Raw genomic sequence first — 272,206 nt, forward strand, 5'->3', positions numbered from 1 at the left:
TGCCGGTCCCTCCCGCCGTCCCGCCCTCTGCCGCCGCCACCGCTCCCGCCCCAGCCCCCCCCCCCCCGCACTCTCTGCGCTCGGGAGCGAGGTGCCGCCAGCGCCCCCGCCCCGCCGCTGCTGCCGCCGCCGCCGCCGCAGCGCCCTCGGCCGCCATTCGGCATCCGAAACTTTCCAGCGCCCGCGCCTCTCGGGGACTCGGCTGCGGCGGGGCGGGGGCGGCCCGGGGGCGGCGCGCGGCTGCTCCGGGCGCCGGGCCCTCCTCGGCCGCGGCACGGCCCGGGCTCGGAGACGGCCGGCCGGAGGGAGGTTCGGGGCGGCGGCGCCGCCGCAAGTTGCGCTGCTCGCGGCGAGGTGAGTGTGCGGGGCTCGGCCGGCCGGGTGGCCGGCCGGGCGCGGGGTGGGGCGGGGCGGGGTGGCGCGAACTTGTCCCGCGTGGGGGCCGGCGGTTCCCTCCCTCCGGGGTCAGACCGGCGGCCCGGGGCTCCCGCACGCTCCGCCCGCCTCCGGGGCTCTGGAGGGGCAGGTCCCCCAGTGTCTCCCGGGCTTGGGCTGGGGTGCGGCGCGCTCCCTGCAGGCTGCACAATACCCCGTTTTGGCTGCTCCCCAAAGTGCCGGCGCGTTGGGGGCGGGCGGAGGCTGGGGGGGCTCCTTTGTTTCGGGGAGGGGGAGGCGGCCGGCAAGTTTGAGGAAGCGCTCGATTTGTCCCCCGGTGCCCCTTTGTCTGCCCAACCCGGGGCTGGCTGGACGGACCTGCGCCGCCGCGGGATCCCCCGTGGGGGGAGGGGAGCCCCATTCATCCCCGGGCGCGGGCCGGCCAGTCCCGGGCCGGCTGGAAGCGCGGCGGCGCGGGCCCTGGGCGGCTCAGTTTCCGAGGCGCAGAAACTGTCAACGAAGTCGGGAGATCCTCAGCCCGAGCGAGGGGCGCGGGCTGGGGGCGACTTCGGCGGACGGGGGGCGTCCCTGGTCTGGCCAGGTCTGCGGAGCGCGGCCTGGGGAGGCTGCAGACCTGTTGCTCCCGGGCTGGGGGAGGGGTGCCTCCAGATTCGCGTCCCGGGCGCTGCTCACCAGGGGGACCTTGCCCACGGGGGCCGGCTTTCGGAACGGGGTGGTGCGCGCCTTCGGGGGTCGCCGGGTCTGTGACAGTTGCGGGCGCTGGGTTAGGGCCTGCCCTTCACGTGCGCTGTCCGTGCGCTGTGAGGCCCGCGCCAGGGCTCGTTCTTAGCACGGCCTCGCATTTTCCGCGCCCCTCGCTTTGGAAATTCCACAAAGTTAGAGTCGGAGGTGGGTTTTTTTTTTCTTTTCTGTCGCTGATGTTGTAGAGCAGAACCCCCAAAGAAACAAGCTTCATGTTCTGTCCCTTGTGCCACGGTTTCTGCTTTGCTTTGTCACATGTGGTTTGACCTGACTGCTGGATGTTTTTCTCTCCAGGAGCGCCGCCTGGGTCCCTGGGTTAACCTGAAAGGGGAGGGGCGGGACTCCAGCCTGGGAGGGGGAGGGGAGCGCCCCTCTTCAGTCCTGAACGGTGGTCTCGGGGTAGGAAATGGCCCAGAACGATTTTATGAAAAGTTTACAACCAGTCATTCCTAGGAAAGACGCGATGGGGGTGGGGGGCGAATGTTGAGTATGGAACAGTTGAGACGTGAAGATGACGCTTTTATGTTAAGGGATGTTAATATCTCAAACGTCCGGCAGATTTTCGTGGAAAACCCCCCAGCTGGATAATGAGTCCAGGGATGAAAAGTTGAAGTGCATCACTTGACCCACTTATGAAGATCGCCCCTTAAGGATATTCCAGAGCTGAAGGGAACGCACACCTGTGGGATGAAAATGGAGACTTCAGGTGTTGATTTGGTGTTGTGCACAGCAGGGTGTGTGTCACTGGATCTTCTCAGGCTGGCTCTTCTTGTGTTTCTGCCCGGGGCTTAAGTCACTCCAGGAATTGTCAACACCCCCCATTTAAATTTCTCACCTTGACCCTTAAGTCTTCCCAAGCTCACCCCTCCCGAAGGTTTGGGTGTTTAAATGAAGTGTGTGGCGTCTGGTTGGTCCCGAGTCTTCACCTTCAACCATGGGAGCCTCAGTTTTCTCATCTGTGTGATGGCGTCATGAGTCTACCTGGGTGGGCTGTTCGGAGGGTTTCAGCGCTGGCCAGCAGAAAGGGGAATAGAGCCCCTGAGTCCACCTGCATCAGGACACCATGCTTTGCTAGAAAAGCAGTCTTTGTCCCCGTTTGGCCTGAACTAGTGAAAGGGCCCACCCTGTTGTTGTGCTCTACCGTTGACCTTCAAGTCCTGTAACTTTTCTGAGTGTCGTTTTCTATGTGTGTAAAAATAAAAACGGGAACTGAAATCGTGGTACTCATTGGGTAGTGCAAGGGCAGAAAGAGGGAATGTAAGTGTAAGTTTTCTGAAAACTACAGAGCTGCCTGTAAGTTTTAGCTGTTGGTATTGTGCAGGTGGAATCATTTTCCTAATGTTACTCTAATGCCATGCAGTGAGGATTTTACACGCACTTAATACCCTGTGTGCAGCAGTTATTTCCTTCCTGCTTCACAGTCCACTGACTTGCTAATACGTGGTGGAGGGAGGATTGTTTGATTCTGAAAGCCCACCTCTTAAGCTTGGTGTTATCTTGCCTTCCTGTGTATACATTGTGTGAATCTTCCCACTTGGAGACAAGCTCGTTAAATTACACACACACACACAATTTCTCCCTCCCTCCCTCCCTCCCTCCCTCTCTCTCTCTCTCCCCCACACAGAAGAACCTACATTGAAATCTGTTTATACACCTAGATGAATCTCAACAGAAATCATGAAATGTCCACCACAGTGGAAAGATTGTTTTTGTCTATAGCTTAATTATCCAGTGTGGCAGCCACTAGCCAACATGTGCATATTTAGATTCAAATTAACTAAAATTCAGTAACCATTCTGTTGTTACTAAAATAAACAACTCTGTTGTTTCAGTGCTTTACCCATAATTCACATACTCAATAGATGTGTGTAGCTAGTGGCCGCCATATTGGGACAGCGCAGAACTTGCAGAACGTTCTATGGGAGGGAGATTCTCTATAGTTACTGCAAGTAAGGATTAATAAAGAAGGCAGTAAAGAGAGTTAGTCTACTTTTTGTGGGAGGAGGGGAGAGGCTGTAAGAGTTTGAAGTAATTTACTGGTAGACTTTAAAAAGAAAGGCAGGTGCATTTCAGCTAGCAGGTGACCTAGGAAAGTGATTTCAGTGAGATTTGACAGCTGTGGTTTTTGAGATTGAGGTGGTTTGGATCACTTTTGATTTAGAAAACCAGAACTCCAAGCTAGAGTCTCTCACTGAGTATTTAACCTTGGACATGGCATTTAGTGGCTCTCTGCCTCAGTTTCCCCATCTGAAAAATGGCATAGCCAGTCCCCACGTGGCCCGCCTTTGTGTGTGTCGCGGCGCACATCTCTCGGGATGGTGGGGAGCCCAAGGTGTCACCGTCAGTGAAGCCCCACGTAGGTGATTAGAGGCCTTACCTGATACGTTTAAAGCCTTGCTCACCATGGGCTACCGACTCCTCCCCCCAAGTTTAGGCCTTAAGTTTTAAGGTTTAATTTCTTGAGGGCAAAATCTTCTGTTATTAAAAGGCTGATCAGGAATCCTTCCAACAAAGTGAGGCTTAACAGTAGTCAAAGTATTTTTAAAAAGTGGCTGAGCGCTGGCCGCTTCCTGTAGACGGGTCCCTGAGTCAGGATGTTATTTTTATTACTTAGCTGGTGTGTTCTTTGCATAGTCTTTTGTATTTTTTTATAGCAGCCTATTAGAAATTTTATTTGTGGTTGGGGGGGAAAACCAGTTTTGCATCTGTGAGAGGTGACTTCCCAGATCGCCCTCTGCCATTTGTCCTCACTCTTGCCTTGTCTCAGGACTGCTGTGACCTGTCAAGCCTTTGAGACACCTGGGATATCCATGATACTCTTCCAGAGGCGGGCAATGGGTTCCTGCAGAGGGAAGCCAGGCCCCCAAGAGCCATCTCACGTAGGTCCCGAGTGTCAGGAGTTCAGACCCTTCCTCAGTTACCTGTTGGGAGGGAGGACCCCACACCCCAACCCTGAGGCTGCCCCCTCTGAGCTTTCCGCCAGGTGTCTGCGTCTTGGGCTCTGCACACGTGGTTATTGCCAGGCCTGACCCGGGCCAGAGGACAAGCACGATCGCTCTGCCCTGTGAGGCGAGACCGTCCCAGGTGTGGTGTCCCCGATACCTTGCATTTGCCTCCTTTTTCTCCCGTAAAAAAGAAGAGTACGTGACTTCCAATAAGTTGTTAATCTTTCACCGCCCAAGACATTTAAAAAATAGTTTCAATCGGGAAGCAAGACTAAAGTCATTTTGTAAACATTTTTTTTTTTAAGTTGGAAAGATAAACTTTTTTTTTTTCCATAACTATGTTTAGCGTGAAGGAAGTAACTGGCCTCTTGAGTGGAGACTGGATGTGAGTTTTTCCCTCGGGTCTGGCCCTCCTTGGCCCTTGCGTCCTGTCCATCCTTTCCATGGGGCTCGACCAACCGGATGGCCCTGGCCACATTAGCAGAAAGAGACCCAGCAACCAAAATGAATGCTGGGTGTGGGAAGGGACAGACAGGCAACATGTTTATAGACGGAAAAGAGAGCCTGCTCTGAGAAAATGAGTTTCAGACCTCAGGGGGAAAATGCCGTCATTAAGGAGTGTGCTCCCCGGGAACTTGGCCATGGAGGCGGCCGCCTCCTGCAAAGCCCTCCCGTGCAGTTATCGCCGGCATCAGATATTTATTGGGAATCCGCTGCCTGATTGAAGATTGCAGATGTGAACTGGAAGCCATTGAAAAGTTAAATCGGAGCAAATTTAAACTTGAAAACAGAGGACAGAGTATTTTCTTCTGATAGAGGAAGCTGGGTTCCGTTTCCATGGCTTTGGTTTGTTCTTGGTCCTTGGAGGGAAGAGGTCGAGCTGGAGGGCGACTCGCAGGCTCGAGAGAAAGGGTGACTTAGAGACGAAGGTAGAGGAGATGGTTGTTCACGGAGGCCGTCTGTTCAGCCTTGAACTCTGGAAGCTTGTAGTCAGCCCATGGTTCTCAGGGCAGTTTGGTCCCCTACCGTCAAGCAGCTTTTGGCAATGTCTGGAGACGTGTGGTTGTTACACGTTGGGGGAGGGGGACGGTGATGTTCCTGGCATCCCGGGGGGGGGGGGCGGGGGGTCCGTGGATGCTGCGTAACATCCCACAGGGCACGGGACAGACCCACCCCAGAGAACGACCAGGCGCTGGATGCCCGTGATGCTAGGGTGGAGACACCAGCCCTGAGTTCTGCTGTCAGCTGTGCAGTCCTGTTTCGAGCAAGGTCCACAGGCAGGTGGACGTCAAGATAGGTATCCGGCGCTGTGGTTCTCACGGCTCCCGTAGGCCATTTTGGGATACATTAGGAAGTAAATGAGAAGGGAAAGGAGGCGGCGGGAAGCGGATGGCCTTTGAGAAGAAAGAAACGGGAGCGGCGCAAGGCCAGGAGGTGTTGGGGACGGGAGGGGGGGCGCTGCGAGTCCCCTGAGCTCTGTCTCAACTGGAGTAGTTTAGAGGCCCCGATGCCAGCGCTCCTGCATGGCGCCTTCCTGTTGGTTTTGCTGATGTCATTGCAGATTGACCAGGTCTCACTTTTGGTCGGCTTCTTGGGACTTGGGTATTTATCAGGGGAGCACCGGTTCCTGGCTCCTGTTTTCGGACCCTCTCTGTGCCCAGCGAAATGTCGGTTAACCTGGCCTCGGGGTAACCTCCGTTTGGGAGGGCGGGGACAGGTCAGGGTGGGAGGTGGGCGGGGACAGGTCAGGGTGGGAGGTGTTTGCTGCTGGCAGGACCGTGGCTTCTGTTTCAGGCCCCGTCCTCTCCTGTGAATAGTTGATTCGGGAAGGGCCGGGGGGACAGCTGGGTGCGGACCTGCAGTGGGGCCCTCTTCCAGGGCTGGGCACGGCTGGCACCTGGAGTCTGGTCCTCCGGAGCCAGCCCGTGGCCCCGTGTCCTGTTACCCCCCCAGAGGAGCGCCAGGCCCAGCCTGGTTGGGGGCCCTGTGGGCTCCTGTGGTCATGGGGTCGGGGACATGGTCGCAGGGAAACCTGGTTTGCAGCCAGTTCACCATGCACTCACTGCCTCTGGGCACATCCGTTACCTTCTCTAGCCTTAGGTTTCTTCTTGAGAGAGAAAGAAAATAAAACCTGTTTCTCAGGCTTGTATTAACAGAAGGAGGATTCTTATCATGATCATGCTTGGAGCTCAGTGTCCTTAGGTTTTCCTCTACTCTGAAGCTGGGAATTGGTGTGGAAATATCCAATGATGACAAAAATAATAATATATCTTTTTTAGTTACGGTGGTCTCCATCAATGGCTTGCTTGCTTTTCTTATCTCCCCTCCCCACCCCCACCCTTAAGTTAAATTTCAGGGCTGGCATACGCACACAAACACACACACATGCTATATACAGACACATGTATATCCTCTATATATTTCCTAAATTTACTATATGATAAATTATGAATTTCAGCATGCTTAAATTTCTGTAACCACCACCATCATCAGGATACCAAACAACTAAATTCCGTTACCCCAGAGGTGTCCGCGGTGCTTTGCCTCCACACTCCCCACTCCCTCAGCCCCTAACCTGGGGCACCTGCCCATCAGCTCTGCTCTCCTGGTCTTGGTAATCGCATTTTAACTCAGGATGAAATGCCTAATAGTGAATCTCTCCACTCTTCAGCACCTTCCTTGACTCATGAATTTTATACTGTAGCACACTTGGGCCCGTGTGTTTTCCTCAGAATGATTTTGCACTGTGGATTTTATCAAAAGCAAGGAAAAGCCAAAACTTAGAGTTTCTTAATACTTGTAAGAAATCATAGTGAAAAAGTATCAGGTGTCATGTTGGAGCCGCCTGTAGGATTTGCGCATTTCCTACGCCAGTTGATCGTTGCTGCCAAATCAGTTGAGATGGGACATTTTTGGATGCACTTTCAGAGACTTTTTGGAGCAGTACTATGTAAAATGTATCAGTAGGTTAGACTCATGTCTTTAGTTTCAAAAACAGGACACACATTAAGAGGCGTGGTTTTCCCAGTGGGTTGATAACGTGCTAAAAATATCCAGTTGTGTTTGCATTAGTTTGTTGTAGAAATGAATTCCTACATCTATGTTTCTGTGTGGTGGTGAACCGGAATTTTACCTTGGGTCGTAATTTCACTGTTTGTGATCGAATAAGGAATATCGTGTTTTCTAGAGGATCCTTCGCCTGGCGTCTGGGTCAGTTGTGTCCTGCCTTGGGTTGCCCGCCTGCTTGTGTGAAGTTGTTGAACCTGTGTGTGTCCTCACTTGCAAGTGAAAGGCTTGATGAGCTGATCTTGAGGCCTCTCCTACCCCGTGTGTGCGGATTGTAATGTGGAAAAGGCATACGTTAAATGTTGCGTGGGCTCTTTTTTTTTTAAAACACTTTTGTAGGTTAAGGATTATGGTGGTTTTATATTAACTAGCAGTTTGGGTAAACTATGTTCCATGCTTTAACTATCGTTTTACCCATGATTGAAGTAAACAATATTCAGCTTAACATCGCTAAGTTACTGTAAAAAAAAGCCCGAGCAGTTCAGAAGACACTTTGGGCTGTGGGGTGCCTCTGAATAACTCTTATGAGTGTTGTAGTTTCCCAGTCTCAGGAGACCCCGTAAAATAAGCACAAACAATGCTCATGGCAAAATTCATAGTGTTTAGAAGAGAGTGTCTCTGCCTTGAATTCCTGTCATTTTTTCCTATCGTGGTGGATGGAGCTGGAATCCTGAAAAGAAAACATGAGAGTTTTCTTTGCTTACTTCTTTTGAGCCTGGAACCCAGAAAATGACCCCAGATAGCCAGCCCTGAGCACTTTCCTTTCTGGAATACTTTCCGCCAACCCCCAGGGAGAATACAGAGGCAGGAGGAGGTGAGCACTCTCCCAGCGGCACCCCCCCCCCCCCCCCCCCCCCGCCGGCGTGATCACCTTCTCTCTCTCCAAGATACTGAAGGCTTTCCTTATGTCTACTGCAACCTGGACACCCAACCTCATCCATGTTGAAGCAAGGCTAGAGGGACACTGTCCGCTTCTTGGAGAGCTTAACTCATAACTATTACAGACTTGCAGGTTGTCATTGGGCTTTAGAGTCTGTGTGAACATCCGGTATCCAGTTTGCAAACACTTCTGCTTGTTTAAACTTTCCGATAGATGGAAATTCGGGCAAAAGAAGCTTACTGTATGTGATGCCATTTTATTTCTTAAATCAGTAATAACAGATACTTTAATATGGTAAGACTACGTAAGTCACGATTGGGAACTGGAGAAAATTCCGTGTAACTGAGCAGTGCTTTTTGTTTCTAGTGCGTTGGGGTGATTTTTAGCCTTAGCCAGATCAGCTCTACCCTTCGAGGTACTCTTGTTATCTTGACATCCGTTTGAAGATGAGAAATGAGAAAGTGGAGCTGGAGGGATGTTACCCCGTTCATATGATGCAGACATCTGTAGCACCGGTATGCAAACATAATTCTCAGCACCTATAAAGTTCCAGGTGGTTGCCGAGTTTTGGGTTGTATTTAGAAAAGCAACTGAGTAGAGAATTGATGTCTCTACCATTTGATTTATTTAGGAGACAGAATAAACTTGGGTCCTTGCCTTAGGTTCTTTTTACAGCAGAATCTTATCAGGCATTTTAATCCCTTGAAACTTGAATGCCAACTCTGTGTTGGTAAAGACTCAAGTATTCACAGTTATCAATGTAAAAACAACGGTTGCCAGTCTCTGACAGTCCCAGGTCAGTCTTGGGAGACACGCTTTGGTTTAGCTCCTAATTTGATTATGAAAAAATATCACATTAGGTTTGTATTTCTAAGATGCACGATGATTCTGTGCCAGTTTCAACAATTTCTAGAGATCTGTAGCGTAATTCTTCAAAAAGCCTTGCCAGGAGAAACAGCATTGGAGGGGCACTCAGCTCAGAAGTTGATGAAAATAAGAAGTAATGATCTCATGTGTCCAGGGCATCACAGAAATTGTTGTAGACCAGATGAGAACAAGGGGAGAGGCCTGTGGAAATTAGACTCGCCTGATAGATTTCATGGGACTCTGGTAAATTTCATGGGCCTCCTAGGACATTTCCTTGAAACCAGTAGTCTCCATGTTTAGTTGGGGCAGAGGGTGACAGAAATGCCTTGTCTCAGGTTTTAATTCACAAAGTGGGCTCCCAAGTGGACTGGATATCATTATCTCTGGCAGTGACAATGAGATTTACTGGAGTGCAGGAAGAAACTTAAGTTCTCTGTTTATTTATTTTTATGTAATAGTTACAAAATGTCTATTTGTGGTCTATGAGAAATGCATATAATGATCGTTGAGTGTTATCTCTAGTTAATACGTTACGTGAGTTGGAGTTAATGCTTAAAAGGTTTTCACTGAGAGGGATATGCAATGAGAAAGCATCTAGAGATCACTGATGGGGTCCCCAGAGGTGAGAGGGGCTGATATTGAAGTCCCTGAATAAAGTGGGACACAGATGTATTCCCCTTTTTCCGTCTGGCTTCACCTGCCACGGGGGGTGTGTGTGTGTGCGTGCGTGTGTGTGTCACACACACATGTGTTGTGACTGAGATCTGACAGCTTAAAGATTGGACATACCTCCAGAGGCACAGCTGTTAATGATGTGATTTGGGGAAGAAACATACGCTGACAGGGTGCTGTGCACGTTTTGGATCTACAGGATTGTGCGCGTTTTTAAAGCTGAAAAAATATTTGTGTTTCAGAACCAGATGACAATATCTCAGTTGCAGGTGCACGAGGAAACTTTGGAACAATGCTGTGCTTTTTAAGCATTTCATGGCGCGGCAGTGTTTTCATAATCACTTAATTCTGTTTATAAATCAGCTGCTTTCATTGACGGATGCCCTCAGGGCTCCCAGGAACCAGGCTTTTTGTCAAATACGTGATTCAAACTTTAAAAGATGGGAGATAGCGCTGGAACTGGGTTGTGATAAAAGTCTCTCGGTGCCTTCAGTCTGGCTGTTTATTTGTTGTTGTTTTCTTCCAGAAACATATTTCATCCATCGTGGTTGTTATTACATCTTTTATTTTTTGCATTTCACATTAGAGGCTTTTTAAAAGAGAAAACTGTCATTTTGGTTGATGCTGTATTACTGGTGTTACAGAGAGTAAATAAATACAAGAGTTACATTCACACCCCAGACCACACTGTGGCCTGTGGAGGTGAGACATAGGACTCACCTCCAGACTGCAGGTCTTTGGCTGAGGTCGTTTGCTGAGAACGGCTGGAGCTTTGGTTTTCATGACGCTAAGTGTCGACCGCAAGTAGTTCCAGGTTTCCGCACCAGCCTTTTTGTTTGTTTAATTTGAAATGATTGGTACGTTAGCTTCGGTTTTGTGTGTGATTTTCGGTGTTTGTGCCTGTTTTTCCCTTTGTGGATAATGAGTTTGCAGCATAGCTCTGTATGTAAAGGGAAGCTGACGTTGGTCTTGTTCTCTGTACCGTCGGGGCACCAGGGCCACACGTCATTTCACAGTCGTCAGGATCCACGTGGACATTCATTTGTCCTTTGGTAAACGGATATATTTGTCTCCTACTTAAAAAAAAAATTGCTTCTCTTTACAGTAATATTCAGAACGCACCTACTGTGAAGAGAGGAGAAGCAGGAAGTAGATTTTTTTTTTTTTTTGTCTGCACCACGTGGCCTGCGGGATCTTAGTTCCCCCACCAGGGATCGAACCCAGGCCTTCCAGGCCCTCGGCAGTGAACGCATGGAGTTCCAACCACTGGACAGCCAGGGAATTCCCAGGAAGTAGAATTTTTGACATCTACATTATGCACCTTTGTCTCTGCTCTCCAGAGATCAGGACATTTAAGCTCCCGTAACAAATTTAGTTTTAATGAAAGTCTTTGGGAATGTCCTTTATCTGCCCCGTGCCTGCCCATCTAAGAGGAGGGAGAAATTACACAAAGTATTTTGCTTTTAGCCGGTTTCCTTGAGCCTTGTCCATGTCCTGACTTCTTGCCAGCAGGTCAGCTAGACACTGGTCAGTCGCTTCAGGTCTGGACAGGAATCTTTTTCTGTCTTTGTTGTTGATAATTTTCTAATAATTATTCATTTGATTATTTGCCAGCCAAATTACCCTAAATAATATTCAGAGATGTATCAGAGACTAGCCGCATCCTGAGACTGTTCGCAGAAGTGGGCACAAAATTTGATTTTATTTCCTAAATGCGTACCTCAGGTACTCATGAAGTGCAGAGACCTGTGTATACCCTCTGGGAGTTAGAGGCCCAGGTGTACAGAGCAGGTGTACAGAGCAGGAATGTAGGGGAATAGTAGCACCAAATGTTTGTGTCAACGGGACGTGAAATCTCCAGGTATGCTAACCTTTGAGGGAAGATCTGAAAACAGATGAGTTTGTGGTGGTGTGAATTACCACTCACATCATTTCCGTCAGGGAGGCAGTTACTCTTCTTGGGAAGCTCGGGTTATTAGAATCAGCTATCTTCATTTTCCCACAAAAATAAAAATCAGTTGTGGTTCAGATAATTGTATGTGAGGCTTTACCACTGGAAATTTGAAGTTAGCGGAATTGTACACCCCTGGTTAATTACATTAGTATACTCAAACTAAATATAGGATACGATTAGCTCATGGAAATATTTCCTTTTTCTCTCAGTCAGTACAGCTTCTGTCCACCCAATAGTTAATAGTTTTTAATTCCATTATGTAATTTTTGATCATCCTGTGTTTCCAGAAAAGTTAACTGAATAAAACTAGAGACTGTATGTTTTCACTATTTCCCAGTTCATATTTAAACATGAAATGGTGCACAGAATAAGCTGTCCTTTGTGAATTTTAATTTTCTCAGCTCCTGGCACAATAGAGGGGTAAGCTGGGGTCCCATTTTTTTTTAAATTTTTATTTATTTATATTTATTTTTGGCTGTGTTGGGTCTTCGTTTCCGTGTGAGGGCTTTCTCTGGTTGCGGAGAGCGGGGGCCACTTTTCATCGCGGTGCGCGGGCCTCTCACTGTCCCGACCTCTCTTGTTGCGGAGCACAAGCTCCAGACGCACAGGCTCAGTAGTTGTGGCTCACGGGCCTAGTTGCTCCGCGGCATGTGGGATCTTCCCACACCAGGGCTCAAACCCGTGTCCCCTGCATTGGCAGGCAGATTCTCAACCGCTGCGCCACCAGGGAAGCCCTGGGGTCCCATTTTTCTGCGTGGCTTTTGCTTTAAGGGAAGTTTGGGTTTGGTTCATAGTTTGCTATCGAAGAGTATGTTCAACCTTCTTGAATTACCTGTTGTGTTTGCTTTTCCATTGAATGTTCTATCTTTGGACAAGGAATGTATTTTTCTGTATGGGTTTCTGGTGGCCCGGATGTTCATCAGAGCGGAATTTCTCTCTGTCCGCACTGCTGCCACTGGGCAGTTCGGCTGTTCTGTAGTTCCTAGTATTGAGTGGGACACACTGTAGATTCAGGTTGGGCTGTCATTCCTTTTGCAAGCTATGTGATACTTTGTTTTAGTTGGATTTGCCATAGATGTTTGCTTTGCCTTGGGATGGCTGTAGATGGCCACCTGTGGTGATAAATTTCACGAAGAAGATCGCTAAATCCCATTTAAGGTCTAGTTGATTTTCAGGAACCATGTTACTGAGGTGTAAATTACATACCAAAAAAAGCACCCACTTCAAGTGTACAGTTTCAGGGATTTTTAGTCATTTTACCGAGTGGTGCAGTCATCGGTCATCATCCAGGTTTCAAGCATTTTCATTCCACAGTAAGATCGCTCACGTCTTCAGGAATGTCATGTCATCCATTCCTGCGCCCCCTGCCAGCCCCAGGCAGCCACTAATCTCCTTTCTGTCTCTGTAGATTTCCCTTTGCTCAGAACCCGATGGTGGGAGGTGATTTAGTGAACCTTCCCCGCCCCCTCTCCAGGAGAGGGGTACCTAGGGAGAGTGCAGGGCCGCACGGGGAGCCTTGGTGTCCTCCCTGTAAGATCAGGATAGAGATGGGTTGGTTGCAGGCTCTCAAGGCGGAGCCATGCGGGAAGTAAGTAGCTCTGTGGAAAGACAAGAAGGTCTTTATTCCCGTCTCACCCCTAGGTTCTTCATGACATTTTTTTTTTCTTAAATTCTATATACACGTGTTAGCATACGGTATTTGTCTTTCTCTTTCTGACTTACTTCACTCTGTATGACAGACTCTAGGTCTATCCACCTCATTACAAATAGCTCAATTTCGTTTCCTTTTTATGGCTGAGTAATATTCCATCGTATATATATGCGCCACATCTTCTTTATCCATTCATCCGATGATGGACACTTAGGTTGTTTCCATCTCCGGGCTATTGTAAATAGAGCTGCAGTGAACATTGTGGTACATGACTCTTTTTGAATTATGGTTTTCTCAGGGTATATGCCCAGTAGTGGGATTGCTGGGTCATATGGCAGGAATAAAGACACAGACCTACTAGAGAACGGACTTGAGGATATGGGGAGGGGGAAGGGTGAGCTGTGACAAAGCGAGAGAGAGGCATGGACGTATATACACTACCAATCGTAAGGTAGATAGCTAGTGGGAAGCAGCCGCATAGCACAGGGAGATCAACTCGGTGCTTTGTGACCGCCTGGAGGGGTGGGATAGGGAGGGTGGGAGGGAGGGAGACGCAAGAGAGAAGAGATATGGGAACATATGTATATATATAACTGATTTACTTTGTTATAAAGCAGAAACTAACACACTGTTGTAAAGCAATTATACCCCAATAAAGATGTTAAAAAAAAAGAAAGAAAAAAACTTTTACGTTTAGGGACTTCCCTGGCAGTTCAGTAGTTAAGACTTTGCGCTTCCATTGCAGGGGGCACAGGTTTGAGCCCTGGTTGGTGAACTAAGATCCCGCATGCCCTTGCGGCACGTCCCCCCAAAAAACAGAGAGAGAAACATTTACTTGTAGTCAGCAAACTGTGAAGCTAGAGGAGTTCGTCGTATATTTAGGGTCATACTAATCGTGAAGAATCGTGCATAAAGGGCTGCATTGGACAGGTGCGGAGTCTGGACAAGGAACTGCGTTTACAGTGATGGACTCAGTCCCTGGAGAACCCAGGACACAGCCATAGGGCAGTCAACCCTCCATGCCCCTGCTGCCTCCTTAAAATCCCGTCCTGTTTCTTTCATGGCATTGGATGTTTGACTTTGACGGAAGTTCCATCTTGGTCGGGATATACCTTAGCTCAGTGGTCCTCCACCAAGGGCAGTTTTGCTCCCAAGGGACGCTGGACAATGTCTGGGGGCCTTTCTGGTTGTTACCAATGGGGAAGGGGTGTCAGTGGCATCTAGTGGATAGAGGTCAGGGGCGCTGCCCAGCATCCTATAATGCAGGGGATGAGGCCCCAAGGCCCACAAAGAATTACTCAACCCAAGCGGTCATTAGTGCCGAGGTCAAGTATCCCGCCTTAGAAGCTTGAATCTCGTGGTTGAAGACTTGGTAAAGTTGAAGGACTAAAACCCGCATCAGACTTAGAGAAGTTGGGAAATCTTTCCGTCCTCATACATTCCAGGGAAATATGGATCTTTTTCTACAGCAAAGGACAAGCAAGGTTTTGGGAGCTAACTTTAGAGGGAAAAGAAATTCCTTTAGAAGTATTCATTTACAAATAAACAGCGAAATTACAGAGACGTCTGGGGTTTGATCTGGAAATCGCACGTCATCCTTATCTCTTCCCCAAGAACTGAGAAAGGAGGGCGAAAGATCCTGAGTGAAGACTCTCCACATTGATGACTGTGCTGGAAGGGAGTGGCTGCTGTGAGCCCAGCCTTTCAGTGCATCTGCTTACGGCCCTCGGGGTTTTGGTTTCTCTTGGTTTCTGTAGGGTTTTCATTTGCTGTGCGGAGTGCGGAGCGTGCAGTGTGCAGGGTGTCACAATAGCCAGGCCTCCACCGCTTGTTCTCTTCATCTGGTCAACCTTTGAGCCCCCTGAGAAGTTCAGGGCCCCCTGCCTGGGCCCCAGCCCGCTTACCTGCGTGCGTCCCCTTCTCTGCCCTGCATCTCCCAGCAGGAGCTGCCCCACACCCCTGCGGCACTTGTTTCTACCCGAGGGGGGGCCCTCTCCCTGCCTGCACCCCTGCAGCCGGCCTTGCTTTGGGGGCTTCCAAAATGCAAGGCTTTTCCTCTGAACAGATTCTGGGTTTTGTTTCTTTTTCCTGTTCTAAGCTCGGTCCTGTTTCTAAGGTGATACCTAAGAATATGCTGATTTCCCTGAATCCCCGCACTGTGGGGTTGTAACTCCCAGCTCCTCCGGCAGAATAACTGATATTAACAGTCCACAGTGTGATGTGGTAGATTCTGTTTCTGGCATGTTCAGCTGTCCATGTACAACTGTGTAGTCTTGCGTTTTTATCTATATGGGATCATATTACACTGGTTTTGCACCATCTGCTTGCTTGCTTTTTTTTTACCACTTTGTTAAGGTATAATTGAAGTACAGTAAACCAGGCGTATATAAGGTGTGCACGGTCATCAGTTTTCTCCTATGTTTGCTGTCTTGAGTGTGGTGCTGGCTTCTGGGACACGTGCATATCAAGATAACACGTATTTTCGTGGCTTCCACATTTCCCTGTGCCTTTCTGTAATCTCTCTCTGCTTCCCCCCACCTCCGGGCAACCATTGATGGCTTTCTATTACTAGATGGGTTCGTTTGCATATCCTAGAATTCTGTATCAGTGAAATCGCACACCGTGCGCTCATTATTTTGCCTGGCGTCTTTCACTCAGCATGGTGATTTTCGGCATTACCCATGTTGTGGCCTGTGTCACTAATTCATCCCCTCTTATGACTAGGTAGGATTCCATCAGGTATGGACGCACCACCGTGGATCCATTCACGCGTTGTTGCACACCTGGGTTGTTTCCATTTTGGGGGTTATTATGAATAGTGCTGCTGTAAATATTTTTGTGACCTTACCACTGGTTCTCAAACTTCATTGTGTACCAGCGCCCTGTGGAGGGCTTGTGAAAACACAGGTTGCCAGGCCCCATCCCCAGAATTTCTGAGTCAGTAAATCTGGGCGGGGCCCGAGACTCTGCATTTCCAGCAAGTTCCCAGCTGACACTGATGCTCGTGGTCTGAGGCCCACACGTGCCTTAGAGGAGGTCTTTGTAGACTATGATTGTTAGTTGTTCCAAATATTTCTCTCCTAGACTGTTCCTCATAACGTTGCTCATGGTCTTAACCACCAAGCTTCCCATTTCTGTATGCTCGGATGTGTCCGTCTTTCCTCTTGGCTTCCTTATTATGTCAAGGGGCTAATACCAGGAATAACTCGGGATGCGTGGGTCGGCATGCTGATGAACGCCAAACGCCAGCCGTGATACCCTGCCGACTCTTGTGGGATCTGACTTGCGCCCTGTCTGCGGTTGCCGGGGTCACCTTCTGAGGAAATGGTCCAGGCCCAGGGGGGGCGGGATTGGACCCAGGCCCTGCGCCAGGGGCTCCCCATGCTGCTGGGTCCACTGCAATCTTAAGGCTGCTCACCCGCCTTTCCTCTCACAGGGGAGCAATAGCCATCCTTTCTCCATCCCATCCCCTCCCATCTGAAACAGCCAGCCCAAGCCAGTCAACGTATTTTACTTTCAGTTTGCTTTTCGGGAGTCTAATCTGAATCGGCGGACCTGGAGCAGCCGGAAGTTATCAGTAGACGTTTGCTGCCGTAGCCAGTGTATTTGTTACCATTGTTTTTTTATTTTGGAGAGAGAGAATACTTTCATTATAGAGGGTTGCTTTAAATTACTGAGAACGGTTACTTTTGCAGAATCGTCTTCCTGCATTTCATCATGAGCCCCAGGCGTCCCACTTTGCTCCTCAGCCCGTTCCATAAACCACCTCTGGTCACAGTTTGCTGCCGACCTCTGCTCAGGCGTTCCAGAATCTTTACTGTGGAGTGGGCTGGTGCGCAGGATTGCAGGCTTGTTAAGTAAACTAACCTCCTTGGGATGGTTAAATTTTTTAAAGTTTGCAGTGACTTGTAGTCATTGGCTGATATCTTAGTGGTTGTTTCCTCTTCCTCTCTCTTCTTCTCCTATTTTTTAATATGACAGCTTTATTGAGATATAACTTACATACCATGCAACTCACTCATTCAAAGTGTGTATAACTCAGTACTTTCCTGGTATTTTTACAGAGTTGTGCAGTCATCACCACTGTCTAATTCTGTAGCATTTTTATCACCCTGAAAGAAACCCCTTACCCATTAAGCCATCACTTCCCAAATCCCCTCTCCACCCAGCCCCTGGCAACCAATGATCTGCTTTTTGTCCCTGTGGATTTGCCTATTCCGGACATCTTCTATAAATGGAATCACACAATATGTACCCTTTACTGTCTAGCTTTCTTCCCTTAGCGTTAGGTCTTTGAGGCGTGTCCATGTTGTAGTGTGTGTTATTCCAGTTTCTTGGTGAACGTTTTGTGGAATCTCTGGGTAATCAAGGAGGGCTTGGGGCCTGGGGTGGGGAATCAGGTGGAAGAATGTTATGGGCTGGGTAAACCCGGGGCACGGGCTGCTCCTTTCAGATGACGTTGAAATGGAAAACGGTTCACAGAAGGAGCCATGTTTATAAGACCATTTCCAGTTCAGCTTCCAATTGGGCGTACACTGTATCTGCCTTCTCCTTCTCTTTAGTTCCATCTCTTCCCCTAAAGTTCAACCTAGAAAACAGTTTCGGTCAGTTAAAGCTGTGCCTGCTGACTCCTCTTTTGTGCTGCCTTTTGGATGGCATTTTTATTTTTTAAATTTATTTTTGGCCGCACTGGGTCTTCTTTGCTGTGTGCAGGCTTTCTCTAGTTGTGGCGAGTGGGGGCTACTCTTCATTGCGGTGCACCGGCTTCTCATTGCGGTGGCTTCTCTTGTTGTGGAGCACGGGCTCTAGGCCCACGGGCTTCAGTAGTTGCAGCACACAGGCTCAGTAGTTGGCGGCACGCGGCCTCCAGGGCATGTGGGCTTCAGTAGTGGTGGCGCGTGGGCTCAGTAGTTGTGGCTCGTGGGCCCTAGAGCGCAGGCTCAGTAGTTGTGGCGCACAGGTTTAGCTGCCCCGCGGCATGTGGGATCTTCCCGGGCCGGGGCTCGAACCTGCATTGGCAGGCGGATTCTTAACCACTGAGCCACCAGAGAAGTCCCTGGATGGGATTTTAGAGGGTCCTTTCTTGGTGTGAGACGTAGGAAGCCTGTAGTTCCCAAGGGGGTAGTGTGAAGTTGCTCCGGGGTCACGGGGTTCCAACCAGCTAGACTTTGGCTGCGTTCTGGGGCCTCCCTGAAGCCACAACGCCGGCTTAGACTGAGACAGAGTCGTAGAGTTGTTCACTTTTCTGAATGTATAAGCCTTCTGCCTGTGTAGAGCCATAAATTACCGTTCCAGGGTCAGGTGGGAGAATATGGAGGCTGATTTTTCTCTAGCTCTCCATAGGCACGACTTTCTGGGGTGTCTGTGCCTTGAATGAAGAGCTTATTGGTAAGGCTGAAGGTCATGTGTGTTTTCTCCGTTGATCTTATAATTGACTGTGTTAGTTTCCTGTCACTCTTGGGACAGATGACCCCAAACTTCCTGACTTGAACAACTCCACTCTGTTATCTTATAGTTCCAGAGGTTGCAAGTCTGAGATGGGTCTCACTGTGTCAGTGGGGCCGCCTTCTTTTCCAGAGGCTTTCGGGAGAAGCCAGTCCTTGCCTCTTCCTGCTTCTAGAGGCCTCCTGCATTCCCTGGCTCATGGCCCCTTCTTCCATCTTCAAAGCCAGCAGTGCAGTGTCTCTCTGATCATTCCTCTTTGGTCACGTGTCTCTCTGACCACAGCCTGGAGAGATTGCCCACTTTTTAGGGCTCACGTGATTACATTGCCCGCCCCCCCCATATCCAAGATAATCTCCCCTGCTCAGCATCCTTAACTTCATCGCATCTGCAGAGTCCTTTTGGCCATGCCCGGTAACACTGTCACAGGGCCCAGGGATTAGGGCATGGGACTGTCTGGGGGCCATTATTCTCTGGCTCCATTGACAGTCTCCAAGGAGACTTATTTCCTTTGTTTCTGTCTCTTAATTTGTTCCTCTGAGCCCTGCAAGGTTTGTATATTTATTTAATATTTGCTGTTTGTCTCTTGAATGATTCAGAAGTCGTGGAGCTGTTTGGTCGGTGTGCCTGCCTTTCACTGAGGTGGAGCCACTGGCTGAGTCTTGATTTACCTCTGAGCACACCCGGTTGTTTTCTGTCTTGGAAGGACCTGGGATTTTTGGTGCTGATCGAACACATTTGTATGTCTAGAGCCTCTCCTTCCCAAGAACTCCATAGTTGGTGGGTGGCCCTGCCACTGTCAGTTTGAGGGTCTCTCGGGGACTCTGACAGAACTATTCCCTGGAGTTAGTGTCTCACAGTCTGAGTCAGCTGTGGGAAAGACCACCACGATGTGAGAAGAGTGGGACCTGGCCCCCAGGACTTCAAAGATACCATGTGTGCCTTTATGGGGACTGAATTGGTGGGTTTGTGGCTCCATACAAGAGTGGAGGAAGACAGGTGGGGGTAGGGACAGAAAAGTCATAATAATATCCACTTGTTAATCAGCATTTTGGTTCAGAAATATTTGGGGAGTGTATCAGTCAGCTTTCTGCTTTGCTGATGATGTGTAACAAACAGCACCCCCGCATACAAAGGCTTACAGAAACAAGCACTTATTTCTTTACAGAATTTTTAAAAATTGAGGTAACGGTTTAGAACATGTAAGTTTTCTGTGTACAGTACCGTATTTTGACATCTCTGTATGCTGGAGCGTGCTCACCACCGAAAGTTTAGTTTCCATCAAAAATATGGAATGCTTCATGAATTTTTGTTACCCTTGTACAGGGGCCATGTTAATCCCTGTATCTTTCCAGTTTTAATATATGTGCTGCTGAAAAGAGCACCAAGCACTTATTTCTTGCTTACTGGTCAGTGGGTGGTGAGGTGTGGCTCTTCTGGGCTCAGCTGGGTGGGATCAGGGAGGCCTGGTCAGGCTCTGGGCTGGGTTTAGGACTGAGCTCCTAATCTCCTCCTTCTGAGGCTAGTAGCCTCTTGGGGCATGTACTTCTGCCCCTCCTATCTGGTATAAGAAGAAGCCAAGCTACATCACGCAGTCACGTTTAAAACCTCTGCCTGTCCTTCCCACTAATGCTCGTTGACCGGAGCAAGTGTCGTGGCCAGATCCCACATCCATGGGCTGGGGAGGACTGTTCCAGTCGGGAGGTCATGCAGAGTCACACAGCAAAGGGGGCAAAAGGCACGTGTGTTAAGAGGCAAGAGGGAAGAAGCGGGATTGTGATACCTTCTGCCCTGTTGGTGTGTGGGAAGGAAGATGACCCCAGTGGACGAGACTGATGCACCCAGTTATATCCAGGAAAATAGCCCCGTAGGTGGATGTTGGAAGCAGCAGGTGCCTGTGAAATATGTAGCTTCCTTGGTTCCATCTTAGAACAGGGGTTCTCAGCTGGGCAGGTGGTGGTGGGGGGGCAATCGTGTCCCCCCAGGGACATCTGGCAACATCTGGAGACATTCTGTTGTAACTAGGGGAGAGGGTGCTCCTGGCATCTAGTGGGTAGAGGCCAGGGACGCTGCTCAGCATGGAACAGTGCACAGGACGGTCCCCCACAAGGAATTACCTGGCCTGGGTCCACATGTGCCCAGGCTGAAGAGCCCTGCACAGATGCAGTTTCCAGGTGACTGTCGTGCACTTAGTTTGAGCACCACATCTTGCAGGACTGTCTCCACTGGGAAGGGCAATTAGCAGTCCTTTCCATATAAAGACATAAAGCCCTCCCGAGGAAAAAGGAGTTGTTTAATCTCTCCCAGATGGCTGTGTGGAAGCAGGTTACAGCCCAAGGGTCTTGGCTAGGTCTCTGTGATTTCTGTGACTTATTCTCATCGGCTTGGTACTGTATTAATTCTTTAAATTTTATTAATTTTTTTTTTTTTGCACAGCCTAATAAATGGACCATTTATTTGGTGTTGGAAAATCTGTTTTTTATTAGGAGATTTCCATTATGAGCTTAATACTCTTTTTTTCCAGGTGGCCTTTTGCCCACTGTTTCTCTTATGCATGTATTTTCTCTTTCCTCACCAGCAAGACTGCAAGTACTTGACAGCAGAGATCACGCCTTAGGTTTCCTTTCGGCCCTGCACCGTAGCAAGCACACGGTAATTATGGGTCAGTTGCTCATGGTGTCCTTTGCAGTGCACGTTGTGCTGCATGGCTAAGGGTCGTTTATCATGTTTCCATGGACCAGCCTTTTGTCTCTTGCTGTAAATTCTGTTTCCAGTCTTTGGGGGCTGATGCCTTAGTGTGTTGACACTCGGTTGCTTTGTGGCCAAAAGAAAGTTTCGACCTCATTAGAGGAGGGAGCCGTGTCACTGAGAGGCTGACAGCCTCCTTCCTCCTCTCACACAAGTGTTGTTTTATTTTGGTGATTGAAATGTTGAGGGTATGAAAAAAAAATCAGAGGATCTGACTTGCTGGCGGGACAAGCAGAGGACAGTGCTGTGAGTGAGGGAGTGAAAGCCTGTCTATTCCCACCCGCATCGTCGTGCACAGCAAGCAGATAGAGATTTTCTGCTAAAAAGCTGGCTGCGGAAGCACTTGCTCTAGAGGATGCTGTGTCACCTAGAATTGGCTGTCATCAGATCAGCCAAGTATCACCTCTCGGGGCGACCAGCAAGTTACGGAAGTAACTCTGTTGTGCAGAACTTTCTATTTCTCTCTTTCGTTCTCTCCCTTTCCCCCTCGGTTGAGTGCTGTTTAAATGAAATGGTTCTCCTTGATTGTGTCTTTAGTACAGTAGTTGTGAGAGCAAGGCTTTTGTTCTTCCTGATTCCCTGTTGAGAAAAGACATCTCCTGGCTTGTGGGATGCAGGGGTGGGGGGTCAGGACCCACAGAGACAGTTCCATCCTTCAACTGTCCTTTTTTATTTTCATTTCATTTTTTAAAAATTGAGATATAATTGACATATAACGTATTAGCCGAAGGTGTGTAACATAATTATTTGATATATGTAAACATTGTGATGTGATCACCACAATAGGTTTAGTTAACATCCATCATCACACATAGTTACTCATTTCTTTTTCTTGTGATGAGAACTTTTTTTTTTAATCTTTATTTATTTATTTTTGGCCACGTTGGGTCTTCGTTGCTGCACGCGGGCTTTCTCTAGTTGCGACGAGCGGGGGCTACTCTTTGTTGCGGTGCGTGGGCTTCTCATTGCGGTGGCTTCTCTTGTTGCGGAGCATGGGCTCTAGGTGCATGGGCTTCAGTAGTTGTGGCACACGGCCTCAGTAGTTGTGGCATACGGGCTTAGTTGCTCCGTCCATGGGATACATGTGGGATCTTCCCGGACCAGGGCTCAAACCCGTGTCCCCTGCATTGGCAGGCGGATTCTTAACCACTGTGCCACCAGGGAAGTCCCGTGATGAGAACTTTTAAGATTTATTCTCTTAGCAACGTTCAGATATACTCTCCAGTATTGTTAACTACAGTCATGTATTACGTTGAATCCCCTGGACTTACTCACTTATGTATGTATGTATGTATGTATGTATGTATTTATGTATGTATGTATGTATGTATGTATTTATTTGGCTGCGCTGGATCTTAGTCGCACTTGCGGGATCTTCCGCTGTGGCATGTGGGATCTAGTTCCCAGACCAGGGATGGAACTCGGGCCCCCTGCATTGGGAGTGCGGAGTCCTAGCCACTGGACCACCAGGGAAGTCCCGGGACTTAACTTATTTTACGGCTGGAAGTCTGCACCTTTGATGCTCTTCACCCACATCCCCTCTCCCGCCGCCTCTGGCCACCACCATCTGTCCTCTGTGCCTTTGAGGTGTCAGTTCTTCCCTACCACCTTGTTGGCTGCCCTGTCACCTCCTGGGCTGTGAGGGCACCAAGTTGGTGTGTCTGACAAAGCAGGTGACCTAGGAAGCCGCATGGAGTAAAGGAGGAGATGAAAATAGAAGTATGTGAACTAAATGAAAATTATGTGAACTACAAAATGAGAAAGGCCCTGAGCTGCCGCATTTCCACATGCAGGTCTAGCAGTGTCACGTTATGCTACCGACCTTGGCAAATTTTCCAGCTGTCCTTCTGTCTAAAATACAACTTACATGAAAATGAGCCCATCCCTTGGAACTTAGTGGTTAGGAAACTGGAGTCAGGTTTGGGGAAAGGGACCCTCACCTTGTTAGACCCGACACCCCCCTCCCCTCAAGAGGCACCTGGACTGTTACTCATGGCAAACAAGTTGAGCTGAAAGGCACTTAGGAGGAAATGGAACTTCCCTTTCTGTTGGGCGTGCCTGTAGCAAGACGTTCTGAGCACCGATTCTTGTCTCACAGCAGAACGTGATTCATGTTACTGTCGCTTACGGAGTAGAATGTTGTTGAGATTGGGGGTGGGTGGGTGTGTGCGTGCGCGAAGGGGAGAGGAGCGGCCGGATGAAGCCGTGGGGAACGCAGGGAATATGTTAGAAGATGTGCTTTTGAGGACAAACAGTAAACTTTTGGCAATAGGCTGAGTTTGTGACCTGTGACTCAGACAGTGTGATTGAGGGAGATTCCAGTGGTCATTTACTTCCAGCCTTCTTCTTATCGGTGCCACGGGGCAGTGTCTCATTCAGCTTTCCAGAACGCTCTCTAGGAACTCTTTATGCTTGATGGAGATGGTATTTCTCCTCTCACTTCACTGTGGTTTAAAGAACTGGGAACTGGCATTACAAGCCGTCTCCACGTTCCTTTGATGATTGTGTAATTTATCAGTGGAGAGTTGCCCATGACCTTCCTGGCATCTGACTTCTCACAGGGTACCTGCGCTCACGGTCTGCCTGTGGAACACGTATAATGGAGAGTGAAGACTTTTACAAGTAGGTGGGTCCTCCTGATTGTAAATTGGGGTTCTTTGAGCCAATGCAAGTCAGTTCCTGACCTTATCCAAGATTAACTGCATTAAATCAAAGAAGACCCATATAACTGTAGGTTATAATTCTTTTTTTTTTTTTGGGTCCGATACCAAGACTGACGTTTCCCTGGAAAGAGCCCTTGAGTAGGAGCAGAAGGATTGAATTTTAGGCCTAATGCTGTCATTAACCACCCACTTGACACTGGCCCCAAGAGAATAAAGGAATCATCGTTTTTCTTCTGTCAGCTGATCGCTTGGGCCACATGCTCTCCAAAAGGTTCCAGCACACAACGTGGTGGATCCGTTTTCAAGACTGTCCTCAGCCCCTAGTCTGAGTTACTGGTGTTATGGGGGATTGCTCTATCACTTGCAGCGGTAAAAACTGTGTATGGTGAAACCCAGTGGCCAGAAAGCTGTCTTTGGAATGTTCTCTTGTCACCTGTTAGGGAATGCGCTGTAATAATTATGTTCCCTGGAACTTTCAATGACTAAACTGCCTTGAACAGGAGTCAGGAAAGGCCCACCTTCCAGCAGATTCCATTCTGTGGGGTTGTCTTAGAAGTGAGGTCTGAGAGCATTTCTTGATTATCTAGTCAGGTGGATGTGACTTAACTAAAGGCCAGTTTGGACCCTGTTGGAGAAAATCAAGTTCAGACACTTACTCTAAATAGAAGTGAGGAATACGGTTACCTTTATCTCATTATCTAAGCTTTCTTTGGAGGATATACAAGCTTGTACCGCATGTGACAAGCATCACGTATGGAGGGATTTTTTTTTCTGCTTTTTTCTCTGGAAAGTCCTTGGGTAATCAGGTCATAGACTATTTGGTGTAAAACCCAAACCGACCAGACAAACAAAAAACAAAGCAAAACAAACAAACAAAAAAGCCGTAGTTAAATTTTTTATATTAAAATATATAGCTTGAGAATCTTCATTGAAAAATCAGTAATCTTTTGCAGATTTGTTTAAATAGGCTTTGGTGCCTTTTAAGAAGATTCCCTTCCTGGTTGCTGTGTTTGGTCCCTTCAGAATTTGGGTCAGAACAATTCTCCAGGAAAGCAGCCATGTTAAACTGGTTCACTGTCAGGATGGCTTACATTACGGAAGAAGTTTCTACCTTTAGCCCTCTTTTTCTGCTGGTTTGCTTTCTTGGAAACATTATTACATCTGTTCTTAGGGGAGTTATAAAAGAGGAAAAAAGAGTTAACACACCGTGTTTTGTAACCGGCGTTGGCTTCTTGCCCTGAGTACTGTGTCTTTGCCGTCCATTTCTCACTTCAAAAGTGCAGACGGGGTCCAGAGCTTCTCTGAGAGCTCCTCCCAAGCAAGGTGGAGTCGTGCCAATGGAAGGGGGCTGCAGGGATGCCTGCTAGGGCGGATGCGCTCCAGAGAGGGCAGGGGTTTATCTCCGCTTCCCATCGTCTGTCATTTCATTCTCTTTGGCTCCGGCTTTTTCCATTCGTAGCTGCCCTTGTTGTTTGTTGGAACCAAACTTCGCCTGTACAGAAGGGCTGTGGGCAGAGGGCCTACACGTGAAGTCGCTTAGCTTTTGCCCTGATGTAGTGAAGGGATCATAAAGGGATGAGCACAGGGGAAAAGCTGAGCGTGGGAGGGGCCACCGTGTCATTCCATACAGGGATGTCTGTGCAATAGGAAGACACAGAAGAATGGTTTTAGGGTTTTTTTTAGGTCGAGTGGAGATTAGTGATGGCTACATCTTTATGTGGCTTATGTGAATGGTCGATTTTCCTTATTCACGGTAGTTGAACGTACAGTTGCTGAGACCTCATAGAAGCTTTGCTTCTATGGGAAACAGAGGGTTCGGTTCCTGCAGGCCTCTGGTCACGTTATTTTCATCAACCAATCACTGCATAACCTTGTTTTACGTGTGTTTCTGCTTAAAGACACCTTATTGACTGTATACTGTTGATTCATCCATGTTGAAGTCGCGGTCAGCAGCCCTGTAGCTCATGCCTGAACCAAGCTTCTCCAACACACGTGTTCCCTCCCTACCGCGCAGCACAGCCGTCTTGCCCTTCGGAACACCAGACAGCGCTGCAGCACCGTGCTTGGGGGCTGTTCTAAGCAGAGATGTCACCAACAAAAGCACAGAAATGCAAAACACGTGGCAGTAAATAGCCCATGGAGAGCACACTGGCTTACGGCCTGGGAGCTGAAACAAGAAGGTAGCACGAGGCCTCATTCCACCTGAGCTGGGAACGTGTGCACCAGCGGCTCGACCTTTTCACCCCGTGCTTGGTCCTTAAGTGACCACACCACCTCAGGTCTGGATCTGGGGCTACAGATAGATTTAGCAGATAGGCAAATTCACGAATACTGTATCCTCAAATCATGAAAATTGACTCTGTGTGTATACACAGTGTGTGTCCCCGGGTATTAGATACACACACATACACAGGTGTCTATTTTCAGGGACTTTAACGACCTGAAAGCAGTCAGCGTTGTAACATTGGGTTGGCCCCAAAGTTCGGGTTTTGGAAAAATCCGAACGAACCTTTTGGCCAGCCTCGATAGTTGTGTCCTTTGGTCCCTCTGGAGATGCAGTGAGAGGTTCAAGTGTTTTAATGAGGGACAAAGGCCTGTGAGAGATAAATGGGGGACAGGACTGAGTAAGGAAAGCCTCAGGACCTCGATGCGTATCTGATAAAGTTTGAGCCAGGCCCCCCCCGGCCCCCCCCGCCCCCCCACCGTGAGCTCTGGAGTGGAGATTGCCTGATGGGTAGAGAGAAATGGCCTTGTTCAGTCGTGGGGCTGCTCAGAACAGAGCCATGGAGGATGGGCAGGTTCTTTCTTTCTTGAAAGGAAGAACTTTGCATCTCCATGCTGGCACAGTTGTAAACCAAATTTTGGACTTCGGTTTTATATATTAAAAAATTATTTTGCACCCATATTAGGTTGAACGGAGCGGCGTCCCCATTTCAGATCAAAAGTCGTCAAGTACCGGCAGAGTCTAATGGTCTAACTCAACAGAATCTTTTCAAGGTATAATGGTATCGTTTAAGATGAGGATAACATCTGTGCCTTAAATTGCTTGTTGAGAAAAATCCACTGTACCTCATCCGAAACATGTTTGGACCCACCATGGAAGCCCGTCCGTGGTGTCCGGACTCCCGGATGATGCTTGGTTTTATCAGGACAGCCCCTCCCCCAAATGATGCTAGAAGAGAATTGAGGTCGTATGAGGAGGTGCTGCGTGTGTGTATATGTTTCAGGTTGTTTTAATCCGTGAACACAAGCTTTTCTGAGCAGCTCCTTCCTTTGCCTTCAGGTGTTGTGGGTGCTGGACGCTGGAGCTCTGTCATTGAGTAGGTGTTTTAAGAACAAACGGCAGATTTACAATTACAGCTTCTGCAGTGATGGGAATATTCTGTGCCGCTTGGTGGAACATGTAACCACCACTGTGTCAAGTTAATAACTTCTCAACTTGGTCTTAAAACCAAATACACCCAGTTCGTTTCATTAAAAATACCTAAGTGGTAAAGGATGGGTGGCTTCCAATGGTGGTAGAGTCAGTTTTTAAAAATTGAAAGGAAAGTGCTTTGTTGTGATTTGCAGTTCATATAGATAAGTTCTGTAAGCGGTTTCATCTTGTCTGTTTCAGGTGAGATAAAGTGTGAGGCTCTTTCTAATTGAAGTATAGGTCATTTACAAAGTTATGTTAGTTTCAGGTGTACAGCAAAGTGATTCCATTTTTTATATATATTTATATGTATACACACACACACACACACACATATTCTTTTTCATTTTCTTTTCCATTATGGTTTATCACAGGATATTGAATAGAGTTCCCTGTGCTCTACAGTAGGACCTTGTTTATCCATTCTCTGTATGTACTAGTTTGCATCTGCTAATCCCAAACTCCCAATCCATCCCTCCCCCCATCCTTCCCCCACCCCCCCTTGGCAACCACAAGTCTGTTCTTTATGCCTGTGAGTCTGTTTCTGTTTAGTAGATATGTTCATTCGTGTCATATGACTTCCTATGGTATTTGTCTTTCACTTTCTGATTTAACTGTTTGAAAATCTCTGAGTCCATCCCTGTTGCTGCAAATGGTATTATTTTATTCTTCTTTGTGGCTGAGTAGTATTCCATCGTGTGTGTATATATATATATATATATATATATGTATGTATGTATGTGTATATATATGCACCACATTTTCTTTATCCCTTCATCTGTTGATGGTTATTTCAGTTGTTTCCCTGTCTTGGCTATTGTGAAGTGTGCTGCTGTGAGCATTGGGGTGCGTGTATCTTTTCAAATTATAGTTTTCTCCAGATATATACCCAGGAGTGGGATTGCAGGGTCATACGGCCACTCTATTTTTAGTTTTTTGAGGAACCTCCATTCTCTTTTCCGTAGTGGCTGCACCAACTTACATTCCCGCCAACAGTGTAGGAGGGTTCTCTTTTCTCCACACCCTCTCCAGCATTTATTGTTTGTAGACTTTTTGATGATGGCCATTCTGACCGGTGTGAGGTGATACCTCACTGTAGTTTTGATTTGCATTTCCCTGATAATTAGTGATGTTGATCACCTTTTCATGTGCCTGTTGGCCATCTGTATGCTGAGACTCATTCTTTAAAAGGCATTTGTCCTCACCTGCATTCCTAGGTACAATGTCCTTCAGCCAAATAGTCTCTAGGAACACACAAAGCTGTAGTTGGATGAGGTTGGGTTTGTTGACCTTGCATCGCATTGAGGGGACCGTGGGACATCTCAGTCACAGGGTGCTAAGAAGACCTTGAAAGAGTTGGGCAGGGTTTATGGAATCGGGTCCCTGTCTGAGATGAGTGGTCTCTGAATTGTTTCTGTTCCAGCAGGAGAAGGCTGCAGCCTAGCCGTGAGTGCCAGGCCGTCTCCCAGCTGCCAGTGGCTGCTTTTCCCTATCGCTTATACATACATGACTGAGAGACTAGATGGGTGATTGATTGGGTGGGTGTGTGCCTCTTAATGATCACTCATTTTTAATACCATGCATTGTAGCAACTGGATGTGGTCCTGGTGTCACCTGTTAGCTTTTTTTTTTTTTTTTTCTTTTCTGCGGTACGCAGGCCTCTCACTGCCGTGGCCTCTCCTGTTGCGGAGCACAGGCTCCGGACGCGCAGGCTCAGCGGCCATGGCTCACGGGCCCAGCCGCTCCGCGGCACGTGGGATCCTCCCGGACCGGGGCACGAACCCGTGTCCCCTGCATCGGCAGGCGGACTCTCAACCACTGCGCCACCAGGGAAGCCCACCTGTTAGCTTTTGATGATGATGGAAGACCAACTTAATTCCTGCAGAGCTTTGCCGGGAAGGGAGCTGAGCATGACTCAGCATTATGGAACGTCAGGCTTAGTGGAGGTTGAGTTGTAATGTTGGCACTGGTTCGTGGTTTATGTTTTAGAGCTTCGGGTGTATTCTTTTTGATGCTTTTGTGAATGATATTTTCTTAATTTCATTTTCAGATTGTTCACGTCAAGTACTTGCAGGATATTACATTTTAAGGCAGTAGGAGACCTTTTTTCTTGCTAGTTACAGAAAGAGATTTTTCTCCTGGTTCACTGCCTGTGTCTGTGGCACTGAGTTTTTAACGACCAGGAAGACCTTCTGAGGATTCGTTGGCTTCCTTTGGGTTTGCCGCTTTTTAGTTCTCCAGAGGACCAGTAACAGAGACTGTGTTTGATTTTTTTTTAAATTTATTTAGGTAATTTTCATTGAAAACGATTTATTTTGGTTGATTATAGACCACAAGAAGTTGCAGAGATAGCGCCGAGAGGTCCTGTGTGCTGTCAACCAGGTTCCTCTAATGGTGACGTCTTACATAAGCTTAGAGCAGCAGCAAAACCAGGACATCAGTACGGCGCAGTATGGTTGCGTCATCCACAGTCATTACTGGGAGTTCACCAGTGTCTGCTTGTACTCATTTATGACTTAAAGATAAGCGTGAGTAATATCTTCTCTCGCAAAACTCCAGTGGAGCGTGAATGGAGCAGAAGGGGACGGAATGAGTTGAGGCTGTTACACAAGCACCCGTGAAAGAGCCCCTTGACTTTCTTGGCGGCCGAAGTGGACGGGGCAGGTGGCAACAGCCCCCCCGGAAGGCAAGAGGGTGCTTTGGGTGGCTAAAATCCAGGTGCAGGCGGTGCCTGAGCCCCATGTGGGGCATGCTCCTTTTGTTTGCAGTGCTCAGATGAGAGAAACCATTTCCCCTTCAAGCTCCAGGCAGATTGATGGAGAATATAACGGGGAGGAAAGCCCCCCAGCTCGTCCATCACAGCCCGAAATCACCGGCCCCGGATTCAGTTACCTAATCAGTTCCCATACGCCTTGTTTTGTAGACGGATGGGCCAACCTCTTTTCTCCCCTTCGGTGGCGGTAGTTACTGTGTTTGGTGTTGTCCACCCCGCTTAGACTCACCTTGGAATTTCTCTCTTCTCTTCCGTTTGGATGGCTTGCCACATGTCTGGCTAGGAAAGTGGAGACGGGAACTAAGCGTATAATGGACGTGACTCTCCCTCTGCATGGAATGTGGCCGAATGGTTTTTCTTTCCCACCTCTCTTGCCGTGCAGGTGACGAGTTGGAAATGGTTAAGGTAGTCGTGAGACACCGCAGAGTGGTGTGACTCTCTCTTGGGGGGGGGGTGGCAGCACTTCATCTCGAGAGCCACGTTACGGCGTGTTGCCCTCCTGGGGGTTCTGCGCGAGCTGCTGCTCGGGAACTCAGGACAGTAGCTTGCAGTCTGGGCCTTGAGAAGCTCCTGTGAGTGAGGCGTGGAATGAAATTGCAGAAGCCGCGGCGGCTTATGGAAACCGGAGCCAGGCTGCTGTACTGGCTCGCGCCCCTGAGATGTGATAAAACTGGGAAGTGAGCTGCGAGGGCCATTGGTACCAGGGAGCCTGTCAGACACTTACAGCAGAGGCTTGCGGGCTGAACAAAAAGGGGTTTGCATCGCCAGAAAGTAGATGAGTGGTTGCCTAGGACCGGGGCTTTGAGTAGTGACTGCTGAAGGAGGGGGTCCAGGGCTGCTTCTGGGGAGATATAATGCACATGTTCCAAGGTTGATTGTACTGATCAGGGTTACACAGCTTTGTGAATATACTGAAAGCAACTGAACTGTATACTTCCGTTGGGTGAATTGTGTGGTATGTGATCTGTATCTCAATAAAGCTCTTTTACAAAGGGTTCGGATCCGCTTTCATACTTCGAAGCTTGCTCTGAAAATGTGTCACGTGGTCTCACGTGGTGGTAGAAGCTCCTCGTGCGTGGACATGGTGTCACTGCATGCGGGGAGAGCAGTTTCAGAATGATCAGTTCCGGAAAACGTGTCCCTGCCTGTTGTCTCTGCTCCAGCAGAGCTAAGAACCAGGCGTCCGAGGTGAGCGGGCAGTGTGGCTGATAGCAGAGGAAGTGGGGCGCTGTCCTCTCTGTTATATATTTTCCCTTTTCTCACTCTCCTTAGCCTCTTCCCCTACCCCAAACAACAACCAACCAACCAACCAAGAGAAAGCGTGAGATGGGGTTGTGGCGTGGCCGGATGGCCGCGTTTTGTTAGAAGAATGCGTATACACGGGAGGGAAAATACAGCCAACGTACAGCGGCCCACCCTTTCTCAAGGGCCAACATAGAGACAAAGATGGAGATAGCAAAAGGGCAGACTTGTAATGCGTCCTTCTGACTATTGAGAGGTAAGGAAAATTTTGAAAACAGTAGTATCTCAAGTCACTCTTTTCACCTTGGTTGAAACTGACATAGGTGGTTTTCCTTCCTTGAGCAAGGGAAATGTATACAGTGCAGGTGCTGCAGATGAATGACCTCTCTCTGTGTTGCTCTCCAGGGAATCTTGCTTGGAGATGATTAGAAGCGCATCGCTCTAAGTAATGTGAACTATTTCTCCATTCATAAACAGAGCTCGATAAAAAGCACATCCAGGTGGTCATTTAATATTTTCTGACACTCAGCGATTTTGCTATGAGCTTTGTAGAATTGGCCGGGTGCTTAAGCTAGTCGCGGAATGACTGAAATTGCCGGTCAGGTTAAAAAACCATGAGCACTTAGTCTCCTAAAGAAACGTTGTCTCAACAGCTATCTTTTGCTATTTTGTTGCTGCACGTGGTAACATGTCTTTGTTGCAAGCTGTGCATGCTATATTCAGTGGTGAGGGAGAGCTGAAGATAGAGGCTAGGGACTGAGATTCCTGGATGCAGAGCGTGTACGAGGAAGTGGCCCAGGAGAGCCGGACGAAGGGCCCCCCTGGTGGAACCAGCGCTCCTTTGTGTGTTTGAGAGTTTAATCTGCGGGGAGGGGATTTCTCTGTGACTTCCTGCATGTTGAAACCTGAGTGGCCTGTCCTGCCTTTGACCTCTGCTGTTTGGACTGTGGCTTCATTCACGTGTACCTGGTTCATTCTCAGTGCCAGGGTCACATCCTTAGGTTGACACCTGAACCTGAACTTTGGGGCTTGAATAGGGATGTAGTTGAGCCTCGAGGCGGGGGTGGGGTGGGGGAGAGGGCGGGAGATAAGGATAAAAATCGTTCTGTTGGACCTGTGACTTTTTGGGTGCCCGCTGACCGCAGGGCAGTGTCCTGGGTACTTTCTGTAGTTGTTTTTGAGCCTGCACAACAAATCCAAATCCAGAAAGGCTCTTCCTGTTTTGCAAGTGGGGAAACTGAGGTCAGGGCAGTGACGTACCGGGTCTACCCCTTGGAACTGGGACTTCAGAGCCCACCCTCTCTCCCAGGGCAGCCCCGTGCTTCTCAACAGTGGAAGGTTTTTTACCCTGAATGCATTACACTCTTCAGTCTTAGGACTCCGCAGGGACACTCGGGAGTCGTGGGGTACGGGCCGGTGGCTAGGCGCCAGGGTTGTGTACGTGGGAGCCCTGGAAGAATGACGGTGTCCGATTCCAAAAGCATCTTCTGAGGCAAAGCTTGAGATAGGCTTCCTTGAAGGCAGGGGCCAGACTTGGCCTGCCACCTGTTTTTGTACAGCCTGCGAGCTAAGAATGGGTTTGTATTTTTAAACGGCCAAAAAAAGAATACTGTTCTGTGACACATGAAAATGATATGAAATTCAAAGTTTTCTTGGAACCCAGCCACACCCACTCATTTAGATACTGTCTGTGGTTGCTTATTCCCTACACAGGCTGTTGCAGCAGAGACCCTCTGGCCCCTGGAAGCCTGAAGTATTGACTCTCTGGCCCTTTCCGGAACCAGCGTGTGATCCCTGCCTGTTCTGAGGCCCATACCACCTCCCTGGTGTGACCCGCACTTCCTCCTCTCTCCTGATCTGATCTTCATTTGCACCCTATTCCCATCTAACCTTGCTTGCTGGAGCCTGGTATTCCACAATTAGAGAGTCATTTGTTCGACATGAAACTTTGTTCCAATTAAAATCCTGGAAGTCCCAGGAGAGGTAGTACATTAAACTCTACCAGTCATTTCTGCCACAGGATTGGAAGGGATCGGTGCTGGCTCTGTCCCAGCAGAGCAGGGCTGTAGCATAAAAGGGGGGGTACAGGGTGCTCCTGTGCTTGGTGGGAGAAGAGGGGAAGTTGGGTCACCCAGAAGAGACCTGTGTTCATGTCCTGCTTTTTCTGCATCCCCACCTCAGTCACCCAGAGGCTGGCGGTGTTGGTGGACAAAGGAAGATGCCCTGCCCACCATAGGCCTGGCTGACAGCCAAACGCCTTGGCTTCTCAGAGCGGAATTGTACGGCGCGGCAGGGCCCACAGCTGGGAAGTGGTACCACTGGCATTTGGCTCGCACAGTCTTCTTCCTGTGCCCTGGTGCTAACTACGTTCTCGTGCCTTCTGCGGAAGGCTTGGCGTAACATACTAAGGGGGGTGACCCACTTCTTGCCTTTTTACCTGCTTTTTTTTTTTTTCTTTTTTGCGGTACGCGGGCCTCTTACTGTTGTGGCCTCTCCCGTTGCGGAGCACAGGCTCCGGACGCGCAGGCTCAGCGGCCATGGCTCATGGGCCCAGCCGCTCCGCGGCACGTGGGATCTTCCTGGACCGGGGCACGAACCCGCGTCCCCTGCATCGGCAGGCGGACCCCCAACCACTGCGCCACCAGCGACGCCCTCACCTCTGTTTTTGATGGTTGCTTCTCTTGAAGCCTAGACAACGGTGAACACACGTGGGGAAGATGAAATGTCACTCATTCCCGTCTTGCCCGTAGTAGCTGGTACCCCATACGTGGGGGCAACCCCACTTCCCCCAGAAGCAGCACGGTGATTCAGATGCGCGGCACTGAAGCGTACGACCGCCGCGCTATGGCATGCTACTTGGACGGTTTTCACGGCCAGTTTACATTTCAGTTACGTGTGCAGCCTTTACAAGGCCATTCGAGACCGGCTGGGAGCTTGGTCATAGTTTTATAGCATTGTTTCTAGGAGAAAAACATTTCTGAGTGCGAAACCCATGAAGCCTTGGACAGTATCCCATCTGTAATTTGGAGGCCGCTCTGCTGTCAAGATTTCTTCTTTACACTTGTCTCGTTCTGATGTGCATGGTGGCAAGCCAGAGCGTTCCATTAGCTGTGGTGTCCAGGGCGGCTTCTTTCCTTCGCGGTTCTTGTGTTTTCTTTCTCGGTTTGTCATACCCTTAGGACAGTGTGGTGGAGGCATCTACGTCTTCTGGTTGGGAGTGGCAGGGAGAGCGGGTTGGGAGAAGGGTTAAAATTAGCCGGAATTTAAAAGCAGCAGTGACAGCCCAGATCATTTTTCCTGTTAACCTACTTTGAAAGCTGCCAGAACAGTGGTAGAGTGGAAATTCTCCGGTTTCTCTTGTCCTCCTCTGGTAAGATCTAAAAATAACTTAAGGAGGAGCTGGGCACATGGCCCTTTGATCTCCTTGGCCTGGGATGTCTCTGGTTAGCAGCAGAGGCTCCCGGGACTGGGTGTTCTTCAGCGAGTGTGGGAGACGGTGGGTGGGGCCGGTTACTGTAATCTTCCTGGGTCTGTCCCTGCTTTCCATTTCTTGCTTCTCTAAATATTCTCTCTGCACACCTTCCCTTTACATCCCACCAGCTGGAATATGTGTACGGAAGCCGGGAACAGGACAGATCCCACCTTTCTAGAGAACGGCTGGACTGGGTTTGTTAGCTGTTTTATCGAAGGCCTCCTGTTCCAGAATAAGTAGAACAAATATTTGACTGCCAGAGGCCCTGTGGTTTAGCTGGGGAACACAATGGCAGGACTGGATTTCACGTGTAGTAGAGGTGTCGGGAGTGCCCTGGAGCGTGGAGGTTGGGATGGCATCAGCTGAGAACTGGTGAAATGGCCTGGAACCAGGGGCAGACGTGGGGTGGAACCCTCCGTGGAGGAGAGCCGTGAAGGTCCGTAGGAGCCCACACGCTCAGAGGAGGTGGGAGGAGGAAGTGGAGAAGCAGGGTGGTCGGGGCTGCTGAGGTGGGATTTGGCGCCCAGAGGCTGGGGGTGACGTGTGAGAATCCAGGTGTGGTTTTCAGGGTAGGAGCAGTGAGTCTGCAGCTGAAGACGGCATATGTGCGACGACGGGTGAAAGGCTGGAGGCAGTGGGTACACATGTCTCGGGGGGAGAGGTCCAACCTCAAAGGTCAGGGGAGAAGAGCCTTTGGGAAGGAAGCCAGTATGGGGGAAGGGGTTTTTAGTGGGGGAAGATGTGGTGTTTGAAAGCTAACAGGAAGTGAGAGGTTCCGGAGGTGCGATAAAGGACGGGGGCTGTAGTTCTTTGCCTTGGAAGAGGAGTAGTGGGGACGTGGCTTTCGGGACAGATGAGAAGGTAGTAAGTGCCTAGAAAGGAAGATGATTCCTGTTAAGAGTTTTACCAAGACGAAGGTCTTGGTTTTCTAAGAGAATAGGGGGTCCTGACTCGAGGGCAGCCAGCGCTCGTAGGATCAGCTGACGCAGGAGACGGATTCGGCGTTCAGACTGTCCTTGGGCGCAGAAGGCGTGAGCTTGGGCTGGGGAGCTTGGCGTCTTCTGCCTGCCTCACCCCCTCTGCTGTCACCAGCCCTACCTGGAATCGTAGGCGCCCTCTTTAGTCTACCCTAGGCAAGGCTTTCTGTTTAAGAGGCTATTGGAACTCATTGGTTTGGTTTCTAAAACGCCATGGATTGGGCTTCCCTGGTGGTGCAGTGGTTGGGACTGCCCGCCAGTGCATGGGACACGGGTTTGACCCCTGGTCCCGGAAGACCCCACGTGCCGCAGAGCAGCTAAGGGAAGACCCAATGCAGCCAAAAATAAATAAATTAAAAAGAAAATCGATGGGTTGAAGCATAAACCAGGGCAGACTGCAAAGGATCGCTTGGAGACGGTCTCACCGAGCACTGTCCACTGCGGCCCTCTGCCCTGGTGAGGTGTTCTGTGTCCACACTGTCCAGTGTGAGAGCCACTGGCCGTGTGTGGCTCGGATCGTCTGGGCTTCCAATGAGAGGGCAAGACGAGGAGGGCTTATTTATCTATTTTTTTATTTAATAAATTTATTTATCTTATTTATTTATTTTTGGCTGCGTTGGGTCTTTGTTGCTGCACGCGGGCTTTCTCTAGTTGCGGCGAGCAGGGGCTACTCTTCATTGCGGCGCACGGGCTTCTGACTGCGGTGGCTTCTCTTGCTGCGGAGCACGGGCTCTAGGCACGTGGGCTTCAGTAGTTGTGGCACACGGGCTCAGTAGTTGTGGCGCACGGGCTTAGTTGCTCCGCGGCATGTGGGATCTTTCCAGACCAGGCCTCAAACCCGTGTCCCCTGCAGTGGCAGGCGGATTCTCAACCCCTGCGCCACCAGGGAAGCCCACGAGGGCTTATGTAAATGTGTGAGTGGGATGGTCTGTCAGCAGAGCCTCCAGGGGCCGTGGCTTGGGTAAGGCTGGAAGTGGCTGGCGGGGAAGTGGCCGGGGCAGGGTGAGGGCAGAGGACTCGTAGGAGGAAACGTCTAGGTACTCACGGCCCCTGTGAACCAAAGCTGGGCTAACTATATTTTACTTGCTTCTATTGGTATTTCTTCTTACTCACTAATTATGCTGTAAACTACAGGAAGTTTGGGACTATGCGTTTTTTCTGCTGAGCCTGGGAAAGTGATCGGCCCCGGCAGCGTTTTGCTAATTCTTCGCTAATGGATCACTGAAGGCCGTCTCTAATGACAAGCACTGGGGAGATGGCTTGATCTCCTTGGGTTCAGGGAGGGCAGGAGAACTTCTCCACGCCAGAAACACCTCCTCCATTTAACTCACTTGCTGGCCTCGCATCTTTAAATATCAACTCTCGTCAAGCCCTCCTCCTGTCTGTTGACATTTAGCCTTCAGAAAGGAAAAGGCCATCTCAGAGTTTCCATCTGTGAGCAGGGGGTTCTGAACATGTTGAAAACGTGGGCTTAATTTTGTGAGCTCAGTAAGAATTCATGTGGTTTGGGATCTGTTAAAAACTGTAGGCTTTGTAAGGAAACAAAACCTCTCGCACCTCTGTCTTCTGCAGACTCCCTAATGCCTTTAGTCTAGCGCTGCAAACACAAGCAGAGCGTTATGAAACAGCAGCAAAACCCTTTGCTTCATCCGCTAGCTTCTCGCTCTATTTCTGTCTCTCCCTCATCACACTTCGTAGGAGCACAGTTCCACGCTCCCCTGCCTTGCCCCTCTCAGCCCACACTCTCCTGGACCACGTGCAGTCTGGCGTCCACCCCCCAGGCTCTGCCAGCGCCCTCCCCGGGGCCCCTGGCCCTGGGCCGCGACCCCATCCTGCCCTCTCTGTTCCCCCTCCCTGCATCCCCCAGCTGCCTGAGGGGCTCCCCAGAACCCTAGTGTCCAAGCATTAGTGTCAGGGAGGCACTGCGGTGGGTCCCCACTGGGCGATACTGACTTCACGCTCCTGCGCCCAAGGCTCTGAACAGCTTCCTTGTTTGTCCCCTTCTCAGACACCAGGATCCTAAACTTTCTTTTCTGTGTATGGACCCCCTTCAGCTGTCCATCGAAGCCTCGGAGGCATCTCGGAGTAGGATTTTCAAATGCATTCAAAGCTAGATAGGTTAGCGAAGGAAGCAATTACCAGTACTGGCATAAACAAAATTCCCGTGTGCTGTTACCCTCCTGCCGTCTTCCTTACTTTATGGTGGTGAAACATACCTGATGTGAAATGTGTCATCTTACCCATTTTCTGGTGCACAGTTCAGTGGCGTTAGTACATTCCCATTATTGTGCAGCCGTCACCACCATCCGTCTCCGGAACTTGTTCGTCTTCTCAGACTGAAAGTCTGTCCCCATTCAAGACTAACTCCACGTGCCCGCACCCTCAGCCCCTGGCCCCCGCTACTCTGCTTTCGGTCTCTGTGAATGTGACTGTTCTAGGTGCTGCCCATCAGTGGAGTCATACGGCATTTGTCCTTTTAGGTCTGCTCATTTCACTTGGCCTGATGTTCTCCAGTTTCAGCTCTGTTGTAGCCTGTGTCAGAATTCCCTTCATTTTTAAGGCTGAATCGTATTCCACTGTATGGATAGACCCCATTTCGTTCATCCGGTCATCTGTTGATGGACATTTGGGTCCCTTATACCTTTTGGCTATTGGGAATAATGCTGCTATGAATCTGAGCATACAAACATCTCTTTGAGACCTGCTTTCGATTCTTTTTTTTTTTTTTTTTGGCTGCGTTGCGTCTTTGTTGCTGCGCGCGGGCTTCCTCTAGTTGCAGCGAGCGGGGGCTACTCTTTGTTTCAGTGCGCGGGCTTCTCATTGCGGTGGCTTCTCATGTTGCGGAGCACGGGCTCTAGGCACGCAGGCTTCAGTAGTTGTGGCACGCGGGCCCAGTAGTTGTGGCTTGCGGGCTCTAGAGCGCAGGCTCAGTAGTTGTGGCACACGGGCTTAGTTGCTCCGCGGCATGTGGGATCTTCCCGGACCAGGGCTCGAACCCGGATCCCCTGCATTGCCAGGCAGATCTTAACCACTGCGTCACCAGAGAAGTCCTCAGTTCTTTGATAGGTGCTTTTTGAACGTTTTAAATAGCACTATCTAGCAGTGGCTTTAACCGCTACCATCATTTCCAAGTAGTGGTGAGTGTCAGCAGTATTTTAAAGTGTCTGAGGCATCTGTAACCTGTTATGAAAATGTCTGCAGTTCCTATTGGTGAGAATCTTGGGGGTCTGCTGTTTCCACAAAGGCTTGTTGCCTGCGTTTCTAATGGAGTTAGGTGAAAGGTTAGTGAAAATAAAGTTGTTGCTTCCCCTCCCCACACAGAACCCATCCAGATTCACTGACCCTGTTGAACTTTGGCCTGCACATAAATTCCAGCCAAGTCGGGAGACCGACTTTCCCGGAACCCACGTGAAACTTTCCACCTCTGACGCTGCGGAGACCGCACCCCTTTGCTCTGTTACCCCAACTAATATCCCATCTACTGAAAATGCTTGCTTAGCTGGGGCTTCTTCCTCTCACCCACTCATTTATTCATTCATTCAACAGGTACTTGGTCAGCTCTGTGTGACGAGTGCTCTCCTAGGTACTCGGGGTCACAGTGGTGAGGAAAACAGATGAGGTTCTTGTTGCCGTGGTGTGTACAGCCCCACCGGAGAGGGGGAAGAGAAGCCAGTATGTGCACACAAAGATTACAGGATCTCAGCAGTGATGAGTATCACGAGGAAATCCAGGCAGTGGTGAAAGTCTGTGTCTTCATTAGTCACAGGGGCGGGGGCGTTTGAGATGGGACCTGAGGGATGAGTGGAGTGGGAAGGGTTGCCTGGCCAAGGAACAGCTTATGCAAAGGTCCTGAGGTTGGCCAGGAGTGGACGAGCAGAGGGAGAGAGGGCCTGGCCAGGGCCCCTTGGCCGTGCCTCTGTGAGCTGAGTCAGGCAGTTAGCTCTCACCCTGGAGTGTTGGGCAGCGTCGGCGGAGGGGAATGCCGGGGGGGGGGGGGCGGGCGGGGGTTGGCGTCTCAGTGGAGAACGATTTGGAGGAAGTCAGCAGCGAGCTGGGTTGACCGATGGCGTCTACTAGAATATTCTAGAGGAGTGCTTACTTGGCCCAGTGGGTGGTCCAGGACACGGGGAGGAGGGTGTCGGTTAGAGACCAGACCCTGGCATTTACTAGGTTTCTTGATTTCTGTCCGTTTTCCTCTCCCCTCACTCCCCTTCCAGTGAAACCCATAACACTCGATTCCGCTTATGTGCTTATATTCCTGTCTTAAAGTGTATTCCTTTTTTTTTTTTTTGCCGTATGCGGGCCTCTCACTGTTGTGGCCTCTTCCGTTGCGGAGCGCAGGCTCAGCGGCCATGGCTCACGGGCCCAGCTGCTCCGCGGCATGTGGGATCTTCCTGGACCGGGGCACGAACCTGTGTCCCCTGCATCGGCAGGCGGACTCTCAACCACTGCGCCACCAGGGAAGCCCAAAGTGTATTCCTTTTAAATTCCTATTAGACTTGAGGGCAGAGACTTAGCTTTACTTGGTTTGAGTATTTAAGATATTATCCATAATTATTGACTTGAATGTATGTTTTTTTTTTTTTTTTTTTTGGAGCCTGCATTCCTAGGTGTTTGGACAAATTTCCCAGTGAGAAAAGTGAAAACATAACTATAACTTGTAACAGCAGATACTGTGGTGAGTGCTGTGAGCCTGAGCTCCTGTTCCTAGGCCTACCCGAGAGTATCCAAGTGGGGTATAATTGCTTCATAAGGAGACAGTTTTCACTGAGATTTACGTTACAGATTTTGCTTCTCAAAAAGAAATTATCTGGATTTTAGCGGAAAAACTATATAGTCTCCCGAGTGTTGTTTGGCCTTCGGTTGTGTTCTGAGAGCTGCTTATGGGCAGGAGGAAATAACCCATTTCGTCTGTAGTATAAACGTGTATCGGTCTTTAAAGTATATGTGACCCATAAAACAATACCAACCAGGCTGCAGTTACAGTCATTATGTAAATCAAAAGCTTTGGCCTGCATGCGCCCTTTGTGTTTTTCCTTGTTCGCGTGGGGTAGATAATTTTTCCCAGAGAGATTTTGGGTTAAAACAAGGCCCAATCCTGTTTGAAGTGCAGGCTGTTCTGGCTTTATTTTTCCTCTTTCTGCCTGAGAGGGTTGAATGCTGAAGGCTTTAGTGATGTGAGTGCGCGCGGGGACATTCCTGCCTTGTTTTTCCTTCTAGTCCTGTTTCCTGTGGAAGAAATAAGAGTAACGAGTGCAACATGGTTCAGAATGAAGGGCGTGTGTGTGTGTGTGTGTGTTGTGTGTGTGTGTGAGAGAGAGAGAGAGAGAGAGAGAGCGCGAGAACACACACACACAGAGAGAGAGAGAGAGAACACAGTCTCTTTGTAGAGTCCAGCCAGCTCTCACCAGAGGTCTGGCTCTGGGAGCTTTACTGAACTTCTCCCCGCTCATTTTGGGGTGAGAGGTGCAGATGAGCTCAAACTAAGCACACAAAAGTAGCAGAAGAGACCATGTGCTTTTATAGATGATGCCCCTGTTTTCCCCATTCTGTGGACGGCTGTCCAGCCTGGTCCCTTCCTGGCGAGGCTGTGGAGCCTGGGGAGGGAGAGCCTGCCCCCTGGGCCTGCCCGGCTCCCTCGCAGGCAGTGCTGGGGCCTGGACTTGGCCCCGGGATCTCTGTCTTCATGGGTGGTTGACGTTTGTCTGTGTAGGGCCGAGTCGTACCTGGTTTGGCCTTGGAAGTCCGCACGTCTCAGGCAGCTCCGTTCCCCGCTGCCTGGAGTGGGACCTCAGCCCTGACCCATCTGATAACTGAGCGTGGCCTTGCCCCAGTCACATTCCATTCATGGCCACTGGAATTGGAATCTCATGTGGTTTTCATGTCTCATGAAAGATTATTCCTCTTTTGATTTTTTTCCTCCCACCAGCCACTTAAAAAATGTAAAAACTATCCTTAGCTCGTGGGCTAAAACAGGCAGTGGGCTGCGTCGGGCCCCCGGGCTGTAGCCTGCGGTCCTCTGGCCCACACATGCGTTGACTGTGTAGATCTGTGTGCGTCTCAGTGCACGTGTTTAGAGCTGTTTCTCTCTCAGAGCAGTCTCTCCTCATTTTCTTTTTTTTTTTTTTTTTTTTTTTGTGGTACACGGGCCTCTCACTGCTGTGGCCTCTCCCGTTGTGGAGCACAGGCTCCGGACGCGCAGGCTCAGCGGCCATGGCTCACAGGCCCAGCCGCTCCGCGGCCTGTGGGATCTTCCCGGACCGGGGCGCGAACCCGTGTCCCCTGCATCGGTAGGCGGACCCTCAACCACTGCACCACCAGGGAAGCCTTCTCATTTTCTTGACATGTGTTGGACTAAGTGTCCTTGTCGGTGTATGATGGATTTGTTCATACATGTGTTCTGGGACGAAGCGGTTTCCTTTCAGCGTGATTCTGTGTTTGCTCTCTTCATCCATAGGGCAGGTGGTGAGTTTCCTCAGTAAATCCTTTTGGTAGCTGAATCTGTGCAGGCCGGGGGCCTGCTGTTAGTGATGTCAAGGGAGACGAGGGAGTCGGTTCTTGCCCTCCTGGAGGTGACAGGCCAGTTGGGGAGACAGGTATGGAAAAGCGCTTACAGGCCATACCAGGGTACCAGAGGGCAGCACCCGGTGATCTTGGAGCTGCCCTGCTCTAGAGGTGTAGACGGGCTCTCCCCCTGGGCTGAGCCAGGAGAAAGCTGAGAGCTGGAGGTTGGGTGGGAGTTCAGATGGGCTAGTAGGGGGCAAGTCTTGCTTGTCAGTGACCCTTGCACGCTCGCCCACTGGCCCTCTTCCCTCTCCCCTGCGGCTTTCCCTGTTGATAAGCTGGGTGGGAGGTCTGCAAGAGGTCGTTGTTGGTTGGTTGGTTGGTTTTAATTGAGGTATAGTTGAATATAGTTTCAGGTGTACAGCACAGTGATTCACAATTTTTAAGGTTATCCTCCACTTATAGTTGTAAAATATTGGCTCTGTTCCCTGTGTTGGACAGTGTCCCTGTAGCTTATTTATTTTATACCTAGTGGTTTGTTCCCCTGTCTCCCCTACCCCTGCATTGCCCCTCCCCCCTTCCCACTTGCCACTGGGAACCCCGAGTTGGTTCTCCATGAGTCTGTTTCTTTTTTGTTATATACATTCATTTGGTTTTTTAGATTCCACATATAAGTGATAGTGTACAGTGTTTGTCTTTGTCTGACTTACTTCGCTTGGTATAATAGCTTCCAGGTCCACCCATGTGGCTGCACGTGGCAAGATTTCATTCTTTTTACGGCTAATATTCCACTGTATGTATACTACATCTTTTTCCATTCATCTGTTGATGACACTTAGGTTGCTTCCATATTTTGGCTACTGTAAATAATGCCGCTGTGAACATTGGGGCGCATGTATCTTTTCAAATTAGGGTTTTTGGTTTTTTTGGGCATCTACCCAGGAGTGGGACTGCTGGGTCATATGTGACTTCTAAAGGTTGGGCTTTTGAAGCATGACTATAGCTGAGAAACACACCAGCCAGCACCTCTGAAGATGTCCTCCGTGCTTCCTCAGATACCGGGGCTGCGTCGGGCCGTGGGTGCAGCACGTGGGCTCTCTAGTTGTGGCGCGTGGCCTCTAGAGCACTTGGGCTTTGTTGCCCCGCGGCACGTGGGATCTTAGTTCCCCGACCAGGGCTCAAACCCGTGTCCCCTGCATTGGAAGGCGGATTCTTAACCACTGGACCACCAGGGAAGGTCCCTACCGTGGTTTCTTCTTCTTCTTTTTTTTTTTTTTGCGGTACGCGGGCCTCTCCCTGCTGTGGCCTCTCCCGCTGCGGAGCACAGGCTCTGGATGCGCAGGCCCAGGGGCCATGGCTCACGGGCCCAGCCGCTCCGCAGCATGTGGGATCCTCCCGGAACGGGGCACGAACCCGTGTCCCCTGCATCGGCAGGCGGACTCTCAACCACTGTGCCATGAGGGAAGCCCCCGTGGTTTATTCTTAATGAAAGAGAGGAAAAAGGACCAGAGACACATTAGTTGTATGGGGCCGGACAATTCAGATCTCATCACTGCTTTATTAATTGTAGTGTGACTTCAAAAATGAAAAGGTTTACCATAATCCCTTTAGCCTGGATTTAGTCACTGACCCTACATGTGCATTAAAAATTTTTTTTTTGGATATTTTGGTTCATTTTTTTCAGGGATCAGCAAACATTTGTGTAAAACGCCAGATGGTCAGAAGTTTGGGTTTTTCGGACCATATGGTATCTGGACACCGTGTGGCAAAAAGTGGCCATTGGTTATATGGACAGACATTTCCACTGTTGCGCATCCAGTCACTGGAACTTCTTTCCTGCCGCGGAAGTGAGCTCTGTATCCATTAAGCAACGGCTGCCTGCGCCCCTTCTCAACCCCTGGCAGCCACTGTTCTGCTTTATGTATGTGTGAATTTGATGATCCCTGTACCTCATAGAAGTGGAGTCACGTGGTGTTTGTCCTTTTGTGACCGGCTTTTTTTCACTGAGCGTGCTGTCCTCAAGGTTCATCCATTTTGTAGGGTGTGTTACAATTTCCTTCCTTTTTATGGCTGTATAATATTCCACTGTTGTTATATACCAGCAAATAAGTTATGGTTACTTAAAGTCATTTTTATTGCCTTATTTTATTTTATTTTGGCTGCGTTGGGTCTTCGTTGCTGCGCGCGGGCTTTTCTCTGGTTGCGGCAAGCAGGGGCTACTCTTCGTTGCGGTGAGTGGGCTTCTCATGGCGGTGGCTTTTCTTGTTGCGGAGCACAGGCCCTAGAGCGCACGGGCTTCAGTAGTTGCGGTGGGTGGGCTCAGGAGTTGCGGCACGTGGGCTCCAGAGTACACAGACTTCAGTAGTTGTGGCTCGTGGGCTTAGTTGCTCCGCGGCATGTGGGATCTTTGCGGACCAGGGCTCGAACTCATGTCCCCTGCACTGGCAGGCAGATTCTTAACCGCTGTGCCACCAGGGAAGTTCCACCTTAGCTCGGCACAGTTTCCTAGGCATTGTCCTCATGGAAGGAAGTCTTAGGAACACACAGACTTTCCCATTTGAACAGTGAGGAGTCCTTGAGAGGCCCTGGAGCTCACTTGATTGTGAAGTACAAATTGTACGCTGTTGGCCTCTTGAATTAGGGAAAAAACGCCTGTGAAATAGAAGCTTAGGAGGGAACGCCGAGAATGCCATCCAGAATTCACCAGGCTTTCTTCATTTGCTTAGCTCGGAGTTGGGGGCCCCCTGAGAAGGCGAGCCCACTTGCGCAGGTTGGGTTTCCGAGGTGGGGAAGCTCGGGCTGCCGGCGTGGGCTCTCAGGATCAGCACGTGTGGGTGGGAGAGGCAGGGAGAGGCCAGGTTCGGGGGAGGGGAAGCCAGATGGGAGGGACTCACGGGGCCTCGGGTGACCCCACTGCAGTCTAGACGCCCTTGTAACTGCCCCCACTGGCCGATTGCTGGGGCCTGACCTTGGCTGAAGGCCACTGCTGCCCTTTGGGGGGATCTTAGCGGCACAGTCTAGCTCCCATTGCCCCGATGAAGTGTGTTGTTGACCATTCCCGGGAAACCGGCATCGAAAAATTACTGAGGCGGGAAGTTCTCTGATTGTTTCATTTGTTTTTTGTTTCTCTTGGAAAGCTGTTTAAAAATCAGGGTATGACTTGTTAAAACTTAATCACAGAGGAAGTGCCTGAAGTGAGATTTTGATTAGGTTCTGTGTCAGGGGACAGTATTTACTTCGTGGCCCGTTTTTGAAAATCGAGTTTTATTGGGACATGGCCACACGCATTGTTTTCCCCAAGACTTTCTTCCCTGGGGGCAGAGTGGGTAGTAGCTACAGATACTGTCCCGATCCCAGAGTTGAAAATATTTATTATGTGACCCTTTGTAGGAGACATTTGCCACCCCTGCTCTGTGCAGTGGCCACAGCTTTCTGGGATCCAGAAACCAAAGGCAGTCTCGTTTTTGTTTTTTTTTCCCCTCTCTCCCAGTTTTTGTGAGATGTAATTGACATACAGAACTATGTAAGTGTAAGGTGTACAGCACAGTGATGTGACTTACATACAACGTGAGATGATGAGCAAAGTTTAGTGACCATCCATCATCTCTGATAGATAACAACATAAAAGAAGAAGGGAAAAATATTTTTTCCTTGTGAGAGCTCTTAGGATTTGCTCTCTTGACAACATTCATGTGTAACATACAGCAGTGTTGATTACATTCGCCATGCTGTACATTACATTCCTAGTACATTACATTCCATGTAATGAATGTACATTCCATTCACTGCCTTCGTTAGTCCACTTCCCCCTCCTCTGGTAAGCACAAATCTGATCTCTTTTTCTGTGACTCTGATTGTCTGTTTGATCGTTTTTGAAGTTTAATTGACCTACAACGCTGTGTCATTTCCAGGTGCACAACACAGTGATTCACTAGGTCTGTACATTTCAGAATGATCAGCATGGTATGTCTAGCTACCATCTGTCAGCATACAAAGACGTGACATTATAATTGACTGTGTTCCCCAAGCTGCACGTTTCATCCCCATGACCCACTTATTTTGTAATGGCAGTTTGTCCCTCTTCATTTCCCTTTCCTGTTTCACGCACCCCTCACACGTCTTGGGAGGGGTGACAGCACACTCAGCGTTGGCCCGCGGTACAGAATTTCAGGCTGGTTGAAGGATGGTCCCCCCAGGGGTGCGATGAGCTCAGAATCCGTGTAGGTGCGGGGCGGGGGGGGGGGGCTGGAGTGCAGTCTGCGGTTCTGCACGGCTGCTCCACGAAGCAGCCAGGGTCTCTCTGGTTTCCAGGGCTGAGACAGGCCAGCCTCGGTCGCGGGCGCTGCATTTCCTCAGGAAGGGCTTCGGAGGCTCTGGGTGAAAACTGGTGGGAAACCTCCATTGCAGATGCTTTTCCTCTCCCAGACATGGACGAGCAGGTTAATGTCTTAGAAACACACCGTACGGAGGCGTGAACACAACCCGGGACACAATAGAAAACCCCGTAAATGTGAGGGAAAGCATTTATGAATTCCTCGACTTAAAAGGGGGATTTTGAAGAACGAGCACGAGAAGGATCCTGTTTATCCTTGGCTTTCAAATGAACATGTGTTGATAAGAAGCCGGGTGTTATTTTAATGGAATGAGGTGGTCTTTTCTCTCATCTGGCTGCTCTTTTGTTAAACAAGTAGCTTCTGGGTCTGCTTGACCTTGTGGGGTCACCAAGTCCAGAAAACTGTTTTATTAATGATTTTTTTCTCTCTTCAAGTTTGCCTGCTTCTTAATAAACTGGCAGAAATTAAGAGTTTCCTTAAATTTTGCCAGCAGGATTTAGAAGCAGTGAAAGCATATTCGGTCATTACATTTGAAATTGTTGTCTGGGTAAATTATAGTTTAAAATTCAATTTATACTAAATCTTACACTTTAATGAACAGACCACACATCACACATATATATATATATATATATATATTTTTTTTTTTTTTCCAGTACACGGGCCTCTCACTGTTCTTGCCTCTCCCATTGTGGAGCACAGGCTCCGGACGCGCAGGCTCAGTGGCCATGGCTCACGGGCCCAGCCGCTCCGTGGTATGTGGGATCCTCCCGGACCGGGGCACGAACCCGCGTCCCCTGCATCAGCAGGCGGACTCTCAATCACTGCACCACCAGGGAAGCCCAATATATCTTGTTTTTTAAAAAGTAATGACTTTTCTACAGCGTTTTTCTTCGAACATAAAGTGTTTTTTTCCCCCATTTTATTGAAGATGAAATGGGAATTCTTTTTTTTTTTTTCTTTTTTGTGGTACGCGGGCCTCTCACTGTTGTGGCCTCTCCCGTTGCGGAGCACAGGCTCCAGACGCGCAGGCTCAGCGGCCATGGCTCACGGGGCCAGCAGCTCCGCGGCATGTGGGATCGTCCCGGACCGGGGCACGAACCCGTGTCCCCTGCATTGGCAGGCGGACTCTCAACCACTGCGCCACCAGGGAAGCCCCACACATCACATATTTTTATGTTCTTAAATTATCCATGGCTTTAAAGTGGTAAACCAGTGCTCTCTCTTTTTTTTTTTTTAAAGTACTGCATGTTTCCTTTTTTTCCCCCCGCCCCCCGCTACCCCTTCAAAAGTATTTACATTTTTCTTTCAGAGTAAAGTGAGAAAATCCTGCCGGCCTCTCAGTTTTAAGGACTAGTACTTGTCTTTCCATCACAAATATGCGTGTTTCCTGGCTTGACTTCAACCCATGAAATGTTAACATGTAGCAGGAGGAAGACAGTTCTGGATTCGATCCAGAATACATGTTTTTTTCAATGGCACGTTTTACCCTTTCACCTTAATTCATACCTTCACATCGTATTTTTAGATGTATTCAATTAGAAACAGCTCCCCTTCTCAAACAATGGAATGTTGCACATTACAGGTTAAACACAGCCACCGTAAGAGCGTTTTCTCTGGGCTGTTCGTAAAGCGGTCCCATAGGCAGCCAGCAGGCCACCCTGGAGCAGGGACGGGTGTGTTGCTGTGGGAACTGTGCCGGCCGGGCTGGTAAACTGGAAGAAGAGCAGGAGAGGCCCAGGGGCTCCAGATCCCCTGAGGGGTGGGGCCTCACTGATCTGCTGCCCTCCTCCCTGCCCTGGCTCTGCTGGGCTCAGAGCAGTGTCACCTGCTGTCCCTAGACATCTCCCCTGGGCTGTCCCGTAGCATACACGCACCTAAAAGATTATTTACCTCTGTTTCCTCCTCTCCCACCCCCTGCCCGAATTGCCCCAACTCTGGCCACTGTTCTTAACTTGGCAATAATAATAGTGTGGACTTAACAAGGGCATCGTGAGATTCAAGGTAAAAGCCTTTGGGCCCAGCGGGCTTCCTGATTTTCATCTTTCTGCTCCACCTGTGTGCCCAGCTCTGCCCCAGCCCCCAGGGGTCCTGGCCACTGAGCGTCCCCCCTTCCCCATGGCAGAGGACGCTGCTTCTACGTCAGTTGCACCGCTTAACTGGGCTGCCGTTGGAATCTCCTGGGAGCTTTCCAGGTTTTTCTGGTGCCCAATTCCTACCTCACAGAGACAGGTTGAATTGGCCTGGGTGCGGCCCAGTTTTAAAACGATAGTGTGTGTTGCGTGCTTGGGATGTACGAGGAGTTCTGTTGGGTACTTTGTATTCACTCTCTCAGGAAACCCTACTGATGGCCTTCATGTTGTATTATCCCATTATACAGGTGAGAAAAGAGAGGCGTAGAGAAAAAAGAGGAATTCCACCCAAACACACGAGGGCCCGGGGCAAGACAAATCGTGAAACCTCTTCTCTTCTGCTTTTTCTGTCCGTACCTCAAACCGAGAGCTGGGCCTGGCACAGAGCATGGCGTAGCATGTATTAATTAGTCTCTGAGGGCTGCCATAACGAAGTGTCGCAGACGGGGTGGGGCAGGCTTCAAGACCCGCCGTCCTGGAGGCTGGAATGTGAGATCCAGGCGTGGGCAGGACTGGTTCCTCCTGAGGCCTCTCTCCTGGGCGTGTAGACGGCCGTCTCCTCCCTGTGTCCTCATGTGGTCGTCCCTCTGTGTGTGTCTGTGTCCTTATCTCCTCTTATAAGGACACCAGTCCTATTGGAGTAGGACCCACCCTAGTAACCTCATTTAACTTAATCATCCCTTTAAAGACCTGTCTTCAAATACAGCCGGATTCTGAGGTCCTGGGAGGTTGGGGCTTCAGCATCTGAGCTTTGGGGAGACACAGTTCAGCTGTAACAGCGTGAACACTTGACACAGGTGTGTCGGATATGGGAGAGTGTGTTTCCTTTCTGCGTCCTTCGGGATGGTTTTCTCTACCTTCTTATTTCGTAACCGTGCATTCCCTTCCCCCTCCCCTCTGGTTTTTCAGAAAAACCTTATGGTCCTCAACGGTGTCTAAACGACATTTTGTAAATGTCAGTGCTACACTTGAGAGAAATGTTCTGATGTTAGGGAGATACATTGGGAAGACAGTTTTTGCCAAGCTTCGGTTTCCTTCTCAGTGAAAATCTTCAATGAAAAGACATACTTCCCTTTTTCCCGGTGTTGAGAAAACGCAGTTTTCAAGTTCTAAGCACAAGGAAAATCGTCAGATTGCTCTGGACTCCTCTGTGGGCATTCCTGACGCGTGTTTGGTGGCAGTAAGGCCAGCGCAGTTTCCAAGGCAAAAAGGGACTGCCTCGAACACGGTGGACCCAAAGGAAGGACAGAGTGATGCTTTGTGGTACCTTGAAAACGTGAGAGTCAGGGATGCTAAATTACCAGGCCAGAAGGGTCAGGTTGCCGGAGATTCCGACCTGGTCACTGGCTGTGCTTCTGGGTGTCGTACTCGGTGCTCCTGGGAGCAGCTGGGAACATCCAGCAGACGTCCTCTGGCTGTGGCTGAGCTCAGCCCGGATCCGCGCTTTGTGTGTTACTGCTTTAGAAGTCAGTAGACCCATCGTTAACGGGTATCATTAATACTGAACGCTTAGTATTAATGGACAGCGTGCTTCATATTCTCTTTGTTTGGGTATAAATAGATAGACTAGTCTGTCTATAAAGTTCTATATCCAGGCGTACCTCTGTACATTCCTACTGTGAAAAGCCTGTTTAGAGCAAGCTATTTTAATGGAATTATGGGTGTGGGAGGAGTACAGTGATGTACATTTAACAGACCAGCAGTAGAGTATCGGTGACAAAGATTGGTGAAATTGAGGTGGGGGGCATGCATGTTTAAGGTCATACGATTTATTCCCTAAATGTGTATGAATAATTCACTCTTTACGCTAGAATGGCTTGAAATTGATCAGCCTGAATTAGCCAGCGAGCGCCTTGACACCCATGTTGTACCAGTCAAATACCCAGTTGTGCCATGATTTTTAATGAACTCTGACAGCTTGAAGTGCACAGTAACGGGCATTATCCCGTGATGAGCTCAGTCCATGCCCTCTATGTTTTAAAGTACCTCACAAGCAGGTATTATGATAGCTATTAAGTGGCTGTTACATCAGAGCTATCAGATTTTAAGTGTATTGGACAGTTCTTGTTTGGCCAAGCATTGGAATGGAGCACTTTTATCATGTGGTGGTGGTGTCGTACTGCCCCTACCCTGGAAACTTAAATAAGTTCCGTTTGGTACACACAGGTAGTAATTGCGAGATAATTTCCATGGAACCCGCCTATAAACGTTGACCCAGCAGCCCTCTTTAGCGTAGCTGTAGAATCAAAGCACAGCTCATTCTAAGAAGGCGAGGGCACGTCTTCTAAATGGGGCGCTTCCCGACCACTGTGGCGCATTTAACCTCAGCGGGAGGGGAGTGCAGCTACAGACGAAGTGGCGTGAAGGTCACAGACTGCTAATTGAATTTTCACGACAAAGACACTTGCCAGCTACTGGATTGAGGCAACGACTTGAATTTCTCTTCTGCTGGAAGGATGCGAGCCATCTCTGCACCAGAAGCTGAAGTGCAGAATCTGTTCACAGACGTCTTTCTCCGATTTTGATTATTCCCGGAGTGGTTTCGAGGCTCTGCGTTGCTGCTGTTTGTGTTTCAGTCTTGAAGTAATTACTCAAAGGTCAGTCCTCATTCCTTCCAGAGTTACCAAGGGCTTTTGAGGTAATCGTTTGGAGCGCGATCCTGTGTGGCCGGTGTTTATTGAGCGCTGGCTTGAGCGAAGCACAGCGTGGCGGCCAGGTGGGGCGTCTCAGGGATCTTGGTCCTTACCGTCGAGACGTGTCCTGTCTTGCGTGATCTGTGTGTGTTGGTGACAGAAATGTCCTCGCATTCTTGTTTGGCTGTGTTGAAGAGTTTGCTGTTAGAGGTAGTTTTGCTTCCTATTGTAGCTACCTCACTCTCCAGCACTGTGTTGGCATATAGTAGGTGCTTAATAAGTACCTATGGAGTGAGTGGAAGAATGACCTTGACCTGCCCGCAGTCTGCCCTGTGTCGTGAAAGGCTTCGGCTGTGCTGAGGACCATTGACCCCTGATCCTCGTTCATTGATGCTGCTCTTCACATTGATGACTACCCAGACACCTGAGAGCTTTGAATCTGCCCAGGGGTGATTTGTCTTCGTCCCTTCGTGCTGCTATAACAAAATACCATAAGCTGGCTGGCTTGTAAACCGCAGACATTTGTTTCTCACCGTTCTGGAGGCTGGAAGTCCAGCGTCTTGGTGCAGGCAAATCTGTTGGCTGGTGAGAACCTGCTTCCTGGTTCCTACGTAGATGGTCATCTCCTCGCTGTGTCCCCACCGGTGGAAGGGCTGAGGGAGCTCTCTGGGGTCTCATGTATAAGGGCACTGCCGCTGTTCTTGAGGACTCCGTTCTCACGACCCAATCACCTCCCAAAGGCCCCACCTCCAAATATTGTCACACTGGGGAGTAGGCGTCCACGTCTGAATTTTGGGGGGACACAAACGTTCAGTCCATAGCAGTGATCGTATAAAAAGAGATGACTTCGGTGATGGCCTATCAGGTGTGCCCTCTCCTGAGAGGAACTCCCAGTAGATGGAGGAACGGAACCAGTCCTCTGATTCACAGGTCAGGCAAGAAATCGCGCAGCCCTGCTGTGGTGGTGCCTAGTGGTGATCAAGGTGAGAACGACTCAAATTCTGCTTCTGATGCCCCCCACCCCCCCGTGGAGATGAGAGTTCGCATTCTGTCTTTGTGTGGGCAGGTGCATTTTATTTTCATCTTTTTAATTGAGGTGTAGTTGAGTTACAATGCTGTATAGGTTGAGAGTTGTCATTCCTTAAGAAAACCTTCGTTGAGCGGCCGTAGCGTATCAGGAATAACCTGTTCTCGGTGTCCTGGGGAGAGAGCACCACAGGTCCATAGGTTAGGGAGGCTTGGGTTACTGGCAGCACGGGAAGGTCACTGTAACTGGAGACAGTGATCTTGGTAAGCGTGGTGGCGATCGCCCGGGGCTCTGCACGTGTGATGGATCTGGGCAAGGGTCACTAGGCGGTATGGACGCAGCGCGGTGGCAGGACAAGGAGGGTGGCACGGAGTGGGCCATTTGGGCGGTGCTCAAAGGTGTTGGAAGGGGAGAGCGAGCTGGGACTTTCAGAGGGTGGGTTGGGGTCTTGAAGGCCCACCCTTTCTACTCTATGGAAAGAGGGGAGGCCGCCAAGTGTTGTCTTTTTGGACAGAGAAGGGCCGCATCAAAAAATGTACCTAGGAAAAAATGATCTGAGAGTAACATGTAGCTCGAGCTGGCGCCCTGTGTCCCATGGGCCGGATCCCGTACACCTCCACCCTGCCCCCAAGCTAAGAACGCTTGTTACATTTTAAAGAGGAGCGAAAGAAGAGTGAAGAGCAGTAACACAACACAGACGGCCTGTGATCCGCACAGCCTGCGAAGTTCATTACCTGGCCCTTCTCCGAAGTAGTTTGCCTAGCCCTGTTGGACTGGAAAGGAGAAGGCAGCCTGGCTTTCCCTATACTAAGAGGAAGTTGAGCTTGTCCTAGACTAAGGGTAGGGGGTCCTTTGGAATTATGGATACGGAGAGATAAGAGATGAGGATGGAGAGGGGCGCAGAACAGGCAGGAGAGGATGGAATCAAGAAGGGTTGGTGGGACTAACTTTGGGAAGGTAAAGGCTAATTCTTCCTTTAAGACAGTGGGAGGGAGAATGAGCTCTTGGGTGGGGAGGAGAGAAGTGGAGACTCTGCGGAAGTCTAGTGCAGCGTGATCTGCACTGGCTTAGGAAGCTGGCCCTTGAGCAACGTAGAGCATTCTGGAATGTGTGCTGCAAAGAACAAAGTCCGGAGGCAGTTAGCGTTTGGCTTACACGGGTGAAGTGTCACGCGTCGCGTTACATTGTGATTTCTCTTTCAGCTGTGCGCTCCTCCGCCATCCTAGGAAGTGTTACCTGCTAAGCATGTCTCGATACTGTTTATTTATCAGCGCTCGGACCGAGTGCCTGGCACCACGATGAATGGTGTTCAGCAATGCTTGCTCAATGAATGAATGAACGCGCGCTGGACAGCACAGGGGGCTGGTTCAGTGTGGGAATGTACCTTTTCAGAGGGTCAGCAGCCCCTAACCAATGTTACCCACTAACTTTCTGCAGGGGCGGAAACCTTCCATCATCTGTGCTGGCACTGTGGTAGCCGTTCAGGTGGGGCCAGTGAGCGCCTGAGATGGGACTTGTGGGACAGAAGAATTGAATTTTAAATTTCGTTTACCTTTTTTATTGTGGTCAAATAAATATAACAAAATTTACCGTTTTAACCATTTTAAAATGTAGAGTTCTGTGGCTTTAACTCCGTTCACATGGTTGTACAGTCATCTCCAGAACTTTTTCATCTGCCCAAATGGAAACTCTCTCCCCCCCCTTTTTTTTTTTTACATCTTTACTGGAATATAATTGCTTTACAATGGTGTGTCAGTTTCTGCTTTATAACAAAGTGATTCAGTTATACATATACATATGTTCCCATCTCTCTTCCCTCTTGCGTCTCCCTCCCTCGCACCCTCCCTATCCCACCCCTCCAGGCGGTCACAAAGCACCGAGCTGATCTCCCTGTGCTATGCGGCTGCTTCCCACTAGCTATCTATTTTACGGGAAACTCTCTCCCCTTTAAACAGTAATTCCCCTTCCTCCCCTCCCCCATCCCCTGATAACCTCTGTTCTACTTTCTGTCTCTGTGGATTTGACTACTCTGGGTGACTCATATGAGTGGAATCATACGGTATGCATCCTTTTGTGATGGGTTCATTTCACTTGGCATCACGTCCTTGAGGCTCATTCCGTGTTGGAGCATTTGTCAGACTTCCCTTTTACAGCCTGAATCAGGGACTTCCCTGGTTGAGCAGTGGTTAAGAATCCGCCTGCCAATGCAGGGGACACAGGTTCGAGCCCTCCTTCGGGAAGATCCCACACACCGGGGAGCAGTGCTCCACAACAAGAGAAGCCACCGCAATGAGAAGCCCGCGCACCGCATCAAAGAGTAGCCCCCGCTCGCCGCAACTAGAGAAAACCTGCGCACAGCAACGACAGAGAGACAGAGAGACAGAGAGACACAGAGAGAGAGAGAGAGAGAGAGAGGGACAGAGAGAGAGAGAGAGAGGGAGAGAGAGAGGGAGGGAGACAGAGAGAGAAAGAGAGAGAGAGAGCGAGCCTGAATCATACTCCATTGTGGGTATAAGTCACATTTTTTCTGGCCATTCATCTGTTGATAGACACTTGGGTTATCTCTGCCTTTTGACTACTGTGAATAATGCTGCTATGAAGTTAAATTCAGTTTATACTTAAATTTAAGTTTGCAGAGGCACATGGGGGCTTGTGGTGCCGCTTGTGGAGAGGTGGGTGGCATGGTAGAACCTGCAGCATTGAAGTCTTTGGAAGGGACGTGATTCTCTGGGGATGTGATTCACGAGAAACCTCAAGATGTGCCCGTTTGAGGCGGTGGGAGTGCATCCGTGCAGCTGAGATCAGGTCATGGACGTCGAGGGCCGTGGAGGGCACGGGACACGGACTCGAGGAGTTTAAGTGTTGACCACTGGGCCATCTGTGCTGTTTGATGTCTGAGGGCTCTGTGCATTATTTAAACACGATGATTTATGGAGACTGATTTATTCTGTCTGGATTTTGTTCTGTTTTGTTTTGTTTTTCCTCCCTCAGGGGTCCTGTCTTCATGACAGCCGTGCTGCTCTTTGAGTTTTAATAATTTCTGCCTGATTTATGTGACTTTTCTTACAGTAAAGGGTTGATGGGAGGGTCCAGCTCTGTCTTATGTATCAGTTTCCTCAATGGTATTTGTTCTTGTTTTTATTTATTTTTATTTTTTTAAAGAAGATGTTGTGGGTAGGAGTTTATTAATTAATTTTATTTTTTTTGCTGTGTTGGGTCTTTGTTTCTGTGCGAGGGCTTTCTCTAATTGTGGCAAGCGGGGGCCACTCTCCATCGCGGTGCGCAGGCCTCTCACTATCGTGGCCTCTCTTGTTGTGGAGCACAGGCTCCAGACACGCAGGCTCAGTAGTTGTGGCTCACGGGCCCAGCCACTCCACGGCATGTGGGATCTTCCTGGACCAGGGCTCAAACCCGTGTCCCCTGCATTAGCAGTCAGATTCTCAACCACTGCGCCACCAGGGAAGCCCCTTTTATTTTTTGTGTCACGTGTCCAGACCCACAGCGTGTTTGTCATCTACCAATGAACCTCTGGCGGGTAAAGGTGGCCAGGGGAGTAGTTGGATGCTTGGATGCCGAGGTGTGGGTGCACCTTTGGGAGAAGCAGGCCCGGGGCTGCTGCCATCAGCACCAGCTAGGGCGGAGGACAGCGGGCAGGTGGACCGAGTGGCGGTCCTGGCCTGCCAAAGCTCAGGGAACGTGGTGCTGGAACAGGAGGGCCGAGGAGGGGCCGGTTAGAGTTCAGGTTGAAGGAGACTGGCAAGAAGGAATTAGGGTGTTGATTTTCTTAACCCTTCATGGGCCTTTGAGTGGCTGCAGTGAGGGAAAGGAGAGATTGTGTTTGGGGACGAAGAGGAATGTTTGGGCACACGTGAACTTGTTTAAAGGCACAAAGCCCTTCTTGTGACCTTCATCACGATACTGTGGTCCCACGAAGGTCGTAGGTATCCTGGAAATCGCGTGGTCTGGGAGTGACTCGGATCAGGGTGGCATGAGGCTCCTCCATTGAATAGGTGTGGCGCCTTGCCAAGGTAACCTCTTTCTGCCTTGGTCTCTGAATCAGGAGAATGGAGTTGACGCTATTTACTTTATAAGGTAGTTGAATGAACTCAGTGAGATGAGATGGACACAGGTGAAAATCTTGGTACATGGGCACCTGGGAAAGGCTAGTTTCTGTTATAAACGAGGGGCGTTTTGTGACGGTCCCTACTCCCTTTTCCTCCTAACTTTGCGTTTTCTTTGAAACTTGGCTCCTGTATCACCTTCTCCAGGGGGCCTTTGTCTCCCACCCAGATGGCTTTTTTTGGTCTGTGTTTTATAATATGCCAGGGGCAGTTTGTTATAAGCATTTCTGTTGTTTTATGATAGTCTATAGATGTACGTCTGTCCACACCAAAGTGTTCTTGTGTCACAGCCAGGGCTGCATCACGTTCGTCGTGTAGTCCTGTGCTTCCCTCAGAGCCTGGCACCTGCGTGTGCTTGGGCAGACAGGTGATGATCAGGTGGTTGAATCTTCGCATCCACCCGTGTTAGCAGTTCACGGGAAGGGCATGTCCCATCAGTTGCAGGTGATCCATGTAGACAGTGGGCTGAGTTAGAACTAGACCGACCCAGTGGGCTCAGAGAGGTGCCAGGGGATAGACTCGGTTCTGGGTGGAATCTTAGAAGACATCCATAGTTGGCAGTAGAGCAGAATATCCAGAGTGTGTACAGATGTTCCAACAAGCACTGGGTGTAGCTCAGGGAGAATTTGCACAAGAAGTGAAGTGGTGGACCCTGTGGGCAGAGATCATAGCAGCTTGTCAGCATCGTCATTATTTCACTGTCAGAGCTCACACGCATCGAGCACTTACTATGTGCCAGGCAGGATTCGGGTTCTAGAGGGTCTGGTGTACTAGGTGGGTTACCAGGACAAAGGATGAGGCACAGAGTGCAAGTTACAAAGGAACCACACCCTGGGTGGCTACTGACTCGTAGGACCAGGGCATGCTAGAGCCTGAGCATAATCAGAGGACATGGTCAGAGCCAGACGGTCAGCCTGGGCTGCCCAAGGCCCTAATTAACGGTTGTTGAAATTTGTTCTTTGGGTTTTTTTTGCGGTACGCGGGCCTCTCACTGTTGTGGCCTTTCCCGTTATGGAGCGCAGGCTCCGGACGCACAGGCTCAGTGGCCATGGCTCACGGGCCCAGCCGCTCCGCGGCTTGTGGGATCTTCCCGGACCGGGGCACGAACCCGTGTCCCCTGCATCGGCAGGCAGACTCTCAACCACTGCGCCACCAGGGAAGCCCGAAATTTGTTTTTTTGTACTGGAGAGATCAAGTCATTTGGCAGGTGAAGCCAGAGAGCAACTGTGAACCAGAAAGGCCCAGCACTGGCACTGGCTCCTTCACAGACAACTGTGAAGTTGTCTTGCTGTGTTTCCCTACTTATAAAGTGAAGCTTCCTTCACGAGGGTTAAATTTAAATACTTTGGGCTCATTAGTAGAAGGCTGGAGCAGCTGAGGGAAGTGATGCCCAGGGAAATGATCTTCCCTTCCAATATGTGCTAATTTACAAATAGCAAAATGTTTTATATTAACAGGTGAGAAAGGACAGTTAATTACAATCAAATCCAAATTCAGTGGGTTAGGCAGGATTTCTTTTCTCCATAATTTTTATTACAGATAAAAGTGGGAGAGAAGATGCTTATGCATTCCCTAATGCTTGGGGTGTTCTTTGGAAAACCCTCCAATTTAGTGAGAAGCCACAGGGACTGTTTCTCTTAGTTGGTCTAACGTATTTTATATGTATCCCTCTCTCATTGTCATGTTAAGGATGTAAAAATGCTTTTTCTATCAGTCTGATCAAGCATGAAGGCAGCGTTAATTTTCTCCCAGTTTCTAACTTTGCTTTTCCTTTCTAATTGGTAATAAAGGCAGAATGTACTATGTTTTTTTTGAATTTTATCTTATTTTATTTTTTTATATAGCAGGTTATTATTAGTTATCTATTTTATACATATTCGTGTATACATGTCAATCCCAATCTCCCAATTCATCACACCACCACCCCCATCACCACCACCACCACTTTCCCCCCCTTGGTGTCCATACTTTTGTTCTCTACATCTGTGTCTCAGTTTCTACCCTTCAAACCGGTTCATCTGTACCATTTTTCTAGATTCCACATATATGTGTTAATATATGATATTTGTCTTTTTCTTTCTGACTTACTTCACTCTGTATGACAGTCTCTAGGTCCATCCACGTCTCTACAAATGACCCAATTTCATTCCTTTTTATGCCTGAGTAATATTCCATTGTATGTATGTACCACATCTTTATCCATTCGTCTGTCAGTGGGCATTTAGGTTGCTTCCATGACCTGGCTATTGTAAATAGTGCTGCAGTGAACGTTGGGGTGCATGTGTCTTTTTGAATTGTGCTTTTCTCAGGGTATATGCCCAGTAGTAGGATTGCTGGGTCGTATGGTAGTTCTATTTTTAGTTTTTAAGGAATCTCCATACCGTTCTCCATAGTGGCTGTACCAATTTACATTCCCACCAACAGTGCAAGAGGGTTCCCTTTTCTCCACACCCTCTCCAGCATTTGTTAAGAATGTACTGTTTGTATGAGGTGTAAGTAATGAACAGTTAAAGAGAGAATTTCACTCACCAGGATAAAGAAGGACGCTGGGAATCAAGCAATGTAAGAACAAAACAAAACAAAAAAGCAAAGATGTTTTTGGTGGAATTTAACTATAATTAGCTGTACTAATTCAGTGTTGTAGAAACAAATGATCATAAGGCCAGCTCATTCATTATGGTGCAACTCATTCATTCATGATTTTTTTTTTATTCATTAAATGTGAAGCACCTAACGTGGGAAAGTCGGTGTGTCGAGCTTGAGCTAGCAAGGCTGGATTTGGCAATTCAGTTCTGCTTCTCTGAGAGAAAGCTTTCTGTGTTGCTCCTTGGAACACTGGATGGTTAGACTGAGCTTGGCCCTCGGATGGAGATGAGCCTTCGGGTGAATATTGTCAGAGGGAATTGCCTTACAAGGAAGGGGGAAAAAAAGCTTCAAGAGGAGATTGAGCATTTCTCATGGCTGAGAGTTTATTCTGTAGGTTTGGCCCTCCTCTTAGTTTTGTATGCATTTATTATAGTACATGCTGTTTATTTACTTAAAAATTTAAAAATTCAAAGAGTACCGAAGGGTATGAGTTAGAAGTAAAAGCCTCTTTCTCCCTCCTAATCTCACTTCCCAGAGTAAACACTGTTGATAGTTTCTTGTGTATTTTTCCTGATGTTTTGCATGCAGTTATAAGCATATGTGTTGTGTGTACTTTATTTACAGCTCGATTTTAAACGAAAACAAACCTATTAGCAAAATACACACACGTAAGCACGTATATCTTGGGCTGTTTGTATACCAGGAGACATATGTCCCTTTGTAGATCCAGTGAGTATCCTGTAGGGTTCTCGGTTTTGAACAAGATAAACAGTTCCTGCCTGACTGAAGCTGGACCCTTGGGAGTTGAAGCGGGGCAGCGAGGCCCAGTCTTGGGAGCAGCAGGCATCCAGGACAGTCTGCAGAATGGAGAATTCTCGCTCTGGCAGGAACGACCTTTCATCACGCCAGTGTAACCAAGACCATAAAAGAAACTCCAGCTACATCTCTGTTCTGTGTCAGTACCTCACGATTCAAAGCGTGTGTGTGTGTCTGTGTGCGTGTGCGTGCATGTGTGTGCGCGTGTGTGTGTGTGTGTGCGCGCGCGCGTGCCCATGTGCATTGCGTATTTAATTGGCTGGCCTGGAAGCATGTGCCCATCTCTAGGCTAGACCAGGGGCTCAGTAGAGCCAGCCTGGCAGTCTTCCCGCGAGGACTTGCCCTCGCCAGGTTTTGAGGGGAGCAAGTACATAGACAAGTTTTCAGAGTTGGCAGGTACTGCAGGTAGCACATATGGGAAAGTAACATTTATGAATGAATTCATGGCCTGACGTGCCTCTCTGTTTTTTTCCATTTTTTCCCCTAAGTTGTGTATTCGTAGGTCACCTCCTTCTATGACAGTGGCTTTACAGTATCGTTTTCCGTAGAGGAAATACACCGTCCAGGGTCTCCTGTATCCTGGTGACCAGCTGCTGCTGCTCTTACGCTGATTCACGGCCTGTTATTCGTAATGGGATGTGAACTTTTTTGGCTTCTTAAACTTTGGAAAGTCTCTAGTAATTTTATGAGATAAATGGTAAAAATTGACAAATGATTTGATAAGTGATAAAAATTCTGTGGAAGAATTTTCCATAGGCTGGCTTCTGGCTTTGATAGTTTCCAGTTTTGTTTCTCCTCTGCCCTCATGCAGTTTATATCATGATCGTCTATCTGGCACTGCCCACTGTGCCCTGACTTTGGATGATTTGTCCTAAAATAGAGTATTTCTGGAAGCCATTCTTAATTCCAGCACAGCCGGCAGGGACACAGCCGTACAAGGGGACGTTTGCGAGTCCCACTGCTGTGTCCCGCTGAGCCAGGGCAGATGTATCGAGGTAACTCCGCTTCCCCTCGTCCTCTCTTGGTCGGGAGAGAGGGTGCAGGGAGCAGAGGACTCAACTGGTCGCTGATGGTAATATGTCTCGCTTTTGCAGATTTTCATAGTCATGAGCTCGTGAACACTGCTTCGACTGCTGCCAAAACCGTGGGGGAGGCCAGCGTGCCGGGGAGCTGGACCTTCCTTTGTGCCATGGTCGCTTCTCCTCTGTTCCTAGCGCTATGTGCGAGACAGAGAAGGAAAAGAAATTCCCCATAAAGAAACTGGGGAACAGTTAGGAAGAGGGCTAGGGCAGGGACAGTTAAAACCTGATAAACGTCCACGTGCTAGACCGTCTTAGACTGCACTGTAGAGTTAGCATGGGATTCCGCGCGACCCGATGTGTTTGGTGTGTACAGGAGCCCCAGATTGCAGGGAACTGTGGTGTCCCGAGAAACTGTCAGCTGGCCCGTGCAGCGACGGCTCAGCTGTTCAGTCCCTGGGCGCTCGCAGGGCGAATGCAGCGTGAGCCCTCGGCCTGTCTTCCCCATCAGGGCTCATCATAGCGAACGGTTGCCGTGCTCTCTGGTTTTCAGCGCGTCTCTGTGCATCCCCGTGAGACAGGTAGGCCAGGCCTTGTTACCCCGTTTGAGGAACAAAGTTCAGTTCACGGGTCTGGAAGCCACGGTGAGTGGTGACAAGCGTCTGTGCCTTGGCGTTCCAGGTGAATGTCCCTGCTGCCTCTGTGCCTCCCTTGACTTGATTTATGACTGTTCTGGGTGCCTGCCTGAGTGTCTTTTGTGGGACCAGGGGACGGAGCAGGAAATCAGCTGACTGGAGGGAGGCTGGGTCTCCAGGTGCGCCGGCCGTTGACCTCGGCCACCGTGAAGGCCCCTGTGTGTCTCACTTCTCAAGGCAGCAGGGATGCTGGTGCTGTTGGAATCAAACGTATGTTTTCCTGATTGTGAGTGAGAGGTTTGGGTCCTTTCTTCTCTCCTCCTCTTCCCCTGGCCCTTCTCGGACCAGCTCACACCCTGCGTGGGGTACACAAGCCCATCCTGTGGATTGAAAGCCAACCACGGGAGGCAGGGTAAGCAGAGACATTAGGCTGTGTCGTCTGTGTCTTGGTGGCATGCAGCTCTCCTGGCCTGTCAGTGGTTGTAAAGGACGAGCGTGAGGACCCTCTGTTAAGTCTCACTCTCTAATTTATTTGGTTGGACTTAGCTGAGGTCTTCTAGGTGCCGGGTGTGGTGCCTGGAAAGGGGGAAATAGTACATTCTCGCACGAACACGAGATTCTCGTACACAGCCCAACAACCGCGTGCCCCTGCTCTCCATCACGGCCAGGTCACAGCCGCACAGAAAGGTTCTTGACGTGGCATCTGAATCAGCCAGGCGCCAGGGAAGATGCAGCTCCTCGAAGATCACACGTGAAATAGAAACTCTAAACTAGGAGAAGTAAGCGTTTCACCAGCACAAGTGTCCCACGGGGTGGAAACTAAGAGGACCAGAGCCAGAATGAGAGCGCTCTCTGGCCCCAGACGGCAGTGCTCAGCCCAGCTGCAAAGCTCAGTACGCGATTTAAACTCGTCTCCAAAATAGCCCAGAGCCTTCCAGCGGGCTTCAGCCCACGTGCAGGGAGTGTCTTCTCATACTTTGGGGTTGTAGGTCTGGCACAACTCTGAGGTGTTCGGCGTTTCTCTCAAGGAAGCGCTTTCCCTAGGGAAGAGATGATTCTAAGTGCTCTTTCTTACATGTCGCCTCCAGGAAGGCTTGTCTAAGGAGCAGGTCACTAACAAAGGGCGAGAATGAGAAGTCCTGTGCAGCCTTCACTAGGGTTTAAAAGGCTAATCTGGGGGGCTTCCCTGGTGGCGCAGTGGTTAAGAATCCGCCTGCCAAGGCAGGGGACACGGGTTCGAGCCCTGGTCCGGGAAGATCCCACATGCCGCGGAGCAGCTAAGCCCATGCGCCACAACTACTGAGCCTGCGCTGTAGAGCCCGCGAGCCGCAACTACTGAGCCCATGTGCCACAACTACTGAGCCCGTGGGCCACAACTATCGAAGCCCACGTGCCTAGAGCCCGTGCTCCGCAACAAGAGAAGCCACCGCAATGAGAAGCCCGCGCACCGCAATGAAGAGCAGCCCCCGCTCGCCGCAACTAGAGAAAGCCCGCGCCCAGCAACAAAGACCCAACGCAGCCAAAAAAATACATGTTCCTAACTCCTACTAATCATCAGGTATTTGCTCAGGCAGGAGCACGAGAACTATGCCTCTTGCTGCCCTGTGGGATCTGTGAGACTTTCTGGGGAGGTGTCCTAGCTGGGGATCTGGGGGTGCGTGATGTCTGTGGAGATTCTAGCCTGGTCTTCACTCTGCCACACTCGAGGTCACCTGCCCAAGGCCAGGCCTCGCGGAGTCTGTGGAGCGAGGATGGGCACGCCAGCGCACCTCTCCGGAGAGACTTGGAGAAACTAGTAACCCTCGCACGGTGAACCAGAAATATCCAGCTCGACACAAGTGCCAAGTGAGTGGGTTTGGGTTTGTTTTTTTGTGTGTGTGTGACAAGAATAGTTTGAACTTTTATTTCAATATTAAGACTGACCTAACTGGATGTTTTGTTGAGGGCAAATAGCCAGTGGAGCTGGTGTCAGAGGGCAGAAGAACTCAGGTAAAGCCAAGCTTTTTTCCGCTCTTTTCCTCCACTTTGTATTTTGAAAAATTTCAAACCCGTGGAAAACATAAAGAATACATTCATCAGTTGTTCACGTTTTGCCGTATTTGCTTTCTCTCTCTCGAACAGTAAACTTCTTTCCCTTTCTTTCTCTCTTCCTCTCCTTTCCCTTCCCTCTTTCTTCTTTCCTGAACCTTTGGAGAGTAAGGATATGTTGGGACGTAAAAACCATTTACATGGTCCAAAAGTTGACCCTCTGTTTGTGTACTCAGAAGTCCCCTTTCTCTCCTTACGCTTCCACACCATTTTCACTTCACCTGTTCAGTCCATCCTCATGGCTTTCTCCTTCTTTTCTTTGTTCCTTTTTGGATTTCTCTAACGTGTTTAAAAGCCCCCCTTAAAGATCTATCGATAATTCTTATATAAACAAAGTGTCACCTTTTTAAGTAGGGGTTGCGACCGATCATTATCAAAGCATGAAAATTCTGAACGTTGGTAAAGGCGCTCTGGGGAGTTCCCGTCACGGTGGTCTTAGGCTGTGTGCAGAGCCGAAGGGGTTCGGGACGTTTGTACCTGGAGACCAGTTTCATGAGAACTGTCAATGAAACGTACTTTAACTTGTCAGAGACCTGCTCCAGTTGGGTGTGCATTTCGTAACGTCAGTGGCTAACCCGTGGATGCATCCCACTTTAGCGTCACATGTTCTACTGTTTGTTAAGCTTGGTTTGCAGGATTTTTAGTGCTCTTTTTGGAATTATAAGGGTTTCTCCAGTGACGTGGTGAAGAGGTATACAACTAGGACCGTTTGTGATCACTCATCATTCAGATTATGTGTGTGTAACACATAAAAGAAGTTATCACAAGCCAGCCACACTGAAAGGCGCAAAGTCATGGGGGTAAGCAGTGTCGTTTATATACAAAATACCATGCCTTTCTCACACTTGAAGGTATCAGTTGTCCCCTGATATAGTTTTCTTAGCACAGACAACACAAAGATAGCATTGGGCTCAGAAAGCCCTTTCCCCCGGTGGTGTCTCCGTCTGGGTTTCCCTTTCTTTCTCTCGTCTTTGCCTGTGGCTGTCTGCGCAGCCTTCTGTCCTCCGCAGGCCCTGAGCTGGGCCTGCAGGGTCTGCCCCCAGGAGGTGGGGTCCACCTGTGCAGCCCCCAAGCCAAACCCACCCACTGCCTGTCTTTGTGCAGCCTTCCAGCTGAGAATGGTTTTGACATTATTTAACGATTGGGGGGAAAACATCAAAGAGGAAGATTTCATGACGCATGAAAATGATAGATAACTCAAATTTTGAATTCACAAAATTTTGATTTTTGTCAGTGAAAATTTGTTTTCTCTCTTGTTATATAATTTCTACACTGTATTCTCAATTACCAACCTTAAAATATTTCCTGTCTCGCCCTTTCCAGAAAGGTCCACTGAGTCCAACTGTATGGAATCAGACCCTCCGAACAGATGCGACAGATTGTGCGTCCCAAGACGTTATAAAAGCTGCCCCAATTCTTACGCTTTGCGAGTAGAAATAAGGGGAACGGTTTGCTTCCTTCTGTGCCAGGCAGGCCCTCTTGTGAGCGGGAGTTCCATCGTACCTTGGGCTTACCCTGCAGAATTCGTTTTGTGATGCTGTCCCCTGCCGGTGGTTTTTGCGCGTGGGGTGGTGTGTGTTGGGGGGTCGGACGTGACTTGGCCACCTCACGGCGTGGACTTAGTCACGTGCACCAGTCAGTTCCCTCTCAGACTTTGGAGAAAAAGAGTACGGGGGCAGCTCCCCTCTACCCAGGTTCTAAAAGTAGTTGTGAAGGAAGCTTTCACTTTATCCAGCCTTCAGTGTGAGGTGGAAGCCTGGAGGGATGGCGGGAACAGATCAAAGAGCTTTCGGAGGATTCAGGGCACGACGGGCAGACGTGGCCCGTTCCCCTACTCCATGCCCACCTGGAGGATCCATCTTAGAAATCACTCAGAGCCCCTTCGCTTCGGATCACAGTTGTTTGTAAGAGGATCCATGGGCCTGGGGTCGCAGAAGTACTCCTCTCTGATCCTGCCCAAGGCTCTGTGCCGTTAGTAGCGGGGGAAGAGTCAGGTAGACGAAAGCGTTGAGAATTCTTAGTGGCGTTCTGGATAAAGGGGAAAATAAAAGCTCTTATGTAGACTCTGTTTCCAGCAATACATTTCATTCTTTGTCCACATGTTGGAGGAAGATAAACACTAATTTAAAGGTAATATTTGTGTAACCTACGAAAATCTCAGTCAAACGAGGGAAAGGTGGAATCTGGGTTCATGCAGGACCGTCTCCTGCATTCTCTCCCTGATTACAGGCTTCGGTGTAAGACTAATGAAAGAAAGCAGTTTTGATTTTTGTTACACTCTTCAAAATCATCTCAGTAAAATACTGACTCTTTTTTTTGTGTGGAAAAATGACGTCTAAAAGTTTCCTTTGTAAGAACTTCCATTTTAGTCGTTTTAACAGAATGTAGGTCAACAAAGTGTAATGCAGAATTTATTGCATTTTTAAGACCCCCTCAAAGAAAGGTAATTCTCATTGTAATTCTTAATAATCTGGGAAAGTAGATTGTTCTGGTTTCAGGGACCGTGTATGCTTTAAATAATCCGGCCACACTCATCCTGGGGACTTTTTGGTAGCTGAGAGCTGTGGTTCTCAACCAGGGGCAACTGTGTCCCCCAGGGAATACCTGGCAATGTCTGGAGACGTTTTTGGTTGTCACAGGTGGAGATTAGGAGGAATGTTCTTGACTTCTTGTGCGTGGAGGCCAGGGATGCTGCTAGACATCCTACAGTGCGCACAGCAGCTCCCACCCCCAAAAATGACTGGACCCAAATGTTAATAGTGCTGAGGTGGACACACTGTGGACTCGAGGGTGTGTTGGAGCCTCACTTCATGACTTTTTTTTTTTTTAATATTTATTTATTTATTTGCACTGGGTCTTAGTTGCAGCAGGCAGGCTCCTTAGTTGCGGCAGGTGGGCTCCTTAGTTGTGGCTCACAGGCTCCTTAGTTGCAGCACGTGGTCTGCTTACTTGTGGCAGGCAGGGTCCTTAGTTGCGGCTCCCGGGCTCCTTAGTTGTGGATCGCGGCTCCTTAGTTGAGGCATGCGGGCTCCTTAGTTGTGGCATGCATACTCTTGGTTGCAGCATGCATGTGGGATCTAGTTCCCTGACCAGGGAACGAACCCTGGGCCCCCTGCATTGGGAGTGTGGAGTCTTATCCACTGCTCCACCAGGGAAGTCCCACTTCATGATTTTTTTTAACGTAAAATATTATATATGCACAGACACATATACACATGTGCACAGGCATGCACTCTGTCTCTCACACACATAGACACGCACACACAACACTGCCACTGCCACTGTACACAGGACGAGTGCTGTGGGACTGTGCCCTGAAATCTGGTTTTAAAATGAATCCCCAGCATTTCCCCAGGGATTGTAATTTCCTGTGTACTGCTGCGAATATCTCGTTGCTGATGGCGGTGGTAGTGACATTAAGACTGAAGGGCCTCGTTTGTTCTTCCGCTCAAGGGTCCAAAGTAGAGTTGAGTTCATATTTTCAAAATGTAGTTGACAACATTCTGATTTTTAGTGTGGCACGTTTCAACAAAATTTTCTTTCGCACACGTAAGTTGGTTATGTCGCACTGTTCTCCTATACAACTTCCCGGTCCAGAAGCAGAGTTGGGCAAAGAGAGAGGGGCTCTTATGCAAACATGCAGCTCCCTATAAATATGGAGGAAGAACTGTATGGGCACATGCTAGTTTTTGGAAATGCTGGTGTTCCACAATGTTTGTGGAGAGGACACGGGCCATCTGTCCCTGTTTAGCTTGGACCATGGAGGTTAAGGATGTGGATTCATGGTGCTCGCGTGTCATAAGCACGTGCTGTGCCAGGTGCTCAGCCGGCTTGGAGGCGTAGAGAACAGGCACATTGCTCCCCTTGAGTCTTCGGAGAGGCGGGCATGGTGCCAGTGGCCCCCATTGCAGGGGCAGAGCTGGGATGAGGGTACGGGTGTTGCCGTGTGCCCTGAGAAGGACCTGCTGGACGTGTGGGTGCAAGGCCCTTAGGTGAGGGAGCAGGGCAGGTGTGTGAGGCCCCGAGTGGGCAGGGCCACGTCCCGCAAAGCTGGGCCCAGCCTGCCGAGGGGGCCTCGACTGTGCCTCCGTTTGGGGCTGTGAATCTCGTGGTTAAATTTCTCTTGGCTACGAGGTCACATGTTTCTGGTTTGGGTGTTTTAGGAAAAAGAGAGTGGAGGCATTTAGGGACTGGGCTGACCCCCTCGTCTTTGAGGAAGGAAGATGCCATGGCCTTTCTGTGCAGTGGACGAGGGACCGGTCTAGGACTCTGCTGCCGCGTAGCTGTGGGATCTTGTGAAAATCATCTGGCCTCGGTCTGTTTATTTGTGATTTGGGGATTGTCGTCCGTGTGAGGATTAGACTGGGTAAGAGTCTAGAGTTGAGCAGGAGTTGGTGTGCCTTCCGAGGCAGGCTCCCGTGAGTAGCAGCTGGCCGGGCTCGCCTTCACTTCTGGGGCTCAGGATCGCTGCAGCCCGAACCGTGAAGTGCGCAAGGCGGAGCCCATCTATGCCGCTTCCTTGACCACAGCTCCGTACAGACGGTGAGGTGGAGGCCCGAGGCCTCCAGAAACAGGCAGACGTGTGGATTGGCCTAAAGCACAGCAAGGCTACTACCACCGGTCAGCGTTGTGAAAATGAACACTGCTGTTTCCAATCTCTGTTCCTGCCGCCACGCCTTACTCTTGTGTCACGTCTCATAGACTCCAGGTTCTTTTCCCATTTCTCAAGTTGGTCCTTGGTACTTGAGGTAGGCAGAGCCATGGCCCTCGAAGGACGTCCCAGGCCTGATGCTGGAGCCTGTGAACGTGTGACCTCACACGGCAAAAAGGACTTTGCAAATGTGATTCCAGGGTCTCCAGGTGGGGCCGTGATCCTCCTGAGCCCAGAGTTGCCGTCACCACAGAGGAGCGTCAGAGTGGACGAGGGGGGTCAGCATCAGAGAGGGGATGTGTCCAGTGAGGCACAGGTTGGAGTGATGTGGGCCCATGTGCCCAGGAAGGTGGGCGGCCTCCAGAGGCTGCACAGGGTCAGGACCCAGCCTCTCCCCTCCCTGGTGCCTCTAGAAGGAGCACAGCCCCGTGACCCACTGTTGACTCCTGACCTCCAGAGTGTAACACAGTCAGTCTGTGTTGCTTAAAGCTGCTGAGTGTGTGGTCATTTGCTGCACCAGCCATAGCAAACTGAGATAGGGGACACACCCGTCTAGGTGCTACAGTCAGGAGTTTCATACGCAGGGTCGAAGGGGTTTAGCTAGCAAGCGGTAGGAGGTCGGGGTCCAGGCCTTTGCTTCCTCCTCTCGCGCTGAGAAACAGCCTGGCGGCGTTTGCTGTCGCCGTTTTCCTTGATCCTGACTCTGCCCAGTGGGACGTGTGCTGCCAAGATTGACCAGATGTGACCATGTTCTTTTGCAGAACCTGGGAAAAATAATAGCCCTACAAAATTCTGATTTTATAATGATGGTTCAGTCCGACATAGAAGAGTTCTTTCACAGAAGTGAGCTGACATCAAAGTGTCTGAGTTCCATATGTCCTTTTTTTTTTTCTTCTTTTTAAAGCAGTGCTGAAATTTACACCATCTGGAAGAAGCCCAACGACAGGTTTATTAGCTACTGGGCAATTTAAAAATATATACTTTACTGTCATTCTTGAAGCTTTTGTCACGTGTGACACCAGAAAATTGAATTTCTTAATCCACTTATATTGAACTTAAAATCCACTTAAACTAGGGCTTCAGGTGTTAGGATGCTTGAGTCCTAATAAGCAGATACCCTAGTGAGTTTCGTCTTCTGGATTCTGTTGTGACCATAAGAAGAAATGTTTTACGTGTTCAGTTTTCATCGCAAACCGGCTGAAAATCATGTTATGTATAAATAAGAGTTGATTCAATAAACCTTACTGTTCAGGTGTAATTTGAATGAGAAAGCCTGTCTGCAGGCCTCTTACCAACTTAAATTATGCAAATTAGGCGTTTGATATTCGAGGCAGTGAGCTTATTTAAACCCTTTGTAACAGAGCAAACGGAGAATTTTCATTTTTTAATAAAATTGGAAGTTGTCTCTGGATTCTTGATTGTGTGGTAACAGTGCAGCTGTGTATTTTGTTGTACATTTGCGCACGTACACATAGGCAATCTTTGCTTGAAGGATCTCAGAAGGGTTTTTTTAAAAAACGGCTTTCTTGAGGCATACTTGACATACCCAAATCCACCTGTTGTCATGTTCAATTCAGTGATTTTTAGTAAATTTACAGAGCTGTGCAGACATCGCCACAATTCAATTTTAGAACATTTATCACCTAAAAAGAATCCCTCTGTCCGTTGGCACTACTCCCCTACCCATGAAGCCCCTGGCAGCACAATCTGTTTTGCGTCTCTGTGGATTTGCCTGTTCTGGACATTTCAAACAAGTGGAATCATACAATATGTATCTTTTGTGTCTGACCTTTCATTTAGTGTACTGCTTTCTTAAATTTATTTATTTTTGGCTGCACTGGGTCTTTGTTGCTGCGTGCGGGCTCTCTCTAGTTGCGGCGAACGGGGGCTACTCTTCGTTGCGGCGCGCAGGCTTCTCGTTGTGGTGGCTTCTCGTTGCGGAGCACGGGCTCTAGGCGTGCGGGCTTCAGTAGTTGTGGCACGTGGGCTCAGTAGTTGTGGCGCACGGGCTCAGTTGCTCCCGCGGCACGTGGGATCTTCCCGGACCAGGGCTCGAACCTGTGTCCCCTGCATTGACAGGCTGATTCTTAACCACTGCGCCATCCGGGGAGTCCTTAGTAAACTGCTTTCAGAGTTTATTCGTGTGGTTGCGTGAATCAATACTTCACTCTTTTTTTATTGTTGAATGATATTTTGTTGTTACGAATGTACCACATTTTGCTTATTCACTCATCAGTTGATGGGTGTGTGGGCCGTTTCCACTTTTTGGCTATTATGAATGAGCTGCTGTGAACATTGTTTATAGGTTTTTGTGTAGACGTATGTTTTCACTTCTCTTACGTATATTCCTCAGAGTGGAATTGCCGGGCCATATGGCCACTCCGTGTGTAACTTTCTGAGGAACAGCCAGACCGTTCTCCAAAGTGGCTGTGTCGTTTTCCGTTTCTACCCACGACGTGTGAGCGTTCCAGTTTCTCTACATCCTCACCAGCACTTGTCATCATCTCTCAAAGAACTTCCTGAACCTCAGTTATAAGGCCCACAGCGTCGCTTGCTGAGTAGGAAAGGAGGGCTTTTCATTGCCTGCTTTAAAGGTCCCGAGTTCCTTGAAGAAAGGAGCCGAGCGGATCTTCTGTGTCTCTGTAGGTAATGAGCATCTCATAAAGCTTGGTCTGAGCACATGGGAGAGTAAAGGAATTAACGAGTGATGCCCAACAGAGGAAGAAACGGTGGGCACTGACACCCCCCCCCACCCGCCCCGAGGCCGCAGAGACTCGGGGCTCGGGCACAGAGGATGAGTCAGGACGGGCGAGCCCATTCGCAGAGCCCCGCCTGGCTTGGACTCTACAGGGACGGGCCGAGGGGTGGCGCGCCGGGAAGGAGAGCGCAGGTTTTCAGAACAGAATCCTCATCGGGGAGTAGACGGCACGGCCATAGGGCACGAAACCTGGCACTGCAGGGGCCACAGGGAGTTGGGGCCAGGTGCTGAGGAAGTGAGGCCCCGACGGGGGTGCGGTGAGGGAGCCCCCCTGGAGAGGCATGACACTTAAGGAGGTGCTCACCCTCGGGGTCCCCACTCACCTCCCCCTCATGCCACCCGGAGTGACAGAAGTCCTCCCTGCAGCCAGCATTGGTGCAGCAGCTTCTCACGCAGCTATAGAGACCACACGTGGATCGCACCGTACGTTCCCTGACGCCCAGATTATAATCCCTCTTAAACGGGTTATAGTACACAGGGAACTGGTATTCGGCAAGCAGAAGGCTGTGTTTGTTTCCTGTGGTTCCTGGAACAAATGACCACACACGTAGTGGCTTCAGGTGACTTACATTTAGTAGTTCACAGTTCTGGAGGTCACAAGTCCAGCACGGGTGTCGCTGGACCAAAATTGAGGTGTCTGCAGGGACACTTATTTTCTGGAGGCTCTAGGGGAAATGTTTGTCTTGTTTTGTTTTCTGTTGCCTTTCCCAGCTTCCAGAAGACGCCTGTGTTCCTTGGCCCCTGGCCCCTTACTCCCTCTTCAAAGCCAGCCATGGCCGAGTCTCACATTGCATTGCTTGGACACTGGCTGTCCTGAAACCCTCTTCCCCACTAAAAGGACTCCCCTGATTACTTTGGGCCACCTGTATAATCCAGGATAACTGTTTTTTGTAGGGTCAGATTAGCGACCTGGATTCCATCTGTGCAGTTAATTTCCCCCGCTCCAGGGAACCTGCCATATTCACAGGTTCTGGGGATTAGTATGGGCACAACTGGGGTGCGGAGGGATGACTCTGCTACCATAGAGGGCATCGGTTACAGTAGTTTAACAGCTTATTCTTGACGTGGTATTAGTCCCTGCCTCCTGCTTTCCTGGCTGTGTAGGAACCAGGGGTTCAATCAGGAGCTGCAAGGTGTGAGCTGGGTGTTTTCTGGAGCAGTGCTGTCATCCATTACGTATTTCCAGAGCAGTGCTGTCATCCATTACGTATTTCCGGAGCAGTGCTGTCATCCATTACGTATTTCCGGAGCAGTGTTGTCATCCATTACGTATTTCCGGAGCAGTGCTGTCATCCATTACGTATTTCCGGAGCAGTGCTGTCAGCCATTACGTGTTTTGAGTGATGCGTTAGGGTCACACCTTTGGTTTAGGAAGATTTATGTGCGGCTTTGCAGAGGGAAAGACGAGGCAGGGGGAAGTTGTATGCACTCATCCCGAGGCTGATTGGGGAGTGGCAGTGGGCGTGGAGAGAGGTGACGTTTAGGGATGCTCTGTGCATAAAACTTGGGGCCCGATTGATGGATTGTTGGGAGGGGGTCAGAAAAGGTCAAGGGATGAGTCCAAGGTGAGAGCAGCAAAGCTCTGGGCCTGGATGTGAAGGGTAACAATTGGTGAGGCATAGGACATAGTCAAGAGAGACTGGGAGAAGATGGACATTTACATTTGAAGTAGTGACCTTTGGGGACTGGACAGGGACCCAGGTTGAGACTGAAGCAGGCAGAGGAAATACTGCCTTGGAAGAAGAGAGCTTTGGCGCTCCCTGCGAAGAGGGCCACCGTGTTAGATGACCTTACAAGAGAACAGAGCTGCAGGAAAAAGAAATTCAAGGGTGGGGTGTTGGGGAAATGCCTACCTTTAGTGGATCGAGGATGAAGAAGAACCAGAGAAATGATCTGAGAAAGAGATTGACTCATCGGACGTGTGTTTATTGAGTGGCTCCTACTTGCCAGGCGTGGGTGAACTAAAAGCAGAGGCAGGTCCTGCCCTCGTGGAGCCTGCAGTCCAGCTGGATTGCTCTGGACCCATTCACTTGGATAACTGTGGCCGTTACATGAGCCAGTGGAGGAGAGGGTTATGGAAACAGTAATGCCAGGTGTCCCCGAGGAGCGGGAAGGATGAGGCCTGGTCCTTACACTTCTTGGCTGTGTGGAAGGAGTGGATTATTTCAGGACAGCAGAGTAGGAAGCTTCCTCTCACAGTTCACATGGTTCTGACCGAGGGTCGTTTCCACCAGCTCCGCTGTGTTAGGAGCTCCAGGTTTAGTAACTTCCCTTTTCTTGATACAGAAACCCATGTCTGGGACCTTAGCGTTCCTAGCTGGTTGTTCTGAAACCTAGGCCATCTTGCTTGTTGACTCGAGCGGCCGTATAATTTATTGTCCAAATTGGGGCACTTCTGAGAGGGAAAGGCAGCACTGTTAATAATTACCTTGGGACAACGGGGATCAGCCAGGATCGTCTCCAACAGAAAGACAGATGAATGCATTGCTGTCCCGAAATAAAGGTCATGGTTAGCTCATGATGTTTTTCCTGAAGTTCTCAACTCGAATTTGTGGAAAAGTTTTAATGCCACATATTTTGTAATTATTTCTCAGGAAGCCTGGAGCTTTGTTCACACACATACCAGGCATGGTTCACGTGTCCTGTGTGGTGCTATTCTGCAAATACCTTTAGACCCCATTGTGATTAACAGAAACATAAACAATTTCAAAGGCACCTTGGAATTTACTGCCATTATGTAGTCTTGCTATTAGGTGTTTTCCCTTAAACATCAGGTAATAAATTGCAGCTTTGTTTTTTAATTTTTAAAAGATTTTTGGCTGCACTGGGTCTTCGTTGCTGTGTGCGGGCTTTCTCTAGTTGCGGCGGGCTTTCTCTAGTTGTGGCGAGCAGGGGCTACTCTTCGTTGCGGTGCGCGGGCTTCTCACTGCGGTGGCTTCTCTTGTTGCGGAGCACGGGCTCTAGGCGCGCAGGCTTCAGTAGTTGTGGCACGCGGGCTCAGTAGTTGCGGCTCACAGGCTCTAGAGCGCAGGCTCAGTAGTTGGCGCACGGGCTTAGTTGCTCCGCGGCATGTGGGATCTTCCCGGACCGGGGCTCGAACCCGTGTCCCCTACATTGGCAGGCGGATTCTTAACCACTGCGCCACCAGGGAAGCCCCAGCTTTCTTTTCTTTAGTGTAGGTGGTTCGCAAAAGTTTTTGACACTTAAAAAATGGTTCTCCTTGTTTTATTGGGGCATTGCTTACAATACCAAGCAATTGAACGCAGTGGTGAAAATCACAGGATGATCTCGCCCATACAGTCGGTTACTAGGCAACCATTAGAAACAATACTGTAGAAGTGGTATATTTATTGGCACCGAAATGTGTTTACAATATACTGTCATGTGTTTCTGTGACCCCAGGAGACCCGCCACCCAGTTGGGACTTGGAACACTTCTAAGACGTAGCTTTGGAGTAAACTGGGCTGTGCGGAGACCTACATGCTGCTACCATACTGTTATCCACTTGTAAATTTGATTTACTGAGCTGTGCTTTGGTGCTGTGTGGTTATCTAACGCCGAGGGTTATTTTAAAAGTGACCCAATGAAGATCTGGTGGACGGCATTTACTGAGGGTAGAGTTGTACCGAGTCCACAGTTTCCTCTCTGGGACCCATGGGAGAGATTTTACACGTGCATCAAACTCTAGAGGCTGTGTTTTTGATATTTGTGTCTCCTTCATTTTTTGGATACTGTCAGTCAGGCATCTAATTATATTTGTTTCTTTGAATCGATGTCTAGGAAACTCAGAGTCTGATTTATAGAGTTCCCTTCCAACTGATGTAACGTTGTGTCTGACGGCGAACTTTGGGTCCTGTCCTCACCTTTCTCAGCTTGGTCTCATTTTTTCGTGCCATTCTCTTCTGTTTGCCCTAATTGACCCAGTTCATTATGTTATTTTTGCTATGTTGTGCGTGTGTGTGTGTTTGGGACCCACCTCCAATCTTTTTCTTCTTTTCTTTTCCCAGGTGGGAAATGATGAGGTATTTTAGTGACTGAGAGAGTGCGGTGTCTTCTTGGAAGTTGTTGGCTTACAGTGGCCTTTGAATTCTGATGCGCCAGCAGCATCTTACTTTAATGCGGCTGCTTCCTGCTAAAGTCCATCGGGGCAAAGTGTATGTCTAAATTTAGTACGATGAGGACAGTGTCAGAAGCAGCTGCTGAGCAGACCCCAGTTAAACTGTTGAGGCCTTTCAGGCGTGAAAATTAAAGTTCTTTAGAAACCAGTCTATGAAAGAAAGACTCATAACAATTAACAAAAGTCCTGAATCATTTAATTTTACTGGGGGAAAAAAGCCATTAAAAAATAAATTCCTGGGCTTAAAGGTACATTGAATGGAGCGGAAAAGAAATTCCTTTTCTATCTCCACCAGAGTGGTAGAGCACTTTCCGCTAAACTCCATTGAAAACTGGGCCTCAGAGCCCTGATTATGCTTCATAACTTTAGTTGAAAAGCAGGAAATGAAATCAAGGTTATTGAAGTAAAAGTTCTTCTGGGTCTCCCGCTAAACGAGTGTAAAGAATTAGTGCAGGAAGAATAGCTATTTCTCGATTTTATGAGAAGGAAGGATTTGGAGTGACTTTCCTGGATCATTTCAGGGCCTTGGCTATTCCCCGGTAATAACAGCCAGTGGTAATGGCCTCTGATTAAGAGCTTTGATGGGCCAGGAGCTGTGCTGTGTGTTTTACAATCAGGGTCTCTCTTCCTCCCGACAGTCGTGTAACGTAGGCGCCCTTCGTCCGGTTTTTACAGGGAGAGCGAAGTACGAGGCTCACAGGTTCTTGTCTGGGGCACACGTATACTTGGTGACGAGGCTGTAAGCTCATTCTGGAATGTGTGGACCACGGTGGTGAAAGGAGTTTTATCCAATACTTAGGTGGTGTTCTGTCTGTGCCAGGGAGGGTTCTCTGTCCTTTCTGTGCGTGTGCATGGTGGGGGCCACCCCTGATGTTGTTGTGAGGGTTCAGTCAGTTACCTGGAGCTGGAGGCGTGGGGAAGCCTGGCCCGAGGATGCATACAGCCGGCCAGGGGTGGATTGTCCCAGCCCTTCTGGTCGCAGCTCCCCAACTCGTAGTTGCCAGGCCAAGTGCATCCTGGGTAGAATAACAGGACATGTCCGTATCCCAGCCAGAAGAGCTGCTAAGGCCGAGCTGCATCTCAGTTCTCACTTTCACTATGGGACCCGAGGGGTGTGCCTGGAAGAAATGCCCCTGGCAACAAGGCGTGGGTTCAGTGGGGAGCCTGCAGACAGGGTGAGGAGGACAGGTGACTTGTAGATGCTACCGGCGATACGGTTCTCAGGGTTGAACGCCTGCGTTCTCTCAAAGGCGCAAGGCTGGAGAATGTGAAACCAGTTAGGAGAGCTTGTTAACAGCCGGGGCAGAAGATTGGGGGTCGGGGGTGAGGCACGGCAGGGCCAGACAGAGTCTGTGGGGTGCGTGAGGCAGCTGTAGACAGACTGGAGACGTGTTTGTTAGCTGAACTGCCTGAGCTGGCTGGTGATGGAGAAGCCCTCCGTTTCAGCCCCAGGTGTGGCCACCTGAAACGTCTCCAGACGTCACCAGACATCTCTTGGAGACCGCAGTCATCCCCAGCTGGGAGCCACTGGTCTAAAGACTTGGGGGCAGAACTGACCCTCAGTGCACACTGAAACAGAATTCCTAGTGACCCAACACCTCCCAGTCGTTAATTTGACAAATAAAAAAAATTTTTCGCCACTTTTGGGAAAGGCTGGGGTTTAAGTCATTTTGAGGGCATCTTGTTTCCAGAGGGGGAAGGATCAGAGAGCTGCATAGTTTCGGTCTCTGCCTTATGAGGTTTCTTGAGAGTCTTTCAGTATGGTGAAGCTCTAGTGTATTTGTGGGAGAGTGTTGGGTGTTTTGGTTTTAGTTTAAAATTTTTGTTTTTACCTAGGACATCTTTCTGATCTCCTAAATAGGGAGGTTGACACTTGAAGGAGCACTTTGGTTTGTGAATAGCAAGATGTGTTTGTGTGCCTGTTTGTGTGTGTGTGTGCGTGTGTTTTAATACTCTGTTCTTGCATTAGCTGAGCGTTGCCATTGGTGTCCTAGATTTTGAGGTATTTAGGTAAGCACAGAGTTGAATTTAATTGTTTTCCCAAAGGGATTTGCTTGCTGTGTTGTTAAATGAAATTGAGGACGGTACACTTGCCCTTTCCAGGTGAGGGTTGGGGGAGTAGGATGTGTTTGCACATCAGAGAAACTGAAACCTGAACACCAGGACCATATGGCGTTCAGAAACTGCTGTGATAATTTCAGTGAATAAATAACGTGCTTGACAGTTACATTTAAAAGTACGCTTAGTACTCATTGCAGAATGTGGAGAGAGTGCTTTGGGAGTTGAGGACGAGATTCATTGGCATTCTTTTCTACCCCATGGTACCCTCACTGTGTCATCTATAGACCAGAAATTGATGTGTCACCTGAAGATTATATTGATAGTTTGGTGTTATATCTGCGGGGAGATATTCAGATTGCTGTTGGTTGACAACTTGCTGAATAAGAAAGATCATGCTTTCCTAATAGTTTATTTATCTTTTAATAAATTTATTTATTTATTTATTTTTGGCTGCGTTGGGTCTTTGTTGCTGCACGCGATCTTTCTCTAGTTGCGGCGAGCGGGCTTCTCATTGCGGTGGCTTCTCTCGCTGCGGACGGAGCACGGGCTCTAGAGCGCAGGCTTAAGTAGTTGTGGCTCGCGGGCTCTAGAGAGCAGCCTCAGTAGCTGTGGCGCAGGGGCTTAGTTGCTCCGTGGCATGGGGCATCTTCCCGGACCAGGGCTCGAACCCGTGTCCCCTGCATTGGCAGACGGATTCTTAACCACTGCGCCACCAGGGAAGTCCCTATCCTAATACTTTAATGTATCATCTTTAAACGTTGTGATTCTTTTTCTCTCACTAAATAAAATTTCATGCCACTGAATAAAATTTAACGCTTACAAACAAATATTGTGCGACTGATACCTTATTAAAGTTTTTCGTGTTTTTTTTCCGTTGATACTAGCTCTGGATGGATTATATAATTGTAAGCCCAACTGGGTCATGTTACGTTACCTCTCTCATACCAGATTTTCATGTGACAGGTCCTGTCTTGGTCTTTGTATATGGGATTTATTTGGCATATCGTGGTGTGAGTTGGGAAAGTGCTTTTCATTCGTCACGTGTGACGTGTGTATGGTTGAGTCTGCTGTCGTGGGGTGATGGGCAAATGACACACATGTCTGTATATATGTGCTCACATACATCAACGCATGCTCACAGTACTGATTTTGCCAATTCTACAAGCGTTAAGTACTTGTTGTTAGTGTCATAGCGCTTTAAAGAAGAAATCAAGTTTATATGTGTCTTGGTGAGTGTCGCTTTTTCTCCTCATTTGAATAACTCACACTTTTACGCTGAACTTCTAAGACCTGCAAGCCTAATAAAATGTCATTTTGCAGGAATGAATGGATATTAAATGACTTACCTGAAGAGTATATGAAGAAAATATGTTTCCCCATTGATTCTTAAATTAACAATGAATGATGTTTCCTGAATATTTATTTCCCTATACCTACAGTGCTACGTTTGTTTTTCTTCAAAGTTTAAAGAAGAAGAGTGACTTTCTTTGGGTTGTGATCGTGCTGTTTGCTTTGAAGGCACAGCTGTGGCATGCCGGCTATGTTCTGTACTCAGCCGTGATAAAGTGGTTCTCAGTGACTCTGATGAAACAAGAGGCTAGTTGGCTTTGTGGCAGGTGCATAGGACTTGTGCAGTTTGGCTTTGTGCTGTTTTCTGTCTCGGTTGTTGCTAACAGATAGGTGACAGTTTACGATATTTGTGACATTTGTTGAATGAGTAAGCGAATGAACGAATGCACAGAGAAGGCCTTGCGTGCTGTTCTAGTTTCTATCCCCTGGGGCATCCACTGTGCAGAAGCACTGTTTCTTGCCGAAGCATGTGTAGAGCGCCGTGGTCTACACCCAGGTGTGATGGGGTGAGGGCTCCCCGACTGCCGTCGTGAGGTGGCATTCAGAGAAGTTGCCATTAGCAGCCTGCCAGTTGTCTCGTGTTTTATTATTTTTTATGTTTCACTGCTATTTACTGCTATGATGCTGTGAGTACGGTACAAATTTCTGTTTTGTGAGGGACCTTCCTATCTCACCTCAGATGAAAGAGGGCCCTCGGTTGCCCTGTTCACACACTGGGTGTAATAAAATCCAGTCTTAGGTGCGGAGGGCTGCTCCTGCTTGTGTGATATCATTCTGAAAGGTCCTCAAGTTCTTAACGAGGAAGGAGGCCCTAAGGAATTAAATCACAGAACCTTACATTGGAAATAGTAACGGCGGGGATTTGGAAATTGCCCTCAGGTTTTTCTTCTGAACTCGTGTCTAACGTCATCTCGGGGTGGGTGCTGTCGGCACTGATGTTCCATCGCTGTCTTTTCTTCCTCTGTGTCGTAGTCTTTAGATCTGTGCTGTCACATAGGGTAGCCACTGGCCACGTGTGGCTCTTTAAATTAAATGAATTAAAATTAAATTCAGTGTAAAAGTCAGGCCCTCAGTCGTACTGGCCACATTTCAACTGCTCAGTAGTCACACGTGGCTAAATGAAGACCTTTCTAGACAATGAAGGTACAGTGCGGAAAGCTTTATCAGATGGGAGATGGTTAGCTAGATTTTTGCCTAACAGGTATTCCAGGAAAGAGAGGGAGGGGAAAATACCTCAAGTCTGAAGAAGAGAAATTTCAAACCAAGTGACTAGAGCAGTGAATAAAAATTCAGCCCATCAAAAAAATTACTATATGAAGGCTCATCATCGTGTCATTTTAGAAAATCAGGGATAAAGGCAGTATCTAAGCACTTTCTGGATTTAAAAAAAAGTCATAGGAAGGATTTTGAATCAGAATGACATCATATTTCTTAAGTTAGAAAACAGACTGAGCTTAGAATTCTATGAAAATTTATTTTCACTCAGAATTTTGAAGTCATTCCCTCCCTGGTTGTTAATTAAGAGTAGCATAAAGTGGTTTTCCATGTTCAGGCTATCAGTATAATTTAGCTCTCATACATCACTTCTCAGGAAGCTACTAGAGAATGGGTCCCATCAGAACGAGAGAGTAATCCAAGAAAGGGGAAGATTTGGGGTCCCGGAAACAGAAGGAGGTGGAAGGAATTCTCAGGATGCTGGTGTGATCTCGGGGCCTCTGCTCTGAGCCGACCCACCTCTGACAAGTACAGACTGGAGCAGAGACCAGAGGAAGGTCTGGTGTGTATACATTTGGGGAGAGGGGGGTGGGGGTGAGGGCAGGATAGACATGGAACTGACAGATTATCCGAGTTAAAAATTGAAAGGTTGTGGAGGGTGTTGGAGGAATTATCAAAGAAAATAAAAACAGAGGCAACTAATAATCCCAGGAAAATGTAAGAGTTGCATAAGAAAGGAATCATAATCACACTGTACTGCTTGCTCAGCGGTGCCGATTCCATTGCCAAAGTAATCCGTGTGCCGTCTAGATTTAACCCCCCAAATGTTATACTGTTGGGGAAACGTGGGAGGGTAAGTCCAGGATTGGTGATTGGAATTTAAAAAACCAAAATTCCTCTTCCATGTGTGAGAAGATCAAGTTAAGTGGTATCTGATGTTGATAGGATACATTATAAGCAGCTTACTTAGAAACATGGGAGTCCGTACTAGGCAGCACTGCCAACAACAGAAGCAGTTCTAAGGTTTGAAAGTGGTTGCTCTGTGAAGTAGCGTTGAGGATAGCTGGTGCTGGAAAGCTTGCAGTGAAAAAGGAGGAGTCTTTCGCCTCCCCTGTGTGCGTGTATCACTTTGAAAAGAATAAAAATGGTTTGGAAAATGGAAGTATACAGTATATATACCTTGGGCAGAATTATAGAAATTTTAGTACGGTTCAGGTTCGGGGTTCTCAGCCTTGGGGATACTGACATTTGATCCAAATCATTCTTTGCGGAGGGGGCGCTACGCTGCGTGCTGTGGGATGTTTCGCAGCCTCCCTGGCCTCACCAGATGCCAGTAGCATTCTTCCCCGGAGTCCTGGCAACTAAAAATGTTTCCACACGTTGCCCGGTGTCCCGGGGTTGGGGCAGGGGGGCGAAATCAGCGCCATTTGAGAAGCACCGATTTAAAGGATTTAAAATCTGGTATGGAATGAATCATCTCAATATATGAAAACACTGGTCAGCACAGTATGGGTAATGCAGGAAACAGCAGCTTCATCACGAAGAACTTGAACCCCATACGGAGCAAATGAAGTGCTTTGGAATTCTCTGGTGCGGTGAACCGCTGCAGCCCACCCGTGCCTTTGGGACCAGAATGTGTCTTAGCCCCTGGCTCTTGGCCCAGTTAATTCAGGGCTCAGTGAAAAAAAGAAAAGGAGTCAGGAGGAAACCGCGGCTCCTCTGCCATGCACCGTGGCTTTGGAAAACATACTTTAGATTTTTCACATTATTTTCAGGATGATACAACTGAATTTCTCCAGAGTGGGAATGTTAATCATTATGGCAACTTTGGGGGAAAAAATGCGCGCTTTGGATATATTTCTCTGCTCAGTTGGCTGCAGGACGAGATACATTCCTCCTGTCTCCCCCCTCCCCTCCCCTCTTCCCTCCCCCACCAGTTCTTTTGCAAGTTCTTGGTTCAGTTCCTTGCAAGGTGTTTTCCCTTAGAATTTACAAAGGAAGTCAACAGGAAAATGGTTCCTCAGGTTTTTTTTTTTTTTTTGATGTGGATGAAACCTCATAAATAATTTAATACCCTCATTTCACAGCTGAGGAATCTCTGGTTCAGAGAGTTTCCTATAATTAATTAGGAGCAAAGTGAGGCCTGTAACTCTGCTCTTTTTTTTTTTTTTAAACGTTTTCAGTTAAACAAATAAAATGCACGTTCACGGTAATGCTGTGGAAGGAAGGCAGAACAGGGCAGTGAAATGGATCCGGCCTCTGGCATGTTTTGTCAGCACTTCCATACAGTTCAGGGTTCTGAGCGTGATCTGCCAGGAGCGTGTGCCCTTCCTTGTCAGCTTAGATAAAATGAAACAAAAGAAGCCAGAAGCTCATGAGGGCCTCCTTAATTCCAATTCCTGATGGTCCAGACGGAGCCCCTGCGGGGGGGTAGGGGGTCTAGGATGATGCAGAAGCAAGTCAGAAAGGGAGGGCTCTGGTCCTCCAGTCTCCCCGCTTTTGTTGGGGGCAGTCCTGGAGCCAGGATGCACAACCACTGCAGCTGTCCTTACACTGGTGGCCCAAAGAGTGACGTTGGTCCATAGTGCTCGGGCGGCTCCTTCCTCCCTCTGCTGGACTGAGGCAGCCGCATTCTCTCCACGGACCGGCCCTCCGGTACTCTTGTTTGCTGTCAGCATCCTCATTCCTAAGTACCACGATAGCAGAGCATCCCCCGGCCGGTATTTTGGGAGACCTCCGTACCTTGCTCTTGCTCCCGTTCGTTGCCCCCAGCACCACTCAAGCAGTAGCCCCTTTCTCTTGTACGTTGCCGGACTTCTTGCGCCAACAAGTGCCACCTCCTCCGTGAAGCCTCTCTAGATTTCCTCCATGTGGAGAGACGGCGTGCCTGAGTCCTGGTCATCCTGTCAGCCGCAGTCGTCCTTGTACGCCATCTCAGTAGCAGTTATTTGCTAGTCTTTGCCTGATTTTTGAGAGACGGCTGTCACTAGAAGCCAAGGACACCACACTATTTTGGATTTCCTCCTACTTTGCTGTACTCTCCTCTGTCTCATTGGCCTGGTCCCTCTTAGGGTTCAGTGCTCAGTATATATAATATATATATAATCGACTATATTATATATATAGTCGATTATATAATATATAGTCGATTATATCACATATATAATCGACTATATATATTACCTATATGGTCGACTATATATATAACATATATAGTCAATTATATATGTTATATATATAGTCGATTATATATATATAATCTATTCTTTTTCAGATTCTTTTCCATTATAGGTTATTACAAGATATTGAATATAGTTCCCTGTGCTCTACAGTAGGTCCTTGTTCTTTATTTCATATATGGTAGTGTGTGTCTGTTAATCCCAAACTCCTAATTTATCCCTCCCCCCTTCTCCCTTGGGTAACTGTAAGTTTATTTTCTATGTCTGCGAGTCTGTCTCTGTTTTGTAAGTAAGTTCATTTATATCATTTATTTATTTTTTATTTATTTGTTTTTATTTACTTATTTTTGCTGTGCTGCACGGCTTGTGGGATCTTAGTTCCCTGACCAGGGATTGAACCCAGGCCCTCGGCAGTGAAAGCTCTGAGTCCTAACCACTGGACTGCCAGGGAATTCCCTGTATCCGTTTTTTAGATGCCACATGTAAGTGATAGCGTATGATACGTGTCTTCCTCAGTCTGACTTACTTCACTCAGCATGGTCATCTTGAGACCAGTGGTTCTCACAGGGGCGAGTATGCCCTCCAGGGGACACGGGCAGTGTGGGTCAGTTTTGGTTGTCACCTCTTGGGAGGATGGGGGACTCCTATCGGTGTCTAGTGGGAAGAGCCTGGGCTGCTGTCCAGGATCCTGCAGCGTAGAGGATGGCCCCACCGCAGACACAGCGGTCTCATCTAAGCGCCAGCAGTGCCGAGGATGAGAAGTCCTGCATCCGATGCTCCCATCCAGGCCCACGGCTTCAGAGGTCGTGGTTACTGCCGGACTTAACTCTGTGACTGTGACCTCTCCCACTTGCTGAGACCTGTGTGTTTAACCACCTAGTTAACAGCCTGCTTGGAGAGCCGATGGGCAGTTTCAAAGTTCACACCTTAAAAGACTCTTGATTTCTCTTGCGCTCAGCCTTCGTGCCTCCTGGGCAATGGCCCCACCTTCCAGGTTTTGCTCAAGCTCTGAACCTAGAAGCTGTCCTTGCTTCTTCCGTCCCCTCCCCAGCACATCTCCGCCCTACCGGTGCGTCCTCCGGGTCACACCTCCAGACACCTGAGACGCTGTGCGTCCCTCTCCATCTCGTCTCTCATCCTCCCCGCCTGCACTTTGTGAGCCACTGTGTTCCTCTGCTGAGCAAGAGATCCTCTGGGTTTTGTTCTAAGAACGATGGGAGCCCCTGAAGGTTGTTAAGTAGAAAGATGGTCACATTTTCTTTTCTCGTTCAGTCTGGCGCTGGGTGAAGGGAGGTCAAGAAGAAAGGATCAGACTCCTTTCCAAGGGCTGCAGAGTCCTCCGTGATCCAGGACCTGCGATCACTCACTTCTGCTGCCCAGTGCACTGGCCTTCCTCCCTGGCTCCCAGTCGCCAAGGTCGATCTCGCCACGGGACATTTGCACTTGCTGGCCACTGTCGCTCCCATTCAAGGGCTCCCTCCTCATAGAGCTCCATCCCAGGCCCCAGTGTAAACTCAGCTCCTTGTCTGCTGGTCACTTGTCTCCCACGACCAGTTTGAGCGTCATCACTTCTCTCCTGTTAAACGGTCTCGTTGTGAGTTTTCTGACGAGTTTACTGTCACTGATCTCCCCTCACTGAGATTCCCCCCATCCCCCCTTTTCACTCTCCGGCTGGGTAAGTGTCACATGACGGCAGACCTCAGGTGTCCCGGAAACCGGGGCAGCCCTGAGCAGCGCTTCTGCTTTCCACAGGACTGGGCGTGTCGTTCTCAGTAAGCATGTGCTGAGTTGCGTTGGATCTAGAAATACCTGTGTTGTCGCTTAGCGTGTTTTAGGATGCTGGAGAAAACTGAGAGATGGGGTAGATGTTTCAGTTACTGGAACTCCCTGCTGATGTGATCACAGTTGCTTCTCAGATAGTGAGACTTTTGAACAGCTTTGTGTGTGTGGACAGTCACATCATGTGCTTTACATAGAGACGTAAGCCTGCAGTTCACCGACGGTGGTTGTCTACCATCTGACGCTGTTATTATTTCAGCTTCCTAAGACCTCCTATTTCAGAAGTCTGCCTGCTTCGGGAACGGCTGAGAATGTATTCGAGATGTCTTCGTTGATATGTTTTGCCTGACTTTGGGTATTTTTTTCATTGACAGGTAACTGAAGACAGAAAACAGGCCTAAAAAATAAACCCTCGAGGGAAGAAGGGATTTGCCTACGTTTGGCTCTGAGTAAGTGGAATTGTAACAGGGATTCTTTCTTATTCCATAATGAATATCCTGTCAACCGCTCCACGTTTTCTGGGCTTAAAAATTAACTATTACTGTATGGCTGTATGTACCGGAAACAGGGATTTCCCAGGATTTCTTGTGAGAGGAGATTTGGTGACCAGAACATGCTTTCTGTCTGCGTCGGCACTTCGCAGCAAGCTCCTATGTTTTATTTAGCTCCTGGAAGTCAGAGATTTTAGGAGAGAGAAAGGGAGATGGTTGTTAAGGTGCGTGTGCTTTCGAGGGAGGCGTCGTCGCGGCTGTGTTTGCCCATGTGCATTTCAGGTACGTATTTTTCCAAAGATGGCTGATTTACAATAAACAGAGCTTTTTGACTCTCTTTCGCCTTTCACAGGCTCCCTTTGTCTTGCATGTGCCTCTCAGAATGTGTTTGGAAAATGACAGGCATCCACTGCTTGTGGACCAACCAGAATTTTCCATAAAAACCTCGTTTGGCACCATTGTGAGGCAACGTGGCCTGTGCTGTAGGCCCCTGGGGAGGCGTTTTCCTGCTGTCTGAGCCCCTTGTGGACTGTTGTGAGGGGTACAGAGAACCCAGACTCACCGAGAGCGGGGCCGTCTGGGTTCTGGGGTTGCCATCTTGGCTGCTGTATTTCACCCCGTTTACAGCGAGGCCCGATTCTCACCCACATCAAGAGTAGCCTTTTCAGACCACCTTTTATGAAAGTCTCCTGTTTCTGGGATGACCATCCTTTGAATCTGTTGCTTCTGGAGCACTGTGGAGTATACCAGGATGTGTGAGATGTGTCTTGTGTTTTGGGGTAAGGGATTACAGGTGCTGGAAAGCCGTGGTGAGCATGGGGTGTGCCATGGGTGGTGCAGACATCTCCTGCTCTGGGAATTCCTAGGAAGGGTCTATTAGCCTGTGCTAGAGCAGCTGAGGAAGGCTGGACCTTTCTCTTCAAAGGGACACTTGGATTGGGTTCGGTGCTGCATGGGATTTCGATACATACTGAGGAAATGCGTTCTCGACGGGGACTCTGTGGGCAAAGGTGAGGACTCAGGAATAAGAAAGCTTTTTCTTTTTTTAGGGAAAAGTGGATAAGCCAGCCTGGTGGAATGCAGGGGACTGGGGGGAGGGGCAGAAAAGGTATAAGGAGGAGGCAAGGACTCTGAACTTGACCCTGTCTGCACAGTGCCTAAAGGACACTGATTCGGATTCTCTTAGCGTTAGAGCTGCCATGTTTGTGCACCAAAGGTGACCTTTAGAACCAGCCCCCACGGGTGAAGAAGGATGAGTGTATCGTGGCAAAATACTTCTGTAACACCTTACTGTGTGCCAGACATTGCCGTAGTTCGGTTAACAACTTTATTGAGTCATAATTCACACAGCTGACGATTCACCCATCTGGAGTGCACATACAATTCAGTGGTTTTCAGGGTATTCACAGAGTTGTGCAACCGTCACAGTTGATTTTAAAACATTTCATCCCTCCCCAAAGAATCTCATACACGTTAGGAGTCACTCCCCATTCCCACCTCCCCCAGCCCCTGATCACCACCCGTCTGCGGTCAGTGTCTGGGGATCTGCTCATTCTGGACGTTTCACGTAAATGAAGTAAATCACGTAACGTGTGCTTTGTGACTGGTTTCTTTTTTGCGTAGCATAATGTTTGCAAGTTTCTTTGTAGCATTCCTTTTGTTTGCCGAGTCACATTCCATTGTATGAATACACCACATTTTGTTTATCTGTTCATCAATCACACACCGTTATTTTTGAAGGCTTCTATTTTGAAGTAATGTTAGACTCAAAAAGAGGCTGCAGAAATAGTACAGTGAAGTCTAGGGCACCCTCCTCCGCCTTCCCCGGCTGATAACATCTTACGTGAAGGTACTGCTTACCAAGAGCAGGAAATTGGACATCGGCACTGTTGACACAAATGCAGACCTCATCTGGATTTTAGCAGTTCTTATGTGCGTGCATGCGTGTGTGTGTGCATGTGGACAGTGTATGAAATATGATCACGTGTAGATTCGAGCAACCCCCATTGTAATCTGATGCAGAATTCTTCCATCAGCACGGAGAAAGCTCCGTATGCCCCGTCTGTACGGTCACCCTCTCCAGCTCCTGGCGGCAACTGGCTTCTCCATCTCTGTAATTTCATCCTTTCAAGAATGTTCCAGAAATGGACTCATGCAACATGTGGCCTTTGAGACTGCCTTTAGTGACTTAGCCTCCAGCACTTCAGATCCATCCCGGATGTTGTGTTTACTGCCAGCGCCTGCCTAGTATTCCACAGTCTGGATACACCAGTGTGACTTCCGATCCATCCCGGATGTTGTGTATTACTGCCAGCGCCTGCTATTATTCCACAGTCTGGATACACCAGCGTGTATTTATCCACTCATTCGTTGACGGGCGTTTGGGATCTCCCTAGTCTGAGGCTACGACACACAGAGCTGCCGTGAACACCCAGGCACAGGTTTCGGTGTGAGCCAGATGCTGGTTTCCGGCCCCGTTTATTCCTCACGCCGTCCGGCGAGGTCGGTGCCACTGTCGCCTCTATTGTCCAGAGAAGGAGGCTACGGCACAGAGCAGCCCTGGGTCTCCCCGGGTCACGTGGGCAGTGCTGGAGCTGCCGAGCTCAGAAGAGGCAGCGATGGCATTGGGCTTCGCCACCCTCAGGACGCTGCTCAGGAGAGAGTCCTGGCCCGGCTGACGTGGAGAGCAAGCCACCCCGCGTCCCCCACCAAAGAGAAGAGCGCCAGCGTCAGGGCTGGGATCTGAGCCGCCGCTGGGGATGGATTCCTTTCGTGGACAGAAGGAGACCCACCTCGGAGGGAGCTACGCCCGCTGTCCCGCGGAGCTGCTTCCCCCTTTGGAGGCCTCTGTGTGCGGTCGGCGTGGAGGGTCAGGCACCTGGGAACCTGGGGAAGCCCTGCAGGCGTTGTCAGCTCTCGGGGTGATGGGAGGCAAAGCCACCGTCCACGGGGCACGCACCCACGTTTGTGCTGCCGAGAGCCACCTGGCTGCGCGCCCAGAGCCGCTGCCCGTGCGCGTCTGCGGGAGCTGCCTTCAGAGGGGCTGCTCGCTGCCACCTGGATCGGTCATCCAGGCAGCGAGAGGCTGAGTAGTGTCCTCTGTTCTGCCCTTTGTCACTGTCGTTGTAGTGCAAGGACAGAGGGAGGAGAGGAGAGCCCTCCTGCTTCCGTCACCCGCGCCTCTGGCCCTTCTGGGAAGCTGCTTCGATCCTCTGAGCCTCGGTCGTCGTTTCTGTACAACGAGGAGGTTAATCCCTGCTTCGTAGTGTTTCGGTACAACGTGTGCAACATTGTCTTGAGCACGTGGAGTCAGTGCACATTCCTGTTCTTCCTCCTGGCCTTTCCCCACTTCCCCTGCCGTACTCACAGTCTGGAAGTGATGGAGAACCCCGGTGTACACAGTGTTTGCTCTGGAGCTGCGTTCTGTGTGTGCGTGTGTGTGCGTGTGTGTGCGTGTGCGCACGTGCGCGCACATGCGTGTTGCTTATTCTAAGCACCTGCCTTCTGCTTTCTCATTTTTCCCTGCTGTTCTTTTTTTTTTTCTTTTTTTTGGTAGGGGGTTCCTAGTAACTGGAGTGGGTGGCCAGTTCTCACCAATTTCTTTCTATTCATAAAATCCAAGAAGGGCTCAAATGAGCCCAGTAGCTGTCATTAAAAGGAGCCCTGACTCTGAGAGAAGTGGTTCCCTAGAGCCCGGAGAGTTTCCTGTTAGAATTAATTAGAACTGGACACAGTAACAAGGACAAAACAGTGTCTTTTGTGGATCTCATCTGGGTGGACCGTTGTGTTAAACACCAAACCGGTTGCAGGGGTTTTCATACTAAGTTGGTGCAGGTGGCAGCCCGGGGAGGGGTGGGGTTTGTTCAGCAGGCCTGGGGTGCCATGGGCTAGAGTGGGGTGTTGCTCATTTGTCTTATCGAAAGCCACAAAGCGTCCCGGGTGCCCTCGGAACCATAGCCCGTTGATTTAAAGACGTGCATTCCATGTGGTAGAACGATTGCATTTTCTGTGGTCTCCAGCTGATGAAAAGTGCCTGATGAGGTGCTGTTTGATAGCGTGAATCAGCCCTTCCTTCCTCCCTTCCGATCCTCGGTTCAGATTTATTCCGTGTACTTTTCTTTCAAACAACGTGTGTCTTCTTGAATGCCCGGAACACACAGGTAGAGCCCCACAGACACTGCCCCCCTCCAGGTTATCAGGAAAACTGCTTTCCCCGGAGAAGCTACTCTTTTCCTCTCGAACCCACACAGGCTGGGCGAGGGCTGTCGCGAGCAGCCATGTCCCAGCTGAGGGATTGAAAGTCTGGTGAGCTTCTGCACGATGGAATCTGATGCAAAGAGACATTACGTTCTGATTAATTAAATTCAAGAATAGGCTCTTGAAATTGGCTGTCGGTTCTGGTTGTAAACTGGCCCGAAAACGATGAGACGTTTCTGACATCTGTTGCTACTTCTGGCTCTTGTACCAGATCAAAGTATGTTGTTTTTCTGAGTGTTTCCTTTTGGTTTTCCTTGTAAACATGGGTGGTTCCCAGAGATCTCTTTCTTGGTGTAGGACAGTGGCTCTCAAGTGGGGGCAGCTTTTACCCCCAGGGGACACTTGGCAAAGTCTAGAGACATATTTGATGGTCACATTTGATTGACTTGATTGGGGGGGTGTGATACTGGTGTCAAGGGATGCTGCCAAACACCCCACGATGGACAGGACAGTCTCCCGCACGCCGTCACACACCGAAGGAGTGTGCGGCCCCAGATGTCAGTCGTGTGAGCCTGGCTGCTTCGGGAGCTGGCCCGCCTTGGCGCGCGTTGACTATCGCCCTGTGTCTTCTTTCACAGCAGTTCAGCGGCCGTCGGCATGTACTCTGAAGCTCCGTGGCCAGGAGCTTTTGATCCTCCTCCGATGTCACGAATACGCAGTATGACTATACTTTATGCTTGGATTTCTGGTCCTAAATTCTGTTTTCCTTTGCAGGAAGAAGTCCATTTTTGACAGTGTGATGGTATGTGTCAATTCATAGGCGTCAGTTCCCTTCAACTTCATTTAATTTATAGTCTGTTAGAAAGTTTGCATAATTTTTTTTTTTTTATGGTCAGTAATAATTCTAGATCTTATTACTTAGAATAATTGCGGGGAATTTCCTGGTGGTCCAGTGGTTAGGACACGGCGCTTTCACTGCCCAGGGCCCAGGTACGATCCCCGGTTGGGGAACAAAGATCCCACAAGGCATGCTGCACGGCCATCAGAAAAAAAAATTGTGGGATCCTCCAGGTTCCTACTTATTGATTGATTGATTGATTGGTTGGTTGGCTGTACCACGAGGCGTGCGGGATCTTAGTTCCCCGACCAGGGATCCAACCTGCGCTCCCTGCACTGGAAGCTTGGAGTCTTAACCTCTGGACCACCAGGGAAGTCCCCAAGTTCCTACTTTTGTAAGATTCCTCTGTGCACAATTAGCAAATTTTTAAGGGAACCCCCGACATGAAAATAGTCCTCCACAAGACTGTAACTGAAAGTTCATGCCTTTACTTAATAGCTATTTAAGTCACATTGACAAGGGATTATTTTTTATAGCGATAATATGCGTAACATATAATTTACCATCCTAACCATTTTTTTCCCAATAGGTGACAGTTTTATTTCCCATCTTAACCATTTTTAAATGTACAGTTCGGTGTCGTTAAGTATGTTCCCATTGTTGTGCAGCCACCCACGTACAGAGCTTTTTTCATCTTCCCAAACTAACACTCTGCACTCATTAAACAACTCTCTATTCCCCTCTCCCAGCCCATGGCACCCACTGTTCTTCTTTATGTCTCTGAATTTGACTGCTCTAAGGACCTCATATAAGTGGAATCATATAAGATCCGTCCTTTCGTACCTGGTTAATTTCACCCAGTGAAATGTCTTCACAGTTCAGCGATGGTGTAGCATGTGTCAGAACCGTTTCCCTTTTTGTGTCTGAATAATGTTCCATTGTGTGTGTGCACCATAGTTTGTTTATCCCTTCCCCCATCGATGGATAGTTGAATGGTTTACAAAGAACTATTTTAAAGTCGGGTCCCTTTATGTCTGACTTGGGACCACTGTTTAGACATAGAAAGTGTTCCAGGCGGTGTGTGGGGAAATGATGAGGTACGCACACGGAACACTCCAGAATCTTCCTTGTACTCTTCCTCAAGTGCCCTTAACACATTTCTCTGCTGATGTAGGAACTGCCTTCTGAGATGAGCTTATATGTTCATCCCACCTGCCTCGTTCCCTTCCACAGGAGAGAGCAATAGAAGTATTTTGATGGGTAGCAGAAGTGTTCAGAATGGTACCCTGTGCCAGCCCACGTCCCACCGTGCTCTCTTTTTTTTTTTGTGGTACGCGGGCCTCTCACTGTTGCAGCCTCTCCCGTTGCGGAGCACAGGCTCCGGACGCACAGGCTCAGCGGCCACGGCTCATGGGCCCAGCCGCTCCACGGCATGTGGGATCTTCCCAGACCGGGGCACGAACCCGCGTCCCCTGCATCGGCAGGTGGACTCTCAACTACTGCGCCACCAGGGGAGCCCTAAGTTTTTTTTTTTTAACGTATGTATTTATTTTTGGCTGCGTTGGGTCTTCGTTGCTGCACACAGGCTTTCTCTAGTTGTGGAGAGCAGGGGCAACTCTTTGTTGCAGTGCACGGGTTTCTCATTGTGGTGGCTTCTCTGTTGCGGAGCACGGGCTCCACGCATGCAGGCTTCACTAGTTGTGGCTCATGGTCTCTAGAGCGCAGGCTCAGTAGTTGCGGCGCACGGGCTTAGTTGCTCTGCCTGTGGGATGCATGTCGGACCTTCCCGGACCAGGGCTTGAACCCGTGTCCCCCGCCTCGGCAGGTAGATTCTTAACCACTGCGCCACCAGGGAAGACCTCCATCCACTTTGAAGACGTTTTTCTGTGTGACGACATAGTGTTTGGTTTACACAACGTATGTTCCTCTAAAACACCAAATCTAAGCTCCCAGTGTGTTTTCAGCTGAGTCTTGTCACGGCGTTTACTGACATAGAATATTGTCACTTTGCGTTCTGTAGCTGTTTGTCTTTGCAGGCGGATGTAGGTAGAATATTAATCTTGTATGAAATTCAGATAAGCAGGGAGCAGGTGGATTTATGGCTCTCAAAACCTGTAAACTCTGCAGCTGTGGTGAGTTCTTGAACTGTGAATAAAGAAATTCTGGACTGTGGCTAGCAAGGGCTGGCGTGACCTGATTTGCCACAAAATACATCACCCTGTCAGGGATCTGTTTCTTGCGATGTGTCTTCTCTGGTTTGCTCCTGATGCTGTGATGCTGCAGCCGTGGGCTCCCTTTGAGAGCAGAGTGAGATGCCTCCTTCGTGTGGTAGCCCGGGCATGGGCAGAGCTGCTCCGCACCCCCGGGAGGCTTCGGGGGCCCAGTGGCTAAAGCACGTTTTCGCGTCCATTTAGTGTCTGGAGGTTGAGGAATGTCCGCACCACAGGCCCTGTGTCAGCCAGGTAGGGTGCACGCGAGGCTCGGCGAGCGGGCGCCCCTCCCGGTGTCACAGGACTGCAGCGCCTGCAGGACGAACGGAGTGGGGGGTACCGGGCCGTGCAGGGATTTTGGGAATGGCAGCTGAATTACTGCATTTTGGAATCGCTTTTGGAATCCCAGAGTCACGGCTGGGACAGACTTCCTGCCCCGTGTGTCCATGTCCCCCAGCAAGAAAGATTATTCCTTGTGCGCACGCACACACACACACACACACACACACACACACACACACACACACACACTCTTCCCTAGAGTGGAAACATCCTCTGCTTGCTGACTGCATCCACTGTCTCAGAGAAGGAATGAGCTGTGTGAGTGCATTTGCGATTCGTCGCCCAGGCTGGACGGCTTGCAGACACTTCAGCCAAAGCCACGTTTTCCAGCAGCTTTATTGAGGAATAATTCATGTCCATCAAATTCACCCCCTTAAAGTGTATGATTCGATCGTGTTTAGGGTATTCACAGAGCTGTACAGCCGTCACCACAATCTAATTTCAGAGTAATTTCAGTACCCCCAAAAGAAACCCCATACCCCTTAGCAGTCACTCCCCGTTTCTTCCTCGCTCTCCCCAGCCCCTGGCAACTGCAGATCTGCTTTCTGTCCCCGTGGATTTGCCTGTTCTGGACTTGTCGTATAAATGGAGTCATACGATGCATGGCCTTTGGTGACTTGTTGCTTTCGCTTTGCATAATGTGTTCAAGATTTCGTGCGTGCCGCAGCCTGCGTCAGGGCTTCGTTCCTTTTTACAGCCAAACAATACGATATCATTGTGGCGTTAGATGCTGTTTTGTCCGTCCATCCATCCGTTGATGGACATGGGTTGTTTCCACAGTTTGGCCACGGGAATCATGCTACTGTGAACATTCCAGTACAGGGTTTTGTATGGTTGTGTGTAAAAGTAAGATCAAAATGACCCAGTGAACCATTCGCTCTCAAAATATTGGATTGGCCAGAAAGAGTTAGATGTTCCATAAGAGGTTACGGAAAACCCCGAGCAAACCTTTTGGCCAACCCGATAATAAAGGGAGGTTTGTAAGATGAAAATGTACAGTTTTCCAAGTTAAGGATTTTTAAGATAAGTATCCTTGTAAATGTGTGTTTGTCTTTTAGCACCTGCCCTGTCCCCCAAAGTATAGCACAATAGGGCTATTTGAGGTTTAGAAGGTGTTGTGTCCTTCCCTGGGTTGGGGTAAACCGGGGCCCGTGATGAGTGCGCCGTACCCAGGAATCACTCAGATGCCGTGTGCTGGGTAAACTGGGGCCCATGATGAGCGCGCCGCACCCGGGAATCACTGTATAGCACAACAGGGCTATTTGAAGTTTAGAAGATGTTGTGTCCTTCCCTGGGTTGGGGTAAACCGGGGCCCGTGATGAGTGCGCCGTACCCAGGAATCACTCGGATGCCGTGTGCTGGGTAAACTGGGGCCCATGATGAGCGCGCCGCACCCGGGAATCACTCGGACGCCGTGTGCTGCGCATTTGGGCAGATACCAGGCCTGCTGAAGGCGGTGCAGTATTGAAACAGGTTTGTAGATGGACCTGGACGACTCCAGCAGCACAAAACTGGGAGCAGGCTCCTCAGGAAAGGTTGGGTAACGTGATGAGATGCCGCAGTTCGTCTAAGTGGGTCCACATAGCTCGTTTGGATGGGGTAGGTTCCACCACTTTCCTTTAACCCAGACTATATTTTTAGGCCAATCTAAATAGTTTCCAGGTGCGTACATTCTTCATTTATTGCATGTAAAGTTAGAATAAATGTCTTCTCTCTCGACTTCCTGTTTTTAAAAATACAGTTCTTAAAATTACCAACTTGTCCAAGGGTCCAGTGGTCATTTTGTAGAAATTCCCATTCTTTAAATCTTTAAGCACCACCACATTTTTTAAAATGAGTCATTCTTATTTTTCCAAGCCTAGATCGTCCATCGTGCCTGGTGGTAATTTGCCTCCTGGTCATTCTCTTCCTGAGGGAAGAGGTCTTCGAGAAGCATGGGCCGCGTTAGAACTGTAAGGAACGCCGTTGGATGGCCTAGGGCAGCCGCCCCCCATAGAACTTCCGATGAAGATGGGGTCGTTCCACACCCGTGCCATCCGGTGGAGCGGCCACTGGCCCCGTGTGCGTCTGGAGCATTTGAAATGTGGCCAGTGTCCTGAGAAACTGGATTTTAGATTTATTTCATTTCAATTCATTTAAGATTAAAGAGCCCCATGTGGCCGGGGGTTACCCTTCGTGGACAGAACGGGTAGATCAGGAGCCTTATATGAAGGGTGAGTTCAGTGAGGCCCACAGTGGTGGCAGGAGACAAGATCCGTCTGTAGAAGAGCCAGACTGACCTGGGCCTTTATCTGGGGCGGGGGGGATACCTGACCCCTTGAGAACAGTGGTTCTCTAAGGAGGTGACTTTGCGTTTGCTGCCCCTCCCCCTCCCCAGATACCTGGCAGTGTCGGGAGGCACTTTGGGGTCACAGCTGGGGGCAGGGGCGCTCCTGGCGTCTAGTGGGTGGAGGCAGGGATGCTGCTCTGCACCCTGTGGTGCACAGCACGGCCCCCCACGCAGAGTGATCTGGTCCCAGATGTTACCAGCGCCTTGGGGGAGAAGCCCTGCTGCAGATTCACGAGGCTGGCCGGGTCCTTCCCCGTGGTGCGGACGGCTGCGGCCCCATCTTGTAAACGGCGAGCTGGAGCTTGCTCACGGGGACGAAGCTGGGCAGGTGTGCAGCCCGGTGAGACCAAGGCGGGCGGGATGAGTGGGCCGTGCGCCTCCCGTGTGCTGGCCCGCTAAGCGTACGGCTGGGAAGCTGGCGTTTGTCAGGGGTCAGTGTGCGAGTGTCCTTTTAAGTGGCAGAAGCCACAAAGTCCTCCCTGCTCTGCGCTGCATTCTCTCAAGTTGAATTACGGGACCCCTGCCCCTCCCTGGTCACCAGCGTGACGGGAGACGGCCACGGGGCCTGAATGTGTCCTCGTCACTTCGGGTTTGGTGACTTACCCCTCCAAGATACTCAGAAAGCATTTGGGAAGGTCCTTTTTTGCCAACCAGTCTTGGCAGTATCGAGCCCGTATCCGCTGGGTAACCGCAGAGGAGCATACACCTCTCGTTAAGGGCCGTGAGTGAATTCTTAACAATGTTTCCTGGGGGGCTTCCCTGGTGGCGCAGTGGTTGGGAGTCTGCCTGCAGATGCAGGGGACATGGGTTCGTGCCCCGGTCCGGGAAGATCCCACATGCCGTGGAGCGGCTGGGCCCGTGAGCCATGGCCGCTGAGCCTGTGCGTCCGGAGCCTGTGCTCCGCAACGGGAGAGGCCGCAGCAGTGAGAGGCCCACGTACCGCCAAAAAAAAAAAAAAAGAATGTTTCCTGGGTATAGTAAACGGCCCCGGCACGCACCCCAGCTGGAGGCGGTCCCCCCACCTCCCATCACCCCCCAGCCCTCCCCCGCAAAGCAAACTGCTGTCGTGGGAGCTGGCCCTGGTCCCAAGAAGGACGGGGCGTCGTGAGTGACGCGTGCTCGTTTGAGGGTCGAGGCTGAGCCCTGCATCATGCCAAGCTGGAGGAAGCGGAAAGGAGCCCTGGGCGATGCAGGGCCGAAAAGGGCTCTGTCGGCGGTGCGGAGTGGAACGAGATGCTGCAGTCAGACAAGCGACGTCCTGTGCTCGAGCACAAACGGGTCGCCGCGGCAGGATGCAGGGGCAGCTTTGGCAGCGAGGCCGTTCCTGGCATCGTGGAACTGAATTGGCCGTTTCTTTTAAGGATACTGCAAAGTGTTGCGACCTCTGTCATCCTAAGGAAGCTCGGACAGCTTGCCAAACAGATAACATTGATAATAAGAGAAAAAAGAAAGGAAACCATGATGCTTCTATTCTGTGGAAGTCATTTTTATCCTGTTTGCAGAAACCATAGATTTAAGTGGGACAGATGTGTCAGCAATTTAATAAGACAGTTATCCTAGGAGTTAAGTTGAAATCATTCACAAAAATCAGCTCTCTGGCAAACTAGAAACCCCAGGGGGATTTTGGATCCTATGTAATGTAAAATTCCTTAAAGCAGAGACTAGCAGGCGTGTTGTCACAGTTCCAGGCAGCTTATTTATTTATTTATTTCCCCCTAAGTATTTGTGAATGTATGAATTACTCTGTGTGCCAAGCATGGAAAATAAAACCACAGAGAGGGGGAGGGCAGTGTCAGATAAATTCCTTTTCAGCAGAGAATCGAGGCGTCTTGTTGTAACAGAATCCATCTCCACAGCAACGTGATGCAAGGAGCTGTAACAGAGCTGAACTTTGCGGACCGTATCTCCACGGTCGATGCGTTGGGAAGCCCGCCCAGGCATCGTCGCAAGCTCCAGTCTTAAATTGGGTGTGAAAGGGGCTTTAGGACACCTGCCTGTGGAGTAGCGAAGGCACAGCTTCTAGGATTCCGATTTTACGTCTTCTAGGGACTGGCCTTGACGTATCTTGGGTCGATGCTTACCGATAGAACTGGAAATCGGAACCAGAATAATTAGATTGACTTTTCAGATCCCATACGTGAGCCGAGAAGGGACTCGAAAGCACGCCCTGTTTATTCTTGCAAGGCTGAGGGAGGAAAGGACGGGGCCATGAGTCGCTAAGAGCCGGTTGTCATTTTCCTTTACGCAGCTCGGGATGCCCTCTGCATTTGGGGGTTCTGGATCCGGCGGGTTAGGATCCCCGTGTGGCCAGGAAGAGAAGTGAGCGCATGGGACTGCTAGCTGGTTTACACTCTGACCTCCTCTCAACAGGTCAGCCTTTTAGTCCCTGCCCCGCGCTCCCCCCTCCAGAAGACAGCAGAGGAGGAAGCCCACAGCCATTTCACACGCTGGACGTGAGCACTGTTCTGCAACTGGGAGTGACAGAAGGTCGAGGAAGGGAACGGGAAGATGGAGATGACAGAGGGAATCTTTTAAGTGGGTTCATGAAAGTAAAGGGAGCCACACTGGTACCAGTGTTTTTTGTTTTTTGTTTTTTGTTTTTTTTTTTTCTGGCTGTGCCGTCTGGCATGCAGGATCTCAATTCCCTGACCAGGGATTGAAGCCATCCCCCTGCAGTCGAAGCACGGAGTCCTAACCCGTGGACCGCCAGGGAATTCCCTGGTACCAGCTCTGCTATTAGTTAAAATCATATTGATTTAACCCCTGTCATTATTAGTACTGCTACGGTTCTTGTTGCTCTTGGAGGAATTATCGCACATCCATCTTGAGTCCCTAGAAATGACAGCCCTGCTGAGTGAAAATGGTAAAGACCCCTTTCGTGTGAGGCCTGACATTACACAGAGACAGTTTTTTTCATCTTCCCAAAGGCCCTCTGAGTGATTGGTTAAACTCTTGTGCTTGCACATCTGCAAGGTCTTTTCTCGTGCTCTCTGTGTGACGATTGGTTCTACCATTTCTCGTCCACCAGGATGCATCAAAAGGAGTCAGAGTTCACACTTCGCTCCAGAACGTTCCAAGGATTAGGCTGCAGTGAGGAGCCTTCAAAGGCTCTGGTTCTCACTGAGGGGGGATTTTAACCCCCGGGCGACTCTTGGCAACGTCTGAAGATGTTTTTGGTTGTCCCAGGTAGGGAGGTCCTCCTCTCGTCTCTTGGGTGGAGACCAGGGATGCTGCGCGTCACCCTGCAGTGTACAGGACGGTCCCAAGAACGGTGTCATCCATCCCCAAACGTCACTAGTGCCGCGGCTGAGAAGCCCTGTCCTAGGGTACTTTCCACTTGCTCGGTGCTGCAGGAAGGGCTCTCTATCTAAGGATTGTCTCCTTGGAGAGGGTCACGTCCCTGTACGCTGGCCTGCTGTGCATGTCCCCGAATTCTGAAAGGAAGCTGGAAATGTGAGGGTCAAGTCAAAGGAAGCCTCCTGCCTGTTGAGCAAAGCAGGGACCCTTGTGAGCTGGTGGAGGTCTGCTGCCTGGCCCAGCCCAGCCAAGGCCTGACTGTGTTGCCTTTTTTTTTTCTTTTTAACTTTTATTTATTTTTGGCTGCGTTGGGTCTTTGTCGCTGTGCGTGGGTTTTCTCTAGCTGCGGCGAGCGGGGGGCCACTCTTGGTTGCCGTGCGCGGGCTTCTCGTTGCGGTGGCTTCTCTTTTTGTGGAGCACAGGCTGTAGGCACACGGGCTTCAGTAGTTGTGGTGCGTGGGCTCGGTAGTTGCGGCTCACAGGCTTCAGTAGTTGCGGCACACGGGGTTCAGTAGTTGTGGCGCGTGGGCTTCAGTAGTTGTGGCACACGGGCTTAGTTGCTCCACGGCCTGCGGGATCTTCCCGGACCAGGGCTCGAACCTGTGTCCCCTGCATCGGCAGGCAGATTCTTAACCACTGCGCCACCAGGGAGGTCCCCCTGACTGTGTTTCTCATCGCATTTTTCATGGAGGTTTCGCCAAGGTTTCTCCTGAAGGATGCTGGCTCAGGGCTGCCCCTCCGGGTTCATTGCTTTCCAGAGCAGTTAGGGTGAAGCGTGAGCTCAGTGTTCCCCGAGGAGGAGTTATGAGAATCAGGCCCGCCTTTGCTAAATGCAGGTATCGGGAAGCTTCAGCATCGTTACCAGAATGCTGCTCACCATTCCCGAGGGCTGTTAGGGTTGGAGACCGGGTAGCAGATGCCTGTGGCCTCTACTGCACAAATGAGATGTGTTGTGAAGGCCCCCGGCCAGTACACTCACAGCCTTAGTTATTGCTTCAGAACAGCAAGTGAACGTTGAAGCAGTGTTTTCGTACTCACTTGAAGTGCGATCTCTCATACGACGGTCATGTTGTTGGACCTGCCCGTGTTGCATTCGTTAGGTCTATAATCTGAACGCTTCTTTGTTGATGCTCCCCAGGGGACCCTAATCCCCACAGGGGTAGCCTTAGGAACGGGTCAGGCGTTCCACGTGTTGATTCCATTTCTTAGTTCTGTTTGTGCACTACGGCCCTAGTGCCTAGAAAAAAGAATTCCTTATGTTTATCCAGTGCACCTAAGTCCATGATACTTGTGATACTGTTTATCTGATCAAGCATATAGGGAGATGAGGTTTATGAATTCCAGCTTTATTTTAAGAACTCAGTTGGAAGATTACTGGCCATTAATCACTATGTGACGGCTGCTTTAATCAATGGGGTTCCCGTGGTTTTCTGCTGTTTCTGTTTCCAAGAGGGTAGTGAGTAAAACTGGATATTAAAGTTGATTGCACTGGTTAAAGATTGGGACAGCGTTGCATATATAGTTTAGAAGCTAGTCGGCTAACGTCTGACATATACACTCTTAGCTTGTTAACGTGGAAATTGTCAAACATACAAAAGTATATAGAATATTTTGGTATATTCCCCCTCACCCTGCTACACCCACTGTCAGGATTTCATGAGCTGGTGTCACCTGTCCCCTCACTGTTTTTTTTTCTTTTTATTAGAATAATTTAAAGCAAATCTCAGGCATCTTGTTATTGAGTATTTTCGGATGTATCTCTAATATAGAAGTATTTTAAAAAATTTTTTAAAACCAAATACCATCAATATCCTGTATGACTTTTCTCTGGCTACTGTAAACAAATTACTACAAACTAGGGGGTCTTAAAACAGCAGAAATGGATTTTCTCACAGATCAGGAGATCAGAAGTTCGAAATGAAAGTATTGTAAAGGTCAGTTCCTTTTGGAAGCTCTGAGGGAGAATCTACTCCATGCCTCTCTCCTGGCTTCTGGTGGCCCCGGCTGTTCCTTGGCTTGTGGCCGCATCACTCCAGTCTCTGCCGTCATCTTCACACGGCCTCCTTCAGGTGTCTGAGTCTCCAGATCTCTCCTTTCACTTCTAAAGACGCCAGGCATTGCATTTAAGGCCCACGCTAGTCCAGTATGACCTCATCTGAATTTGATTCTGTCTGCAAAAGACCTGATTTCTATATAAGGTCACATTCACGAGTACCGGGAGTTACAACGTCAAAGGATGTTTTTCAGGGGACACCATTCACCCCACCCAGTAACTGTGAGCTTAACTCTGAGCCAAATGTGCTGAATTGATTAACTCACCAGCTACCAGAAATCTTTGCTGGAACGTGTTCATTATTGTACAGATGGTTGCCTTTAATTGAGAGGTGGTTTTACCTGTCATCCCATCCCCAGGAGGGAAGTGCGTGTACTTGCTCAGGGTCACACTTGCGGCGAGCTGTGGGGCTGGGGAAGAACCCTGTCTGGCTCCAAATCCAAGGAAGCCGGCTACGGTTTATAATGCAGGTTCATGAGATGTGTTTGCTTGAAGTCTTAGAATGTAAAGTGTGTATTGGATGATCTCCGTGTGTCTGTAAGGCTGTCCATCCACTCCTTCTTAATTATTTAAGCAAGTTGTTGGTGCTCTAAAAGTACACTCTTTTTTCGCCAGAGTTTTACATGTATTTTAAAACTTGACATCACTGTGTCTTTAGTGCATTTCTTCAAGTATGCTAAACTTGGCCATGCTTCTCGTTTGTACACCACCCACCATGCCCACCTGAAGGGGTCTTTCCGTTGGGTTGGCCCCCATCAGGATTGCAGACCGATGCTTGCAGGTGAATTAACCACGCTCTTAGGGCTCAGTGATGGGTCTAGAGTGTTAGTTTGCTTGTCACTTCACGTCACACGGATGCTTTCTACAATAGTGCATCATAACTCGTTTTTTAAAACGAATAGAGTTTTTTTTTAAAACAATGTATGGGGTACAGAAATCATTCTTCTTCTTTTTTTTTTTTTTTTTTTGTGGTACGCGGGCCTCTCACTGTTGTGGCCCCTCCCGTTGCGGAGCACAGGCTCCGAACGCGCAGGCTCAGCGGCCATCATGGCCCACGGGCCCAGCCGCTCTGCGGCATGTGGGATCTTCCCGGACCGGGGCATGAACCTGTGTCCCCTGCATCGGCAGGCGGACTCTCAACCGCTGCGCCACCAGGGAAACCCCATTCTTCTTTTTAATGAAAGTGTTTATTGGCAATAAACTTAGCCTCAACTTACTTGTATTTACAGTGTCATTTTGAAATGGATACTCTAAGAGAACTTTTGTTTATACTCAGGATAATAATTACACAAAATTAAGTGATGATTCCAAACGTCCTTCGGATAGATTACTGGCAAGATGCCTCATGGACCGAGGCTTCCTCTTGGGATGTGTTTTTGGGGTTGACTTTCTTGCTGCTCTCAGCTGCCTGGATTCCTGCTCACACACAGATAATCCCTCGACATTTTAAGCATTGTACTTACTCCTGCTTAACTCTTCATCAATGGTTGAACTCAAGAGTTCTTTTTAAAAATTGCATGTTTAAAAATTTCCTCTTGGGAGTTTTCCTTTTGAAAAGGATACAAATGGTGCTAACCATTTAAAGTATACATTGTTAGCCATATGTTAATTTTCATATCCCCAACGTCTAAGAATCATGACGTAATACTAGTATGGGCTCAGAGTATGTCCCCTAAGATATTTACCAATTACCAAGGAGAGGATGGATAACCTCACCAGGAGTAAGGCATAGTGACATCATGTGATGCCCTGAGAAGGACACAGCATCACTTCTGTGGTATCCCTGCCGGGAATGCATAACCTGCATCTAATCGAGAGAAGCGGACAAACCCAAAAGGGGGTGGGGTGGGGGGCGGCATTCTACGAAATAACTTCTCGCGCTCGTCCAAAGAGTCTGGCTTTGAATGGCAAGGAAAGAAAGGGCGACCGAGCTTCCCTGGTGGCGCAGTGGTTGAGAGTCCGCCTGCCGATGCAGGGGACATGGGTTCGTGCCCCGGTCTGGGAAGATCCCACATGCCACGGAGCAGCTGGGCCCGTGAGCCATGGCCACTGAGCCTGTGCGTCCGGAGCCTGTGCTCCGCAACGGGAGAGGCCACACTACACACACACACACACACACACACACACACACACACACACACACACACACACACACACACACACACACACACACACACACACACACACACACACACACACGGCGACTGTCACAGGTCAACGGGTTGTGGGGTCCTGGATGGAAATCGGAGACAGAAGAAGGACCTGTGAGTTTGCTTAAAGTCTGTAGTTCAGTTAGGTGTGCTGTGCCCGTGTTGATTTCTTTGTTTTGACCATTGATGTGTTTATCACAACAGGAAACTAGGTGAAGGCTTCGTGGGAACTCTCTACTATTTCTGCAACTTTCTATAAGTCTAAACTTATTTTAAAATAAAGAGGTTTTTTTTTCCCCAAGGAATTATTTTACGTATGATTTAATGTGATTAACTAATGTTTTGGATGGTGTTGCCATAACTTTTAGCAGTTTTATGTTTCTTTGTGAAGAAAGTGCCCAAATGTATTTTCACACAAAACTATCAACTGAGACCTTGTTTAGTTTGCACAAAACGTCATGGAGGTAGGGCTGGTTTTACATAGGAATCCTGAACATTTGCACGTTTTTTTTAAGGAAGTTCATTTTGTAGCGTTCCTCTCCTTGGAAGAAAACCCACCCGTGTTCAAAACACAGCATCTTTTAAAGGCATTTGAATTTTCAAAGAATGTTTTCCCCTTACTTTTGCTTTGCTTATAATGAGTAGGGCTGGTCAAGGGTATTCTTATAATGAGTAGGGGTGTTCAAGGGTGTTCTGAATTTAGCCTTTAAATCAGTGCTGCATGTCATTCTGGTTGAGCTGTAGTCTTATCCTCAGCCTTGCTGGAAGGGGCCCCTCCTTCCTGTTCTTAGCAGTGTTAAGAGAAACCAATGAGAAGATGGGGCTGTTTCAGTCTGGATTGGCCCATCCCATAGGGCAAAGGATGCCCCCGGGGGCGTCCCTCAGAGACTCAGGGGCTACCCCCAATCCAAGTCATTATGGGGTGTGGGGGGCTTGTGGGGGGAGGAGTGACGGAAAAAGTGGGTCGGGGCCAGGAGGAACCCAGCAGGGAAGACCCGGTACAGATCCCAAAGTGGAGCTGGTCCAACATTTCTTGGGCTCTGCCATCCCAGCTGGGCCTCTTGTTAAGTCCATGTGCCCTTGAGCAAAGGCTCCAAGTTTTAAGCCTAAGTTTTGTGCTCTGTCAAAGAATATCTTTCCCCTCATATGAGGATTAAATGCAGTTGTCCACGGAAAGCACTTAGCACAACGCCTGGCCCGTCAGCAGTCACTAGGCCCATTTGATGTTATCTTTTGTCCTCATTTCGTAGCAGAAGAGATCACTGAATCGCACAGCCTCCTATCTGCCTCTCTTTGCTCAGATGCCATGCTCTGTGTCCCAGTTCACTGCTCTCCCTTGTCCCAGCCGATTTAAGCTGTCTTTTACCAGTTGATATACTTACAGACTAAATTGTTGTTATTCTGAAGTGTATGTATTCGTTCAGGGATGACGTAGTGACTCATGCTTTGTGCCGGTTATTATAATCAAGTGGTGGCAGTGGGGTCGGTCGGGGAGTGCAGAGGACCAGCCAGTCGTCAGCCGTCTTACGGAATGCCTGATGGGGTGCAAAGCCCTGCCCCTTCCTCTGGGAAGGGAGGACCCCTGAGCATCCTCCTCTGTGGTGATGACAGCTGTGTGGGGCTGCCCCTGCCTTCTGGAGGTCGGGGAGGTGACATCTGAGCCAGCGCACCGGTGATGCAGAGGTTTTTGGAGTCCAGAGGAAGGCATCCTTGGCTTGAAGGGCAGCATGTACTCCTAGGGCATGTCTGGGAGATGGGGCCTTCGGTGCAGCTGGGACCGGGGAGAACGCCCAGGGGACAGGGGCTGGTCCAGAGCATTGCCTGGGAACCAGCCAGCTCGTTTATTTTTTATTATTTTTGTGGTACGCGGGCCTCTCACTGCCGTGGCCTCTCCCGTTGCGGAGCACAGGCTCGGGACGCGCAGGCTCAGCGCCCATGGCTCACGGGCCCAGCCGCTCCGCGGCACGTGGGATCCTCCCGGACCTGGGCACGAACTCGCGTCCCCTGTATCGGCGGGCGGACTCTCAACCACTGCGCCACCAGGGAAGCCCCAGCTCGTTTATTAATGAGTGAAACAAAGCCACTTGGTCACCCGAAGAACAGCTTTGATTTTATTTTGGTAATCTACGTTATTTTGAATAGGAATGTAAGACTAAATTTTCCACGGGCAAATGCGTTTCTTAACTGTTCATTCCCTTAAGCTTCCATGAAATAGTTTCTTATGCGTTGACGCCATTTTTCCTCTCCCTGCTGACGCCTGCTCCTGTGTTCGTTCCGCGTCTGCTTTTTCCTTCGTGATCTTTGCCTTCTTGACGTTCACTGTCACCCCCTGCTCTGCATCCTGGTCCTTCCTTTGCTTCTTCCCATGTGTCCACTCTGTTTACTGCCCGGGGCGCTGACCTTTCTGCCAGGCGCTAACCATGCAGCGTTTTAAAGAAGTGAGATCGTGTCACAGCTCCTGGGGTGTAGCTGTGGCTTCTCGAACCTGGGCCTTCTCACCCACCCTGGTTGTGGATACTTAGGGAAACCTTAACCCTTGGGTCGCTATTTGTAGAGCAGGTCAAAGAGCCTCCCTAGTAGTTATGAAAATCATGTCCAGTCACGTATTCTTTTCTTCTTTTAAAATTTTATGGCCGCGCCCCGCGGCGTGTGAGATCTCAGTTCCCCAACCAGGGATCGAACCCGTGCCCCTTGCATTGGCAGTGCAGAGTCTTAACCACCGGACCGCCAGGGAAGTCCCTCTTTTTTTGTTTTTATTGTGGAAAATATACATAACAGTATCATTTTAACCATTCATAAACGTACAGTTCAGTGGCATTAAATACATTCATAATGTTGTGTAGCTGACCATCTCTACCTGCAACTTTTTCATCATCCCCTCCAGATAACTCTGAACCAGTGAGACAGCACCTCACCCTTCCCTGTCTATCCCGGCCCCTAGCACCTTGTAAGCTATGTTCCACTTCCTGTCTCTAAGAATTTGATTCTAGGTGCCGCATATATGTAGAATCATATAATACGTGTCCTTTCGTGTCTGCCTTATTGCCCCAGGCACAGTGTTTCTAAGATCCTTCCATGTTGTAGCCGATGTCAAAGTTCCGTCACTTTTTATGGCTGAGTACTGGTCCACTGTACGGTCGCCGCTCCTTTCAGAAGAGCGATCAGTGTACTGCCCACGTCGCGGTGCCAGAGGCCAGAGTGCTCCTGGGTCTTCCCATGTTACATGTTGTACCATGTGCTTCATGGGAGACACGTTTCCTCTGAGTTTTCACATGTGTTGCCTGTTTTCACACCTCGCTTCTGGAGACGTGGGCGTGGGATGTGGTACTTTGTCTCTTTGATACTGTCGTAATGGGATTGCCCCCATCTGACCTATTCAGACCAGACAGAGCCCTCCCTCCCTCCCTCCCCCCTCCCCCTCCCTCCTTCCTTCCTTCCCCCCCTTCCTTCCTTCCCCCCCTTCCTTCCTCCCTTCCTTCCTTCCCCCATTCCCTCCTTCCTTCCTTCCCCCTCCCTCCCTCCCCCTCCCTCCTCCCTCAGTTCCCTCCTTCCTTTCCTCCCTCCCTCCCTCTCCCCCTCCTTCTCCTCCCCTCCCCCTCCCTCCCTCCCTTCCCTCCTTCCTTCCTCCCTCCCTCCTCCCTCCCCTCCCCTCCTCCCTCCCTCCTCCCTCCCCTCCCCTCCTCCCTCCCTCCCCCTACTCCCTTCCCTCCTCCCTCCCTTCCCCACTCCCACCCCCTCTCTCCCTCCCTTTCCCCTCCCCTCCCCCTCCCCTCCCCTCCCCTCCCCCTCCCCCTCCCTCCCTTCCTCTCTCTCCCCCTCCCCCTCCCTCCCTCCCTCTTCCCCTCCCCTCTCTTCCCCCCTCCCCTCTCTTCCCTCCTCCCCTCTTTCCTCTCTTCCTCATTCAGCCAGCATTTCCTGAGCTTGTAGCAGGTGGGGCACTGCGATGAGAACTGACCACCAGCTAGTGGACGTGCACAGGCCCAGCACCCCAACGGGAGACTTTGTAGCTTGAGGATGTACTTGGCTCAGCTACATCCTCTTCCCTAGGTGTTTATCTTGCCTTCTCAAGGAATTGTTAAGACTTTTTAATTGCAAATAAAGGGGTTTAGTATTTGTTTCTGTATATCTCATCCAGTGCCTTTTAAAACTCATGTTTCCTGTTTTTTCTTTTACATGAGAATAGCCACAGCCGTGAAAAAAAATCAATTAAAGCGTGATTCACCACCACCATTTGTAACTGATTTCTAAGTAGAACTTTTCTCTGGTTCTTGGATCACTGCGATGCAATCTACGTAATTCCTCTCTACTTGAGGGGGAAAAGAAATGTGTGTCGGGGGTGGGGGGTGGGGGGGCATCTTTTTGGCTTCCGGGGGTCTGGCGCTGCCCCATCCCAGTGTTGACACATCACTAGAAGCTTAGGGCACATCCGACATGGAGGTGGTGAAGAATTCAGCCGGGATATGTTCTGTGTTCTGTATTGTAGTGAAATCGGCTGGTTTTCACGCCTTCAGTGGTGAATCAATAGGACACACAGTGGCAGATGAAGTCTTGGCTTCTGCCCTAATGAGAGCAAATTCTTCTTTTTGCCTTCATGCGTCCCTAAGTCCTGCTTAGGAACTTGAAGCAGACCACACCTCTGTGCAGTCCGTAGGTGTCTCCATGGTGAAGGGGGTGTACATGCACGGGTTAGCCTAGTTTCCTGCCCCTGAATGCGGGGAAACCCCTCGAACACCACGGAGTACATTCAGGTACGCTCTGCTCGTACCGTACAGTGTCTGGGGTGAGGGAACGATGGATGGATGGGGCGGTGGATGACAGTGCCCACCTGTTTGGAATGTCCCCAGGTTGAAGAACAGCAGGTGAAGTTCATTTAGCAGATGGCGGCCTCCCGGTGCCCCAGGTGTCTGTCACTCACCTCTACCTGCTGCCCAGATCTAGTGTGGGAAGGTATAAGGCCAGGTGGGCGCCACAGGAATGGCTCTGGTCTGGGGACGGGTTCTCTCCTACCCGCTCCCCTCCCCCCAGCGCCCTTTCACCTGTCCTGCACCTATTCCCCGTGCTGCACCCAGCTCCCTACCCTCCCGAACCCAAAGCCCTCCCTCTCCCTACTGCACCCCACCCTTCCCCAAGCCCACCCTCTACCCAGGGCCCGTCCTCTGCCGTACACCATCTCCATCCCTTCCCCTCCCTCACCTCCTAACTGCCCTGCCCCTACCATTGCTTCCGCTCTCCTATGCCCACACCTGCCCTGGCCTCACCCCCAGAGCCTACTGCCTGCCCACCTGAGAGCCCCCCGGAGCCCATACCTTTAAAATGGGATGCAGAGAGACTCCATTGGTGCGGTTATTCAAGGAAATGCATTTCTTAGGATAGAGCATCACAAACCAGAGTCCTGGAAGCATCAGGGTGTATTAAAATTAAGTTTATGAAGCAAGGCACTCTCCCAGAGTGAATTTGTTCGAGATTCCTGACAAAACACCGTAAGCAATTTTTCATATCCGTGCACATGTTACTGTAATAACCTCCCTGGTTCTAGGTATCTTTATTCTAAAAGGAACAGAGTGGTATGGGGCACATGGTAAGCGCAGAGTAATATGTTCCAGTTCTCAGGGATTCCTAGGCGGTAATTTGATAGCGTCGGTATTAATAGTACTTGGAAAAATTTCTTGGGAAAATTTCTCCAGGAAAATGTTCCCTATTGATGTGCTCCGGCCCCGTCCTGGTTTACTCTCTTTCTGGGGTTTATTGTAAGAATTTAACCTTAGCCGCCTTCGTGGTGCCTGCCCTAGATGGGGGGAGAATTATTTGGGAGACTAACTTCTTAACAATCCACCGGAAATAGATTTTAGCCTCAAGGGATCCTTGTAGTGTCTTGTGAGATTAGAGCTTCAAACAAAACGGATTATTTTTAGAGCCGCATACTAGAATCACTATGTAGTACCTTGATGGGTTTATTTGACTTTCTATCTCGAATTATTAACATATACCTGAATCCTTGGAGGCTTCTCCCCCATCCCGCAAACTCTCCAAATGCCGCAGTTTGCACTTCCTCTGTCTGAGGCAGAACCCTTTAAGCAGTACCCTGAGGTTTCAGAACTTGGATTTCATTCTCACCTCATTGTCAGCTGCGGGGATGGAGGTGTCACATTTTCAAAGGTCTGCAAAGCAGAGTTACGGTCAAATCAAATAAGTTTCGTGATGTTAAGATACAGACACGTGGAAATAGAACAGAGCAGACTGGGCAGGTGCATGCCCTACCTTTGCGAAGTCTCTCACCTCTGAGATGTTTTCCTTTCTCACCTTTGTATTTGCAGAGCTGTGCTTTTCTTTTCATGAGCTTACAGAAGTTACGCCTTGGAGGGAGAGTTGCTTTGGCAGCCTGGTGAACGGGGAGGGGGGCTTCGGAGCCTTGCAGGGAGGTGGCAAAACCATGTCCTGACTCTGTGGTGGGCTGTCCCCTCCGCCCTGTGAGATAGTTGGTGGTTCTTATCCTTGTCTGACGCTGTCAAAGATGGGGCTCACCCACGGCCACAGGCGGCTGGGAAATGGTCCAGTGACTGTAGTCGTGAAGGTTTTCTCGTCAGCAATAAAGTTAGATTGGGTGTACCACGTTTTATTTCCGTTTGCTGGCAGCGAAGTGGCTTAACAACCTTGCTGATAAGAGGGAACTCATTATTTCGCGTTTGGAATGTAAATACCTTTTTGCCCAAGTGTTAATCTTGCTTCAGTTTTTCCATGTAGAGGGTTCGTATAATAAATAATTCCCTTAACAGAGTCACTGACTGCATGGCTCCTGGGAGCCACGGGTTAGGTGCCCTTCTTTTCAATGTCTTGCTGGCTTTTAGGAAAAGGTAGACAAACATGAAAGGGAATCCTTAACCATGCCTCAGATCCCTAGGACATTTTAGGAATTGAAAACCCTCAGTGGAAACAAGCACAACTTGAAAGTTGAGGTGCGTTTTCTTTTAAGTGTGCCGGCGCCCCAAATGGGTTTGGTCGCCAGCCGGAGTTCAAACCAGCGCCAAGATTTTCACAGCTGACATCTGGCAACAGTATCCCTCAAGTCTGACTTGTACTGTGCTACGTTTGAAACAGTTTACCATGAAATCATGCAAAAAGTGTTGGGGGTGTCCTTCCTGAAGTTTTAGGTAATTCTGTTTTAATTTAATTGTTTACGTAAAGTCATTCTCCTAATCAGGAGAGCTAAAAATCAAGTACACAGAAACACTGTGCATGTGGAGTTTTTTCCAGTCTGCGCTTGGTGACATTTAAGCATTCACCTGGGCTCAACGAAATAAATTATTTTGTAAATAAAATCACAAGGAGACTGTTTAGTCTAGTGAGGGACCAGACGGTTGCAGTAGTGGCTGGGAGAATGTTGCAGGCAAACGTGTGGCTTCATTGGTGGAGAATAGACGTGCAGTGTTTAAAAAGTACCTGAGAGTGTCGAGCTAAAGATGGTTCCGACGTGGCTCCTCTCACATTGCTGACGGCTAGTAGGGAAGATAAGAAGGTTTACCCTGATTTGTCATGCAAGCCAGCCCTCTAGATACGCGTATCCGTAGGAGGCATGGGTCAGCACAGTTGCCCGTTCACCCTGGAATGGCGGTCCCAAGCCAGGGCAGTTTTGCCTCCTAGGGGCCTATTGGCAGGCATGGAGACACTCCAGGGTACTGGAGGTACTGTCGATACTACTGGCTGTTGATTGTCACAGCTGGGGGCAGGGGTGCTCCTGGCATCTGGTGGGTGGAGGCCAGGGATGCTGGTTAGCATCCTACAGTGCCCAGGCCAGCCTCCACCATGGGGAGTCAACCCCCTGGTAGATACCAGGAGAACCCGCCTCTTCGATTCGGGACAGCCCAGAATGTCTGCAGACATTGTCCAGCATCCTCTGCGGGCATTACTGCCACCACCCTATCAGCTCTGAGGCTCCGAAACCGCCCATGGACTGCCCTTCCCTCTCTTTGTGGCCTCTTGAGTTCAGGGGAGCTAAGCGGCCCCTGGGAAACTGGCTTAATATCTTGTAGGGGCAGAAAGAGAACCCCAGGTCCCCATTCCTCATCGTCTAGAGCGCCACCCTCCGGCACGGCCCACGACTTGTGTCGTAGTCTCTGGAAATGCACACGCTAGCGTCTCGCGGTACCCTCTCTGGGTTGCATAAATTTTATAATGTTTTGGATGTCGCTTGAAAGTCATTCATGGAGGCTGGTGGATGTGTGAAGTGCGTGTGCATGAGACGTGTGCAGGCGGCTGGAAAGTCATCACAGAGCTTTCCCTCTGTGAATCCAAGTGTGGACTAGGTGGTCGCCAAGGTGTATGTAACAGTCCATAACGTGCCCTGAGTGGTCCTGTAGCCGTGCTTTTTTCTCACTTTTAAAGCTGCACGAGGTGCAGGTGTCCAACCCAAGTAGAGAGAGCTGTGTGATCGTTAAGTTCTCTCCTTGCAGTTGCCCCCAACCTTTTGTTTTGTTTTTGTTTTTGTTTTTTTTGGCGGTACACGGGCCTCTCACTGTTGTGGCCTCTCCCATTGCGGAGCACAGGCTCCGGACGCACAGGCTCAGCGGCCATGGCTCACGGGCCCAGCTGCTCCGCGGCACGTGGGATCTTCCCGGGCCGGGGCACGAACCCATGTCCCTTGCATCGGCAGGCGGACTCTCAACCGCTGCGCCACCAGGGAAGCCCTATATACATCTTTTGATGTCAATTTGCAAACAGTCATAAGGAGAAAGTCATAAGGGAAACTAATGGTGAAGGAAGAGGCTAAGACCTCAGTGGATAGAAGAATCGGGAAAGTAAGTTAGAAATACAGCTTTAATGCCAACAAAAATGGAGAAGGGTGTTTAAAAAGCTTTAGGCTTGAGGCATATCCACTGCTTTATTTTAGAATGTGAGCTTAGCTGTCGATTTCAGAGGACTGCAGTGCCTCTGCCCCTGGACCCCGTAGAACTCTTTGCTTTTCGTTTTCTTTATGAAATTCTGGGAGCATTTTTCCTCGCGAAGATTTCATCGGGAACAACAGTGAAATCTCTCACGGTTCTCCGGCCCGCACACAGATTCAGCCCCCCACTGGCCAGGGTATATCCAAATGCCTGAAGTCAGAGACGCTGACGGAATCCTTTTTTTTCTTTAAAGAAAGAAATGCATGATATGCCCAGAGTTTACGGAAAGTGTTTAGATCGAGCACCCCTCGAGTCAGGTGTGTGTCGTTTAGGAGCTGTGCCGTGGGATGGCCCGTGGCCCGGCCTGCCCCCCCCGATACAGGCTCAGATGTCTTACCCGAGCACAAGTGAGGAGTTCTGAGGCCCCCCAGTCCTGTCTTTAAGCACTGTTCTCATTTCTTGCATCTGTTGTTAACTATTGCCACTACTAGGGCTTTACATAGTATATAGTCAACATCACTGTTATGGATTGAACTGTCTCCCCCATCCCCCAAAAGAAGATATGTTGCAGTCCCAACCCCTGGCACCTTGGAATGTGACCTCATTTCGAGGTAGAGTCTTCTAGAGGTCACCAAGCCAGGGAGGTCATTCGGGTGGGCCCTGACCCCGTATGACTGCTGTCCCGTAAAAAGAGGAGATCTGGGCACAGATGCACGTGAACATGAAGATGCCCGTCTGTAGGCCAAGGAGAAGGGTCTGGAGCAGACTTTCCGTCCCAGCCCTCAGATGGAGCCAGCCCTGCCGACTGCTTCATCTCGGACTTCCAGACTCCAGAACTGTGGGAATGCGTTTCTGTTTAGCCCACAGCTTGCGGTCCTTTGTTGTGGTAGCCCTATGAAACAAAAAAACTGTTTGCCCTACGAAACTAGTACATTGGCGCTGGTCTTTCCATATATTTCAGTCCATGAAGTGAACCTGGGACTTTTTTGAGGAAAAGGAACATTGTAATGAAGTTATCTTGATTCCTTCTGCAAAGGCCGTATTTCCTAACAAGGTACATTCTGAGGTCCTGGGGGTTAGCACTTCAGTATATCTTTTGTGGGAAACGTCAAGTCAACCCAAAGCATCCTGAATGAGGAGGTTCTGTTGTCTCCTCCTACGCACTGCCACGTGGTTCGGCGGAACTCCCCAGCTGGAGTTGGCGGGAGGGTCTTTCTCAGCGGGGTTGGGTCATTGCAGCAGGAAGGAGAGGGACGCCGCGGATGAGTTCCCGTCAGAGGCGGTGTGCCGTGAACCCGCGAGCTTGTATGGAGAGCTAACGTGATTGTTTGCAGCAGTGTTCTCTTGGAAGCTTCTAAACTTCTCGTTTTCATCCTCCCCCGTTTCCTTTGACGGCTCTGGCCACATTGCTACTTCCAGTGCAGCTGATTCAATGACTTGTTTGTAATTCAAAATGCGTTTTGGGGTATAGGTCTCCCCAGAGCTAAAAAAAGGACACCCATGAATGTGTTACAGATTTTGCCCATAGAGAAGAGTGTATAACCCACAAGCAATATCTTGATTGGAAAATAAAATAGATCATATGTTGGGATACAAGGGCAAGAGGGGTTTTTTTGTTCTCTTAATCTTCATCATTTTAGATGTAGCCATAACACCAATTCATAGTGGATGACCAAGCTTAGACTCTTCCATGAATAAACTGGGGGGGAAGGGGTGTAGAAGGATTCACACTGGGAGGAAAGATAAGTGTCTGATCACGTGACGGCTGATGCCTGAGCACTCATGGGCACTAGAGGTGGAAGAGAAGCAGAGACACTGGCAAGTCCCCAGGGTTTTATTGGGCCAGAGCTGGGTGTGAGTCTCCAAGAGTACTGCAGTTTGTACCGTCAAGGCAGGCTACTCATAGGGAACTCTTAATTAGATTTGGAATTGAGGCTCCCACCCCCAGTTGGGGCTCCCTGGTGGGAAAGGGAAGAGTAAGACTCTCTTGGGTTCACAGGAAAACAGTAGGTGTTATGAAGAATTTAAATGTTCTTCCTCCTACCAGCCTCTGGTTTCTAGGAGCTGATTTGGTCTTGGTGAGGATGAGGAATTAGAAGATGGTGCCCAGGGTTTCCCTGGTGGCGCAGTGGTTGAGAGTCCGCCTGCCGGTGCAGGGGACGCGGGTTCGTGCCCCGGTCCGGGAAGATCCCACAAGCCGCGGAGCGGCTGGGCCCGTGAGCCATGGCCGCTGAGCCTGTGCTCCGCAACGGGAGAGGCCACAACAGTGAGAGGCCCGCGTACCGCAAAAAAAAAAAGAAGAAGATGGTGCCCAGTTTTCCTGCACCGCCTTGGAGCACAGTGCAGGGTGGTTAGTGCCGCTTCGGAAGTAGCTACAGGGCTGAGGTTCTTTTAATTAAAGACCTTGAACATTGGACTTCGGGGGTATTACTGAAACTTCCAGTTTGCGGGGGAGGGATCTTTATAAAAGGAAGAGGTGCTCACCTCTTGGACTGTGAGTCGTATGTGAACCCCACGGAAGCGCTGGAGAGAGAGTGGAAGAACCAGGGAGAACGGCTGTTCAGTCTGTGATTCTCTGCTGTATGGCTGTACTGAACCTGCACCCGTGATGGGAAATCAGTCTTTGACGCTGCTGTGTCTCTCTCTATTGGATCAGTAAAGCTCCCCAGGTCTTCCTTTGCTTTTAACTGCTTATGATGGAAACCCAGCAGGATGTCACAGCTTGGAAAAAGTACCAGAGAGCATCGTTCCTTTGTAACAGAGAAGAATACTCACCTTTCCACTTAGGTAACGTTGATGAGCATTTCTGACCCCAGTCGGAAATACTTCTTGACAGGTATTTGAGTCATAAAATCGAAGAGGCCCAGAAGCCTGCCTGTGTTGTTCCTAGATCCGTGGAAAGCCATGCTTTTTCCTGTAGTGTTTTCATAATATTGTATCTGAACTTAATTCAGTGCAGCCAGTACTCGCTGAGTATCTCATGCGGATCAGGCGCTGTGCTGGGCACGGGAGGTATACCGATAAATAAAACTTCAGTTTTATCATCTGATTGGATAGGACAGGCCTGAACATGGCCAGACCCCTCAGTAATATGGGAGCAGAGAGACGGGTCTGCTTTCTTGCAAGAGGGAACAAACCGGTCAGGGCATGTGGACTGCGTTACAGTCGCTCACGGGACCACTGGAGAGTTTGTTGAATGGAGAATGATGTAATTCATGATGTAACATGTTCTAGGGTGTTACCTTTGGCAGCGGTGGGGTCTGAGTCTCTCAGGGGATGAGCACATCAGTGACAAACTGGCAGAAATCCGGCGGAGGGGGGGGAGTTCAGGGCCTGGAGGATGGTACCCCTGCCCCTGCTGTCGGCCTCTACCAGCTAATCTCTGTTCTCACAGTTAGACCACCACGAGCATCTGGGGCAGGTAGCGCTGGGATTCTCGTGGCCACGTGCGGGCTCCGTGGAGTTTGCAGGAAGGGGGTGCGGGTGAGGGCTGGCCTCTCCTACAGGAATGTGCTCCTCGGCTGGGTATGTATAGGGTATTTTATCACGTGAATTGCAAAGGTTGGTGACAGCTGTCCCACTTTGGGCAGCCTCTGTAAGGGCAGAACTTGTTTCTGGAAGCAAGTAGCAGACACAGACCCGTTCGCTCCCCCTCGAAGTGTGACGTGGGCATGAAGGTCGTGTAAGGAAATACGGCAGCGTGGTGTCTTCCATCCGGGACCCTCCATTTCACGTTTCTGGGATCCCGGCTCCCCGTTCACTCTGCTTCGGGCCCCTCTCCCACCTCTCTGACTGGGGTGGTGAGGGGCTGCGGGGCCTCGGGTGGGCAGGAAGGGAGCCCAGCGGACCGTGTGCAGGAATTGCAGCCCTGGCCCACTGCTGTGCGCTCAAGTGAGACAGAAACGCTGGCTGTGTCCGCGGGAAGTCAGGTGTGTGATCGCCCCGTGGTTGCGTTTTCCTTCTTTTCATCGTCACACGCAAATGCTGTCTTTCTGAGAGAGATGGTTGTGAGCACGGCAGTATTCTGTGCTGGTGCAGTTCTCATCTGTAGAATGATCTGGAATGTCTTGTAATACTGTCGAAGCTCAGTGAGGTGACTTCAAGGCTGTGAAGGATACAATTAATCATCATTACGGATACATGTGTCTTCAGGTTCCTTTTCTTGTGCTGTAGACTGGGAGCCTTAGCATTTCAGCTTGTCTTGCCACCAGTTTTCTGGTTTCCTGACCAAGGTGAATTGTATCCTTTGTAAGCCCTTCCTGTTGGTTCTGAGCATTCCTGGCTCAGAGAGCTCTGTCGTGAAGTCGAGTCAACAGCAGTGACTGGTCCTGGATTTAGAGTTCCTCTGCTTTAAAATGTGTAGCTTTTGGGCTGCCCTGGCGGTGCAGTGCTTAAGAATCCGCCTGCCCATGCAGGGGACACGGGTTCAAGCCCTGGTCCAGGAAGATCCCACATGCCGCAGAACATCTAAGCCCGTGCGCCACAACTACTGAGCCTGTGCTCCACAACAAGAGAAGCCACCGCAATGAGAAGCTCGCGCACCACAACGAAGACCCACTGCAGCCAAAAATAAATAAATAAAATAAGTAAATTTATTAAAAAAATAAAATAGGGCTTCCCTGGTGGCGCAGTGGTTGAGAGTCCGCCTGCCGATGCACGGGACACGGGTTCGTGCCCCGGTCCGGGAAGATCCCACATGCCGCAGAACATCTAAGCCCGTGCGCCACAACTACTGAGCCTGTGCTCCACAACAAGAGAAGCCACCGCAATGAGAAGCTCGCGCACCACAACGAAGACCCACTGCAGCCAAAAATAAATAAATAAAATAAATAAATTTATTAAAAAAATAAAATATATAGCTTTGAAGTTGAACGTTAACATATTTTTTACATGGTAGCTGATTAATTAGATAAAGTCAAGAGGTGGTTTCTTTCACACCAAATGGATGACAAGTATTGGGTAGAGTTGACTAAGATTTCTTCATCTTTTTTCTCATATACACATACTCATTGAATTTCCATTCTTGTAAGGTGTATACTATTTAATAAATGATAATAGACCGTGTTTTTTTGCTTTTATAAATGTCACGAAATCCTCAGTGGTGTTGTCCCTTGTATTTTCTAATAGTTGATCCTGGTTGGCTGGGTGTGGAATAACAGAATGCAGAAGTTCGAAGAGCAGACTTAGTTCTTTTCTTCATTTTTAAAAGAAATTTTTATTGGAGTATAGTTGATTGACAATGTTATGTTAGTTTCAGGTGTACAGCAGAGTGAATCAGTTATACATACACCTATATCCGTTCTTTTTCAGATTCTTTTCCCATGTAGGCCATGACAGAGTACTGAGTAGAGTTCCCTGTGCTGTACAGTAGGTCCTTACTTAGTTATCTGTTTTATATATTAGTAGTGTGAATATGTCAGTCCCAACCTCCCAGTTTATCACCCCCCACCATCCCCTGGTAACCATGAGTTTGTTTTCTACATCTGTGACTCTGCTGTTTTGTAAATAAGTTCATCTGTATCCTTTTTTTAAGATTCCACGTATAAGTGATACCATAGGATATTTGTCTTTCTGTGTCTGACTTACATCACTCAGTCTGACAATCTCTAGGTCCATCCATGTTGCTGCAGATGGCATTATTTTGTTCTTTTTTATGGCTGAGTAAGCAGGCTTAGTTCTTGATCACATATAGAACTGTTTGTCATTAATCCATGTGGAGTCGGCATTCTTGTCAGTCCTGGCAAACGAGAAGCATGAATCGTTGACTGATATGCCGGAGAACTCCTGGAGTAAGTGAAGATCCCTTCACTTTTCAGACATCCTAAAAGGCGAGAAGACAAGAGGGTGAATAAATGCACACACAGATATGAGCCAGTTTCTGCCCTTCTCAGTAGCGTATCTTTCTCCTTTTGAAGAGAAACCATTTCAGAATTTTGAATGAATTCTTCAAGAGGACTCATTACTGGGAGGAACGGAGAACGAGCTCATTATGGCAATGTTTTCTCGTCCGTTCTGTGGTTTGATGTCGTAGACCCTGGGGGCCCGGCTAGGCTCTGGTTCCAGGGCCTCTTTTACTGATCTGAAACCCACACACCACCTTGGGTTTTAGAATAATTATTTAGTGATGTTAAACAGTAAAAACTGTGCTGTTTCAAAGGATCTGAAAATGCATACGGGGACATGCGTGTAGATAGCAGTCATATCAACAAACATGCTCTTTTTTAAAAAACATGCTTTTTTATGTATACATTTGTAGGCAGCATTTTGTAAACCCGAAAATGTCAACTCGGTAACTTGGGATCTTGTACGTTGTCCCTCTCCACTCCCACCCGAACCCCAGGTTCCTCCCAGGACATGCAGGTGACAGTGGTTGAGCAGAGAAACCACCCGGGTGAGGATGGGCTGAAGTCCCAACGCAGGACCAGAGCCCATCAGAGGGACCATTTTCCTTACGCAGGGATTCTCTGAAAGGCTGCGAGGGAAGCCTTTTTTTTTTTTTTTTTTTTTAAAGCGATGCATGTCTTTTATTATGAAAATTGCTGTTACATTACAGCCAGCATCCGAAACAGTATTTTAATAAGCACTTGTCTTGATCATCAAGTAGAGCAGAAACCATGATTCTTAGTGGTTGTATCGGTTTCCTAGGGCCGCCTTACCAAAAGTACCACACGCTGACTTACAACACCAGAAAGTGGTTCTCTCACAGTCCTGGAGGTCAGAAGTCCCAGATCAAGGTGCCACCGGGGTGGCTCTCCCTGAAGGGCCTTCCTTGCTTGTGTCCTATCTTCCATGGTTTCTGACAACCCCTGACATTCCTGGACTTGTAGACATGTCACTCCAATCTCTGCCTTCTGTGTGTCTCTGTGTTCATGTGACCATCTTCTTAGAAGCACACCCAGTCGTTATTGGATTAGTGACCTCATTTGATGAATTCTCTGTGTGTGTGCGCGCATTTTCTTTCTCTCTCCGTTTTATTTTTGCTGACATACGATTGACCTACAACACTATGTTATTTCCAGGTGTACAACAGAGTGGCTCAATATTTCTGTATATCCCAGAATAATCACCACAGTAAGTTGTTAGCCATCTGTTACCGTACAAAGATACGACCTTATTATTGACTATATTCCCCGTGCCCTGCATTTCATCCCTGGGACTCATTAATTTTGTAGCTGGAAGTCTGTACCTCTTAAGCTAGTCACCTATTTCACTCTCGCCGCTACAACTACCTGTTTCTGTGAGTCTGTTTCTGTTTTGTTGTGTTTGTTCACTTGTTTTGCTTTTTAGATTCCACATATAAGTGAAATCATGCAGTATTTCTCTCTGACATATTTCACTTAGCATAATACCCTCCAGGTCCATCCATGCTGTCACAGATGGCAAGATTTCATTCTTTTTTATGGCTGAACAGTATTCCTCTGTGTGTGTGTGTGTGTGTGTGTGTACACATTTTCTTTATCCATTCATCTGTTGATGAACGCTTAGGTTGCTTCCATATCTTGGCAATTGTAAACAGTGCTGCAGTGAACATAGGGGTGTGTATATCTCTTCAAATTAGTGTTTTTGTTTTCTTCAGGAAAATACCTAGAAGTGGAACTGCTAGGTCGTGTGGTAGCTCTGTTTTTAGTTTTTTGAGGAACCTCCATCTGTCTTCCGCAGTGACTGCCCCGGTTTCCATTCCCACCATCACTGTGTCAGGGTTCCCTTTTCTCCACATCCTTGCTAATAACCCTTGGTTATTCGTTGTCTTTTTGGTGATGACCGTTCTGACAGGTGTGAGGTTGTGTAGCGTGGTTTTGATTTGCATTTCATCTTGATGAATTCTGTCTGCAGCAAACCTAGTTCCAAATAAGGTCACATTGTGAGGTCCGGGGGGTTGGGACCGCAACCTGTCTTCCTGAGGGGACCCAGTTCCACCTGTAGCGGTGGCAATTCCCCACACCATCCCACCCCACCCGTCTTCTCCCAGACGCCCCTGGTGTCCTGACGTGGCTACCTGGCCATGCACGACTCATGCCCGTGGCCATTTACAGGGCAGCCAAAGAAACCAAACCGTTGTGGATTCTTTGTCTTGAATAAAATGAACGAGTCAGTACGACAGAGCTGCAGGTGCGGTGATCCGTCACCAGCCAGTCCTGGTGCCCAGGCGCGTGTGCAGGCGGGGCGGGCAGCAGCCTTGGCCGAAGCTGGGATCGCCTGGGTGGATTCTGAATTTCATGACTTTCCTGCCAAAGGTCTGCGAGCTCTCATGGGCTCTCCCTCAGGAGGTATTTTTCGTGTGCTACAGTTCACAGGGGGCTGGGGCTGCTCTGCTGGTGCGTGGAGCGCGTGGAGCCTGTTCTCGGTCACACGCGAGCGGGCCAGCGGCGGTGGGCTTTCTCTCGGGACTGGACGGGAGGGATGGTGCCCACGAGGACGGGGTTCAGGGGACGGTGTGGACTGTGGGCCCGCTTGCCTGGTCCCTGGACTATTCCGTGACTCAGCCACCTGAGGTTGACATTGCTAAAGCTCCCAGCCACAATGGGGGGGGGGGGAGGGAGGAGGCCCCAGAGCCGGCCTTCCAGAGTGCAGCCCCCTTCGTGTTCTCACCTGAGGCGCTCCCGAGAAGCAGCAGCTGTGCCCTTGGGTGTTTTTGCTGCCTGGAATCACAAGGCCCTTCCGTGGAGTCTTGCCCAGTTTCCTCTGAAAGAAATTATATTGTGGACGAGTCATTGGTGCAGTTAGACATCTTCTGAGACTCTCAGGCTCTTTTCAGGGAAACGCGCTAAACAGACAACGCGTACGCTCGGAAATGTTCCGAATTTGGAGGTCTCAGAGCGCGGTAGGTGAAACCTCGACCTTGGATTTGTCTCTCCTGGCGGCAGTGGCTTCACATGGTAAACAGGAGGTCACCTGGGTGTCCCGTCACCGTGTTCACCCCTTGGAGACGGACTTGGGGCCTTGGAGGATCAGCTTCCAGTAGCTTCCAGGGCAACAGGGAATACGATTTCACATCCTAATTACAGCCCCCAAGCAAGATCCAGCTTAATAATTAGAGTCCCAATTAGAGCATGGGCACATGCATCGCTTCTGTTCGTCCTGGGCACTGATGTCAGACTCATGAGAAAGCCAACCAGACACGGGAATTTGCAGTGGAGGAACATGATCTACATTCTGTTATGTAGTATAAGTAGTTTAAAGCCACACAGGGGACTCTTTCATGGTGATGCAAAATGCAGCACAGGTTCTCAAGTTTTTATGTCAAGAATTTGCTAAAATAAGTCAGACGAGTTTAGGATTTACTTCATCGCGAATCAAGAACCTGAAGCAGGAACTTTTCTTCTAATCTAATGAAAAATGCAACTTGTACCATTTGGACATAGAAATGCCCAGCTGAGGAGAGCAAGTGATTTGCTGGGGTTTAGGGGTAAAAATACCTGGTTACTAAGGGTGCATGAATCTGGGAGGTAAATGATTTACCCAGTAGATCCAGATTTTACTAAAACAGAACTGTTTGATGGTGGCAAGATGGACTCTTTGCTGGGTCTTATGTTTGTTTGTGTTTGCTTGCGTGCTTGGTTGAAGGCAAACAAATGGAATTAAATAATAATTGGCTTGGAGGAGGTGATGGGGGAGCAGATGGGTGGTATTAGTTTCTATGGTACTGTTGTTTCATGTTCACTAATGCACTCCGGTTTCAGCCCCTGTATTAGTTATCTATTGGTGTGTAACAAATTACCCCAGCACTCGACAGCTGAAAAATACAGATATTTATTACCTCACAGTGCCTCTGAGACTCAGGAATCCAAGCGCAGATTAGCTGGAATGTTCTGGCTCAAGGTCTCGCATGAGTTGTAGTGAACATGTTGTCCTGGGCTGCAGTCTTTTTTTTTTTTTTTAATTTTTATTGGAGTAAAACTTGATTTACAATTGGAGTAAAGTTTATTGGAGTATAGTTGATTTACAATGTTATGTTAGTTTCAGGTGTAGAGCAAACTGAGTCAGTTAGACATATACATATATCCACTCTTATTTATTTATTTATTTATTGGCTGTGTTGGGTCTTCGTTGCTGTGTGTGGGCTTTCTCTAGTTGCGGTGAGTCGGCGGGTACTCTTCGTTGCAGTACTCGGGCTTCTCACTGTGGTGGCTTCTCTTGTTGCAGAGCACGGGCTCTAGGGTGCACGGGCTTCAGCAGTTGTGGCACGCGGGCTCAGTAGTTGTGGCACACAGGCTCAGCGTCTCTGCGGCATGTGGCATCTTCCCAGACCAGGGCTCGAACCTGTGTCTCCTGCATTGGCAGGCGGATTCTTAACCAGTGTGCCACCAGGGAAGTCCCTATCCACTCTTTTTTGGATCCTTTTCCCATACAGATCACTACAGAGTATTGAGTACAGTTCCCCATGCTATATAGTAGGTTCTTTTTTTTTTTTTTAATAAATTCATTTATGTCTGCATTGGGTCTTTGTTGCTGTGTGCGGGCTTTCTCTAGTTGCAGCAAGCAGGGGCTACTCTTTGTTGCAGTGCCCGGGCTTCTCATTGCGGTGACTTCTTTTGTTGCGGAGCAGGGGCTCTAGGTGCACGGGCTTCTGTAGTTGCGGTGCACGGGCTCAGTAATTGTGGCTGGTGGCCCCTAGAGCACAGGCTCAATAGCTGTGGCGCATGGGGTTAGTGGCTCTGCGGCATGTGGGATCTTCCCGGACCAGGGCTCGAACCCGTGTTCCCTGCATTGGCACATGGATTCTTAACCACTGCGCCACCAGGGAAGTCCCTATATGGTAGGTTGTTATTACTTATCTGTTTTATATAAATCTCCCAATTTATCCTTCCCCCCCTCCTCTCCCCAATAACCATAGGTTTGTTTTCTGTGTCTGTGACTCTATTTCTGTTTTGTAAATAAGTTCATTTACATCATGTTTTTACATTCCACATATGAGTGATGTCATATGATATTTGTTTTTCTCTGTCTGACTTCACTTAGTATGATAGTCTCCAGGTCCATCCATGTTGCTGCAAATGGAATTATTTTGTTCTTTTTTATGGCTGAGTAGTGTTCCTGTGGGGGTGTGTGTGTGTGTGTGTGTGTGTGGGTGTGTGTGTGTGTGTGTGTGTGTGTACCACATCTTCTTTATCCATTCCTGTCTTGGATAGGTTGTTTCCACATCTTGGCTATTGTAAATACTGCGGCCGTGAACATTGGGGTGCACCTATCTTTTCAAATTATGGTTTTCTCTGGATATATGCCCAGTAGTGGGATTGCTGGATCATATGGTAGTGCTATTTTTAGTTTTTTAAGGAACCTCCATACTGTTCTCCATAGTGGCTGTACAATTTACATTCCCACCAACAGTACAGGAGGGTTCCCTTTTCTCCACACCCTCTCCAGCATTTATTGTTGGTAGATTTTTTGATGATGGCCATTCTGACTGGTGTGAGGTGATACCTCGTGTTTTGATTTGCTTTTCTCTAATAATTAGTGATATTGAGCATCTTTGCGTGTGCTTTTTGGCCGTCTGGATGTCTTCTTTGGAGAAATGTCTATTTAGATCTTCTGCCCATTTCTTGATTGGGTTTTTGGTTTTTTATATACAAACAGCTGCATGAGCTGTTTGTATATTGTGGATATTAATCCCTTGTTGGTTGCCTGGGCTGCAGTCTTTGAGCGTGGACCTGGGCTGGAGGATCAACTTCAAGGTCATTCCTGAACGTGGCAGTTGGAGGGAGGCTTCAGTTCCTCACCTCTCTGTAGGGCCACCCATGACCTGGCTTCCCCAGAGTGCGTGATCTGTGTGAGTGTGAGAGAGACTGAGACAGGGAGAGGGGAAGAGAGCACGGGAGAAGGAGATAGAGAAGGAAAGTGCTAGAAGCTATGTGCTTTCATGACCTAATCTCACAAGTGATGTGCCGTTACTTCTGCCATATTCTGTTGGTCACACAGAGCAATCCTGGCCAGTGTGGGTCGGGGCTATTTCAGGGTTCAGGTACCAGGGAGTGGGGCTCCTTGGGCACCATATAAGAGGCTGCCTACCAACCACAGCCCTCCTATTTTTTACACCCATAAATTGGCATCTTGGTTAGAGAATTACTCATTTGAGTACATAGTCAACTATCAGAAAATGTTGGGAAGATTCTTTAACCAGGTCCATTCCCTCACCCTTGGAGACATTAAAATGTAGAAATGAAGACTCTCACTTTACTACATAGTTAAATAAATATTATGTACCCATTTCGTGCTCTTAACTGTGTTCTTGGGTGTAAAAAAGTAGTTTCCTCCCATGAAATGGAAACATCTATTGAGCCCTTAGTGGATGTGCCCCATCAGGTCCCCTCTCCTCCATAAGTTCACTTCAATCTTCCAGATACTGTCAGAATCACTGCTGCCCCTCTACATGCGCCTTCTGCCCCGAGACGTGAACGAAATGTTGACCTTGCCTTTTCAAAATAGGAAATAATTGAATTACCCTTTTATATCGTCTTCTATGCAAAGTTAATGGGGAAAAAATGAATGAGAATTTTTTCCGAGCTCTTACTCATGATTTCAAAGTGATAACATCTTTATTTAACTTTGCTGTCATAGCACTAAAATCGTTCATTCATTCAGCAGGTACTGATGGAACACCTGTGTGTGCCAGGCCTCAGCGAGGCCCTGGAGTTCGCACTGTAGAGGTGCAGAGGTAGAGTGTAAGGGCAAACGATCTTTTAACAGTAATTTGAGGCATATCAGCTACAAAGAAATGAACCTGGTGGGTAGTAATTTCATCTTGTGAAGTCTGGATACTCGGATTGACTTAATGGACATTTCACAGGATCCCAAGGCTTGAGATTCTCTTGTAGCGCCTCTGTTTTCTAAAAGGCAGCTGCAGTGCAGAGAGAGGAGTGGCTTTCCTGAATCGAGAACTGGAGCTGGCACGAGGTGGACCCTCAGGGGTTGGCCCCCAAGTTAGCATTGGCCCCGAGCCAGGTCCGCTCTGTGAGCGCCTGCATGGTCAGAAGCCCCCAGGTGGTTCATTCACGTGCGGTGCTGCATTGGAAGCCCTTAGCTCGTCCTAGATGTTGTCAGTCGCTTTGGCATGAGCTTGGGGATGTCAGTGTTTCCACCTTTACAGCTAGTGGCCCTCACCCCTGAGACCCAGGACTTGGCCAGTAGTATCCCTCTTCTTGCTTTAATTTTTCCCTGACGGACTCTCACCTTCCCTGCTTTTCAAGTCCAGCTAAGGCAGATAGCCAAAAATTCCGAAGGGGGGAAAAGCTGAAAATATTGATAAAACAAAGGTTAAAGAAGATGGCATTTTGAATGGTGGAAATGCAACTTGATAGGATTGTGTGTGTGTGTTTCCTCCAGGGTTGCCAAGGCTAATGATTGGTGATGTGTTGAAGGTTTGCAGCAAGGCAGACTCATAACTATGAAAGAATTATTGATGGTTTTGCCCCAGTAACAGATGTTGACCCAGATGGGGTTGGTTTGTGAATCTATTTATGTGTGCCGGTTTTCTACACAGGGAAGTGAGCCACTGTGTAGATGGCAGGTACCACTGCTTCTGCGCTCGTTTCTTTCAATCACAGTTGCGCCTCTCTGGGCAAGTTCGTCAGAAAGCATTGGGTAAATCAGGGAATCGTAAGAAATGAAACACGTATATGTGGTTTTTAAAAACTTTATCAACTGTATTTGAGACGTTTTCTGGATTTACCCTTTCTTCCATTAATCTCCTTTTTCAGTCCCAGGATCCCATCCAGGACACCGCCTTGAATTCAGTTGTCCTGTGTCCATCTTTCCTTTGGGCTGTGACGGTGTCTCAGACTTCCCTTGTCTTTCGTGGCTCTTATTGTTGTGAGGGCTACTGGCCATGAGTTTTGTAGAATGTCCTTCACTTCGGATTTGGCTGAGGTGTTTCACGTGGTCAGACTGGGGTTATGAGTTTTGGGAACGAAGACTGCAGAGGTCGAGCACGCTCTGATCATGTCACACCAAGGGAGTGGGCTCTCAACATGACTTATCTCTGATGAGCTCAGCCTGACCTCTGCTTAAGGCTGCGTGGGCCGGCTTTCTTCACTATCGAGTTTACTGCTTTTCCCCTTCTTTCCGTACACCGTTCTCTCAAAGCCCATCCCCGGTGATGTAGGGGGAGCCAGTGAGGCTTCACCTCCTGGAGATTTCAAGTTAAACTATGTAAACACAGGTTTATTCACCCATCGCTAGACGGAAGGTCATAGAGTCTTTTCTTGGAATGGGGATCCAGTAATTCTAGTTTGGGGTCACCTTTCCTTATAAACTGTACCCTGGGTGCACCCTCTACAGTTTGCAGTATTGATTTCGTTCAAGTGCAGCGGGACGTGAAGGACGTTTGTGAAACCGACTCAGTGCAGGATCCTTCTGCGGATTCGCTGCCTTTTCCTAGATCTCTTCAGTGTTGTCCACCCTGCCAGCATTTCCACGATACATTTCTTTTAAATTAATTTATTTTTGGCTGTGTTGAGTCTTAGTTGCTGCGCGCGGGCTTTCTCTAGTTGCAGCAAGCAGGGGCTACTCTTCATTGAGGTGCACGGGCTTCTCACTGCGGTGGCTTCCCTTGTGGAGCACGGGCTCTAGGCACGCAGACTTAATAGTTGTGGTGCGCGGTCTTCAGTAGTTGTGGCTCGTGGGCTCAGTAGTTGTGCCTCGCTGGCTCTAGAGCGCAGGCTCAGTGGTTGTGGCTCACGGGCTTAGTTGCTCCGCGGCATGTGGGATTTTCCCAGACTAGGGTTCGAAACCGTGTCCCTGCATTGGCAGGCGGATTCTTAACCACTGGGCCACCAGGGAGGCCCTGTGATACATTTTTGTTTGATGATCTGTCTATAACAAAGCATCCGAAGTAGTTTCATTAGGAAAAAAAGATGGTACTCCTAGCTCATTCGTTTATATAATATTTAATTACTTTTCATAAATGCAATATGAAGCCCCACTGGCATAAGCAGGTTTGGGACCCAAAGACACTACGGGTTATGAAGCACCCAGGTACCCAGCTGGGGTGGAAAGGCCCTGGGCTTGCTGGGAAGGAAGGAGGCCCCAGCCCAGTGAGCTCCAGGGACCGTGGACAGCTGTCAGCACGTCCGCAGAATAGACTGCCTTGAGAAGGTCAAGTGGAGGCCTCGTTAAGAGACCTTCTCCTCTGTGTATTTTTAGAAACAGCAGATATCAACCGTAAATATTTAATGTTGTGTTTATAGACTTTGGCATCATAAAACTTCAAAAAGGTGACTCAGAGTTGGTGGCTGAGTGCGTACGTCAAGGACAAAAGCACTTCCCTAGCACGCTGCACTGTGTAAGGGAAACCATAATTGACATTCTTAGAAAAGAAGTGAATAGGTAAATAGCTGTCTTATTTATCTTATTCATATTCACCAGATGAGGAATTAGTCATTATTCCTTGCTGGCCAGGGTTTTCATAACTCTTTTCTGATGTTAAAAAATAATGTGCTGCCTGTAATGAGCAATTTGAAAAAAGGCAATGAAGTCCAGAAAGAAGAAAAAACACTTCTCAACCCACCCATAGCAGTTCGCCGTCAGCGTTTTGGTATATTTTCTTCCAAATGTCTGTATTCATGTGCGTGTAACATAATGTATGTTCGGCTTTGTAGTACAGCTCTTCCACTTAACCTTACAGAGCAAGTGTTTGATCGTCGCTGACATTTATTGAAAATATTTTCATGCATCTCTGCCGTCAAGTGCCTGTACTGTAATTGATTTAACACATGTTGGAGATATAGATTGCTTCCAGTTTTTGCTTTAGGGTAGATTGCTGAGAATAAAGCTGTAGGGCTCTTGAGACTGATTACCAAATTGCTTTCCTGAAGGGTAGGGCCCGTTGTATAGCATTGCCCGGGGATGGGGGAGGGGTGCCAGCCTCTCCGGCAGCTCCTGAGATTGTGGTCAACTGAGCCGAGGATGCAGGCCCTTTGTTGTTTTGTTTTGTTTTGTTTTGCATTTCTTTGATTTAAAAAAAAATGAGGTGGAATATTTTATCTTGTTTGCCAGTCATTTGCATTTCTTTGTCTGTGACTTGGACATAAGCCGCTTTACAGGCATTCCTCAGGTTCTGTTTCGAACGTTACACTTTCTGGGTTTCATGTGAATGCGGTGTCCGAGGGTCAGCTACATGGGCCACTTCCGATGTTTGCCACGATGTTAGTCTCCTGACCTTAGCCAAACTGGGTATCTGCCTATCAGGGCTGCATAGTAAACAAGAGTTAAGTCCAGAAAGCAAGAAGGCAAGTTAGCAAATGAATTTGTTACTAAGATTATACCTACATGTACACCTCTGTCCTTAACTCTTTGACCCCTTTCCTGAAAGCTGTCGTGTATGTGTGAGAGTTAGGACGGCTTGTTAATGAGAGTTGATGTGTTTGAATGTCACTGTGGTATGTGGATACAGCTCATCTTGTATTTCCTAGTGTGTTTATCAAAAGACAGTATCTTTATAGAATGACATCTGTAGGAAGAGCATAGATTCTTATGTTAGCTAATAAAGGACTTTAAAATATATATAATTATAAATTGGCAAGCTCGCTAACTTCTTTCTACTTGTCATTGGCCAACGTTTGTTTCCCAAGGGTGTGTGTATATGTGTGAATGAGTGTGTACGTGTGACATATGTTTTGTTGTGCCAGTGAATTAATTGAATATCTATTATGTGACAAGCTCTGCGCTGTCTTTGAAGCATTGAGCTGGTTCATAATACACTGGGGACAAGGAGGGAATTTTTTTTTTTTTTTATTGCTCTGAAGTCATTGGCTGTTACTACTCTCTCCTTTAACTGTTTTATAACATCACACAGAAAGCTTTACAAATATTCTATTTCAGTTCCTCCTTTTAGAGTGTTTCAGTATTTCTATTTTTTTTTTTTTTATTCTCTAAAGAATGCTTTCCAAACTTGGAAATGAAACTAATGAAAGGGGAGGAAAATGATGATTCAGAAATTAATGATAGAAGGACTTACCTGACGGTCCAGTGGTTGAGACTCTGTGCTTCCACAGCAGGAGGCGTGAGTTTGATCCCTGGTCGGGGAACTAAAACCCCACATGCCTCACGGTGTGGCGCAAAAAAAAAAAAAAAAAAAAAAAAAAAATATATATATATATATACACACACACACACACATATATATATATATGATAGTTAAAGAGAAACGCTGATGAATTTTTTAAATTAATTTTTTATTTTTGGCTGCGTTGGGTCTTCGTTGCTGCACGCGGGCTTTACTTGCAGCAAGCGGGGGCTACTCTTGGTTGTGGTGGGCGGGCTTCTCATTGCAGTGGCTTCTCTTGTTGCGGAGCTTGGGCTCTAGGCGCGTGGGCTCAGTACTTGTGGCACGCAGGCTTCAGTAGTTGTGGCTCACGGGCTCTAGAGCGCAGGCTCTGTAGTTGTGGCGCAGGGGCTTAGTTGATCCGAGGCATGTGGGATCTTCCCAGACCAGGGATTGAACCTGTGTCCCCTGCATTGGCAGGCGTATTCTTAACCACTGTGCCACCAGGGAAGTCCCTCTGGTGATTTTGGAGTGCAGCGTCTGTCGTTTTATAGCTTAATGGATTTGGCTTCTCAGTGGTGTTTGTGTGTTTTTGCTCAAAATTATGTTGAATAGGTAAGTCTAGCCATGAGTCATTTCCCGCCAAATTTCAACAGATGAGGTGTAACACATGGAGAAATGGTCGTATTTCTGTAATAAGGAGTACCTTCTCAGGACTCAAGGCTCTGTTTCCTTTCAGGGTGTTACTCCTGCACGCGCTAGGCGTTTTCTTGGTTCTACATTACGCAGTACACACAGAAATGAGGAACGGAGGGGACAGCAGGACCCACTCCCAGGTTCCTTTCCAAATTGTGGCTCAAGGTCAAAGACGTTCAGTTTGAACTCAGTTTCCCAGGGCATATGGGTGCACATACATGCACGGTGCCAGTTCCAACTGTGGACAAACGGAATCCATATTCTCTCCACCGAAACATGTTTCGGGCACATAATTTTAAAATTTGCACGTGAACCAATTTAAGAGGGATTGCGTGGCCTAGAGGGTCCCCAGACCCTTCCATCCTGCAGACCACAATCAAGGGACTTTAGCTGCTGCAGGCTCTCAGACTGACTTGGAAGGGAGCCAGGTCCTCGGTCTTCACTGTTTTTCTTATACCTCGGCATCCCCATGAGATGTAGATGGTTATTCCCACTGTACACTTAAGATACAGGGTCTCAGACAGGTTGAATACTTTGACCATGACTGTGGAAACGAGTAAGGGTTCAGAGCCAGGAATTAAGCCCAGGGCTGCCTCCACCAGATGCCTCCTCTGATGAAAGGGGTGTTTTTCAAGCGTTGTTCATGTGGTAAAAGACCTCAGGGTTCCAGACAATTAAAATTGGTTCCAAGACACACTGTGAAGACTTAGGTTTCTGACCAGGAAATCATTAGTCCCAATAGTTTTTAAATAATTTTTAAAAAATATTTATTTATTTATTGGTCTGCACCGGCTCTTAGTTGCCGCATGAGGGATCTTTAGTTGTGGCGTGCGGGATCTAGTTCCCTGACCAGGGATCAAACCCGCGTCCCCAGCATTGGGAGCACGGAGTCTTAACCGCTGGACTACAAGGGAAGTCACTAGTCGCTATAGTTTTATTTCTTTACTCCCTCTTCCCCTATAATGAATCTCTCTGTGTTATATGAGATCAGTTAGCAGCTTTTAACCTTTCTAGTACGTTGGAAGTGAAGAGGGGAGTCATTCAAGTCAGCTGGTAGCCTGGGATGTGACTTTATATAGCTTTGGGGGTGACGGAACTCTGGTTCCCTAAAGCACTGCCTCACAATGGGGGCCCCAGTGTTCTGTCTTACCTCGTGTCTGGGATGGCCGCTCCAGCTCCTGCCCTCACATCACATCCCTGTCCCAGTCCTTGAGTAGGAGTGAGGAGGGGGACTTCATTGCCTTTAAGAGCACAGACAAGAGGTTTCATTTCTGACTTCTTCTCATAGCCATTGGCCAGAACTGGGTTACGTGGAAAGCTTCTCCTTTTGGAAGGGTTGTGGCCATGTGCCCACACAAAATCCAGGTGTCCTGTTCTCAAAGGGTGAAGGGGGGAAGTGGATAATGGTAGTCTAGCCGACCCTGTCCTCACTTTAGTGGGAAGGTGGCGTTACTAAAACAACACGTTAGATGCAAAATTCTAGACTGTGGGACAAGGGTCATATATGGTACAGCAAGGGCTCCTGCAAAGCGCATCCCTGGCCCATCTTTTGAAACTCAACTGTGAGTACTTCCTGTCTCCTGGCCACCACTTACTCTGAGTTTTAACCAGGTGACTAGAGACCTCTTTCTTTGTGCACGAAGTGGGAATATGATCTGCCCCGTGTTACAAGGATTACATGGAGTAATGAAGATGGAAGGGAGCGACTCTGTTGCCTTTCTCAGCGTAGGTTGGAGGTCATCTAATGCGCTGTTGGGAGTTACCTTTTTACACGGGTGTGTGTTGTTCATAATGCAGCCTTCCTGTACAGGAAGGGACGTTGGCGCCGCATAGCACGTTGCGTAATATTTGCACACGAGGTTCCTGATGAACTTTTATGCTCTTTGGTCATTTGCATTCACTCCATCTCTCAGACGAACACAGTCACCTAACCAGTAAATGTTTACTGAGCACCTACCACGTGTGTCAGGAACTCTTCTAGATGCAGGGAATATAGCTGTGAACAAACCAGACAAAAAGTTTACATTCTAGTGGATGAAAATATGGGTCAGGTATTGCACACCGGGTGTTGTGGTACCAAAAACAAGTGCGTGTGAAATCACTTTGATATTTTCACTTATGTTGCACTTTATAATGTTTAAATACAGGCGTTATTTAGCAAAGAGCAGATACTAACAGTCATACACCCGCACCCACAGAAGAGGAATACAGTAGAAATGTTGAGTATTGATCGAATATCTTTAAATGTTAATATGGTATATTTGAATTATTTGTTTATAATTTTCAGTCATGTGAGTAGAAAATTAAAGTTCATTTAAGTTCTTTTTTGTTTTCAACAAATACATAAAATACCACCTCCCTCTATATAATAGTACCGGGTTGAAAAAAAAGACGACACAACACTCTTTAGTGTTGCCAGCTAGAAAGAGCGTAAGGAAAAATTGACCACTCCTGGGGTTTGTGTAGAAATGAGCAAACCTAATGATTTTCCCTGGGCATGATCTCTTTTCAGCTCCTGAGAAGTTTATTGTCTTGCAGGTTGAGTGGAGCGGATAGTGATTTAGAGAAGAATTGAGGTGATTAATAAGAGGCCCCTGATTTTGTTTTAATAACATACTCTGACCCAATAAGGACAATTCAGACTATATTTTCTTACAGTGGTAGTGCTGTTAAAATTTATGCAAATGGAACGCTTTTCTGTATTACTAGGCCTTTCGTAGTATTTTGCTTTCCAGGGAGCTCTATAAATCATTATATTTACTTTTTACCCAGTGTATCAGTTCTAAATGCACCTCTTGACCTGCCACCGTGAATTTTCATTCGGTGAGAATCACACTGTTAAACGGAGGTTTATGCCGTGTAGAAATTAAGGAGATAAATGCAGATACACGCAGCTGTGTGAGGTCCCAGTGTGTGATGAATTACTTTCTTACATTTATGGCGGACTTCTCTCCCCCTAATGTGCACGTGGGAGCAGCCCCATTTATGAGTGCTTAAATGGGGACTTCCTCTGTATGACACCGTTTTGACTGATGGAGCCATTAAAATCCAGTAGGAATAATGCGATGGGGGAGGCAGCAGAGACGGCTCCAGGACATCATGTTTGTTTTACTTGACCAGTTTGTTTGGGGCTGAAGCGACTAGATGTGTGGTGTGTGGCGGGTACAGCTTCTCGTGGCACACGTTCTGATGAAATAGTGTTAAAGAGGGTTGCTCTACTGCGTTTTAAGTAGATGCCTTGTAAATTCTTAGCCCGCTGATGCACGTCTGATCATGTCGTCTTCCTTTCTCACCTCCCCCTCCATCCCTCCACGAAGCCTGCCCCGATGGTAGACACGGGCTCTCTGGTCACAACAGTGCAGGACTACATACAAAGTGCCTTCTGGGTGGAGTGGAAGGTTAGCTTCATGGCGATCTGGAAGATTCGGACCATCCTTGGGTTTTTGCCTTTTGCTTTTTTCCCTCTTGATGAAGCTGATGCTCTAAATTTTTGTAGTAAATATGGTGCATTGATAGTGGTATTATCTGACCCATAATTCATAAAATTGAGTGGCATATCTACAGTGTTTTTAGTCTGTTAACCTTTGGGAGAACGTATTCGTTTCCCAGTGGGAGTTAACCTGTGGAGAGCAAAGGAGTTGGCATGAGAGTTATTTTTGTGAGGTAGTAGCTTTATTTTTTTAATAAATTTATTTTATTTATTTTATTTCATTTATTTTTGGCTGCGTTGTGTCTTCACAACGGCTGTGTCTTCATTGCTGCGCACGGGCTTTCTCTGGTTGCGGTGAGCGGGGGCTACTCTTCGTTGCCGTGCGTGGGCTTCTCGTTGCAGTGTTTCTCTTGTTGCAGAGCACGGACTCTAGGCACGCGGGCTTCATTAGTTGTGGCACGCGGGCTCAGTAGTTGTGACGCGCGGGCTTAGTTGGTACGCAGCATGTGGGATCTTCCTGGACCAGGGCTTGATCCTGTGTCCCCTGCATTGGCAGGCAGATTCTTAACTACTACGCCACCAGGAAGGCCTGTGAGACAGTAGCTTTAGAAGAGAGAAGTGTCAAAGCTGTGTGGATTGCCAATCTTTGAGGACATGCTAGTTGCCCATTACAATGTGAAGAGTCTTTGAATGCGGGAAAGACAGCAAGATTGAGTTCCTACGTAGAATGAAGGTGTCTTATAGACAGCATAGGAGCAAGGGGAAAAAAAGGTTCAGCTTGTATAGCACATGAAAAGTGGTTGCAGGAAGAACAGATGAATCCCCCAGGTACATAAGGAGATGGGTTTCTGAAGCTTGGCGCTGTTGACATTTGGAACTGGATCTTTTTGGTAGTGGGAGCTGTCCTCTGTATTGCGGAATGTTGAACAGCATCCCTGGTTTCTACGCAGTAGATTCCAGTAGCTCTCCCCCCAACCGTTATAGCAACCAAAATGTCTCCACCTATTGCCAGATATTCCCCCCGGGGCAGGGGTAGCGTCACCCCAGTTGAGACCCACCAGAATAGATAGATAAATGCAAACGGATACGAGGATCTTCGGTTCTTTCTCGGCAGTGCATACGGCGCACCATGGGAGCCCAAGGAGGCAACCGGCAAACCGTTGGTCTTGGGCTCCAGAAGGCTTTTGACTTACACTCATGTCCCCCAGAGAGCATTAAGTCAGTAAAGACAGAGGTGGGGGAGGAGGAGGGATTAGATGTAGAGGATCAGCATGATGATTTGTTTTCTAATTTATCATATTTCATGGGTATATAGCTCACTTCACAGGTAGCTGCATTTAAATAAAATTTTCATAAATGAATTTGTATAAGCTAATATATTCAACACAGTACAGGATTTACTCATTTCAGTATGAATTTACTTCAAATTCCATTGTGTATCCTTTTCTAATATTAAGAAGCTAGTTGTAGTGAAAATACTCTTATTTGTGTTATATATTCAGCATTTAGACTCTTGTGTCTGGTGAAGGGGCTTCAGAGTATTGGGGGTGTCAGGAATATTGTGATATAGTGATTTACTGCATGAATTTGGTATTATAAAGTTGTAGCCATTTAACTTTGGGCCTTCTCAGGACTCCAAGAAGGGTGAGTAACGATCAGAACTTCCTGGCATAAGAACTGGTACGATCAGAACGATAATAACTGGTACGATCAGAACTTCCTGGCACTTGGAAGCACAAGTGACTTCTTGATCTGTGCACGTTAGACATGGATGTTTCTCACACGGATGAAGTAGGCAGTTCAGTAAGAAAGGACCTTGGAAACCTCCCCCCTCATCTGACCTGAGCATTGTCATGTTAATTGGAAAAGTCAGTTAAGCTGGGAATCATTAAAAAAAAGATGCAAACGCGCCTTACTTTTGTTGTTGTTGTTTTAACCTAAAGCACGTGCATATCGAGTCGTCTGCCAGTACCTTTGCTCTGAGGAAGGTTCACAGCCAGGAAGTTCTGCCCTTTGCTCTGACACCATCCACACCCGTAGTGTATTTCATGTGGTTTCCAGTTTCTAGTGAAAACTCAAGGACACCTGCACGGAAATCTCAACTTCTGCATCTTCCTACGTTTCCACCTTGCCTTCCAGTCATCGTGGTTGTCTTTCCCACACCTAATTTCACAGCGTCTGTTAAAATGATTCCCACTCACCCTGTCCATAGAGCATCAACTTCATTTTAGCAAAAAACCAGAAACAAGGCTCTGTGTGCACTCATACTTCATGTGAAATATCTCAGTGAAGCGTGTCATTGCAGCCGCAGGGACAGCTGAGCAAACTTGGACTGGCTTTGGGAGCAGGTGTATCCGGAGGTGGGGGAAGAAGGGCGGGGGGGCGGTTCTGAGCGCTGCTTTCCAGCTGTGCACGTCCATCCCTGCGTCTCAGGCATCCCGCCCTGAGTTGCTTCTGTAGAGGAAGTAGCAGGCACAGGTAAGCGTGTGTCAGTTCCCTGGGCCTCCTGGTGTCACTTTCCTGAGCTGTGCACACGTAAGTTTGTGCCTGGCTGGCGACAGCAGACAGCAGGCTCAGCCACTGGGAGCGGCAGACTCCTTTACGAGAACCTTTTGCCCTTTATCTTTTAACTGTTAGACCTTCCAGCAAAGAGTGAAGCCTAGTAATTATGTATGTGTCGGACTAGCCTGGTTGTCAGTCTTATGTACTGCTGGTATTAAACTCTTGTATGTAGGTGACACGGGGATGCACCAGCATCTACTCACAACCGTATGAATTTAGAGGGATGTGATTCCACACGGCTTACGCGCACACACTCTATGGTTGTCATTAATGCTTGTTATAAAAGCCCTGTAAGACCTGAAAACGGCACGTGAGTCGTCAAGGAGGAAAATGCCATCTTCACTGGAGTTTGGGTGTTAAGTACATCGTGTTGTATCTGAACTTCAGTTCGTATGCTCTTCCGTGTCCTAGGCTGCTTATTAAGCATCTTCGTGGCGTCTGGCACAAAGCTTAGCTTTGCGGATGGCGCGTGAGCTGGACACACTCTGAGCTCAGCCATGTGGATGCAGAGGCCGTGCCCTGCTGGGGCTTGCCTGCTGCTTGAAGACAGGCAGTAAACGGGAACTGGTCAGCGAGATGCCTTGAGAGTAGCACACGCGGTGAAGAATGAGCAGGGAGATGTGGCCAAGGGGCTTGGGGTGGAAGCGCTTCCACACTGGAGTTAAGAAATGGAGACTGATGAGTTGAAGTCTCAAGGATGTAGCTGGGAAGAGCCCGGAGAAAAGAGTTCCAGAAGGAGGGAACAGCACATGCAAAGGGCAGGCAGCGGGACGGAGCTCTAGAAACTCGAGGGACGTAAAGGAGGCCAGGCCAGCATGATGGAGGCAAGCGACTGACCAGGAGATGAGGTGAGAGCTGTGTGCAGGGGACCCCCAGACAGTTCCTTACAGGATGTGATGGTAATGGTGATGTGTTTGGACTGGGAACCCTCCAGCGGCTTCCCTCTGCACTAACTGGTGGCTGCTGGTGGGGGAGGGATTGAAGTGGCTCCAGGTGGGTTCCAGGCATAAGGCAGCCCCCCTCCCCCCTCCCCCCTCCTTCCCCTTCCTCCCTCCCTCCCCCCTCCCTCCCCCTTCCTTCCTTCCTCCCTCCCTTCCCCCCTCCCTGCCTGCCTCCCTCCCTTCCCCCCTTCCTCCCTCCCTCCCTCCCTCCCTTCCTTCCTCCCTTCCTTCCTTCCTCCCTTCCTTCCTCCCTTCCTTCCTCCCTCCCTTCCTCCCTCCCTTCCTTGCTTCCTTCCTCCCTTCCTTCCTCCCATCCTCCCTCCCTCCCCCTCCCTCCCTCCCTCCACCCTTCCTTCCTTCCTTCCTTCCTTCCTTCCGCTGGGTGTTAGTTGCGGTTCCCTGGCTCCTTTGTTGCAGCAGGTGGGCTCCTTAGTTGTGGCATACATATGGGATCTAGTTCCCTAACCAGGGATCAAACCTGGGCCCCCTGCATTGGGAGCACAGAGTCTTATCCGCTGCGTCACCAGGGAAGTCCCAGTCTCATTTTCCACTAGCATAGCTCAGCGGACCTGGGAAGGAAAGCACAGACTTGGGACACTCTTCAGCGGGGAGCGCCAGTAGACACGCAGACGGCCTAGCTGGAGGAGTGTGGGTCTGGCACGTGACCCTGAATAGGAGGCAGGTGTCATTTATTCGCACAGCGGGCTGGAGGAGAGACAAGTTGGTGTGGGTGGCGGGTGGGTGAAGGGTTCCGCTGTGGACATGCCGTGTGCGAGATGCTGGTGGGACCTCGCAGTGGATCCATCAGGCAGGCTGGTCCAGAGATGCGTGTGCAGCTGGGAAGGCCAGGACCCTGAGACATGTATTTGGGGTTTGAAGCCAGGGGCTGGGTGAGTTCATGGGGAACATGGATGGCAGTGCAGTCCTGTCCAGAGGGGCTCGATTTGCAGTCAAACAGAAAGCAAGGCAAGGGTCAGAAAGATGCCTTTGGAGACTTCCGTGGCAGTCCAGTGGCTTGGACTCTGCTCTCACTGCTGGGGCCCCAGGTTCAGTCCCTGGTGGGGAAACTAAGATCCTGCAAGCCAAGAGGCACAGCCAGGAAAAAAAAAAGATTCCTTCTGGAAACTTACGGTGGCTAAAAGGTTTCCAAAGTCATGCGATAATCCCTTGTATTTTCATAGAGGTTTACAAAGTAAGCTTGTGGGAGATCAGAATCTAGTGAACCTGCCGTCAGGAGACCTCTTGACAGAAGGTGCATCAATATCATCTTACTCTTCTTAACTCTTTTCTTTCTAATGAGGGAAACGGCGTCCACTAAGAATTACGCTTAAATTTCCCTTTTTTCCCTCACCTTGCAGCTTTCGTCTTAGGTGGGAAGAAGTGATTCAGCCTCTAGATTAAGTAGATCTGAATACCTGCTACTTTTCTTGGGCTTCTGGAGTTTCTGCTCCAATCACAGGTACGGTCCTGATCATCATATAACGGCAAAATGTGTTCTTTTTTTTTTTTTTTTTTTGGCGGTACGCGGGCCCCTCACTGCTGTGGCCTCTCCCGTTGCAGAGCACAGGCTCCGGACGCGCAGGCTCAGTGGCCATGGCTCACGGGCCCAGCTGCTCCGCAGCATGTGGGATCTTCCCGGACCGGGGCACGAACCCGTGTCCCCTGCATCAGCAGGCGGACTCTCAACCACTGCGCCACCAGGGAAGCCCGTGTTCATTTTTTTTGAATGAGTTTTACGATTAGCCTTGATTTAGCAATAACATTGATCCCATTTCCCAGCCACGAAGATCAATACAAATTTAATTAACCAAAACATGTCATTTTGCCACTGGGAAGCTAAATTCTCCAAGGACAGAGGCTGCTTAAGGATTTCTGGGTTTGACTGACATTCAGATATTCCAGAAACTACCAAGATCCTGCGACTGTTTCTAGGGAGTGCCTCTGCTTCCCTGGGAAGTATCTCAGAATGTCACCTGTGAGTTTGAAGATCACTGAGGACAACTTCTTTTCACAGTTGGAGAGTTTGACTCTGGGTTATGGAAAGAAAGCAGACATTTATTCTTGACTTGCTTCAGAGTAAATTGTTATAGACATTTCGATCTAAGTTTGTCTGTAGCCAACAGCAGGGTCTTTGGAAGAAATACATTTGCATTGAAGGTTCATTTTCTTTGAGATCTTTTTTATTATGGTAAAACATATGTAACATAAAATTTACCGTTTTTTAACCACTTTTAAGTACACAGTGTACTGTTTGGTGGCATTAAGTGCATTCACCATCCACCTCCAGAACTTTTTCATCTTCCCAAATTAAAACTCTCAGTAATAACTCTCCTCTCCTCTCCATTCCCCGCTCCCCCCAGCTTTCTGTCTCCATTTCTGACTACTCTAGGTACTTCATGTAAGGGGGACCCTGGGTTACTTGTCCTTTTGTGTCTCACTTATTTAACTTAGCATAATGTCTTCAAGGTTCATCCGCATTATAGCATGTGTCAGAATTTCATTTTTTTTGTAAGCTAAATAATATTCCGCTGTACGTATAGACGACATTTTGTTTATCCATTCGTCCATCGGTGGATATCTGGGTTGTTTCCATCTTTTGGCGATCGTGAATAATGTTACTAAGAACATTGGGCTGCAAACATCTGTCCAAGTTCCTTCTTTCAGTTCTTTTGGTTTTATACCTAGAAATGGAATTGCTGGATCATCTGATAATTGTATGCTGAATGTTTTGAGAAACCATCCTGTTTTCCTGGAGGTTCATTTTTAAGTAATCTTGGTAAGGTATGACAGCAATGGAATCTAACCGTGCTTCATCTTATCTCACACAAGAGTTAGCAAACTAGAGCCTGTGGGCCAAATTTAACCCATTACCTACTTTTGTACAGTCAACAAGCTAAGGATGGTTTTTACAGTTTTAAGTGGTCCAAGAAATCAAACCAAGAAGAGCGACAAGTCGTGATGCATGAAAGTTCTATTAACTTTATTGCACGTAATGAAAGTTTCCTCGGAGCACAGCTGTACCCATTGACGTCTGTATTGTCTTTGTTGCTCACTACAGTGGTGGAATTGCGTGGTTGTAACTCTATATGGCCCATGGAGTGAAAACTGTTTACTGCCTGACCCTTTAAGAACAGGTCTGCCAACCTCGAATCGAACAGGTTAACATGACAGCAAGTCAGATGAGCACAGTTACACCTGTTGAATGCTCTGCTCGCGTACGGGGGCTTTTCCAGGGGTCTTGGTGGGTCATCAAGCCGTCTCCCTAATGTATCACACCGTTCTGAACCTCATTTGTGTCACCGTTTCACAGTTAAGCATCAGTCCTTGGGGAGACTTCCTTCGGTCGGAGATGCAGGGGTAAAACCCCAACCAAGTTCGAAAGTCGCCCACTTCAGGTGCATGTGCTTTTCTGTTCCCAGTGCCAGAGTTCGCCTCCCTGTCCTTGTAAGGGACTGTCTCTTCCCACTGAAAAAGAAGTAAATCTCTGTATAATGGAGGATCCAAACTGAGAAAGATTTCTCAAAATTCACATACTTTTCTCATATACTTTTTTGGGAACAAGGTTTGTGCCCTACTAAAAGGCACTGTCTTCTATTTTTAATCTGTGATATTTCTGTAAAACCATGTAAATGTCATCCTTAGAACGGAAGGGCATTTTCAGCATTTTTTTGCAAAGTGCTTTTCTGTGCAGTTAGGGCTGTGTGTGACTTGTGAAGATTTCTCTTCACACAACCGGAAATCTGACACAGCACTGGTTCCCTCTGTTAACAATGACATCTTCCAAGTACCATTTTAGGGTAACACTTTGTTCGGTTTAATTTGTTGTCAGAAATATCATCCCCAGAGCTTCTTAGTTTACACAAGTACCTATATACTTATGCATTTAACATATTTTCTTTAATTCATGAAAGCGATCTTAAGGCCTGAGAGAAATTTGAACAGCTCAAAGGAAATCAGGCTAAGCTTAAACTAGGAAATTCACTTAAATTCTAGTTTTCCTTTATATTTGTTTTTTATAGGAAATAGGGCATTTGCATTTTTGAAACTGTTTGAAATTATATTTGCATGAAGAAGCCTGTTGCCTCCTAGGCTGGTAAAATGGTATCAATAAAATAGAGAAAGGCAGGCAGATAAAATCATTTGGTTACGTGTAGCGTGAAGATAACCGCTAGTCAAGAATTGTAGCATCTACACTCAGTCTAATCTGATTTGTTTTCTCATGTGATCCTGTTCTTTCTTTCTTAGACACGCTTGCTCACTTAAGAATTCCGTTGTTTGAAAACCAAGTAATTTGTTTCCATTTAAGAAAAACTAGGGGGCTTCCCTGGTGGCGCAGTGGTTGAGAGTCCGCCTGCCGATGCAGGGGACGCGGGGTCGTGCCCCGGTCCGGTAAGATCCCACATGCCGCGGAGCGGCTGGGCCCGTGAGCCATGGCCGCTGAGCTTGCGCGTCCGGAGCCTGTGCTCTGCAACGGGAGAGGCCACAGCAGTGAGGGGCCCGCGTACCACAAAAAAAAAAAAAAAAAAGAAAGAAAAACTAGGGATAAATGTGATTATGTTCCAGTTGAAACGAAAGCATTATTCTCTTACAATTTTGTGTGACTGTTTTAGTCCCTTTAAGGGAATTCTCACATTCATTCCTTTGTGGAAGTGACTGATGAAAATGTTTGTAGGTTTATCTTGGCTTTTTATTTTTATTTATGTTTTAATTGTGGTAAAATACACATAAGATTCATCTTGGTTTTTATTTTTTCTTTAAAAATCACAGAGAACATAGAACAAAAGGAACACAGCAGAATTCCAATGCCCAGTGTGCAGCTGTTCCCATGCTGTGATTATAATTGTAACTGTCGTTCTGTACAAGCCGACACGTCTGGCTTTGTGTGTATTTGAACATGTGAGTTTGTGCAGTGTAACTGTAGAGCACTGTGCTCCTTTCATGGCACAGAAAAGTTACGTTACTCACCAGGAGACACACTGGAGTGCTTCATGGCACCAGGAGGGCTTCGTCACGACACAGGCGGGCTTTACTTAACTGATAGCCCTCTGCGAGGGATTCTGGGGTTGAGCCAAGGTCACTCCGGGACCACACTGCTGCTCAGAGAGTCTGCCAGCCTGCATTGTAAGGGATGTATTGTAAGGGAGCCACTACCCTTTGCAAGCGCCGAGTGTAAATTTCTGAGAAACAAAGCCACACTGAAATCCAGAGAAGAGAAAGCCGGCTTAGACCGGGCGTGAATGCAGCATGATCGAGATGGGTAAACAAGACATAGGCAAGAGTTTGGCCTTCGAGGCAGATATAAACTGTTAGAAGAGGGACCGGTTTTCTATTTTTTTTATTTTTAAGAGTCCCTCAGAAGTACCATCTAAAGATAGGCCGAGTGGTGCAGTGGAGGGACGACGGGATCTAGGGTCAGACAACCTGGCGTGACCTCCAGGTTCCGACCCCCCTGGTGGTCGGCTGTCCAAGTCTGTGAGAGATCGGAGCATGGTGACGAATTCAGCGGTGGGGAATGCATCCATGTCGCCCTGAAGCATGACACACATGCTGTGTTGCTCTGTCCCACACGTGCACATTTGGGCATACGCATTCCTGATCGGGCACGGTGAGATTCTCTATATTTTATGTGATTCCGGCATCCCAAGCCCACACTATAAAAGCCAGTGGGGGACCTTCACGCCCTTAGGAATCTGGGAACTCTGATGCCAGTCAGGAGAGGTAGTTGACTCACAGAAAGGCTCATGTGTTCTTTTTTCTATCTCAAGGCTCAGTCTCCCTTTTAAACTAGGAAAACTCAAGTCTTTTTTCGACAGAGGCAGTGCCAGACCCCGCACTGGCTTTTGCTTCCGGGAGGTATGTTACCTTTCAGTGCCCCACGTCATCCATTTCCAGAGGTCAGTGGTACCTGCTCCGTCGCTGGGCTTATGCCAGAGTGCTTCATCACGACAAACGCGGGCTTTACTTAACTGATAGGTTTCTTGGTCCTGCTTCGCGCGAATTGTCTGAAGTGTTGCTTTCCCCAGAGAATTTCATACTAGAACTGCCTCGTGCAGCCACCGCACGTGAGAGTAAACTTACGCTGATGTGGTTCAGCCACATGAGACCGAGGAAGAAGCAGACATAAAACTCTTCAGCCATCGTGTCCGAGAGACCCAGCCTGCGTGTCCTTCCAGCCCCTGTCTTTGGAGGACTGACGGAAGGGCACCCACACGAGTTTATTCTAGTTAGCAGTGTCACGTAGCAGGAAAGGGCAGTGAGGAATGAGAATTCTAAAAAGGTGGGCAACATTCATTTTAGGAATTGGAAAATACGTTCAGTAGCCATTGTCGCATGAAATCAGGCCTTATGTGAGAATGCACGTTGTACGTATTTAGCTATGATTTTGCAGTCATTTATCTTAATAATAATTGCTGCTTACGATTTCACAAGTTTCCAATACCAGCGATAGAACAGGGAAGCATTAACATCTTGAAGGCAGATCAGTCAACAGAGTTAAGAATTTTAATGGGAATTAGGGTATGTAGAAATTGCCTAGGTTTTTATCCCTAAAGCACTGACATTCCGTTTCTGCTGTGTCATTAGCTCAGCTGACTGCACACTCTGCTGGTTTCTCGGTCAGAGGAATGACCTACTTGGTCACACTCCTCATCTATAAATAAATGGCCTCTATAAATAAGATATTCACTGTAGATCTAAAACTCCGTGAGTCTGGGTTTGACGTAATGGGACAGATGCGCACGTGAACAAAACGTAAAGCCCCACGGTGGCTCACTCCTGTCCGGCTACTATGTCCTAGACATAGAGAGTAACTGTGAGAAAGTCTGGTGTCAGTCAGGTGAAAAAAATAAAGTGTCCTAGAAAATCCAAAAATGAATTCAACTTAGTTGCTTGTCGGTACAGTGCAAATGACTGAATACATTTCAGACCAGCTCGGAAGTGTTAAAGATTAACCAAACGGGAAAGGGTTAGAATTATGCGTAATGGGTGCTTTGTGTACGTGCAGATTGATTGTTCAAAGTGTCTAGAAGACTTCTCTCAATGAAGTGTGTTATTGGTTGCAAATTCCGAGGTACTTCCATTGTGCAAAAATAACTGAGTACCGGACTTCCCTGGCGGCTCAGTGGTTAAGAATCTACCTGCCAGTGCAGGGGACACGGGTTTGAGCCCTAGTCCGGGAAGATCCCACGTGCCGTGGAGCAGCTAAGCCCGTGCGCCACAACTACTGAGCCTGCGTTCTAGAGCCCGTGAGCCAAAACTACCGAGCCCGCGTGCCACAACTACTGAAGCCCACACGCCTAGAGCCTGTGCTCCGCAACAAGAGAAACCACCGCAATGAGAAGCCCGCGCACACCGCAGCAAACACCCAAAGCAGCCCAGAATTAAAAATAAATTAATAAATTTTTAAAAACCTGACTACCTACCTTCTATCTAAATTACTGTGAATTGTGAATTGCTGTGCTGTGAAATGAGGAGAGCCCCAAAACTGAAGCTAGAACTGGGGGTTCAAATCCTAACCACTTATGATCTGTGAAGCCCGGTTCTGTTCACTTGAACTTTCTGGATCTTGGCCTCTTTAGCCACAAAGTGGGAATAACGAAAGGGCTGCTGTGATGGTTAAGTTGTATAATGGACCTAAGGGACTTCATAAAATGTACACTTCCTTTGCAGACTGGCGGGCAAGGAGTGGTTTTATGTAGGCAGGTAGTAAGCCGCCTTGCTGTTCAAGGATGTTAGTGATGAAAACAACTGGTATGTGCCACTCACGACTAAATTCAAAGATTATAGTCAGCAAAATATATTTGTGTTATAAGTAAGAACAGGTGTGTGCGGAAACTTGTAGAAGACTGGAAGAAGCTCGTGAGTACGGGCTGTCTCTGCGTGGTGAGAGTGGGAAGACTTGGGGAGAGAAAACTTTTAACATTTTATCCTCATGTCAGGATTTCTCAACCTCAGCACTAGTGACATGTGGGGCCCGATAATCCTTTCTCATGGGGGGGACGTCTTGTGCATTGTACGAGGTTCGCAGCATCCCTGACCTCTACCCATTCCGTGCCAGGGCCCTTCCCCCAAGTTGTGACGAGGAATGTCTCCGGACATTGCCCGATGACCTTTGGGGGACAAAATTGCCTGCGGTTGAGAATCACTTAAAATCTCTCCCCTGAACATGTATTACTTATGTAATTCTAATGGCATTTTTAAAAAATAAAATTTACCCAAAGGAGTTGAAAACTTACTTCCATGCAAAAACCTGCACACAGATGTTTATAGCAGCTTTTATCCATCATTGCCAGAACTTGGATGTCCTTTTGTAGGTGAATGGGTAAATGAACTGTTGCATCTAGACCGTGGAATTATTATTCAGCGCTAAAAAGAAATGAGCTCAAGCCAGGAAAAGACACGGAGGAGCCTGAAATGCACATCACTGAGTGAGAGAAGCCAACCTGAAAAGACTACATGCGGTATGATTCCAACTCTGTGACCTTCTGGAAAAGGCCAAACTACAGAGACAGCGAAAAGATGAGCGGTTGCCAGGGTTTAGGGAACGGGGAGAGATGAGTAGGCGGAACACAGAGGATTTTTAAGGCAGGGAAACTGTGCTTTATGATACTACAGTGGTGGCCACATGTCATTCATTATAAATTTGTCAAAACCCATAGAGGGTACAACACCAAGAGTGAACCCTAATGTAAACTATGGGATTCGGGTGAGGATGGTGTGTCCGTACAGGTTCATCGGCTGTAGCAGATGTACCCGCTGGAGGGGGGTGTGGACAGTGGGGGAGGCTGTGCATGTGGGGGGGGCAGGGGGCGTATGGGAACTCTCTGTGCCTTCCCCTCCATTTTGCCGTGAACCTAAAACTCCTCTAAAAACTAAACCTATTAAAAATAATTTTTAAAAAGGAAAAAAATTAAAGATGTCATCTCCGCAGTGATGAGATTATTCTGTTCAGGTTCACGCTTCTGTGATCCATAAAATAAAAGAATTGGGAAGTTTTCGCGAGACTTTGCACTTGGGTTCTGAAAGCACCATCTTAATGCAGCACGGCATTTGCACGAGTGTCCTGAGGGCTCCCCGTGGCAGCTGTGTGTGTGTCCCAGGAACCAGGGACCTGGGCTGAAGTGCACCCCACGCTCCTGCTGCCGCCTCCACTGTGGTCCTTCCCAGGAACGAGGCACAGACCTGCTTCACTTCTGGAATAAAGCGCTTCTGTCGTGTGTTCATGTCTCAAGTCACCCTTAATGATATCTTACGGTTGTCTGTTTTAATTTAGTAATGAGTTGTGAGTGCACACCTTAATACAATGAACATGATTTTGCCCCAGGGCAGGGGTCGGCAGACTCCTGCCTGTAGGCCAACCCTGCCTTCCACCTATTTTTGTAAAGTTTTATTGAAACATGCCCACGCCCATTACCTACTGTCTGTGGCTACTTGTGAGCTGGGGCACAGTTGAGTACTTGTAACAGGATGGCTGCCGAGTCCAAGATACCTGCTCTTTGGCCCTTTGCAGAAAAAGTGTGCTCACCCCTGCTTTACACTTCTGGAACTTTACCTTCTTGTGTTGTCATATCTCGACGTGTCTCCCAATTTTTAAATTCAATTTCAGGAAAGGGGAGGATAACCAATAGAGTAACCTAACTAGACAAATAATAGAGGCCGCCAAGTACATCCCATCTGGAGTATTCTGGGGCGTTCCTTGTGTTTTTCTGCACACCGTGTGTACTAGCATGCATTTATTGAAATGCCTGCCGCGTGGGCTTTTTGATCAAAGATACAAAACACCATCGTTTTCTTTTATTAAAAAAAGAAGTGTTTGCAGCATTCATGAGCAGGGCACTTGAAAGAACAGGGCAGTTGTATGCGGAATTTTGTACCGGGTGCTGCTGGAGCCATTGTTTTAAGAAGGTTTCTCTAGAAACAGACTCCGAGACTGAGGTGGAGTGGGAAGTTAGCTGGGGTTACAGATCTACTGCAGGGGCATGGGAGCAGGATGGGGCCGGGCATGGAGCTGCCATGCCACCTGGAAAGCCCTTTTTGCCCCATGCCTCCAAGTACCACCCCCTATCCAAGCACTTCTCTCTCTTTTTATTTTTTTGGCCGCGTCATGTGGCATGTGGGATCGAGTTCCCCGACCAGGGATCGAACCCATATACCCTACACTCGCAGCGTGGAGTCTTAACCACTGGACCACCAAGGACGTCCCTCCAAGCACTTGTCTCAGCTCCAGTGTGACTGACTTCAAGAACAGAGGCTGTGACTTCTCAGAATTCTGTTCCTAAACCCCCAAGGGTGTCTTAAGTGCGCAGGCGGATGCACCCTCGGTGTGGCAATGCTCAGACTTCCTAAGGAGCCTGGTGGTCTGGTCACTCTGCCATCTGCTCCCAGCAGAGCAGGGTCACTGGGTTGTGTCGTGTTCACGTATGGATCCCTCACGAAAGGCAGGTGCTCTCCTCCAGGGCCAGGAATCGCTCTGTTTCGCTTCCTGTTCTGTGTTGTCTTCACCTGCATAGCGCCCTCCCCAACCTCACTAAGCAGGGAAGAAATACAAGAAATCACAGAAGATGAGAATGATAAGTGGAACATAATAGGAATACATATCAATACTGTATAGTAAATGTATATAATGTATTAACATGTGTCAAATATACATACACGTATTCAGAGACAATATGTACTTATGCAAAGTGGGTTTGTTACAGAGTTGAGTGTGGCTTTTTTATCTAGTCTCACTCAGCCTTTTAATCGGAAAGGTTGTACCATTTACCACCAACTTTTTGTTTTCTGCTTGTGTCGTGCGTTCTGTTATTTTTTTCCCCTCCGTTCCTCCACTTTTGCCTAAACTGAGAATTTTTTATGATTTTACTTCACTGTTAGCTTGTTAGCTACACCTCTTTGTTTTGTTTTTGCAGCGTTGCGCTAACGTTTGCAGTATGCGTCTTAACACAGTCTACATTTGAATGATACTTTACCACCTCATGTATAAGAAACTTACAGCAATGTTTCTGTTTGCCTTCTATGCCTGTTTCTTTGTGCTTCTGTTGCCATACATCTTTCATATATGTTTCAAATGCTACAATACATAGTTATTTTGCATTAAGCATTTATATGTAAAAGAAACTTCAAAATGAGAAGAAAATACTTTTATATTCACCCCAATAGTTACCATTTCTGTCACCGTTCCTTTGTATAAATCCAGATTTCCATCTGAGACAATTCTTCTTAAAGAAATTGCATTAATATTTCCTGTGGTGCAGATCTCCTAGCAGTGAATTCTGTCTGCATTTGTTGTTTGTTTGGAAAATTCTTCACTTTCATGTTTTGAAAGATGTTTCATCTGAGTGTAGAATTTTAGACTGACATATTCTTTCAGCCCTTGGAAGGTTTTGTTCCGTTGTCCAGAATAATGCAAGCCAGAAGACAACAAGTTTGTGGGATTTGTTTATCTTTTTCCTCTGGATGTAAATTTTTTTTCCCCTCTGGCTGCTTTGAAGAGTTTCTTTTGTTGCTGACTTTCAGGAAATTGTGCTTTTCTTGGGGTTTTCTCTGGTGTTTATCCTGCGTGGGATTTGTTTAGCTTCTCGGATCTATTTTACCTTTTTCAAACCTAGAATTTTCCAACAGATTTGATCTTGAAATCTTTGCTTTAAATATCACGTTGTCATCTTTAAGAGCTACTGTTTTAGAAATGAGCGCTAAAATGAACACAGTCTACTTTGGGAAGCGAAGATAAACATGTGTTTATAATCTTTGCGTGATTGTAAGTTTCTGTTGCCTCCTTGGACCACAGAGAGTTGGGTTCCCCAGAAAGTTCTCAGACCCCCGCCCTGGTCGTGTGCAGAGTGTGGCCACATCATTAGCTTGTGAATGAGGTTTTTCATCAGTCACTGTCTGGGTAACTGCCAGCTTTACGGGCGTGCTGCAGTAGGAACCGTTTCCCCGTCTCAAATATAGGTCAGAAACTTTACCAAAACCTTTCTCACGTTTCGTACAGTGATGATCTGTTGACACATCAATGTGCAGGAAAGGAGAGTTGTTGGCACAGCCAAGATTGCCGTCTACAGGTAACCGTACTGAAATGTTACTTACAACTAACACTCAAACTCTTTTTTTAGGCATTGGACAACAAACATTACCATTTAACTATGGAGACTTTCTTAAAATAGTATTTTCAGGGCTACTGATTTTTTTTTTTTTTTTAATTTATTTTTGGCTGTGTTGGGTCTTCATCGCCGCGCGAGGGCTTTTCTCTAGCTGCGGCGAGCGGGGGCTACACTTCGTTGCGGCGCGCGGGCTTCTTGTTGTGGAGCACAGGCTCTAGGCGCGCGGGCTCAGTAGTTGTGGCGCACGGGCTTAGTTGCTCTGCGGCACATGGGATCTTCCCGGACCAGGGCTCGAACCCGTGTCCCCTGCATTGGCAGGTGGATTCTTAACCACCGTGCCACCAGGGAAGCCCGACCATGCAGGCTTTTTCAAAGGAAGATCTTTTAGGATGTTACTTGGTTTTAATTTATAGCTTTCTGTTGTTTTTATGGTGTATATGCTTATTCTTAAAGAATATTAAAGGTGAGGCCTTTGGAATTTATGCACAAAATTAATATTTATCATTAAGAAAAAATCAAAGCATTTTTTCTGTGTCAGAACTTTAACAGAGAAGGGATCCCTTTAGTGTTGTCTCTTCGAGTTTACACATAAAAAGAGAAGGGTACACTCTTACCATAGTGGCAAAAAAAATAAATAATCCACCTAAATAAAAGGTATTCCAAAAATAGATTTTTTAAAAAAGATGAGATGATAAGAAGTGAGATGTTTAATGCACTGTGACCTTTCACCTCACAGTACCCATTTTCCTAGTTCGGTGAGTGAAAAGAGAAATGAGGATGATGGCCTGATTTTAATTCCCAATGTATAAAGCCTCATCTAGAAGTGTCCTACTTCTTGACACTATTATGATATTAAAAGTAACATTTATTTTTGTAAGTCATTACCAACTTGGCACACTTGGATTCATTTCCGTCAACTACTGTCATCTTTAGATTTCAAGCTTCCAAAGTCTAAAGAAACGCATGTTGGTTTTATATTCTCTTGGAGAACCTACAGTCTTCCAACGGCAGAACCTCCCTTTATTGGACTGTCTAGCAACTGATGTATTCAAAGTCAATCAGAAAGTTGTCTTTAAAATTTCAGCATATTTCTGAAAAGTGGGAAATTTGGGAGAGTTGGGCAAACCATAGCATATTGTACATGGAGTGTCATTATCTAGGTGGATACCTGGGTACATGGAGGAGCCAGATGAGGAAGGTGGTTCACAAAATTTCTGCTGCCTACAGCTCAGAGCCATGAGAAAATCGTAACAGGAGAGAGATAATTTAGTGTATGTGAACCCCTGGTATGACACTGTTAGTGGTGGTTCGTGGATATATCATTGAAAACACATTGTGAGATTCTGGTAGGAAGGATTCTTTCATTGTTTATTAAAAGGATTACATAACTTAAAGCACTTAGAACAGAGCCAGGCAGATAATAGATGCAATTATGTGTAAACTTTTTTTTTTTTTTTTTTTGTGGTATGTGGGCCTCTCACTGTTGTGGCCTCTCCCGTTGCGGAGCACAGGCTCCGGATGCGCAGGCTCAGTGGCCATGGCTCACGGGCCCAGCCGCTCCTCAGCATGTGGGATCTTCCCGGACCGGGGCACAAACCCGTGTCCCCTGCATCGGCAGGCGGACTCTCAACCACTGCGCCACCAGGGAAGCCCTGTGTAAACTATTTGTATTGGTTTTTTTCTTTTCCATTATAGTTTATTACAAGACATTGAATATAGTTCCCTGTACTTTATAGAAGGACTTTGTTGTTTATCTGTTTTATATATAGTAATGTGTATTTGCTAATCGCAAAGTCCTAATTTATCTTCCCCTGAACCCTGCGCCTGCCAAATCCCCTTTGGTAACCGTAAGTTTGTCTTCTACATCTCTGAGTCTGCTTCTGTTTTGTAAATAAGTTCATTTGTATCATAGTTTAGATTCCACATATAAGTGGTATATGATTTTTGTCTTCCTCTGTCTGACTTACTTTACTTTGTATGATAATCTCTAGGTCCATCCATGTTGTTGTAAACAGCATTATTTCATTCGTTTTTATGTCTGAGTAATATTCCATTGTGTGTGTGTGTGTGTGTGTGTGTACCACATCTTGATCCATTCATCTGTTGATGGACACTTAGGTTGCTTCCATGTCTTGGCTATTGTAAATAGTGCTGCTATGAACATTGGGTTGCATTTATGTTTTTGAATTAGCATTTTCTGCAGATATACGCCCAGGAGTAGGATTGCTGGATCATGTGGTAAGTCTATTTTTAGTTTTTTAAGGAATCTTCGTATGTTTTCCATAGTGGCCATACCAATTTACATTCCCACCAACAGTGTAGGGGTGGGGGGGGGGTTCCCTTTTCTCCACACCCTTGCCAGCATTCATTATTTGTAGACATTTTAATGATGGCCATCCTGATCTGTGTGAGGTGATACCTCATTATAGTTTTGATTTGAATTTGTCTAATAATTAGCAGTGTTGAGCATCTTTTCACGTGCTTTATTGGCCATATATATTTCTTATTTGGAGAAATGTCTCTTTAGTTCTTCTGCCCATTTTTTGTTGGAGTTGTGTTTTTTTTTTATTGAGTTGTATGAGCTGTTTGTATATTTTGGAAATTAAGCCCTTGCCAGTCTCATCATTTGCAGATATTTTCTCCCAGCCCATAGGTTGTCTTTTTGTTTTGTTTATGGTTTCCTTTGCTGTGAAAAAGCTTATAAGTTTGAATAGGTCCTATTTGTTTATTTTGGTTTTATTTCTGTTGCCTTGGGAGACTGACCTAAGGCAACACTGGTATGATTTATGTTAGAGAATTTTTTGCCTATGCTCTCTTTTAGGAGTTTTATGGTATCACGTCTTATATTTATAAGCCTTTAAGGCATTTTGAGTTTATTTTTGTATATGGTGTGATGGTATGTTCTAACTTGCTTGATTTACATGTCTCTGTCCAGCTTTCCCAGCACTACTTGCTGAAGAGACTGTCTTATCTCCATTGTATATTCTTGCCACTTTTGTCGAAGATTAATTGACCATAGCTGTGTGGGTTTATTTCTGGGCTCTCAGTTCTGTTCTGTTGATCTGTATGTCTGTTTTTGTATCAATACCACACTGTTTTGATTACTGTAGCTTTGTAGTAGTATTGCCTAAAGGCTGGGAGGGTTCTGCCTCCTCCTTTGTTTTTGTTTTTCCTCAGGATTGCTTTGGCAGTTCTCCGTCTTTTACGGTTTCATATAAATGTTTGGATTATGTGTTCTACTTCTGTGAGAAATGTCATGGGTACTTTTATAGGGATCACATTAAATCTGTAGATTGCTTTGGGTAGTATTCTGTAGTATTGCTTTGGGTAGTAATCCATAGTATTGCTTTGGGTAATCTGTATTATTGCCATTTTAACAATATTAATTCTTCCAGTCCAAGAGCATGGGATGTCTTTCCATTTCTCGGAATCATCTTCAATTTCCTTTATCAGTGTTTTATAGTTCTCAGCATATAAGTCTTTCCCCTACTTGATGAGGTTTATTCCTAAATATTTTTTTGAAGCGATTTAAAAGGGATTGTTTATTGTTTTTTTGGTTTCTTTTTATTTGTTTCTTTTTTTTTTACTTTCCCTTTCTGATATTTCATTGTTAGTGTAAAGAAGTGCAACAGATTTCTGTATGTTAATCTTGTATCCTGCTACCTTGATGAATTCGTTTATCAGTTCTAGTAGTTTTTGCCTGGAGTCTTTAGGGTTTTCTATATATAATATCATGTCATCTGCATATAAGAATTTAATCTCTTCCCTTGCAATTTGGATACCTTTTATTTCTTTTTCTTGTCTCATTGCTGTGGCTAGGACTTCCAATACTATGTTGAATAGATGTGGTAGAGTCGGCATCCTTGTTACAGATATTAGCAGAAAGACTTTCAGCTTTTCACCACTGAGTATTATGTTGGCTGTGGGTTTGTCATAAATAGCTTTTATTATGTTGATATGTTCCCTCTGTACCCACTTTGGTAAGGGTTTTTATCATGAATGGATGTTGAATTTTGTCAGATGCTTATTCTGCATCTATAGAGATGATCATGTGGTTTTTTTCTTTTCTTGATGTGGTGTATCACACTGATTGATTTGTATATGTTGAACCATCCTTGTGACCCTGGAATGAATCCAACTTGATTATGGTGTATGATTTTTTTTATGTGTTGTTGAATTCGGTTTGCTAATATTTTGTTGAGAATTTTTGCATCCATATTCATTGAAGATATTGGCCTGTAATTTTCTTTTTTGGTAGTGTCTTTGTCCGGTTTTGGTATCAGGGTGATGGTGACTTCATAGAATGTCTTCGGGAGTGTTTCTTCCTCTTCACCCTCCTGGAAGAGTTTGAAAAAGGTTGCTATAAGTTTTTCGTTGTTTGTTTGGTAGAATTCCCCAGTGAAGCCATTCGGTCCTGGAATTTGTTTGCAGGAAACTTTTTTTAAATTATAGATTCTATTTCACTTCTGGTGACCAGTCTGTAAAAATATCTATCTCTTCTTGATTTAGTTTTGGTGGGCTGTATGTTTCTAGAGACTTGTCCATTTCTTTTAGGTTGTCCAATTGTTGGCATATAATTGTTCATAGTGTTCTCTTGTGGTTTTTTAAAATTTCTGCAATATCAGATGTTATTTCTCCTCTCTCATTTCTTATTTTGTTTATTTGGGTCCTCTCTTTTTTCTTCTTGGTGAGCCTGGCCAGAGGTTTGTTGATTTTTGTTTACCCTTTCAAAAAACCAGTTTTTGGTTTTATTGAGTTTTTCCATTATTTTATAAAACTCTATTTTATTTATTTCCTCTCTGATCTTTATTATTTCCTTCTTTCTGCTGACTTTAGGTTTTGTTTGTTCTTCTTTTTCTAATTCTTTAGGTGGTAGGTCAGGTTGCTTATCTGACATTTTTTCCTTACTTTTTGAGGAAGGCGTGTATTGCTATGAACTTCCCTCTTAGGATTTCTTTTGCAGCATCCCAAAGATTTTGTATGATGGTGTTTTTGTTGTCATTTGTCGCAAGGTATTTTTTAATTTCCTCTTTGATTTCATCGTTGACCCATGGGTTATTTTAGTAGCGTGTTTAGTCTCCATGTAATCGTTTTTTCCTCATTTCTGTTTCTGTGGTTCAATTCTAGTTTCATGCTGTTGTGGTCAGAAAAGATGCTTGAAGTAATTTCTGTTCACCTTAAATTTCTTGAGGCTTGTTTTGTGTCCTAGTATGTGGTCTGTCCTGGAGAATGTTCCACGTGAACTTGAAAAGAATGTGTATTCTGGGGCTTTTTTGGATTTAATGTCCTGAAAATATCCATTTTTGTCTAATTGTTCTATTGCGTCATTTAGGATCCCTGTTGCCTTATTGATTTTCTGTCTGGAAGATCTGTCCATGGATATCATTGGGGTGTTAAAGTCTCCTACTGCTACTGTATTCCCATCAGTTCCTCCCTTTACGTCTGTTAGTATTTGTTTGATGTATTTAGGTGCTCCTTTTTATTGTTTTTCAGTAACTTTAACCCAGGGTTACCAATCCTATTGAACATGGAAAATTGGATCACAGAGCTGTTTTTCACGTGGTGATACTAAACACATACTAACCATCTGGGAAACATCATTGTGAAGAACGTGCTTTGGGAATCTCTCTCCTGCTTCTTTGAAAGCTCCGTTTGCTTGGCTTCCAAGTCCCTGTGGTTCTAGGCTTTCCTGGCAGCAGCCGTGCTTGACATTGTCCCATTCTGTGGATGATGATGGAGAGGCGATTGCTGAAAAGGCCTGCTGCCCCGGGTATCTTTCCCACCTGTCCTTCAGTGTGTTAGATTCTGAGGGTCAGGAATGCTGTGGTGACTTAGCAGGGTGGTTCTGGTAGAGGTCTCTTTGAAGTTGCAGTCAAGACATCAACTGGAGCTGCAGGGACTTGATGGTCTGATAGGTACTGGATGATGCAGTGCGATGGTGGCTCTCATGTGGCTGGCAAATGGTGTTGGCTGCTGGCCGCAGGCCTCAGTTCTGCTCCGTGCTGACCTCTCCACCAGCAGTTAAAGGAATTTAATTGTACACATTTGATTCATTTTTATCAGGAGATATAATCAATATGTATATAGTTAAGCATTTCATTTATGATCAATAAAAATGTAGGTTTATCCTGAATTTTCACTGAGCGAGCCATATGGATTATTTGTTTTGTTCCACAGATTTGGGCAACCAAGAAGGAAGCATTATGACAATCTATGAAAATATCCCCTAGATAATTCTTTTTGAATCTAAGCCCTGTGTGAAACTGTTACTTCACCTTCTAATATTTCTCGGTAAGAATCAGGCAGAAGTCATAAAGAGATGAACTTAGTCTAAAATCTCTTCTGTTAAAAAGTTTCTTGGCATTATTGGCATTTGGGGCTGATGAGTCTTCTGTGCAGGGAGGCTGTTCTGTGTGTTGTGGATGCTGAGCGCTATTCCTGGCCTCTACCCACTAGGCGCCAGTACCTCCCCTCCTCCACTTGTGGCGACCGAGAGATGTCTCCAGACATTGTCTAATATCCTGCAGTCCCCTGGGGCAGAGAGCACAGCCATCCCTGGTTGAAAACCACGGTGTAAAATAGGACACACCATGATAGTTCCATGCTGCTATTAGGGGTTACATACGTGGATCATATCAGATATCAGTGTGAGAAGGTACCTGGGTAGCCAGAGTCACCTCAAGGGGTCCTGGGAAGCCAGAAGTGCAGGCAATTCCCAACTCAAAACTTTGGAGCTGAACTACCTCAGGGGAGGGAGAAGGATTTAGAATGATAGCCAGGGCTGCAGGCAAAACAAAACCAATCCAGCGCTTCTGGTCGCCCTGATAGACTTGGCAACGCTTCTGAATGGAAGAGTAATTTGGTTTGCCCCAAGGAGAGCGACACTGCACTATTCCTCGTCTCTGGCAAAATGATGTAGAACAATACATACCCAAGGGATGGGAAACGGGGGCTCAAACACATTCCTGGACATCAGTGTTCCTAACAGCAGTATTCACAGTAGCCAAATGCCCGTCAGCTGGTGGATGGAAAGGTAAACAAAAGGTAGTCCATGCGTCCAACAGAATAGTATTCAGCCGTACAGAGGAATGAAGTACTGATACCTGCTGCATTGTGGGTGAACCTTGGAAACATTATGCTAAGCGAAAGACGCCGGACACAGAGAAGGTGTCGTATGGTTCCATTTATGTGAAATGTCCAAAACAGGCAAATCTGCAGAGACAGAAAGCAGGCTGGTGGTTGCCAGGGCGGGGGGAGGGGGAGGGGGATTGAGGACTGACTACTTAATGGGCCCGAGGTTTCCTTTGGGGGTGATGTAAATGTTTTGAGACTTGACAGAGGGGATGATTGCACAGCATTGTGAATATACTAAAGGCTTTACGCCTCCTGTGTGGGAGGACTATTAGTCATTGTCTACACCATTCCATGCCAAGAACTGACGGCAACCAGAAAATGAGGCCTTTTTATATTTATTACTACCTTTGAGAGTAAAGAATATATTGCATTTGTTAAAATCATTTGCGTTGCAGACTTCCCTAGCGGTCCAGTGGTTAAGACTTTGCCTCCCAATGCAGGGGGTGAGGGTTCGATCCCTAGTCAGGGAGCTGAGATCCCTCGTGCCTCACAGCCAAAAACCAAAACATAAAACAGAAGCAATATTGTAACAAATTCAGTAAAGACTTAAAAAAGGTGGGGGTGGGGGGACTTCCTTGGTGGTCCAGTGGCTAAGACTCCGTGCTCCCAACGCAGGGGGCCTGGGTTCGATCCCTGGTCAGGGAACTAGATCCCACATGCTGCAACTAAGAGTTCGCATGCCGCGACTAAAGATTCTGCATGCTGCAACAAAGATCCTGCACACCGCAGCGAAGATCCCATGTGACACAACTAAGACCTGGCGCAGCCAAATAAATATTTTTTAAAAAATCATTTGCGTTTCACACAAATCTTTTTCAGCACGTAAATTTTTGCCAGCACTGTTTTTTGTTTTTGTTTTTGTTTTTGCGGTACGCGGGCCTCTCACTGTTGTGGCCTCTCCCGTTGCGGAGCACAGGCTCCGGATGCGCAGGCTCAGCGGCCATGGCTCACGGGCCCAGCCGCTCCGCGGCATGTGGGATCTTCCCAGACCGGGGCACGAACCCGTGTCCCCTGCATCGGCAGGCGGACTCTCAACCACTGCGCCACCAGGGAAGCCCTGCCAGCACTGTTTATTGATAGTGGTTCTATTTAGGTGTTAATAATGGGAAAATCAGGACTGACCAGGGATTGGAAGTTCAGGTTTCTCACTTTAACTTATTATTTCTAGTAACGAACTAATTAATTTTGACATGTTGCATAACCAGAATGTTATTAACCAGTCATATTTCACATTTTTTGTGTTCATAACACACAGATGATGTTAATTACATGTACTGAATTTAACAACTTATATCAAAGATAACCTTCAATTTGTGAGTTACCATCTGTTTTGGGCCAGAGAATAGGAATTTGATACTAAAGCTTTTTCCTGAACAGCTTGTAATGAGAGCTGTTTATATATTCATTACTTAATTGAATTGTTATGGATTTTAATGTTTTAATTTTCAAGCAGTTTGGGGCTTATTGTGGTGACATCTGCTTATATTTTGATACTTTATGGTGTTTAGCAGTTTCATCATAAGGCTCTTGGGTTTACAGCCCAATCCCGAAAATAATTTGCTGTCTGCTTCAGGTTTGCTGTAAGGAGTATCGTCCTATTTCATCTCCACTGCCGAGTTTTTTCCATAATGAAATGTATTTTTATTTTATAAGCAAAGTCAGTATTCCCTAGTGCCTTCTTCAGTCTGGTGCCCTTTAATTTCTATTCAACGAGCTATAGAGGAATTTTGTTTAAATCTTATTGTTTTCCTTCAGTGGTAGATTTTTTCAGTTGTCCTGGTTTTATCTTATAGATCCGTATGTGGTTTAAAAATGTACTGTAATGAAACTTAAGGGCCTATGAACCTGCTTGTAGAATCCTTTTAGTCTCCTTTCTTTGAACAGTGTAACTATAAATGTGACTCAGTGGGAGTAATTTACTTGAATTTCCTTAAAACATTTCAAGAGGTTCTGTATACATTCACTAATAAGAAACACCTTCATTCATAGCCTCACTTATGGATTTGAATTATATTAAACCTGGCGCCTTTTTATTATCACTTAAGACTATCGAACAAGAATTTAGAGAAGACAGCAGGCATTTAATTTCCTTAGTTCTTGAGCTTGTAGATAATTTCAACCCTGTAGGAGACTGGATTCACTCACAACTGAAGAGAATTTATGAGGAAGAAGGTAAATATTATTAAGTAGATCCTGGTTGACTGCTTACTGTTTATACTGACTGAAAAGTAAAAATGAGTTTTTGATATGAAGGATTATCTTATGACATATACCCCTGGCTTCTTCAGAAATCCATGCAGGTGGAACCCCTGTGAAACGGAAACGTAGGAAAACAATAATGTAAAAGTTGAGAGTCAGTGCTTGCTTTCGCTTTATTTTAGGGAAGCCAAAAAAGGAAAAAAAGATTCTGACGTTTCTGTGTTTTTTTGAGCACATAAAAGAGTGGATATGTGCACACAAACATGCGTGCCGTGATTATTGTAAACGTGTGCCCAAGCAGTGTCTATATTGTCAGAAAAGATGTCTGGAGCATCTTTTCTTCTCTTAAGGGTGTGTACAGTTTAATTTATTTGTTGTATGTGATACGGTCCCTAAAACAAAGATATTTCAAGTGGGCATTAATTATCATTGAATGATAGCAGGAACAGTATCTGAGCTAAAATCAATTTTATTTACTTTGAGACGTTTTCCTTACAAATCTCTACATGTACCATAATACTGACTGGCCGTTTTAATTTCTCCTTTTTCACACTGCAAATAAAACTGCATAGTTTGTGTTAAAGTTTTAGGACAGAGATTATGAAACAGTAAAATGTGTTAAGTTTGAGTTGGGATGAAAAAGAAAAACAAGAATAGGACAGGTCAAAGGTGAGCAATTCTCGAAGAATTTTAAGGTGTTTTTTGTTGTTACTGTTGTTGTTGTTGTTTTTCAAATCTCTCTGTTTCTCACCAGGCAGGTCCCAGCAGACACTTGGCGTTTTATATGATCGGATGCTGGGGAGCCCACTGGTTCACAGGTCTACACATGAAGTCAGCCTAAAGGTAAACGCCTGCCTTTGATCTTTGTCTTTTACCTGAAATTCGTTTGAAGCAGAGCTGCGTTTTGCCAAAACTGAACACCTTCTGTTTTAAAATGCTTTCTTGAGACGGAGTCTGAGGTCTTTCTCCTTGCTGAAGTTGAAGGTAGTAGATAGAGCATCATTAAATAATGATGGGTTCTTTAGTCCATTCTACATAACAGATTGGCCTTTTATTGCCTTCTAAGAATTGTGGATGCTGAACCAGCCATTATAAACTTTTCTGGGTCTTACCGGAAGCAGATGACACTTTCTAAAATCATTCCCTCTTGTCAACACGGTGAATTAAAATTAAGCTGCAAAATTAATTACAATTGGGCACACGAGTCTGGATCTTAGTTGGCCCCTGTATCTTAATGCTATGGTTTATTAGTTTCTTAATACGATTTGTGTCTGTCTGCAAATTGATTTACTACTTAACCTTGAAACTTCTTAGAAAAACGTGTAGCTTACTATTTATAGATCTCATGAGAGGATAAGGTACCCAGAAGAGCTAACCGAACAGTCGTAGCTGCACAGGCATCAGGAATTGAAGCCCAGGGAGTTTCAGTGGTTGTCGGGACTTCACACTTGCATTACGGGGGGCATGGGTTTGATCCCTGGTTGGGGAACTAAGATCCTGCAAGCCGCACGGCCAAAAAAAACAATCAAGAGTTGAAGCCACATCCCAAACTGAAACTGATGGCTCCCTCCCCGTCCGCTACCAAGAAAAAGCGCTGTTATCTGTTGGTAGATGGGATTCTAGGGTTTGCTTTTATCATTTACTGTTTTGTGTTTTCTGGTTCTTCCTTTAATTTTTTTAAATTAAAAAACTGATAGAACTTTTGTACTTCTAAAAACACCAAGATGGAAATTTGGGGGAGATTTTTGCTTTATTGTTTTAAAGGAACCAATCAGAACTAAAATGATAGACCCAGATTTAATCAAAGTAAGAATCTTAGAGGGGTGGGGTAGGGAGGGTGGGAGGGGGACGCAAGAGGGAGGAGCTATGGGGATATATGTATATGTATAGCTGATTCACTTTGTTATAAAGCAGAAACCAACACACCATTGTAAAGCAATTATACCCAAATAAAGATGTTAAAAAAAAAATCTTGTTGATGTATTTTTGTTTAAAGCCAAATATATAACAAGGTAAATATGTACAATTGACCCTTGACTGGGTTTGAACTTCACAGGTCCACTTATACATGGATTTTTTTCAATAAACCATAGACTACTGCATACAGTCCATGGTTGAATCCACAGATGAGGAATCTTGGACACAGAGGCCCAACTGTAAAGTTATAAGTGGGTTTTCAACTGCACAGGGGCCAATCCCCTTAACCCTAAAGGTTCAACTGTATTAGAATTTCAATATTTTACTTAAATATTTGAAAAGCGTAGTTTGTTTTAAAAAATAAAAAATTATAAAAGGTTAATTGAGTCTGTGACATCAGATGTTGACATCCATGTTGTAACGTGAATCCTTTTTATGGCCAAATAATATTCCATTGTATGGACATACCACATTGTGTTTATCCATTCATCAGTTGACGGACATTTGAGGTGTATTTCCTTTTATTGAGTGGTTATGAATCATGCTGCCGTGAACATTCGTGTACCAGTTTTGTGTGGACGTATACCTTCATGCCTCTTGGGTATATACCTGGCAGTAGAATTGCTAGGTTGTTATGGTAACTCTGTTTAACATTCTGAAGAACCGTCTAACTTTTCCAAAGTGGCTACACCATCAGTCAGTATGTTTTGAAATGCAGTTGAACCATATTTTAAATGTCAGAGGGAAGAGGAGAGAGGGGAGGCCTGTTGCTCATGAGTGTTTCGATTGTGTATTAATTCAGTATTTAGGGAACGTAAGCTTTGCTTGGATTGAATTGAATTGAGCACACGCTGACTTCCTGCTGTGTGTGAGGCATTGGTGCTTAGCTTTATAGATGACTCTGGACATTTTTGTAGCCTTTATTTAGCCCCTTGTACAGTTTATACGTGCAGATGGTCATTTGGGACCGTGCTGGGAAATGACACACTGTTGCTTACCTACCACAGTACCCACGGTGCATCCACGAGCTGGGGAGTCATCTGTGTAAAAACCACGTGCCCTTCCTCTCTGTGTTGGGTGCTGTGCGTCAGGAAATGAGGGCTCATATCTGTTCCCCTTAGACTTCCCTAGTTTCAGCAGGTGCCTCCTTTGAAAGCCATTCGCAGCAGACCATGGCTGTGGTGTTTTCTTGGCTGTCCATTTCACACTGGTTGGTGTGTTCACCAGGAACATCCACATTTCGGGGCATCACCTTCAGGTTCTCAGACAGGAAGATTTCAGGCTGGGAAGCGGTGAGGCAGGTGTGCTCTAATGTAGAAAGGGGAAAATCTTCAGGAGAGCAAGGTTGGCAGACCTTTTCTCTCCAGGGCTAGAGAGTAGGTAGTTGAGCTTTGTGGGCCAGTGGTCTGTGCTGCGGCCGCTCAGTTCTGCCCTTGTCGTGTGAGAGCGGCTACCGATCTTACGCAGATGAACGAATGTGGCTGAGTGCCAACAAAACTTCACTGATGGACACTGCAATTTGAATGTCATATCAGTTTCGTGGGTGGCAAAATAGCATTGTTTTGATTTCCTTTTCAACCATTTAAAAATGTAAAAGCTATCGATAGGTCACAGTCCTTGCAGAATGCAGCTGCAGGTGGGAATTGGCCTGTGGGCCACAGTGAGCCCACCTCGACCTAGAGAAACACACCTGTGTCATTTCTCCCTCTTCTGACTGCAGCCTTTGAGTTGGAGGACATCCGAGGTGCAACTCTGCAAGGTCTGTGGCGTGCTTAGGACAGCATCCAAGTTGTGGTTCCTCGACGAAAGCACTGCAGATTCTCAGGGAATCAAGACTTGTAGGAATCTGAGGGCCTTCCATGTGAAGGGCGGCTCTGGACTTGTGTAACCGCCGCTGCTCAGATGTTCTCAGCCCTAGGCAGTTCCCCGCCCCTCCCCAGGGGACATTTGATCACGTCTGGAGATGTTTTTCAGGGAGATAGAGAGCTTCTGGCATCGACTGGGTGGAGACCAGGGGTGCTGCTCTACAGTGCACAGGGCAGCCCATCCCAGAGATTTCTGTGCTCCCCAAAGTCCGGAGTACTGAGAGTGACGAACCCGACTCACTGCTACTGTCCCTACTTTATTTTGTGTTTTAATCTGAACGGTTTTGTGGCTGTGGAAATTTAAGATGGCGAGCATTTGACTACAAGACTGAGTTCCTGCATTTGCCGACATAACATGAGACTCATTGAACTCTCAGCAGATACTTGGGTTCACGATGCTTTAAGTATTTTTCTTTTAAAACTTTTTTTGTTGTTGTCATTCATTTAAATTGAAGCATCAGAATACGCTTTAACACCAAGATTTTTGAGACGCAGGCAGGCTACCTCAAAGGGCAAGGCATCGCCCGCCTTAACATCTACGGAGAAAACCACAGGGTTTATTTTTCAGAACTCTGGAGGTCACCTTATATGAGTAAGTGACCTCACTTACGACTCCACCTACTGCAGAAAAGGGAATCATCAGGGCCCAAATAAATCCTGCGTTATGTGGGTGAAAATCACAGCATCTTAGAGGTTTCATAACCAGCCTGTACATATTGCTGAAATTTGTCTGAGGGCCTAGTGCACATGGTAAAGGATCCGATTGCAGCCTCTCAGTCTTAGAGATAATTAAAATCTGTACGTTAATTTACAGATTAATCGGAAGCATTAGCTTACAAGGCCCAAGTCATTAGAAAAAGAAGGCAGACTACTCTTATGTGGAAGCAGCGGCTGTCTGTCTCCCAAGGCACTTTGCTTTGAAATCTTGGGTACCTGAACTGGCATTTCACTGTGTAGGGGAGAAGACTGAAACGATAACTGTGCGATTGGTCTTACATGCATCGTCTGGCTCCGTGAAGCAGACTTTCTTAGCAGGGGTTTGCTGTTACTGGGTGGGACATTTTTTAGGAAGGCTTCCTTCTGGGTCTGCCTCCTGATCGGGCAGAGAAGTGGAGGGTGGGGAGGGTTGGCGGCTCAGAGGGTTTGCGAGAGGACCCGGGGGCCGCTCTGGAGATGCGCACGTGGTCTTGGCGGTAACTCCAGGACGGGACGCCTCTCTTGTCACGTCAGCATCCTTCATGGCTCTGCACACAGGGTTGGGATGCGAGGCCCCAGCCAGCCGTTAATTAACCCAGAAGGGCAGCCAGGCACAGAAAGGACCCTCTCTGAATGCCTCACGCAGGGGATGTTTTGGATTTTGTGAAGCGCTGCATTATTTTCGTAACCCGAGAAGACTCCCTTCTCTCTGCTCTCTCGACCCTGCGGCTCTATTTCCTACTCAGCTGGGTTGCTCTCATAGTGATGATTTCTGAAGACGCTGCCAGCTTTTAATGACATTTTAATGAATATGAAAACAGTTCACGTTCATAGGAGAGAATTTGGAAGCTACAGAAAGGCACGCACACACACACAGATAAAATTCCAGCATGATCGCACCCTGGAGAGATGGCTGTATTTTATTATCTTTTTTATATTTTAGAGGGTATCTTTTGTGTGCGTGTACACAATGAAATTTAGCGACATGCACGTTCCATCCTGAAACCTATTTTTTTCATGTATCGCCGTATCATGGACATTTTCTCCCATGGTGAAAATCCTTTTGAGGACTGCATCTTACGACACTAGTTCATGCTTATATTTAAATGGCAGTTCCACTGCTAGGCCTGTGAACTCTGATAATAAAATGATAGTCCTTTGATTATATTTATAATTTTGGACCATTTGGCTCCCAAGTAAGTAAATATAACTGTAAAATGAGTGAAAAATCTTACCTTTGGGGGAATTTTTCTTTTCTTACTGTAAAATAATAGACATACTCATTGGTGAATGAAGATATGTCTATTAAAAAAAAAAAAACCACTGTTAACATTTTCCTGTTCCCCGCCCTATCTTTTGTATGTATATGTTCTCCTGGAATCGGGGTCCGACTGTAAGTGCCTTAATTTATCGAATCGCACTCATGCTGTCATCGGACAACAAAACAGCTTTCGGTCCTTCCAGTGGCTACGTATCGGCTTCGTTAGTTATGCAGGAAGAACAGGTATATGCAGCGTATAAAACAAGCCCGCTTCATCTCCACAAGAAGCTGGGTCCCCGTCAAGATTGTACAGAAGGACTTATATGTAAATGCTGGTGCGTAAATTAAAACTCTTCCTCTTAAACTGACCACTGGGAAACTCAGTTTCCGTTTGAAGAGAGAAGAACATTATGGATAAAGCGAGCGGGGAGGTACCCAGTGCGTTCCCGTCAGCAGAGAATTTGTGAAATGCGGAGAGAAGGAAAGTGCCTTGTTACGATGAGGTCATTTCCAGCAGATTTTCCAGCTGCTCTGGCTCTCGGTCCTCAGTCTGCATGGAATCGAGTCCCAAAGCACCCTGCGCCTCGTCCAGAAGATTACTTTAAGAGATGGATTCTTCCAGCGTGAAAGCCAGCAGACTAATAGCGGAGACACGACGTGAGACAAAGTTTCTTCCGTCCCTGCTTTAAAGGATTTTAAGAGAACATTTCATAATGGGACAGATTGTTAAAAGAGAAACTTCTGCCACCAGTGATACCAGCCGAGCACCGCGGCCCCCGCCCTGTAATCGCTGTGCGCTTACTTCGCCGTTTCCGAACCAGCCTCCCCTCCTGTTGGCAGGGAACGCGCTTGCCCTCTCTGTCTTCCTCTAGCAGAGCCAGCTCTCAAGGAGCTCTCTTGGGATTATAGCCTTTAAGATAATTAAAGAGCAGTGAAGATTTTGTTGTTTGGGGGCAGTGCTCTCCCTTCCCAGAGCACGAGAGCATATTAAATACTGTAAGTGCATACTCAGTACAACGAAACCCTCAGACACCATTTCTCCTGCAACTGAATTACTTTGTGAACTGGACTGTGAGTCATAGAAGTTTTTGCCACCTTGAAATTAAATCGTGAAAAGGAGAAATACTATAAATAATAATGATAAATAATCTTCCCTTTAGCTTCCTGATGGATTTAAGCCGGAATTATTACTTATGTTGGAATACTCATCTTTAGTGGGGCAACTCCAGGGATGTCATCCGTCCGCACTAATTTTTCCTCCTTCTGTAAGCAGAACAGTGAGGGAATTGTGTAGCTTTACCTCGTGGTGAGGGCGGTCATTTCTTTTTTGCACACTCACAACGCCAAAGACCTCAAATCAACCTGACTGGAGGTGCCTCGAATCAAAACCGGGTCAGGCAAGAGAATAAACACAATTGCAGTAATTAAGAACCCTTTTTAATTTTTTTCCTTCTTTTGGAGGCCGAGGACGATCTGCCGGTGCTGAAAAAGCTCTCCTTTATTCTAGAGCTGGGGAGGTTGGAAGGCATCCACGGGAGTCGTCAGGACTTGAGCTGGCCACGGCCGCCACTCCGGAAACCGGCGAGGTGCTGCAGTGAGACCCGGCCCTCCGGGTCTCCGTGGTGGGAGTGCCGGAAGCCGGCGAGGTGCTGCAGTGAGACCCGGCGCTCCGGGTCTCCGTGGTGGGAGTGCCGGGCCGGGTGTGGAGGACGGCGAGGTGCTGCAGTGAGACCCGGCCCTCCGGGTCTCCATGGTGGAAGTGCCGGGCCGGGAGTGGAGGGAGGTGCTTTCTCGGACGGGCTCTCGACCTGCCGCTGGCCTGCTGATGCGTCACCCACTGCCAGCTCTGAATCACTTTGGCAAGGGTGCTGTGTTCCTCGGGCCCTTTCAGGGGGCTCTTTGCTTTGGGGATGCTCGCAGGTAGCCGAGTGGGAGTAATAGCCATCCTACGTCTCTCCTGTGCCCGGGGCCCTGACCTGGGAGTTCGTATAAAAGCTGTGCGTCCTCACCACCTCTGCCGGCTGTAACGGCTCTCGTCATCCTCAGTTTGGAGAAGGGAAAACTGAGCCACGTGACTCGCCCTGCAGTTCACAGCTAGAAAGGGATGGAGGTATGATTAGGAATCGGGCCACCTGGCTCTGAGCCACGAGGCCCCCGAGTCCTCCGTTTTGTGCTCTCCTCTGTGGCTCTCAGGACGTTAGTTCCCTTACCTCTAGCCAGTAAGTCCGCGGACACCGGAACCATCACCCTGGTGTACCCCAGCTTTATTGCAGCCAGTACAGGCATTTCAAGCTCCACATCACGTGCCCACAAAAACCATCCTTGGAAGAAAGGACACAGGCCAACTTCTCCCCCACCTCACAGCCCACAGTGACGGCACAGAGGGCCATCTTCCCGCCCTGGGTCCCAGGGAGCACTTGGTACGTCCTTGAAGGTTACCCCCACCCCCACACACAGCTCCTTCCTTTCCTTCCTTTTTCATACTTCTCCGCCAGATCTTGTGTCCGTCAGTCGAGGATTCACCTTCTCCCTCTCCCAGACCTTCCTCCCTCTCCCAGACCTTCCTCCCTCTTCCCTGACCTTCCTCCCTCTTCCCTGACCTAGCCTTCCCTGGAACCCTGCTGCCGTCCCTCTTAGTACCTTGTGGTATAGGCGCGGGGCTTTAACTACAGGGGCTTTTGGTTATTTGCATAGACATCTTACTAACAGCTTCAAGGAAGCGGGGTGTGTGTGTGTGTGTGTGTGTGTGCGCGCCTGCATCTGAGTTTGTTTCATCCTGCCATTGCCGTCACCATGCCTTGAATATCGTAGGCGCTCGGTAATTTTTTCTGTCATCGCTTTGTACCTCATTTATCTCAAGTGCGGGAAAAGCAGGGTGAAGCATTTGCCTGTTTCCATTTGCAGCGGGGTTACAGTAAACACGAGACTGGGGTCCACGTGCTCGTCTCCCGTGAGGAGTGGCGGCTTCTCACTGTGGGGTCTTCTCGTCACAGAGCGTTTCTTTCTGAAGAGGTGTTTGTAGGAAGTAATGTCCGGCCCTCATGGTGATTGAAGAAAGTCCATGGCGAGCGTCAGGGCTGTGCTAGTATTTGCAGTTGCAGAGTGCTTCAGAACTGACAGAAACCACCTTCCCACCTGCAAGATGGAACGTTGGCTCTCATTTCAGACTCACAGAGGCAGAAAGGAGGCAGAAGAGTGGTTCCCGGGGCCTGGGGGAGGGGGGAACAAGGAGGTGGTGTTCACTGGGGACAGAGGTCATTGGCGGTGGTGAAGAAGTTGTGGAGGTAGGTGGGGGGTGGCTGCACAGGAATAGGAATGTCCTTAATGCCTCCACCGGGTTGTGCACTTCAGAATGGTCACGGTGGTAAATTAAACGTTGTATCTATTTTAACACAATTGAAAAAACAAAACAAAACACCAGACCTGGGAATTGAGCCACTGACGTAAATTTCACCTGTCTGTGTCTGGGGTAGAGAAGCCCGCGCCCGTCCCCGGAACTTTGAATAGCACTGTAATACCAGCACGTTTATTTATTATACATGAAATTATACAGAAAATCCCTGATTTTAAAAAATCCATGATTTTATTCTAACATCTGTCTCTGGAAATTGAGCTCTTGTCTTGGAGAAAAGAGGATAGGTAACTTTTTTTCCCAACCTTATGTAGATCTTGACGAAATTTGTCTAAAGCAGTAGCTTTTGCCAAGTGAAGATCAGCCGTTTTACTCATTTGAGTCAAAGTAGTGATGTTGACGCAGTAAAATGACAGCAGCCACCTTCAAGCGCTTTGCTCAGAGGCACCGCGGTTAGACACCAGTTAATCGTTGGTTTCTCTTGATTTTGCTGTAATCAAACCCAAAGCGTTGGCGTGGATTGCATGTTGCTGTGGTTTATGGTCGGTTTAAAGAATGTTCTCCGGTGTGTATTGAATAGTCTCGCAATATATATGCACATTTCAGTTCACTGGTCACTGTAAATCCTTTTTTTGGAACTAGTTAGGTTTTAGAAGAAATAGTCATTTAAGAAATTTAAGCTATTTAATTTAAGAAGGTGTTTTATTGGTGGGGGGGACTTTGATCCAATTATTAGATCAGTTTTTTTGTTGTTTTTTTTGTTTGTTTTTTGCGGTACGCGGGCCTCTCACTGCTGTGGCCTCTCCCGTTGCGGAGCACAGGCTCTGGACGCGCAGGCTCAGCGGCCATGGCTCACAGGCCCAGCCGCTCCGCGGCATGTGGGATCCTCCCGGACCGGGGCACGAACCCGCGTCCCCTGCATCAGCAGGCGGACTCCCGACCACTGCGCCACCAGGGAAGCCCGTGATCAGTGATTTTTGATGTTAGTGCAAAAAGATTACAGCTCACTGAAGGCTCAGATTTTGGTTAGCATTTTTTAGCCATAAATTTTTTAATTAGGGTATATAGCTTTTTTTAGACACAATACTGTTGCACACTTAATAGACTACAGTATAGTGTAAACCTCTTACATGCACTGGGGAATCAGAAAAAAATCCTGTGACTCACTTTATTGCTGTGGTCTGGAACTGAACCACAATACCTCCAGGTGTGCCTGTGTTGAGGTGGACCAGTCAGTAGAAACACATGACACTCTTGTGGACCAAATGGTATGACATCCCTGGTTCTATCGCAGGCCGGGGATGGTTTTTGTTTTCTTTCCTCTGCTGTTTACAAATCAAAAATCCTTTAAGAAGTTAACACCATATTGGGGAAAACACTCTGATCTTGGATTCTAACTTAAAATTTCAGAGAGAAGATGAATCTGGGATCAGAAAGTAGAGAGCTAGAGCTTAAACAGAAATTTTCTTCGTTGGGAAAAAGGCTAATGCCTAAAGAAAAACAGAGGAACGGGCTAACAGAAGGCGTCCATAATTCCCGTCCCTGGAGGATCTTAAATGCTCTTGCCCCAGAGTCCTGTGCTAACGCTTGTGCAGACACTTCTAATATATATTACAGACACTTGTGGGGTGGGGAACGTGAACCAGGCTGTGGGTGCAGGGGTGTCGTCCGTATGTATCCAAATACTTTCTCCTTAGAAAGCGAAGATCTGTATGCTGAAAGACAAAAATCAGCACTTTCCTTATGAAAATGTGATTTTGTGGAAAGATTTTACATAGACTATTTGAAGAAGCCAAGCCCTTCTGGTGCATTTTAAGGATCCTTTTTAGTAGCGTGGCCGTTTCATTAGGCAGTGTCCATGAGCTAGCTCCACGGTGTCTTACAATTTTATAAATGGAATTCATTTCAAACACAAAATGCTTAGTTTTCCTGTATAACAGTTGTTCTCAGCCAGCAGCAGTTTAGCAATTTGTAATATTAGGCAATGTCTGGAGGTGTTTTTGATCATCACAACTGTAGGGGATGGAGGGGAGGTTGTGCTGGCGTCTAGTCTAGTGAGAAGAGGCCAGGGACGCTGCTAAACATCCTACAGTGTGCAGAGCGTTCTCCTAACAGAGAATCGTCTGGCCCCAAGTCAGACTCCCTGAGGCTGAGAGACCCTGTTGGTTAGATTAGATTTCACTGTTTATAAGTACTCAAAATGACAGTAAAAGGGAGTTAGGGGTGGTGTCTGAGTCCATTCAGGCTGCTATAACACAGTACCATAAACTGGACAGCCTAAACAACAAACATTTATTTCTCACAGTTCTGGAGGCTGGAAGTCCAAGATCAAGACACCAGCAGATTTGGAATCTGGTGAGGGCCAGATAACACCATCTTCCCTTCATGTAAGGTTTACACTATACTGTAGTCTATTAAGTGTGCAACAGTGTGTTCTTACATGGCAGAAAGAGGGAGAACTCTCTGGGGTCTCTTTTTATAAGGGCACTAACCCATTCATGAGGGCTCCACCCTCATGACCTAATCACATCCCAGTGGCGCCACCATTTACCATAGAGAGAACCTGAAACTGAATTCCTCATGAGAACTGAGTCACCATCATTACTCCCACTCAGGATCGTCAAAAGTCTCTTTAGAGCTACACTGTTCTGCCATGCACATCTCTGTTATTATTTGCTCTGTTCCTTGAATAATGTTTTTTTTTTTCACTTGTATATGCTCTGATTTCATAGCTTTTTATTTAGTCTTAGATATCCTCCTAATGCCATCCTCTGTGTGAGCTCCCCAGAATTCAAGCAGACGTCTCAGGACACATGTATATTCTGACCGTCAAATTTTCTTTCCAGTGTCTACAAAAGTGCAGAAATACCACCTAATTAAGTGAAGAAGATAAGTATTTTTGCATGACAAAATTCTGGTAGCTACAAATTAAAATCTTGTTAAGACGACAAAGTGAGAACGGGAGTGTCCCAAGAGGCCACTGTATTAGTTATCTGCTGCTGCATAACAAATGACCACAAGTTCAGCAGCTAGAAACAACACGTTTGTTCTCACAGTTTCCCAGGGTTGGGAGACTGGGCACGTGCGGGGCTCCTCTGCGCAGGGTCTCGAGAGGCTGCAGCCACGTGGTGGCTGGGCTGCATCCTTATTTAGAGCTGAGAAGGGAAGGGTCTTCTTCCAAGCCCACACTGTTGGCAGAACTCAGTTTTCTTGTGGTTGTAGGACTGAGGCGCACAGCTTCCTAAAGACTGCCCTTGGTTCCCTGGGCGGTTCGTGTGAAGGCCGGCAGGAGCGTCTTTCTCTAGTCCAGTAAGAGTCTTATACAATGTAATGTAACAATTATAGGAGTGACATCGGTCATCCTTGCCATATAACCTAACCAGGGTGTGGCATCCATCTCCTTTGACATATTCTGTGTGGTAAAAGGGAGTCATAGGTCCTGCCCACACTGGAAGGGAGGGGATTATATCAGGCGGGACTCATTGGGGGGCCATCGTGGGGTGTGTCCATTATGACAACCTTTAATTCAAATCCTCCCAACTTGAAATGTGCATTTTGTCCTTTTATCTTGTTCTAAACAAATGGAAATTTAATTGTAATTCAGTAATGAAAGATTTGCCACCATAAAGCTGCCTGAAAACGTATGGCGTGGATTCTGAAGACAGTTCCCAAACAGCCTGAACTGTTCAGTGTTGACGACATAACTGAAGGAAGCTGCGGCCCTTCTTGGCCACTGCCCTTTGGAGTGAGTGCTCTTGCACACGTGTGAATTCTGCTCTGTCTGTGGGTGAAAGAGTTCTATTTGAGTGACTTCGGTGCTCTTTGGGCCAGGGTGCTCATAGGTCTGACTTAGGATTGTGAAGAAAATAAGGCTCTTTCTTCTCGTCTGCCTCAGACACAGAGGCTTCCGAAGTTCTCATCATCCCCTCACTCCTCCCCCAGGTTTCTACGTGCCTTCCAGTCCTGCGGTCTCGGCCAGACCGATGCAGCCAGTTCTGTGGCAAAACACAAACGATGTAGGTTCTCTCTGTGCCCATGGGCTGGCTTCCTGACACCTGGCCTCTGTGTAGAAGTCATGTCAGGGTGACACATACGCTGACTTAGCTCCGCACTGATGTGTGTCTGCCTTCTCAGGTCCGTGTGCACCCTGTAGGTTCAGTGACGGTCAAGTTCATCCCTGAACTTTTATCAGTGGAAGGTGTTATGATTAATCGCTGCTTCAGAGCCACAGGTGTTTTCCAGACCATATGGTCGCCCTGCCTGGGGGTGTCGACGTGCCTATTGGCCTACCCGGTCGTCTTCCCCATCTGTCTAGGGGAGGGCGGCTTCGAAGGCAGCCGCGTCTGTCCTACTGCGCATCGGGATTCCGTTCAAGCTCGCTGTCGACTGCGTTGTGATCATAACGCACACTTTAGTGAATAAAAAATCAGTGTTTCGGGGCTTCCCTGGTGGCGCAGTGGTTGAGAGTCCGCCTGCCGATGCAGGGGACACGGGTTCGTGCCCCGGTCCGGGAAGATCCCACATGCCGCGGAGCGGCTGAGCCCGTGAGCCATGGCCGCTGAGCCTGCGCGTCCAGAGCCTGTGCTCTGCAACGAGAGAGGCCACAACGGTGATAGGCCCGTGTACCGCAAAAAAAAAAAAAAATCAGTGTTTGTTCTCATTTTTTGTGGTCCCTGAGTTTGTCTCCATTAGTGGTTTATATATGAGTCCATCCCAGAATTTATAAAATACACCAACTCATCTTTTTTGGGAAAACTTTCACCTGTATGAATGTGTCTATATATACATGCACACACACACACAAAAAAATATAAAATCTTTATGTAATCACTAAATACAACACGGATCAGGCATTAATTACCTTCACATGGACAACATCCTGAGTATTGTATTTTTTAATCATCTCAGAAAGAATGCAGTAAAAAAAAAAAAAAAACTACAAGCAGTGCTTCAAAACTCTCTTCCACTTTCTCCTCTCAGCGTTCTCACAGAAGGTGGCCCCCGCTTCGTAAAGACCTCATCGCCGCGAGGTGAGGCTAAGATGAGCATAACCAGTGACGAGGTGAACTTTCTGGTGTATCGCTATCTCCAGGAGTCAGGTAAGACGGAGGCTTCCTGTCCGTAGGAAATCATCTTCCACATGCCAAGTGCAAGGCGAGCAACCATGCACTGGTCGAACACTCAGGCTATAGAAAAAGAAGAGCTCAGAACACTCTTGTTCAGAGGATTACAGGAGGGAGGAGAAGGTTCTGGGGCCGTCCCATTCCAGGGGCGGGATGAGGCAGTATGTTCTTTCCCCTGACGTTTCTGTTCACGTGAAATCAGATTGGAATTAAGATCAAGAGCAGTTGTGATAGATACGGTGAGGGGCGGGGGTGATTTGGGGTCTTGGTCCCCAGCACAGGGAGGACATTTATGGGCTGGTGTATACATATGGTGTATTTATATGGGGGTGGGGTGATTTGGGGTTCCTGGTCCCCAGCACAGGGAGGGCATTAGTGGGCTGGTGTACACATATGGTGTGTATATATGGGGGTGGGGTGATTTGGCGTTCCTGGTCCCCAGCACAGGGAGGGCATTAGTGGGCTGGTGTACACATATGGTGTATTTATATGGGGGTGGGGTGATTTGGGGTTCTTGAACCCCAGCACAGGGAGGGCATTAATGGGCTGGTGTGTACATATGGTGTGTATATATGGGGGTGGGGTGATTTGGGGTTCTTGGACCCCAGCACAGGGAGGGCATTAGTGGGCTGGTGTACACATATGGTGTGTGTATATGGGGGTGGGGTGATTTGGGGTTCCTGGCCCCCAGCACAGGGAGGGCATTAGTGGGCTGGTGTGTACATATGGTGTATTTATATGGGGGTGGGGTGATTTGGGGTTCCTGGCCCCCAGCAGAGGGAGGGCATTTGTGGGCTGGTATGTACATATGGTGTATTTATATGGGGGTGGGGTGATTTGGGGTTCCTGGCCCCCAGCACAGGGAGGGCATTTATGGGCTGGTGTGTACATATGGTGTATTTATATGGGGTGGGGTGATTTGGGGTCTTGGTCCCCAGCACAGGGAGGGCATTTGTGGGCTGGTGTGTACATATGGTGTGTATATATGGGGGTGGGGTGATTTGGGGTTCCTGGCCCCCAGCACAGGGAGGGCATTTGTGGGCTGGTGTGTACATATGGTGTGTTTATATGGGGGTGGGGTGATCTGGTGGGGTGGCTTGAACAGAAATACATCGTCTCAGTGTTCTGCAGGATAGCGGTCTCAAAGCCAGGTGTCAGCTGGCGTGGCTCCTGAGGGCTGTGGCGGCGTCTGGCCCAGCCTCTCCCCCAGCTTCTGGTGCTTTCCCGGCTGTCTGGCTCTCCTTGGCCTGTAGGTGCATCCTCCCCTGATACATACCTGCGCCTTCACGTGGCGTTCTCCCTCTGCATGTACCTCTCTGTCTAAACTTGTCAGGTTTCTCCTTTTGTAAAGACACAGTCATATTGGATTAGGGGCTCATGGTGTTCCAGTACGACCTCATCTTAACTAATTACATCTGCAGTAAGCCTTTTTCCAAATAACGTCACATTCTGAGGAGTGCTGGGGGGTAGGACCTCAACATGTGAATTTGAGGGGACAGTCCAACCTGTAGCAGTTTGCTCTGCACACATTTAAGCTTTATACACTTGGTGCCATGTTTTATATATTCTGCAACTTGATTTCTCAAGAAGGAAGCCAATTCCCAGGTCCCACTTGCCAGAAACACACGTGCTAGGACTCAGGGTGAACCAACTGTGGGCCCCTGGGACGGGCTCTTTCAGGGTCAGCCCAGAAGGGTGCGATGGGCAGGCCTTGAAGGCAAACCAAATGGCTCGATTCTTATTCTTGAACACATTATTTACCCATTGGAAAAATGGTTATCCTGGGGCTTCCCTGGTGGCGCAGTGGTTAAGAATCCGCCTGCCAGTGCAGGGGACATGGGTTTGAGCCCTGGTCCAGGAAGATCCGACATGCTGCGGAGCAGCTGAGCACGTGCGCCACAACTATTGAGCCTGCGCTCTAGAGCCACGAGCCACAACTACTGAGCCTGCATGCTGCAACTACTGAAGCCCACAGCGCCTAGAGCCGGTGCTCTGCAACAAGAGAAGCCACCGCAGTGAGAAGCCCGTGCACCACGAGGAAGAGTCGCCCGCATTCTCCGCAACTAGAGAAAAGCCTGCTCAGAGCAACAAAGACCCAAACGCAGCCGAAAAATTAAATAAATAAATTAGAAAAAAAAAAAAGGTTATTCTGGGCAAAAGGGATGAAATACATCGGGCATGTAGCATGTTATAAATAAACCTCTCCCCACCAAGCCTGGATCTCTCTTTCTGCAGCGACCCCAGCTAGAATTAGTCGTGGAAAGTACACGTTCTTTCTACATATACACTCGAACATTTGGATTAGCTTTTGCCAGAACATAGTATAAAAAATGGATAAGCAAAACAAAATAGGCACTGCCTCCCCCTGTAAACCAGGGCAATCACCACCACTGCTCTGATGCCTTAACCTCAGGACTTAACCAGGGAATCTCAGCTGCAGTACAAGTGTTCCCCTAGCACTGATCTGATAGATTCCCAGAAACGATTGCAAGTGAAAATTCCATGTACCCCACCCTGTCTCCCTGTAGATTTCCAGCATTGCATTTGGGATTCTTTCCTTTTAGAAACACCTCCTCCCAAAGATAGGATGAAGGTAAAAGCACAGTCACAATGTGTGAACCAATGACAGGCTACAATTCCCGCCTCCGTCTGCGCACAGCAGGGTGAATCAAGGGTGCGAAAGAAAGCTTTCGTGTAACCCAGAGAAAGGTTTCTCCCGGGCCGTGGGGCAAGAGTGTTGTGGACCTCTTTGAGTAAACACAGAAATCTCCATTCCTCCCCCAGAAAGGCGAAACTTCCTTTTTTGGTGTCTGTTTACATTTGTCTCACATTTGTTGATAAAGTTTCTGTAACCAGGCAACTGAGAGGGAGACTTGGGAGACAGCAATGTATAGAATTTCATCAACGCTGATTGCATGTAACATCTGCTGAACTGCTGTCCTTATTTGTCAGACTCCCTAGAGAAAGTGCCATAGGTTGAGTGAGGAGTTAAGAGAGGACTCTGTCTTCCTCTGACGACTGACTCGAGTACCCCACGAGGACATGCCCCAGAGAAGAAATGCCTAAGGTGTAAGTGTTCACTTGGGGGTTGTTGTACATGTTTATTTCAGATCTCAAGCTTTGGTTAAGCGTATGTTTATTGAGCACCCACCAAGTGCCAGGAGCACCTTCTCCTTGGCCTGTCAATGTCTCCTTTCTTATTTAAAAAAAAAAGAAAAAAAAGAAAGAAAAAAGTCTCTTGATTAAGTATCTGTGCTCTCTCTCCTTTACCACCGTCAAATGCATTAAAGCTAACTAAGTCCTGTATTGTGACAAGTGATTCATTCCTCAACCCCTCCCAGCGTGGCTTCTCTGCTAGAGGTTGAAAGTTCTCTGTTGTGGCGTCTTCAGTAATCTTCATCCTCAGGTTGTGTGTAGAAGAAAGTGGGTGTGGAGGAGGACGGAGATGGTAGGTGGTGAGGACCCCGCAGTGAGGCAGACCCCTGGTTCTCTGGTAGATCTGCTCATCACCTCACAACCAGGAATAGACTCGGAGTTCCACCCCCCCCCCCCGCCCCGAGGGACAAGTTCCCTGCAACCACGGGCACTCCTGGTCCTGCGGCCTGAGCCGATGCAGAGAGTCCTGCACTAAACGTGTGACATATCAGGTAGGATGCTTTCAGCTGCAAGTAAGATAACCGACAGAACATTCATGCCCCCAGATAGCAGGAAGGCAGGGTATTGAAATGATACTTTCCTGGAAGTGTTGTGGGAATCCACATCTCATCTCTGCAAACTCAGGAAAGAATCTTGAACATGGGCTTGTTTTGTGTTTCTGCCCTCAAGAGGCAGAGTTCGTATCATCTGGGACTCTTCCCTGACCGTATCATCTGGGACTCCTCCCTGACCTTCACCCAGCTGTGTATATATTCCACAGCCTTTTCCTTCAAGGCTTCTTGTCACCGTTCGTTGTCTGAAGCAAGGGCCGTGCCCGTAGAAAGCACTCCCTAAACACTATTGATTTGTGACATCTCACAGGTGCGCTTCATGGCAGCCTGATACGTGAAGCTGGTTAGTTAGTAAGCAAGGCTTTTCAACTCAGCAGGAGGAGATTTTGACCAGCTCTGGCACCAGAGTGGCTCAGTTGGTTTTTGCATGAGTTACCGGTAGTCCAGTTTTGAGGGCTAGGAGTCCGTTGGCCTCTGCCTTACAGGGGTTAGTCGTGTGGTCAGATCTGCCGTCTGGGCAATTTTTAAGAAGCAGATTGTGGCAGAGCGTCTTTGCCACGCAGCCCGTAAGTTCCCTTCACGATCCGAGCAAAGGCTCACTGCCCAGCACGCATATAAGCCAGTACTGTGTCACCAGCTTTTGAGAGAAGAAGGAGGTCTTTTGCGAGGTCAACCTGCCAGGACTCACGTCTGTCTCCCTGATCCAGGGTTTGGGGCAAAACTCAAAGGGCTGGGGGAGTTTTGAACTTGGAAGCTGACGGGCTAGTCTCCAGTCAGCCCGTACAAGCTCCTCGCGCTGCTGGAAGCCAGGTTTTCCTTACGGAAGGGTCTCTCGCTTCACGAAGGGCTCTGGTGGCAACGTTTCTGTTCTCTGAGTTCCACAGACTGAAGATTCTTGGTTCCAAGGTCATCCTGGAGATGGGTTCTTGTCTTGTGCTGACACAGGGCTGTCTCTGTAAAACAACTCCAGGTTCGAACAATGAACAACCTGTTTAAGGAGGCACAGCCTCTCTGAGCTGCTCGGTGTTTTCCATGCTCTTTCAGTGTGCATGCGTGTCAGCCTGCCTGGGCTTCTGCGAGCAGCCCCTCCAAACACTGGGCGAACCGTGAGTTCCTCCCCGCTGCTCTTCGTGAATACAGTGGCGGAGCCCGGCGTCGGTATGAGAAGTGAGGACATCCGATGAGTGAGTCTCTGTAGGCATATTAAATACTTCCTCTGGGGCCTCATCCTCAAATCTAAATTATAAAGAAAATTTGTTCTCCCAGATCCAGTGGGGCAGGGACCCAGTGGACGCTAGCGTTGGTGGCAGGCAGCTCTTTACACAACCAGGGGGGTTACCTGCCAGGAGTTGCCAAGGCTCTGGTGAAGGAGCTCAATGAATGGGTTTGGAGATCTGTCACGAACAAGCTCGAGTGTCTTTGTTATGTCGTGTGCACAGGACCAGCTCCATGACGGATGGAGGGAAAGATGGTCTCATATGGAGCTGGGTCAATGTCACCATTAATTCTGGAAAGGAGAGAAGGTCTGGGGGTTTGGGGCCAGATTCTCCATGACGTTAAACGATGACAAGACCTTTTTCTCATTCATCTCAGTTGGCAGCCTTGGAGAAGACAGACATGACCTTTCCTTGTTAGATGTGGCTGCTTCTCCCCTCCCCACCCTCATCTGTACCATCTTTTTCTTTTTCTTTCTCTCTTTTTTTTTTTAATGTAAGGTATAATTTTCATGCCATAAAATTCATCCTTTTTGGAGTACACGTTTGCAGTGTTTGCCAAACGTTTACAGTTGTGTAACCACCAGCACAATCAAGATACGGAACAGCTCCATCACCCCAAAAAGTCCCCTGTGGCCCTTCCCCCCACTGCAGCCCCTGGCAAGCACCTCTCTGCTTCCTGTCCCTGTAGTTTTGCCTCTGCAAGAATGTTTTAGGAGTGGAATCTTCCAGCAGGGAGCCTTGACGGTCTGGCCTCTCTTGGTGCGTTTGACGTTCGTTCACACTGGTGCGTACATCAGTAGTTCCTTCTTTATTGCTACATCATATTCCATTTTAGGGATGCAGGGCGGTTAGTCCTTTGTCCTGTGTGAGAACATTTGAGTTGTCCCCAGGTTTTGACGATTACAGCCAAGGCTGCCACAAACGTTTGCGTACAGGCTTTTGTTGTATGTGGGCTTTCATTTCTCTTGGGTTGGTATCTGGGAGTGGGATTGCTTGGCCGAGTGGCAAGTGTGTGTTTAGTTTATCAGAAGCCACCACATCCTCTTCTGTCCCACTCGGCAGCGAGGCACTTCACAGCCATCCGTGGTTTTATAGGTTTGATTCGAGTTGTAGAGCTCATTGGTGCCTGGGGCGCAGGACATGTTGGGAAGTAAGGAAAAGGACACTGTCCCCCGCAGATATATCTACAGGATACTGATGAAGTTTTACGCTTCCTCTCAGGGTTTAAAATTAGCCTTCGTGAGCCTGTACCGGGGTCACGGTTTCCCCAGATCTGCTGAGTGAGAGAACGTCCGCCCGTGCACACCGGCTCCTCCTTAAGCAGGCACCTTTCTGCGGGAAACTAGGAAACTCTGCAGCCTGGCCAGCCCTCCAGTGGGTAAGACCGAGCGTGTGGGCAGGACATATGTCCGTCTGGGCCGGCTTCCAGGTAGATAGCAGGATTCCGACCGGCAGGGCCCCAGGTAGGGCAGATGCTAAAAGTTTCCATGCGTTGATTTGACTACACACCCAAGGTATTAATGTCATTGAAACTTGGGGAAGTGTTTCTCTACTGTGAGTTTTGTGACTGACATTTGCACACCAGGAAGAACAGACAGGCTTAAACAAAACCACTTGACGACTGTGGTGGTAACCGTAACAGTGAACAAGGAACACAAGTGAGAAGTTGTTTCCCTAACGTTTTGCCAGGTGCGGGTGTGTTACCTGGCTGCGTGTCCCCAGTGGCTGTTTTTTTTAACATTTTAGACGGTAAGAGGAGCTTATCATTATGATAGATGGTAGAAATTCATTTATCATATATCACAAATCAGCAGGATGGTGAACTTCTTTCTTCATTGTAGAGATTTAAAGACTTCCCAGTAGGATTGAAAACTCCTCATACGCTGGAATTTACTTTCTGATCTGTCATGATGCATGGTCGAGAGGCCAATCTATTACACATATGTTTTGCCTATATTAGCATTGCCGTAGGTGCCTTATTCTGAGAGGAACATCAGTGGTTTTCAAAAGTAAAAGTCTGGGGCTTCCTTGGCGCAGGGGTTGGGAGTCCGCCTGCCGATGCAGGGGATGCAGGTTCGTGCCCCGGTCCGGGAGGATCCCACATGCCGCGGAGCGGCTGGGCCCGTGAGCCATGGCCGCTGAGCCTGCGCGTCCGGAGCCTGTGCTCCACAACGGGAGAGGCCACAACAGTGAGAGGCCCGCGTACCACCAAAAAAAAAAAAAAAAAAGTAAAAGTCTGCATCCCAGGCAGGTACCATTTTCCTAAGGAGCCGCGATACCTGCACTCATGTGACTGGCCAGGTGGAGTCAACCATGTTTCCTGTGATTTACATAATGTACATGGATGTTACATAATGTACACAGTTACGTGTTACATATCATCCTTGCACGTAAGGAGGAGCGGGAAATACTGTGTAGCCAGGCTCTAAAGGTTGTAAACGGAACTGAGATGACATTTCTCATTCACTTCATGGAGCTTCTGTTAGGAGAGAAATAACACACATCTGACTGCGAGGGTGAAGAGGTACCCTCTGAAAAAGCCCCAGGTGACTTGGGGCCTGTGAACGAGTGTGTCTTAATCCAACCATTCTGGATTCAAGAAGGGTTCCTGGGAGTTTCAGTCCAGCAGTAGAGCAGACACTTCTCTGAGGCCATTGACACTCTGAGCAGGGAGCTGTCAGTCATGTCAGAAATCACCGATACCCTTCTGCCGGCCTCTGGTTTAATTATATTGGAATCTCTGCTCAACTAAAGATGGAGCAGTTTGCATTAAGTGTCCTGTCTGTCCCCAGCTGCTCATCTCAGATTTGTGAGCTGCTGTAGTAAGGAGGGGTGATGTCTTGGAGAACCCAATGGAAAAGATGAGCTTCAGCCTTGAGAGGGCAGTAAAATGTTCCTTAAAAAAATCACAGTGAGGGGCTTCCCTGGTGGCGCAGTGGCTGGGAGTCCGCCTGCTGATGCAGGGGACACGGGTTCGTGCCCCGGTCCGGGAGGATCCCACATGCTGCGGAGCGGCTGGGCCCGTGAGCCATGGCCGCTGAGCCTGCGCGTCCGGAGCCTGTGCTCCGCAACGGGAGAGGCCACAGCAGTGAGAGGCCCGCATACCGCAAAAAAAAAAAAAAAAAAAATCACAGTGGGGGCTTCCCTGGTGGCACAGTGGTTGGGAATCTGCCTGCCGATTCAGGGTACACGGGTTCGAGCCTTGGTCTGGGAGGATCCCACGTGCCGCGGAGCGACTAGGCCCGTGAGCCACAACTGCTGAGCCTGCGCGTCTGGAGCCCGTGAGCCACAACTGCTGAGCCTGCGTGTCTGGAGCCCGTGCTCTGCAACGGGAGAGGCCATGACAGTGAGAGGCCTGCGCACCACGATGAAGAGTGGTCCCCACTCACCGCAACTGGAGAAAGCCCTCACACAGAAACGAAGACCCAACACAGCCCAAAAAAAAAAAAAAAAAAATCACAGTGGAAGCAACCCAGTGTCCATGACGGATGAGAGGGAAGCACAGTGTGGTTCCTCCATTCAGTGGGATGTTACCCGGTCTTACGAAGCAAGGCAACTCGGACCCGTGCTCCCACGGGGATGGACCTTGAGGGCCCTGCACTCAGTGAAGTAAGCCAGGACAAAAGGCAGATCCTGCGCGATTCCACTCACACGAGGTCCCTGGAGGAGTCACGTCCACACGGACGGAAAGGTGGGTGCCGGCAGGTGAAGGAGGGAAGGGGGAGTTCGTGTGGGAAGGGGATGGAGTCTCCGCTTGGGAAGATGAACAGATTCTGGAGGTGGACGGTGAGGATGGTTGCACAACAGTATGAATGTGTTTCATGCCACTGAGCTGGACACTTCAAATAGGTAACACGGTGCATTTGTGTCATGTATATTTTAACCACAACTTTTAAATAAATCACAGCATTATAGGTAAGTTTTCTGTATAGCGTATTTCAGAGTTTGGAAAATATGTCTCAAAAGGAAGATAAGAAACCACTTAAATTCCACAGTAACATTATTAACACTGAAAGGCTTCTTAATAGAACCATACAGCATTTGGGGTGAGTCCTTGGCACACGTAGCGTCATTTTTAAGCTAGGTTGGTATCCTACAAAAATCTGGTTATTTTTTAAAAATAATGCTGAAAACAGCATGTTTTGCAATAGCAGTATGCTGGAGATTTCCCAAATGTCTGTGATTGGCTCAGCAGATTGTGATATGTCCATATCCCAGAGTCCCACTCAGCAATAAGTGGGAACGAATTATCGATACATGACACAGCCTGGGTGAGTCTCCAAGGAGATGTGCTGGAAACCACAAGCCATCGTCAAAGGCCGCAGACTGTGCGGTTCCTTTTGTAGAGCGCTCTGAAAAGGGCAAGCCTGCAGAGATGACTGCCGGGCGTCGGGTGGCTGGGCCACCTGCACAGGGCTGCTGTGGGGGAGTTCTTTCATGCTGTTGAAAGAGCTCTGCGTCTTGACTGCAGAGATGATCACACATGGACACATGGGATAAAATCTTACACGCTACGTGCGTAGGTGATGCGCGTGCGCACACGCACAGGTCAGAAATGGCGAAACCTGGAGAAGATTTGCAGTCAGGTGACCAGTCGGTTGGATGTAACTTCTCGGTTTTGATATTGTCCTAGGGCGAGATGAGATGTCACCATTGGGGGAGGCTGGCTGAAAGGCACACAGGACTCCACTGTTTTCACAACTTCCCGTCAGTCCATGATAATCTTGAAATTATTAAACAAAAAAATTAAACAGGAGTGATAATTTTGCACTTCCATGGTCTGCAGAGCTGTGTGTGTGTGTGTGTGTGAGAGAGAGAGAGAGGTCAGTAATACAACCGAGGCCGAGAAATTTTAATTAGAATTTGCAGGTCATTAGCCATTGTGCAGGCCTAGGGTTTTGTTGTTGTTGTTGTTGTTTTCGGTACGTGGGCCTCTCACTGTTGTGGCCTCTCCCTTTGCGGCGCACAGGCTCCGGACACGCAGTCTCAGTGGCCATGGCTCACGGGCCCAGCCGCTCCGCAGCGTGTGGGATCTTCCCGGACCGGGGCACGAACCCGTGTCCCCTGCATTGGCAGGCGGACTCTCAACCACTGCACCACCAGGGAAGCCCCTAGGCCTAGGTTTTGATGGGGTGTCTGTTTTACTCGGATTCCACTAATAGCTGTATTAACTAAGAAGTGGATAGCCACACTCACCTTCTGGGGCTTTTGGAAACAGAAAAAATAAAGGTCATCTGAAGGTGAACGGCAGTGGTCATGTGTACATAGCACAAGTTTTTGCTTCCTTGGGAACTCAGCAAACTCGGTGCCGTGCTCACCTGGCCGTCTCCTCCTGGGTAATTGTCGTGAGAAGCAATTCTGCATTTGATTGGGACCATAGGTACTGGACGGGCTGTATTTTTACGGGGAGGATAAAAGTCTATGCAGTGTTCCCCATCCCTTTTCCAGTGTTGTACGAGGTTGTTAAATATCCCCTCATGGTCTTTAGCTTGAAGAATTCTATTAGGTGGGCAGAGTTGAGGGTCTTAATCTCTGGAGATATTCTGAATGGCCACAGGAGCTTGCAGTATCAAAAGACTGTCAGCCTCTCCTGGCAGTCAGGAAAGAGCCAGGGTTTCTCAGCCGCAGCACTGTTGACATTTGGGGCGGGTTGTTCTTTGCCGGTGCGGCTGTCTGGTATTGTAGGTTGTTAAACCGCATCCCTGGTCTCCACCCACTGGATGACAGCAACGCTTCCCCACCCTCCCGTGTTACAGCCAAAAATGTCTCCACTTTGCCAAATGTCCCCTGGAGGGCAGAATCATCTCCAGTTGAGAACCCCTGATACACATCCTTGAGCTGTGGGATGTTTCTCCTTCCAGTTAGTTTTTATTGGAAAGTGGAGTTGTAATGGGATTCTCATTTTCTCACTCTATCGTCTTCTTGGGCTGCATTTTGATTCCTTCTGCTGCAGAACTCAAGTAGACTTTAAGAGTGAGCATAATGCAGTCCCTGTTTTTATTAAATTTTTCCAGGGTATTTTTCCACTCGAGGAAGAGGGAAGTCTGCCAGCACCATTCTCTAGCAGATAATAAAATAATCGGGAGTAGCAGTCTTCAGTCTGGGTTTTGTTTTCGGTTTGGGGGGGTGCTTTGGACTCCCAGTGAGGAGTTTAGATAACCAGGAAAAGGGTGTTCCTCTTAATATTTTTGAATAATTGCATTTCCAAAAATGATTGAGCGACATTGCCCTCTGTAATCCCAGCAGCTGACACATCACCCGGTAGGCTCCGCCGTGTTTCCTGGGACCGTGGAATGACTTCTTATGCAAGACACGTTTCCCCGGATTCGGGAAGTCATTTTAATGGTTCAACTATCTTAATTTAAATGCAAGTTCAGGGCTTATTGTTCAGCTGAGGCTCTAAAAATATTTTTGACTGCAGTGGCTCTTCTCCATTGCTAATGTTGTCCCTGTTTAGAAAGAGAATCTTTATGAAACGGTAAAGACAGGCATTTCTCTGAGGTAATGGTAGCCTTTGCTTTAGAAATCATAAAGGAAAATATTAGTTTCATTAAATAATAAATCAGGAAGACCTGAACAGTTTGTCCATGTGAGTAGAGGACGAAAGTACCTTTAAAATCATGTGAGGGAGTTCCCTGGCGGTCCAGCGGTTAGGATTCGGTGCTTTCACTGCCGCGGCCCGGGTTCGATCCCTGGTCGGGGAACTAAGATCCCACAAGCCGCCCGACCAAAATAAAAAAATAAATAGAAATAAAATAAAATCCTGTAAAGCAGTGATGTCTCATGTGCTCATGTCTGCCAGGAGATGGAAGCAGTGCCTTTCTGGTGGTTTGTGGGCTGCGCCCCCTAGAGCACCCTCAGGCTCGATGGTTTGCTAGAAGGATTCACAGAATTTAGCAACTGTCACACTCAGTGGATTACAGCACAAGATACAGGTTATAATATACTGCATGGTGCTCTCCCTGAAGTAGACACAGGTTCATTGTGTGAGGCCATGCCTGTGTTGAGTAGCCTGTTGTGTAACCCTTCCACAGTGTATATCCGTGTGTCAGAGCATCACAATGTACACATTGGCATATGTCAGTTATACCTCAGGAAGGCTGGGGAGAAAAGATACAGCTCAATCAAAGTCAATCCTATGTGTCTCCATTTCTGTTATGTTCCTCTTAATTGTAGTATAATTTGGTTTATATTTTGTTTGTTCAAATGTCTTGTTTATGCAACATCTGATAGTGCCCTTTATTTTGAATTGATAGCTTCAACTTTTCTCCATTAAAATTTTATCAAGGGGCTTCCCTGGTGGCGCGGTGGTTAAGAATCCGCCTGCCAATGCAGGGGACACGGGTTCAAGCCCTGGTCCGGGAAGATCCCGCATGCCGCGGAGCCACTAAGCCTGTGCGCCACAACTCCTGAGCCCACGTGCCACAACTACTGAGTCCATGTGCCACGGCTACTAAAGCCTGCGTGCCTAGAGCCCGTGCTCCACAACAAAAGAAGCCACCGCAATGAGAAGCCCGCGCACATCAACAAAGAGTAGTCCCTGCTCGCCGCAACTGGAGAAAGCCCGCGCGCAGCAACAAAGACCCAACGCAGCCAAAAATAAATAAAAATAAAATAAAATAATTTATTTTAAAAAATTAATACACCCGCCCCCCCCCCCAAAAAAAAAGATACAGATTACAATCGGCCAAGGGAAGAGGTGCATGGGGTCCAGTCCAGGAGAACCGGGCACAGCTTTACAGGTGTCCTCTCCTGGCGGAGTGACCTGATGGTACCTCATTCTCCCAGCAGCATGTACGATGACACGCGCAGTGTTGCTAACCACCCAAGCTTTGGTGTCCAGGTTTATATCAGAGGGCAGTCATGTGGGCCTGCAGCACCTGCTGAGGGGGACAGAAGGAGAACCTGGACAGGCCCTGGCTGTGTCCATCCTGCCCCAGTCCAGTCCAGGTTGTGGTTGCATATCCGTCACTTACGCATTTGTGAGTATGTGTTTACCTCACTTTTAAAAAATCACTTTAAAAAATGTAGGGGTGGATAAGTAGCTGGAGAATATGATGCCCACGCCTCTTAAGTAGAAAAGAGTAAAGCACCCCCAGGAGAGCTTTGTGGCATCACTAATGCACACGCCTCCTCCAGCGAGGCCTGCCCACGTTCCCTTTGCAGAGCACAGTCTGCAGAGGGGCTGAGCCTCCCCTTACGCTGTGCACGGGCGTCGGGAAGAACCTGTACTATGAGAATCGTCTCATCACAGACCTCTTGTAGTGCTAGTTGCCAGCGAGCTCCACTTCGTTCAGAAAGAGTGTTTTCCTAAACTGCTCTTTGGGTTTGATGATAACCGCTTAGAGTAGCAAAACGGAACCGTGGAGAAGTTGCCTTTTTATGTCCCAGATGTTCACAATCATCCCATTTCCCGTGCAGTTTTGGTTGTGCAATCTTTTCTAAGCTTACTGCTCTCATTTGTATGTGTGTGAAAGCTCAGATTCAAGACTTGCCATTCTTGTGCTCATTAATTTGTCAGGGGGGCGGTGGGGGAAGCAATTAGAATAAAAACCACTTGAAAATCAGTTGAGTATTTATAAGTTACAGTTGTTTAAGTATGTGTCTTGCTCAATATAGCCAAGCAATTTCCCTTGGTATTGCCATCAGAGAGAGGTTAGATGCTGTCGAAGATGCCCTTAAGTCTTATTATACCGTAGTTTCCTACTTTAAACGTTAGTGATGATATGAAAAAACCTAAGATGGTTCCTGTTTCCTTTTTTTAGCTAAGACGAAATAACCACTTACGAAGGTGCCTGTTTCCAAAGTTCATACACCATTACATTTAAGATCCGCCTGCTCTGAAATTCTAATGTGACTTTAAAAGTGTCCGGCTTTGATGTATTTTATTTCCTGCCAATTTCAGTTCCTTTTCTTCCTTCCAGACTGAAGAGCCAGTCATCTGGACTGTCAGACACAACACTGTCCTTTTTCTCCCAAGTTTCTATATGTTGCTCTACTGATGTCTCCACCACCCACTTCTTAAATGCCATTGTCCCCAAGGTGACATCCTTTTCTTCCCCTCCCATGTCTATGTGGCCAGTGTGCTGTTCCTTCTGCAAGTCTAGGTGTCCATCCTAGCCTCTCTACTCACCCCCAGTCTAGGTGTCCATCCCTAACCTCTCTGATCCCCCAGTCTGGGGGTCCATCCCTAGCCTCTCTACTCACCCCCAGTCTAGGTGTCCATCCCTAACCTCTCTGATTCCCCAGTGTGGGGGTCCATCCCTAACCCCTCTGATCCCCCAGTCTTGTAATCTACCTCCAGCCGCTCTGTTGCCTTCCATACTGCTGTTTTGGCTGTGTATCTCCCAAGCATTCTTTAACATAATTCCACACTTAATACCATTGCCATTTCCTGACCACTGTCCCTCCCCGGCAAAGAAAAACTTCCTCTGTCCCATAATCGTGTCGCGGTTTAATATGGAAACATCAGAATCCTGTTCAAATATTCCTTCTCCATAATATCTTTCCTACTGTCTCCATCAGCTGGGCACTCCCCGTATCTTGTCAGTGCCACCTCTTTCCCCATTGTCACTGCTTTGCCTTAGTGACAGTGGCGCCCACTTGTCGAGCACGTGCTGTGTGCCAGGCATGATTCTAAGTACTTGACCGATAAAACCATTACCCCTAAGAAGGAGGTGCAGCTGCCGCTATCATTGACAGATGAGAAACCCAAGGCGTTGAGAAGGTAGCCACTTGCCCAGGTCACACTGCCAGGAAGTCGTAGAGCTAGGATTCACAACAGGCCATCTAGCTCTGGAAGCTTACACTTAAGTGATTTTTCTGGACTCTTTTTTTTTTTTTTAATTTATTTATTTTTGGCTGCCTTGGGTCTTTGTTGCTGCGCGCGGGCTTTCTCTAGTTACGGCGAGCGGGGGCTACTCTTGGTTGCGGTGCGCGGGCTTCTCGTCGCGGTTGCTTTTCTTGTTGCGGAGCATGGGCTCTAGGCACGCGGGCTTCAGTAGTTGTGGCTCGCGGGCTCTAGAGCACAGGCTCAGTAGTTGTGGCGCACGGGCTTCATTGTTCCGCGGCATGAGGGAACTTCCCGGACCAGGGCTCGAACCCGTGTCCCCTGCATTGGCAGGTGGATTCTTAACCACTGCGCCACCAGGGAAGCCCTTTGTTGACTCTTAATGTGGTGAAATTGTTGATTTATCTTTCGACATTAAAGCCTGCATTCCTGGAATAAACCCCACTTGGCCCGGACATTTTGTCCTCTTCATATATACCACTGAATTCCGTTTGTTCTGTGTCTGGAATATTTGAGTGTATTTTACCAAGAGAAGTTAGGCTGTGGTGTTCCTTTTTGGATTTCCTCATCATGTTTGGATCTTAGTGTTATAGTGGCCTCATAAAACAAGTTGAGGGATCAGAAACTGCTTTCCTAAGCACCTGTTGCTCCCATCACCTAGTTTAGGTCTCTCCCCTGGATTAGTTGGAGAAATCTTTCTGTAAAAGATAGTATTTTCATCTCTGTCACAACCAGTCATTTCTGTCTTTGTAGTGCGAAAGCAGCCACCAAAAATACATAGACATGGGCTTCCCTGGTGGCGCAGTGGCTGGGAGTCCGCCTGCTGATGCAGGGGACACGGGTTCGTGCCCCGGTCCGGGAGGATCCCACATGCTGCGGAGCGGCTGGGCCCGTGAGCCATGGCCACTGAGCCTGCGCGTCCGGAGCCTGTGCTCCACAACGGGAGAGGCCGCAACAGTGAGAGGCCCTCGTACCGCAAAAAAAAAAAAAAAATACATAGACACATGAGAGTAGCAGTGTTTCAGTAAAACTTTATTTGCAAAAACAGGCAAGGGAACAGATTTGGCTCAGAGGATATAGTTTGCAGACTCCTGTCCAAGCCTACTAATGGAATGTAGGAGTTTCTTCCCATCCAGGGAACCTGGACGCCCCCACTGCCCCCATGTGTGTATAGTGAGTATTGATTACTTCCCTGTCCTTTGGACGCTTCTGTTGCCCTCCTCTGTCTACACATGTATTTCCCATGCTCAGTTCTCTTGTACTGTCTACATCATTTTTGCGTCTACCTAAAAGTATTTTGTTAATATTTATTAACACTTTTCCTTAAATTGAAGCAGTTACTTTACCCTGAATTTTCAAATGCATCTATTAACTGTACTTGCACGAGGCACATTAAAGTAAATAACTTTGACTTTAAAAGATCTGGCCCTGTGCTACGTAAAATTGTTGTAGGTACTGTCAGAGGTAGGGATGCCATCCGGGAATCCTTGATATGCACGAATAAAGCAGTTGTCGTGGTTTGCAGGTCTCTACCTGTCTCTCGCTGGCGTGTCTGTTGAGTGGTGGCACTGCCCTAGGTGCTGGGGTTGGAAGGACAGATGGGAGGGGGAAGTCTTTTCCTCCCCACCTAGAGAGTGTCACAGATCAATTAAAGAGGCGTGTGACACAGAGGCTGATAAAAGTGAGGTTGGAGGAGTTCGCAGAGGACCACAGGGGAGGGTGCAGAGAGCAGGAGGCACTTGAGCTAGAACTCTTCAGGCAAAGGAGGAACGAGAGCATTTCAACCAAAACCAAGAGCCAGAGTTCGTGCCGGGAGGCTCAGCAAAGCCCCGCGTGTTTATGGAGGAGGAACCATCTTGGCGAGGGGAACAAAGGATACGGGACGGGAGGGGAAGGAAGGAAGTACTGGGACGCTGGGTCAGCAGCACAGGAAGGCCAGGCTGTCCAGTGGGAAGCCACTGATTAGTCTTTGAAAGTAAATCTGGAGGCCGTGTGTGTAAGTCAGGGATGACTCGCAGTGAAAACAGAGACTCAACCAAAATGGTGACTGTTGACACCAATTAGCAGCCGGGAGAAATGCTCATATTGTGTTAGGTTAGAAAGAACACGGGTGCAGAATTCTAGGACCCCAAGAGTTACACGTAAAAATTACTTTGCGTAGGGCAAGCGGACTGGAGGAAATCCCCCGTGTGAGAACAGCACTTGTGTCGAGCATATAATGCTTGACTTATTCCCTCTCTCCTCCAACTTGGTTTCTCTGTTTTCCCCCCAAGTCCTACGTTAATGGTAGTTTTTAACCGTGCTGTCCGTTGTAAATCTCCGGTTTGGCAGTCGTGCTCGACTTTCCCAGTCAACGAATAGCAGAGTTCACGAGGGTTCAAAGCCGTTGCGGCCACGGTGCCAGAAGGGGCGGGCTCCGAGCGAGGCTTCTCCGAGCGGCGGCCGGAAGCGGGAGCTGAGGTCTGGGTGAGCTTGTGGGGGCAGGCGGCCGCCTCCCCGGCGCCCCTCGCGGAGCTGCCGCCCCCCCCCCCCCCCCCCCGGCCAGCTGTGGCCCCAGGAGGAAGTAGCACCCTTGGTTTACAACCTGACTCGTGCTCTCTCCTTCTGGAGGCCTCCCAGGTTTAGCGGATGTTACAAGTCTTGGCAGGGGTGCGAGGTCTGCAACAGCCAGCAGCCCAGGCTGCTCTCCGCCGCCACCCCTGGGGTCCAGGCCAGATGTTAGAAGTGAAACCCTGTTTTTAACGAGGTCCTCCTGGTATTTCTTCTGGGCGCCATCCAAGCAGTCCCATTTTACACTGAATTCCGCGTTACGGCAGGTCGGTGAGAACAGGTTTGCGGCTCAGAAAGCCACCTCCCTGCCCTCGGTGTTTTCTCTAGCAAGATACTGGAGAATTGGGACAGTGTGGGAGAGCTGGGTCTCGGGGATTTTTTTTTTTTTTTAAGATAAACACATTGAAGTGTAGAGTTGTCATGAACATGTGTAGTGATGTAGGCTGAAAAATCAGAAAGAACTCTCAGCATGTGTTTGCGCTTTTTACCATGGGTAAAGCTAGAGTTTACGGTTATAAACTGCTTCCCGGGCAGAAAACGTAATCCTCTGGTGAGACGAATCCATCACTTCCAAAAGGAAGATGTGAACTGATAATACATCGGCCCCCAGAGATGAGGGTATGATTTCTTATTCTCCCGCCTTTTCTGTTTACATCTTCTCACTCCGTGTGTGTGCATGTGTGCGTGTCTGTGTGTGTGTGTGTGTCTGTGTGTGTGTCTGTGTCTGTGTTCCTCTGTTAGATTTATTTGGTCCAGCTCGCTCTGGACCACCCTCAGCCTCTCTCCCGTCTTTATTTTTATCGGTACTGTCCCCACCCGCACACCTGAGTCACCCGGTCCCCCCACCCTCCTCGCCCCCCAAGAGGAAGGCGGGCCGCTTTGCAGGCAGCTGCAGTGCTGTTAGAGAAAACTTTGTGATCCGGGAAGTACTGACAGAGGAGAAGCTGTGCTGACTGCGCCGTGTCCAGGGATGTTACAGAAGTAAGGAAGTGCTACGTATTCCTTAGCAGTCCACGGTTTCGTTTTCAGAACGACCCCATTGTCAAATCCCGGTGGCCAGTTGGACTGGATGAGTGTGTTGACCAGTGGCTGCTTGGTGGTCATTAATCTTAGGGCTGGAGCGACGGCCAGAGCCATTGACCTCTCTCTCTCGAGGTGGCTTTTGCAGGCATGTGGAAATCGTATTACAGTCCCCCCATGCACAGACTCTCACATGTGTGCTTTCACTTCCTGACCAGTAGGGGGCACCCCCACCAAGCTCCCCACCCTCCGTTATGTTCATAAAGCCGTGGTCCCGGTTCCTCTCTGTTTCTTGGCGTCTGGTCTCTGCATGTGATAAGGTTTCTTGTGGCCCTGGTGGCCTGGCGTGGCCGCTTCCCACTGGAGTTGTAAGTAATGGCTTCTTCTTTCCGTGGCCTTCATCTCTCCGTGTCATCACTCACTCACCTCCATAAATTAAAATCCCGTGGGTTTGATTGGGACGATAAGGTCATTTTTTCCTCTGCCTAGAATTTTAGAATTGAAAGGGACCTCGGAGATCACCTAATTCCACCTGTTTGTTGGTCAGAAAAGGAAGCCAGGGAAGCAAGTGAGGGCAGGCCCGGGCCTCGGAGCACATGGGTGAAGTGTGTTCTCTCTGTGAACAAAAAGAAACAGTACCAGGGCTTCCCTGGTGACGCAGTGGTTGAGAGTCCGCCTGCCGATGCAGGGCACACGGGTTCGTGCCCCGGTCCGGGAAGATCCCACATGCCGCGGAGCGGCTGGGCCCGTGAGCCATGGCCGCTGAGCCTGCGCGCTGGAGCCTGTGCTCTGCAATGGGAGAGGCCGCAACAGTGAGAGGCCCGCGTAAAGGAACAGTAGCAAACTCCTGCACCACTGCATCTGACTTTGCTGTCTCTTGTTCCTAATATAGTTTTTTTCATACACTTCGTCTTTGTTTGCCTCTTTAACCTGGAAAGCATTCTGTCTAGTTTCTGCAACGTAGGCCTTGTTTGCAACTTATTTCGTTGAAATTTGAAATATAAATGGTATTAACTGAAGAGATGATTTTCTTCCTCTTTTTAAAAAGGATACCATTTTGAATCATTCAGAGGTTTCTAAACAACTTTTAGTAGTGTCTGGTGTGTGGGTTAAGAGAATGGACTCAGAGATCAGATGGCCACTTGCTAGCTGTGTGCCCTCGGGGAAATCACTTTTAACTGCTCTGTGACTCAATTTCCCCATCTGTAATAGGGATTTATTAAGACTGAATCATAGGTTGTTGCCAACTCGCTAACCTAATTCATGAAAAGGGCTGATACACATAATAAGCACTTAATATCATTACTTTTATGATTAACTATTATTATTCTCAAATAACGTGATGGGTTTTTAATTCTGGAATAGACATATGGCCAAGAGCCCTCTTTGGTGTTTTAAGACTGTTGCTTGTATGACATCTTCATCTAAAAGCTGCTTTCCCGAAACTGAGTTATTTGTAGTGAGGTGGATGGGCCTAGAGAGTGTCATACAGAGTGAAGTAAGTCAGAAAGAGAAATACAAATACCGTATGCTAACACGTATATATGGAATCTAGAAAAAAAACATGGTTCTGAAGAACCCAGGGGCAGGACAGGAATAAAGACGCAGACGTAGAGAATGGACTTGAGGGCACAGGGCCGGGGAAGGGTAAGCTGGGACGAAGTGAGAGAGTGGCATGGACATATATACACTACCAAATGTAAAATAGACAGCTAGTGGGAAGCAGCCGCATGGCACAGGGAGATCAGCTCATTGCTTTGTGGCCACCTAGAGGGGTGGGATAGGGAGGGTGGGAGGGAGACGCAAGAGGGAGGAGATACGGGGACATATGTATATGTATAGCTGATTCACTTTGTTATACAGCAGAAATTAACACACTGTTGTAAAGCAATTATACTCCAATAAAGATGTTATAAAAAAATAAAAGCTGTTTTCCCTCTGTTATGCCGTTGCACCTAAATCCTTCATTCTTGTACTTCTTCCTAGTCTTTCTGAAAACAATGAGGACTCAGTTTTATTCAGTTTCTCACCCGCCTTCGTCTACATCAGCTTCCCCGGTGTCTCTCAGCCATTCTACCAGTCCATCTGCAGCCCCAGCTGCTGTACTGAGGAAGGCGCTCTGTGTTACCAGATGAATCCCGATGGGCTTCCTGCCCTCAGGGAGCGTCGTCAGCCTTCTCAGGAGCTAGGAGACAAATGGGGATAAAGAGGGTGCTGCGCACTGCACCACGGCAAGATGGAGGAACGGGGAGGCTGCCGCGGGAGCTGGGAGCAGAGAGCGGCCGTCCCCTAGCGCGAGGACAAAGAGCAGGGATGCGCGGCCGCAGGCCTGGGGACCGGGAGGTCTCAGCAGTAAGGGAGAGGGAATTGAGCGGCAGGGTCGCTCAGCCTGACCCCACTGGCTTCGAGGCTGGATCACTCTTTGGCTTGGAGAGCTGTCCTGTGCATGGTAGGTGTTTAGCAGCCTCCTGGTCTCTACCTACTAGCCGACAGCACACACATACACAGCCCCTGGCGATGAGCAAAGATGTTTCCAGATACTGCCCAGCACCTTCCTCTGGCAGATGGAATGGCCCTCGCTTGAAAAGCACGAACCACTGTTCTGGACCAAGAGAGCAGAGTACAAGCAGAGCCATCCTGCAGGAAGGCAGGTGTGTGCTTCTAGCAAAAGCAGCCTGGAGAAGCAGTGAGATAAGGCCAGGCTCAAAACAGGTGGCGCAGTGGTTGAGAATCTGCCTGCCTGTGCAGTGGACACGGGTTCGAGCCCTGGTCTGGGAGGATCCCACATGCCGCGGAGCAACTAGGCCCGTGAGCCACAACTACTGAGCCTGCGCGTCTGGAGCCTGTGCTCCGCAACAAGAGAGGCCGTGACAGTGAGAGGCCCGCGCACCGCGATGAAGAGTGGCCCCCGCTCGCCACAACTAGAGAAAGCCCTCGCACAGAAACGAAGACCCAACACAGCCAAAAATAAATAAATAAATAAAATTTAAAAAAAAAAAAAACACAACACAGGGAATCAGAGGCCTCGAGGGCTATTCCCAGGCCTGCAGGCTCCTCACTGCTTTTGAGAAGGAGAGTAAGTCCTAGGTTCCTTGTGGGGCATCAGCCAGGTTACTGTGGTAGTTCTGTGTCCCATCACATAGCACCTGGAAAGCCTGAATGCTGCTGCCGGACACAAAGGAAGCGCGGAGTAAATGTCGGTGCTAGGCTGCTGCCGTCGTTGCCACTGTCAATCAGACAGAGCAGGAGGAGAGTCTTAGTGCCTTTGGGCCGCTGTAACAAAGCACTGCAGACTGAGTGGCACATAAACACACACGCTTGTTCCTCGCCGTCTGGAGGCTGAGAAGTCCTGGGTGCCGGCAGGTTCGGTGGGACCCCCTGACAGCCCCGCAAAGTGCTCTGGGAAGAAAGTTATATTTACTCCTACAGAGATAACTGTGGGAGTTTCTGCTCGTGTTGATATAAGGACCAATCGCATTCCTGAGGACTCTGCCCTCATGACCTCACCGCCTCCCGAGGCCCCGCCACCTAATACCATCACCTTAGGAGGGTGGGTGTCAACATATGAATTTGGGGGAGACAGACATTCAGTCCGCAGCAGAAAGAAATGAACGAGCACATATGGGAGGCCATGACATCTGCTTTTGTGTGGTCCGTGTGTGTGTACACGTATATGTATACATGCATATATCTACGTGTGTGTGTGTGTGTGTCTATCTATATGTATACATACATATATCTACGTGTGTGTGTCTGTGTATATCTATCTATATGTATACATACATATATCTACGTGTGTGTGTGTGTGTGTATCTGTCTATCTATATGTATATATACAGTAATCAAGTTGGCACGCTTTTCCTATAAAGGAGTAGATGGTAAATATCTTTGGCTTTGTCGGCCGTACTAGCTCTGTTGTAGCTACTCAGCTCTGCCATCATAGTGTGAAAGGAGCCGTAGGCAATATATCAACTCATGTGCGTGGCTGTGTTCCAGTCAAACTTTATTTCTAGGCACAGGCAGCGTGGGCCTCAGCTTGCCCATCCCTGATCTAAGTAATTTTCGTATCGTGCCCATTGGCCTTGGACAGCTGTCAGTATTCCAAGTATAAAGTCCATTAAGTACTTTATAAAGATTCTGCGTTTTAGTGCCTCAAATCGGTGCCCTTGGTATTTGTTCCAGCTGAAGATGCAGAACCAACGGCACAGCTGCCTAAGTATTCCGTGTCTGCTTTTCTCTGCCGAATAAGCAGTGTGTCTAAGGGCCGTGAGTGATCATTTAGCAGGTTTTGCTGATGAATCAGGCCAGCGTTAATGGGGCAGGATGGTTCACTGCACGACTCGAATGGTTTGGGAAGCCATTTCTGAAAGAGGTATGGCTTAGTGGTTTCGCATTAAACAAAGCATGTACTCAGTTTGTTTTAAATCTGTTTTTATTGCCTAGTTGAATGAAGCACCTTCCCTCACCTGCTGTTTTCCTCTCTCATGAGATGGTAGCACCTTTCACCCTAAATGGGAAGGATTTTACTCTTCAAGATCTTTTTTTTTAATTTACTGTTTTTATTGAAGTATAGTTGATTTACAATATTGTGTTCGTTTCAGGTATACAGCAAAGTGATTTGATATGTGTAGAGAGATGTATATATATCTACATAGATATGTATATATCTATATTCTTTTTAAAAATTCGATTCCATTATAATTTATTACAAGATATTGACTATAGTTCCCTGTGCTCTACAGCAAATCCTTGTTGGTTATCTATGTGATGTATAGTAGTGTGTATCTGTTAGTCCCATACTCCTAATTTAGCCCTCCCCATCTTCCCCTTTGGTAGCCATAAGTTTGTTTTCTCTGTCTGTGAGTCTCTTTCTGTTTTGTAAATAGGTTCATTTGTACTGTTTTTTTAGATTCCACACACAAGTGATATCATATGGTATTTGTCTCTGTCTGATTTACTTCCTTAGTGTGATCATCTCTAGGGCCATCCATTTTGCTACCAATGGCATCATTTCAGTTTTTATGGCTGAGTAGTGTGTCTCATTGTGTCCACGCTGCATCTTCTTTATCCATTCATCTACTGATGGACAGTTAGGTTGCTTCCATGCCTTGGCTGTTGTGAATAGTGCTGCAGTGAACACCGGGGTGCAGGTATCTTTTCAGATTAGTTACTCTTGAAGGTCTTACTGTGCTTTATAAAAAACGTAGTGCTTGTGTTGAACCTTTCCCAGTTTCTCATGATGATACCCTTTTTTCTCCTCGGAAGTATCTTCACTTCGTCTGGTTATCCGCCGTTACCGTGTGTTATCTGAATTCTGTCACGCGCTTTTCCACGGCAGCAGTCCACCCGCGGTGTTTATAAACGCAGCAGAAGTGTGAGTAGACGAGACCTGTGGATTGTGTCCTTTTGGGGGGTGTGCTTCCTCTGGGCCATTGGTTGTCTGCCATGGTTAGGGTGAGTTAGGCAACATCTGTAGACCTTTTTGGTTGTCATGGCCGAGAGGAGGCTTGCTACTAGCATCTAGTGTGTAGAGGGACTTCCCTGGCGGTCCAGTGGTCAGGAATCGGCACTTTCACCTCCGTGGCTGCAGGTTCTGTCCCCTGGTTGGGGAACTAAGATCCTGCATACAGCACGGTGCAGCCAAAAAAAAAAAATCTGCCGTGTAGAGCCCAGGGATGCTGCTAAACATCTACAGTGCACAGGACTAAACATCTACAGTGCACAGGACAGCCCCTTCCAGCTCCCCGGCCCAGCGAAGGATGGTTTGTAGAGACCAGGGATGCTGCTAAACATCTACAGTGCACAGGACAGCGCCCTGGATGCTGCTAAACATCTACAGTGCACAGGACTAAACATCTACAGTGCACAGGACAGCGCCCCGGATGCTGCTAAACATCTACAGTGCACAGGACAGCCCCTTCCAGCTCCCCGGCCCAACGAAGAATGGTTTGGCCCAAATGTCAGTCATGCCACAGCTGAGAAACCTTCCTGAGGAGAGATTCATCGGGGATGCCTCTTGCTTAGCAGGAGGCAAGTCTGCGGGCTTCAGTGACCGCTCCAGGCCGCCCGCGCAGTGGACAGCAAGGACGCGCACACTGAGCCGTCCCAGGAATCTTTCATCAAGGTGCCACCCAGCTCTGCATTCTGCCCCTGTTTACCAACTTCCACACCTGCCATTGAGCAGCTCTGAGCATTTCCACCTCTGTCACTGACATCCGGTTCTCTGTTCCTCCCAGTGTCTTGTTGGGGAGAAGAAGGGATGCACTGAAAGCTGGGGGACAGCTGAGGAGGCGTAAGGCACACAAGTCATAGCACTGGCAGACTGAAAACGAATATGCTCATTAGCCCTGGAGCCTCGTTGGGAGGGGTGGTGCGCTGCTGGTGGCATATGGAGGTTGGCCACCCCCAACACAGGGGCATCCTTCCTGGAGATGCCGGTCTTCCAAGGTGGCGCATTACACGGCACCTTGGCACAGGGCAGTAACCGTGACCTAAGAGGAAGTGCTCAAGCAGGCCTCCCCGACAGAGGCTGAGGACGTCCCCCTGTTCCACGGTGAATGAATTCCAGAACCGGGAAGTACCCTAACGACATCAGTTGTCCTCATTGCATGGACAAGGCAACATGGAAAAGGGATGTTTCCACTAGTTCATGGTCTTCTATCTAGATTAAAAAGCATCTGCGGGGGCTTCCCTGGTGGCGCAGTGGTTCAGAGTCCGCCTGCCGATGTGGGGGACACGGGTTCGTGCCCCGGTCCGGGAAGATCCCACGTGCCGCGGAGCGGCTGGGCCCGTGAGCCATGGCCGCTGAGCCTGCGCGTCCAGAGCCTGTGCTCCGCAACGGGAGAGGCCACAACAGTGAGAGACCCGCGTACCGCAAAAAAAAAAAAAAAGCATCTGTGGAAACCATGTAAATGTCCATCGACAGATGAATGGGCTAAAGAAGATGTGGTACATATATACGATGGATTACTTACTACCCAGCCATAAAAAAGAATGAAGTAATGCCATTTGCAGCAACATGGATGGACCTAGAGTTGATTATACTAAATGAAGTGAGTCAAACAGAGAAAGACAAATACCATATGATATCACTTCTATGTGGAATCTAAAATATGACACAAATGAACCCATCTACAAAACAGAAACAGACTCACAGACATAGAGAACAGACTTGTGGTTGCCGAGGTGGAGGGTGGGGAAGGGATTGAGTGGGAATTTGGGATTAGGAGATGCAAACTATTATATGTAGAATGGATAAGCAACAAGGTATAGCACAGGGAACTCTATTTAATGTTCTGTGACAGATCACAATGGAAAGGAATATATACATGCATAACTGAGTCACTTTGCTGTACAGAAGAAACTAACACAACATTGTAAGTCAACTATCAATAAAATTTTTTTTAAAAATCTTGTGATAAACCATAATGGGAGAGAATATGAAAAAGAATGTGTGTATGTATAATGGAACCACTTTGCTGTACAGCACAAATTAACACAGCATTGTAAATCAGCTAGACTTCAATTAAAAATAAATTTAAACTAGAAAAAGTCTCTGTGTTCCTGCTGCTCTCGCCTCTGATGCTCCCTTCAGCTCCTTGAGGTACTCCTTAGCCCCGCGTGGTAGTAGAGGAAACGGAGGCCCAGCCCAGTGGAGTGGCCTGGCCCAGACCCTCAGGTCCTGTGTGGCTGAGCGAGGACGGAACCCAGGACTCCTGACGCTTTGTCTGCCTGGCCCTCCCACTTGCCTTGATGAAGTCTGGTTGGCCAGAAATCAGGAAGAAAGTCTCAAAAACAAGTGGACTGAAGGCAGCCACTGATTAGGAGGCCACGCAGATCTGTCCAAAGAAATGCAGCTGATGTAAAGTTAAACAGATAGGAGGCTCCCTTCAGCAGTGACATGGAACATTACAGCAAGGGTTTGAAGATAACCTAGCTTCCAGTCATGATTTACTGTCATCTCCAGTAGCGGACCCAAGTGTTCAAGGTCATGGTTCCCTTATAGAGCTTTATCCTCCTTAGTCATCATTTTGCTTTAGTGGGGGGACATTCCTTCTAGCAGATGGCTTTCAGCCCTCCTCTTTGCAGAAGCCTCAGACTCACACACACACACACACACACACACACCCATTCGTCTTCAGTGCTCCATCCCCTTCTTTCAGCCGTCCTTCACTGAGTATCGTCATCAACGTGTTCTAGAAATGGAATCTACTTGGAAGAGCAGTATCACGGGGAGAGATAAGAAAGCTATGCAACCAAACTATACACCCAACCCAGATAAAGAGAGCAACCAAGGACGTATTCAAGTCTTGGCTCAGAAGTGGGTTTGCACCCAGTTCTTTTCAAGTTGCCTGCACTGTATCTGTGGCTGCTGGTGGTCCAGCTAGGAATGGACTTGGCATCCACCTGGAGAATTGAAGAATTTTGGTTCCTGTGCCCGTGGGTCTTAGAGTAAGTAAGGTTAAAAAGGTGAACCTTGGAGTCACGTAGTCTAGAGTTGAAATTCTAGTTCAGCCTCTCATCACATGTATGGACCTTGGACAGGTTATCTTATTTCTCCAGCATGTGTCCTTCTCATGTGTAAAACAGAAACACCAACTCTGAACAGCTGCTCTGAAGATGGAGATAATGGACACAAAGTGCCCAGGTTGATTAAAGGTGGTAAGGTAGTCAGAATCTGCTGTGTTTCATGTGACTTAAGTAGCATTGCTAACAAATATCCTATATTATTAACACATATATGTGGAACCTAGAAAATGGTACAGATGAACCGGTTTGCATGGCAGAAATAGAGACACAGATGTAGAGAACAAATGTATGGACCTCAAGGGGGGAAAGTGGCAGGGGTGGTGGTGTGATTAATTAGGAGATTGGGACTGACATGGATACACTAATATGTATAAAATGGATAACTAATAAGAACCTGCTGTATTAAAAAATCAATAAAATAAAATTCAAAAAAAAGTAGCATTTTTATGGCCCTGTGTTACTTGAGGGAGTAAATGAGTGGGTGAGCAGATGAATGAAATAATACTTCTGTAGACTGAATTTTGTATTTCCCTTCTGAACACACACACACACACACACACACACACACACACACACACACACAAATACATATGCTGAAGCATAATCCCCAGTGTGATATTTGGAGGCAGAGACTTTAGGAGGTTATTAGGTCATGGGGATGGAGCCCTTGTGAATGGGATTGGTGCCCTTCTAAGAGGCCGCATGGAGCGCTCTTGCTCCTTCCACCTTGTGAGGTTACAGGGAAAAGACAGTCATCTGTGGACCAGGAAGTGGGTTCTCACCAGACACTGAATTTGCCAGTACCTTGATCTTGGACTTCAGCCTCCAGAACTGTGAGAAATAAATGTCTGCTGCTGACACCACCCAGTGTGTGGTGTTTAGTTATAGCAGCTGTAACGGACTAAGACATACACCAAAAGCTTGACTTTTCTCCCACAGCTGCTCCATCAGTCACTGAGATGTATTTGTCAGGAGCCCTGGTCACAGTCAAAGCTGTGCTCTGGTGGAACACTCTGTAGAAGTTTCTAGGTGGAGTTGTGTGGTGGGCTGCGATTGGTGTCCTACTGCCTGAGTTTGGAGCTAGTGACTGGGGTCTGTCAGTTACCCTTGGGAGATCTCAGGACCTGATCCGTAAAAGGGAGAAAAGAGAACGAGGGAATGACTGCAGAGGGTTACGGAATTAGGAGGAAATCCTTGGAGCAATGCCTGACTGAGAGAGTGTATACCGTGTAATGGCTGGCGGGTGTTATTTTATTACTACCGCGGCGGGCGTAGTCCTGCACTAGACCTTGTGAAGATACCAGGAGGATAACAAATGGCTCTCAGTCCAGTGTCCTGTCCCATCAGCTGGTGGAGACACGAATGGAAGAGATGGTAGGAGCCAGGTGGACGGGGCTGTCACCTAGGAAGAATTCTTATGAGAGAGAAGCCATTGTGGCCCAGAGTATATAGGGATGAGCCCATGCGATGGGGAGTCCGGCCAAGAACCCACTCGGTCCTGCTCCATCCATTGACCTCAGATTTTTCTAGTCTACCCCTTGCCGGAAAATGAGTGATAAAAGCTTAGAGATTAAGACCGTCCACAGGGTGGCAGAGACTCGGGGGGATAGAGTCATTGGTTAACACAGGGGTGGGTGGTTCTGTTCTGGCAGGAGTGGGTAGGGGAACGGAGGGCAGTGAGAGAGAAAACAAGTTAGAGGGAGAAGGGAAGGCTGACTGCAAAGGGCGTTTGTTCATGTCCTTCAGAGAGTAAGAGCAGAGGGACTCTGTGCGGGGAGAGCCTCTGAGGTGCTGTCCTGTACAGTCTAATTTAGGGGGTTACAGTGCATAAGGAAATGTACACAAGTTAATAGCAGCTACGGTGCTACTCCTGAAATAAGTATCAAGTGTCTGTTTTATATATTCTTAATAATGAGGCCATGAGCGGCAGGTGGGCTGAGCAACAGGGATTGGAGAGAGAAAGGGACGCAGATGCAGACAGAGCTCTTCTCGCCTGAGGGAACCTTCCCATCTGCTGAGCGTTTTGTTCATTGCAGAGGCTGGTTGTGTTTTGGTAACGAAAGGCAGAAGCACTGAGGATGTTGACTCTGATGGAGGGCAGGGGGCCCGCTGGGTTGATGAATGTGAGTGTGGCTCGAGCGGCGGGGAGACCCCCGCCAGCCACCCGCCAGCACGTAGGATGAGCCAGGGGTGATGGGAGGGCGCTCGTGGCGGAGACACCTTGGGAGTGGGCTGCCCGGGGCCCACACAGGTGAGGGTCTGACAGAGCAAAAGGCAGCCTGTGCCTCGGACCCGCAGCCCTGTCCCCCATGGCCCCGCAGCTCCCCCTGCCCTGCCCCGTGCCCTCCTTTATTGAAACAGGCATTGTTTGCGACCTGCAGTCACCGTCCTGACTTCGCTCCCGACGTTTGCCTCCAGGCAGCTCCATCCACACCTTACCTGCGAGCCCCTCTCACTTGCCCAGTGTTGTCAGCGGCCTCCTACGGAGGCACTTGCTGAGGGGTGCTAGGGGAGGAAGGGGGAAACCCAGCACCTCTTAGCCAAGGGGATCGCCCAGTGTTTCGGTAAAAGGACCCAAGGCCACACCACTGAGTCCGGACCGACCTCTTTTTCTTCGGGCAGTTGGTGGTGAGATTCATGTGCCGTGAGCACCGCAGGGAGGGTGCAGGCAGACGTGAGCCTGAACTTCTGGGAGGAGCCCTGCAAGCCAGGCCGAGAGCCCCGCGGTCTGACTGCTGTAACAGAAACCTTGAACCCGGGCCGACACGGGCCTGTTTGGCTTTTAAAACGCGGAAAGGGCTCTACCTTTACAGCTGTTTCCCGTCCCGCGCAAGTCAGAGGCCTGCCTTGCTCTGCGTCTCTCCCTCTCGCTGCCGGATCCTGCCCGCGACACCCCACATCGCAGGCCGGGCATCCTCCGGCCACGTCCCTTCCGCTGTTAAGCGCGTTGACATCAGCGGTGCCGCCTTCTAGGTCTCAGTGGCTGTGCCTTCCGCCCTTGGTCCAGGCTTCACGGAACGCTGGCCTCCCTGTCTTGCTGCAGGTTTTTCGCACTCGGCGTTCACGTTCGGTATCGAGAGCCACATAAGCCAGTCCAACATCAATGGGACTCTCGTGCCGCCGGCTGCCCTCATCTCCATCCTGCAGAAGGGCCTGCAGTATGTGGAGGCCGAGATCAGCATCAACGAGGTACGTGCACCCCCGGGGCGGGCCCAGGCCGCGCGCACGCTGCATCGTGCGCGCGCACACCCTGGATCGCGCGCGCGCTGGGAAGACGCGTCACCTTAGCACACGGTTCCCCGCCATCTCTCGCGGTCGGTTAGGGTTCCTTCTCTCTTTGCGGTAAATACTTTCTTCAGTGGGGGGTGGCGCTTCTGTTGTACCCAAGGAGCAATCTTCCGAGGCCCTTTAGGTGGTTGTGTCGTTTTCCATATCCATGCGCACATCGCCAGCTGTGGACTGACGTCACACTACGTTGCCAAATGGGAAAAACACGCAGCAGATCCGCAGCTGCTTTATACGTTCATCCCTGGGTATGCACCTGGGATTGGTTCCACGACCTGCCGCAGGTACCAAAACCCGTAGTGCTCGGGTCCCACAGTTGGCCCTCCTGTATCCGCAGATTCCACATCCGCGGATTCTAGCAGCCGCGAATGGTAAACGTAGTAGTAAATGTGTTGAAAAAAAAAAAAATCCACGTATAGTGGACCTTGCCAGTTCAGACCTGTGTTGTTCAAGGGTCAGGGGTACTTCAGGACAGGTGTGGGCCTTGCACGTGCACAGAAGACGCCCTCCCCCCCTGGAATATTTTGAGCAGTTCAGTCGAAGAGGGATCCTGGGAAACATTTGCCTAGAATCTGTGGTTCGTGTGGACCCGACAGAGGGCACAGCCAGAGACCACGGAGGACAGATGAGGACTGTTGTGTTCGAGAGGATTCCAAGGGATGGTTTTGTTACCCGTTGAAGAGCTGCAGGGGAAGGGGGCAGTTGTATCCATAATTATAAATTTAAGTCACTCCAATTTGTTTGTGTCCCCTCCCTCTTTATAGATTGGGGCACAGTGTTCCCTCCCTCTTTATAGATTGGGGCACGATGAGTCCTTGGGCCAACTTCATACCAATTTTTAAATGGGCTCTTTTGGTTGAAAACAGTGCCCGTCTCCCCTGTTCTATTTTGCTCTTGGGATCGTACTGTGAAGATGCCCGGGGCCTCCTGTGATGTCCAAGGCCTCCCTTGCATCTCGGTCTGAGCCCCTCTTACTTTCACCGCACTTCCCGCCGTCTCTCCTTCTTTCTGCCCTCGTTTCTCCCACCTCGGTCTGGCACGCTGCTCTGCCCCAACTTCCCGTCTCCTGTCACGGTCCATCCTGCACAGCTGACGCCGTCCACTGCCCACATGCCCCTCTTTACCACCAAGTGTCCCCTTCCCGGGTCACACCACCCTCGGGCCCAAGATCTTCCTGAACCCTTCAGTTTCCTCCATCCCCTCTCCTTCTGTACTGCTCTCACCCTTACAAGCCTGTCTTTTTTTTTCTTTTCTTAACATCTTTATTGGAGTATAATTGCTTTACAATGGTGTGTTAGTTTCTGCTGTGTAACAAAGTGAATCAGTTATACATATACATATGTCCTCATATCTCTTCCCTCTTGCGTCTGCCTCACAAGCCTGTCTTATGCATAGCGTTTAACTCCACTTTCTCTTCAGCTTTTAAAACTATGGAAGGAATGTATCTTGTGTTCTGTCACGTGTATTCCTCTGCTGTTTTCCAAAACCCCACATCCTTAAAAACACCTGAGTGTCTGCCTACCCTGCGCTCTTTCTTGCCTAACAACGGGCAGTCTCCTCTTTCCTTGTCTTACATTGGGTGCCTGGGATCTTCCACCAGCAACTTGAGGCCCTGTCGCGTCTCTCTTTCCACAAAACAAACAAGTGTGGGGATAGGGTTACAGGACCCCAGAGGCCCCACCGGCTCTCAGATTGTGTGATGCTGAGTGAGATTGGATTTCCCTTCCCCCTGCCTCTGTGGCCCCCTGCCCCAGTTTCCACGTCTTTCATCCGCGGAGAGGCCCCCATACCTTCTCTCTCTTGGCAATTCAAAGTCCAGTGTGTCCAGAGGAGAACGAAAGGTCATCTCATTTGTCACTTAGGTTTCGGGTAGTTAAAAGTGAGACAGTGTGCTTTTAGAGCTTAAACTAGAAGGTTTTTTGTCACCCTGGGCAGTTACAGCCTTTTGCAAAATCATCATCCACTTGGGGCTTGAATATACGAAGAAGGAAGGTGACGTAGAAGCCGGCTGACCCGTTGGTCAGCACTGGCCCCTCCGTGGCTGGAACCCGGGCAGCTGTGAGGTGACTGGCTCCTTTTCCCATGTTCTCTGTTATTTTATGTTGTTTCCCTGATTTTCAAGTATTGTATAGTAACCTGTAGTCAGCTGGGGTGATGTTTCATTCACACGCTGTGTTGCTGAAACTTAGGTCCTTCAGTTCTTCCTGATTTATGAGAAAACAGGCTAAAACGTGTTTGCACGTCCCGTAGACACACTGAGAGGCTCTGAGTTTCGTGTGAGTGATATCTGGAACGCTTTCTAAGGAAAGAACTCCCTCCTGTGTTGCTAAGTGTGTATGGAAATGTTTTCATTATCTATGGAAGCCAGAGACTCCAGGGAAGTTCGGAAAACAGGAATTGTAACTAAACAATGCTGTTGTTAGAATATCGTGGCCGTGTTAGTCTGTGCCCTGATCCCAGGAAGTCATTTCAGATGGTAGCAGATGTGTGTGTTTTATAGTACATCAGACGGACAGATGCGTTAGGAATCATATCGTGAGCGGTGCGGGAATGTCTCATTTGGGCCTGCGGTCTCCGAAGAGATGTCTGTCCTATCAAAGGAGAGCGGTTCCACACTTGTCAGAGCGCCTGGGCGGGGTTTCCCACCCTCGGCACTCTTGACACTTGGGGGCCAGATCATTCCTTGCTCCGGGGCTGTCCTGGGCCCTGGGGGGTGTGGAGTAGCGTCCCTGGTCTCCACCCGCTAGACGCCAGGAACACCTCCACAGTCGTGACCACCAGAAATGCCTCCAGACTTGACCACATGTCCCCCGAGGGGGTAGAATCGCCCCCCTGTTGAGGACAGTGCGTCAGGGGTAGCCCTGTTGTCGTGACAGGAAGTATCCGGATGCAGGTTGGTATTTACCGAGTGCTGGGTGCCCTCTGGCAGCAGCAGGCACACTGGGCCCTCCATGGACACTCACTCTTGCCGGCCCCTACCCGCCTGCGCGCTCTGGGATCCCTTGCCCTGGCTCAGGACGCCCGGTCCGGCCCCGCCTGCTCGGCGGCCCCGCGGCTCCCGGGATCCTGCGTGTCTGTCCCCGACGCGCACCCGTCTCGCTAGGAGCTGACATCTGTGCCTGGGCTCTGTCCGCAGGACGGCACGGTGTTCGACGGCCGCCCGATAGAGTCGCTGTCCCTGATTGACGCGGTGATGCCCGACGTGGTGCAGACGCGGCAGCAGGCCTTCCGGGAGAAGCTGGCGCAGCAGCAGGCCAGCGTGGCGGCCACGGCGGCGGCGGCGGCCCCGGCGGCCCCGACGGCCCCGGCGGCCGTTTCCCAGCAGAACCCACCAAAGAACGGCGAGGCCACGGTGAACGGGGAAGAGAACGGAGCGCATGCGATAAGTGAGTGCGGGGCTCCAGAGCTTCGCGCTCCGGCAGCTTCTCCCTCGTCTGAGTCTGGGCAAGTCCTGCAGACCCCTTCCAGGCCTGCCTGCTGGGCGGTGCGTATGCGGCAGCGTCTAGGGCTGGCTTGTTCTGTGGCCAGGAGGGCTTCGCGCTCTGTTCTCACTGAGATCCTTGGACGCAGCATTCTCTCAGCTTTAGGAGGTTGTGCTACTCTGAGGACTCATTTGTTCCACCTGTGATTACTGTCGGGCACAAAAAGGAGGCCCCCGCACCGTCCTCCGGCCTTGCGGACGAACTCGGACCTGACACTCGGAGCTCACGGTCACTGACGGGGCACCCGGCACAGACAGCAAGTGCCGTCTTATTTGGTGGTTGCAGCAGGGTCCCTGTTAGGTAATGGCCCTGAAGCGTCCGGCAGACGAGTCGGAGAGCATGAACCTTTACCCAGGGAGCCTGCCGGCACTTTGACACGCAGCTTATCAACCCGGAGACGGCTTCAGGGTCTGAGCTCAGAGTGTGTGTGCGCACTGCGCACGTGCGTGTGAGTGTGTGCATGCGTGTGTGCGCTTCCTCCTTTGAAAATCATTTCCCTCCGAGCAGCCATGCCGCCCCTGCGGGGGCAGCTCATCCCCCCACCCCGGCACGGGCCCTCTCCCGCTAGAGTCGAGATGCAGCTCTGCGCTGCGCGGGAAGCCGGGGCAGGCTGCAGCGCGGGTTATGTTACAGCAGGGTGGCTCGAAGCCCATCTGTCTAGCGTCCGATGAAAAGACCTCCCGCCGGCAGGCCCCATGATCACTGTTAACGAGGTCCCAGATGACGGGACAGGGAAAGAAGAAGGAAAAATAGGTGGCTTGTACCCACAGGTCATTTATGGGCTGCCCACTCCCGTGGGATACATCCCTCAAGGCGCCCAAAATAAAGAGAACAGGAAGGAGGTACGTGTCCTTGTCTTTAGGCTTCCGCCCCAGGCAGCGATCCTAATTGGTGAGCTCTGAGAAACCTCTGTATCCGCCGAGACAGAAATTTTGCAGACTTATAAATTGCACCGTGTATTTTAAATCTTAACCTCTAAGGGAGTGTGGCCACGTGGAGACCGTCGCATGCCTTAAGGAACGCTGGTGGCCGGCAGGCCTTTGTTTCAGGAGTCCCTAAGCGTTACTTTTCACCCGAGGGCTGGCCGGCACCCCATCCCACGTACACCGTCCGGTGGTTTCCGACTCTCACCTTGTTCCGGAAACTAGTCCCACCTGCTCTTTGCTCCCATCTTGCTACAAGGCAGGCTGTGGCCTGAATGGAGTCTCTGAAGTGACCGTTCATTCTGATCTTCAAGAATCTTTTTTCTTGTGCCACAGAGGGGGAAAACGGCCACTACCCAGGGGGAATCTCTTCCGGGTGGCACTTAGCATGCCCTGTTGCCCTTCCAGAGCCTGGACCCTGTGGGTCATCTGGAGGGAGGACTGCTTGGGTTCAGAAACCTGTTGGTTCTGCTTGGCTTGAAAAGCATGGTACGCGGACGACTCCAGTCAGAAGATAGCACTTGAGTCCCAAGACTCTGAGGGGTTGAGGGTAGCAAGCTTCCGGCAGAATGATGGCCTGCCCCCGTGGTAGCTTCACAGGTAGGGAGCTTCACAGCTAAGCACCTCACAAGGGTGCTTCTGGGTAAGACCCACTGTCCCGTCAAGAGAAGGAACCTTCCGCCTGCTCAGGAGCCGGCTGGCTGTCATCTTTTCTGTCCAGTCTTCTTCTGGCTGTTGTTAGAAATTAGCCTCGCCCTAGTTATAGAGAGCAAATACCGGTTTTTATTCCTCTCTCAAATTTGGAGACTGTCAAGAAATGTCACGTATCTAGTAAATTACACAGAACCCATGATTTGGTTGTCATCGCCATGGGTGACGGCAAAGGAGGTTGTTTGTAAAACCCACGTGCCCTGAGGATGTTTCCTTGGTATCCCTCAGACCTGTGTCTTTCCCTGTTTCCTGTGACAGATAATCATTCGAAACCAATGGAAATAGACGGAGACGTGGAGATTCCACCCAATAAAGCCACCGTCCTTCGGGGCCATGAGTCTGAGGTGTTCATCTGTGCCTGGAACCCTGTCAGTGACCTCCTGGCTTCCGGGTAAGGGTGTCCGGCTGGGGGTGCCCAGGGTCTGGGTGTCCGAGTCCTCCCTCACAGGACATGCGCTCCCCCTCCGTACCTTGTTGGTGGCATCTTCCCAGTGAGTGCAGACCAGGGCTTGGGGCGCCCCGAGTACCTCAGGCTGTGCAGAAGTGCCCGGTCCAGCCGTTTTCTCAGCGGGCTGGGGAGCAATGCACAGACATTTCAAATCACTAAGTGCAAAAAAAAGGTCGGGAAGAGAAAACCACTGTGAGTCAGCGATATCGAAAAGACGGAGGACCCCGTGCCGAGGATGCCCGACCTAGCCAGACAGCAAGTAGTGATGAGCATTGCTGGCCCTGGGACCGGAAGCTGAATGCTGTGTGTGTTCCTTGCACAGATCTGGAGATTCAACCGCAAGGATATGGAACCTCAACGAAAACAGCAACGGGGGCTCCACGCAGCTCGTGCTGAGGCACTGTATACGGGAGGGGGGGCATGACGTCCCCAGTAACAAAGACGTCACCTCGCTGGACTGGAACGTAAGCCTCCGCCCCCGCCCAGACACTTGAACATCTGTAAACCACAGCGAGGGCCGCCGTGGTGCTGATGGAGCCGGGCAGACGCAGGAAGGGGGCAGTATTGTTGGTCAGCCCCCCTGGGGGCTGGCCCCCGTTTCTGAGCGCTCCTCCCGAGGCCCTCCGTGTTGGCGGACCTCTAGCTGGGTGTTCCCTAGCCACACGTTGGCAGGATGGAGTCTGGGGGTTTTATCGGGGAACCCGTTCTGCTGGCGCTCTGTGAGTCGTCACGAAGGAAAGATGACTTTCCACCCTGACGCCTCAGCACCTGTGTTACGTGCATTTAACACGTGAGAGACGCAGAGCTCTCTGACTTCTTTTTTTTTTCCTGATTGGAACATCTTTTGATTTTCTTGCCCTTTATCATGTTTATGCATATTCTGCATTTCACCACTCTTCCCCATTTGCACATATTTTTAAGAGCTCACCTAAGTCTCCAGGAGTCTCACGATAACTTTTCGTACCGTATTTTTATGGACGTCGTCAGTGGTGAGGGGTTGCAATGTGTTTCTCTTGCCCCCTCGCCTCCTTGATGGTTGTATGCGGGGAGCCTGTTTGGTCTCACGTTTTCATTGAAGGGCAGTGCGAGCTAAAGTAGGCCAGCGTGACTGGTGAGTCTCGTGACTGGGAACCTGTTGTTGACGTCAGGTGCTGCCGCCCAGGGATAATGCGAGGGGCCCTTTTCCACTGCTGCCCCTACTAAGCTGCTTCTGTCGCTCTGTGTTTCTCTCTGGCCTGCAGAGTGACGGCACACTGTTGGCTACAGGTTCCTATGATGGTTTTGCAAGAATATGGACGGAAGACGGTAAGTCCTGACGCCCTTGTGTTGGGGTCGGAGAGGAGGTGCTTGGCCTGTCGTCATCCGGGGAACAGACTGAGGCCCGGAAGTCACCCCGCTTGCTGTGTTTGTGTTTTACGTACCAGGTAACCTGGCCAGCACCTTAGGCCAACATAAAGGCCCCATCTTTGCCTTGAAATGGAACAAGAAGGGGAATTACATTTTGAGTGCTGGAGTAGACAAAGTGAGTGTTTGCTTAAGATACATTGCTGTCATCTGTAGGTGCCTGTTTATGTTTAATCTCAGATAACATCATGCTTTCTACGAATTCTGAGAATTCTGCCTCCCGTTAAGAAATCAGAGGGATCTGTTTTGTTTGCTTCTGTGGTTTTGGTCTTAGTGTTCATTTCTAGCACATCGTGTCTTCATGTACCGTAGACTGCTCTACAGACCTTTATCAAAGCTCTCCCCCGGCCCGTCACACCTTTTACCTTGAGGTTCATAGTTCACTGATAGAAAGAAGAAAATCCCCAAATTGCGTTTGTCCACTGCTTGAAGAAGCCCACTGGCGTGGGGTGTCCTCTGCATAAACTTACCCCACCCGCCCAGAGTGATCTTAGGAACACAAACGGTTTTCTCTCCCCAGGCTTCCGTTTTCCCAATCTGATGACTTGTTGCGTCGCGCTAGACCGCAGGCTTCCCTGAGGGCAGGAGTAAGGTAGACACCCATGCGAGGGGCGGGGCTCACTGGGATGATGTGGCCCTTTTCACAGAGGGGGAAATGGAGCCCCAGAGAACTTCACTAATTTGCCTCGGGACACATTGGTATAAAGTCGGATCGGACGGAGACTCAGGCCCTGGACGCCAATAACAACTGCCCTGTAGCTTTCACACTCTGCCAGAGAATTCTTTGCATCTTCAGGTCCTCCCTGCCCCTGAGGCCGTTCTTTATAATCATTTTGGATTTTCTACCTGATTATCCTCTGTTTCTACCAGGCAATGAACTGGATGGTTAGTGGAAATGCACATTTGGAATTCTAGTAGCCTCTGAGTCAGACACTATCTACCATGATTAGTCAACCGTGGCAGGAATAATAGTTACTTTCTGTAAAGTGATACTCTCGGGGAGGAAATGTAATTTAGGGATGTTGACTTTGACCTTCAGCGCGAGCTTAACCCAAAGTGGCTAAAATGTACTTCAGTTTCTTGAAAGCTTTTGTGTAAGGAATACTTTCTTTTGCCCAGTGTATATTTAATGTTAAAACATCAACAAGTTGTTACAATTATTGATGGTAGTAGGTGAAATTGTATCAGAATTGTGGAAGGGTTTATATGTTCTCTGCCTTGCCAGATTTGTGAGTGGCTCAATTAAGGAAAACAGTTATACTCTGTCAAACAAAAAATTGTTGGGAATTCCCTGGCAGTCCAGTGGTTAGGACTCCGCACTTTCGCTGCCAAGGGCCCGGGTTCAGTTCCCGGTTGGGGAACTAAGATCCTATTAAGCTCTGCGGCGCGGCCCCCCAAAAAAGCAAACTGTTAATTGGTCTGGAGCTGACCGAAAGTTTCAGAGATACTCATTGCTCTGAGTACTTCCTCTGAAAATTACTGCTGTCGATACGAAATAGAACTAGTTCTTCTTAAAGTAAAATCTTTATTAAACGTCATTGACAGGGAGGTGTAAAGGTTCCAATTCAGTTGAAAATTCCAGTTGATTAAGAACTAATTCCAGTGGTCTTCATCGAGCTGCCAGATGGCTTCTTCCCTAAGTGTCTCCCAACATTAGTACAGTCGTAAGCATTTGTGATTTACTTTGTTTTCCGGGGAGGAGATCTTTTCTTTTTTTTTCTCCTTCTATATAGACCAATAAATCAGTGCCAGACCCCAGTGTAACCCAATTCTCTACTCTGTCTAGTGATCCCAATTCACGGAGTGAGTGACGGTCAGGGGAATTTTCAGAAATACCCATTTCTGCAGCTTTTCATTGGGAAAAGTACCAAAAAGGTGTTTATCGTTACAGTTTTTCCAATAGTTTTTCATGTTTGGGGATAAGGGGGATTTCCCACCAAAACTGGTAGTTTTGCGAGTATCAGTTCCAGCTGCTGTGTCTGGTGGAGTAACCAGCGCACGTGGCCAACTTCATGCGTGTGACCCTCCGGATCGTCAAGTGTGTAAGGGCGCCCTGGGTTCCAAAGACACGGGTGAAAAAGAGAATGCCAGATATCTTGTTGATACGAGTATACGGATCTCACGCTGAAACGATAATATTTTCGCCATGCTGGAGTGAAATGAATTTTGTTAAAATTAGTTTTACTGGTTTCTTTTTTAATTTTTTCGTGTGGTGACTGAACATTTTAAACTTCCTGTGTGACTTGCATGCTATTTATATAGTGCTTATTGGACAGTGCTGCTTTAGAAAAAAGAGGGGCTCACTGCATTTTCTTATATCATAAATGTTTCTAGAGAAAACTTTGCAAGAAGAATAGTAGCTAACTTTTTTTTTTTTTTTTTGCGGAGCACAGACAACAATAATTTGGGATGCCCACACAGGAGAGGCCAAACAGCAGTTTCCGTTTCATTCCGGTGAGTATTTTTTTTAAATTTCCCTTTTTATTCTTTGTCATTCAAAAATAATAATTCAGAGTCCTAGGAGGTGTCCCTTAAAGTAATGGTGAACGCCTAGAGGATGGCAGGCACGGAATATAGCTGGTAGGGAGGAAACCCTTCTCACAGGAAGCACTGCTCTTGAGGCCTCCAACATACAGATACCCTCGGCGCTCGCTCGCTCCAAAGTTTCATTGCAAAGCTGCAAACCCCAGCCGAACTGGTGTGGGCTCCCTTCTGCTGCTGCCCCAAGGGCGCTGTGTCAGGGGCGTCCCTAAGACCTCGCCCGGCGTCAGCAGTTCACCCAGGACGACTCCCAGGGCGTGCAGCTGAATTCATAGCGCAGATGTATTACAGTAAAAGGATACAAAGCAATGTCAGCAGAGGGCAAAGGCACACGGGGCGAGATCCAGACCTTCCAAAGGTTGTCTCCTGACGGAGTCGCGTAGGACATGCTGGGTTCCCCCGAAAGCGAGCGGTGATCATGCGTGTGACAGGTTGTGTGAAGTCAGCAGAGCCTGGTGCCCAGCATTTCTGGTTCGTAGGCACCCTGTGCCCGCCTGCACCCGAATGCTTCACTCCCAGGAGGAGCGTGGGATTCAGTATAAACCACGTTGTTTGCACAGACAGTGGAGGCACAGAAGCCATTCTTACCAGTTAGGCCATGGTGGGAAGTCCGAATTCCCAGACTCGGGCCAACGCCATCCTTGCCGCCAAGCCTTCCTACAGGGAGCGGCGTCAGGCCTGCAGTGGTCTTGCCTGCACGGATGTGTAGCTGCTGTTCTCGACCGCACACGTCTGTGTGTGTGTTGGGTCCTCACCAGGCCACGTGGGGCAGCCAGGGGTCTAGGGAGTCCAGGTTCCCAGATTCCCCCCTCCCCTGATGCTTCATGTTCCGTGGGACTGAGTCCTGTTGTTAGATGTGGTCTCTTATCTGAGGACAGAGGTGGAAACTGATAAACTGTTGGGAGAAGCTGGCTTGAAGTCGACAGCAGGGCGTAGGTGCCGCTTCCCGTCACGGGAGGCGTCTGCTCCACTGAGAGGGAATCGCTGCGTGTACAGGGTTTACATCTTGCTGTGTCAGGTGGCCCGGGACAGCGTTTAGGAGGGGAGCAGAGGGGCTTTCCTGCTGGGTATTCCTGGGTGCCTGGTGACGGTCTGAACCAGAGGACTGGCCCTGAGGACTCCCCAGGACGGTGCATCTCCTCCGTGCCCAGGAAGGGCTCCACGCGGGGGACGTGGTCCTGCAGGGAGCAGACTAAGAGGAAAGGTCCCGACCAGGCCTTGACACGACTGGGACACATGCGTGGACGCCAGCCTCTGTGACTCCACGCGGCACTCCGTTCCCTCCTGACGGAGGCAGACCTGGGAGGCGCCGGCTTGCACCCCGCTGCCCCGGAGAGGCAGCCCACCTCTTCCACGGCTGTCCTTGGGACCACACCGGAGACACCTGCTGGGGCTGCCAGTGAATTTTCTTGTTGCTTTAATCTGATACCGTTGATGATGTGGAAGTTGGTGGACGTTTTATAGAATATATTTCCCCACGAGGAAATGGGCAGGGCTCCAAGAGCAGGCAGCCTGGCGTCCCGACCTGTGTCTGTGTCTGTGTGTGTGTGTGTGTGTGTGTGTGTGTGTGTGTCTGTGTCTGTGTCTGTGTGTCTGTGTGTGCCTGTGTGTGTGTGTATGTGCCTGTGTGTGTGTGTGTCTGTGTGTGTGTGTCTGTGTGTGTCTGTGTGTGTCTGTGGGGGTGTGTGTGTGCGCCTGTGTGTGTACGTGTCTGTGTGTGTGTGTCTGTGTGTGTGTGCCTGTGTGTGTGTGTCTGTGTGTCTGTGTGTGTGTGCGCGCGCCTGTGTGTGTCTGTGTGTCTGTGTGTGTGTGTGTCTGTGTCTGTGTGTGTGTGTCTGTGTGTGTCTGTGTCTGTGGGTGTGTGTGTGCGCCTGTGTGTGTGTATGTGCCTGTGTACGTGTCTCTGTGTGTGTCTGTGTGTGTGTGTGTGTGTGTGTGTGCGCGCGCCTGTGTGTGTCTGTGTCTCTGTGTGTGTGTGTTTGGAGCGGGCAGAATATACAAAGCACTCGCCACTGTCTAGTTGCACGACATTTCTGTCATCCCGTAAGGAGACCCCTTGCCCGTGAGGAGCTCGCTGTCCACTCCCCCTTCCCCATCCCCGGTGCCCCAGCCTCCAGGTTTTGATCTGTGTGTGTCGTCTCCATGTCAGACCTCTGTGCTGTAGACTCCGCAGACCAAAGCAAGTGAGCCTGGTGGGTTTCCATCGTGTTTGGCATAAATCCCAAGACCATCGCTACCTCTGCTGCCGGGACGGATGCAGTGACAGGGCAGAGGCGTAGAGCCCCAGGTGTGCTGACATCCGTGCGCACGTGGTGGGGGATATCTGTGATGAAGAGAGCTCTGGCTTCTGTTTTTCAGAGGATGATTTGCCCAAAATAGCCATCAGTAAGGTTCGTCTAACAGTTTTATCTTAAGAGTTCGTGTACCAAGGCTTCCAGCGGAAATTAGTATTCCCAGAGCATTCCCAAGGTCCATGGGACGGCTTTCCATCCTGCAGACCACATGTCTCTTGTGTCCTGAGAGAACTTCTCACCTGCGGTGTTGCTGCCCACGAGGTCGACCCGTATCCCGTTGCTGGGGCAGGAAGCTCTGTGTGTTCTCTGCTCTTTCTTTGTGGTGACAAGTGGTGTGGTAGAGATTGTCCAGGATGGAAGGAAAGAAACGGTGCTGTTTTTCAGGAGGAAGCGCAGGCAGGGAGAGCGGTAGGGGCACCTTTCCTTAGCATTTGATGGGTTGATCTGTGAAACCGCCTTGCCCCGTAGGTGTTCGCCATGAAGGCCTGGTGGGGCGCGTCCGCTGTTTACCAACAGCAGGAAGTGTCAGCTGAGAGCCTGACGGCGTTCCCCCGCTCAGCAGTGACAAGGAACAGTTACCAATCGACTACTGATAACACGTGACGGCTTGGATAGGTTCTCAAGGGGGTTCTGCCGCATGGAATAAGCCCGTCTGCAGGGGTCACATGCTGGATGACGCCATTGACGTAACATTCTCGAAATGACGAAATGTTAGATGTGGAGCCAGAGTTGAGGGGTGGTCCAGGGGGGGCTCGGTGTGCTGGTAACGTGGCACAGGGAGGTCCTCGTGGTGATGGAACAGGGTTCCGGATCTTGACTGCGGTGGTCGTTACACAGGCCTGCGCGTGTGATCAAACAGTGCCGCACTGCACACACGTGGCGCGCGTTCACCTCCTGGGTCTGGGCGTTGTACTGTAGGGGCATAAGATGCCACCAGTGGGGGAAGGGTACAACGTGGGGCCTCTCTATTACATCTCTGCAGCGTCCTGCGATTCCGTAAGCATTTCAAAGTTAAATTTTTTTTTTAAAAAAAGCGAAGTAATGCTTGGCTGTACCTGGACTGCTGCCGACGGTCAAACCTCATTGGCCAAGTGTGGGCAGGGAGGCCACACAGACCCCCAGAATAGCTTAGCCCCACCCACACTGGATGGTGAGCTCCCGGGGGCAGGGCAGGGTCCTGGCAGCAGCATCGACGCAGAATGGGGCCAGACACCTGAGTACACAGCATCCTCCGTTTAGATGGCAGGGGTTCAGCGCACGTTAATTCTTAACGGCCAGGTGCTGGTCACCAGCCCCCGAAACGCCCGCCAGATTGTCCCTCTTCCAGGCGTATTAATTGCACACCCCGCTGCAGAGGCTGGCCCAGGAATTCGTGATTTGGCTCCTGCAGTGTCGTAAACAGCAGCAGCTGCGGCTTTGCTCTTCGCGCTCTGGCTCCTGGGAACATCCTTCTGACCAAGTGGATCCGGTTCCTTTGTTCCACTGGGCACACGTGGGAAATGCAGCAGAAACCGTGGGCCCGTGCTGGACCGCTCTGCAGGGGGTGTGACACACAGAGATGCACGCCCTGGGGTGTTGAAAGAGCCTGCTGCCTCCCGGCCACATCCTCCCACCCGTAGCCTCTGTGTGGGGACAGAGCTGGACAGGGGAGCCAAGGGGATCCAGCCCTGCAGCTGTGGAAGGCTGGCGCGTGTGCACGGGTGCACCTCTTGCTTTAAGGCTGAGCACGGGAGGGGCAGTCCGAGTTAGCGTATCCTGAGGAAGCTGGATTCTTCTCCCAATTCAGTGCTGACCTGCCTGTAAGAAACACACGTGGGACATGGTCAGGGATCGATCTGTCGATGAAGATCTCACCAGGGGCTTGCAGGACTTAACCCTCTGTTTGTCCAGAAACAAGGAAGTGTGTGGAGAGAACAAAGATGCTTAGTCGTCTCTCGGGGAGGTCGGGAGAAGGGAAGAGGGCCGTCACCATCCCTCAAACCTCACAGAGCTCTTGGAGCCACTCGCCCCTGAGAAAGGCCCAGGAGCCAGAGGCAGTGTTCACCATAAGGTCACTTGCGTCCCCTCAGGCTGTCCCCTTGTCAACGATGAGCATCCTCCAGTTGGTGGAATGCATTCATTGTGTGGTGGGGGATTTTGGGGGGCCGCGGCACGTGGCCTGCGGGATTTCAGTTCCCCAGCCAGGGATGGAACCCGGGCCCTCGGCAGGGAGAGCACGGAGTCCTAACCGCTGGACCACCAGGGAAGTCCCTGTGGGAGATTTTCTCAGTGCGGATACCTTGAACACATGATATGAAATCTTTTTCCTCTCCTCTCTATCTAACACAAATCCAGTCAGCCCAGCACAGTGATATTCCTGGGAGCGGCAAGGTGCGGGAGAAGACAGCGTGCTTCTCCCCTACCCTGTCTCACCTGTGCCAGGGGAGCAAGAGACTGCGCTTATGCCGCCCGAGGTGTCACAGGGTCTCGCTCCGGAGGCCTCTGGGCATCCCTCCAAATGTGAAGGACAGACTTTCAGGTCTGTGGGGGACAGAGGCTGTGTTCACACTGGGGGTGCTGCTTTATCTTGTCCTTAGGCATCTTGACTATGCTGTTACTTCTTCTAAGTTGCCTGAGCTCTGTGCACAACTGCTAAGTGCAAATGTTCCCCCCTGACCATTTGCTGCTCCACAGCCCCTGCCCTTGACGTGGATTGGCAGAACAACACTACCTTTGCTTCGTGTAGCACAGACATGTGTATCCACGTCTGCAGACTCGGCTGTGACCGCCCGGTCAAAACGTTCCAGGGACACACAGTAAGTGCGAGTTCTGACTGTGGGGCTCAGGTTCGTGCGAATGTGCTGGGAGCTGGGAGCTGGCTCCTCTCTGCCTAGAGTTAAAGGATGCTGTGACTGCAGACCAGTTCTTGTGCAGCCCACTGCTCCTTGGGCTGTTGTAGCTATCTCAGGTGATTGGCTAACCCAGTTATCCATCTGGGAAGGCAGTGTAAAAAAAAAAAGTGACCTGAGATGAGCCAGATGTTGGATTTTGCAGGAAAGACTTTAAAGTAGCTATTATTAGACTGTATGAGGAAACAAAGGAAAGGCTGTTTGTAATGAGTGAATAGATGCAGAAGGGCAGCAGAGGAAGGAAAACTGTTCTTAAAACAGTCAAGGGGAAATCTCAGAATTGAGAGGTAGAATGTCTGAAGTGAAAATCTTAATGGATGGTGGAGGGATTGCAGAAATAAGGTTAGTAAACCTGAAGAGAGATCACAGAAGCTAGCCAATTTGAAGAACTGATAAAAGATTGAACAAATGGGGCTTCCCTGGTGGCGCGGTGGTTGGGAGTCCGCCTGCCGATGCAGGGGACACGGGTTCGTGCCCCAGTCCGGGAAGATCCCACATGCCGCGGAGCGGCTGGGCCCGTGAGCCATGGCCGCTGAGCCTGCGTGTCCGGAGCCTGTGCTCCACAACCGGAGAGGCCACAGCAGTGAGAGGCCCGCGTACCGCAAAAAAAAAAAAAAAAAAAAGATTGAACAAATGAATAGAGGCTTAATGACCTACGAGACAGTGTGAAGAGCTCTAGCATATATGTGTAATGGAGAGAGAAGAAAAGAATGGAACAGAAAAATTATTTGAAACGATGATTTTGCCAAATTTTCCTAAATTTGGTGGAAAACAACATTCAATCCAAGAAACTCAAGACACCAGCTGACTTCTCACTGAATTCCTTTTTTTAATTAATTAATTTTTTTTATCGAGGTGTAGTTAATTTACAATATTATATAAGTTTCAGGTGTACAACATAGCGATTCAAATTTTTGAAGATTATAATCTATTTATAGTTATTATAAAATATTGGGTATATTCCCTGTGCTGTACACTATATCCTTGTAGCTTACCTATTTTATGCGTAATAGTTTGTACCTCTTAATCCCCTCCCCGTCTTGCCCCTCCCCCTTCCCTCTCCCCAGCAATAACCGTTAGCTTGTTCTCTGTATCTGTGAGTCTGCTTCTTTTTTCTTTTTTTTCTTTTTTGCGGTACGGGGGCCTCTCACTGCTGTGGCCTCTCCCGTTGCGGAGCACAGGCTCCGGACGCGCAGGCTCAGCGGCCATGGCTCACGGGCCGAGCCGCTCCGCGGCATGTGGAATCCTCCCGGACCGGGGCACGAACCCACGTCCCCTGCATCGACAGGCGGGCTCTCAACCACTGCGCCACCAGGGAAGCCCTGCTTCTTTTTTCTTATATTCACTAGTTTGTTGTATTTTTTTGGATTCCACATATAAGTGATAGCGTACAATATTTGTCTGACTTAGTTTATTCACTAAGCACAACACCCTCCAAGTTCGTGTTGTTGCCAGCGGCAGAATTTCATTCTTTTCTTGTCTGAGTAGTATTCCGTGTCTGTGTGTGTGTGTGTGTGTGTGTGTGTGTGTGTGTGTGTGTGTGTGTACCACATTTTCCTTATCCACTCATCTGTTGATGGACACTTAGGTTGCTTCCATGTCTTGGCTATTGTAAATAACGCTGCTGTGAACATTGAGGTGCGTGTGTCTTTTCAAATTAGCGTTTTTGTTCTCTGGATGCATCATCAGATCCTCCCGCATAGCCCATGAGGCTCTTTGCAGCCTTTCCCTGGCAGATCCCTCTAGTGTGCAACGCCCCCGCCTCTACCCCGGTCCTCCTGGAGGACCTGCTGGCTTTGAGCGCCTCACACCTGCACTGTTCCCCACCTTTGACTCACGGCGTCCCTTGCCACTAACTTACCTGACATAAGTTGCGTTGTCCTTGGCACTTGCGTTCCCTTAGTACCCACTTCCTCCAGCATCTGTCCCTACAGGTCCCTGCTTCCAAAAGAAGGTTCTTTCAGAGCCCAGGGACCAGTTGTCCCGTTACCATCTTGTCGTGGCTATAAACAGACCCTTCTTTTTTAATTTTTCTGACCTAAACTTACTTCTCCTCTACGCCTAGACCGTCCCCGAGCTTTCACTAGGAAATCTTTGTGACTTGCCGTATGCCCCATTCGGGACTTTTGTGCCATCGCACCACCTGGCTCTTTAAACGGGTCTCGTTGCAGCCCATCATTCCACACACGCTGTGAGCTAAATGTAGTCGAGCTGATTTCTTCCCAAGACCCCGTGAGCCGTTTCTGGGTGCTTTCTGGGAATTGTGACTTGGGCTGCAGAGGGAGGGAGAGGAAAGTCCACTTGCACCCTGGAAGATGAGAGGGGGTTCGACTGGGGACAGTCAGTGGGCACCAGCTCCCTCTTGCAGGCAGGCCCTTGGAGATGTGCCCTCGGGTTCTCTTCTCAGCAGTTACACTCAGAGCCTCCCACGCTGCCCTTGTCCCCGGTGCGCACCTCTCACCAGGCACCGCCTCTCTTGGTGTCCTCCTGGGTCCGCTTGCCTGTGCACACACACTCTGTCCGACCGCCTCGACCTCCCGGGCTCACCCACAGACCCGCTCCTTGTACTGCAGGCTCCAATCCCTCCCTTTTTTCTGGGCCTTCCACCACGGGTACCACATGGAACACAGATGCAGCCTTATCCCTCCCTGTCTCGCACCGTTCAGCACTCAGTGCCCTTAGCAAGTAGCGTGACCATTACCATTTATCATCCAAACCAGAGCACTTAGCAGCGTGGGATTAATTGGGAAGTTAATTATGGGTGTGAAATGAGTTAATTGTTAGGCTGCAGCAACAGGCATGAGGGAACGGGACGGGGCTCCACGGTCCCCCTACTAGAAATGGGAGGCCCGAGACCCGCGGCTGGCTCCCGCCGTCTCTCCCCGGCCCACCCCGCCGGGCACATCGTTCCCCGCCTCCACTCAGCTGCAGGCGGCTCCCTTGCCCACGGGAGCATTTGCCTCGTCCTCCAGGATTTAGCCTCGAGGTCCCCTGGCCTCCAGAACCGGAAGGCCGCCTGCGGCGTTGTTCCTTTCTGCGCCTCCCCCCACCCCCACCCCGGTCCCCTTCGCACACTGGCCCGCCTGCTAGAGCTTTCCATATGGGCCGAGTTACGGCGTTCTGTTTACTTAGCTCTGTTTGCTCTGGAAGTAGCCATGTAACGTGTGCTCGTCTGCGTGTGTGTGTTCAGGTCACATCGTCTTGGGCCTGGGTTTACCCCTCTGGCAACCTTGCTTCTTTACGTTTCCTCCCCCTCCACTCAGCACCAAAAGAGACGTGTCCTGACAGATTTAGACAGAGCGGGCAGCTGCTGTATCAAGAGTGAGCAGGAAAATGACTTTCCGAGTCAGCTTTAAAATAACTTACTGGTCTTCCTGGTTTTACGTACTGCCCTTACTCTGTGTAAATTCATTCGGCTTCCTTCCTAGTTGTGATTTTTTTTTTTTTTTTCCTTAGAGAACTGAGATGAGGGTGGCTGGTTATGTGTGGCACACGGCTGTACATTTTGTATCACGGAGCTAGGCGGAGTAAGGAAAGGGGGCATGTGCACGTGGCCTGGGCGTGTTCTTTTCTATCCAGGGTGGATGCAAGTAAGCTTTTTGCAGAGAGGACGGTGCGCTCCTTCCCCCTGCTGGAAGGTTGTATTACTGCGCCCAGGCCCTTCTTTCTTTTTGAAACCCTTTGCTCTCTTTCAGAATGAGGTCAATGCCATCAAATGGGACCCTTCTGGGATGTTGCTAGCATCCTGCTCTGATGACATGACATTAAAGGTAAAGCATTCTAAAAGGCTGAGCCGTTTGACCCCAGACGACCCCCTGTACTCAGTGCTGGTCTTAACATTCACTGCTCCCCCGGCTGCATATTCTGTTCTGAGCGCTGTTCCCACTTGGCAAATGGCAAGTCGCTGTCCTGCAGTGACCTCCTGCTTCATCCTGCCCTTCCTGCGGCCTTTCTCATGGGCGCCCCCTAGTGTTCAGCCGGCCCCTCTGCTAGCCAGTCTGCCAGCTGCCCACCCCGCTGGGCGTGAGCTTCCCAGAGGCGGGAACCTAAGGAACGCTCCCAGCAGGGATGGTGGAGAACCTCCCCCGGTGGAAGAAGCAGCCGTTGCTCACCTTGTCCCCAATGTGTTCTCTAGATCTGGAGTATGAAGCAGGATACGTGTGTTCATGACCTTCAAGCTCACAGCAAAGAAATATATACCATAAAGTGGAGTCCCACCGGGCCAGCCACCAGCAACCCCAACTCCAACATCATGCTAGCAAGGTAAAGGGGAGACAGCCCTCAGCCCGGTCTCGGTTCCTAAAAGTAGCCGTGCTCACTGTGGCTGAGCCAGCAACATGGCCGGGAAACGTTATTCATATCCAGAGAGCCCAGAAAATGTTGCCAAGTTGTCTTCCAAATGTGCTTACACCCTTCCAAAGAACAGAGAGGTGGCTGATTTTGAAAGGGCCCCGAGACATAAATTACCACGTGACGGCTAACTCGAGGTAAGGACGGTCTTAACCATGAGGCTGGTGAGAGGAATCAATACATGTCCGGGCCCCCGGCGCTTTGCTTTCCTGATGGAGAAAGGAAACAATTCAGCTTGGACCTCGGGCTCGGTGTACTTGGTTCAACTTGGAGCTGCAGGTGGTGAGAATGCTGAATGGTGGTAAAGTCTCCCCAGCCGCAGCCAGATCTGACCTAACCGTTTATACAGTGAATGCCCCCCTCCCGCCAAGACACCAGCGTTGGAGGCAGAGGAGTGGCTAGTCAGTCAGATGCCAGAATTGGGAAGAGTGGTTGTAGGTCACCACAGCGGCCTCCGCAGAGCTACGTCACTTAGGCTGCGGTCAGCAGACTTGTCCCCGCGCTCATTGGACCCCATGCACGATATAACGTTCCAATCCCAATATGATATTTTAACACGAACCTTTAGAAAAACGAACTAAAGAGATTCTGAGGCTGAATTTCTGGATTACTTAGGGGTCCGGAGACCGTGATCCAACAGAGCGTGGGTGTGTGTTTAGCTGTTTGGCCTGGGAAAGACCAGGCTTGCAAGGAATGTTTCCCTGCCAGGAAGCACGAGTGGGTTGGTTCTGTATAGATGCAGAGAACAGGGTTGTGGGGAGAAGTGGCAGGTGGCATGGCCCTCCTATAAATGAGGGAGAGCCCTCCATCTTTGTGGTGTAGCTGTGGGGTGGGCGGCCTCGCCCAGCAGCAAGGACTCTTGGAACTGAGAGGACCGACCCCAGGCCACCTGTTAGAAAACACTGGACGGAAGTCCCACATCGGCTGAAAGGCCGATCCAGAAAGACACGAAGGCTGTTACTCTCTTATTTCAAGTAACTGTCGTGAAATCCACTTAAATGTCTAGGGTACAGATTTTCTTTATAACTTGGAAGGTGCTTTGTATCACGTGGCACCCGTTACGAGCGTAAGCGGTCGTTCTACTTAACGAGCATAGAGGGACATGCTGCTGCCTGGAAGCCCCTGCAGAGAGAAGGAGCGCCGGGTGAAGCATCTTTGTGCTGTGTACTCTTCTTTCAAATTTGGAAATTACTGAAATTTGCAGCTCCCAGGAGTGCGATTGTGTATTTGGATGCAATTATATTTTAATTCTGTACTCGCTCGGTTTGGTATTTCCCCAAATACGGCTCTCAGCACTGTTTTAGTTGGCAGCGATAGATGTTGTGTTGGAAAGTTGTGGGAGCACTTTAGAAAATGTAGTGAATACAAAAGTACGTATCATTCATATCTTAGAAAAGCACACAGACAAATAAGTGTGGACGTCAGTTTGTTTCCCTTGTAACAGCACCCAGAAAAAGGAGAAGATTTGTTTTACGACCGTGGCTTTGTTTTCAGTGTATCTGGTTCACGGTTTAGAAGAGGAAGAGTGTACCCGCTTGTTGTCTCGAAACGTAAGAGCCAGGAAGGGAGAGCAGCGCCTGCTGTCCGTGCCGCGTCTTAGGGAAACAGTCGGGACCCCGCGTGTGTTGTGGTGACGTTTTCTCTCCCGTCTTTCCAGTGCTTCGTTCGACTCTACAGTTCGACTGTGGGACGTGGAGCGGGGTGTTTGCATCCACACACTCACCAAACACCAGGAACCAGTCTATAGTGTAGCTTTTAGCCCCGACGGGAAGCACTTGGCCAGCGGCTCCTTTGACAAGTGTGTGCACATCTGGAACACTCAGGTAATTCCCTGATTCCCACTGCCCACTCCTCTCCAGAGGGAGCACCCCCACAGTCGTGTTTTTGGTGGCCCACGCCCGGAACGGCAACCAGGGAATGAGTGTGTGCTCAGGAATGCCTCACCTCAGACGCGGAGCCGTGACACAAACCCCAGCTCCCCGGGTGGACCCCAGACCCGGTGCCATCTGCCCTGTGTTCCGTGGGGGCGGTCGGTCTTCCCTGCCAGGGACGCCCATCGACTCGTTGCTTTTTCTGAGTCCTTGGCGGGTAAGCCCTCCACCTGCCTCTTCCTTCTCTTGGGCATGAGCAGTCACCTTGGAAGATCGTAACCCAGTCATCTTCCCACCCGAGACGCTGCCCTGTGGGTACTGAGGTCTAGGTCAGAAGTGTCATTCCATCCGAGCTTTCCCGGGGGAACGGCCGTCCGGGGGGAGGCCAGCCCTGACCGCCTCTGCTCCACACCAGCTCCTGTAGCTTCTTCAGGGAACAAAATCAAGGACCATGGGGAATATTCGTTGGCTGTTGTCATGGCATTTTGATTTTTTGAAGGGAAGTGTTTTTATGTTTGGGTAGCAGCAGGAATGTCCCTGTTGGTTATGCTGTCACAGAAGTAAAAGGAGACGGGGTTTGAGTATACTGGGCTCTTGTGTCTCCTGCTAATGGAAGAGAGAAATGTGCTATGGGAGGGATCACTGCAGACAGCCAGCAATCCATCCTGTGTGGCCTCAGGATGGATGAAATGGCCTCTCCTCTCCTGGTTTTCTGGGGTGTTTTTTTTGTTTGTTTCGTCTTTTGTTTTATTTTTTGGCCGCCCTGTGCAGCACGTGGGATCTTAGATCCCCGACCAGGGATTGAACTCGTGCCCCCTGCAGTGGAAGCGCGGAGTCCTAACCACTGGACCGCCAGGGAAATCCCTCCCCTCCTGTTTGTTCCCCTGCTCCTTCCCGATTCCTTTAGGCCTGGGTGGCATTTGGATGAATGTACTTTCTCAAGCCTGCTCCCCCTTGTGGCTGGTGCAGGGGGGCGGTGCGGGAGCCACGTTAGCTGGCGGGGTGGGGGGGTGGGGCCCGAGGGTGGTCCACTGAGACCTCAGGCTTCCCAGGAGCCGCCTCACGTGCTCATGTCTTCTCCGCGAGTAAGAGACGACGGCGGCCCTTACGTGGAGCCAGCCTGGTGCCGAGCCCAGCCTCAGAGCCCCAGATGGGCCACCCGGAAAACAGACATTAGCGTGTAGCCGTCTGTTCATGGAGCTCTCGCTGGAAATAGTGATGGATGGATTTCTGAAATGACATCATCAATTAGATAACTCCTGCTGTCAGCAAGTCATTAAATCATTTTACCCCTTTATTTACTTTTTTTTATAAGTCACAGAACTCTTTGAGACATGTCGAGGGTCTCTTTAATCTTCAGTGCGATGGACACCTTCTCTAAATATAAACACACGCGAGATCTTGTTGATGTGCCCCTTCCCCGGCTGCCTCAGTCCCCCTGCCACCCTCGGTCGCTGGCCCCCGGGAATGACCCCTGGGAGGCGTGACGTCGGCTGCAACATGTTTAGGTCGACTCCGCGGGCTGCCGTAGGTCAGCTGTGCCCCCCGTGGCAGCAGGTCTGAGAGGCGCGTTACGGCCACTGAAAACTCCATTAGCTTCTATGTTTGAACGTTTCTGTGCTGACACCCTGGGGGTCCACGTCGGCGCTCTGCATCGCGAGTGATGGTGGCTTTGCTTTGCAGAGCGGAAGTCTCGTCCACAGCTACCGAGGCACCGGCGGCATCTTCGAGGTGTGCTGGAACGCCCGAGGGGACAAAGTGGGCGCCAGCGCATCGGACGGCTCCGTAAGCAGCACCCGTAGTTTCCTGGGGGGCGGAGGGCTCGGCGGTGGAGACGCGAAAAGTCAGACCCCTGATACCCGCGGGGGCTTCCGGCGCTGTGGTGGCCTCCGAGCGCCGCGGCCAGTGTGTTGGTGAAGGAAACTGCTGGGCCTCTGGGAGCAGCCGTCTCTCTGACTTCCTGAATGGCGTTTTCTCGGTGAAATTGGTGGTCCGCAGCCGGGGTGATTCTGCCCCTGGAGGACATCTGCAGTGTCTGGAGGCGATTTGGGTGCCACCGCTCTGGTCGGGGGGCTACTGGCATCTGGTGGGCGGAGGCCAGGGCTGCTGCTCAGACCTCCTGCAGGGCACAGGACGCCCACAGGAGAGACGTGACCGGCCCCGAGGAGCTCAGGTGCTGAGGCTGAGAAACTTGGTCCTGCCTTGGCTCCCAGCCTGCTGGGCCCTCTGCTGATAAAGGCCCGACTTTGCATTCCACGGGTCTCCGGGGTCCCGGTGGCCCTCTGCTGATCCCCTAAGATGTCTAGCTTTTGGATTCACGCCTGCACTTGGAACTGCCATGAGCGGTAGGGCAGGTGGCAATGGGCTGGCTGGCCAGATGTCAGCCCGGCCCCCGATGTGTGCTCAGGCGTGCTTTGCCCTCTGCCCCGCCATGTCGGTGTCTGGTCTGTGACACCCGCCCATGGCTGTGGCCACCCCATTAGTTCCCAGCATAGCCCTTGACCTGGCTGTTCCCCTCTGTCCTGTTTGCCTGGGGTTGGTTGGTCAGATGCTCAGACGTTAGTCTGTCGTTAGAGATGCTCTGAACCCTCTCTACTGTGTGCCAATAAAACTTTGTCAAAAGTGGGTAACAGGCTGGATTTGGTCCACGGGCCGTTTGCCATCCTCTGCTCTAAAGGCGTCTTGTGTCGTGTCTCGAGATAACAGGAACTTTCTCTCTCCCTCCAGGTGTGTGTCTTAGATCTGCGAAAGTAAACACGAAGTATTTTAGAAACAAGAAGAGAATTCTAACGGACCAGCAGTGAATGTGTGGGGTTGTAGCACTATTCAAACACGATTCTGTCAGCTCCAAAACTGTATGAACTTGACCTTAGAGTGTACTTTGAAATCAACTCATCCCTGGCCACAGGAGTCTCTATTTTTTTGTAATCTTTATCAAGAAGTTTAAAGCAAAAACATACACACAGTCATATCAAAGGGGGAAAAGAATGGTTTCCACCTGGAACATTCAGCCTGGGAAGCACGAAGCCACCAGCTAGACAGTGCACGGTTTGGTTTCCATCCAGAACAGGCTCTGATGGCTGAGAGGAAAAGAAAAAAAAAAAAAACTGTGCCAAAAAGAAAAAGAAAAAAAATGCTGTGATAAACCAAAGGGGGGTGGGGAACTCCTCACGTGGTGGGTTTTTTTTTTTTTTCTTCCTAAAAATTTGGACACTACAGTTAACTCTCACCAGGATGTTCAAAGACCAGTTTGTACGGATGACACGGGCAGCTTTGTAATCCCAACACTTTCTATTTTCTAGACTCTTTGTCACGTGGTTTTTCTATGGGCTGGAATCCTGTCGTCTGGGGGCCTTGGGTCTGAGGTGGAAACTGTTTTGGGTTTGTTGCTTCTTTGCTGATGTCGCCTGCCCCCTCCACCTCCTTCCTTCCTTCCTTCCTTCCTTCGTGGTCCTGGTTGGCATCACGCCCTCACAGAGTCTCTGACAGGCGGGGCTTTCTCGCCCTCCCCTCCCCTCCCCCCTCCCCCTCGCGCACTCTCTCCGCCCGTTCCTCATAGTTGCTTCCCATCTTAGGTCTCAAGGGCACTTTTGGCGCATAATAAGTGCTTTATGTAAGAAGGCAGGGCAGGGGGACTTTTTACAGGAGGAAGAAAAAAATAAGTGACTTATAAGAGAAAGAACCCAGAGTATTTTTGGAGAAAAAAAAATATTTTTATGTTAAAACAATTTTAAAATCCTAAAATGGCCATCAGACATAGAGAGCTTTGTGTGATTCATATTTAAAAAAATAATAAAGTTTAGGAAGACACAGGCAGGGTCTGAGGTAGCTTTTTCCCTTCACTTTCAGCCTGTCGAGAGGCAGTGAGGAATCTGTGTGGGAAGGGGCCAGCTCTGGGGTTGGCGTTGGGACTGTTCTACAGCAGAGAGGAAACTCCGGGCCCTTCCAGCTCGAAGACGACCTTGGCGTGTTTCAGGGTGTGTTGACCACATAGTAGGCGGCAGGAGAGACCTGGAGAAGCGTGCCTTTGGACCCAAGAAGTGTTCCCAGGACCAGCGGCGTGGAAGGGGCCGTCACAGCCGTCCACTGGGCAGGATGCCACCTGGCATCGTTCGGGCCGCGGGGCCACCTGTGGTCCCCCCACCAAGAGCACCTCGGCGGGTCCTTGCACAGCTGACGGGACGGGCTCCAGGATCTCACTGGGTCTAATATCGACAAAAACGAACAGGGAGAGAGGTTTTCGGTCCTGAAGGTGAATTCCGTAGGTAGAGTGTCACTAATAATTTCTGTCCCCTTCATAGCTTCTTCCTCTTGCAACAGAGGAGGAGAAAGGTTTTCTTTTTGTAATAATGAATCTTTTTACTGTTTTTAAAAAATTAAACGTGGCTTTGTGTTCCTAGAGGAGTTTTCCTTTCATTGGATCAGGTGACCTTTGTACTTTTGTTGTCATAACCCGACGCTGACCCATCTTTTAAATTAGCAGTGGGGGAAGCAGTGGAAGACAGGGCCTCTGGGTTCATCCGTCTTCCTGCAGCCACAGGCCGGGATGGGGCAGGGGGCCGGGCTCGGGGGGCTGGCGGCAGGCAGGGTGCAGCCGTGTGTGTGTGTTCCAGCAACAAGGCCCGATGTCACTTAGAGGGTGCTGTCTGTCCGTGGAGTCAAAAGCTAACGGGCAGAGCAGACCAGGCCCTCCTGCAAGACTCGGGTTGTCCCGGGACCATCCCCGCGAGCCAGAGTGCATTCACCTTCCTCGGATCATTCATGGGCCTCCGTGGATCTGCGAGTTATTCGAGCCCCGTCTGCAGGAGACCAACACGTGCCCTGTTTATGTGGGAGCAGAGCGTTTTACCCGGGATCTGTTGCCTAAACTCTTGGCCTTTAAGAAGATCAAAGTCCTCCAGGGTCTCCACTGCCGTCTGTGAAGATGGCAGACGTCCCCGGGCGCACTGGTAACGCCCTGCCACCAAGAAGGTACTAGGTTTGGGGTGCAGCTCGGGGGGATCTAGACGAACACCATCTGGACCCCCTCACCCAATGGAAATGTGTCACGTGAGCAGGCATCCGCTGTCCAGGGTCAGGACACAGTTTGCGTTTGACAAGCCAAAGCCTGCTGGCGGGTGAAGACGGTCGGTTTGCGACACGATGCTCACCGGACGGTCGGCACCCAGGGTCTCCAAGTGCTGACTTTAGCCTCTTGGTAAATCTGAACCAGTTGGGACTTGCCGAGTTGGAGCCGAGGGCCGTGAGGCCGCTGACACGGGGGCTCGATCCCGGGCCTGGCAGTGACCTGCGGCTAAGGAAGGCAGACCGTCCGCGTTCCTGGCGTCCTCGGCCGGCCACTGGGAGGGAGCCTCCCAGGGGCCCCAGGGAGGCAAGACGAGGAGGCAGCCAGCGCCTCTGGAAACCCGTCCCCACTCTCAGCAGGACGGCAGCCGTGCCCTGAGCCGCAGACGCTGCTTACCAGCTGCACGGTGCCAGCCAGCGCTCAGCGGACGCGTCCCTGTCATCGGTGCCCCGTGGCTCGTGTTAGCGTTGGACGTCGTCTACAGCTTCTAACACTTGGAAGTAAAAGCTTCAGTCTCGGTGACCAAATGGGACCTCGATTCTGAAAGCAGGAGTAACACAACGATTCTCCCCGGGATTTCCGGTTGGGTTTGCGGTGACTGAGAACTCATTCTGCGCACACCTGGGAAAGGGATGCTGCCCCACGGGGCACGTCTGACCCCACGTGACACCCAGAATGTGACGTTCGTGTTGTCTTTCTAAAAATAGATCTTGGAGCCAAGTGAAGTGCACTTTGTCAAACGTAAGGGTCTGCTTTTGTTCCTTGTTGTTTTCTCTTTTAACCTCTGTTCCACCTTTTTCTTTTTTAATCGTGTTTCTTGTCAAACGCAGAACCGTTCCTCCCGCCGCTCACTGAGGTGAATTCTGGCTTCTGCGGATTTTATTGTCTGTGTCAGACGTGCAGCCAGATGTGCTTCTGTCCGCGTTTTCCAGATTCTGTTCCATCCACACGGCCCCCGTCTCGTGCTCCCACCCGCCCCCACCCTCACGCGCTCCCAGAAAGAGAATCACCTTGTGCGTCGTAGCTCATTTGTTTCAAGAGAGAATCAACAGATCGTATTCAGTGTCTTGAATAAATTGCTCTATTTTGATAGAGAACTTGGTGGGTGTCTTTCTTCGTCTTGGTCGGCACCTCTGGGGCCCACGCTGACACCTCTGAGTGTAGACGGAGCTCTGCGTTTTCTCCAGGAATAAACGGGAGGGCCGCTTTCGGGGTCGCGACGGCAGGAGGGTCAGCTGCCCCGTTACGATAGAAAGGGAGCATGCTTTTTAGTACGTTTCCTTTGTGTTACTGTGTTTCAGGCTGGCTGTTGTAGAAAGTCAAAGCGGATGAATTTTCTCCTGTCGAGTGGGGTTGGTTTGCTGGGAGTTGGAGTTCAAGGATGAGCTTTGAGTAGTCAGCAGAACCTAAGGTGGTAGGATACTGGTGAGCGGACACTGGGCACGATGCCGACAGACATCTGGAAACGTTGACCGGAGTCTGCTCTGTGCCAGCAGCGGCCAGGTGTTTCCATTGACGCCACTTTCGTCAGTGAACGGATGTGACGTAGTTGAATTGAGCCGCTGTCCCCGTGGTAGGCAGACGCAACGAGACGGGCTGCGTTTGGCTGTACACATGGGTCACAAAAGAAGGTCGTGGTGTCGCTTCCTCTAATCGCAGCTCGATCCTGGGCTGGAACAGAGCCAGGGGCTGGCCCACCCCTTCCTCCCTCTGCCCCAGTGATGTCTGGGGTTCAGCCTTGCCTGGTTTTGTTTTTCTCTTTTTTAAGTCTTGCCAAGTTGACCAAGCGTGTTCCCACGTGGTGGATTTGGGGTGAAGCTCTGAGCACCCCAAGCCCTGCTGCTAAAGCCACGGGGAGGCCCCGGGGAGACCTTTGTAGCAAGCACAGTGGGTTTGCACAGCGCGGGGCAGAGCTTCCCGGGATAGATGCGTGTGGGACGCGGGCTCTGGTGGCTTCAGCAACGATGCTGGTGGCATATTCATAGCTTCGAAGGGGTTTCTTTGTGCTGTGAAGGAAACTGGGTTGAGTCCAGCTTGTCCAGCTTTCATCCTCAGATGCATGGAACCCATTGCCTCAGTGATTCTAAAAATGTTTGTCCGTCGAGGCTCCCACTTTATTTCGGGAACCCGAGTTTCCCCTCACTGCGCAGAGACCTTTTTTTTTTTTTTTTTTTTCCGGCTGCCCACATGTGGGTGCTGTTCCTAAGGTCCTTGAGGTGCTCCTTATATTCACGGAAAGGTTTCTGTGCACCTGTGGATGCTGGTGGTGGTCACTGTTGGTGGAAGCCTGCAAATCACTTGGTGAGATGCATGAAAAGGGCTGGGAGAGGGTGGGAAGCAGATAACGTACCCTTACAAAAAGACGCAGAAGTGGGTGGAATGTTGTTTTTCTTTTTCTTCCAGTCTGGCTCCTTTTTCTCCCAAGTGTCTTCATCCATTTGCAAGGTAAGCAAAGGAAGACGCAGCTCCACCTGGAGGACCACGTGGGGGTCGCGGGGAGGGGGACCCGTGATGGGGGAGGGCTTGGGGAGCCTCGGGGTGGGGGGAGGGTGGGGGGCGGTACCCATGGTGGAAGGAAGCAGGGACTGTTACAGTGTTACCTTCTCCTGAAACTTGACGTTGAATCCTCTGGGGGATGGGGGACTCCTATTAGGAATATACTTACCCTAGAGCAAAGTTCTTGAGAGAAACGGCCACCAGAAAACACAACTGTAAACGACGAAGAGGGTATCTTTGGAATAGGGGCAATAAGTAGACTCATTTAAACGTTTCTTAAGGTGTGGTAAATAAACTGGCCAATAAATTGAAATCAAACAGAAGCCACCTGATAGGAGCAGGCTTATCTTTGCACCCAAGCTACACTCCCAGCTACACCTGTCACGTGCAAACTCCTGGCTCTGGGTCCCAGTTCCCTCCCCTTTTCAAGAACCTTCCCATCTCCCATCACCATCGGTTCCTCTCCCCTAGATCTTTCCGCTTATTGTCCCAGCTACCATCTACAAAACAGTAACATAGCAGCCCCCTGCGGCAGCCAGCCTTACACGGAAGTTGCTGAAAGCCAGGCGTGGTCTGTCGTGATCTGCTGTGCGCGCTTGTTATTCCCCGGAGTGACTGATAGCATCTCTGTCCCCAGTGCCCAGGTGTAGCTTAGGGTGTGGCACGTAGCCACGGGAAGGTATCCACTCACCGGCTCACTCTGCCTCCATCCCAATCGAAACCACCCTGCCAGCTGTGACGCTGACACCCCATCTACTGAGAGAGGTCGCTTTAACCAGATAGTCACAGCAGCCTGAGTTCTCACGTGCAAGCTCTGAACCTGACTGTGGCTAATGTAAAGCCAACAGAATGGGTGAGGATGACATTGAACACCTCGGGGGGAGTCTCTGGAGAACCAGGCTTGGGGGCCGTGTTCGGCTGCAGGATTGGGCCCATACGTAACACCAGGTGCAGACGCGGCACTGGGAGCTGCCCACACCTTGGTACTGGACACTGGGCTGGCCCCTGGAGGCACACCCCGGATGCCTTCCAAAGCAGACACAGCAGCTGCCGACCCCTTTCCAGCAGTGCTTCTGCACGGCCCATGGCCTTGGGCACCCGCTTCCAGCTTAGACTTGGGACACGAATCTGATTTTCTGCCAGGCCCATGCTTTGCTCTAGCTGCGAGGGAGCCTGGGAAAGTGAGCAGCTGGCAGCTTTGCTCTAGAGTGGGGTTGAGGCTGTGCCTCATTCAGCATGGGGAGTCCTCAGAGGACGGGCTTCTGATGCTGCGGGCAGATGGAATGTCGATGCAGAGATTAAGAACGCAGATGACACCCGGGAAGTTCAAACTCCTTCACACCTGCTGGACGCTTTGGGTCAAGGTGGCTGGGACGTCGGTCCATCTTGAGGAGCACGCAGCCCTGGGTACCACGGTCACAGTCATAGGATGCTCTGAATCCATCTGCGGCCATGTGACTCCAAAAACACAAATCCAGAAGCATCCTGGACAGCTTTTCTAGAGCAGGATGGAGTCCTAGTCTTGATATAAACGAGGGTCACGTGGCGGAGCTGACTGCAGTGTCCTGAGGAAATGGTGCCTTGCCTTTCCATAGACTTACCTAGGTGGCTTGCGTCTCCAGTGAATAGTACACACAGTATTTTTGCCCCCCAGATATATATATATATATATATATATATATGTGCACATGTATATGTTCAGTATCTATAGTATACAGATTTTATGAACAGCCGACCGTCTGCACTGCCCATCCCCCGGCCAGCGGCTCCCGCGGATGCGGAAGACCCCCCACGGGTGTGGACCAGGGCCTCTGGATTTCGAAATCGTGCGGGTCCTAGAACAGATCTCTCATGGATATCAAAGGACAACTCTCTATATAATTATATATGTATACTTTATATATGTAATCTGTATTTCAGCTGATGGAAAGATGGAAACGTAGGCAATGATCTGAGCATAAGTCAGGTCCCAAGGATTCCTTAGACTCAATCATTGCTCAACACAACGTGGGGACCGAGGGCTAACTTGCCGGTCCAAGCCTGTCCTCCGCTGCCCCCTAGTGGTGGATAAGGAGCTTGCTGTGCAGCTGCTCCTCGGTGCTCCGTCGGTCCTGCTGCCTCTTCTCGTGGCCTTTTGGCATCATCACTATCTGACTCGAGAGCATTCTCTGGAGGTGCTGTTCAGACAGAATCCAAGGCAGGCTGGGAGCTCGGACACAGCTCGTTTATTAACTTTTCCAAGGACCTGGGTCTGGCATTTACATTACAGCCAGATCAGAAAAACGAATGTCAGTGGAGAGTGTCTGATCTGGAAAGCCCCCCCCTGCCATCCCCAAGCGCAGGCTCACGGATCGTCCCTCCTACCACAAAGAGGATCTTGGGGAATACACTAACGTGGTGACGGGAGTGAGATTTGGGGGGATGCTACACCCTGCAGTGCGCTGACTGCAGGCGAGATCACAGTCCTAAGGGATGAGAAACGTGGAGTCTGAGGAAGACGGGATCTGGACCTCTATCTCGTCCTCTCACAGGTCTCCCTGGGCTTTTGGAACAGATTCAGTCTCCTTTCCGTTGCGGGACACACTTGCAATATGGATTTCAATTGTGCTGGAGTCAGAACCTGGAGAGGAAAAAAAGACTGTCACGTGACGGTGTCCGTGTCCGAGAACGTCTTTCACAAGCTTCACAACCGTCTGTATTTAAAAAAGAAAAGTACATGATACTTTCACCTACATGTGGTTAAATCATTCCGAAGGACAAAAGTCCTACAGAATCATCTGGGGCAGCTGATGTATGACCTCCCTGAAGGGAGGTCCACCCTGTCTCCCTTCCTCCAAACCTCACCACTGGGCAGCTCACCGCATCTCAGCCGAACCCTGTGGATGCTGCAGCCCAAACGGAAACAGACTGTTGACACGGGGGAGTTTCGGAGCCCTGGAACACGCTGTCTAAGGGGCCCGAGATCTCAGCTGCCCCAGGGGTCACTCGGGGGCAACAGGGCTCCGGGGTCGCCTGGCCACCTGCTCTCAATTCCACGAGGTGCCCCAAGGACTCCTCTTACTAAAACTTAAGAGGAGGGACGTAGGTAACCATCAGTAGAGTGAAAGCAAACGTCACTCCAGCCAAAAGAGAATCCTGGAGGTCTGTTTAATCACCCCAACAACACACCTTCCTTTAGAAGGTGTGGGAGATCTTTGCAACAGATGTCAGAATTGTTCTTTCTACGGATATCACTCCACAAATAATCCAGGCTCGCCTGCTGGGTGCCAGGTTCTAGGGGGGGTGTGTCCAGAATACAGCGAAGGAAGACGCAGAGAAGGGTGGCCTTTTCAGCGGTGCATGGGGCAGGTGACTGCCCTTCAGGAACATCTCCAAATCCCAACTCCTTTCACCGAGAGGCCCCGTTGACGGCTGCAGCCTCCTCCCCTCATGTCCCTCTGCTTACTCACAACCTCAGGCACATGCTTCTCTTACATCCAAGCTCAGTGCTGCCCCAGGGCCTTTGCACATCTCTCTTTCTGCCCGCAAAGCGCTCCAGATTTTCTCATGGCTCACTCCCGCACTGCATTCAGGTCTCCACTCAAATGTTACCTCCTCAAGGAGGTGTCTGGGATGCATATCTAAAACCACTCTCCTGCCCCCTCTTGACATGTTGTTCTTCGCAGCACTTCTCGCTGCCTTGAATGTTGTACAGTTCTTTGAGACTTTCATTCACAAATGCTGATATAATAATTATTATATAATCATACGGAGAGTCTCAGCGGACAGCGCATTTGTCTACCTTAGTCACCACAGTATCTGTAGTGCCTAAACAAGGCCCCGGCACGATAAACTAACGTTGAATGGCTAAATACCGTGGGGTCACCGCCTTGACGTCCGTGGGACACGGCGCAGGCACCGCAGAGCACTCACGGAGACTAACGTATACAAACCGGCAGGAAGAAGCCCGCAGTAAGAAGAGCCACATGCAGAGTTTCCGAGGACACTTAAGGGGAAAAGGAGAGGCCGTGAGCTCTCTGTGGGCTTGGAAATGCCTGGGGAAGCCGGAGCTACAGGAACAGGTGACGATATTACCCAAGAGGACGCAAGCGCGGGGTCTGCGGCGTGGCCGACACACCACCGTCCCCACCACCACCCACACCCCACAGCGGCCTGCGGCCTCCCACACAGGTCGGAGGGAGCCGCCCCAAGCGTGAAGAGCCCACCAAGGGGCGGGGAAGGAATTCAGACGACGGGGGAAGGGCCGGTGGCTCCGACGGGGAGGGTGGGAGCGGGGAACCTGCGCTTCCGGAGGGGTTCGCTGGCGCTTCCCCGAAGGCTCGGTTCTCTCGGCGTCGCCCGCCGTTCATGAGCGCGTCCTGGGCTCGTGGGAACTTGTGTGCGATTTCTGTGGTCTTTTCAAAAAGCCTCCGGGTTGGAGGGTCACACGGGGGCTCGGGATCAAGATCTGGCCCGTTACCTGACGCTTTGGGACATATTCTGCCCCCCTTTTCAGAGTTCCTGCTTCCTTCCCCGTCCCCCGGGGCTCCACGGAGGAGACCCCTTTGTCTCACGACAAAGCCATGGTGGGGGTGAGGGACTAATTCTCTATCGGTGCATGTGCACATCTGAGTGTGCGTGCAGGAAATGCAGCCGCCAGCGACCTCCCAGTGCCCAAGGGCCGAGCGCCTTCCTAGCAACTCCCGTCAGGGAGCCTTGCAAGCCCAGGCAGGTTCTCGAGAACTTCCTGGCTCCACGCAGACCTAACATTTGGGAAGGCATGTTGGATGCCCCGGTGCCCTCAGCTGCTGCTCTTGGATCCCTTAAAACCTCGAGGCCCTGGATCAGAAATCCCAACCAGGTGGTTAGTTGCATGAGCCATAGAGAGCGTACAACCCCCGGGCCTGCGTCCCCTTCAAGGTGTTGAACTGGGTCCAGCCAGCCCGACAGAGTTGGAGGCCCCGGGGTGTGTTCCCTCCCACACTCCCCTGGCAAACACAACCCATGGCGCCACCTGGTGGTACGTGGAGGGGCAAGTGACGGCAGAGAGAATCACAAAGAATGAGGTGTATGAGACAACAGAGAAATGGGGACGGTAACGGGGAAGTGTGGGAGAGAACAGGGAATTTGGGGAGTGTGAAACTGTGATGGAGGATAAAGAGATGTGGAGAGACGCAATGGTGCGAGAGAGAGTACTGTGGGAAACGGCAGAAACTTGGTGGGAGGTGGGGGAGATACGGAATTGCCGGGCAGAACTGAGAATTATGGGGAAGAGAGTACTGTGGGAGAGACTAGCCGTTGTGGAAGAGAGGCATTGTGGGAGAGAGAACTGTGGGAGATGACGGGCAATTGTCAGCGAGAAGGAATTATGCTGGAGAACAGAAATCTCTCCGAGAAAAAGAATTTGGGGAGCGGTGGAATGCAGTAGCAAAAGGAACTGTAGAAGACAAGAGATTTGTGAGAAACCATGAAGATTCCAGAATTGTGGCAGAAAATGGGAAATTGTGGGAGCAATAGGGGGCTGTGGGAGAAACACAGAACTGTGAGTAAAACAAGGGGTTGTGGGAGTTGATGGAGAATTGTGGGAACAGCAAAGGATTGGGGAGAGAAAGGGCAACTGTGGGTGAGAGGGAATGGTGCAAGAACTAGGGTATTGTGAGAGAGACAGGGAATTGTGCTAAAGACACTTGGGGGGAGAGAAAAGACTGCGAGAGAGAGACAGAGAGAGAGAGACAGACAGACAGACAGACAGTTCCCCCCCTCACTTCCATCCACTGTGTTCTGCATAGGCCACAAGCTTCCTGCCTGTGGACACACTACATGTGCTCTCTTCTAACGACAGCCTTCTTCGTCTCCCCACATGCCCCGCGTCTCGGCCCTACCCCACTGACGCAATCCTTTATACCCTGTGGTCCATCTTGTCCACAGCCACACCCCTATCCCTGTGGCCACGCCCCTCTGCCACAGCAAGGCAAGGCCTGTTCTCAACGCCCCTCGCCGCCAGGCCTCCGCCTAAGACGTGCCCCTTTGTGACCACGCCCCCAGCTCCACTGCCGTCCCGCCGTGCCCCCTGCCGGTGGGCAGGGCTTGGGGGAACCTGGTCCAGGGTGACGTTGAAGGCTAGGGGAGCAGATCTCCTGAGAAATACACACCCCAACCTTTGAAGGCAATGATAAGGTTAAAATATCCATCAGATCCTGAACTTTCCCGTTGTGAGCACAAAGTGTCCCTGTTAAAGAAGGGCCAGAGATCTGACACTACGCTCCGTAAAGCTCATGGACAGAGGAGATAATACTTTAAGGGTTTCTGGTGCTCACCAGATAAAAACCAACCGGGTTTCTGCTTATTTGTGAGAAGTACCCTTTTTTCTTGACTTTTAGTCCCAAGGGAAATCATAAAGATGATTTACGCACAGATCCCCTCAATGAGAATTACGCACAGATCCCCTCAATGTTAGCTGTTGCCATGGTCACGAAGCATGATCATCCAATCAACTCTCCCACATCCATTCGCTAGGCTAGTCCTACAAGCAAATCTGAGTGCATCTCTCCACTTAAAAACCTTAACTGGCCTCTCGCTGGCCACTAGATAAGATGCCAACTCCTTAGCAGAATCTGTAAAAACCCTTCGTTATCTGTTCCCGACCTGCCTCTCCAGCTTCCCACAAATCCCACGCTGTGCCCACCCCTGAACAACGTACAGACATTCTGCCCTAAGTCTCCACACGGGGCGCCCTCCGGGCTTCCTCCCCTCCCATTCCAGTCTTCGGTGCAAGACCCAGTCTGAACATCACCTCCTCCAGAAGCCCTCACCCATGCGCCAACACCAACAGAGGCCCTGCCTTTTCTGTGTTCCTTTAACGCGTCAGACTTTTTAGAATAAAATACAGTATTGTCTTTACTTAACTGACACTTGCAAGTTTCCTACATGATCCTTCCCAGGGACACGCACAGTCCACACACACCGCCCCGCCCCTCAGCTAAAACGCCGTTGACCATGTTGCAGAGGCTCGATGAATATTTGTTCAAACTCGGTTGACTTGTAAGTGCCAGACACCACGTCAGATACTTCCTTTCGGAGGCTCAGTGGAAGCCTGTTGGCCTCGAAGTGAATCCTAAAGTAGAGGCTTAAGGATATGATAAACCAGTCAAGCTTCATCTTAACCGATGCAAACAGGGAGAAGCCTAACTGTATTTACTGCTTCGAGTTTGCATCTCTGGGCTTTTCTCCCACATGTAATAGTACTTTCTGTATTATGAGTAGCTCCCTCCCTTTACTAAAGAGACTAAAAGCAAAGCGGCTGGAAAGGAGGAGAAAGGAAACGGCCCAAGACCAAGCCAGCCGTATCTCATTTCCAAGATTACCACTGTAGGCAGAAGGCTGCCGCTTCCTGAGGGTCCTGGCAGCGGCGTATACAGCCTGTGGTATAAGAACAGGAGTCTCCTGCGTGGGGATCATTCTGCCCTGGGCTTGTTTCCTGACACGTATCCACATCGTTTGCCCAGATCGCTCTGCCTTCATATTTAAACGCAGATTGGAAATTTTCACGGACTCTTTCATTCTCTGTCTCGCCAACATTTGCTCCATGTCTCCGCTCAGGTTATGAATATGTGATGGGATTTAGGTATGCTTACTAGAGTTAGCATTTATGGAATACCCTCTGTGTCCCAGCACTATTTAAGCACATAGCACAAAGATCTATTTAATCTTACGAAAATCACTGTCGTTAGCACCCTGTTAGAGGTCAAGAAATACTGAGTGAGATTTGCAGGAAGGGCTGTAGTCCTCAGCTCACTTGGAGGAGGCCGAGATGGACAGTCCTGCGCCCAGAAGCCACGAGCCCTCCCTGGAGGGTGTCATCGTGGCTCCTGCGTAGCAAGTCCATTCCTTATACTTAGACCATATGTCACCTTGCTTCTAACAAGCTTGGCAAATGTTGCTTTTATTCAAAGAAAGTGCTTACTCATTATAAAGTCTTACTAAAAAAATTGGTTAAGAAGATCTCAACTCTTTTTCCCCAGCTCTTTTGAGATATATTTGACACAGTACCCCAACTCTATGTTACTAAGAATTCTTTAAATCTTACGTCTAGGAAGTCTTTACAGCTTACAATTAATTACTCTTAGGCCTTTTAGAACTAATTTCCCATCAAAAATGTGTAATTTAACATAATTATTACAAACGACTGTTGGGCCCTTACCACGTGCAGTGGTCAAGCATGAGTGCAAGATGGTACATGGGTTGCAGGGTGATGCATTCTGGTTAAAAGCATTTGCAACCAGCCCCAGTGTAATAAAGTGGGAAGAGGGAGGGGCTCCAGGGCCTCAGTGGGGACAGAAGGAGGGCATGGGGTGGCCTCCTCCCCAAGCAGCATTTGTGGGAATCAACCCCCCGACCCCCAGAAGAGGTGCTGCAAACATGTGTCCGCTTCTTGTAAAGAATTTCCAGTCTTGTTACTCAATGCTAACAGCAAAATGTCTGCTCAAGAAGAATCTTTCAAGGGAATAAAGGTCTGCATAGACCAGGGACAGTAAAATTAATCAGTTATCATAACCATGACAGCCCCTGAGATTTCGTTAGGAATAAGGATCATAGGTCTAGTGATTTTTCTCTCTCATTACCCATCTTGATTAGAATATAAGTGAGCTTTTTGTAATAGTAAATTCAGAATACAGAGCAAATGATAAATTATAAGGTTACAGTATGTTTAATGAAAAGTACATATAATAGTTTATATATTTTATAAATATATAAATTTATATATATAAATATATATAAATGTATATATAAATGTATATATATATTTATATATATAAATAGTATACATGAATATATAAATATAAAATGTATGTAATAGGTTTAGTAGACGGCAATCTTTAGAGAGACATTATTGGGGCCTTGAACTTTCTTCCTCCTTGTCGGCTGGGTTAATAGACATAACCCCAAATCAGATTAAACAGGAGTTTAAAAACAGGACCCATCTGAGGACCACAGTGCTAGAGTCTTGAAATGAAAAGGGCATATCAGAAGAGCCAGCACCGGACGACCAGCGTGTTCCCTTAAATGTCCCCGAATGAGGTGGACAGACCAAGCGGCATCTAAAAGCTGCTGAGCTCAGGTCGTACCATTCATTGTCTGACGGCAAACGTTCGTGACAGGTCGTACCATTCATTGTCTGACGGCAAACGTTCGCGACAGGTCGTACCATTCGTTGTCTTACGGCAAACGTTCGCGACGGGTTTGAAGTGGCAGTTTTGCTCCTATTCAAAAGGCCGTCCAGCCCAAGGTGGAGCCGCTTATAATTATTACAAGGCTACGGTGCTTAATAACTAGAGGAAAGGTACCACTGTCATAGTAAAAGGAGAGGTGGATGACGCGATGAGGCCTAACACTGTCACTTTCCACTCTCGCCTTGAAGCAGGTTCCAGACATCAGGACAGAGATGCTATGCACCAGCCACGTGGCCGTTGATAAAGCACTTCCAGGGGAGCCGGGGCCCCGCCGTCCGCCTGCCTCGGCGGAGGGGCTCTTACCTTCAGACAGCAGGCTCACGGCCTCGTCGGAAGTGTGCCCGCCGGCCCGCACCTCCTTCCTGGCAGCGGGGCTCTCCCGGGGCTCACGCGAGCCCCTCAGGGACGGGGGACTCCGCTCGGCGGCCGAGGTGCTCATCGATTCCCACTGGATCTCCTTCCTGGGGGCCTGAAAAGCCGGGCGGCAGCCTGTCCAGCCGTAGAAGGCCAGGGACAACAGGAACCCTTGGGCTGGATTCAGTATCCCCTGGCAGGGAGGACAGAGAGACAGAGGGGTGAGTCAGGGTGGGACGGTGGGAATCAGAGCACTGGGTGCTCCCAGGGTGACTCGGGGCCCGCTGGGCTGGCCTCACTGCGACCTGCCCCACTGGCCGGTGTGGGGCGAAACAGATTGGCTGGCGGTGCTGGGCCCTCAAAGGTGCCTGAAGACACAGGAGGTGGGGTGGGGAGAGGACCTGAGTCAGACCAGGGGGAAGGCGGGAGAGGGAAGGCCCTGCGCGGCCCAGCCGGGCTGTCTCACCTCTGGCCCGTGGCCGTGCTCCCTCGCAGGGACTCGGGGCCCTGCCCCTCGCGCCCCTGTTAGGATGTGACTGCACAAAGGCACCTGAGCCTGTCAGTCCAGGAAACTCTGCTTACGTGTGGTCCCTGCACGTGACCACGGCACGGGCAGGGGTGGAGGCAGGCAGTGTGGGTCTTACCCTCCTGCGTCAGCTTTCCCCCGACTCTGAAGCAACATGCATTTTAATTCTGTGTAGGGCACCGTGCATCTCTCCACGAACAGCTCGTGCGTGGCTTTTTGTATTTGGAAATGCAATATAATGAAAACACTGAGGGAGGCGACCCATGCTCCTTCCACCTTATCATGATTTTGTGTCTTTCTCGCCAATGTTCTCTCACGCACGTGTTACTAGGTGGTTGGAATCAGTAGAATTAGTAGACCTTGCATGTTTCATGGAGCACTAGATTTCACAGTTGCCATTTTGTTACACTGTCATCTTCGACACCGGCACAACATTCCTCAAGATCACAGACCATCATTAACTTAACCGTTCCCTTCTGTTTCAAACAATGTGGGTTACCGATAACGCTTTATAATTACGGACAATGTTATAAGCAATACCTACATCCCTATGGTTTTTTCAGTCTGAAACATTTCTTCAAGAGAAATTCCCTGATATTTTAAATCAGCCTGAAAGGTCTGATTCACTTGCCAAGTTGATTTACCAGAGTCATGTCCATTTAATAACGACCCCAACACTGAATGAAAACAGCTAGCTCGTGGACCCAGGCCAGATGTTAGCATCCCAGGAAGCTATTCAACTCCCTGCATATTTAAATAACATATAGATCATACTTCTGAGTGGTTTTATCCCTTCTGTTTTTTTTTTTTTCTTTAGGAAGAACATTTTAAATTAAGATAGACCTACCATCATGAACCATGTGGTCTCGGCTGCATTTCTGACCTGTTTCAGAGAGTCTCCATTGATATCTGGTTGCATTTCAAGATAGAATAAAAGGCTTTCATTGATGATATTCGACACCCAACTGTTAGAAAGAAAATGGCCCACAGGTGAAGAGAACATGTGACATAATTCTTTTTTTTTTTTTTTTTTTTTGTGGTACGCGGGCCTCTCACTGTTGTGGCCTCTCCCGTTGCCGAGCACAGGCTCCGGACGCGCAGGCTCAGCGGCCATGGCTCACGGGCCCAGCCGCTCCGCGGCATGTGGGATCTTCCCGGACCGGGGCACGAACCCGTGTCCCCTGCATCGGCAGGCGGAGACTCTCAACCACTGCGCCACCAGGTAAGCCCCCACAATTCATTTTTAACGCTGGGGGTCAGGGACCATGCCTCCCGACACCTAGAAGTCCTGGGGCGGGGGCAGTGCCTGCTTAGCAGCAAGGAGGACGCAGCACACCAAGAACCTGACGTAAGACGTGCCACCCCTCTCAGCCCAAAGCAGAGACCAACGTATCCTTCCGATGGTCGCACTCAACACCACATCAGGCGGAAGGTTCTAGCACATGTCAAATAATCCAGAGTTCATCCTTCCTCTGAAGAGTAAGCTAATGTTTTGATGGAGACCAAAACAAATCTTGACATTTTATGTTTGAATTTTTTGAGGTCATTGTTGGCAGGGAGGTGACGTTTGAAACCACAAGCTCAGTGTATTTTTAGAGGGAGCTAATGTACGTCTCTCGTAGGAGACTGTGCAAACAAACCTGCTCGCATCACATCAATCATTAACACAACAAAGGCGTGCTCTGCCTTGCGAAGCATTGCTTCACCACAGCGAAGTGTTTCCTGATTCCAGTCGATTTTGCATTGGTCACAGGTCTATGCCCAGCACACCCACTTGAAACGCTGGGGCAGGACACCTGTGGTGCGAGGTGGGGTGGGTGGGGGAATGGGGGTGGGTGGACAGTTGAGGACAGGAAGATTGCTCTCTACCCTTCTTTTTTTATTATTATTTTTATTTTTTTGGCCGTGCCACGCAGCTTGTGGGATCTTAGTTCCCCAACCAGGGATGGAACCCATGTCCCCTGCAGTGGAAGCGTGGAGTGCTAACCATTGGACCGCCGGGGAAGTCCCACTCTCTACCTTTCTTGCCTGAGCGGTGAGTCATAACACTAAAGATGGGCCCTTGCCCTTGTATCTTGTCAGATACAGGAATCCTGGTGTCAAGACTGATGCAAGGACTTCCCTGGTGGTCCAGTGGTTAGGACTCCACGCTTCCACTACAGGACGTGCGGGTTCGATCCCTGGTCGGGGAACTAAGATCCCACATGCTGCGCGGCAAAAAAAAAAAAAAAAAAAAAAAGCCTGCTGCCAATGGGTGGACTTAGAAGGCACTTGATTTAAATGCTAACCCCAGCGACGGGGCAAAACTCCGGAGGCATATGGGTGGGACGCAACAAAACTAAACTCGGGACTTTTCGTTCTTAGGGCTCTTTATGTAGTTTGAGTAGATGTGAATAGCTTTCCAGAAGTTCACAGATGGTAGACTTGCCTTCCTGTCTCGCAAGCATTTCCTCCAAAGGCACCTAGCACAAGTTTCAAAAATTTCCTCTCCGAAGACTCTTCCCTTTGGAACTTTCAGGTCACACTTGGAAAAGCAAATGACAGGCGGTTTGCATTTCCCTTCCCAGGGACAGTTTTTAAAAAAAAGAAGAAAGGTTACCAAATAATGAAAACCAGCATTATTTTGAAAAATCGGGTCTTGATCACGTCTCCCATCCGCCTCTCGTTCTCCGTGTAAACTCCTTGACTTCCTTTTAGTAAAGAGGCCACTGTAAAGAGCAGAGGGGAACAGCACGTCATTTCGTTATTTACGTTTCCCGCGTGCAGAGGAAGGGCAGTAAAGCGGGTGGGGGCTCCGAAGCAGAGCCAGGAGAGCGTGACGCCCGGCGAGACCCGGCCGTGCTTTCCTCACCACCTGCACGTGGGACTTCTCGGAGACTCACGGGAATATAGTTTTTAAACGTTTACTATGGAATCACTTTAGATTTACACAAGATTGGCAAAGACAGTACCAGGAGTTCCCGTATACCTACACCCAGCTGTCCCCAGAGTTAACATCTTACACAACCATAGTCACATTGGTCACCATGAAGAAATCAACACTGGTACAGTGCTGTTAACTACACTCGGATTTTATCTGGGTTTTACTAGTTCGGGAACTATATCTGTTTACGGTTTATATTTTTTACTGTAAAAATAATGCATGCTCACTATTTTAAAATGTTGAAAGATTTGACATTTATCCTTGTAGACAAGTTGGAAAATATAAAAAAGTTTAGAAAAGAATTGATAACCCGTAGTTCACCCAGAGACAACCATCGTTAGCATCTTAGTGTATTTCCTTCCAGTCTTCTTTCTATAAGTCATTTTCATTTGTTTGATGTAATCAAATCACTATTTTTTAATGCAATTTTGTTAAAAAAAAAGCTATATTTAATAGACTAGTTTTTTGGGGGGAGGGGTTTTTTGTTTTTAATTTTTATTGGCATATAGTTGATTTACAATGTTGTGTTAGTTTCAGGTGTACAGCACACTAGTTTTAAATGCAGATATGCAAAGAGCTGCAGTGATTTTTCTCTCCCTAGTGGTAGAGCACTTCACTTAGGTTCAATTTCTGCAACCCACAGCTGATCATCAAGTGACCTTTCTGTTAAGGTGTGTTTCTTTCTTCTCATTCTGCCCGTGAGGGACCCACAGGGCGGCATGAGGGGCCTGGAGACTTGCCTCGGGGCACGTTTCCTTGAGGACGGGATGGGGGCTGGAATGTAGGTCCCCTGCCTTGGCCCGGAGGTCTGTCCAGTGCATTCTGCTGACTCACAAGATCCCTTTCACCCAGTTCTTCCTGATGCATTTGACTCACTTCCTGTGCTCTCCTTCCTGTTTACTGCCCAAGTGGGAGAAGACACAGGCCCAGACATCACGGGGAGGGCCCAGGCTCCCAGGACGGCTCAGTCCACATCCATCCCTTCCCCTCGGCTGCCCTTTCCTTTCCTGATCCCGTCTCCCCTCCGCAGTTTTCCAAGGCCACTCGGGTCCTCCGGGGCATGCCCATGGCAGACTCAGGAGGAGCCCAGACAGAAGTGAAACGTCCCCTGGTCCCGGCTTTGAGCTAGCAGACGTTGGCCAAGGACTCGTACAGCCCATAATTGAGTAGGCTCGCTCCCTGTCGTTCATTAAACCCCCTCACTTTCCCCAGCTGTATTGTGCTCCTGTCTGGAGGATGACAAATGAGGTCCGTGGTCCTAGATAATGATCAGAGCCCGTGGCCTGGGGCCGTAGCCGTGGCCTCGCCCCCAGAGCACTTCCCTGGGTTTACCTGCAGTCACTGTCTTTCGGAACAGGATGGGGTTGGCCACGAGGACGAGCAGCAGAGGCAAGTACGTGGTGACATAGTGGGGGATGGCGTGCTCCAGACCCCTGTCACACCTGAGGGAGGAAAGCCGGGTCATTCTCCAAAACACCGGGGCTTTGCCTGAGATACGCCGACTCATCTGCAAGTCGAGACAAGAGGACCAGATCGAAGGAAACACACAGATCGGCTTCTGACTCTGCCCGAAGGAAAGCTGACTCCTGTCTCACGTCTGCGGACAAGCATTAAATCACAGAAGAAGGAGGGTCAGTCAGGGTTCTGTGAAATCACAGAAGAAGGAGGGTCAGTCACGGTTCTGTGTGTCTCGTGAATCAGGGAGCTTTCAAAGTTCCCTGCTGGGAAAAGCTGAAGAGGGGAAAAGGCGCTCTGGGGTGGTGGATCCCCCCAACTCCCCCACTGGGTCTCTCAAACAAGGGGGTCTCCCCCTACTTGTCTTTCAAACAAGACAAAGGCGTTCTACGAACCTGCTGGGTTTTCGGCACTTACTACGCATGTGCTAAGCCTGGCTGACACCACGCATAGGATCCAAGCTCTGTCCTCGACCAGCTCAAAATACCCGAGCCTCACACGGCACAGGATATCTGTTGTCATGGTGGCAGGTAATCATTTCAGGGGTTCTTTTCGGGGAGGGGGACCCGGATTTCTACTGATGGGTCTTGAGAATCGTCCATCACCACAGGACACAGTGGGTGCCACACACAGGTATGCTACCGAGGCCGGGGCTCTCAGTTAAAAAATACACAGGGTAGAGGAAAACGGCAAAGAGGAAGAGAGAATCCGAAGCAGAGAGGATGTTGCCCAGGCCCGACCCCAGACGGGGTGGAAAAGCAGAGGAGGGAACAGCTCCTGTGGCCACGGAAGGTGGAGTGATAAAAATGCTACTGCTCTCGTTTTCATACGTATGAAGTGCTCACACCAGAGGGGAAAGTGGCTGAAAGTGCATGGAAACAGGGAAGAAAAATGCAGTGCCCATCTTTGTTGCCTTAAGGATGACAGTACCACCTGAGGATGGTGCCTTCTTTTTGTTTTTTTGTTTGCGTGTTTTGTTTTTTACCCTGAAAGCCGTATTTTATTGGAGTATGGTTGACTTACAATGTTGTGTTGCTACCTTCTTTTATTTTATTATTATTATTTTTTTTGCTACCTCCTTTCTAACAGAAGCTTTCCTCTTCAGCTGTGAAAGCTAAACTGTGGTCTGGAAGGGCTTGAGGGGAGAAAGGGAAACAAGAGGGGGAAGAGATGAGATTCGGGTGCCTGTACTGAATGTAAGGAACAAACGAGAGAGGGTGGGAGCCTGCAGGGCGCCAAGGGCTCTGGGTCGTCGTGGGCTCTGAGGGTGGATACGAGGAAGGATGGAGATGCTTCAGGGGGCGGCCTGGAGACCGCGGGGCACCTTGGCGTTCCTGAGTGTCCGTGCAGCAACGGCTCCCTCGCGCTCAGACGCAACGTCCCAGGATCTCACAGGTGGAGGCCAGAGATAAAAACTCCCTTTCCAATTAAGCGCATCCCTCTGTAACAGCTGCTAACTCTGTATTTGTCCTTTTAGGGTTCCTGGGGAGAGTGGGCTGTTTGGAGGGATCTACACAGAGGCCACAAAGCAACACCAACGTGGAGACATCTGAGTGAGTGGCTACAAGAAATCGAAAAAGAAGGGGCAGAAACGGTCTACACCACAGGTCAGCAAACTTTTCCTGTAAAGGAGCAGATAGTCAATATTTTAGCCTCCAGAACCCTCATAGCCTCTGTCAAACTACTCAGCTCTAATGTGTAACTGGCCATAGACCATACATACACACATGGGCACGGCTGTGTGCGAATAAAGCTTTATTTACAAGAGCAGGGCAGAGGGCCGGATCTGTCCTGAGGGCTGCGCTGTGCTGATCCCGGGTGTACACTGCCCTGAAGTCACAGACGAAGAGACAATGTCCAACCTCTGTTCTTCAGCTTTCCATTGAAAATTAGAGTATATATCCTTGGAGGGACCTTGAGGCTTTACAGATGGTTGCACTGATGGGGTTTTAAACTTGAAGAAATGCCTGAGACAATTTCAGAGGCCACGTCGCCCAGTGTCTGTGTTCAGAACAGCACAGGATGGAGAGAGGTGAGAAAGTGCAGACAGCAGAGGCTTAAAATAAGCTCAAGAGCGAGCGACCCTTTGCGTCTTTCAGCCATCTCCAACTCATTCTTGGGACGCTCAACTCACCTGCTCGCCCAGAGGAAGCTGGTTTGAAGAATGAAAAATACACAGTGGGCAGGGGAAGGCTGCGTCCGTCTGGAGGGGGACAGGCCTGGAGGCTGGCACACAGGCTGGTACGGGGGAGCCGTGCCCCCAGCTCTGCATCCACACCGCGCACAACACCGACCCACACGCAGGGGACAGGCAGAGGCAGGGACGCTAACTCAAGGTGCCAGCCACTGTGCTCTCAGCTGCACAGATCCAGGGATGGCCTGCCCGCCCGCTCGGGGTCAGCGCCCGGGCGTCTCCTGCAAGAGGGGCGGGGGGCGGGGGGTCCAGGCGTCGGGGGGAGTGGGCTTGCTGGGAGCCCCGGCTTACCTGGCCACGGAAGGGTAGTACAGCATGAATGCTCCCTCCACGCAGAGCAGTGCGGCCAGGCCCCAGGCCATCATGTGGTAGAGCAGGATGGTACTGGGGGAAGAAGGGGCAGAGGGGCGGCCACGCCTGAGGTCCAGCACTGAACAAGCCCCGAGCTCCGCGAGCGGCAGGAAGATGCACACAGAGCAGACCCTTGGCAAACAGCTGCCCGATTTTGCCTGGGAGGTTTTTATTTTTCCTCTGATTGAGGTGAAATTCATATAACATCAAACTCACCATTTAAAAATGAGCAACTCAGCGGCATTTAGGACATCTACAGTGCCGTGCAAGCACCCCCTCTATCCAGTTCCAGAACCTGTTCATCCCCCCAGCAGGAAACCCGGACCCATCCGGTGGGCTTTCCCCATCCTGCTTGTGCCCCCGGCCCTGGTAACCACTCATCTACCCCCCGTCTCTGTGGATTTGCCTGTTCCGGACATTTCATCCAAGGGGAGTCACACACGACGTGGCCTTTTATGTCTGGCTTCTTTCCCTCAACCTAAGCCTTTCAAGATTGAGAGGAGGGGACTTCCCTGGTGGCACAGTGGTTAAAACTGCACGCTCCCACTGCAGAGGGCCCGGGTTCTATCCCTGGTCGAGGAACTAGATCCCACATGCATGCTGCAACTAAGAGTTTGCATACCACAACTAAGGAGCCTGCATGCCTCAACTAAGGAGCCCGCCTGCTGCAACTAAGGAGCGCGCATGCCGCGACTCAGGAGCAGGTGACCGCAACTAAGGAGCCTGCCTGCCACAACTAAGACCTGGCACAACTAACTAACTAACTAACTAAATAAATAAATAAAAGATTGAGAGGAGTGAGGCACGGGTACCTCATAATTCCTCCTAAGTGCCTGGCTCCCCCAGTAGGCAAGCAACTCCTGGCCTCTGTCCTTCCTGAAGTCACCTCCGTACCTAATATGCAAGCGTCTTAATGCTCAGTCCAAACCAAGAAGAAGGTCTCTAAGAAATGCGTGGTTGTTCGACGTTCCAGGACAGCGGGGAGGTTTCCCATCTTGTCCCCCTACCCCCCATTCCCTGCATAGTTCAAATTCTCTCATCGTTACCATCTCCATCCTTCACCTCTGTACTCCCACACACCCCACCCTGTCCCCCGGAGAGATTCGAGGCAGCCAGCCTTGCAGGTGGGGTCAGGACGATGGACCACCTGAGCCCGTGCAGAGCTACCTCGCTCTTCCAAGACAGCCTTTGTTTGCCTCTTCTGTGCAATGGGACGTGGCCCGGGGCTGCTCCCTCAGAGGTGCCCACTGTTACTCAAAACTCTGCCAGATGGGACTTCCCTGATGGCGCACTGGTTAAGAATCCACCTGCCAATGCAGGGGGACACGGGTTCGAGCCCTGGTCCGGGAAGATCCCACATGCCGCGGAGCAACTCAGCCTGTGCGCCACAACTACTGAGCCCGTGTGCCACAACTACTGAGGCCGCGTGCCACAACTACTGAAGCCTGCGCGCCTAGAGCCCGAGCTCCGCCACAAGAGAAGCCACCTCAACGAGAAGCCCGAAGAGTAGCCCCTGCTCGCTGCAACTAGAGAAAGTCCACGCACAGCAACAAAGACCCAACGCAGCCAAAACTAAATGAATAAAATAAATTTTTAAAAAAACCCTCTGCCAGACGCCTGGCAGAGGGTGCAGCCCCTGGCCCATCAGGACTTTAACCCTGCGGACCCGCCGTGGGGACAAAGGGCGTGGTCAGGGATGCGGTGAAGGACGCCCTTCTACAAGGAGACGGGAGGGAAGAGAGATGGCCCAGAGGGCATGCTTCAGGGAGGAAACACTGCACAGCCGGCCCACTGGGCGGCCACGCGGACGCGGCTGCACCTTCGCCTCCCCTGGCACTGATGGTTCTGGAGCAGCCCTTCCCTGCCCGTCCGGCTTTGGGAGCGTGCGGGGGTCTGTCCTGCCCACAAGTCACAGGCTTTGCCGGACACTCAGGAAACTAAGGAGCAGCTTTGCGCAGGGGCTGGCTGTGGCAGGGTGGCATCTGCGTTCCACACGCCAAGCCTGGGCTGCAGGGAGCCGCTGGGGTCATCTCCTGGGTGGGAGGGCGAGGCCAGCTCGCGTTCCCCAAAGCCCGGCCCTCGGTTCCCCTCGGCCCCAAACGCCCACGAGGGGGGGAAGTCAGAGCCGGCCGCGGGACCCAGGCCGCGGCCACGTCAATAACCGATACAGCCAGAAAGCCACACCCATGTGGCCGTGGCGGATCGATCCGGGGCAGCCCCGGCTGAAGACCCTCATCCCTTTTTCTGACGGCAAGCCAGTTTTCACGTGCAGGCACGCGAAGGCCCCTCCGCCCCCCACGACCCTCTTTGCTCTCACACTCCCCTTTTCTTAGGGCAAGCAGAGCTTCTCCCGGGATCTCAGGTGCCGGCCGGCATGGCTAAAACGTGCGTCTCCCGCACCTGGAGCCCAAGAGGCAGTTTACATGTTAACTTTCAATCTGCCTTACTGACATTGCTTAGGGAAAATTCTCCCGCGCCAAAGGAAACAGCTAAATGCTGGAAGGATCTAGAAGGGAATGTGGAGTTTAATCCAGCCATACCGGAGGAGTCTGGCCCCCTGCCTGGGAATTCCTCGGGACCCCTCTCCACCAGCTGCAGGTTCTTCATTGCCACCTACAGCATCCACTCCGCCCTCGGCTCTGCAAACAAGCTGGCGATTCAGAGACGGGCTCCAGAGGCTCTGGACCCGCACGCTCAGCTCTGGCTCTAAACCACCCCGGGCTGGCCCCTCAGAGACCTCACCCTGGGAAGCGTGACTTGTGCTAGGGACGAGGTCGGGGCTGGGTCTCCGTGGCTAGAGAGCACCCGTCTTATTTCTCTGCTGTGGGCCCGCTACTTTTTGATGGGAGAGCCCACTTCACCGCCGACGGTCTTCCCAGCCCTGGAACCCTGCCCTTGAGAGGCATCTGGGTGTTTGGCATCCCTGGAGGGCCGCCTCCTGTTCGATGGGCGGGTCCTCGGAAGCCTGGCGTCCTCTAGTCCCTGCACATCCGCAGACTTCTGCCTATCCTAACGCCAAGCTCCAAGATGAATTCCAAACACCCGCCGGGGTGTGAGGAGGGCTTCCTGATCGCCTGTCCTGGCTTCTGAGGGCTCTGTCTGTTCTCCGGGTCCAGAGAGCTGTCACTCAGCCCTGTCCAACTCCAGTCCCTCACGGGTGGAGGTGCATTTCCTATGACAGCAGGAGACATACTCTTCTAGCTTCTGTTCGGTGCTCCAAGGTTCCTCTTATCTCCACAACTGAGTGGTGGTCTATGAGACCTCTAATTGTATCCTAGCTCCGATCCCTCCCAAACTGAGTGAGGGAACCATCCCACTTGCACTCAACTTCTGGGACAAGGTCTCCTCCTGCTTGCTGCCTACCCAAAGTCATTCTCCCTCTTTTCCTCAGCAACAGAACCTGGATGTCAGGCAGAGCAGCAGCACGCTTGGGTAATCAACTGTATTTCCTACCTCCTCTTACAGCTAAGTGTGGACAGAAAACTAAGTTCTGGCCAATAACATGAAAATGCTATTGTTGTGTAAAACTCTCATGGACAGCAGGCCTGCTTAAAACAGGTCCCTGCTTAAAGGGATCTGGCTCAGGGGACAACAGGCCCCTTTTGCCTTGCCCCCTACCTCCTTCCTGTTTTCTGGAATGCTGATGTGATGACTGGAGCTCCAGCAGCCATACTGGGCCATGATACCTTGAGGATGGAAGTCACATAATAGAATGGTGGAGCAGAAAGAGAGAAGGAGCTTGGGTCCCTGATTTCCAGCATAAGAGCCCTAGATTGCCTACCTCTGGCCTCTTTCAGCGTGAAAGAGAAATTCCTATCTTAAGTCACTATTGTTTTATGTATTTTATGTAGCCAAAACTAATTCTCACTGATATACCTGGTTGGCAACCTTTAACCTTAACTGTCTTCCCTACAGAATTTTCACAACCAAGTATACCTCGGTTTTGTACAGATGTGTAAGAGCTTGGGAACTAAGGCAAAAAGGTAGAAGAAAGAAACGCAAAACTGAAGAGAGTACTAAATTTCAGGCCAGAGAGACAAAGTGAATGATGATGTGATATACGTCAGGAATACCAAGGATCTTAGAGTGGTGATTCACTAAGACTGCCCAGTGTAGTCTATAGCTTAATATGGTCTTTATTTGGTTACTCACGTTGGTTTTAAAAGTGAATTTATTGAACCAGTGGTGCTGGGGCAACTGGATATCCACCTACAAAAGAATAAAGGCGGACCTATCCTCACCTCCACACATAAATTAATGCAAAGATCTAAATAAAATTGTTCAAACTATAAAACTCTCAGAAGGAAACAAAGGTATAAATCCTTGTGACCTCGGGTTAGGCAATGGTTTCTTAGATGACAGCAAAAGCACGAGAAATAAGAGAAAAAACAAAAACTGGATTTCATCAAAATGAAAGACTTTTATGCTTCAAAAGGTACCACCAAGTAGGTGAAAAGACAACCTGCTGAATGAGAGAAGATATTTGTAAATCATATATCTAATGAGGTACTTGTATCCAGAATATATAAAGAACTCCTATAACTCAATAATAAAAAAGACAAACAGCCCAGTTAAAAACTGGAAAAAGGAAGCGAAGAGATGTTTCTCCGAAGAAAGTACACGAATGGCCAATAAGCACATGAGAAGATGCTAAACATCATTAGTTATCAGGGAAATCAAAACTACAATGAGATACCACTTCACACACAGCAGGATGGCTAAAATCTCAAAAAGCCAAACACACAGAAAACAAGTGTTGTTATCAAGGATGCGGAGAAACTGGAACCATTACACATTGCTGGTGCAAAGGTAAAATGGTACAGAGTCTTTGGAAAGCAGTTCAGCAGTGCCTTACAAGGTTATACAGAGTTACTATATGACCCAGGAATTCCACTCCAAGGTGTATACCCATAAGTATATGGCGAAAACATATGTCCACACAAACACCTGCATACAAATATTCATTGCAGCATTATTCGTAACAGTCAAAACAATGGAAACAACCTAAAAGTCCAGTGACTGATAAACGGGTAAAAGGCAGATAGCGAAACAATGGAATATTATTCAGCAACGCACAGGAATGAAGAACTGCTGCGTGCCACAATATGGATAAATCTCGAAAATAACAGGCCAAGTTTAACCAGCCAGATACAAAACGCCACATATTGTATGATGCCATTTACAGAAACTGTCCAGAACAGGCAAATCCAGAGACAGACAGTAGATGTGAAGTTACCAGGAGCTGCGGGAGAGGGAAGAATGGGAAATGACTAGTAACCAGTACAGAGATTTGGGGGATGAACAACACGTCATAAAGCCAAATAATGGTTATGGTTACACAATTCTGTGAATATGCTCACAAACAATGGATTTTATACATTTAAACAGATGAACTTTATAAAGCTATTTAAAAAGAAAAAAGCAAACAAGGGCTCCATGCAAAGGGGGCCTAATGGAAGTGCACCACGAACTTGGTCGGGGACCCATCGTTCCTGGGCCTGGAGCCAGGAGACCAGGACACCCGCCTGCCCTCCTGCTTCTCTTTGGCACGTAGGTTCTCTGTGCTTCTGTCTCCTCCATAACGTGCACAGCCCAGCTCCAACCCCAGCTCCCAGTTACGGAGCGCCTGCTACGTGCCAGGCTCCATCCGTAACCATCCACGGGTACTATCACATTTACTGTTTCCAGGAACCTCCTGAGGTGGGTACTGTTTTACAGCTGAGAAAACGGAAGTCCAGAGAGGTTCAGCCACTTGCCAACCGTCACACAGCTAGTGAGTGATGGGGCAGGAATTTGAACCCACCGGGACCCAGGCACTAACCCTTCCTGGGTTCCTCCCAGGCAGCCCCTGGCAGCTCCAGAACCCTTGGGCTCTGTATTTAGCATCCTGTATCAATACATACATCTAAGAACTTTTCTCCTAAACCTTTAGACACCATCAGAATTTTTTATTTTCATGCCAATTCTTATTTTTTTTTAAGTCTTTGTCGTGTTCCAAATATTTAATCTATTGAAATACTGTTTTCAGGGTTTTAAAATCCTGTTTTTTTCTGGTAGGGGGCACCCGGAGAAATCCTCGATATTTCGATTGTGCCTTCAGCCTTTTATAAAAATGAGCTGCACAGACGTTTCTCGGTGGAGGGGTCAGCTGAAAGGTTCTGATCAGCTGTGTCTGCCATACAGAGATGCAGCGCTCAGCGGTGTCTCCAACCTTCCCTCAGGCAACAAACTAGGGCAGAAGCCAGCCGGCTTGCTCTGAATACCTCAGTCCCGCCGATCTCCGGATCACCAGGTAGGCATCGACCGCATAGCAAAACAGCCACCAGAAGCAGGCGCTGTACAGCAGCTGGATCCACATCTGTAATCGGGAAGACCCGGCATCAAAGCTCCTGGACATGGGTTTCCGTGAAATGAGCTGGCAGACGCCCACTTCCTCTGACGTCACGGGGCAGCACGTGAAAGCCCTCCGGAGAGGCTTGGAAACCCAGGCTGGGATGTGGCCTGGGACGGGCGTGCGCCTTGGTGCCCTGTCTGCGCAGCTGCACCGGGCCCAGCGAGCCCTGCCTTGTGCTACGCTTGTGGTCAGGGAGATGGAGGGCTCAGGTGTGCGGCTTGGCCCGGCATGAAGCTCTTTGAACCAGAAGCCCTTTTGCTGAGGACCAAGGAGGATGGGCAGGAAGGACCTTCCCAGTAGAAGGAAGGCGGGGGGCGGGGGGGGCGGGGGGGACTCCGTACGTTAGAAGCAGCACGAGATCTATATACTAAGACGGAGGCTCCATCGGGATGCAGCTGGGAAGCAACAGAGGGGAGGAAGGGAGAGATGCTGACGGCTGTGGCACAGATGGCGGGTCAACAGGGTACCAGTGTCCTTTGAGGTCATTCACTGGAGTGTTAACTTGGCGGACAGAGCAATATGGATGAGCAAATGGCTATTTTTAAATATATATTTTGTTAAGTAAATACATCCATTAAATCAGTAACTTTTTTTTTTCTTTTTTCTTTTTTTGCCCAGCTGGTTTTGATTGTGGCTGGATCTAAGGTAAGGATTGAATGTGTGCTTAAGGGTGGGGATGGCAAACATACTAGCACAGTGGTTCTAAAACTGGAGTGTGGGTCAGAGGCCCCTGGAGGGTTTGTTAAATCACAGACGGCCCGCACCCCAGGGTCCCTGGTCAGTGGGGTGAGGGCTCTGAGCGTGTGCATTTCTAAAAGCTACAGTGGGCTGGCGGGAGGGATGCGACCACACTTTGAGGACACAGCGTAACGGAACGGGGCAAAGGGGAGGGAAGGGGGACACCAGGGGAGGTACACTTACTGCACTCCCCATGCAGAAGGCGGTGGGCCACACGTCTGTCCCGTTCACGGCTGAGATGTCGTCCACGAAACTCGGGAAGCCTAACCACACCGTAGACCGGACTGTGATACCTAAGGGAGAATCAGGTGATGCTTTGTATCTGCTCCTAATGCAAATCTAAAGGTGACTTGTTGACTCTGTAAAAATGATGGATGGACGGATGGATGGATGGATGGATAGATAGGCAGATAGGCAGATAGACAGATAGATAGGAAGGGAAAGAGAAAGATGTGAGGGAGACAGGGAGGAAAGAAACACACGCTGGTGTGTGCAGAGAGACAGAGAAAAAAATAAGACTCAGAAAATAATTATTATGGTAGTGGAGCAATCCCAGGCACTTTGATTTCAACTTCAGCCACCATTAGCCACAGTGCTGTCCCTAACGTTGTCTGTTTGTTTATTTGGCATCCAGAAGTGATTATGTGAATAACAATTTATATTTCTTGGCTATATTTTTAATGTCCAAGTTAACTAGTCCTCACATAAAAAAGAATGATTGAGAAAGCACATTCTGAAGTTTAAAAAGATAGTTCTTTCATTCTTTAAAAAATATACATTTAAGATTTTCACAAATTAGCTCTTGATAATCTACTTTTGCCATTTATTATTTGAGTTTTCCTTGCTACTTGACCCAAATATCTAATCCTCCTCAACACAGTATACACACGTAAGGCATATATTAGGGTTCTTTGTTAAGTAATTCGATAGATAGCCTTTGTTTAAGCATTCACTATGTAACACCCTGCTCAAGGGGACCTGTGAGCAGTACAGAGTTACACACTAGTGTTGTGTGTGTATTTCACATACAGAAATATACACTGTGTCACATGCTACCAAATATACACTGTGTCATATACCACTAAAAGTGTGAGTATGAACACTAAAAGCCTGAGATATAGCTTCTCATTCTTAAGCACAGATAACAAAAATAATGCTTTGCGTCCACGTAGTGCTTTGTCGTTTTCAGTCCAGAGCTCTGCTTTGAGCTCGATAAACACTTTTTTTTTTTGGTATCTATATGAGGTGATGGATATTTACTAAACTTGTTGTGGTAATCATTTCATGATAAATGTAAGTTATTATGCTGTACACCTTAAACTTATACAGTGCTATATGTCAATTATGTCTCAGTAAAACTGGGGAGGGAGTTCCCTGGTGGTCTAGTGGTTAGGATTCTGTGCTTTCACTGCCGTGGCCCGGGTTCAATCCCAGGTCAGGTCAGGGAACTGAGATCCCACAAGCTGCACGGTGTGGCCAAAAAAAAAAAAAAAAAAGAGATATTTAAAAAAAAACTGGGGGAAAAAAACCACCCCGTGAGATAGGCATCTGTATTTCTTTTTTTTTCTTTTTTTCGGCGGTACGCGGGCCTCTCACTGTTGTGGCCTCTCCCGTTGCGGAGCACAGGCTCCAGACACGCAGGCTCAGCGGCCATGGCTCACGGGCCCAGCCGCTCCGCGGCATGTGGGATCTTCCCAGACCAGGGCACGAACCCGTGTGCCCTGCATCGGCAGGCAGACTCCCAACCACTGCGCCACCAGGGAAGCCCTGTATTTCTTATTTTTCAGCGAGGAGGTCTGGTCACCAAGCCTTCCCCTGACAACTGCTTCTGCCCATTTGCCCGCAGTGTCAGGCACCTTCCTTCTAAAGGCCAAAGGATATACGAATATTACTTTGCTGACCCTCAAAAGATGTTTGCGTGCAGCTCTATTTTCAGATATTCAAGTTACAGAAACTAGATTATTATTAAGATGCTTTTCCAAAATGCTTTAGCAGAATCAGGAAGAAAACCAATTTTTTATTTTATTGTCCTGCACCAAATTGATTTTATCGCTATAGCTTCCTGTCTTACTCCTCGAGTCTAAGCAAGTGACTAGAGGTTCCATAGCATTTATCTGAAGCCAAGATTCTTTAGTGTCTCCAATCACACAACCAGAAACAGGAGAGCCAGGCCCTGGGACACACAGCCACCTGTGCCCAGAGAAGCACTCAAGGGGCCCCAGAAGCTGCTGCCCCCTCACGGCACAGCGGTGGAAGGCACTTCAAATACCGCCAGCAGCCTTTCCTTCAAAAGCAAACACGACTGAAAAACACAATTCCAAAATGCCAGCACCTGTCAGCCAATTACAAAACATGGACAGTATTTGGATCCTGATTTGAAAAAACCAGTTGTAAAATAGCATTTATGAGACACCTGAACATACACCAGTGATATTAAGGAACTGGTTTTCATTATTTTGGGGTGATGGTGATATCTGTGTGATATGTATGTTTTTTAAAAATTCTTATCTTCTACAGCTATATATTGAGATTTGTGTGGGTGAAATGATATAAATTCTGGAATCTGCTTCAAATTAACCCAGTGGAGAGTGGGATACGGGGATGGGGTATAGATGAAGCTAGGTGATGGGTACAGGGGGTTTGTTATACAATCTCTCTACATTTGCATATGTTAAAATTTTTCCAAAATAAAAAAGTTAAAATGCTTGGCAATATCTAGCATAGAGGTTTGTAAAATGTGTCGTGCTAGGGTTGAAAGCAGGGGTCAGCAAAGTCTCTGTAAAGGGCCAGAGAGAAGATATCCTAGGCTCTATGGGCCATAGTTTCTCTGTTCAGCACTCACTTCTGCCCTTTTAGGGCCAAGATGCCCCCAAACGAGGCACAAGTGCAGGGCATGGCTGTATCCCCATAAGACTCCACTTACGGACGCTGCCATTTACATTTCATGGAATATTTACATGTCAGAAACAGTCGTCTTCTTTAGATTTTTCTAAAAACACTTTAAAATGTAAAAACTTTCTTAGTTCCTGGGCCATAGATAAGAGGCAGCAGGCAGGATGTGGCCTAAAGGCTGCAAGTTTGCCCATCTGTGGTATAAAACCCAAACTTAGATAGATAAGTAAGTAAATAAAAGTGTAATATATATACAAATATATATACATATATACGTATATATATATACACACATATATATATATGTGTATATATATATGGGTTTCTTCCTGATTCTGCTAAATCATTTTGGAAACGATTTTGTGTGTGTGTGCACGCGCACGAAATATTAACTGTTAGTCTCTCACTAGTGGTACATTTAGGGATGCATTGTATTTTCTGGGTTTTCCTTCACAGCACCGTCTAAAGTTTCCCTATAAGTGCAATAACAAATACATCAAACTGTTTAAAAAACAAAAAAAACAACGGTCCCCCGAAGGAACTTTTACCGACCATCTTGTATCGCAGAGTCCCCTGGTCGTCCAGTCCGGCCCCTGCGGAGCCGCCTCCGGCTCGGCCCTCCTACCCGTGGGCCGGGCGTCCTTACCCGCGCGGCGACCAGGTCCCGGGCGGGGGCCGCGCGCGCTCATCCACGCCCCCGGCCGGGAGCGACCTGCGGGCCGCGCGCCCTCAACCGCGTGCGGACGGGTCCCCACCCGCGGGCGCGCCCTCACCCAGGCAGCCGAGCAGGTCGCAGGCGGCGGCGGCGCGCAGGATGCGGGCGGAGGCCGGGGTGCGGGCCGTGGCCGGCGGGGAGGCCGAGGGGAGTCCGGGGCCCGCGGGCCGGCGCCCGGGCAGCAGCCGCAGGAGGCCGAGCGCCAGGTGGAGCGCGCCGCTGCCCAGGCACAGCGCGTGGAAGGCCCGCGGCTGGAAGCTCAGCACCAGTTGCGTGGCGGCGTCCCGCGTGGCGCAGCAGAAGGTCCCCAGGCGCGGGGAGGCCATGGTCCGTGCTGGGGATGCGGCTCGTGTCTGCCTGGACCCCGCCGGCCGGCCCGGGTCATGTGCTGGTCCGGCCCTTGGCGGGGGTGGGGAGGGGGGGAGCCGTCATGTGCCCTGGGCCTCTCCGCAGCCCCCGCCCGATCCCCCGCGCTGGCAGTCAAGGCGCCAGGCTTGCTGGGGGCGTCGCGCCTCTGCAGACGCGTCACGAGGGTGATGCTTGGTCGGGGGCGGGGGGTGCGGGGGAGGGGCGGGGGAAGGAGCGCGCCGGGGTGGGGAAATCAGCTCTCTCCCCTTTCACCAAGGCCTTCCCAAGGGGAGGCGTGGGGCGTTGTTAATTCTCCAGAATCCAGAGCCCCCCCCGCCCCCACCACCCCGACACCGCCGTCTCATCTTAACTCATAAGAAAGCATGCCTCGTGCCAGATCTGCCCTGTGTGGGACTCTGCCGTCCCTAGTTTTGATCCCTTACAGGTTCATAAACTGTGACTGCAGTGATTGGCATTAAAATACTTCTTTTTTAGGGTCGCTCTCCCATACGGAAACGACCCCCTAGAGCTAAGATTTTCCCTGAAAATCAACAAATCTTGAAGAAAGGGGAAACTGCTTTGCCCAGCTCCACACACACACACACACACACGCACGCACACACACACGCACGCGCGCACACACACACACACACACGCACTGTGCACCTTCCAGGGCTCTTCCATTTTTACTCATCTCAACAATGTAGGGTTAAGTTTTTCACATTGTAAAATTACTCGCTTTTGAGAGTACCTCTGTTTAGGAAAAAAATGTTCAAGTTTATTCAGATTTTCTTAACTTCTTTCCTTTCTAGATGAATTTCAGTATACATTGAAAATCATGCTTTATTCTCTATGTATAAAAGTTTCAAAATGATATTAGTACTAATGATAATATACTGAGTGGACTGTTTTCTTAAAAACTCTTCAGGGTTGAAAATAAAAGAGCCCCCTCTAGATTCTGGCTTTACTAACCAAAGCTTTATTTTTTAAAAAGAACCCCACCCCCACCCCCAGCTCCATCATATTTATTAACAGCAAACCTAATAGGCCTGTTGCAGCCAGGAGCAGACACACTTTGACCTCTCCCTGCAGTACATGAATTTTTCCAACCAACCAGAGGTGAGGCGTCCCTGTTGTTTTCCTCTGTCTCCTCCCACCCTGTCTTCTCGTCTACATTTCCACCACCAGCTTTGCAGTTTTAAGTAAGACAAAGTTTGGGCTCAGGTCCTCAGCCTTCTTCCCGGCAAACCACAGGACTGGGCTTCTGTTGGGACCCGTGAAAGGCAGACGGGAGCTGCACTGCCAGATGGAAGCAGAGCCTTTAACCAAGAGCTCCAAGTGCCACTACTTCAAAAAGATCTGAGCCGGCGCATCTGTAAGCAGGGGCAGCTGCTTTGATAGAAGTCCGGAACAGACCGGCTTTGTCCAAACCTTAGCCGCTCTTGGATTTACACGCTTGCTCGTAAAAACAGTAGGAAACATCATAGGGCTACTCCCCAAACGCTGGTCTGCCGCTCCTTCAGAAAGCATAAATCTCAGTATCTGTTTTGAACACTTGATCTTCTATTTCCTTAGCTCTTGGAAGGCAGAAGTGGCTTCTGGAAGTTTGTGTGTGGAATGTGCTTTAAAAGATAAAAATGAAGAAGGAGAGTCTGTTCGTTTGCGCCAATGCCGAAGGTTCCGGGAGCCAATCTGTGCAGAAGCGTCACTGCGTTTCAATCTCTGTCGCAAGCCCAAGCTGCAGGTACCCCGCCTCTCTGCTTCCCTCGTGCACACCTGCAGGCCCTGGAGGACTCAGGTGCCCAGCGTCCTCCAGAATGGAGGTTGCCTACAAAGCTTTAAGAGGATAAACAGCGTTGACGTGGCTTGTGTCTTGGTCTTCAACTCCTTTTCTGCCTCCTGGGGAGTTCAGTAGTTCTGCAAATATTCCACACGATGGATGGGTTTTGAACCCAGGCTTAGAAACCAAAGAGCCTCCTGACTTGTGGTTTTTGTTGGCAACTGACCTCACCTGGCAAGACCTGAGAGTCTTGGCTTCTGAAGGAATCTTGTCCTTTCCTCTGAAGAAACAACAGAAGTGGATGGATTGAGAAGTAGCGCCTCAGTACAGCTTCAGCTCTGCAGCGGTCACAGAACGAATCTGTCAGCTACGCCGTGTCAGCCTGGGAAGAGATGAGACCGAGCAAGCCCTGGAAAGGAGAGGGTGGGATTTGTGTCCTGAGAGGAAAAGGGAAACTAAACGAACATGAATATCATCGCTACCCCGACCGCCTTCCGTGAGCTGGCAGCATTAAGAACTTCAAGTCTTGCTTAACTCGTACCCCCATCCTTGTGGCCCATCTTTTTATCTCTAGGTTCTGTACAAAGCACCAGAAGAGGTGAGGAAACCTATCCAAGGTCACGGAGGTGGTAGAGCTGATGCTCAAATCCAAGCAGATTACGCCATAAGGTCCAGAGGGGAACTGGAGATTCATTTCCCCGTCAACGTGAATGTCTGCGAACTGGTCAGACCAATGAAAGCACTTTCTCCACTCACCATCTTGAAGCAACAAGAAGTCTGCTTTTGAGAAGTTGGAAGCAGGTCGCAGATGGCCGAATTTGAGGCCATCAGAACGTGACTGCACTTTCAAGGAAGTTGGGGGTGGGGGCAGTGAATAGGATGGACACACACATATATGTGTTACCTGTTTCAAACTTCGTTTAAATGGTATGTTTCTTTTTGTGGCACAGTATACTAATCTAGTAAAATGAGATGAAGTTATTTCTGGGCAGGCTTTTTGCTCTGGAGTCCTGATGCACATGAGACTGTCAGATCTCAGGTATCTAGTAAAAGACGAAATCCGCTCATTAACCACAGGCTTTGGCTAATTTTGAAATGACTGCTTCGCTGCTACTCAGGCAGCTGTGAGCAGAGGCAATAGGAAACCCACAGAAACCTCAAGAGCTTGGCTTGTGGCGAGAGCTCCCGCGTGTCTGCAGAGGACGCAGCCTTACGTGCAGCTGGTCACACACACGGCAGAAACATTTGTCTGATACACACCGCAGAACAACAGCTCAATCTCAGAGGGACTGAAAGGCAGAGAAAGTGTGGGTCAGTCAGTCCCCTCAGGGAGCCCGTGGTTTCAATGTGATGGCTCTTCCCCCCAAGTCTTTGGGTCCCACTGTGTTGCCTTTAGTTGGACATCTAGAGTAAACCGTGTGCGATAACCCCAGTCTTTCAAACTCATGGCAGCTCTTTAGTTTATCACAGGGGTCAGAAAACTTACTCTTCAGAGGCCAAATGCTAAGTATTTTAGCCTTTGCAAGCCGCATGCTCTCTGTGGCAGTTACCCAACCCTGCCGTGGGACCCCCAGACTAGTCATCGGCAGAAGGTAAATGGATGCGTGTGGCGCTGTACCAAGAAAGCTTTATTTACAAAAGCAGACAGCCGGCCCTCGGGCTATAATTTGTCCACCGCTGGTCTTTTCTATCAAACTAAGCAAACCAAAATAATAAACTAAGAAGTATGTATGGACTTTTTTTTTTTTTTTTTTGGCCACGTGATGCGGCGCATGGGATCTTAGTTCCCTGACCAGGGATCGAACCCAGGCCCTCGGCAGCGACAGCCCAGAGCACCAACCACTGGACCGCCAGGGAATTCCCTGTATGGGCTTTTGTGAGGTGTGGTTACTAGATTTTTAAAGAGTATTTGATTCTGCTTTAGAAAATAAGAAAAACTCTGCAAAGAAACAAGTAGCTCGTGAAACACGTGAGACCAGAAGCCTCCGAACATTAGTGAGCTTTTCAATTGGCCATCACTGGTGACACCTATCCTGGCTACCCTTTCTCTCAGGGCTTTAAAGTGTCTTCATGTTGTGATTGGAGCATCTTAGTCTGGTCTCAGGGATAGCCTAGCCAGTTATGAACTTGGTGGCTACCATTGAATCAGTGATTTCCCACAGAACACTTTTGAATCATAAAGATGTTAAAAGAGTCAGGAAAAGGAAAAATTTCCCTGTAACTTTGTAGTGAGAAACCTGGCAGTCACTACCTTACCCTAGAGGTCAAGGTGAGTGTCACCAGTGACAAGCAAGTGGATGTCAAGTACCCCCTGATGGGATGCGCTGAGGGCGCTGCATCACTTCTGCAAGTTCCTCCCGAAATCCATAACCCAGTCTGGTCGTGAGAAAAATGTCAGACAAGGCCACATTGGGGGACATTCTATGAAATACGTGACCAGTCCCGCTTAACATTGTCCATGCCATGGAAAACAGGGAGAGGTGGAGAAACAGGCCAGAGGAGGCTAAGGAGACACGACAACTAAGTGCAGCAAGGGATCCTGGGACATCAGCGCACAAACTGGAAATCCAAATGAAGTCGCAAGTTTAGTTACTAGTAAGGTAATGATGTTAATTTCTTAGTCTAGACAAAAGAACCATAGTTACGAACGCTGTATTCAGGGAAATCAGGTAAAGTGTGTACAAGCTTTTTGTGTATTATCTTCGCAACTTTTCTGTAAACCTAAAATTATTATTATTATTACTATTATTTTCTGGCCGTGCCGCGCAGCATGCGGGATCTTAGTTCCCGGACCAGGGATTGAACCCTCTCCCCTTGTGGTGGAAGCGCAGTCTTAACCACTGGACCGCCAGGGAAGTCCCAACCTAAAATTATTCTAAAATTTAAAAAATTTTATTGTTTTAAAAGCCAATCACAGGGCTTCCCTGGTGGCACAGTGGTTGAGAGTCCTCCTGCCGATGCAGGGGACACGGGTTCGTGCCCCGGTCCGGGAAGATCCCACATGCCGCGGAGCGGCTGGGCCCGTGAGCCATGGCCGGAGCCTGTGCTCCACGACGGGAGAGGCCACAACAGTGAGAGGCCCGCGTACCGCAAAAAAAAAAAAAAAAAAAAGCCAATCACAGCGTATCTCACCTTCTGAGATGCTCCACACTCTGTCTGTGGAGTGTGTTTCTCTCCAAATAAATCCAATTTTTACCTATCAAAAAAATATATAAATAAAATAAAAGCCAATCACACGATAGTGCCTGCAGGCCTTCTACAAGTCCAATTATGCAAAGGTAAAGAAGTATCATAAGTCAATTAAATTTTTAGAAACTTGCTCTGTGTGCCCGGAAGAAATCTCTACGTTGCAGTTAAAATTCTACCACCTTTCAGAAAGCCTGCCTCCGATACTTCCTGTTATTTCTACTGCTAGTCAAGTACTTCTACATTCCTTGAAATTCAGATAGATTCAATTGAAACAAATATTTTGGCCAGCAGCCAGTGAAGGAATTTCCAGCAGCCGAATCAGTAGCCCTCCAACACCAAAGCAGTAGCGGCTTCCGTTTTCAGGGCCTCTCCTTCCCATGCAGCCCCCGAATTGTTTCAGCTCTCAGGATGCACAGATGGCCAGTCCCTTTCTCCTCGTGTGTGTGGTTGCAGTTGTGCTGGGAGTGAGAGGCGGAACGGGATGAACGTTGCCGAGCTCCCACAGTGTCCGGACTCTCCTGGCTGTCGTTTTATTCCGTGCTTCTCACGGTGTGCTCTCACTAACGGGACACACCACCCTCGGAGTTTGTTAGAAATTCAAGTTCATCGTGCCTTCTCTGAGAACCTCTTATAAGTATCTCTATTGTTTTTCCCCCTCAAACTGTGGCATTTGAAGCTAGAAAGGCCTTCATTCCCTAATCACTCAGACGATATCGTCGTGAAGGAGCAGAAAGTTCATGCTGCCTTTGGGAAAATCAGTCCGTTCAAGGATCTCACGGAAATCTCACGCATGTAGAATCTTTGTCTTTTTCTCCTTTTTGGCTGCGCCGCACGGCATGTGGGATGTTAGCTCCCCGACCAGGGATTGAACCGGGGCCCCCAGCACTGGAAGCGCAGAGTCTCAATCGCTGGACCTCCAGGGAAGTCCCTAGAATCCTTTTTTTGCTGCTTGGAAATTGCTTGGGCTGGTTTTCACTAGAACCCACGTGCCGCAATTTTATGCTACGATTTCGTTGGCACTGCTATCCCCAAGTTGCAAGCAGGTTGGGTCGCAGAAGGCGTTCAAGATTTGAAAAAGATGTTCCCCAAATGTAATTCTCCAGATGGAGGTAAGGCTGCCAGGCTGGCCTCACAACTCCTGTTCTCTCAGGAGCCCGGAGCCCGGCCCCCGGGGCAGAGCTTTGATCTCTGGCCCCTGACCTCAGCTGAGGGTCACTCACGGGTGGGTGGTGGACATGGCCCAGGCAGGGGGCCGCTTTTTATTCTGCCCTTCGTCCCCTCACCCCTCCCTGAAGTCTCCCTAACTTTGAATGTTGAAACAGAGGCTGAGCTCTTGGTTTCTCTGAAAGCCCTGGGCTTTTCTTTGTAAAGCAGAGGACCGCACCAGAGACCCTGGGGAGAGAGAACTAATACTAGACCCAGCATGCCTAGGGCAGCCACTGAGAACTTGGGTCCCCGATTAGAACTCAAGAAAGCAGTGACAGCAGATGACACACCCCCTCTATTCATTCCGCAGGGAAAAGTGTTCTGTCTCTGGCAAGAAGTCACCACCATTCAGAATCTTTCCTGGGATCACAGGGAATGAGACACCATTAACCTGAGTAGTAAACCTGGATTAGGCCTGAGTTTGTGGTTTTAAGTCCCTGAATTTCAGGATGGTTTGCTGTGAAGAGACGTCATTTTCATCTTCTTCTTCTTCTTTTTTTAAATTAATTTTTATTGTAGTAAAATTGCTTTACAATGTTGTGTTAGTTTCTGCTGTACAGCAAAGTGAATCCGTTATACATATATATATATATATATATCCATTCTTTTTCAGGTCCCTTTCCCACATAGGTTATTAAAGAGTACTGAGCAGAGTTCCCTGTGCTATGCAGTAGGTCCTTATTAGTTATCTATTTTATATATAGTAGTGTGTATCTGTCCATCCCAATCTCCCAATTTATCCCTCACCCCCTTTTCTCCCCTGGTGACCATGTTTGTTTTCTACGTCAGTGACTCTACTTCTGTTTTGTAAATAAGTTCATTTGTGTCATATTTTAGATTCCACATATAAGTGACATCATATGGTATTTGTGTCTGACTAACTTAATTCAGTATGACAATCTCTAGGTCCACTGAAGTGACATTTTCAAGTGTACTTGGAGAGTCAACCCACTGCTCAGCCCCCTTGCTGTGATGCTGTCTCAGCCCTCTGCTCCCGTGGGCCCAGAGAGCCCAAAGCAATCAGTGCTATTCTGTGAAAGACAACCTGAGAAAGAGATGCCAGTGTGTCTTTTGTAGGTATCCCAAATCTTTTTTTAAAATTGCCATATAGTTGATTTACAATATTGTGGTAATTTCACGTGTACAGCCAAGTGATTCAGATATATATATATTTCAGATTCTTTTCCATTATAGGTTATTACAAGATATTGAATATAGTTTCCTGTGCTATACACTATGTCCTTGTTGTTTATCTCTTTTATGTATAGTTGTTTGTATCTGTTAATCCGAAACTCCTAATTTATCCCTCCTACCCTCCCTTTCCCCTCTGGTAACCATAAATTTGTTTTCTATGTCTGTGAGACTGTGTCTGTTTTGTATATAGATTCATTTGTATTATTTTTTAGATTCCACTTGTAAGTGATATCGTATGATATTTGTCTTTCTTTGTCTGACTTACTTCATTTAGTATGATAATCTCTAGGGCCATCCATGTTGCTGCAAACGGCATTACTTCATTCTTTTTTATGGCTGAGTAGTATTCCATTGTTATATATATATATATATATATATATATATATATATATATATGCCACATCTTCTTTCTCCATTCTTCTGTTGATGGGCACTTAGGTTGCTTCCATGTCTTGGCTATTGTAAATAGTGCTGCTATGAACAACGGGGCACATGTATCTTTTCAAATTAGTGTTTTTGGGTTTTTTGGATATATACCCAGGAGTGGGACTGCTGGATCATATTGTAACTCTATTTTTAGTTTTCTGAGCTGTTTTCCACAGTGACTGAACCAATTTACATTCCCACCAACAGTGTACAAGGGTTCCCTTTTCTCCACACCCTCTCCAGCGTTTAACGTTTGTAGACTTTTTGATGCTGGCCATTCTGACTGGTGTGAGGTGATGCCTCATTGTGGTTTTGATTTGCGTTTCTCTAATAATCAGCGATGTTGAGCATCTTTTCATGTGCCTGTTGGCCATCTGTATGTCTTCTTTGAACAAATGTCTATTTAGGTCTTCTGCCCGTAGGTATCCCAAATCTTTTTTTTTTAATATTTATTTATTTGGCTACCCCGGGTCTTAGTTGCAGCACATGGGATCTTTAGCTGTGGCATATGGGATCCAGCTTACTGACCAGGGATCAGACTCTGGCGCCCTGCATTGGGAGCGCAGAGTCTCAGTCACTGGACTACCAGGGTAGTCCCAGGTATCCTGAATCTTTATGAGGGCTTCCCTCGGAGCAGTCCTCACTTGGCTTGAGGGTGGGACCAGGCTTCCCTAGGTACCACCTGAAGTCAGCAAAGAGCTAGCCTGTTCTGCTGGCCCTCAAGAGAGCACCTAGGACCACCAGCAAGCTGCGGGCCTTTAGCCAGGCTTTTCCCACACTAACAGGAAGAGTCCCATTCATTGTCTAGAACACCTTAGAGTGGTTTCCATATCTGCAGTAAACCAACTAATGTTCCCCAAAGATGACAGGTCCTAATCTCTGGAACCTGCAAATGTTACCTTATTTGGAAAAAGGGTCTTTGCAGATGTGATTAATATAAGGATTTTGAGATGGAGAGATGATCCTCGATTCTCTAGGTGGGCCTTTAGGGCGATGACAAGGAACGCCCGCAGCCACCAGAAGCTAGAGGGGGCAAGGAACAGATTCTCCCCCAGAGCCTCCATACGGGGTATTGGCCCTCCTGACACCTTGATTCCAGACTTCAGGCCTCCCAAAGGGAAAACATTTCTCCTGTTTTAACTAGTTTATGATACTTTGTTACGACAGCCCTAGGAAACTAACACAACATCTGCTAAAGCGTCTCAGATTCAACCTGCCCAAATGAAAGCCATCAGTGCTCCCTTCACTTGTTCTTCTGCCCCAAATTCCATGTATCAGCTGCTCAACTCAAGTAACTTCAGCCAGAAACCCAGGAGTTGTTTTTGACAGCCCCCAACTCCCAGGATACACACCCGCCCTAGGAGTGGGGCCTGGGGGCTCAGACAGATTCAGAATGAACAGGATTGGGGAATTTCTGTGCTCAATTACAATAGAGAACATTCCTCTGCTCGTGCGGTCCCCACCTGATGAAACGTCGCCCCTACTTCCTCTCAGCTGGCAAGATAGTAGCTCAGTCACGCCCTCCTGGATGTGCTTTGAAATACTTCACAGAAAAAAAAGTGGGCAGGGATGACACAAAAGAGGTCTATTTTTGTGTCTGCTTGAAATTTCCACGATAAAAGATGAAATTGTTTTTCAAAATTTCACCTATGGTTTTGTTCATCCTTTTTTTTTTCCTTCTCTTCTCTACTTGGATTTCTTTCCTGCTGAAACTTTTGCATCTAAAAGACGTTTTGCCTGTAATTGTGCTCTAATTGTTTCAGGGTGGTTCATGATTTTTTCCCTCACAGCCACAGTTAATGTTTCATATTTCCGGCATCCTTTACATTCCTTCGCAAGCCCTCCCTGGTGTTGGACAAGTAAAAAGGGCTCAAGAAATAGATGCTCATTGGCTACTTTATTTTTTTAATTTATTTTTGATTGGAGTAAAATTGCTTTACAATGTTGTGTTAGTTTCTGCTGTACCATGAAGTGAATCAGCTGTATGTATACCTATATCCTCTCTCTCTTGGACCTCCCTCCCCCCTCCCCGCCCCCCCCCATCTAGGTCATCACAGAGCACGGAGCTGAGCATTTATTGTTTGTAGATTTTTTGATGATGGCCATTCTGACCTGTGTGAGGTGATACCTCATTGTAGTTTTGATTTGCATTTCTCTAATAATTAGTGATGTTGAGCACCTTTTCATGTGCCTGTTGGCCAGCTGTATGTCTTCGCTGGTGAAATGTCTATTTAGGTCTTCCGCCCATTTTTTAATTGGGTTGTTTTTTGATATTGAGCTCCGTGAGCTGTCTGTATATCTTTGGCTACTTCATTTAAAAAAACAAAACAAAAACTGAAAAATAGGCAATGGCTTTCTAAAAATGTACTTTAAAATATAAAAACGTTTAGGATTTCCCTGGTGGTCCAGTGGTTAGTACTTGGAGCGTTCACAGCCAGGGCCTGGGTTCGATCCGTTGTTCGGGAACTAAGATCCCACAAGCCACGTGGCACAGCCAAAAAAAAAAAAAAAAAACCTAATAAAAACTTTTACAATAGTAGCTTCAGCTAAGTACTCTCTTTTTAAGTACTCCTGATTTGCATAGTTAGGTATTGTTATATATATATGTGTGTGTGCATTTTTTAAGCACCATTTATTTAGTCCCTTCTAGTTGCCAGCAGGAAACTTGGCCCTTCACATATATAACAGTTTAAAGAACATGTCCTAAAGGTAAAGGAATTGGGACTCACACAGACCTAAGCAAGAATCTAGTTTTATAGGCAAAGCTTCCCCATAGAAGGTTTCAGCCTGTGTGGTGATTGGCATTTGAAGATCGAGGGAATCTCAAAAGGTGGTCAAATGCCTAAGTATCAATATCTTACAGAAGGAAGTCAGCTCAGTCGCTCAGTGAGAACTGCCCGCTGGTACTGGAGCTGGCACTGGTTCCCGTGAGTGGTAGCATGTGAGTCCTTCACGGGGACCTGGGCTCAGTGACCTCAGTCACGTTATTTAACCCTGATGAGTCTCAGTTTCTTCTTCTGTAAAATGGGCTGCTGCATGCCCTGAGAAAATCTGCTGAGAGGACCCGAGTCCATCTGAATAACATGCTTGGCACCCAGCAGGCTCTCCGTGAATGACAGTCACTGTTTCTCAGCTGCTGTGGCTGCTTTGTTTGCAGTTATAATTGCTGGGCCCTAGGACGCAAACTCCAAAGATGGGGGCCACAAATACTATCACGGTGCCAGGCATATGGAGAGACCCAGCGGTCTGTCCTCCTGTCCCCTGCACAGAAAGACGAAGTCTCTCCCGCCTAGAGGTCTGTAAATATTCCAAGTAATAACAAGATCCAGGGTAAAATCCTTGTGAGAGGGAGAAAGTTGTTGCTGGGCTGTACAGACTCAGCTTTATCTAAGATCTGCAGCTAAATTCCAGCGTTTGTAACAATACCTTGCAGGAATCAAGAATAAGATGACAAACACTGGTGACTAAGGGCAAAGTCATTGTGTCCAAGTTTTCCTCTAACTGCCACCATACCTGTGCTCCCTGACCTTGACTGACCCTCTCCCAGTCTTAATCATAGGGTCCCCAACTCAGGTACACTGTGAGTCAGGTAGGAAACGGCTAAGCCTGCCTTTTAAAAAATACCCCACTGAAAGGTGTTTTGGAAAGCCTGATCTTACTAACTGAAGGGTACTTGGCCCTACAATGTGAAAGGGAAAAGCAAAATTCTGGAACTCCATCCTCCATTACGTCTTATAATTATAAATCTCCTGTTAGAACAAAAAACTAAAATAATTTGAGCTCTGTTTCATTGAGAGGACTAGTTATTATTTTTTTTAATAAATTTATTTATTTTTGGCTGCGTTGGGTCTTCGTTGCTGCCCGCGGGCTTTCTCTAGTTGCGGCGAGCAGGGGCTACTCTTTGTTGCAGTGCGTGGGCTTCTCATTGCGGTGGCTTCTCTTGCTGTGGAGCACGGGCTCTAGGTACGCGGGCCTCAGTAGTTGTGGCACAAGCGCTCAGTAGTTCTGGCTTGCAGGCTCTAGAGCACAGGCTCAGTAGTTGTGGTGCACGGGCCCAGTTGCTCCATGGCACGTGGGATCTTCCCGGACCAGGGCTCGAACCCATGTCCCCTGTATTGGCAGGCGTATTCTTAACCACTGTGCCACCAGGGAAGTCCAGGATTCGCTATTGATTAAATCTCTGAAAGTCGGTTCAATTTGCCCTTGGTTGACTAATTCATTGACTGTTGAGCAAGTGAAAGCAGAGCTCACTTTCATTTCACCTATTTCCTCTCTATCAAAGGAAACAAGCCTCAGACTTGAAAAGGTGGCACACACACACCCGAGACTATTGAATGCCTAGGCGTGGACACTTGGAGGATGCTCCTTGGGTCCGGAGGGTATATGCTCAGCCTCATGTTCTGAGCAGTGAAGATGAAGTCCAAAAAGTGAGAAGCTACACAGAACAAATGTGCCCTGGGCTTTCCAGAAGGACCAAAGCTACGTGCTGACAAACATACTCCACTCTCAGAAATTCTGGCTGAGCTGTGAGTTCCTAGAAGAGAAAGCTGTCACCACTAGAAGTCCACACTGGTTCAATGTCATACTGAATTCTTTCAAAAGGGGTGCAAGGTTGATAAATTGGGACTATGCCCTTCATTCACAAGACAGTGAAAATTTCACAAGATTGACAGTCTTGTCATAATATGTCAGACATGATACAGAAGTTTAGGTGTGACAGGACCACAGGCAGATGTGCTCAACTGTGTAATCCCAAGAATGTTGATGAAAGATTTATGAGGGGCTGAGAGGAGAGCATCTATCTCACAGCAGGCCACACATGGCGTGGCGCTGTCCCTTTCATCATGTTTATTAATGTCAACGTAGACAGCTTTATAAATATTCAAATGATGCTAACTCGGAAGGGAGGCCTAATGTGAAGATTAAAAAAAAAAAAACAAACTCAGCAGAATGATGTTTAGTAAGGATGAAGGTAAATTTACACCTAAGTTCAAGGAATGACAGTATAACACTTTCAAGTGGCAGATGGGTGATCTGACAATGATTATACAGTGAACATAAAATGTTAAAGACGACTTCAACTGTGATTTATGAAGGCAATGATTTCATGCTTTAGTGAATCTAATGGTCTGAATATTTCAGCCCCAGGTAAGATCTGAGATTTAAACTCAGATTTTTTTTTTTTTTTTTTGCGGTATGCGGGCCTCTCACTGTTGTGGCCTCTCCCGTTGCGGAGCACAGGCTCCGGACGCGCAGGCCCAGTGGCCACGGCTCACGGGCCCAGCCGCTCCGCGGCATGTGGGATCTTCCCGGACCAGGGCACGAACCCGTGTTCCCTGCATCGGCAGGCGGACTCAACCACTGCGCCACCAGGGAAGCCCCCACTTTTTTTTTCTTTAGTTTACTTATTTTTGGTCAATCCTCACAGCATGTGGGATCTTGGTTTCCCGACCAGGGATTGAACCCGTGCCCCCTGCACTGGAAGTGCAGAGTCTTAACCACTGGACCACCAGGGAAGTTCCCCCCAACCACTTTTTAAATTAAACTTTTTATTTAGAGATAATTATAGATTCACATGTAGTTGTAAGAAATAATACAGGGACCTCCTTTGTATCCTGTACCCCACTTCTCCCAGTGGGATCATCCCGGAAAATGACAGCATACTATCACAACCGGGATGTCAACATTGATACAATCTGGGCTTCCCTGGTGGCGCAGTGGTTAAGAATCCGCCTGCCAGTGCAGGGGACACGGGTTTGAGCCCTCATCTGGAAAGATCCCACATGCCGCAGAG

The 272,206-nt window shown here is 48.9% G+C and overlaps 2 protein-coding genes, 2 long non-coding RNA genes and 1 other non-coding gene across 16 annotated transcripts; 3 read left to right on the plus strand and 2 right to left on the minus strand.

Annotated features, from left to right (window-relative positions):
- The first annotated feature begins 215 nt into the window (after nt 1-215).
- On the plus strand, nt 216-227,356 carry TBL1X (transducin beta like 1 X-linked). 12 transcript variants are annotated; one of them, XM_049704929.1, is made up of 18 exons: nt 216-354; nt 85,284-85,358; nt 158,488-158,576; nt 169,130-169,211; nt 171,805-171,923; nt 201,804-201,949; nt 205,182-205,431; nt 207,420-207,552; nt 207,932-208,073; nt 208,851-208,914; nt 209,034-209,131; nt 211,407-211,467; nt 216,522-216,643; nt 220,432-220,506; nt 220,872-220,999; nt 222,744-222,909; nt 224,641-224,742; nt 225,685-227,356. In XM_049704929.1, the coding sequence occupies exons 5-18, from the start codon at nt 171,866-171,868 to the stop codon at nt 225,709-225,711; spliced, it is 1,572 nt and encodes a 523-aa protein (XP_049560886.1). In that variant the 5' UTR covers nt 216-354; nt 85,284-85,358; nt 158,488-158,576; nt 169,130-169,211; nt 171,805-171,865; the 3' UTR covers nt 225,712-227,356. The 12 variants fall into 12 exon arrangements, with proteins under 12 accessions (XP_049560886.1, XP_012386957.1, XP_033276120.1 ...); XM_012531503.3 differs by lacking the exon at nt 169,130-169,211; XM_033420225.2 differs by lacking the exons at nt 216-354; nt 169,130-169,211 and adding an exon at nt 8,395-8,543.
- LOC117199791 (U6 spliceosomal RNA) lies at nt 19,898-19,999 on the minus strand. The gene has a single exon (XR_004481129.1). It is a non-coding gene; the product is annotated as a U6 spliceosomal RNA (small nuclear RNA).
- On the plus strand, nt 179,779-193,208 carry LOC125963091 (uncharacterized). Its single transcript, XR_007474883.1, has 2 exons — nt 179,779-186,015; nt 186,090-193,208. It is a non-coding gene; the product is annotated as an uncharacterized LOC125963091 (long non-coding RNA).
- Nucleotides 227,357-232,728: 5,372 nt separating the features above from the next.
- On the minus strand, nt 232,729-258,833 carry GPR143 (G protein-coupled receptor 143). Its single transcript, XM_004265421.4, has 9 exons — nt 258,328-258,833; nt 254,846-254,955; nt 253,794-253,888; nt 247,471-247,563; nt 244,863-244,972; nt 243,207-243,315; nt 241,455-241,572; nt 240,031-240,274; nt 232,729-233,138 (listed from the first exon to the last, which is right to left on the minus strand). Exons 1-9 carry the CDS (start codon nt 258,593-258,595, stop codon nt 233,044-233,046), a joined length of 1,242 nt encoding a protein of 413 aa, XP_004265469.2. The 5' UTR covers nt 258,596-258,833; the 3' UTR covers nt 232,729-233,043.
- LOC125963090 (uncharacterized) lies at nt 258,467-261,378 on the plus strand. The gene is made up of 2 exons (XR_007474882.1): nt 258,467-258,596; nt 260,193-261,378. It is a non-coding gene; the product is annotated as an uncharacterized LOC125963090 (long non-coding RNA).
- Nucleotides 261,379-272,206: the final 10,828 nt, after the last annotated feature.

This window comes from Orcinus orca, chromosome X (assembly GCF_937001465.1).
Source record: "Orcinus orca chromosome X, mOrcOrc1.1, whole genome shotgun sequence".
Classification (NCBI taxonomy): Eukaryota; Metazoa; Chordata; class Mammalia; order Artiodactyla; family Delphinidae; genus Orcinus; species Orcinus orca.

What these genes read in the sequence shown, in the direction of transcription:
- TBL1X (XM_049704929.1), top strand. Translation starts at nt 171,866, where the DNA reads ATGAGCATAACCAGTGACGAGGTGAACTTTCTGGTGTATCGCTATCTC. An exon ending in CTGATGACATGACATTAAAG is followed by an intron (nt 220,507 to 220,871) that starts GTAAAGCATTCT and finishes TGTGTTCTCTAG; the next exon opens with ATCTGGAGTATGAAGCAGGA. An exon ending in CCAGCGCATCGGACGGCTCC is followed by an intron (nt 224,743 to 225,684) that starts GTAAGCAGCACC and finishes CTCTCCCTCCAG; the next exon opens with GTGTGTGTCTTAGATCTGCG.
- GPR143 (XM_004265421.4), bottom strand. Translation starts at nt 258,595, where the DNA reads ATGGCCTCCCCGCGCCTGGGGACCTTCTGCTGCGCCACGCGGGACGCC. An exon ending in CCTTCTGCATGGGGAGTGCA is followed by an intron (nt 253,889 to 254,845) that starts GTAAGTGTACCT and finishes TCCCGATTACAG; the next exon opens with ATGTGGATCCAGCTGCTGTA. An exon ending in AGACCACATGGTTCATGATG is followed by an intron (nt 240,275 to 241,454) that starts GTAGGTCTATCT and finishes CCTCCCTGCCAG; the next exon opens with GGGATACTGAATCCAGCCCA.